Raw genomic sequence first — 251,473 nt, 5'->3', positions numbered from 1 at the left:
AAATGAATAGTGAGAAGCAGATTCCTTAGGCGGGAAAGAGTGATTTATTCATCTACACAATATTTGTTGAACACCCGCCATATCCGCCACTCCCTGAGCTAAGTACTTGGATTTGAAGATGAATGGTTCTTTCCCTTGAGGGTGATAAGAGCCATTATTGAGTTATATATAAAATACTATGGGAATAGTCCCCAAAGCAAAGTTGGTGTACCCAAGGGCAGTGAGGGTCACTAAGCCTGGGACACATAAAGCATTAGTAAAATGGAATTGACTCCATAATAAATAAATTAATATTTAATAACTGAAGAGACATTAAAAAAAAAGTCTCAAACAGGAGCTTCAGTGGCCCACACCAAATCACAATATCTGCACCACGTGAAGTAAATTTTACAATAAAGACAACGTAGAGCCTAGGATTTGATCCAAGTTCTTGTACTTGACTCCCATGAGGGTCATGGAAGAACTAGGCCAGCTACCTAACTTGTGTCTCTGCCCCTACGGAGAGCAGATGGAGGGGCAGTCATGCCTAGAATAGGAACAGAAATGAGAACCCCAGAGAAAAGCCATCAGCAGAAGAGGGGTAGCCTTTTCCTAATCGACCAGGTCACAGCAGTAAGTGGGCAAGGTGGAATATTTCTTTCCCCTTGATTCACATACTCTAATCCGAAGTCCCTGGGCTGCCTTGTTCTGCTACAAGTTCAGATATGCCAACAATCAGTCACTTTCAAAAGTCATAACTTCTGCCAATAGATTCTGAACCACCCAGTTTCTATAGGAGGAAGATAACTCAAAGGCTCCAGCTAAGCAATGAATGGTTTACACATCAGTGACAAGCTAAACTTGAGCCTGTCCATGAGAGATGAGCTTTTCGACGCCCTTCTGGGATATTGGTCTTAAGAACAGCTAGAGGGAAGTAGAGAATACAGAACAATTCAATTCCACAGCATGGCTCCAATAGATTGAGCTCAAGGGCAGGGTTCCAGCCTCATTCATCACTAGATTCTCATCTTAGGGCCTAGAACAGTGCTTTGCATATGTCACCTTTTCATACGTGTGGGCAGAAATGAATTGAGAATCTGACAAAAAACTGATATCCGGGACATCTCATAAATAGTTGATGGGAAAGGTCTGGCGGTTTCTTAAAACAACTAAATATACACCTATCCTACAACCCAAAAGTTTCACTTCAAGGTATTTACCAAAAAGAAATGAAAACATATGTCCACAAAAAGATTTGTGTAACAATGTTCGTAGAAGCATAACAACTCCAAACTGCAAACAACCCAAATGCCAATTAAGAAAATGGATGAATAAACTGTTGTTTATATAAAGGACACTATTCAACAATAAAAAGGAACAGACTACTGACACGACATGGATAAATATCAGAAACACTATGCTGAGTGAAAGAAGCCTAACACAAACAAGTTTATGCTGTATGATTCCATTTCTGTGAAGTTCTAGAACTGGCAAATCCAATCTATTTTAGGGGAAAAATAAAACCCAGCAAAGAGATTGCCTCTTTGCAGGGGGTGGGGATGGGATAGGGCTAGGATTAGCAGGGAAGGAGAATAAGGGAACTTTCTGGAGTGACTGTAATGTTCTATATCTTGATAGGGGTTTGGATTACACAGGTATATGCCATTGTCAAAATTTGACAAATGTACACTTGAGATTTTTGCCGTTCATTGTAATATAAATTTTATGTAGAAAGTAAAAAAAATACTGTAACCAAATATTGAACTCTAGCTGATAATATACGTGCTGAAGTATTTAGGGAGAAGTGGATAGATGTCTATGATTGATATATATATATTTTTTTTTTGCGGTATGCGGGTCTCTCACTGTTGTGGCCTCTCCCGTTGCGGAGCACAGGCTCCGGACGCGCAGGCTCAGCGGCCATGGCTCATGGGCCCAGCTGCTCCGCGGCATGTGGGATCCTCCCGGACGGGGGCACGAACCCGTGTCTCCTGCACTGGCAGGCGGACTCTCAACCACTGTGCCACCAGGGAAGCCCTATGATATATTTTGCAATACATTAAAAAATTAGAAGGGATTGATAGAAGGATAGAGTAATAATGGGAGATTCTAGGTGGGCGTTTACTGTAAAATTCTTCCAGTTTTTCTGTATGTTTGAAAATTTTGTTATAATAAAATTTGGGGAGATATAAAAAAAAAAGAAATGAATTGAGAAAAGCTGATGTGGTTGATGAGCTACGATTACAACTCCAAGGGACGCCTTTTGCCAACCATGTAAAATCTAACTTGTAGCTAGAGAATTCAGATTTCCATTTTCTGGCTTTCATTTACTTATCTAGTTTTTTCTTCCTAGGTTCTTCTTCAAAAAGAGTAAAACAAAGTGCACATTGCAAATTGAAATACTTGTGTTTGGTAAGTGCAAATTTTAGTTCATACTTGAAATGTTTTACTGAATTTGAATAATATCTTCAAAATCAAAATTTATTTTTCTTTTCAAAGTTTCACTTGTTTGTTTTAAAATTAAAGAATGGGTCAAATAGCTAGCTAGTGGGAAGCAGCCACATAGCACAGGGAGATCAGCTCGGTTCTTTGTGTCCACCTAGAGGGGTGGGATAGGGAGGGTAGGAGGGAGACGCAAGCGGGAGGAGTTATGGGGATACGTGTATATGTATAGCTGATTCACTTTGTTATACAGCAGAAACTAACACACCATTGTAAAGCAATTATACTCCAATAAACATGTTAAAAAAAAAAGAATGGGTCAAGAAAATAAAATTTTACATCACATACAACAATTTGATAATTGCCCAAATTTTACCTTCTGCAGGAGTTTTCATTTTATTAAAATTCATGTATTGGTTACCACAATATTACTATTAATTACAATGTATAAATTTTTTTCTTTTGGAAAAATAATAAAAATTTAAATTATTAATCCATTACTTCTTTCCTCATGCACTGTAATATTTATTTTTTATTTATTTTATTATTATTTTTTATTTGCGGTACACGGGCCTCTCACTGTTGTGGCCTCTCCCGTTGCGGAGCACAGGCTCCAGACGCATAGGCTCAGCGGCCATGGCTCACGGGCCCAGCCGCTCCACGGCATGTGGGATCTCCCCGGACCAGGGCACAAACCCGTGTCCCCTGCATTGGCAGGTGGACTCTCAACCACTGCGCCACCAGGGAAGCCCTATGTTTTATTTTTAAAAACTCTTTACTGATGTAATTATACATACAAAATCCAATAAAAGATCATTTTGGCATCTATGTTTATTTTCTATTTGCTGTTCTCATTTCACTTCACAAATTGAAAATCATTCATCATATAGAAGAGGAGGCATAAAGAACGATCTGCTGGACAGGGAAAGACAAATACCGTATGATAACACTTACATGTGGAATCTAAAAAAATGTAACAAACCAGTGAATAAGACCGAGAAGAAACAGACTCACAGATATAGAGAACAAACTAGTGGTTACCAGTGGGGAGAGGGAAGTGGGGAAGTGGGAGGTACAAACTATTACATATAAAAGAAGCTACAAGGATATACTGTACAACATGAGGAACAGAGTATTTTATAATAACTATAAATGGAGTATAACCTTTAAAAATTGTGAATCACTATATTGTACACCTATAACATATAATATTGTACAGCAACTATACTTCAATTAAAAAAAACTATCGGGCTTCCCTGGTGGTGCAGTGGTTGAGAGTCCGCCTGCCGATGCAGGGGACAATGGGTTCCTGCCTTGGTCCGGGAAGATCCCACATGCCGCAGAGCGGCTGGACCTGTAAGCCATGGCCGCTGAGCCTGCGTGTCCGGAGCCTGTGCTCCGCAACGGGAGAGGCCACAACAGTGAAAGGCCCGCGTACCGCAAAAAACAAAACAAAATAAAACAAAACAAAAAAACCTATCTGCTCTAGGTGCCAAATACGCCAGGCACCCAGCACTGCCTCTCTACTTCCAGTCCTGTGGTTTGCCCCTTGCATACACAGGTTTGGGCACACTGACTTCCTTCCTGCCCCCCAACTTCAACATTTGGACACCTGATATTCCCTTTACCCAGAACCCTCTTGGCCTAGATAGCCATTAAGCCTTAACTCTAATACTACCTTGTCAGTAGTACCTTCCCTGCCCAATTTATTTAAAATGCAACTTCACATCTCCTTCTGTTTCTCACCCCCTCACTCCAGACCCCCACTGACATTGCCTAGTCCTATTTCTAACCTTATTTCTCTCCACAGCAACTGTGAATTTTATTTGTTTACTTGTGTTGTCAGTCTATTTCGTGGAGGATTAATAGGGTGTGGAGTGGCCTATGATATAATATAATAATAATAGGGCCTCTCACATATGCTCCTCCTTAGTCTGCAATAACCCAGGCCACCCTCACTTCTTCCTTGTATTTCAGTCACCTCTGCATGGTTTTGCCTCTTTCATCAGAGTCTTCTGAGGAAAAGGATCCGATCTGATCTACCCCTTTGCCCCTCACTGGGATCATCACAGGTTCTGTGTGGGAGAGACTGCTAGATACCACCCAGTTTATTTCCTCTTCCTGGCATACAGGCGGACCACATTTCCTAATCAACTTGGCAGTTAGGTGTGGTCATCTGACCGAGTTCCAGCCAATCTTTTGGCACAGGTACAGAGTACCTCTTCCAGGACTAGTCCATAGAAACCTTCATTAACTCTCCCCATACACTCCCCCTTTCATACAATCATAGCAGCCTTGGATGCCTCTTGCTGAAGGTGGTAGAGACACAAAATGGAAGGACTCAGACTTCTGAATCCCTGTTTGGAGGAGACAACCCCCACCCCCATCGCTCCACCACTGCCCTCCCACCACCACAAACTTAGACCCATGCTTCTGCTGTGTTAAACCTCTGAAAATTGTTATAGTTCACTGTTGTTATAGCAGTCAGCTTACCTTAACTAAACAGTCTTGCCCATAGGACATTCTTTCCCAGAAGACTCCTGTCCCCAGCTCTTTCCTGTGTAGATTTTCAACAATGTATGTGAGACGGGATGCTTCTGTAAGGCTCCAGTGGTCAGTAGAGGAATCTAGATAAGGCATCCCAATCCGCACTAGCTTTCCCTCTAGGTCATGAGGAATTGGGAAGAGGGAATCTTGCCCCTGCCACATAGGAGTGTGACACATGGTTCTAATACACTCCACTATGCCTGTTGCTTCTTCATTTCTAAGTCTCATGGACTAGAGGTGGAGACATCTCACCTCCCCTAATCCATGTACTCCCCCATGTTCTTCACCTCTCCAGGATCAGAGCAGAGTTTTAGAGAAAATACAATAGGAAAGGAGGAAGTATTTCCTGATTGAAATAAACTGGACTGGAACCAAGAGACCTGGCTCTGTGTTCTGGATCCGCCAGTATTGTGCTGTGTTGCTTTGAGCAAACCTCTTTTCATATCTGTGTTCTTTTTTGTTTTCTGGAAATTGTATTTTGAGTCAGGGATTGTCCGGGGAGATACCCTCTCAGTCATTTACCTCCTCTGGCTTCACTCTGGATAGAAAGATCTTTCAAAGAGCTAAGACTTGGCTTCTGGGTATTATTGGTTCTTCAGTTCCTTGTGTGAAGTGAGAATTTTACTCTATTTTCCTTTCATGTTTTTCATCTGGCTCCTCCCTTCCTGTCTCTGGAGGACCCTACCTTATGGCATATGATGGTGACAACTTCTAATTAGTAGGGTGTTTGCCTTTGGGGTTCACCAGGATGCACTATGTTCTGCTTCCGGTCACAGGCAGCCAGGAATCTGGCCTCTTCAGATGGAAAAGATTGGCAGAGTGTCAACTTAAGTTACAACCTCCTGAGCTCTATGGCTAAGCAGCTTCTAGGAAGTCCCTTTCACCAAGGCTGAGTCTGCTTCCCCACCATTCCCACCCCAACACTCCTATCCACCACCCCTCACTACATAAACACAGTAGATGGCTCTTCCTCTCCTGGGCCTTCAAGGGGCTGGCTAAGCCATTGAGGTGTGACTAGCTCTCTCTTGCTTATGGGCATCTGTTAGTAGATTCTTTAATCTTTAATATCTGTTACAGATCCTCCAGGAGGTTGGGTTTAAAGCAGACATGATTATTTTCTATACTGAGCATGTCCTCTGGTGGCTGAAGCAAGTGCTCAGTACTTATAGAACTTCAAGATCAACCAGTTCGATTCTGTTTACAAGCTCTTCATGGTGGGTACACCTCTGTTTACATTACATGCTCATTGCCCAACACTCCCCATCATTCCCTCTGTTCTCAAGCCTTACTTTGATATCTCTTGATACCCCAAATAAGCTATATTTTCTCACCTCTCTTGAACCTTTTCACACATTCTGTTCTCTGGTCTAGAATGTGTTCACCATCCACCACTATCCCCTATTCCTTCCATGTGGTTAGCATGTGCTCATCTTTGAGATGTCAGCATACGTGTCATTTCCTTTGGAAAGCTGTTATTATCCCATTAAATCTAAGTTTGATGTCTTTCCTATTTAAGAGGCTGCTTACTTGCCTGTCTCTCCCAAGCAACTATAAACTCCTTCAGGGTGGTGGCTCTCTCCTTTTCATCACTGACTCCCAAGGGCTCAGCACAATGTCTGGAATATCTGTTGTTTAACGCATAATTGCTGAATAAAAGCTGAATGGAGTTGCTATGAGTGTTATATTTTGTATCTTTGGGCTGTAACAGAAAACACAAACAACAGTGGCTTTATTAAGAACATTTAATTGTATGTTTAACAAGGTGTCTAGAGCTAGGTGGTTCCAGGTTAGTCATGTGGCTCATCAGGATCTAAGCCCTTTTATCCTTTACTCCACCATCATTAGCATGGTGATTTTCATCTTCCTCATGATCTAAATATGGCTGTCATGCTCTAAGCATTGCATCTTCACATATTTGTAAAGGAAGAAAAAGTTCTCTCTCTTTTGTCAATAGGGCATTCTTTCCCAGAAGACTCCTGTCCCCAGCTCTTTCCCATGTATTTTACTGTTGAGAACTGGGTCACATGCCCACTCTAAGACACATCATGACTCATCCTTGGGGCTTTTATCTGAAGTCATGCTGCCCAGACAAAGTAGGGCTTCTTCTAGCAAAAAAAAATGAGTGAATAGCTGATCAGTAAGAAGTGAATGATGACTGCCCCTCAAGTCTTTCACTAGGTTTTACTAAAATCGAGGACTCTTCTCCATATCTGAGCTCTACTTTAGATTGGTGCAAATGCAACATTTGTGATGTCATGTTCTTCTATCATGTGGGCACCTCATGCCACTCTGGCATGAAAAGCTGTAATTGTCGGTTTATTCTCATCAGTCACTTTCTCCTGAGCCAGAGAGCATGTTGACCTCTCCTGAACTTCAAGGTGGGCACTCGTTTCCCCTCAAGGCAACCAACAACTATTTCAGGCAGTGGAAAGAGTCAAGCATCATCCTCCAGTAGTATTCATTCTCAGTGAACTTTCTTCCATGGCCAAAGCTGCAAGAGTTTTGTTCAGTTATTGTGTCCTGATGTTACCACATCAGGACTAGATGCAATAAAAAGGCAATAATAATATCATAAAAGTTTTTATCGTGAACAAACTAACCAACTCCTGAATGGATCACAGTGCACCTATTTTTTGATAAAAATATCAAACTCAGTGGTGGTTATACAACTGTTGGAATCTAGATGACATCCCCAATATTTAGCCTTCCTAGCTCTTCCTCCCTCCATCTACTTGACTTACCTGAAAACTTTTTAAACTAAAAAGGGAAAGTGAAAGGAATCAAATTATTATCATTATACTTTACCTTTTAAAAGCTTGTTTCTTCTTGGTTAATGTGAAGAGGACGATCTCTTACTGAGTGTGCCACATGTTATAGTTGGGCTTTTACAAACATCATCTTAGATCCTCATATCAACTCTATGCTCATTGTTGACGTGTTATATACTAGCAGCCTAAGTTTCAGATTTTAAGTGATTTGTTCAGAGTCATCAGTAGAACAGGGATTAGAATTCAGATTTTCCCAATTCCAAAGTGATCCCTACATTCCCCGTCATGAACCAAAACCTCTTCCTTCAATTTTCATTGTCACCCCCAGTATGCTCACTACTTTTCCAAAGTTCGTAAGGTTTTCAGTTATCTCTCGCTGGTTAACCCTTCTGTCTCAGGTTTTTGGCAAAGTGGCCAATCCCATTCATTGGCTGAGATATTTATGGACAGACATGCAATTATTTATCTTCCTAGTTCAACAACTTAAGTCTGGAGGCACTCGCATCTAGCTCAGCAAATAAATACTAAGAATTAAAAAAAACAAAAGGATAAGGCCTCCCTGGTGGCACAGTGGTTAAGAATCCGCCTGCCAATGCAGGGGACATGGGTGTGAGCCCTGGTCCGGGAAGATCCCACATGCCGCAGAGCGACTAAGCCCATGCACCATAACTACTGAGCCCATGTGCCACAACTACTGAAACCCGCACGCCTAGAAGCCCATGCTCCACAACAAGAGAAGCCACCGTAATGAGAAGCCCCCGCACACAGCAACAAAGAGTAGCCCCCGCTTGCCACAACCAGAGAAAAGCCTGCGCACAGCAATGAAGACCCAACGCAGCCAAAAATAAAATAAAATATATAAATTAAAAAAAATAGCATCATTGCCTGCTAAAAAAAAAAAAAAAAGGATAAATTAACAGACCAATCCTGTGACTGAGGAAAGTATTTCCTCTCTTTCCTTTGTAAGCCTAATAGGTAAGGCATGTGCTAAGAGATTTTAAAAGCTCCTGAGAACAGCAACGACAAGTAGTGATTGTTCTGAGTTCACAGAAGCCCCGGTGGTTTTGACATTTCCCCAAGGAATTAGCCGGGAGGTCCAGTTCAGATGGAGGAGGAAAGTAGGAAGGACCATCGGGCTTTGCTCAACCCAGGAGGAGAGAATGAACTGGTGAGTCTTCCTTTCTTTTTATTATAGTTTCTCAAAGTGCCTGAGCCTGTGGGCTACTTGGGGTGATGCTGGCTTTAGGAACTGGAGAGGTTTAAGTCTGGTAAGTCTCCTGGAGATCCACGAGGCACACCTTCATAGTGGGGGACCTGCAGGGGCGAGAAAGTTGTGTCTTCTAGATGATGGCATTCTTGCCAGCCTCATGTGCATTGATTGGACCAGAGAAGCTCCCCTCAGCTATTTTGCAGAGTCATCGGTGTACACTCCCACGGGGTACTCACTGAGGTGTTCATCCTCATTATCTGGCACTCCATATAATTAGACAAATTCAGGCAAAAACTGAAACACTTTTTTTAAAAAAATTCTTTTATCTTTAGTATATCTGAATAACTTGGTCTCAGAGCGCTTTGGGCTGAAATCATGCCTTACAAGAGCCAGGAGAGATTTTAAGCACCAAGTACTGAAGAAGGAATAGAGCGTGACCTGGGATTGAGCACACGTTAAAAAAAAAAGTTCTCATTTCTCCGATTCTTTTTTCACACTTCCCCTACCACTTAACACAGATAAATCTTGAAAAATAATCATGAAAAACTTGAAAACTCCTGCAGTAGCTCTTTGGTGCTGAGGAATTTAGATTTATTATTTTATTTGATCCTCAGAACTCACGGAAGGAATTAATCCTATTTCATAGACAAGAAATCTGAGACTTGGGAGGTTAAGTAACTTGCCCAAAGTCCTCAGCCTCCAAGGGCCAGGCTGGGAAACCAGTTCACTCCTTCCCCCTCCACACCCCGTGCTGTTCACACTCTAGCTAGGCAATGAGAAAGGGAGATGAAGAAAAAGGGGGTATGGAAGAGAGAGGGCGCACTGGAGGGTGGAAAGGAACCCAGAGGACGTGGTTCATATATCAGAAAGGTATCAGTTACTTGACTGGTTTTTCTGGTTCCCCATGAGATCCATGGGAAATCCATACCCACTCTCTCCCCACCTACCCGCCTTTGTGAACCTACAGAAAATAAGTGACTTCATGTATACCTGCACTGTCCAATAAGGCAACCACTGGCCACGTGTGGTTTTAGAGAAGTAGCTGGTTCCAGCGGAAATGTGCTCTAGTGTTAAATACAGAGGCTTTTGAAGACTTAATCAAAGCAATGTGTAAAATATCTCATTAATAATTTTCACATTGATTATACATTGAAATGACAATGTTTTGGATAGCTTGGGTAAAATAAAACATATTGTGAAAATTAACTTCACTCACTTTTTTTACTTCTTTAAAGTGGCTGCTGGGAAATTGAAATGACAAAAGGGGCTCACATCGGTGGTGTACACTATTGTAACCCACTGACCTTGACAGTGGGACAGTGTTCTAAGATCCTTGGACTGAAGGGATGCAAAGACTTAAACCTACTCACCTGTGTTTCCTACCGAACAACTCTGTGCCGGATCTAATTTTTTTTTCAGCATGTCGACGAGCGTTCATGAAAATCTCTGGTTGCTCTTAATTCTTCTCTAACTAGGTGTTGCTTTGGTGAAGTTTAGAGCCTCGTGTTTTCCGTCTCTTAACCATAGAAAGGGCGTGAGTATCAAAGGATTCAATAACAGATGAGGAGCCGCTTTTCTTCTTTTTTGTTGGTGATCAAATAGTTCTAGAGAAATCCACCAAAACAACGTTGTTAGGACTCCCAGCTAGGCTTACCTCATTGTCAGGGCATCCTGGTGAGGGGGACAGGCTATCGACCTCTCCATAAATCTTACTCAAGAGCTTAGGCAGAGAGCACAGATGCAAAACCTACTCGGGTGGATCAGGAAACTTGGTGAGGCAGGTAGGCTACAGGGGGTGACCCAGGTGCACAGCTGAGAGGATTTGCCACCTGCCTCGGGGCACTTGCTGTCCTATAAGTCACAGGCCCAGTGCTGTCGGATCTTTCAAGTTTGAAAAGGAAGCCAGAAATCTGTATGCTTATGTAAAATAGCCTTATTATAAACTTTGGAAAAAAATTCTTTTCTTTTCTTTTTTTTTTTTAAGATAATCAGTGGGCCAAAGTCAAATTGGGCCTAGTCTAGTCCCAGCCTTTGGAAGCCTGTCAGTCCGTGGTTTTACGACCTCTCCTCACTTGCTCTTCCTTTCCTGAAGGTTCCCCATGGTCCCATCTGACTTCTTGCAGTCGTCAGTTCAAGGGAACAAGCACTGTGATGTGCGAGAGGGCGTGAGGTAGAAACCGTCTCCACGGGCGGTGAGGGTCTGCGAGATGAGCCATGCGCAGGCTTGGGTCATTTTGCTGAGCTCAGCACAGCAGAAGGCATGGCAGGAGCCTCCGCAGTTGAACCTTGCTGTATCAGCTTCTGTCCTCTGCCACCCCCAGCTCCTCCTGGCGGGGAGCGGCTTATACCTCCTGTGTCGGCACCGTGCTCAGTGCTTGACAAGCAATATTTCATGTCACCCTCACAACAGCCAATGTGACAGATGCCCTCACTGTACAGGCCTTGACTGTCCTTCCCAACCTCTCCCACCCTCCCACTCCCATCTGGCTCCAGGGGTCTCTTTTTCCTTCACGTGGCTTTTTCCTAAAAGTGTCTCCGTTCTCCTGCCCCGCGTTTCATCAGCCCCTCCATTCACAGTCAGCTTTTCTTGTCTCCTCCTGTGGTCCTCTCAGGACCCACAGACTCACTAAAGCCCACAGCATCCTTCACAGTCCCAGACCCTCAATGAGCCTGGAGCCTTCGGACTGTATAGCTCCTACCTAATGGAATGAAATTTGTTTTCTGGCAGGCCTGGGTTTAAATTCTGGTCCTGTTGGGTAAGTTATTTAACATCTCTGAGTTATTCGTAAAATGAGGATAGTAATACCTACCATTCAAAATTGTGGTGCAGATTAAATGAGGTAAGACACACTTTCCAAAAACATCTTCTGTTGTACAATATCATAATAGGTATTTACTGTATAAAAAGTCTGCTTTTCCCCCTAGCAGTTAGGTTTGAGAAATACTAGGTAAAACAGGCAAGCCAATAAGAGCAGGGCCTCTCAGAGCCTGTAGTATACTGTGGTGCTTTGTGAATCTCCAAAAGGGGCATTACAGTGTGCTCTATTTCACACGTATGTATGTATCCATGGAATCCTTCCTGTGTGTGTTGGGCAGGGCGTACAGATACCCTCAAGACTACTGTTCCATGGAACCACCTTAGGAAAGGCTGGGATGTTTTCCATGAACGATTGGTATCATTTTAGCATTATTATTACTCTCCTCTATGAAAAAGGCATTATATCTCCCCGCAGCCAGGCATGTCGGGAGGCACAGAATGTGCACAGCATCCTCTCTTTCGGAGTCCCCTCCGGCCATGCTTGCTGCATTTATTTTCCAGAGATCGTCTTGATTCTGCTCCTGAGACAGAAGTGCTGCGTGATTCGTATCGGTTGCCAATCCCAACCGTTCCATCGGGGCTCCCCTCTGCACAGATGCCCACCACACTAGTGTCAAAATCACAGGTGGGAGCAGCCCCAGAAGGCAAAAAGACAGCAGATCTTAGTCAAGGTTCCACTGCTGACTGGGTGGCTGCGGACACCTTTTGGGACCTTGTTAGTTGCCTAAGAATGACATCAATTACCCCTTCTGATTCACAGGGTTTGCGAGGGTCACATAGGAAGGATGGAAAATGCTATGAAAGTATGAAGGGTAGATTTACATGCAAGGAGTCAGGAGTTGTCCTGTGGCTTTAAAAATTACAGAAATACAAATAAGTGAAATTGATGCTGAGAATACTTCCCCTGCCTCTGATTAAACTTGGGGAATGATAATTGTTTGAGGTCTACCATTTCAAAAACAGTATGTGAAGAGTTGTTAAGAAAAATCAGGAGTTTTGAACATCTGAATTATTTTAAACACTGTCACATTCTCCTCATCTTCCATTCAAGGAAAAACAAAACAAAACTCAAGGGACTAAAACTGAAAATTAAAAAGTGAGCTTGATTGTCTCTTTCCTCTGTTTAGTCACCATTTATATTAACAGATTGGGTGACAGCAAGTTTATCTCAACTTCAACTGACACCTCACTACGAGGGAGAGAGAACACTATAGATGACAGAATCAAGATTCAAAAAGTTCTCTAGGGACTTTCTTGGTGGTCCAGTGGTTAGGACTCCATGCTTTCACTGCAGGGGGCATGGGTCTGATCCCTTGTTGGGGAATTAAGATGCCGCGTGCCGCGCGGTGCGGACAAACAAAAAAGTTCTCTAGGCTGGATTGTAGGGGAGAAGTTGGCAAGATGCAGTGCAACAGGCCTCATTATTGAGTTTTTGTCTTAAGTTATTATAAAAATACAAGGTGAGGGGATCAATGACTTGGGCTTAGCTATGCATGGAAAAGTACTTTATTTGGTTATGCCTGGATTTTAGTTGCCAATATGATATAACTATAAAAAAAGTCCTTGGATATCTTGTTGGAGTTTGTTCTGCAGAATAGAGGACATAAATCCTGCTATAATTTATGTAAGAACTGTTTAAAAGACATTGGAAATAGTTCTCCAAAGAACTATCACAGTGGTTGTCTTCCAATAGTTAAGTGGCTGTTGTGGAGAACAGAGTAGAGGTTGGTAGAGTCCAGCCTGATCTATTTTCCTTATGGAAGAACTTCCTAATCACCTGTGGTGGCAGAATCTTAACATGACACCCCTCCAATGAGCTTTGCCTTTGTATTATCCCCTCTGGTTGAGTGTGGGTGGCACCCAAAAGTATGATGAGCTCTAATTCCTGTGATTATGTTATGTTGTATGGCAAAAAGGGATTTACAAATAATAAATGCTGGAGAAGGTATACAGAAAAGGAAACCCTCTTAAACTGTTGGTGAAAATGTAAACTGGTGTAGTCACTGTGGAAAACAGTATGGAGGTTCCTTAAAAAATGAAAAATAGAGTTACCATATGATCCAGCAATACCATTCCTGGGCATATACCTGGAAAAGATGAAAACCCTAATTAAAAAAAATACATGCGCCCCAATGTTCACAGCAGCAGTATTTACAATCACCAAGATATGGAAACAACCCAAGTGCCTCTCAACAGATGACTGGCTTAGGAAGATATGGGATATATATATATATATATATATATATATATATATATACACACAATGCAGTATTCCTCAGCCATGAAAAAGAATGAAACATTGCCACTTGCAGCAACATGGATGGACCTAGAGAATATACTAAATGAAATGTCAGAGGAATACAAATATTATATGATATCACTTATGTGTGGAATCCTAAAAAAAATAATAGAAATGAATCTATATATAAAACAGATACAGACATAGAAAATCAGCGTATGGTTACCAAAGGGGAGAAGGAGGGAGGGAAGGACAAGTTAGGAGTATGGGATTAACAAGATACTATACATAAAACAGATAAGCAACAAGGATTTACTGTATAACACAGGGAATTATATTCAGTATCTTGTAATAACTTAAATATAATCTGAAAACAAATAACTGAATCACTTTTCTGTATACCTGAAACTAACACAATCTTGTAAATCAACTAAATTTCAATTTAAAAAAAAGAGAGAGAGAATCTGGATGGGCCTGACCTAATCAGGAGAGCCGAGAAAAGAAACTGGGCCCTTCCTGAAGTCAGAGAGATTTAAAGCATGAGAGGGATTTGATGCAAGGGAGGTTTTCCATTGTATCTTTGAAGATGGAAGGTTCAGTGTAGCAAGGAGCTCTGAGTGTTCTCTAAGAACTGAGAACTGAGAGTAACTTCTGGCTGACAACCAGCAAGAGAATGGAGGCCTCTGTAGAACAGAGGTCTCTCACTGCCACAGCAGTGAGAGGCCCGCGTACCGCCAAAAAAAAAAAACAAAAAACGATTACATGGTTTAAAGATTTAAAAAAAAAAAAAAAAGATTACATGGTTTAAAGATTTTTTTTAAAAAAAAGATTACATGGCTGTCGGCAGGATTCAGTGGCTTGTAGCTTAATAAATTAAAGTGTTGTCTGGACTGTGCTCCTTCTGGAGATCAAGGACTTCCTTCAAGATGACATGGTTTAGGGGCTTCCCTGGTGACGCAGTGGTTGAGAGTCCTCCTGCCGATGCAGGGGACACGGGTTCATGCCCCGGTCCGGGAAGATCCCACATGCCGTGGAGCGGCTGGGCCCGTAAGCCATGGCCGCTGAGCCTGCACGTCCGGAGCCTGTGCTCCCCAACGGGAGAGGCCACAGCAGTGAGAGGCCTGCGTACCGCAAAAAAAAAAAAAAAAAAACAGACAATAGGTGTTCATCTGTGAAAGATGGTGTACAGCTATTTTTTTCCAAAAGATAAATTTGAACCAAATAATTCCTGAGACATTCCTCCTGTTTAGTGATGCTCTTGCTCCACAAATAACTTTTAACAGAACATGCCATGTTGCCCCATCCATGCCTTTGACGTAGGGCGAATTTTGGTTCTAGAAATTGTCCCTGCTAGCCAGCCCATGTGCCTCATTCCCTTTTGATGTACTTTCAGCGCTCTGTCGCCATTAGCCTCATCAAAGGTCCTCAGCTGCACTTTTACTTCCAGGAACACGACGTGATAGCACTTTTGCTATAGTAGTCCTGGCTGACTTTATGAGCGTGGCTACAGCTGAGTGTGACATTATGTACATCTCTTTGGCACTGGATTTTGATTCACACTTCTAAAGACGGAATGGCTTTACTTACTCCAGAAAGAGCTAACACACCATTGTAAAGCAATTATACTCCAATAAAGATGTTTTTAAAAAAAAACATAAGGGGGATATTTAAGAGATTAAGCTATTTCAGTACTTATTTTAAACTTTTTTTTAAACAAAACATTTTTTTTAATTTATTCATTTATTTTTGGCTGTGTTGGGTCTTCATTGCTGTGCGCAGGCTTTCTCTAGTTGCGGCGAGCGGGAGGCCAGCGGAGGCTACTCTTCGCTGCAGTGCACAGGCTTCTCATTGTGGCTTGCGAAGCATGGGCTTTAGGCACGCGGGCTTCAGTAGTGTGGTACGTGGGCTCAGTAGTTGTGGCTCGTGGGGTCTAGAGCGCAGGCTCAGTAGTGTGGCACATGGGCTTAGTTGCTCCGCGGCATGTGGGATCTTTCCAGGCCAGGGCTCAAACCTGTGTCCCTTGCATTGGCAGGCGGATACTTATCCACTGCGCCACCAGGACAGTCCCTATTTTAAATTTCTTCAAGGCTCAGTGTCTTTTTTATTTTTCTAGTTTGTCAACATGTCTACATTTTATTTTATTTTATTTTGGGGGGGGGTTGGCAAAGATTTTTATTATTTATTTATTTATTGAAGTGAAGTTGATTTACAAAGTTGTGTTAGGTTCAGGTGTACAGCAAGGTGATTCATTTATACATATATATCTATTCTTTTTCAGATTCTTTTCCCTTATATGTTATTACAAAATATTTATTTAGTTCCCTTGTTGGCTATCTATTTTATAAATAGTAGTGTGTGTATGTTAATCCCAAACTCCAAACTTATCCACCCCCCCCGCCAAGACTCAGTTTCTTTGATATACAAATAATAACTTACAAATATTATTAATAATAATAACTATTTCAATACATGATAATGTCTATTTCATAGGATTCTTGGGAAGATTAAATGACACCTAAGCAAATGTCCAGAAAGGTTAGTTCTTATTGCCAAATGCAGACAAAAGTGAAAGTACTCGTGACATTTTATCCTTACTCAAAAGGCACTTCATGGCATGAATGCAGGGAAAATACAGGAAACTATAATTAACAACATTTGGCAAGTAGTGATAACTAACACAAATTACTACATGTGACTAAACCAGTAATAGAAGGTTGAGGAACAATACCACACTAACATGATTCATTACCTAGAGACAATATTATCCTAACATTAAAGAAAAGAACTTTAAAACATGGTAGAGTTAGAGATAAGAGAGCATTTTAAGAATATCCTCCCATTTAACACATAAAAGAACACAATTTGGCATGTCTAGATAAAGACAGCAAAGGGTAGATTGTGAATAATAAATAGAAACTCGGTGCTGTGATTGTTGTTTTAAAAAAAGAAGATAAAACATGATGAATTCTAGCATCATACAAGGACTCAGAGATATTATCTCCTTGGCCATGATTCAAAGGACTAAAAGTTTGAGGATTATACAGAAAGAGATAACTTACTCTAAGACTATTGGAACATTCTCACTCATGGAAAAGCCTAACATGTCACAGCAAAACGCTGGCATTGCCATCCACAGGAGAAAATTGAAGTACTGAGAGTTATTTATGTGATATCTTGGTTGAGTAAATCAATTTACAACTTTGAGCTGTAAGATTCTGGTTTGAGGAAGTAAAAGTGTTATGAAAGTAACCCAAAATACCCATTCCAAAAAATTTGAATCACTACTGTGTCTTTGCTTGGTGGGTATGCAACAGATATTTCAGATGGATAAACACGTGAATGGTGAACATAAGAATAAGATGATTTACAAAAGCTGAAAAAGACCTGTTTACAAGACCAGTGGTTCATAAATGGTACTGCTTCAGATGCAATAAAAATTCCAGAACAAAGACAGGAGGAGACCCTAGGAGGTGATTCCATAAGACTAAGAGGATCCCACCAAAAGGGAATTTGGTGAGGAAACCATGCTTAGATGAAACTGGGCCCTGTAATTCTCCTTTCCTGAAGAATATGACCAATACTAGCTCTGTCTCTGATTGCAGCTGTGAGAACTACCTATAAAGAAAAGAAAGAAAAAACATGTTTTTTTAAATGCCCTTTCTGTGCTAGTACTTTGTGTATGTTCTCATTGAATCCCTATGAGCTAGTTACTCAGATATCAATTTTACAGCTGAGGAAACTGAGGCTCAGCTAAGTAAACGTATAAAAGGTCACATTACGTAAGCATCAGAGGATGCTCTGTCACACTGTTTACCTCCTATGCAAGTGAAGGATGGCTGTACTGGTGTGTGTGTGTGCTTGGGTGTGCTCGTGTATATAGTTACTACATCTGTTAATCATTTAATTCGTTTGGTGTTTATCTCAAAGCCTTTTTCCTAGTTTCACGTATTACAAAGGTGAGCAGTTTTCTTTTGGGCCTGCATTTGACTTCAGTTTTGACAATTTGTGCTCAGTGGGAAAAGCAAAAATTCCATTTAAGCCACTGGATCAATCACTTTCAGAAACACAACTTATGGTTTTGGCAAATAATATTTAGCTCTAAATATTGCCTGTGGTCAAATCATTTCACAGTGAGTCCAATGGGACTAGCCACTTTTAATCCACTGAAATTTTGTTGTAAATTAACCAAGCTAATATTTACTCTCAACATATACTGAGTGTTCAAAATGTTTCAGGAACTGTGTTAAATGCTTTGCATGCATTATCACATTAGTTTCTCACAACAACCCTAGAAAAATAGTTAATGCTCTTATTTCCATTTATGAAGGAGGAAATTGAGTCAACAGAAGTAAAGTGGATTACCCAAGGTCAGGTATCTGGTTAAGTGGTAGAGGCATGATTTGAACTTGGTTTTCTCACGCCATATCCCAAGCTTTTAACTGTGACGTCAGACTACTTCCACTGTGTTTTACAACCAGCCACTTTTTTCACATGAGGAATCTAAAGTTCAGTGAATGAAATCATTTACCCAGATCACATTAACTGGCAAGTGATGGAGCAAGAAATAGAAGTGAGAGCTTCTAGAAGGCAATGGGGTGGGCTATAAAGAACAGAGGCTCTGCTGACAGACCTGGATAGGGCTCTAAATTGTGACCTTAGGGAATAACCTCTGTCAAAAGGCATGTGCAAATTTCAGTTACTCCTAATCCAAGCTGCTTCCTCCGTATTCTGGTCCTAGAAAAAGACAATTAAGGCTGTGTTACCTCTCCTGTTATCTGGAATACAGAATTCTAGTGGGGAACAAAAAAGCGAGGGAACATTACTGCTTAGAGAGAATACAATTCAAGTATATGTGAAGATGGGCACAACCTCTGTGCTATTCAACTCCACTAATAGGTGGCAGATCTGGGGTCCTCACCCTGTGGAACACAGCCCGTTTCCATTACCATCCTTGACTCAGTGTATTGCAACTCAAAACTGAAGGAGTCACCTCTCTCCTCCTTTGGATGAACCTATTATCAGACCACTGCTAACCGTGACAGAGCACTTCCTTTGTGCTCAACATCTTACACTTCTTGTTTAATCTTCACAACTATTCTTCCAGGTGTGTGTTATTAATATCCCCTAAGTACAGAGATGGAAACTGAGACTTAGAGAAGTTAAGTCCTGAGGTCACATAGCTAATAGGTGGCAAAACTCACTTTACTGCAATGAGCCACGTATAATGGGGTTGAGATTCTGATGCTCTCACTCCTGTTCCCAGTATCTTTACATTTACAAGACCTCTGGATTCTACTTATCTTCCTCTCATGGCACACATATTGTTCCTGGCTCTCTCCTCTACCCTGCTTTTCTTAATGGATTTTACCAGAGGTAAATCAATATTTAGGAGAAATCTGAATGACTCTTACTGCATCAGAAGACTAATCATCTAGAACAATCAAATTATACTTGAGATTAATCGGTCAAATGGAAACATGATAAACTCGAATCACATAAACATTGGCAAGCCAATTGGGAGTAGATTGAAAGAGTACCAAATAAAGTAGTGATTCTTTTATCTTAAACCTCAAGTCCCATATCTAGCCACATAAACTCTGGGAAAACTTAGAAATGATAGAAAGGAATTTTACCAAGATTTATGAGGCCAGTTTATCAAAGAAGCAAAAACATTGCTTCTACTCATCTTTGCTCAAGGAGCTACTTATTTCTGAAAGTTACTCTGACATTAACAAGGTCTTTTATATCTATCTATCATCTATCTATCTATCTATCTATCTATCTATCTATCTATCTACTATCTGCTATCTAGGTTTACTATCTACTTACTTATTTTTTAACAGATAGGGAAAAAAAAACTGTTGATATTTTGATTGAGCTGTCCCCGGCCATAAGCGATGTCTGTCACAGAAATTTATCTTGGTTACAGGGATGTGATTTTATCTCTGCTTCTATGTATGTCAGCACTTCCCAATCAACCACACCAGGAGGCAGCTACTGTATTCCCAGGTCACCAAACCTCCTATTTCCAATAGAAATCCCCTTCTCTGGTCTTTTTCTTTTTTCAATCACTTTTCAAATTTTCCTGCCATTTTCTCTTTCTCAATCCAATCTCACTGAAGTAATTAAAGTAACTTCCACCTGCTTGGAACAATATCTAATAACAAACTCCACTTTTATTTTATTTTTATTGACATATATAATACAGTGGTGTCAATAAAGTACACTGATTTCAAGTGTACAGTTCTATGACCTCTATCAACACTTGGTTAAATGGGATTGCTAATGGTTAGTCCTCAAACTTAATATATCTCTCCATTTATTTAGATATTGGCTCTCAGCAATAATATGTAGTTTTTAATTTAGAGGTCCTGTACAACTTTGTTAGAACTATTACAAGATAATTGATTTTTTCCCTTGATAGTATTGCAAATGATATTTAACTTTATTTTCAAATTGTTTGTTACTAGTATATACAAATACAATTAGTTTTTCTGTATTGGCTCAATATCCAGCGACCTTGATAAATTCACTTATTACCTCTAATAATTTGTTTGTACATTCTTTTCATTTCTTCATGTACATAATCACATTATATACTCATAAAAAGAGTTTTACTTCTTTTTTCCCCAAGGTTATTGAGATATAATTGACATATAACAATTTGTAAGTTTAAAGTATACAACGTGTTGATTAGATACACTTAAATATTGTGAAATGATTACCACCATAGCGTTAGCAAACACCTCCATCACCTCACACAGTTACCACTTCTTTTTTGTAGTGAGAACTTTAAGACTTATTGTCTTAGCAACTTTCAAGTATATAATACAGTATTGTTACTTTTCATTTTCCAATTATTGTAAACATTATTTCTTTTTCTTGTCTTACTGCACTGGTTAAGACTTCCAATACTATACTGGATATTAGTGGTGATTGTTGATAACCTTATTTTGCTTGTGATCTCAGGAGAGGCCTATATTTTATCATTAAGCATGATGTTAGCTGAAAGATGTTCCTATCTCTTGTTAGGTTGCTGAGAGGTTTCTTTCTGTTTTTTCTTAATGTATTGGTGTTGAATTTTATGAAAGTTTCTCTGTATCTATTGAGATCACCTTATAATTTTCCTCCTGAAAGTTAACATACCAAATACAGTGATTTTCAAGTCCTTGTAATCCTAGAATAAATTCCATTTGGTAATGATGTATCACCTTTTTAATATATCACTGAGTTCGTTAGATGATATATTTCAGGATTATTTCATCCATGTTTCTGACAGATCTTAGCTTGTAATTTTCCTTTCTTGTAACATACCTATCAGATTTTGGTATCTGAGTATGCTCGCCTCATAAAATGACTTGGGAGCATTCCCACCTCTATTTATGAAAGAGTTTGTGAAAGATTGGTATCATTTTTACCTTAAATATTTGAAAGGATTCACAACCCATCTGGGCTTGAAGTTTGTTTTTTAGTTTTTTTCTCTTTTTTTTTGGTAGAAAGGCTTTTAGCTACACATTCATTTTCTTTTATAACCTTAAAAATACTCAGATTTATTTGAGTTTATCAATTTTATTAACCTCACAAAGTATAAATTTGGCATTATTGTCTCTATTGTATGTCTGCTTTCTATTTTATTCATTTCTCTTCTTATCTTTATTTCCTTCCTTATGTGTTAAAATCTTCAATGATGAGAGCGAATTTAAGTTCTATCAATTATGCTTTATAAGTTTTGAAACTATGCTTACGGGTACACAAAAATTTAAGATTGTTATGTCTCTCTGTTGAATGGATCTTTGTCCTTCTTTTTCTCATAATATTTCTTTTCTTAGCGTCTATTTTGTCTGATATTAATATAGCTATACTGATTTTCTTTTGTTAGTCTTTGCATGATACATTTCTCCCTTCTTTATCCTTATAATCTATCTGCTTCTTTATATTTAAAGTGTGTCTCTTGTAAACAGCATATAGTAGATCTTCTTTTATTATGTAGTCTGACAATCTTTGCTTTCAGTCATAGAATTAAGGCCATTTACATTTAATGGAATTACTGGTATAGTTGGGTTAAAGTTCATAATGTTGCTATTTGTTTTCCATCTACTTTATCTGTTCTATGTTCTTTCATTCACTTAGCATTATATCATATAATGTCCCATAACTCTACATTGAGTTCATACATTTTGTTTTTAATGGCCCCACAATAGCCCATTGTTTTGACCCACATCTTATTGAATGATTAGCTATCATTTATTTCTTCTAATAATTTTGCTATTACAGATAATGCTGTGCTGAACATCTTTATATACATCACTTTCCACTTTCTGTATTATTTCCTTTGGGTATATTTTTTAGTGCAGAATTACTGATTCAAGGGATAGAAACATCTTTATAATTCTTAGTACAATTTGTCACCTTGCTTTCCCTAAAGAATTACTCCAGTTTATAAGGTTGTTAGCAGTGTGTAGCTATAGTGATTTCATTGCAGTCTTGATAGCATTGTGAGTTCCTTTTTGAATAAAAAAAAAAGTATGGAAAAGACCTGAAGGGGAATCAGAATTATGATTACCAATGCCACTGCTGTGTGTAAGTAAACAGAAAAAAGGAAAGCCATTTTCCTGAAATGTGTTCATTTCAGCTACAAGCTGGACTAAAATTCCAACTGTTCTGCTTCTATTTTGCACACACCTTGGCTTTGGCAATAGCCCCTGTAAATAACTTTGTAAAAGAATGCATATTTATGACATAATATGTGAACTGGCATATACTTTTTATTTGAGTCTAATAAACCTATAATTCACAAATAAAACCAAAACAGGTTTACAGAATCAGAGGAAAGAGAGGAGAGAGAAAGGAGATCCAACTGAAAATATGCTTAAAAGCACAGTGAACACATGTTTCTAAGTTACATTTAAATCTTATCATGAATAATCTCCAAATAGAGTGGCAGCATCACTAAACTTAACGGTCATTGTTTCCCCAGGTAGGTGATTGTGTTGAGGAGTAGTGGAAAGGAACTCTTAACATTTTAATTACTTTGCAGAACACTTAAGGTGACATTATCTCATTTGAGCACAAGTACCCTGTAAGGCACATATTTCTAATTGTTTTGTAGAAGAGGAAATTGGGATTCCCTAGAGGTGAAATGATTTACCTAAGTTCACATAGTTGAAAACTAGCAGAGTGGTGACTCAAACTTACGTCTTAGCTTCTTAAGCCTGTGACCTTTTCAATATGTCTAAGGGTTACTTTCAACAACTGTTATTGAAATGTTAATCTACCACAGAGTTCTTTATTAGAAAATATTAATGAAAATGACCATAGTGAAGATGAAAACTTTTCCAAAGAATTAAGACAAGAGATTTATTATAGCATGATCTAAACTGGTATAAAATTCAGGAGATTCCATCACTGAAAGTGCTATAGAAACTCAGTAAAATCCTATCTTCTTGACATTATAGCCCTATGATCTGGACCCGGGACTTCAGTCTTAGAACACACACACACACACACACACACTCACACACACACACAAAATAACACCAGAAAGTAAAATAATGGTAGAGTAACAATGTCATTCATACTCAGGAGCCCTCTGGGTCTTCACACTAAATATCTAGTTTTTGAAATTTAAAAAACAATGCTGTGAAACTTCATTGTAGGAGATGGAAACTAAAAATTACCTTTGATTAAGCAAATCTATTGTTTTTGGCTAGTTATCTTCCCCTAAAACCACATCTCAAGTCTTTACTCAATTCATGACAAACATTAACTAGCCTATTATTAAAAATAGAAATATTTCAGCATGTTACTCTCAGGGTAAATACCTATAAGCTGTCTTTTGAAAGTTTTTCATGTCCACAAATAATCTCATAATTTATATTGCCCTACTGTTTTAGAAATCAGTACACTTATGCACACTCTCAATCCTTCTTAATCATATTATTATAAAACAAATCTGAATCTGAATAAAGCAAGATATATAAGTATGGATCACATTGGTCATAATTTTATCATCTTCCTCCAGTAACTTCACATTAATAATTTTTTTAAAAAGCTTATATCTAAAAGAAGTAAATATGATCCAAAACATGAAGTATTTTATAAATCTGAGGTGACTCTTATAAGTATTTAGAACCAAATAAGTCTGTCCATTCCTTGCTCCTAATGTTTTAGTTCCATGTGCCAAGGTAGCAAAATGAGTCCTTCCTGGAATTTTTTAAATTATATCAGCTGACAGCTGTATGCAATCAATCTGATTCAACCAGCCAAAACTAGATTTCTTTCTCAACCAACCCCTGAATGTAACGTTTGTGTGTCTTGGAACAGAATGAGTTTTTATGTGGGAAAAAAATAGAGTAAATCTTTTATTTACTCTCCAGGAGGTATTTGGTTACCAGACCCAGAATCTACGCAGAGCTCTCTGCCTCATAACATCCGTGCTGACCTGTGGGGTCCTTCTCCTGTTATTCTACTGGAAGCCGCAGTGGAGGGTATGGGCCAACTGTATCCCATGCTCCTTGCAAGAAGCAGACACTATTTTGCTAAGGACAACAGTGCATGTCCTTCTGTGTTGCATCTATTGCACAGCCTGTGATGGCCAGCATTCCAGAGAGGATCCTCCTCTATTTAAGTTTCCCTGTCCACAAATAGGAGATGGCAAAACTATCTCTGCCGTCTCTTTGCTGTGTCTTATTTTGACTCAGGAATGAAGGACATTTCCTCCACATCAGCCTGGAGAAATTTCTACCATGTCAGGCTCATTGTGAGAGCCCTTAGCCATTACATGAGCAGTGGCTGTCTGTGTTATAACTCTTAAAGACATAACATGGGAATGATTGTTCAGTTTTTCAGAAATATGTATTTTGAGGAAGTTATACATTTTACACATCAAGGTGTGATTTTAAGATAGCTGGAAACTATTTTCTAGATATAAAGTTTCTTGCAAAGTGTATCTTTCTCTTTATTCCCTAGCACAGTGGTTCTTAAATTTTAGTCCAAATCAGAATTACCTGGAAGGATCTTTAAAACAGAGACTGCTGAATATTGGATCCAGTAGGTTTGGGGTGAGGCTGAGAACCTGCATTTGTAGCAGGTTCCAAGATAATGCTGATGCTCTTATCTGCAGCTCAAACTTTGGGAACAACTGGTCTACCACTTGGTAGGTATTTGGTTGATTGAGTGCTTTATTGAACAACATTGGAGAATTTATGGGCTGGATTTTCTTCTCTAGGATGAATTTCAAAGACATATGAGGAAGAAGGTAATCTGCCTCTACTTATCCACACTGAAGTTTCCTGTAAGCAAGAACCCAGAAGAACCCCTGCTGGCTGACTACCACTCTGTCATAAACCAAGCCATACTGAAGCCAGAATTAAAAGTAAGTGATTTTAAGAGTACAATGTTATGGCATGTTTTTGTTACAAGAAAATAATGTATTTATTGGATGAAAGTTCTGAAAATCACACTGCTGGGCTGGGAATTACAGCTACGTATCAAGGAAAGTGAGAGCTGCATGTAATAGGCAACCGTCACTTTTCTATTACATTTGTAATTGCACTTGCAATGTATCCAAGTGCAAAAAATCAGGTATGTTTGGAACCACTTGGAGAAGAGGTTTCAGAAAGTTGGGTAAGTCTGAATTTTCCTCAGCACTCATCAGGATCTACGGGAAGAACACTGATTTGTTAAGTACCATGAACTGAAGTACGGTTCCTGTCCTGACCACACCCCTGGTTGCTGGAAGATAACAGCACCTGCTACAACATCCATCATACGTTTGGACTGGGTCTGACCGGTGGAGAACAAGAGGTCAGGTGGGGTTTGTGGTACTCCTGGAGTAAACTCTGCCAGCAGAAATGGAGATACCACATCGCTTATGATCAGTGAATTGTTGGCATAATGTTTCATCAGCTTCATATAACCCCAGCTCATTTACTGGCATCAGAGAGATGTCGTAACTTATTCTCATCTTAGGCACACTAATTAAAAAGAAAAGACCGAAAGAACAGTACAAGCAAATAACATTTGATCTTTTCTCTCAGGATTATAGAACAGTATTCTCTGTGTTGTCTTTTCTTTCCTCAAAAAATCTTGAGTCATTTCATAAACATCAGCATCTTAATCCTCCAAATCCTCTGAGAGACAGAAAGACAATATGATGATTGCATTTTACTATGGAGAACCAGCCCTGGAGAGAAGGATTTTGTTTGCTCAGTTAATTGTGTCATTCACCACTGTTATTTACAGAACCTAGAACAGTGCCTGATTCATGGTAGAAGCTCAATAGATATGTGTGGAAGGAATGAATAAGTAAATGCATTCATTGATCCGTGAACTAAACTCTAATATGCCAGGCGTTTCGCAAGGCACAAGGGACCTAAGGATAAATAAGACTTAGTCATCGTCTCAGAGACATTAACTGACTGGAAGGAAAGAGAGACAAAGAATAGTGGTACAATTATGAGAATGAGATCTATAGATGCCAATAGATTAGAAAATCATAGTATAATAGTAGCACAGGAAATTCTTAGGCTCCTTGTTAACTCACAGTGACCTAGAGTCCCTGCTTCCCTCATCTGTAATTTGAAATGGCGAATCCTGGTGACTGAAAGTAAACCATTGCAAGCCTTCCCAGGAATCTTAATAATCACCTTCATTTCTTGCCCAGTTTTAGGGACAAGAAGAAGGATGTGCCTGACCATCTTCACAGTTAGTCAGAAACAAAAATTCTCAAGCTAAGAAGTAATCTTGTACTTAAAATACAGGTTCTTGGGTTCTCCTCCATAATTCTGATTTAGTAGGTAGAAGCTGGGGTGGTGGTAAGAAAAGAAACTGCATTTTTAGCAAGCACCCCCATAATTTGTATTCACACCAAGCCTGCGAGCTACTGATCTGTTATTGTTTTCAAGTCTTCCCTCTGACTGAACGCTATGCAAAATGAACCAGGCATCTAGATTATGACAATATTACAAAGTGCCTTAGAGATGGTATCATTATATAAGATTTCAGATACAATGCTTAAAACACTGAAATACAAGAAGTTTTCAAAGTCATTAAAAACATATTGCTTTAATAGCATTAAGCACAGGACATTTAAAGGATTGATCCATTTAGGAAATCTAGTTGATAAATATAGATATACTCTGCCTAGGAAACCGTTTCCACAGGAAAGATTTCCCATCGTGTAGCTACCTCATGTTTGTCCTTATTTATCAAGTGCCAATCTTTAGTAAACATCATACATAATTAAATTTAAATCTGGTCCACACAGTAAAGAACTTGACAATCTAATAAGCAAGACACAGAATATAGTTTCCCAAATATGAAGACTAGAGGAGACAATCTACTTAGAATCATAGAGCCACATTTTATTTTGTGGGTTTTTCTCTTTGGAGAGTAAAGAAAGCAAGTAGAATATGGAGCATTCCCCCGCTCCCCCACCAGTTTTCCCTTTTATATTTTAGTGTAAGACTAAATGCTTTTTTCAAAAATTTATTGTGATTGATTAGTTGGTTGAATGACAGCTTATCAATTTCCTAAATCAATTCGAGCTTGCTTGCAGGAAAAGCAAGGACTCAGTAAAAGAAATAAAGGAAGAGGGATACACAGAAATCTCTGATCATAAAAAGCCACAAAATCTAAACACAACTTCCTCTTTCAGGCTTCATAGCAGCAAGGCAAAGAGAAAATGCACAGATGTTCATAGTCTCACTTTCCTGTAGCAAAAAGCAAATCAAGACATCAGCTGTGATAATTTTACTCTGGAGAGAAATTGCCAGAGGGCATCAGGAAGAAAGCAGGAAAATTATTCCAGGAGGTTCCCTGCCCCTACCTTCATTCATTCATGAACCGAACACAACTTCGCATCTTAGTGCCTGTCCCAGACAAGTCCATAGACACTTGGGGTAATTCTCTTACCGCAGGGACACAGGGCCCTATGGAAAATACACACTTACCTCATCCCTCATTCATCCAAGCTGTCTTCCTATTAGGACAGTTTTTAAGTTGAGTGACCCTTCATCTTTTCACTTAGCCCACCTTTATTTAGCTTATTTACCTTTGCCTCCTTTATTTAGCCTCCTGAAGGAGAACTTTCTGGCAGTAGAGATCTAGGCACGTCCTAATCAGGGGTTAGCTCCAGACCAATTGCCTTGTTGGTAACCCAGAACTCCAGAAGAAAAAAATTTTGGTGGCTAAGGTTTGCTAATGTCTCTAATGGGAATACTCCAACCATGGCTGATTTCAGTGTGACATTGCTGAATGTGGAGCTGTGAAAGTGATACTCATAATTGGCTTGGTGATTCTGCAGGACCAAACTTAATTCTCAACACTTGTCACACCACTGAGAAAAAAGGCATGCCTGTTAGTACCAGAGGAAAGAAATCTGAGTGACAGCAGCAAAAGAGGGTGGATTTGCCATCAACGCTTCAGCTCCAAGCTGGTGGAAGCTGTTCCAGGAGAAGAGAGAGAGAAAAGAAGCAAGAGGAAGGCGGGGGAGAGAGAAAGAGATTTAGGGCTGCTACGAAACCCTTTTCTCTTACTCCTCAGGTCTTGTGGGAAGCAAACATCAGAAAAGAAATTGTGCCTATAGACCATGACCTTTTCCCCTTGGAAAGCTCCTTCCTTAGAATACAGCCCACATATAGATACTCACCCATCAGATCAGTTCTTTGAGAAAAGAACAAGCAAGGTTTGGTTGGAGTAGAAGAGACAGGCTTTACTCATTCTTCTGGAATCCAATGAGATTGTCTCAAATCTTAGCGTTTGGTTAGAAGTCAATAATTTATGTAAAAATATAACCCATGGTTCTATGGCTCTGAATCCACTCAAAGTATAAAATCACTTAACTCTAAGGCCTTGTTTCAGAGCAAAACCTTATGGCAGCGCGAGTAAGCCTTAGTCCTGGGTCTCTCTGGAGATCCTGGGATTTCTCCATCCCCACCTACCCCCAGATGCCCTCCTGGTCCTCTGCTTTCTGGATCTTCATGCCTGGGAATGCTCCAGGCACTTTCCCCAAAAGCTGATGAGAAGCATCTCACTTAGCTCACATATAGGGCTTGAAACCCTGCAAGAACTTGAGGTTATCTGAAAATGTGCTTTAGGAAATGAAATAGACAGGTCACAGATAAGAACTAATGTGAAAAAAGAAAATCATTTTGTCATTTGTAAAACGGATCCTCTCTGTACAAATTATAAAGTATAGAAGCAGGTTCAAGTACTGCTAAAATAGGGAATGTTTCCCCCGAAAGCAGTTTCTCAAAACATGCCTATCTTGTTATTATTATTATTTTTTAATGGGAAGGCTCTAAGACCAACATACGTGTTATACTCTACAACCATACCCAAATCCCAGAAATTGGGTACCGTTTCTATGCATCTGTGAATTTCTTAGCTCTCCCTTCCTTTAGAAAGTGGGTATGTTAGGGGAGTGAGGGATTAGCTAGCAAAATCACCTGGGAACTTTTTTCAAACCCTAATAAACCCGCTCCCTAAAAATTCCACAGTTCATAGAAACGGGTCATGCCAGAATCCTGAGGCTTAGTATTAACTGTTCGGAAAACTACAGGCCTCCCTCCCTGCCAAGGACTCTACTGGTGGCTTATCAGAATGGAAGCCGAGCGGTCACATGCAGTTTGAAGATGCTCACCAGTGATTCTGACATGCTCCTCCTGCCTCTTTGAGGACCCCCAGCCTAGTCTTCACCATGTGGAGCCTAAAGGGCCTAGCAAAAAACATATTCTCAACAATTATTTGGTGAATAAATTGATAAATGGATGAATGAATGAACAAATCATCACATTGAAAAGAGATAGAGACCATCGCCAAAGAAAATATTCCTAGTCATTCATGCTTGGTTTTTCAGAAATATCTTCCAGCAGGTTTACTAATATCTCATGGTGCTCCTTCAAGCACAGCTCCTAGCCAGTGCAGAGATGCCCTTCATCACTTCCCCTGTTAAGAAATCCTTCCATCTCTTTGGAGAGGGACCTTCTACGTCCGAAGCAATTATTCCCCTAATGAATGGTTCTGAATATTAGGCAAGTCTACTTAATTTCATTCTGACTATTTAGTTTTGTGAGGCCACCTGGAATAATTCTAGGGCTTCTTTTTCCCCTGCCAGCTCGTCAGATTTCTAAAGTCAGGGCATGTCCTCTCCTTTGTTCCTTGGAACTTTGTTCATGTGACCCAGCTTCAAACCTCATATTCCTTCCGGTTGCTCAGCCATTGGTCACTGTCCCTGAAAATTCTGCTTGGCTTGTGCTGAGATTGAGATGAGTACACAATTCCCTAAACATGCAATACTTTTTGGCAAGAGACAGTGGAATAGATGAAGTAGCAAGGGGCATGCCTGTCTGTGATTCAAACATGGCTGTCAACTGAAAAAACAACGCACAACCTAAAAGTTGAGAATTATGTTTATTTGGCGGACATTCTGAGGACTTCAAGCCGGTGAGACAGGACTCTCAGGTCTCATAGAGGTCCATCCATGTTGCTGCAAATGGCATTATTTCATTCTTTTTTAATGGCTGAGTAATATTCCATTGTATACATGTACCACATCTTTTGGACTATTGTGATGATCAAATGAGAGAATCTTTTGTAAGAACTTTGTAAATTGCTATGCAAACACAAAGACTTCTTTTTTTAAATTTTTATTTTATATTGGAGTATAGTTTATGTACAATGTTGTGTTAGTTTCAGGCATACAGCAAAGTGATTTAGTTATACATGTACATATATCTATTCTTTTTCAGATTCTTTTCCCATATAGGTTATTACAGAGTATTGAGTAGAGTTCCCTGTGCTATACAATAGATCCTCACTGATTTTCTATTTTATATATAATAGTGTGCATATGTTAATAGTGTGCATATGTTAATCCCAACCTCTTAATTTATCCCTCCCTGAGGGCTTCTTATTGTAATGTACATATGTGTGGATTTACAAGTTGTTAGCCGTGAGGACCATATACCATCTTGCACTTCATTGGCTCATTCCTTCATGTATTCATTGAGTTCATATGCTAAGGACCTGTCCTAGGTGTTGGAGATATCAAGGTAAGATAGACATGATCTCCAACATCAAGGGCAGTCTAGAATGCCTGAGAATTCTAGGAATATCTTCATATCTGTGTCTTTTTAGCTGCTCTTAGAATATAATCAAATTATTTTTTTAAAAAAACTCAAAATGCCTTTCTAATTTCATTTTGATTCTTGAGTTGTACTGTACTTAAGATATATTTTAACCAGAAAAACAACTTTGTCCATCATGTACTAACTTTCATTTAAAAATATATTAGTATTTTGAGATTGGCACGTTAATTTTTGATTGAAGACAAAAAGTCCCTAAAGGGTAGAGAAGGGACTCCTGCTTAGAGTGGTCTGTACTCACTTATTAATATGAGCATGTAGCTGTGACACTAATAGATGATCAATCTCCTACAGAAGATTAGTGTGGGGGTCAAATGCCATTGAGGTTGAACTCCAACCCACGTGGAAGCTGCTTGTTAAACAGGTAACTGTTTTCGTTTATTTTTGAAAATAAACTCCTGTTTTTTCCTTTTTCTTTCTAGTATTCAGAGAAATCGATGTAGACAAAAGTCTGTGTTTTGTGCAACTTTTTTTTATTATTCCCGGTGACTTTAGTTTATGTGTTTCCTGTCTATTGAGGTTTTCTTTTTTATTATTATTTCAATAAATATATATATTTTATACCAGGAATTCTAACTGGCCCTTTTCAATAACCACTTGTTTTAAATTCAAATCCCTTCCCAGTGTGAGGGACAGATTCCCGTTTCATACTCTCCTGTTTGTTCGTTTTGTTCTTTTCAGTGTTTTATGGTGGTTGTGATGGGTGGGGGGAGTGGGGAGGGTTGTTATTATTTCATGATCTCTTTGAGGATTGAGAAAGGATTATTTTGGTCTTTTTCATACTGTTCTATCACTCTATTATATCCATTTTCTTGAGAGTGACTTCTTCCTTGGTTGGTGTTTTTGTTTGTTTGTTTTAGAATATTTTCTCTGTATGCTTCGAAGTTATTGCTTTCGGTAAGCTCAGCTTGGGTGGGACTTTCCCTTCTTCCATTTCTCTTCCTCTCTGTGCTCACTCTCCCTTTTTGGTTGTTCTTATTAGTCCCCATGTGTCCCCAGTTCAGAACTAGGGCCTGTGTTGGAGGTTTGTGTTCTGTCCCTTGGGGATCTGTTCGATGCAGGCCCCGAGCTAGCTTGGGGCTTGGCCAAGTTCACAGCTGCATCACCAACTTGTCTCTCCTATTCCTCCCTCTGCTGGTGAATCCTTGCTGGTTGTGACTTTTCTCAGCCTCTGCTCTGGGGCAAGGCTGGTTTTGTCCCCTGCCACTTGTGGGACGCTTATTCCTCCTAGCATTGAGCTCCTAGTCATTGATCTCCAGTCCTTGTATGAAAACCAACAGACTGATCGATCAGTCCCCACTCAGTGCTGCATGTTTCTAGTCTATTTCTAATCCACAAAGATGGTCATTTGGGTTTTTAACGTGACCATTTTTTAAAATAAATTTTTCTTAGACTTTTTTTAGAGCAGTCTTAGGTTCACAGCAAAATTGATTGGAAGGCACTGAGATTTCCCCCATACCCCATGCCTCCACATATGCACGATCTCTCTTACTATTAAAAAAGCAGGATGCTTTTTAAACTTCTTATTCAAGTACATTTTCAAATTACCAAAGACTCTTTCAAGTGTCAATTTAGTCTATTTTGAAAAGAGTGTTAATATTTTCTGGCACTTATGAATTAGGCCTTTAGTAGGAAAAAAAAAGTAAAGCTATGTCTTCACATTTGGTTTCAAAAGAATATTGAATAAGGGAACTAAATTAAATGGTGTTGTTTCTTCTACAAGAAGTATTTAACCAATTTTCTACTGAGTTTATACAAACTCGAAATCATATTATCTCAAATGTGTAATATACAATTAAAGCATTTTATGCCAAGCAGACAGAAGAGCTATAATTTGTAAGAAAACATGTTGCAACGGAAATTATAAAAACATTAAGGAACACAAGCTTCTTTAATGTGCAAAATATATCCAAGAGTTTAAGAAACTTTTAAGATATATCCTATTAACTTATTAACCAGATGTCAGTTCATTTTTAGGACTAAGGTAGAAGTTTATTTAATATATTAGAGAATTATAGAAAGTAGAAGTAAGAAAAAGCGGCAGTGGTTTTAGGTACTATTTCATCTAATTCATAATAATTATAAAGAGCACGTCATCAAGAAAAGAATCCTTGCTTTGCTCAGATGGACTCTTCATTCAAGCTGTGTGTAGGTCATGTGACCTTCTCTAGCTCCCTGGGGTTTGCCCTCTCTGCTATTATTATTAACAGTGAAGTCAGCAAGACCAAAATGGGGACAGTTGAGGGAATTTAAAAAGTTGAAGATCTTATTAAGAGACCAAAAATACCTACATGGATGACCATCTTTGGGGCTGGTGACAAATTCTACCCATGATTTTCACTGCATCTTTGGATAAGACGTTTCCCTTCCCTGGGTAAGACCTTCCCTCTTTGTTCAAGGGAAGGTCCATGCTGACTCGACTGACTCTCAGAGGATCTTACTAAGACCTGTGACATGAGAGTATGTTATTTGTAAATGAATGACCTGGATAAAAGTGGAATCTTTAATTTTCATTGTACAACTTGACTACATTGGCCGCATGTGATTACATGAAAAAGAAACCTGAAATAAAAAGTTCAAAATTGAAGTTTGTTTTTAAAAGAGTCTGAATCATGTGTCTTCTCCATTGTGGGTACATCTGTTTAAAAAGGTAAAATGTTAGATTTTGTTATTGGTCAAATATTTTTGAAAATTCAAAATAAATAAGAATGATCAATTTGTGGGCATGGCTCTGAGTGCTTAAAATAAATTTGCTTCTACTATATCACATTTTATGTGCTTGACATTGTCTCTACTGAAATTAACGGAGTTCTAAGTGAATTCTATTGTTGTATGTTGTAAAAATGGAAGAAAAAATTCTATAAAGAAATGACATCATCTTGACTGCCGTTATGGTCCATGCAAGTGACCCAGATGCTCTTTTCATACCTTCATAGGTTTTAAATCTATACTACGTGTTTCAAGCCTTTACCCTCACTTTGTGGCTGTCTCAGGGTTACATCGAATACTCAGTGGCCATCATCATCTGTTCTCTCCATTGTCTTAAGTGTGTACGATTTGCGACAGGTAAGAACAGAAATCGTAGCTGGATTCTATTTAGCTTCTAGCTGCACAAGAAGCCAAACCTATGGCCTTTCCACTGAAAGCAAAGAGTTGCTTTGTTAAACATAAGTCATAACAAAAGAAAAAGCAAGGGCTTACTAAATACGGGACCTCAGGATGAGGGCTTCAGGAATGCTAGGTAGATTTAAACATCTTTGCAAACTCTTATTATCAACTGATGGCTGCACTGAATACAATGTTTAGCAGGACTCTGAGGCTGTGTCTGAGCATGGTGGGAAAGAAAACAGTGATGGATTAATGATGACAGCATAGTACCTGTCTGTCTCTCTTACTATCGCTGTTCATCTTACAGCTATTTAAAATCCTCCTTTTAAAGAAAATCAGTCTTATAAATGGTATAGCAACACATTCAGAAGTGGAATCTAGCTGAATATTACTTACCACAGCCCTTCTGAATCTCATTTTCCCACAGCATCTTTCTAGAAAATGTTCTACTACTTTGCTTAAGATGCATCAGGCTAGGGCTTCCCTGGTGGCACAGTGGTTGAGAATCTGCCTGCCAATGCAGGGGACACGGGTTCGAGCCCTGATCTGGGAAGATCCCACATGCCGCGGAGCAACTAGGCCTGTGAGCCACAACTACTGAGCCTGCACGTCTGGAGCCTGTGCTCTGCAACAAGAAAGGCCGCGACAGTGAGAGGCCCGCGCACCGCGATAAAGAGTGGCCCCCGCTTGCCACAACTAGAGAAAGCCCTCGCACAGAAACGAAGACCCAACACAGCAAAAATAAATAAATTAATTAATAAACTCCTACCCCCAACATCTTCTTTAAAAAAAAAAAATGCATCAGGCTAAATTATGAGGCAACATCCAAAGGACGTCTCACTGTATTTGTTGTATATTTTTGAAAACTTGACTGTGAAATTGGCTTTTTAGACACAGGGAACAATGGTACCTGTATCCACCTGTCAACCCTATTGAACTGTTGAAATCACCTAGTTTTCTCAAACTTCATCCTTCATCTAGAGAAGAGGAAACTAAGATTTCCAGGGGAAACAAACAAGGCAGCTTGTTCAGGTCATAAAGTGGGTTTGTGACAGAGTCAGGGCTTCCGGCTCCTCATAAATGAAATTCTATTGCACGTGCAATATTTCCTTAGCAGAAAGCACTTTCCAAAGTAGCACATAGCTGGGGAAGAAAGTCAAACCTACGTGTGAGAGGAGAGATGAATTCTAGCCATCAGCAGAGTAAAGTCTGGGCCCATGTCAGTAAGGCAGACATGGAGGCTTTTAGACAAGCCCAGCTGAAAGAGATCTTTTATTTTTACTCTGTTTCAGTCACTCAGCAAATATTAGATCTAAGATTGGCTTTTTGTCTGGTTTTAGATGCTACAAATTTTGAGCTATGAAGTGTTTGATGAGAAATGAAAGAAACGCAATATATATTTAAAGAGTTAGAAAACAGGACCTAAAAATGAAAAGTTAAGTCAATGGAGACACTTTGAGCTAGAGAGTGAGGACTAGAAGCGCTTTGTTTTATTTATTTATTTGTTTTGTTTTTTTGACTTTTTCTTTCTTTTTTTTTTGTGGTACGCGGGCGTCTCACTGTTGTGGCCTCTCCCGTTGCAGAGCGCAGGCTCCGGACGCGCAGGCTCAGCGGCCATGGCTCACGGGCCCAGCCGCTCCGCGGCGTGTGGGATCTTCCCGGACCGGGGCACGAACCTGCGTCCCCTGCATCGGCAGGCGGTCTCCCAACCACTGCGCCACCAGGGAAGCCCCCTTGGCTTTTTCTTTTTTTAAAAAAATGAGTGCCTAGTGCGTTTCTTCATGAACAAATTTAAATCACAAAAATATTAACAGTGATCAGTAACCTGCCTCTGATGGTGGCAATTCCTTTCTGTCTGGCTGCCAAGTCAGGGGGCAGAGTGACTGTCCTTCTGGTGAACTCTGAGCATTTGAACAAAAGAAGGAAAATAAACACCAGCACAATAAAGGATCTGGCACTTTCTGCTCGGCCACAATAGGAAAGAAATTATCGTGTCCCAAACGTTTACCTTTGTCATTTGATAGAGGTATGTAACGTGAAGCCCCCATATCAAATTTCTAGTTCCTGGGTTTTGAGAAATCTTTGTTTTAATGGAATATCTAATTTGATACCTACGAGCCACTCGTATGCTTTCTGGCTGATGTCAAACCTCAGTGAATACAGGTCTTCTCCCATGTGCTTCCCTCTATTGGGAATACATAGACACACAATCACCTGAGTATATCATCGCAAACCATCTCAGGGTTCTGAGGAAAAATACAGAATGCTCTGAGGACTTTGGCAGGGAGATCTTATCTAGTCAAGTTAAAATTCCCTGCTCACTACTCCTATTTGTGTTACTTGACGCTATTTGTTACTTGACACTTTAATGGTCACCTTCCTTATTTGTAAGATATGTGTGTTTGTGTTCAATGTTACGGTCAAGAAAAGTAAATGAAACAATGCATCTGAATTACTTGTGTTCCTGGTACCTAGTAGGCACTCATCAAATGTTACCTTTTGTTACTGTTACGGCTGTTGCTGTTTTTATTACTGTTCTTGGAGTTGGGAAAGTAGATTATGGAACGATGGAAGGAGGCACAGAGACTGAAGGGAGGAGGGATAACCTGAACAAGAAAGTAGCACAGGAACATCCCAGGACAGGGCTTCTAACCACCACTGACTCATTTATTGTGTGGCTCTGGGATCTCTTTTCTCCTCCCTGGACTCGCTTTCCTCAGCTGTAAATAGTGGAGGTTAAACTCTGTCTCTTTAGGTCCCACCTTTTTAGGGTTCTATCATTGTGCCAGGGCCACCAATAAGGCATGAAAAAAGGGCTCTTGGAAACTTTAAAACACTCATAAGAAACTTTCTGGCCACTGGGAACGTGGGAGCACGTTTTGGAGACTGGAGTCAATTCCTACAGGACCCTATTAATTTTGGACTAACTAGCCGCATAGACTACTCAGTCAGGATGTGGACAAATAATAGAAACCTGTTTAAACCCCCTTAATCACAACAGGCATATGGATTATAAATATGCACCAGTAGCTCACGAAACCCAAGAACATGAAGTACAGATGGACTTTACTGGGGGGCTGGACCCAGGAACTTGGGTTACTCTTCCCAGCCTCCTATTCTCAGACAAGTATGGAACGAAATACACAGATTCTGGGGCAGTGCTCCACCACTACTCCTCTCCTCTGAAAACTGGGTGTACCCAGAGCCCAGAGCTGACAGCCCACACCTGGTTTGTTCCATGTGGCTTTCTCCTTCCACTGGCACAGCTAGTTGGAACAGGGGGCACCCGACCAGTGGGAGCCAATCCAACAACAGGCGTGATGGCAACGTATCTTTTTGCCTGAGATCCTGGAATAAAGCCTTGAAGCTGCTGGTCATACTCTGTTAGGAAAATGATCTGAAAAATGACGTATAGCTAGGACCAGGGTGACCACTCTTGATCCCTGTGTATGGACAAGCAAAGAAAAAAAAAACTTCTGCAGAGAAAGAGAGGAAAAGAGTGAACCAAATACACAGTGAGACACAGAGGTGAGCAATACACAGTCCAGCAGAGACAGAGTCACCTGTTCCTCACAGCGTTTTCTGTTCCTGTTCAGGAAACTTCCTTGGGACACTTGGCTGTACTTCCCACCCTTCGGTTCCTTCCTAAGACATCCCTGCATCCTCATATATTCTCATCCTCTGCTTAAAGCAGCCTAACAAGTTTCTGTTACTTGCAGTCAATTTGGCCCAAGGAAATGTGGTGCTACTGTTTGATACATTATGCTCCCCTAGCATGTTTCCACCTATTTCCCCTGACTTAGATACTGTCTCTGTCCTACACAGTATCCATCTGTATCTTTATGACAAATTTCAGTCTCTCTTTTAAAATTCCTTTACAATGACCATGTCTTCACTTGGAACTCAGGTATACCTTTCTTTAAGGAAACCCCAAATAAATTTAGACATTCCTGTGGAGGAGTAGGGGAAGTGTTGTAGCAAAAGTTAGGTTTGATTCTATAGGCCAGAGGGCAATGTTTCAGTGAGAAAATTACTTGAGATTCCTGAGTTCCTAAACTCTTACCTATTAAATCAAAATATCTACAGAATAAGAGGAATTTACACTTTTTAACAGTTTCATAACAGGTGATTTTTATGCATTCTAAAGGCTTAATTAACAGCTGTTGTTACAGAGGAACACACCAAAGGCAAATTCAAGCACAAAGATCCCAAATATATCTATTTATTTATTTATTCATGTCATCACCAGCTGAACGTATTTTTCACTCTTTTTACTCTATCAGATGCACAGAAGTACAAGTTTATATGGAGATTTATTTAGGTATTTATTAATTTGTTTTATCAAAACAGAATTGTCCTATGTGTGTTTATCTGGAACTTGCATTTTTCACTTTACAATATATATAATGGCCATCCACCATTATAAACAAATAATTCTAAATCATGTTTCAAAATAATGATGTGATATTCCATAGTATACCATAATTTATTCAAATATTCTCCTCTTTATGGAAAATAAGGGGTTTCTTCTCCAATTTTTGCCACCACAAATATGTTGAATTAAACATAACTACAATATAGGGTAGCCTTACATATTAGTGTTTGCAACTCTTTTTTCAGCAAAACAATCAAAACCAGGTTGCTGAATCAAAAGATATGTATGTTTTGGATATTAATAAATGCTGTAATATTATTTTCCCCAAATGAAATAATTCATTCTCCTATCAGCAACATATGAGAATATTCATTTTCCCAGATCCTCACCAGCATTAGGTGTTATAGCTCGACATTTAAAAATTTCAATCTAATACTTTTTTTAATTGCATCTCATTGATGTTTTAATTTACATTTCCCTGACTGCTAGTGAGATTAGACACACACTTTCCTTTGTCTGAAAGAGATTTGCATTTTTATTTACTGTCTGTTTATATCCATCATATAGGTGAAAAAGTTTTATTTTTTAGTCTTTTTTCTCTTGACCTTGACTTTTGCTAACTTTATAAAATATGTCTAGTTAAATATGTTTCTTTCTCTTTATGGCTTCTGGGTTTCTTGTTTTGCTTATAAAGTTTTCCTCTTCCAAAACTGGATATTCTTTTTTTTCTATTTGTAATTTTCTTAATATTTATTTTAAAGTCCTTAATGGAATTTAAACATGCAGATTCTACACCTTAAAGAATCCCTGAATGTCTTTACTCAAAATAATGACTGGCACGAGAATTTCAGACTTGATGGCAATATTGCAAAAGGCTTCTTTGAAATGATGACACTAATTCCATTAGCAGTTAGCATTTGTTAATAAAACCTTATCTGACCCAACCTGCAAGGCATCTTGTAACACTATGCAAAATGGGCCAGTTTCCTGAAACTGTATCTTTGCAGTTTAAACCAAAAGTGCTCAACAATTAATATCTGTTTAGCACTACAATTTGCAATGGACTCTGACATTTATAATGAATGTGCTTGTATGAAGCTTGGCAAGCTGTGAAATGATACACATATGATATATCCTCCCATCACCCGAGAGGGAGGGACAGGGCCAATCAGGGATGTAAAGCGACCTGCTCACACTCACCCAGGAACGGCAGCTGCAGACCTTAGTCCCAGGTTTCCTGACTCCAAGTCAAGTCGCTGTGCCATTGAGCAAAATCTCAAAGTAACCTGTGAGCTTCCTGTGGCAGTAGATGAGGTTTCAATAATTTTATAACAAAAAGCAGATTTGGGGAGGAGGGCTGGCAGGAAGGGAAGAAAGAGCACCTACTGCCATCTCCAAATCATGCTAAATAAATACATGCTTTTGAGAACTGCAGGAGGGGAAGTGTTGGCAGAAGTGGGATAAGACATCTTATCCCACTTATCATGCGTCTACTCTAGCCCCAGTTCATGTCGCACAGAGAGGTTAACCTTGCCTAAGCCAAGAAGCACCCCGTTGCAGTGCAGTCCCTTTCTGCCACGTTTGGTGCAGGTATGAGTGCAAACCTTGGCGCTCAATTGCATTTCCATTGAACGGTACTGGCTCCACGGGCGGCTGCTGGCAATAGCGCGGAGAGTATCTGGCCTCATTCAGGACTGAGCTGGTCTCAAGAGACACCTGAGTTAATGCCCTCATTACTCATCTCTGGAGGAAATCCAGCCAGAGCAAACACAAGGACACACAGCAACAGATACCAAATAATAACAGTATGCAAATTAGCCTTGGAAACGGATCCTGGTCCCACCGAACAGGGACTGGAGAAAGCAGAGGGGGCCTAATGAAAATCAGGCAGCGAGCTTCGAAATCATGGCAAGCATCACAGAGCTGGCTTTCTCCTAGCTGGCTGGTTGTCATAGAAACCTGTGTTTGTAGAGTTTCTGAGTACATTAGCTCAAAGAGGATGCTTATATTATCCTACTGTAGTGTTGCTGGGAGAAATAGAATAATTCAGTTCAGTTAAATAAATATTTGCTGAGGATCTGCTACGTGATACATCACAGGGGATACAGATAAATACATAGTCTCATCCTTGAAACTCCTGACTTAGAGGGGAGACCTGACAAGAAAACAGATAGCTCTGATGGAATGGGATCTATACACTAATACAGGTGGAAGCACAGTACAATTAATTCTTCCTGGGGGTGTTAAGGACTTATGGAGAGGAGATGACATTTGAGCAGGGCTTTATGTGAAGGATTAGAAAGAGTTGGCTAGTAGAAAACAGGGGTAAACACCCCAGGGAATAGCTCGAGTGAAGGCACAGAAGCATGGCAGTTTACGCAGAATGCTAAGTCTGATAAACAAATCCAGCTTTCTGCCATCATGAGTTTTGAGAATTACAGTCAAGCACTATTAACTCATACTTCACCACTTCCAAATGTGTTATCTTCCTTTTAAGCTAAGTTGAAATTGTATGACATTGACTAAGAGAGTTTGCTAAGCAAGAAAATAACTTAAAGAAATTTGTAAGGAAGGATGTTTATCTTCTTAAAGGGCAAAAGCTGCTTTCAAGCACTTTCAGAGAACATATTCATCAACAGAAAAGGCTTTAGAGTCAGATGAACCTGGTTTTATTTTGACTTTAATACTTAGTAAGAAAATGATTGTGGGCAAGTTACTTTAACATTTTCAAGCCCCTGTTTTTTTGTTTTTGTTTTGCTATATGTACTTTGGAGGTAATATAGCATTTTCATCATAGGATTATCTTGAGGATTAAAAAAAAATCAAGCCATACATTCCAAGTGCCTAAAATAGCACTTGGCACATGGTGACTGAATAAAGTTCTAAACTGTTTAAAAATAATAATTTGAGTCATTTGTTATACTCTGGGTATTTCTTCTATGAAGCCTTGGGGGTTTTGAATAAATCTCTGATATGCAAAATAAATCATGTCATTTTAGAGCTTGAAGGGAAGTTGAGAATAATCCAGTTCAATGTTGTCTGTTTACAAAGGAAACGGCTAACTTATAAGGTGAAATGTCTTATGTATGGGTATCTGGCTAGTTAGTGGGTAAGCCTGACCCACCACACAGGAATCCTGACTGAATCCAGTGCTGTTGCTACCAAACCGCTTTCTCACTGTCACCCACCATTAAATGAATGCCCCAACAGGCGAGCCTCAAGGAGTCAAGTTAGGGCAATGAATACGTGCCCAATATCACTTCTTCCACTCAACTGGTCCAAATAATTGATGTTTAGCTTTTCATGCAAAACTGAAGTAAATAATAAATAGCTCTATATAAATATTAACACTGAACTCATTGTGTTCTCTCGAGAGGAAAGATGCGTAACTGTGTGGAATGCTTGTCTAAGCCTGGTGAGATGTATAACATTAGACATCACCAACAAAACAGATAAAAATAATTTAACATCTAAAAAGAAGTTTTACATTTGAATTATGTTAAGCTGTGTCTAACCATGTTGACAGTATTCAGACCTCTTCTACTTAGAATTATCTGAGTAACTGACATCCATGCAGAGAGGGGCAGTGCTTTCCAGGGATGCCTCGGCTGGTCCAGCATTGTACTCCCTCTGGCTCGTGGCGCCCCTGACAGTCAGTTTAGAGAACTCTGTGGACCACATCCCTTCTCACTTCTGTTTTCCTGTCCCCTAAATCATTCTAGCAGATGCTTCCTCCACCTCTCCAGGGTGCTTCCATTTCCTCTGCTTTGTCAGGGTCCTATCTCAGTGAATTCCACCTCAAGTGAATTTTTCCAGCTGATGTACTCAGACAACTGTTTTGTTTTGTTTTTTAACAACTTTCTTATTAATCATCGACACTCACTGAGCTCTTACTATAGTAATGAATACTATCCAAAGGGTTAAGTAAAATAAGATAAGCCTTAAGTAACTTAAAACAACCGTATAAAATAGATACTGCTGGGGCTTCCCTGGTGGCGCAGTGGTTGAGAGTCTGCCTGCCGATGCAGGGGACACGGGTTTGTGCCCCGGTCCGGGAGGATCCCACATGCCGTGGAGCGGCTGGGCCCGTGAGCCATGGCCGCTGAGCCTGTGCATCCGGAGCCTGTGCTCTGCAATGGGAGAGGCCACAGCGGTGAGAGGCTCGCGTACCGCAAAAAAAAAAAAAAAAAGATACTGCTATTATCTCCACCTTTGGATGAGAAAAAGGGAGTTATACAGGCTAAATAACTCATAAGTGGTAGCACCAGGATTCCAAACGGAGCAGCATGACTCCAGGCTGCAGAATTATCCAATGTGAAAACCCACCAGTTCATAAAGGAGGCAATGGTTGTTCCACTTACGATCAAAATACAACCTAAATATTCACAGGCTCTTACAATGGAAAGCCACTTCCAGTTCATACTCAGCTTTGCTTTCTACGGACAGGGCAACAGAGGCACAGAGAACGGGAGTGGTCTCGTTGCTTTTCTTCCGTCTAATCATGCATCCTCAAGAAAGGAAGTCTCGGTTCCTTGGCTTGAGTCCATGTGGCAGTGACTGTGCATCATCTTTCTTGGGATTGAAATAGCATTAAACTAATGAGCATATTTGCTGCTGTAAGTAGGGAGTTGAGTGAAGTAAGCGTTGAGGCGGGGGAACAGGAGCATGGAAAGTAGACTTGAGTCTTTCCCCAGAGTCAGTTTGGCTGTGACAGTAGGTTCAGCATTTACTGTATTCAGATCAGGTGGTTTTCCAGATATGGAAATATTAGATATGTAAACACTGACTTTGAATTTGTAGCAATCAGTTAAGCTGCACAACCTTGTGAAGGATCACAACGAAGTCCAGGTTACAATCATTGCAAAAAGGCAAAGGTAAGTGATGGGTTCTGCCATCGTCAGCATCCTGGTATTCAGAGTGGAGTCAGTCTCATTTGTTTTATTGGTCAAGGAGAAAAAGGTTTTTCTCATTAAACTGAGGACTGGAGCTAAGGTGAGGTAAACAAGGCATCATAGAGGCAAACTTTAAGGAGGCAAGGTCATGAGAATGCTGGCCTGTACCTGCGGGAGTCTGAGTGAGCCCCTCGTTGAATTCTGTACCCTACGTACCTGGCATGCCTCACCCTGGTCCCAGCCCTGATTGAACCATTTCTGTCCAATGTCTGATTTATTTCAAATTCCTTCTGTCCTCCATATTTCACTTACTGGAATGTTACTGGGTAAGCCTTCTTAAGGCTTTGTGATTTCCCCTACTAACCATCCCAAACAGACCTTGCATCATATATTTCAATCTCTTATCTGGAGCCCAGGCCTGCATGAGGCTTATATGGCTGGCTGGACATTTGGCACTGGCTCTGAGTTAGCCTGGGCTGGGGTGGCCATGACTCTCAGCAAGGAGTAGCTGCACTCCTGGGCAGCAGAAGTTGGTCTGGAGTATTTACATAGGCCCCAATCCAAGAACAGATTGTGCTACGGGGTGTGGGGGGAATGGGGAGGACGGTCAGGAACCCAACCACAGAGAGTAAAGGAGCAGCAAAGGGGCATTCCTTCATTGACCAATGCCACCGAGTGCCTTCGGTGGGCAGAGTGCTGTCTCAGGCACTGAGATCAAGATGGGACGCTTGTTGCTGAGCAAATCCTTCGCCATGGCCCGGATATCAATTCCCTAATCCTGGTTCTCTGGGAATCCGCAGTTGAGTGGAAAGGGGCAGGAGCAGGTGAGCATGCAAGGGTAGTTCTTGGCCAGCAAGTTGATAAGAGTTCCAGTTGTTTTTATTGTTAAGTATAAACAGGAAAAGTTCAGCTAGTCATGTGAACTTTGCCATTGTATAAGTTTGCAGGAGCTAGAGTCCCGTCTCTTGGTTCCCGGAGACATTCTTATTCTTCCAGGAAAACTTTCATTGCCATGCGATGCTGCTCTGATTGATGGAAGCTGTGTGGTGCATGAAGGCATGCTCACAGGTAGGCAGTTGTCACGAAGCTTCCTCTTCCCTTCCAACAGCCAGGCCAGATGAGCAAAGTAGTTCAGTGTACACTTACCTGCTTTATACCAAGGCTAAGGTATTGAGAGATAGATGAGGAAGACACACCCAGACTATTCATGCAGATGGAAACCATATATGCAAACAGGAAATGTTTAAGGATATAGGAATCAAGACACACGAAACTAGAAGAAAAGACTTCTACAACATGGGATCAGTTAATTGCCTGATGAGTGGGATGAATAGGGTGCTCTGAGTTCAGAGGAGTGTCAGAACATCATACTGTTTGATGCACAGTCTCTTCATAAATATACGGATAATTTATACTCCTGTACAAACAAAACACAGCCTAAAACCATCACCTCACAATTGGCAGGAAGCAGAGATTTTATCCAGCCCTGTACTCTGTAGATGGAAAACCAAGCCCCAGCTTTCAGTGGGAAGGAGATTGAGTTGAACATTCCAGAAAGGCAATAAAATAGTTCTGTTCTCTAGAATCATGTTTCCAGTTGATCTCACTGAGCAGAAAACTGGTTTTCTAGTTACGGTTTGAACTATCCTTGTCCTCATTTATACTCTGTACAGTCCATTTGAATTTGGGTAATTAGTAAGGCACTATTTATAAAATATTCTTCAGGCGAAAAAGAAAATACACAGAGCATCTTAATGAGAGAAGGAGAAACTATATGACACCACAGAAATAGAAAGTATTGGCCTACTCTGCTTGCAGATTATTGTATTTTTCTGTTTCCAAACGGTGTAAAGACAGGAAAAAAAAAAACCCACACACGCACAAAACTTTTTTAACATCACCTGAACATAAAGAGAGGCATTCTCTATTCCTAAATTGTTCAACACAAGTAGATTTCACATGAAAAAATGGGTCTGCTTAAATTAAAATTGAGATAGGAAAATGTAGTAAACATGAATATGTTCAGTATAATTACAAAATACCCCTTTAATGTGTTAAAATCTAACTGCCTTGTAATGGCAGTGATGAGAATTTGCATACTGATCATATCTTTCATCCAGAATGCTGCCATCGTACCCTAAGTATAAACCTCAAACCCGAGAAAACTGTGCTCTTCACTCAGAGGCAGCAATTGTCTCGTATTCCCAGCAGCCTGCCAACCAAGAACAGCACCCCTCACGGTGACACAGAGCATGGCAGTGAGAAAACAGGGGAGGACACACAGCAGGGTTTACTGCCCTGGGTCTGCTGACCTGGGCGACCGTTCTTGTCCTGATTCTCATGAAAACTCAGTGTCTCAGAGAAGTAGGAATGGTAAAAATACCACCTTTTAACAGATGTGCAAAGTTGACCTAAAATGACCTCAAATGGTCAGTGGTCTTTCTGAGGGTCTATTTCAGGAAACATAAAGTCACCAGCATTTATATATATGTAACCTAAGTACTGATCAAGTCAATTTTAGAAACAGACACATAAAATGGAAATACATCTATTTCTTTCTCTTTAACTTCTTGAAATAGATCTAAGTGCCAACATGCTCTGAATACTTTCTTACACATCCTGCCTAGATCCTCTCACTCACGTATGTATTTGTGGAAAGGATCCTGATTGAGCAATCAAGTTAGGGTTAGATTCCTGAAACTACAACTGTATTTCTGGGCATGTGTCCACAAATGTGACTCAGGTAGTTCCCCATGTGCAAAAATAGTCCTTTGCCTATACAGAAGTCTTTAGTTATGTAGGAAGAATAGCAAATACTCCTAACATCTCTATAGCAATTTATATTTTTAGAAGCAACTTTTATACCTCACTTCATTGTAACAGAAAACAAATTAGACTAGGAACTATTATAATACCCCATTTACAGATAAGGAAACTGAGGTGAAAAGAGACCAGGGTTGCTCAGTTAGTGAGAAAAAAGTCAAGAGTTGGAGGTGACATTGGCTTTCAGACATGAGGGACCGTAGGCGTGAGGACGATGATTTGAGGGTGGGTTCAGCCACTGCCTTTGTGTCTCATCACCTTTTCCTCTCTCCTGGTTATTCCCATTCATGGCACATACCCAGTGTGGGATTTTTCCTCCTCACCTTCATAACCTCATCCTATTGTCATGAGCTCGGCTGTGCAAGAAACTATTTTACACTTCATTTTTATTTTGGCTCCAAATTTTGGCCACCCTTGAAAGTATGCGGTACGAAGTATCTGGTACAAGTCAGGTGTCCCCATCAATTAGCAGGACCTCCCGACTCTGGTCTGGCTACAGAAGTTGCATAAGGCACTGCGGAGGGGCATCTGGTCTGGGGCTCACTCCTCTTTCTGTTGCCTCACACCACGTGGCCCTTGGGAAGCATCCAGGGCCTATCTACCTGGAAAAGGAGGCAGACCCAGGTGAAGTTGCTCTCGGTTTCTACACACTTCTAGAATGTTTCCATATCCTAATTTCATCTAGGCCCCTTCTCTCAAAGACACACGATATCTAAGTTTCCTTTAGGTTTTCTTCCAACTCCCAGTCCAGGGTTTTGTTTGGTTTGGTTTGGTTAGGAAAGTAGTAGAGGAAAGGCATGGTGAGCAGAAAAGCTTTGTTCTCACTCTCAGGTGGTCGCTAAATCCATTATCAAATTTATGAATGACTTTTGAAACTCAAAAGCTAGTCCTCTGTCCCTTATTTCTGCCTCCCGAGACAGTGATCCCCTTCAAGATTTAGCTCCTCACGGAGGGGTCAAGGGGCATAAGGGAATACCTTATTGCCTTACAGAGGGGCAATTTTGTCTTGGTAGCAATAGCTAACTTTTCTTAGTTCTCATATGTATATGTACGAGGCACTTTGCTAGCGTTTTACATATGCTATTTCATTCAAGCTACAACTCTATAAAGTGGGAGAATCTGAGGTCCAGAGAGGGTAATTTATTTGCCTAAGGTCACACAGCTTAAAAGTGGTGGAGCTGAGATTTGAATTCATTTGTTTATTCATTCATTCAGTCAGTCGACAAATGTTTATTAGCCCCTACTATGGAGCAGACGCTCTACTAGGTGCTGGGGATACAACTGTGAACAAGGCAGATTTCTGCCCACATGGAGTTGACACGCTAGTGGGAGAATAGAAAACAGGAAAGTAGGTAAGTTTCCAACAGCTATAAGTTCTATGAAGAAAATAAAACACCTAAACCCAGGCATATTGTCCCCAGAGCCTATGCTTGAAACTACTGCTCCTCATTCTCTTGGGGAAAATTATGGGGGAGAGGGATAGCATTCACTCTGCCACAATCCCTCCCTTCTCCCTCTACTCATTAGAGTTAATGATCTATTTGAATAGTATGTACAGAAGTATGTAGTGATCTGAGTTGGACACACAGGAATTTCCCTAAGTGGTTATTTCACATTTATATCCTGTCAGACAAGCTTATAATCAGTGGATAGATCAGATCTTTTCCTCTCTTCCTTTTTCCCTTTCTTCCTCTCTCTCACTCACTTCTTTTTTTTTTTTTTTTTTTTTTTTTTTTTTTTTTTTGCAGTACGCGGGCCTCTCACTGTTGTGCCCTCTCCCATCGCGGAGCACAGGCTCCGGACGCGCAGGATCAGCGGCCATGGCTCACGGGCCCAGCTGCTCCGCGGCATGTGGGATCTTCCCGGACCGGGGCACGAACCCGTGTCCCCTGCATCGGCAGGCGGACTCTCAACCACTGCGCCACCAGGGAAGCCCGGTAAGCCTTTTTAATAGCATAGCTTTCTCAAGGAGCTTAACCTAACTCAAAAGGGTTTCCTCTAAGTCCCATCATTCTGAATCAATGGCATCCAATAGAGCTTTTTAGGATGATGAAAATATTCTATATATCTACACTGTCCAACTTGGTAGTCCTTAACTATGCATTCATTGAGCACTTGAAGTGTGCTTGGTGTAATTGAGGAAATGAATTTTCAGTTTTATTTCTTTTTAATTAATTTAAATTTAAATAGCCACATGTGATTAGTGGAAATTATATTGAAAGGTGCAGCTATCAAAAGCTGCAAAGTTCACGGCTCCTTTCACCACTTGGATGGGAGAAAGAGGTTACTGCATGTGTGGCATTTGTGATATCCAAGGCCAAATAGCTTCAGAGAAAATACATGTTTCTCAAGCCTGATAGGATGGGGAATATTCAGTCGATCAGATCAGAAAGCAGGAAGAATATACTAATTTGAGTAAGCAAAATGCAAAGGAAGAAGAAGCACACAGGGTTTCTGGAACAAGAAAGCAATTTAAAGATAAGTCTAGCAAGTATGATTAGATCAGACTGCAGGGGATCTCGAATGCCATGCCTAGAAGTTTAGACTATTTGAGAGTGTTGAAGTATGTGAGTGTGTACATCGTCCAGGGAATACCCAACATACCATACAGTCAATGAGTTGCCCTGTGTTCTTGTTAGGTTCTGAGATGAAATTAAATGTCTACTTTTACAGAGCTGTGTACTGAATGGATCTCCACTTCCCTCTTTAAGCTTCACGATGTCCGGTTTCATTTGGATGTCTCTCTGAAAAGTTGTCATGGCTGTAGAGGAAAGCGTTGTGATAAGTGACCTCTGAGGTCCTTTCTGGTGCTGAGATTCTGATTCTGTTATGAGCCGTGCGGTCTTTTCTGTAAGATATGCTGGGATCTTAGCACTGTGGGCTTATAGGGGAGACTAAAACATTGTGAATAAAAGGATCCAAACACAGGTATGAAACTGGAGTTGGGTGGCCTCCTTACGATGCTCAGCGATGGCATAGAAATGTTTGTGTGTTGAGTGGGGGAGAGGCAAAGACAGTCACAAGAATTTCTAGGCAATGTTCATGCTCAAACTTGAGCTCTGCACAGTCATTTCAATCTGAAATTAGCTCCAAGGGAGCATTTCTAGGGGAAGGGAGGGCAGAGGAGGCCAGGGAACGTTGGCAATGGGAGAATGGAGCTTGGAAAGAGGGAGGCAGAATGTCGAAGCCAGTGGGGCTGGAATTTGAGGCAGTGTGCCAGTTTCATCTGGAGAGCAGGAGAACTGAGCAGGAAAACCAGCAAAAAGCCCTCTCCTATGGACCAGGAAGCCCTGGCAGTGGATTGGGTATGAAGGTTTCTTGGGCAGGACTCAACATCCAATACACACCAAAGCAGTGTACTCATTGCACACCCCATCTTCTTGTAGGTCAGAACCTGTGGACCTGTTGGATGCCTCTATCTGCACTGGCTCAGCATAAGGCAGGGATGAGTCCTCAGGGTTAAAGCTCCTCTGTGGCTGGGATTGGGAAAATCAGGGAATGATGGATTTTGCAATAAACTAGAATTGGCCCAAAGATGTATCTAGTAGCCATTGCTACTGAACTTGAATCTGTGTTTCCGATACTGAAAAGAGAACTTTATGGCTAAAATTACAGTAATGTCATGAAAACCTAGGCAAGGTTGTAGAGGGAAAGCCCTTAATCGACAGAGCATGGGAACATTAAGTAACCTATGATTTGATCTTGGCCCCGCCGTTATTAGTCCTGTGAGCCTCGGTAGATTTGCCTGGAATCCTGACTCCGTGAGACCTGGCTTGATAATATGACATGCCAGTCACACATGTGTGCTCTCGAGTTGAATAGACGAGGGTCTACATCCTCACCATTTAACCAGCATGCGGCCTTGGGAAAGCTGTTTAATTTTTTAAGTCTCCGTTGCCTCTACCATTAAATGGAGGAAATAACAGTATTTACATCACAAGGTGGTTGTGAGAGGTAACTAAATAGTGTATGTACACAGTGCCTGTCCCAGCGTGTGTGTCCAGGGAGAACAAGCTATTTTTATTATTGGCTTCCCCAGAGCAGTTGATATACGCTGAGAAGTTGGCCGAGTCTTGGTCTTAGTTTTCATCAGGTCACCACGCATTCAGTGTGTGTGCTGAGCACCTCCTCTCTGTCAGAACCGCACGAGGCTCTGCATCTGGAGATGAGTAAGATGAATTCCAAGGTGACTTCAAGGATAAAGAAGGCACGGCTTCTGCGCCCAAGGAGTTTGTAGGCTAGTGGGGGAGGGAGATTCATAAGCCTACAGTCAAGCCACGTGTGACATGTTACAACTCAAGACTAGGCCCAGTGCCCAGAAGTCCAGAGGCTGTGAGGACATCTGATGAGCAGAGAAGGGGTGGCACTCTGGTCGGAGGGAAGGCTCAGTGGAGAGAAGCAGGGTCAAGGACAGTAAGACGTGAGGTGGTGATCCGGGGTCTCCTTTGTTTTGCGGTGGAAGACAATTAGTTGATTCCTCAGGCACGGCCAAGAGAACCATCAGTCCCACCAAGACTGAAGCTTATTCTGAGCTTCTAGAACCCCAGTGGTGCAGCAGGAGATGGTGCCAGGAAGGGTTCTGGCCCTCTCTGCCAGGCCAACCTGTATGCCCCTCCCCTCCCCAGGTCTCTCCAAAAGATGCTGCCACCACGGCCCTGCCCCTCCTCTCCATGCTGTCCCTCCTGTGCTGCCAGCCGTCCTCCCTGACCACAGGCATCGTGTATGCACAAAGGAAGCTGAAGAAAAAGAAAATCTTCTGGGTCTCCCCACAGAGAATCAATGTGTGCAGGCAAATCAACCTCGTGTGCTTTGACAAAGTAGGAGCTAAACTTTCCAGGTTGGAGGTTAAAGATCTCTAGACACAGCCAAGCTGGGAAGCCTGTCTACCCCGGCACCCTCGTGGGACAGATGGGAACACGGAGGTCATGAAGGTCACACAGGGAGCTAGTGTGAGATCACATTCTAGAAGCCCACTTTCCTGAGTCCTGAGGAAGTGGTTTAGCCATCACATCATGAATTTCTTCCCTGTCAAATTTAATATTTTCGTGCCTGTTTTGGGATTCAAAACCGTCTCTTACTGTAATAACTTTTCTGATTGACTACATTTTTTCAGGCAAAACTTATGAGGAACATTTCTTTCTTTCTTTCTTTCTTTTTTGCGGTACGCGGCCCTCTCACTGTCGTGGCCTCTCCCGTTGCGGAGCACAGGCTCCGGATGCGCAGGCTCAGCGGCCATGGCTCACGGGCCCGGCCGCTCCGCGGCCTGTGGGACCGGGGCACGAACCCGTGTCCTCTGCCTCAGCAGGCGGACTCTCAACCACTGCGCCGCCAGGGAAGCGCGTGAGGAACATTTCTGTTCCCCGAAGTTCTTTGTCCAGAGCTTAAGCGAGCATATTCCTTTCTCCTCCGCTGCTTCTTTTTAGGAAAGGGAGGGAGGGAGCTGCCACCCGTGTTTACCCACTCCGGCCCCTCTTTTCTCCTTTGCTTCGCAGGGTGTCAAGACTCAGGACTGGGGCAGGTTGCCTGTGCTTAGAGCCTGGAAAGGTGGCAGAAGGGGAGTATGTCCAGAGAAGGGGACAGCTGTTATCGGACAGGCCCCAGGACCCCTCTCCATGGCTCTCCCACGGGGGACCTGGTGGGGCTGTAGCATCAGCTGCCTCGGCTCAGGTAGCAGGTTTACCTACTCGAAGGCAGGGCACCTGGCCCGGTCCCTCCGTGTCTTCGGTTCATTTGTATGAGAATAATCGATCAAGGCCCTGCCACTTTTTCGTTAACCCTCATTGGCAGAGAGTGCCGATAATGAGATGAGCTCTTGAGAAGCTCATGTATAGCTGAGGAAGCAGGTAAAAGGGATAGACGATGAAAATGCAGTGAAATGCGTGCTGAGGAGGGTGTGAGCCAAGCATTGGTGGGCAGTTACCTGCCACGGGTGGGAGGTCACCTCTGAGCTGTGGCTTTTGTTGTCAGACAGAATGGGCCCCATGGTGAGCAGCCCAGCAGCACAGGGATGCCAGAGCTGCAGCAGGCGGGGGGCAGGACCCTGGGTGGCGAGAACGTGGCTGTGTTGTGGGGATGCAGCTGGAGTGGAGGAACCCAATTGCTCAGGGCATGATGTGCTAAGCTAAGGAGTGGGGCCTGGTGGTGGAGGAGAATGGGAGCCCTTCTCATTTTTTAGGAAGATGGTGATATCTCTATAGGCATGTTTTATTTATTCCATATGGGGAATTGGTGAGAAAGGATGAAAGGGAGCTAAGACTGAGTCAGGAGGCTACCGTGGCACAATGGAAGAGATGGCTCCTCGTCCTAGACAAGGAGGGTAGGAATAGACAGCAGAATACAAGCTGGAGAGATGGTCCCCAGGAAGTGGCATAGCTCTTCCATTAGTTCAGTTCTCTTCTTTTCTAGTTTTCTTTGACAAAGAAGGTTCTGTAAGGTTAACTTAACAGTAGCTTCCTTTTAGATGCAGGGCCAAAGAACAGCCCCCAATAGGGATTCCTGTTACTTACCCAGCAGCCTCCCCAGTGTCTGAATATAGGAGGGAGATTTAGAAAATGCGTTCATTACTTATCTCTTTCTAACACGAATTTTTTCAGAGGTGTTTCCGTCCCGTAGAAAGCTTTTCCCTCCACAACCTCATGTGCTCCTTTGCTAGGCTGTCTTAGGGATGCTCAACAGAAGATGTGTCCAAACTCCGTATGTCATCTTATTGTGCAAAGGACTCTTGGTTGGGAATGGGCAAAATGAGAAACTAATCCTGAATTTGATACTAAGTTTCCATGTGACTTTTTAAGATAAGAAGGTTGAACTACAATGATCTCTGTTTCTTCCTAGCTTTAATATTACAAAACTCTACCAACATGATGGTGAAATAAAGCCCTACACAATTAATTGAATTTCCATCTAGTGTTATTTCAATTTAGAAGATATTCACCACTGGGCTTCTGAGTACATTTGTTCCCATATATTTCTAGTTTACGTTGGTTTGTTATACGTTCCTTAAAGCAAGTTCTCTCTTCCTTTTCTTTTTTCTTTTTTTTTTTTGTGGTACGCGGGCCTCTCACTGTTGTGGCCTCTCCCGTTGCGGAGCACAGGCTCCGGAAGCGCAGGCTCCGGACGCGCAGGCTCAGCGGCCATGGCTCATGGGCCCAGCCGCTCCGTGGCATATGGGATCTTCCCGGACCGGGGCACGAACCCGTGTCCCCTGCATCGGCAGGCAGACCCTCAACCACTGCGCCACCAGGGAAGCCCCTCTCTTCCTTTTCTATTCAATTCAGCCCAAGCCTGGGCTAGTATGTATGCTAAGTTTTCTTTTTCTATCTTATTCCCTTTAAAACAGCAACTATAATTTAGATTTTTTTTTCCATTTATGGCTAGTTTTATTGTATAAGGGTCATTTTCACATAGAGAAATAACATGGTCCCATATCTGTTTTGCTGCAGTATCATCTCTGTGTTCATGTTCAAGATATTGATGTTTAAAACATAATCTAATCATCAGAAAAACATTTCAGTTTGAATTAAGTTGCTAACTGTTTTTGAAATGGAACCACTCAAGAACATTTGGAATCTAAACACACATGTTGGGGGTCCTTATAAAATACAGGAGGGAAATGAAGCAGATAGTGTTTTATTTGTTTTTTTGTTTTGTTTTGTTTTGCGGTTTTTGTTCTTAAAGGAATAACTTACACAAAGGCATGTTAGCTCTCCATGAAGTCCAAATGAATTAATGAAACAAACATTCCTTACTTCTTTAATCCAGAAGCCCAGTACGGACTTTGTCTCTCCACATGCTTTGCAGAATTCATTTAACATTTGTCATCTGGTGGAAGTCTCCAGATGGGCTGGATTCCGGTTCTTTCTCTCCAACCTACGGGCCCCTAGACCCTGGGGCTGCTCATTTCACCCCTAAGATGAGAATGTCTCTACCCTATTTACTCAGTTGTAAGAAGTGAAAACATTGTAAGCACTTCACTGTAAAGCATGACGCTAATGCTATATGCTGTAATGATAAAAGATACCATTTGATAGAAAACTAGAAACTCCAGTGTCTTATACTGAGATGACCTTCAAGAAAAATAGTGTAAGAGACCTGGGTGTCAGTGTTGAAGAGGATATTCCCTAGTGCTTGGCAGTGCTCCGCTTGGCCTTGACCGTGCTGAGGCAGCGGTAACCACTTCCTTACTCTGACTGGGTGTTGAGCAGGCCTAATGCAATTGGCCTACTGAGTAAAGACACTGGGGTTTGTAATTAATAACTGACTGTGAAGCAATGAGCAAATTAAAAGTGCTGTGATAGTACTCAGTTCCATTTTGCTTTCTCTGTTACATTATCTGTCAAATACTTTCACATAGTCCAGCAAATCAACTCTCTCAACCATTTTCCTCTTGAGCCAACAGTAAAACCCATTCCTGGGCACTAATTAATATTTATTATTAGCACTTTACTTCCCTCTGTAGCCTTAAAGCCCTTTATCAACATTTCATTATCAATCTGGACAGTCACCATGTCTCCCATATTTTTAGGAAGATAGCTGTGAACCAGATGGCAGACTGGGAACTAAATAGTCTTGCAAAGAAAGAAAAAAATTCTGAGCTCTGGTTTAGAAAGACAGCGGGTGCCAACTGAAAAGTCAAACTCAAGCTGGTTCTTGTTGGATTTCTATCCACTAAACCTCTCTCATTCAGCAAGAGCAACGGTCACAACAATAAACAAACAAAAACGAAACACTTGCATTTTGTACTATTTAATGACTAGACTCACCTAATTTTCAACACCGTCTTTTGGGAATCATTTGTCACATGCTGAATCTTTCTTTCAGGCGCTCTTCTCTGACTTAAAATTTGATGTTTACCAATAAGGGCTTGGCCAATATTTTATAATTAGTATAAATGGAGTATAACCTTTAAAAATTATGAATTACTATATTATACATATGTAACTTATAGAATATTTTACATCAGCTATACTTCAATAAAAATAAAATATAAAAAATATAAAATTTAATTTAAAAAGGAATCTTTGAACAAATGGAGAATACAAATTTTTAAAAATCCGTCTTGGAAGAAAAAAAGAAAGCTAATGGAAAACTGAGTATCACATTTACTATGGATAAACACAATAATGAAAAAAATTTTAATCAAATAAACACATGTAATGTTAAATAAAAGGGCTCGGGACAACTAAATATACTGTAATTTCTTAGGAGCTTGAGTTTTGTGTAAATCATGATATAATTAAATCTTCTGCTAAATCATGATATAATTAAATCTTCTGCTAAATTCTGCTAATTATCTTGTAGACTGGCACTCTTACAGAAGATGGACTGGACCTCTGGGGGACTATTCCTACTGCTGACAACTGGTAGGCCCTTTAGCGAAGATGGAGTGTGTGATTGGTGGGGCTACCCAGGTGACACTTCAATTCATCCTTCTTGTGTTGAGGGATGAATCTCCCATAAAAATATACATAATGATTGGCTGGTACCAGCTCCCCATTAGTCTAACGTGCTAAATTAAATGAGTTCTAAGTTCAGAATCAGACGGGGAAAGCAGGTCTTCAAACTCCACATGAAAACTGGTATAGAATAAAGTGGATGATTAGGTAGTTGAATGAATAAAACAAAAAAGCAAAGAGTGAAATCAGGACTATGCTTAATTAAAAACCACACAGACTTCCTGGGCGGCTTGTGAGGTAGGACATCCAGAAAGGAAAACCTCCATCTCCCCCCATCATGCAGCTCACACTCTAGTTGGATAAAAGTTGCAAATGCACCCACCTGCAATGTACTACACAGGCCAGGAAAAGAATTATGATTAAGGTACAGATATCACGATACAGAAGAAGACATAATAAAGATTGCTTGATAAAAAAGACAAAAAACCACATTTCTGATTTTTATAATAACATAGTGGATAAAAGGTAGGATTCATTTTGAAAATGAATGGATCAAGGAATACCACCTGGAGGAGACAGCATTTGAGATAGGTTTTGAAGGGGGAATGGCTAGAATTTTTACAGACATGGTTTAAAAACTGGCACGAGGGAGCGGAGAGGGCAATCACATAGACACTACCCTAGAACAGAGCTAGAGACAGGAGAGACTGCCCATCTTCACAGAGTGCCCCCGAGCTCCGTTTCTTGCAGGGCTGGGACCTGCCTTCTCAGTCAGAGTGGAGATACCTCTGCTCTTAAGCTCTGGGTACCCCACCTGGGCTCCAAACTCTGGCTGAGGCTGCTGTTATTGAAGGAGTCATGTAGGCGTTCTCCAGGATGGTGACGGGACTGGGTTCAGCACTGGCACAAGAGAACAGCAGTCAGGCAGTGTGACGTTGCACAAGATACCTGGGTTCTAGCCCTATTCATGTGTCTCTGCTTCTGGCTGCTCTGATGCCCAGGCCAGGCCTTTGCCCAGACAGGTAGGGCCTCTACTGGCCAGAGCAGTGAAAGGGGAAAGGGATGTTTGCAGTTTCCACCCCTTCTCTCCCTCCCTTGCCACTGGTACTCTGAAACTTTGGGGGAAGTAGAAACCACTAGAAACAATTATTATTCAGCTCTAAGATGGGAGAAGAGAAGGTAAGGCAAGCCAGTCTGCTGTCAAATACAGGCGAAGGCCAAAGGGCCAATTAGTGAGAACTATTTGAGCCCATGCCTGCTTTTACTTGAAGAAGAAAGGAGCCAGCAGGCAGGCTTCCTTTCCATCCCTGCTACCCCATTGGCCTGGAGACTTCTTGCCTGGGTTGGGTGGCTTTGCAGAAGCAACTTTGCAGTTCACAGATGTCAGCTCTGAGCCTTCCCACAATGTGCCTTCCTGCAACACTGCCACCTTGTGGGCTGGCGGCAGGCAACCTGACAAAAGCCCCTGTGATTATACCCAAGTACTCTACTCGGAATTTATCGTACAGGGCATGGGGAGCTATTGAAGCTTTTGAGCATAGGGGTTAGGTATTATTGAAGCTTATGTTAATAAGATTTTAAGGGGCAGGGTGTGCAAAATGATTTTGTTGAAGATCTTAACTTACTAATGATCTTCTCTACCAGTTTCCAGGAAGTCCACAGCTTTGCCTCGGTCAAGGCTCTGCCCTGGGGCCCACTGTGTGTGGCCATGGCCAGCTGCCACTGTCTGATCCTTCTCGACAGGACCATCCAGGGAGATCCACTGGACCTCAAAATGTTTGAGGTCACAGCTTGAGTAAGGTGATTATTTCTTGGCTCTACTGAATGAGGAAAACTGGAAGAAATACTTACCAGGAGTTCCAAGGCATTTCTAACTTTGGTTGAAACCCAGAGAAGATTCATAACAATATGTGAATGAGGGTCTGATCCTACCTGAATTTCCCAGTCCCTGCTCCAAGACTCTATTAACTAGTGCAACATGAGCTAGGGTTCCATGATCAAATAAATTTGAGAACTGCTGTTCAAACAAAGTTAAGTTGATTTCTTTAGGATTTCTTTAATATAGTGTGGTGCATTGTGAATATTCAAGAGGGAATATAATACGCAACATTTACTAAACCTATTTCACCACAGAAAACCTTGACAGGCCAAAACATGGTACAAAACACTCTTGGAAAAACACTAGTCTAAAGCAGTACCGCTAAGGCAGTAGCCACTAGCCATGCTGGCTATTGAACACATGAACTGTGGGTATGCATCTAAGGAGCTGGATTTTAAATTTTATTTATTTTAACTAATTTAAATTTAAATAGCCACAAGTGGCTCATAGCTACTGTACTAGACAGTATAGGTCTCAAAACCAGAATGGAGGTCCCTCAATCCAATGGGTTCGGTTTCCTGAGGTGAATGTAGGTGACAGCTGAAGGTTATAAGACTCCCCCCTGGTGACTGTCATGACACAGTGGGAAAACCTCTTGATTCCGCCACTCTCTAGATGCAAGACCCCAAATCCAGAACAAGCTTCTGAGTCATGACCTCATCTGCGCATTTGGATAATAATGCCTCAGTCAGGAGCACGTTGAGACTGTGAGCCTGAAGGGGCGGCATGCATTGTAAAGTGCCCAAACCATGGAGAGTATTCATTCATTCATTAGTTAGTTAATTAACTACATTGTTCTGCCCTCCAAAAAAATGTTCTAAAGCTACTTATAGTGACACACAAAATACAGGACAGCATTTAAACAGAGTTGTAAAGGAATGAAAACAGATGACTGTACAGACATGGAGAACACCTCACAAAGAGGCTAACTCAAAGATTTATTGTAGGAAAATTGTAGCTTTCTAGAGGCCAAAGTAATAAAAGGCCAAACCTGGTAAACAGGGAAATTTCTGGTATCAGTAAATTCAAAAGAGAGCATTTGCTGTGGAGAAATGCTTGATATTGTCGACTGAAAAAAAATTCACAACCTAAAAGTCGAGAGTTATATTTTATGTGGCAGACAAAACTGAGGACTTAAGCCCAGGGCACAGTATCTCAGATAATTCTGACGGACTACAAGAGGCAAGTTGGGCGGGGAGGGGGAGCCAGGATACGTAGGAGTTTTTGCAACAAAGACCAGGTAGTCAAATCAAAAGATTACTGTTAATTAAAGGCAACAAGATATCTCAAGTTAAGGAATTCAGCACTTTTCTATGTATGGGAAAATGCAAAAGTCTGGGCTCACTGAAATCATTCCTTTGATATGCACCTCAGCTCTCTGGGGCCAGCATCCTGTGTTTTCTCATCCTGAGTCTCCTCAGGGTGCACTGTCAGGGGTGCCTGCAGAGGCTGAATGCTAGATGGCAGGCATCCTATTTCTATCCCGAGTTCCCTGAGGGCTCACCAGCTAGGCAGCTGTAATGTGCTGGCTTGATGGTTCCAATGTCCTTTGTTTGCTGATATGGCAGGAAATATTTTTATTCACAATATAAGGGCAAGACTAAAATCACTTTTCTGGATCTTAATGGAGAGGAATCAGTGTAATTTTTATAAGCAAGGTCCTTACCAGCATCATTGGTGCTGACACAGTGAGGAGTTGCACATGGTCATTATTGCTGTATGTGACTTTGATCCTGGTTCTAACAGTGCCCCCTTCTCCAATGGAGGAGGCTTGATCTCTTTGTACAAATGACATACAAGTTGGGGTCTTATGTGAGGACATAAATCTATAGTATTAGCTCTGTAAGTACTGTCTTTAAGACCAGTTATATCCACCCCAAGCAAAGAAAGTGCAAATTGTTCATTGAGTTTAAAGCTGGATGAGAAAGAGTCTCTAGTTAAATATCTTTTGGTAGTTCCTTTCACTAAGCATAACGGGGAGGGAAAATGTCCTTACAGACTCTAAGAATATTAGCACTAGAAGGGATGTCATGATATTTTCCGGAAGAAATTGAGATCTGCAGAAATGAAGTGATATCCCCAAGGTTGAACAAGTAAGTGATAGAGCGGAAACCAGATGTTGTCTCCTATTTTCTGACTTGTGCTATTTATATATCTGACTGCCTTTACCATATTTTAGCTTAATATTGGTTTCTCAGATGGTATAACTTATACTGTTGTAACACCCAAAGAATACAAATTATTTTCAAATATGCTTTCTAATTTGCTAGCAGCTAACTTGTAACTCTCTAGCTAACGAATTAAGCTAGTAGCATAGATAAAGCATAAGAAATAGTATTGTGTTTATCTCAAGACTCAACCCTCTGTCATCTGAGAGCTAGTGTGCTCAGGTATATTGGAGAGTAGATCTCCACTTCAACCCTCATCCATTTACAAGACATGCCTTTTAGGAAGAGCCAATGGGCTGTAGTTAGCACTTCCTCCACCAATTACTACTTAAAATGTAGTCACAATAATTCTGGCTTTTTGACATTTTACAATAAGTTCCTTAATATAAGTCAACACAACAGAAATTTGACAATGATGGTATTAAGATAATTGGCCTACAAGAGAAAATACATGAAAATGGTTTTGAAGAGATTAAAGTGCTATTTAGATATTTATTAGAGAGATATTTCTTTCTTATTATTTTTCTCTAAGGAATCTTATGAATGTTTTCATTTTAAAACAGATAACGGAAGATTGCAATGTAGACTACTGCAAATTTGGGATATCAGTTTCCAACATGGTAATAAAACCAGGACCAAAAGCCAGTTGGGTATGATTTGCTTTTTTAAAATTATATAAATATTCCCCCTTAAAACTGGTGAAATTCCCCTGTCTTTTACATATTTTTATATTCCTATTATTTTGCCTTATCCTAACAGTATCCATGGTCAGTTTGCTCATTCCTTCATTCCTGAATTTATCCATTAATTTATTCAACAAACACTCATGAGGTACCTATGTATGCTCGAGCACTGTGCTAAGTGCTAAGTCATAAAGTGACTTCAAAACTAGACATGCTGGGAGGGACCTTCAAGATGGCGGAGAAGTAAGACATGGAGATCACCTTCTTCCCCACAAATACATCAAAAATATATCTACATGTGGAACAACTCCTACAGAACATCTACTGAATGCTGGCAGAAGACCTCAGATTTCCCAAAAGGCAAGAAATTCCCCACGTACCTGGGTAGGGCAAAAGAAAAAAACAGAGACAAAAGAATAGGGATGGGAGCTGCATCTCTGGGAGGGAGCTGTGAAGGAGGAAAAGTTTCCATACACTAGGAAGCCCCTTCACTGGCGGGGACAGGGGATGGCCGGGGGGAAGCTTCGGAGCCATGGAAGAGAGCGCAGCAACAAGGGTGCAGAGGGCAAAGTGGAGAGATTCCCGCACAGAGGATCAGGGCCGACCGGCACTCACCAGCCCGAGAGGCTTGTCTGCTCACCCGCTGGGACCAGCGGGGCTGCGAGCTGAGGCTCGGGCTTCGGAGGTCAGATCCCAGGGAGAGGACTGGGGTTGGCGGCGTGAACACAGCCTGAAGGGGGCTAGTGCGCCACAGCTAGCTGGGAGGGAGTCCGGGAGAGTCTGGACCTGCCTAAGAGGCAAGAGACCATTGTTTCAGGGTGCGCAAGGAGAGGGGATTCAGAGCACTGCCAAAACCAACTCCAGAGAAGGGCACGAGCCGTGGCTATCAGCGTGGACACCAGAGACAGGCATTAAACGCTAAGGCTGCTGCTGCCGCCACCAAAAAGCCTGTGTGCAAGCGCATGTCACTATCCACACACACCCTCCCCAACCTGGGAGGCTGTGCAGCCCGCCACTGCCAGGGTCCCGTGATCCAGGGACAACTTCCCAGGGAGAGCACGCGGCACGCCTCAGGCTGTTGCAACATCATGCTGGCCTCTGCTGACACAGGCTCACCCTGCATTCCAATTATAACTACCGCTCCCTTCCCTCCCCTCTGGCCTGAGTAAGCCAGAGCCCCCTAATCAGCCGCTGCTTTAACCCCATCCTGTCTGGGTGGGAACAGATGCCTGAGGGCGACCTACACGAAGAGGCGGGGCCAAAACCAAAGTTGAACTCCAGGAGCTGTGCGGACAAAGCAGACAAAGGGAAATCTCTCCCAGCAGCCCCAGAAGCAGTGGATTAAATCCCCACAATCAACTTGATGTACCCTGCATCTGTGGAATACCTGAATAGACAACGAATCATCCCAAAATTGAGGTGGTGGATTTTGGGAGCAGCTGTAGACTTAAGGTTTGCAGTCTGCAACTGACCTGTTCCTGATTTTTATGTTTATCTTAGTATAGTTTTTAGCACTTGTAATCATTGGTGATTTTGTTTATTGGTTTGGTTGCTCTCTTCTTTTAATTAAATATTATTACTTTTTAATTTTTTTATTTTAATAATTTTATTTTTTTAATTTATTTTTTTTTTAAATTTTTTTCTCCTTTTTCTTTGGAGCCATGTGACTGATAGGCTCTTGGTGCTCTGGCCTGGTGTCAGGCCTGAGCCTCTGAGGTGGGAGAGCCGAGTTCAGAATCTGGACTACCAGAGACATCCCGGCCCCATGTAATATCAATTGGCGAAAGCTCTCCCTGAGATCTCCGTCTCAACGCTAAGACCCAGCTCCACCCAACGGCCAGCAACCTCCAGTGCTAGACGCCCCAAGCCAAACAACTAGCAAGACAGGAACACAACCCCACCCATTAGCAGAGAGGCTACCTAAGGTATTACTAACTTCACAGATACCCCAAAACACACCACCGGACACAGTCCTGCCCATGAGAAAGACAAGATCCAGCCTCATCCACCAGAACACAGGCACCAGTCCCCTCCACCAGGAAGCCTACACAACCCACTGAACCAACCTTACCCACTGGGGGCACACACCAAAAACAATGGGAACTATGAACCTGCAGCCTGTGAAAAGGAGACCCAAACACAGTAAGCTAAGCAAAATGAGAAGACAGAGAAATATGCAGCAGATGAGGGAGCAAGGTAAAAACCCACCAGACCAAACAAATAAAGAGGACATAGGCAGTCTACCTGAAAAGAATTCAGAGAAATGATAGTAAAGATGATCCAAAATCTTGGAAATAGAATGGAGAAAATAAAAGAAACGTTTAACAAGGACCTAGAAGAAATAAAGAGCACACAAACAATGATGAACACCACAATAAATGAAATTAAAAATTCTCTAAAAGGAATCAATAGCAGAATAAATGAAGCAGAAGAACAGATAAGTGACCTGGAAGATAAATAGTGGAAATAATTACCACACAGCAGAATGAAGAAAAAAGAATAAAAAGAATTGAGGACAGTCTCAGAGACCTCTGGGACAACATTAAACACACCAACATTCAAATTATAGGGGTCCCAGAAGGAGAAGAGAAAAAGAAAGGGTCTGAAAAAATATTTGAAGAGATTATAGTTGAAAACTTCCCTAACATGGAAAAAGAAATAGTCAAGTCCAGGAAGCACAGAGAGTCCCATACAGGTTAAATCCAAGGAGAAACACTCCAAGACACATATTAATCAAACTATCAAAAATTAGATACAAAGAAAAAATATTAAAAGCAGCAAGGGAAAAACAACAAATAACACACAAGAGAATCCCCATGAGGTTAACAGCTGATCTTTTAGCAGAAACTCTGCAAGCCAGAAGGGAGTGGCAGGACATATTTAGAGTCACGAAAGGGAAAAACCTACAACCAAGATTACTCTACCAAGCAAGGACCTCATTCAGATTTGATGGAGAAATTAAAACCTTTACAGACAAGCAAAAGCTAAGAGAATTCAGCACCACCAAACGAGTTTTACAACAAATGCTAAAGGAACTTCTCTAGGCAGGAAACGCAAGAGAAGGAAAAGACCTACAAAAACAAACTCAAAACAATTAAGAAAATGGTAATAGGAACATACATATCGACAATTACCTTAAATGTAAATGGATTAAATGCTCCAACCAAAAGACAGACTGGCTGAATGGATACAAAAACATGACCCCGTATATATGCTGTCTACAAGAGACCCACTTCAGACCTAGGGACACATACAGACTGAAAGTAAGGGGATGGAAAAAGATATTCCATGCAAATGGAAATCAAAAGAAAGCTGGAGTAGCAATTCTCATATCAGAAAAAAAGAGACTTTAAAATAAAGACTATTACAAGAGACAAAGAAGGACACTACATAATGATCATGGGATCAATCCAAGAAGAAGATATAACAATTTTAAATATTTATGCACCCAACATAGGGAACCTCAATACATAAGGCAAATGCTAACAGCCATAAAAGGGGAAGTTGACAGTAACAGAATAACAATAGGGGACTTTAACAACCACTTTCAGCAATGTACAAGTCATCCAAAATGAAAATAAATAAGGAAACACAAGCTTTAAATGACACATTAAACCAGATGGACTTGATATATACAGGACAGTCCATCCATAACAACAGAATACACTTTCTTCTCAAGTGCTCATGGAACATTCTCCAGGGTGGGTCATATCTTGGGTCACAAATCAAGCCTTGGTAAATTTAAGAAAATTGGAATCGTACCAAGTACCTTTTCCAACCACAAAACTATGAGACTAGTTATCAATGATAAGAAAAGAAAAACTGTAAAAAGTACAAACACATGGAGGCTAAACAGTATGTTACTAAATAACCAAGAGATCCCTGAAGAAATAAAACAGGAAATAAAAAAATATCTAGAAACAAATGACAATGAAAACACGATGACGCAAAACCTATGGGATGCAGCAAAAGCAGTTCTAAGAGGGAAGTTTATAACAATACAATCCTACTTCAAGAAACAACAAACATCTCAAATAAACAACCTAACCTTGCACCTAAAGCAATTAGAGAAAGAAGAACAAAAAAACCCCCAAAGTTAGCAGAAGGAAAGAAATCATAAAGATCAGATCAGAAATAAATGAAAAAGAAATGAAGGAAACAATAGCAAAAATCTATAAAACTAAAAGCTGGGACAGACACCAAAAACAACGGGAACTTGTTCTTTGAGAAGATAAACAAAATTGATAAACCATTAGCCAGACTCATCAAGTAAAAAAAGGAGAAGGCTCAAATCAACAGAATTAGAAATGAAAAAGGAGAAGTAACAACTGACACTGCAGATATACAAAGGTTCATGAGAGATTACTACAAGCAACTATATGCCAAAAAAATGGACAACCTGGAAGAAATGGACAAATTCTTAAAAAACACAACCTTCTGAGGCTGAACCAAGAAGAAATAGAAAATATAAACAGACCAATCACAAGCACTGAAATTGACACTGTGATTAAAAATCTTCCAACAAACAAAAGCCCAGGAGCAGTTGGCTTCACAGGCAAATTCTATCAAACAAAGCTCTTAGAGAAGAGCTAACACCTATCCTTCTCAAACTCTTCCAAAATATAGCAGAGGGAGGAACACTCCCAAACTCATTCTATGAGCCCACCATCACCCTAATACCAAAACCAGACAAAGATACCACATAAAAAGAAAACTACAGGCCAATATCACTGATGAACATAGATTCAAAAATCCTGAAGAAACTACTAGCAAACAGAATCCAACAGCACATTAAAAGGATCATACAATATGATCAAGCAGGGTTTATCCCAGGAATGCAAGGGTCTTCAATATACACAAATCAATCAATGTGATAAACCATATTAACAAACTGAAGGAGAAAAACATATGATAATCTCAATAGATGCAGAAAAATCTTTCAACAAAATTCAACACCAATTTATGACAAAAACTCTCCAGAAAGTAGGCATACATGGAAGCTACCTCAACATAATAAAGTCCATAAATGACAAACCCACAGCCAACATCGTTCTCAATGGTGAAAAATGGAAACAATTTCCTCTAAGATCAGGAACAAGACAAGGTTGCCCACTCTCCCCATTATTATTCCACTTAGTTTTGGAACTTTTAGTCACAGCAGTCAGAGAAGAAAAAGAAGAAAAAGGAATCCAAATCAGAAAAGAAGAAGTAAAACTCTCACTGTTCGCAGATGACATGGTATTATACATAGAGAATCCAAAAGATGCTACCAGAAAACTACTAGAGCTAATCAATGAATCTGGTAAAGTAGTAGGATACAAAATTAATGCACAGAAATCTCTGACATTCCTATACACTAATGATGAAAAATATGAAAGAGAAATTAAGGAAACACTCTCATTTGCCATTGCAACAAAAAGAATAAAATACCTAAGAATAAACCTACCTAAGGAGACAAAAGACCTGTATGCAGAAAACTATGACACTGATGAAAGAAATTAAAGATGATACAAACAGATGGAGAGATTTACCATGTTCTTGGATTAGAAGAATCAACATCATGAAAATGACTATACTACCCAAAGCAATCTACAGATTCAATGCAATTCCTATCAAACTACCAATGGCATTTTTCACAGAACTAGAACAAAAAATTTCACAATTTGTATGGATACACAAAAGACCCCAAATAGCCAAAGCAATCCTGAGAAAGAAAAACGGAGCTGGAGGAATCAGGCTCCCTGACTTCAGACTATACTCAAAGCTACAGTAATCAAGACACTATGGTACTGGCACAAAAACAGAAATATAGATGAGTGGAACAGGATAGAAAGCCCAGAGAAAAACCCACACACATATGGTCACCTTATCTTTGATAAAGGAGGCAAGAATATACAATGGAGAAATGACAGCCTCTTCAATAAGTGGTGCTGGGAAAACTGGACAGCTACATGTAAAATAATGAAATTAGAACACTTCCTAACACCATACACAAAGATAAACTCAAAATGGATTAAAGACCTAATTATAAGATCGGACACTGTAAAAATCTTAGGGAAAACATAGGAAGAACACTCTTTGACATAAATCACAACAAGATCCTTTTTGACCCACCTCCTAGAGAAATGGAAATAAAAACAAAAATAATCAAATGGGACCTAATGAAACTTAAAAGCTTTTGCACAGCAAAGGAAACCATAAACAAAACAAAAAGCCAACCCTCAGAATGGGAGAAAATATTTGCAAATGAAGCAACTGACAACGGATTAATCTCCAAAATATACAAGCAGCTCATGCAGCTCAATATCAAAAAAAATAAACAACCTAATCCAAAAATGAGCAAAAGACCTAAATAGACATTTCTCCAAAGAAGATATACAGATTTCCAACAAACACATGAAAGGATGCTCAACATCACTAATCATTAGAGAAAGGTAAGTCAAAACTACAAGGAGGTATCACCTCACACTGCTCAGAATGACTATCACCAAAAAGTCGACAAACAATAAATGCTGGAGAGGGTGTGGAGAAAAGGGAACCCTCTTACACTGTTGGTAGCAATTTAAATTGATATAGCCACTGTGGAGAACAGTATGGAGGTTCCTTAAAAAACTAAAACTAGAACTACCATATGACCCAGTTATCCCACTACTGGGCATATATCCTGAGAAAACCATAATTCAAAAAATGTTCATTGCAACACTCTTTACAATATCCAGGACATGGAAGCAACAATATCCAGGACATGGAAGCAACCTAAGTGTCCATCGACAGATGAATGGATAAAGAAGATGTGGCATATATACACAATGGAATATTACTCAGCCATAAAAAGAAATGAAATTGAGTTATTTGTAGTGAAGTGGATGGACCTAGAGTCTGTCACTCAGAGTGCAGTAAGTCAGAAAGAGAAAAGCAAATACTGTATGCTAACACATATATATGGAATCTAAGAAAAGAAAAAAGGTTCTGATGAACCTAGGGACAGGACAGGAATAAAGATGCAGATGTAGAGAATGGATTTGAGTACACGTGGAGGGAGAAGGGTAAGCTGGGACGAAGTGAGAGAGTGGCATGGACATATATACACTACCAAATGTAAAATAGATTGCTAGTGGGAAGCAGCCGCATAGCACAGGGAGATCAGCTTGGTGCTTTGTGTCCACCTAGAGGGGTGGGATAGGGAGGGTGGGAGGAAGACACAAGAGGGAGGGGATCTGGTGATACATGCATACGTATAGCTGATTCACTCTGTTATACAGCAGAAACTAACACACCATTGTAAAGCAATTATACTCCAATAAAGATGTTTAAAAGAAAAAAAAGGAAAGAAAATAGAAAAAGAGAAATGCAAAAAAAAAGAAAGCTAGACATGTTGGGCTCTGTGCTGGAAGAATATGTGGACTGATAGAAAAATCAATATAGGTGCAAATAAATGCAGTATAATGTGCCAAGTGCTATAATAAAGGCTGAAGAAAGAACAGCGAGAGTCCAGAGGTGGGAGTAAATACTGTTTTTAGGAGAGAAGTACCACAGAGGTGGTGCCCTGCAAACTTGGTCTGGAAGATGACTCAGATTCCTCCAAGCAGCCAAGGGGAAGGGCCTTGCAGACCAGACAACTTGATGAGAGAATCACCTTAGACGCAGCTAGAAAAATATCAACGTTGTGACAACGTACGACTTGGAAGCCATCGCCATCTTTCAACAGTTTCCATTTTCCTGCAGCCTGCAGAGGATGCCTGTGGTCATTCAGCTGGAGGGGAGGATTATTTTTGTGTCTATATGAAAGGTGCCCCGGAGATGCTGGCTAGGTTCTGCAGATCTGAAACAGGTACTAACTGACACTTATCTCTTTCAGGAGGCAAAAATATTTTAAAAGCTCAAACACACAGAGCAAACCAACCTAAATCAATGAATGTGGAGGTGGTTATTTTCTCGGTAAGTGGGAAGTGGGCTCAGTAGATCTGCTAAGGCAGAGGTGGTAACTTAAAAGCAGAGAAGCAGTGAGTAAATGTCAGCCAGAAAAGCTCAACCACAATGGGGCATCAGAGAGGGAGGTGTGAAGCAAGCCTCAGAAGCCAGAACAGGGAACTACAGCGGGGTCAGAGGACCAGGGAGGGTGAGAATGAGGAGTGTTAAAAGGAACCAAAGAGACAGGTCTGAACCCTAGATTAATTCTGCAGACAGGGATGCTCTGTCACCTCCGGGGGGCTGGCATCACTTATGGGGTCTTAGATCAATGAGAGGAGAATATAAAAAAGATAAATCTTTTAGGAAAAAAAAAGTGATTAGAGTAAATTAGATGGTATTAGAGCAAGGTAATTGATCATTTTCACAGCAATTTCATCTTTCAGGGCCAGATTTTGAGCTGATTTGTATTGTTTCTTAGTCTTATAAACATATGCACTCTCTAAGCTGCAGCCCAGATTTGTAAGAATATTGTTGCATTCAAATGAGTTCATTTGGATAAAACTGACCTTTTTACTCCTGATTTTCGTCTATATTCTCCTTACAATTGCTGATAGCCATCAACTTGTGCACAGAATTCTAAGATTTGACAAATGATTGCTTTAACTTCTCTCTCTACTTCGAGTCTTTTTTTAGAAGTCCCTCTTTTTTCTGATTTTGATCTTCCTCATAGCTCCCATTAACTCCATCCTTCACAGACTGATGGTCTGTTCTTGGCTGTTCATTTTTTTTTCAGATGTCCTTTGCCACCCCTTATTCATCTGGTAGCCCTTCCAATTCTTATTGTCCTAAATTCTGATCCTTGACATATGCTAATATCATATTCATACAGTTGGCACTTTAAAAGACCTTCAGAATCCCTTAGATATGTCTTCTTTCAAGAATCAGTAGTACACCTCCTTCGAGTCTGGAGAGGTAGTGAGTGCAAATTGAGTTCCTTATATGAAGTAGAACTCAGTATTCTTAATTACGTTCAGGAGATACATTGTCCTCAGCAGAGGACAATCTGTAGATTATTTTTTCTTTCGAAGTTTCTCAGTTTTTAAAGTTTGTTTTTGAATTGTTTATGACAAAGGAGTAAAGAAATACTGTGGAAGATTGAATAACAGATCATCTGCATCACTTATCTTTGATTTTGTGTTGCTGGTAGAGAGATCCTCACTTACATACAATTATTAACCCCTCTGCACAAGATGTGGATATCCTCGGTTCCACATTACTATTTACAACCTAAGTCTATCTACTCTAATATAATCAGTAATCACCGTCCCTTCCTTACCCTGTGTCTATTTCCCCCAACTATAAAATGTGGGATTGGGTGATCTCTAAGAAGCCTTTCGCCATGACATTTTAATCTTCTAAATAGAATCACAAATATATGCGGTTCACAAATATATGAACGGCACTCTCAGGTTTAACATTCAAGGTGTTAGCTATTCTTGAGGAAGCATAAAGACCCATAACACACAGGATTTTGTAATTTTTCAAGATACAAATTTTAATAATAAAAGTTAAGGTCATGTGTGAAGACAAGATTTATGTCGCTAGAAGTGGAATGTAGCTGCCACCCAGCTGTCACATACAAATTAAACAGTGATGTTCTCATTTAAAAGCACCAGTGAGAGAGACATTATTATAAATATGACAAAATTTAAAAATGAGGATAAATTGTGCTGGATTTCCAACTATCCCAGGTTTTCCCAGAGAATATCAGGAGCCTATTTATCATGCTTCCTAGAATATAGTTATCATTTTCAAACAGGGTTAAAGAATAGGGTTTTGATTTTTTTTTGAGTCAAATTATATTCAGCAAAAATTTCCAATTAGGAAAATCAAGATGTATAAAAAACTGACATCATAAAGGGGAAGTAGAAGAGTTTCCTGAGATGACTTAGGGGGAAAAAGAATCAGGAGCAATACCTTATCAAGATTCACCCTTTCATGAGTTTAGCCAATTTCTATTGAGCTTGACTATGTATTGGATGCCCCTCAAGGCACTGAGGATTCAGAAGTGAATAAAATCAAATCCTTGCCCTCACAAAGCTTATATCCTAATTGGGGGAAATAATTAATAAGTTAATCTATAAAATATTGTCAGGCAGTGATAAATGCCCTGAAAGAAGAAAAAAAGCAGGTTAAAAGGATTTTAAAAATGACAGAGAGCACCGTATTACATGGGGAGATTAGGGAAGTCCTCTGAGGGGGTAACATTTGAACAGAGATCTGAGTAAAGTCAGGGAGCAAAGCATGCAAGTATCCAGGGACGGAGCACTGCAGGCAATAGGAATAGTGGAGGCAACAGGCCTCGACACAGGATTTTGCTAGAATGTTGTAGAATCCCGAGATACCCAAGTGCCTGAAGCAGTGAAAAAGCGAAGAGTCATAAAACAGAGACTCAAAGCAGAATACATTGGTGAGAAGATTTTGGAATTTTTCTTTTAGTTCTAGTTAATGAGAAAATATTAATCCAATTTATAATAGAAAGTCATGAAGTTAAATGATGAGAATTTAACAAATTCTATATTAAGGTGCATTTTCTTTTATAATATTCTCTAAGATCATGAGGTAGGATTCATATCTGATTATCTGAGTATTCACCAACGTGCCTAATATAGGATCTAAAATAAAGTAGTAATTTAGTAACTGGACTGTGGAATGAAGGATGTAGCTACTTATACTCTACTCCAGAGAGAAGTTTCTTCATTGTATTCTTATCCACGTTGAATTATTTCTCATCAAGAAATTCAACTCTGATTTTTTTCTTAAAGGAGTTTACTGACCACGTGATCATTTCCCTCCCAAGTCCTACTAACATGATAGAAAAGAAAGTTTCAGAGAAAACTAGAGAAGGAATAAGTGTAGATGAGAGATTTCTATATATTTCTGTAAGTCATAAAGTAAATGGAGGAGTGGTAGCTGAATCAGCAGGATAGAAGAAGCTATAGCTTATACCAAGACAGAGAGATTGCAGGAGGAAAGCTGGTTCACCCTGTAGAACCCCGGAGAGAACGAGACTCTGATATGCCATGTACTGTGGAAGGTGGAGATGAGACTGAGGACAGTGAACATAGGAGTGGACTGACAGCAGGCACAGAAGTTGGTTCCCTAGGTCTCCCTATCCTTCCCCTTCCTCTTCCTGAAATCTTAACTCCACTCTGGACAGAAAAAGGAAAAAATGAGGGATCAAGAAAGAGCTCTTGGCCCCCAAATTTACTTTTTAAGAAACACCTGAGATTTATTTTATTTTAGAGGAGAGGTCCCACTACCTAATGTAACCCAGTTAGACTCCAAGCCTCCCATTTCAAATTCTGAAAACTCTTCAAATCCTTGGCTGATGTCATGTATTTACTGACTGTTACAGATGGAGGCTGAAATAAATGATTCCATATTCAACTATTACTATAGTATCCTGTAGGCAGTACGTACTAAATAAATGTCTACTAAACTAAAATGCTTACAAGCTAAAAAAGTTTTAAAAATATATGACTAACAAAAAATTTTAAAAACCAACAGAAGAGTTGGAAGATAAACACATTGTTTTAAAAAAAAATGGAGTTGAAAAACTGGAAGAAGCAGCTAAAAGATATAAAAGTAGTTACCTCTGAGAAGGAGAAGGGGTGGGGTGCTGTGAAGACAGGAGCTATTGGTTTTCAGTACTATAAACTTTTGGGTTCTTTTTGATTTTTTAAACGTGTGCATGTATTACATTGATAAAACTTAGAAATTTCAAAACGAAGCAATAAATCCAACTGTTGAGATTATATGGATACACTTTAATAGTGACTTTCTTCCAAATCCAGAGAGAGAAGGTGGAGTCAGAGTTAACATTTCTGGGACTTCTCATAATGGAGAATCACTTGAAAAAGGAAACAAAACCAGTCTTGAAGGAACTGAGCTAGGCCCCATCAGGACTGCGATGATTACCGGTATGGGTTTCAGGAAGACTGTCAAATTACATGTATCCCAGGCATAAGCAAAATACCATGTGAGCTGAGTGAGTTCATGTAACTGAGGCGGAGAGAACAAAACTTGGCTGTCAAGTTTGTTACCCTCTGCTCCAGTTACCTGGGAACATGTGTAGCTCCCCCACCCCCAGCACGACCCTGAGCTTTGGAGACAAGGACCGTAGCTCATTCTCTTTGTCTGATGCCCTCTGTTCCTACCCAGGATCTGTGCAGAGCTAATAGGCTCACAACAAATGTTGAAAGAAGAGAATGGGATTCTCATCAAGAACCCCAGTGAGACCTCTGTGTGAAGGGGGCGAGACCCTGCTGAACTGTCCTTCAGGGCGGTGGGGTAGGCATGGCCTGTGATGATCAAATCCAACACGGCCAGCCCTAAGTGCTTTTTTTCTTTACTTAATTGGAATCCAGATGCCAAGAATAGTTTTATGTTATCAGACGAGGCCCATATAACTTTCACCACTGACAGCTGTCAGTCTTCTGAGGATTAGTCGTAAAGCACTTAAATATTTATTTATTCACTTGTGCATATTTTGGAAATATGCGATGATCTGGGACATGATGCGGTTATGGGAGGGAAATGCAGACGTAGTGTTTGGGCACCCATGACAGATAGGCCTGATAAACGGTTATGAAAAAAGCAGAAAGCGATAAATGCCCCCAAGAGCACCAACAATGTGGTACAGTCACTCGGAAGAGGGAGAGCTCAGTTCTGGATGCTGAGAGGTTTCTACACAAAGCAAGCCCACTTTCTTTGTCATCTAGGTGACAACCTTCAAACAGCCATTACTGTTGCAAAGAATTCTGAAATGATTCCTCGAGGGAGCCACGTGATCCTTGTTGAAGCCAATGAACCCGAAGAGTTTGTCCCTGCCTCCGTGACCTGGAAGCTGGTAGAGAACCAAGAGCGTGGGCCTGGAAAGAATGTGAGTGAATGTTGCAAAGTTCCTGCACGGGCTGGGGCAGATGGAATACAGCCCTAACCCTGGGCAGCTCTCTCTTGGCATTAGAAGTCACCACAGTAAAAAGCCCTCCCATCTGCCCAGAGTTTTACTGTTTGAAAAGCTTTTAGCATTTCCGCCAGCACTTCTCAGTCTTGGCCTCACGTAGAAACGACCTAGAAGAGTTTTTAAGCTTCCAAAGCCAAGACTACGGATTCAATCAGAATCTCTGGGCTGGGAACTGACATCAGTCCTTCCCCCGGTGATTCCAATGTGCAGATGTGGCTGAGAACCACATCTTGCTTGTACCTATATCCATTTTTAATAGAGATGGTATACTTTAAAATTTTTATTTTATTGAAGAATAGCTGATTTACAATGCTGTGTTAATTTCTGCTGTACAGCAAAGTGATTCAGTTATACATCTATATATTCTTTTTCATAGTCTTTTCCATTATGGTTTATTACAGGATACTGAATATAGATCCTCACTACTTTTTAATAAAGAGTCCACTTATGAGCTTAATGCCTCTCCTGAAGGTTTGTCATTGCAGGAAGAAGTCGCATCATAGTCTCAGGCTTTCCTGCTCCTCTCCGGCTCCCTCCCACCCCACTTTCTCTCCTCGACTTCCAAGAAAAGCACAGGGAATCCAGTCCCTGCCTCAAGTGAACACTTTACAACAAGTCTTTGGTTGGCGGTTTTACAATGGAGGTTGGAAGGGGAGGGGTGTATCACCTTGCCTCCCAGTCTAGTACATCAAAATATTTTTTCTTCCAAATACAGTGCTTCCCCCAGTGAATTCCTCTAATGAAGAAAAGGTTCTCATCTTTTATACTATCTGAATTTAGAGTCCTACCTAAATGTAAGACCCTCTGAAAAATGTTGCATCAACAGCCATTACCAGCTATTGACATGATGAATGCATACACAGTCATCAGATGCTTTCTCCTGGAGCTTAGCCAGCTGGGGCTAGAACCCAGTGATAGGGCTACACTGACAGGTGAAAAACAGGACAGAGAGCGTTTCAGGAAAGGAGTAGTGCTGGTGCAGGGGTCACAGGATGTGGAAGAGGATCTGGGCACTGTGAGGGAATAGGTTACCTGTGGGGTGGGGAGAGGTCAGGTTAGGCTCTGAAGAAAGAGTCTACCTATTGTACAGGGAAGAAATTGGGGCATGATTTCTGAAGGAATGAATGGTAAGAGATCTTAGGAAACAAAAGGTTGAATGAAGAGGAGAAGGAAGAGAAGGGAAGAATGTTTCCTCTTCTTCCTTGGAATCACTCATTGGTACCTTGGAATGATTTCCTCAGTAGACTGACATCACACGTATTATTTCCCAGAATAAGATACAGAGCATCATGTTGCCGAAGTATTCTCTGCTCATGTAATTTGGGGGGGAGCATTTTGAGTATCTTCTTCATATGAGTCTAAGTTCTATGGGTAAATTCCATATTGTATATTTGCTGGTCCTCACCCTGTTGTGTAACATGAATACACTTCCTTCCATAAAATGTAGGAAAGCAACAACATTCCTTAAGAGCCAATGTAGAAATAATGCCCTTTTGAGTTTAGGAAACCTACATTAACATTGGAAACAGTTCAGTGCCTGATGGAGAAAGAGGGAGCTGTTACCATTTCGCAGTGAGTGGGAAATCATACCAAGTGATATTGCAGCATTTCAACAGCTTGCTTCCAAAAGTAAGTACTGGAGAAATGATGCGTTTTATTTTGCTCCTCAAATTACTGAGATAAAAAAGGGTAAGAGAACAGTGAAGGGGACGATCAGCGAGGTTATCTCAGAGTTAGGAAATAAACACCCCCAAACAGGCACTGCGCTTTCAGGAGTTTCCCACCCCCCTAAACCTCCTGGTCCAGCACATGAGCATGGCCTCCTGTCCAGCTTTTGAGGCTGGTACTGCCCCTCGCCCCGCCCCTGGGGCCAGTCCAGCCCCTGCGTCCTTCCTTCCTCCCTCCCGAGCAGAGAGAACCTCCAGCTAGTTCCAAAGACGCTGCCTGTTTTCCGTGTCTGTTTCTCTCTGAAAGTCACCAACTCATGTCAGGCTGAACTCTATTCCCCTTCCTGCCTGGATTCTTAAATTACAGCAGAAGGAAACAAAGACTTCATGGTTTATTCTCAAAATCATTTGTTATCTTGTCGCTGTGTGTGTATTTTCAAATAGTGCCCTGCAGGGTTGTGCTGTCAGTGGGAAGGAGATAAGTGGAGAACCGAGCCCAGGGCAACAACCATCTGTTAGCAGTGTCTTGAAAGTCCTGTCGCCTTACCAGTCAAGGACCATAGAATCTAGACCCCCCAGGCTTCTAGAAAGCCGTTAGTGCAGTTCCTCATTGGAGAGACTGGAAAGCTGAGGCTCAGAGAGGTTGTCTCTTGCCTAAGGTTTGCACAATTTGGGGCAGAGCTAGGAATAGAACCCTGATTCTCAACTCATGATCTATTGCTCTTTCCTCTGCTTAGTCTTCAGTTACGGAGACAGTGTTTATTAAAAAGAACTGTATTTCCTTAAGCGTTTTAATCTTATATGCTCTTCTGCTTTTTAGTTACTTTTTATTCATTAGCGCTTACCCCATCTTGGAAAAATGGCCTGGAACAAAGTAATAGACTTGTGATGGAAAACTGAAAGTGAAAGTTAAATATTTTTTCTCTTTTTTCCCCTTCCTGACATTTGGTCTAATGTCACACCACCCAATGCTATATTAAAACGGTGGTCAGGAGTCATTTTTCAGGACTGTTCTTTTATTTTAAAAGTGTTCAACTTTCTAATCTTCTTGAAATCGTTGTTTTTCTCTTTAGATTCTGGTGAATGGAACAATTTTTGCAAGAATGTTCCCTGGGCAGAAATCTAGCCTCATTGAAGAATTTCAGAAATTAAAGTAGTTGTTATTGCATGAAAAGTGTGTATTTGTTATTTATTGCTGTGTAACAAATTACCCCAAATCATAGTGGCTTAGAATAACATCATTTTTTTTTTTACATTGCTGTGGGTCAGGAATCCAGGTGTGCTTAGCTGAGTCTTCTGGTTCTAGGTCTCTCACAGGTGTAATGAGGTGTTGGCCATGACTGTAGGCATCTTGCAGGGGAAGGATCTGCCACCAGCCTCACTCATGTGTTGTTGGCAGGATTCAGTTTCTTGTGGGCGGTTGGGCTAAAGAGTCTGTTTTTTACTGGCTGTTGGGCAGAAACCACCCTTGTTTCCTTGCCACGTGGGTCATTTCATAAGGAAGCTCACAGTGTGTCAGCTAGCTTCCATGAGAGAGAGCAAGTAAGAAGAGTCAGAGGGAGAGAGAAAGAGAGGGAGAGAGAGAGGTATGACCATTTTTTATATCTTCATCTTAGAAGTAACATCTTATCCCGTCACTTTATTCCTTTCATTAGAAGCAAGTTGCTAGGTCAAGTCCACACTCAAGGGAGGGCATTAGACGTCATGAATACTAGGAGGTGGGCCATTTCAGAAGCTGTCTACCCCGGACAGCATTCCTTCTGTGGCCCATAGGGCATATCTTAGAGGAAGATCCCCTGCTTGGATATAGAGTATAGAAACAACAGGGGTTTGTACAGCTCAGAGTGGAAAAAAGTGGAGAAGTGTGAGAGTTATCACCTGGAATTATTTGAGGTTGGTCCATCAGAAGCTGTGTGAATAATTTCAGGTCCTCCAGGAAGGAGATGAAATGGCATTTTCACTGTTTTGGGTATTGAGGCCAAAGTCAGAAAAAGAAAAAGTCCTTTCTTATCTCCTTCAAAAATACAGATGACCAAGTCACATCAGAGTGAAACGGTTCTTCTTGAGACCAGACCTATGTATTACTTGCTGGGACTGTTACAATTTCTGGACTGCAGATTTCTGGAAAGTGAAAAGGAATGGAGAGTAGTGAAACTTAGATAATTGCTGATAAGTAGTAAATAAAATCAAGAGACTGCCTTTGACTATTATTTTTTGTTGCCCAAGCATTCTTAGGGAAGTTTCCAAAACTGCTTATTAACTCCCATAATGCCTTGAGGCTGGGTTAGTAACAAGTGTTTAAAATGACTATTTTACTTACATGGTCATTGTATGATATTGGCTGAAGAAAGTAATTTTACCCTTCTCAAATACCTGAGAAGTGTTGCCAACTTAAATGCTTACTTTTGAAAAGCTGTATTCCCCTAAAGAAACATCAATTCAGGAGGATATATGCTGTCTCAGAATAAGTTATCCTCTCAATTTCCAGATCTTGATCTTCATTCAGAATTTATTCTTTATTCAGACAACACTAGAAGATGTAAGATTCCTCGTGTGATATAAAGACTAAATATGTACCTTACGCCTGAAGAAAGGAAGCCATTTTCAGCAAATGTGTATAGTCTTGATATGTACATGAACACAAACAAATGTTTATAGGGTGATTTTCATATATACTAGCCAAATAGTAGGTTAAACCGTATGAATCTGTTTACATGTGACAATTTTTTTTTTTTTTTTTTTTTGCGGTACGCGGGCCTCTCACTGTTGTGGCCTCTCCCGTTGCGGAGCACAGGCTCCGGACGCGCAGGCTCAGTGGCCATGGCTCACGGGCCCAGCCGCTCTGCGGCATGTGGGATCTTCGCGGACCGGGGCATGAACCCGTGTCCCCTGCATCGGCAGGCGGACTCTCAACCACTGCGCCACCAGGGAAGCCCCACATGTGACAATTTTTGACCAATAAAGATGGCCGTTTCTTATGTGTCAACTAATAAGGAAATTCTCTGAGAACTTCATTTTTCCCTGTATTGTGTTATTTCATGTGTTTTTGGCAAGTTACCACTGAGCCTTTAATAGTATTGCCATTAATCAATACCTCCGATGTATTATTTACTTATAATAGAAGACAGTGTGTCTTGCATCAGAAACTCCTTTTCTTTAGTAGTAGCTTTAAATTTTACTCTTCCCTTTATACTGTTGTGTTTGTACACCAAACTGGTATAGGTGGGGCCATGTTATCTCATTTTCACTCCAAGATGCATCAGGAATATGTGTATATATCTCTAGTTATATCTATTAAACCATTTCCCAAATGTTTCTCTCCCTAGTGTCTACATGTTAAACTTTCAGCAGCAGTCAGCAACCAAAACACAGATGGACTAGGTTGTGATCTGTGCATTAGGGTGTGGAAAGTGCTGTGATTATGACAGCACACACTTCAGCTTGGTCTTGGTGGATATAATCCAACAGGACTTCTTTTGAAGTGTGTGATCATCTTTGTGGACATCCTTGGCAGTATCACCATCACTTCCATGTGATTGATTGATTGAAACAATTTAAATATACAAGGGCATTATCCCTCTGGGAATAGTTATCTCCAAGTCTTTTTCTTTCAGCCTGATTCCACATGTGTTCAGGGGACACACACACACACACACACACACATCGCGTGTGATCTAGTTATGATGGAAATTACTCAAGTGAGGCATTAAGCTTAATTAAAATTAAGCATTAATTTTTCTTATCCTTTCCCCTGCAGTGATTATGTAGGCATGTGTGGAGATGGAGCTAATGACTGTGGGGTGAGTAGAAATTACTTCTTCTAATGCAGGGGGGGTCACTGATATCCCTTTTAAGGACCCCACATCTCCTGGGGTCTGACTCTTCACCCTTCTGCCAACAATCACATCACTTAATCATTCTGATGTTTGTATTCACTTCTACTGGAGTGTGGGTTGAACGTGGTTTAGAGTAAAGTGAGATGAGTCACTTCCGCTGTTTTCTAGCAACTCCTAGAATAATAAAGACAAGGGAAGGCTACATAGGCTCCCATATTTCAGACGCAAAAGGGACTTTTCAAGGCTAGCTGGTTTAAATCTCTCCTGTTATAAATAAGGAAATGAGACTCAGGGAGGTGAATACTTTTTTTTTTTTCCTGAAGTCATGCAGCTGGTAAAGGCTTAATGAAGGAAGAATTTGAAACTGATGGTAAAGCTTTGACTTATGTGTAAATTGTGTTTATCCCTGCCAGATTTCTACACCAGGGTTACTTTTTACAAGTTGGCTATACCCCAAAATTCTTACACTCAGCAAAATCATAGACCAAATTATTTGGTCATTACATACAATAGCAAACCTAAATTACAAGATTCTCAGCAGATTACTTCTCTAACACAATAGAAGGCAGTGCCTATTTTATAATCTGAGTTTCGAAGATATGGTTGAAACAGTAGCTTACTTGAAGATTGTTGTACATAAGAAAATATTTTAGGAGCTAATTTGTGGAATGAGAAGTAAAGAGAATTGCTTTGTATTTCCAAAGTCTATTAGATACTTAAGGTCTAGGTATTTGTTTTACTTCCTTCTTAAATATTTTCTTTAAAGTTCTGTGAACAGCTATGTTCATAATTAGAGATCTGTTATGAATTTTTCTGCCTCATACTTCATGAGAAGAAGCTAGTTGTTAGTCTCCTCTTCCAAATCTAGAGTGAGTACCCATTCTCATTAATTATGTGGAATTTAGAACAAAACAAATAAACTGGATGTTATAAAGGACATAGTCTCTTCCTCCGAAGAGTTCATTATCTGATGGGGGAAAAAAATCATGCATAAAACTAACCCTAACATAAAGTAGATGGTCCTAAATTACATCACAGAGATATAAAATATTAAGGGAGAAAGGAAGAAGAAGGAAATATTCTAATATTAATTGAACATGAATTTAGTGTATACTGGCCATAGTAACCAGGTACTTTGCACTTTCTACAGAGCTACAGAAATACGAAATCTCATTTTATGTTCGTACAATTCTCATAGGATTAGGGGCTCACTGGACTGCTCGTTGGCCACTCTCTGCTCTGGGCATTCTCTGGACAGTTTCTAGTCTTGATGAGAAATGAATTAGCCCTTATATCAGTGAAACAACATATATTCTGGAACGATTCTCTGATGTGTGCATCTGGTCCTTTCCTCCAGTGAAGATGCTGTATGCCCCACACTTCGTCCCAGCAGTTAGCTGGTTGGCCGGATCAGGCAGCCGGCAGCCTAGGAAAAGGTGGGAATTAGTTTTTCCTATAGTTCATGAAGGTGGCCTGATAAGTGTAAGAACTGTGATTGTAAAGGCCCTCACAAAGTTCCATCCAAATTCTGTCATCTTTTTAATAGATTTCTGGAATGAGTCCTTCCATTTTCTTATCATGTCTACACCCCCTCAACCAATACACACACACACACACACACACACACACACACACACACCACTCTTCTACCACTGGGTCATTGTTTACTTGGTGCCTCTTTCATTGGTGACTGCGTGTATCCAGGTGGCAGAGCAGCATAAACAGAGATCCAGGGGTGGGAGAGTGCAATGTTATCAACTCTATAACGTGAAGAATAGCCTCGCGCTGTTTGAAGAGTTAGAGCTTGGCCTGAGGAGTCGTGGGTGTAACATGGCTTTATCATTCCAGGCTTTGAAAATGGCTCATGCAGGCATTTTGCTGTCAGAACAGGAGGCATCTGTGGCCTGCCCTTTCACCTTGAAAACACCCAACATCGAGTGTGTGTCTCATCTCATCAAGTAGGCCACCTATCCCCTTTCTATCCCCTGACCGACAGGCTCACTGTCTGGCTCTGGACAGAATTCAACTATAATTGAAAGTGATAAGCAGAGGCTCGGGTAAAGTGCTACTGAGTATCATTTAAGGGGGCCATGAGTGTTGCTTGAGAATGCTGGTAAAAGCAACAAAAAGTGACTTATGCTGAGCTTTGAAGGACACATGGCTGTGTCATGTGGACAGTTGAAAACTAGAGTTGATATTTAAAAACCTATTGTATATCTGACTTCTCTCCTTTATTTTGTATGTTGGATGCTTACTGGAACCTTTATCTCAGGAGTTGTGGATGCGGGGGAAAGAGAAAAGGAACCCTCCACCAGAAAGCTTCCCCCAGTAGTGTTATGTCTCCAAAATACAAGTTAGTGAATACCCAAAGTGATTGCACCAGAGACTTTTACAATGGATTGGCAATTGGATTAGGGAAGGGGAAGGAATTAAAAACTGTTTATTTTCCCAGTATAGCTCCCTTACATCCACTGCACTCTCATTTCTGATCTTGTCTCTACTCATATTTTTTTTGGTCTAATTATTATCAATTAAATAAAGGTTTTATTGGCTAAATAACTAACAAACAACCATAAACCCTATGATGTGATCCAGGCCAGTAGCTATATGTAGAGATTCATGAATTATTATTCTTAACCAGTGTTTTGATTGCAATATTAAACACTCAGTATTTGTGTGTACATTTGCTCTAAATTAACATTAAAACAAATAATGACATTTTTAGGGATTTCTGCTATGGCTCAAACTTCAGGCTGACAATGGAGAAGGACGATATAACATCCAAGTAGCACATAAAGATATAAAACAATAGAAGGCCTGGTTTCTATGAAAACTCCAAGTACTGGGCCTTGAGACTTCCCTGGTCGTCCAGTGGTTAAGACTCTGTGCTTCCACTGCAGAGGGGCACAGGTTCGATCCCTGGTTGGGGAACTAAGATTCCACATGCCACATGTCACAGCCAAAAAAAAAAAAAAAAGAAATTTATTCATACAGTTAAGAATAAAACATCAAATTTTTTTTCATTTAACATACCCTTTTTATTGAAGTATAGTTGATTTGCAATGTTGTGTTAATTTCTGCTGTACAGCAAAATGACTCAGTTATACATACAATTACCTTTTTTTTAATATTCTTTTCCATTATCACAGGATACTGAATATAGTTCCCTGTGCTATACAGGAAGATCTTCTTTATACATCCTGTATATAATAGTTTGCATCTGCTAATCCCAAACTCCCACTCCATCCCTCCCCCCCACCCCACCCCCCCTTGGTAACCACAAGTCTGTTATCTATGTCTGTGAATCTGCTTCTGTTTCATAGATAAGTTCATTTGTGTTGTATTTTAGATTCCACATATAAGTGATATCATATGGAATTTTTCTTTCTGACTTGCATCAGGTTTTATACTGTGTGCATAAATTTTTTCCCTCTGATTTTTCCTGTAATACTGCGGGGTAACTTCAGGCCATCTTCACGGCCGATGGTCTGGAGCACATCACAGAATGTTGAGGTTTATACAAAAAAAGACAACCATGAAGATCTCAGCAGGTACCTTGGTGCATCTGAATGTGCAGCGGCCGTTGGGAATTACCTAAATGTGCTAGTCTCTGAGTGGCTACAAAGCAGCAAGACAGCTTGACCCCTCTCCCTGAGTACTGGGTGCCTGTACCTGTGTCCTTCATGCCCTCAAACAACATCACCTCCCCTACCTTCAAAGCAGCTTCCCTTGCTAACTCCCATGTTTTCTGCTTCTGAGGACCATTTGGTCCTTAGAGTCCATCTTTGAGGCTCAGAACATCAGAGTGCTTTTAACTCTTTCCTCTTTCTCATCCCTGGCGAGCCAGGCATTATGTTTTAGTGGTGTGTCTTTTGGAGAGTCTCTCCAAGCCTTACCCTTAATATCTCTATTGCCTTAACCTGGTTTGTGTCATGGTGACTACATATCCAGAGTGTTTGGGACACTTGCCAGACTTCATGCTTCCCAGCATCAACACAACCCATGCAGGTCTTTTAAAATATTGTGCTTGAAAATGTGGTGGATTAAGAATGAGACAGAGCCTTGAGCTGGAGGGCTCACATTCCAGTAAAGGGTATAGATATATGCAGATGTAATTGCATAACACAGAATCTTCTGCCTGATAAGTAATAGGTGCTCAATAAATTAGCTTTAAATAAATGAACGTCCCAATAATATAGTCATCGTTCCAGTAGTTCAGGATGATAACTCAAGCCAAAAGGGAAGGTTTCAAAGGAAGGTTGCAATTTGAAGGATGGATAGGATGTATGGAAATACGAAGGAGGTGGGAGGGAATTCCAGGTGGGGGAATGGAGAGCCATGTTCAGAAATGGGGTTTTCATTGGAGGGTGCAGGGACCTGATAGCCAAACTGGGCTGGAAGGCTTCTCAGACGGGATCTGTGGAGGGGAAGCTGGAGTGCCAGGTGTGGAGGCCTTACATAGGGGGTTCAAACTCCAGGACGGTTGCACCAAGTGCCTACTTGATTCATCCAAAAGACAGTGGCACTTGAACTTTGGATGCCCTTTCTCATGCCCAGTGCATTTCTGGAGGCAATATACTGTTTTAAAATACAAGTCAGGGGGTTTCCCTGGTGGTGCAGTGGTTGAGAGTCCGCCTGCCGATGCAGGGGACGTGGGTTCGTGCCCCGGTCCGGGAGGATCCCACGTGCCGCGGAGCGGCTGGGCCCGTGAGCCATGGCCGCTGAGCCTGCGCGTCCGGGGCCTGTGCTCCGCAACGGGAGAGGCCACAGCAGTGAGAGGCCCGCGTACCGCAAAAAAAAAACAAACAAAAAAAACAAGTCAGGATGTTAAATTTCTCTAGCGGCAGATGGCTTAGTAAGACTTCAGGGTTAGGCTGGTTTTACCCTTGCTGTTCTTGATGCGTGCCTGGTCCTGAGAAAACATCCTCTAGAGGAGCAATGAGGTACAGTTTTAGGTACATGGGTCCAGATCCACAGGTTTCCATTTTTATTCTTTGAAACATGATTGACTTGTTATAGTTCAAGTCCTTTAGGACAAGGCCTATGCCTTATTCATTTCTCTGTTGCTGTGCCTACCACGGTACCTCAGAGCATTTGATGAACGTTTGTGGAATGCATTAAGTAAATGAGTGAGCCGCTTAAAATTCACAACCATTTGGAATAGCAGTCATTTTAGAGGCCCATGCCAGGTGTGGAGGCCTCGTATAGGGGGTTCAAACATTCTTCATGCCTTACCATTCTAGATTTTTGCACTTTTTTGTTTTTTTAAATCCGGGTGTCAGTTTTCCTGGAAATGTACAACTGTAAGAAAAAAGGATGAAATCACAAAGTGCATGTCAGAAAACGATCCAGGCTTCACATGCTTGCCATTCTCAGCTGGTCTTCTGCTCCACCCTCTGCGCTGAAAACAAAAAGGCAGTACCTCGCAGCCTGGTAGAAAACATCCACCCAAAGCATCCTGGCTCATCTCCCACCAGAACCTTCTCATCTTGTCCAAGACAATGTGGTTGTTAGTTTGGCTCTTTGGGTTTTATTTCTCATGTCCCTGACCTGTTGACGATGTTTGAGCAGCGGTGTCCATGTCACTGGGAACTGGAAACCAAGAGGATGTGGGCTGCCTCCCATGTGGATTTGCTTCTGCCTTGCTTGTCAAGAGGAGGCTGCAGGAGGGCTTGTTTGCCAAGTTCCCCACTCCTCTTACTTTGGCCTGTCATAATCCACCACCAACCAGACCCAGTTAAAGGAATAACAGTTCAAACAGAATTTTTTAAAGAGGGTAATATTTACTTTTTTATTCTTATGTATTTATTTATTTATTTATTGGCTGTGTTGGGTCTTCATAGCTGCGTGTGGGCTTTCTCTAGTTGCGACGAGCGGGGGCTACTCTTTGTTGAGGTGCGTAGGCTTATCATTGCAGTGGTTTCTCTTGTTGCGGAACACAGGCTCCAGGCGCCCAGGCTTCAGTAGTTGTGGCACGTGGGTTCAGTAGTTGTGGTGCACGGGCTTAGTTGCTCCACGGAACGTGAGATCTTCCTGGACCAGGGATCGAACCCGTGTTCCCTGCATTGGTAGGTGGATTCTTAACCACTGCACCACCAGGGGAATCCAGTAATATTTGCTTTTTTCTTTTTTATTGAAGTATAGTTGACATACAATATTATGTTAGTTTCAGATGTACAACATAGTGATTTGCCATTTATGTACATTATGAATTGATCACCTTGATAAGTCTAGTAACCATCTGTCACCATACAAAGTTATTATAATATTATTGACTAGGGACTATTTACTTGCTAAGCTGCAATTTTTACCATTGTCTTTATCTCTTTGGGTTCCCATACCAGCTCACATTATTACCCTGTGTTCTTCCTCGTGTATTGAAGCCAACAAACCCATTTCATCTCAAATATTGGCGCCACATCTACTCTCCCTATGATGTGAGAGCACCTGGCCCTTAGCTTTATGTCTCTAAGGGACTTTAAAACACACACGGGGAGCAAGTGTTGCTAGGATGGAATGAATCACAGGCGAGTCAGTACTTGACATTTTGCACCTTGTCACAATGTATTGTGTTTATAATGTTCATGTTAATCTTCTTAATTCATTGCAAGCTAGTTGAAAATAAGGACTGTGCCTGATTCATTTATATCCTCCATGACTCTGAGCACAATGCTGGCACCTTATAAGCCTTAAATAAATGTGAACTTATGAATCAGTGGGTGAGGTAATGATTGAAGGAAAGAATGAGTAAGTGAATGAGTGGTTAAATGAATAATTGAGAGGATGAATCAGTGATTAAGTGACTGTATATCAGCAGGCTATTAAAATGAGCTCCTTTTAAAATATAAAAGAGACTGGGAGATATGTGTCATATATAACCAGTTACTTTTATGTTTTCTTAAACAGAGAAAGCCTCGCTGCTCTCGTCTTATCCTTGGGGGTGAGATCATGTATGGTATAATCCACTTTATGGGTACATCACTGCTCTACTGGGTATGAACCAAAATAATTTCTTCCTAGTTCTAATTGCATTTATATCCCTTGTTTATTTGGGGGAGGTGGTGCAGCTCTTACACAGGATTTAATGTTTTATAAATAAATGACATTTCTCAAAATAGATGTCTACAAACTTGAGAACTTGATATAGCTGTGCATGAAACACAGAGCTAGAAATAAGTAGATGTGGCTCCGTTTCTAGGAGTGCTGTTCTTCTCTAGATAACCTGAGACACTTGACCTCCTCCAGCCTCTATTTCTTCACTTAGAGTATGGAGAGAGCATCAGGGGAGCCTAAATATAACTCAGCAGGAAATGCATCCGTCTCCAACTATGGAGTATTTTTGGCAGACTAAGAAGAGATAAAAAGAATGAAAAGTTGTTGAATTTGACTTTGAAGGGCTCAAAATCTGGAAAAATTCCCACACCGGAGCTTTAGTTCTGAACTTGCCCAGAACTTACACGTCATTAGTAAAGGATTAACAATTCTGTAAAAATGTTTTGAAAAGACTTTTGAAATGAAATGATAAAAATAATCATCTAAGAATTAATTAGCTATATGGAAGAAATATGTATAGGTTGAAAGTAATCTGCATCAGTTCAGTCATAACTTACTCTACAGTAAAATGATCCACCAGGCTCAGGGAACTCTGTGGGGAGGGAATTATTGTACTGCTTCCCTAAGACATTTGAGTGGTGAAAGCAGGGACCACAGGACTCCAGCCTCAGTGGGCTATTGATTGCAAGAAGCATACACAGAGGCTAAGGGCCAACTAGGTGGGTAGAAACAAGAAATGGATTGGGAGTCAGGAAACCTGGATTCAAGTTCTGCCTCTATGACTAAAAACAAATTAGATCTTGCCCTTGGCCGAGCCTTTATCTGCCTCCAGGAACTCAGGCTGACTGATTTCCAAAGCCCTGGATAGTTCTCTGAAAACTGCTCCCAGAATAAAAAGTAAAGCTGTCTTTGAAAAGCCCTGTTCCATCTCAACCTGCTTATATATAATTTTACCATTCTGAGGGCAAAAGAATATGAGAAGGAAATGTAAAAAGACAGAGAAAGAATTGGAGGATGAGAGGAACACTGAGAAACTATTTGCGTTCTCTGAAAATTACAAAAGCAGAATTTCAGTTCCAAAGTCTCCATGGATAGAGTTGGAACCAGTCTACTCTGAAACCATTCACTCTGATGGTCTAGACCTAAGTAAGAGTGCCCTCCAAGGACCTTCACCTGGAAACATCTTGACCTTGAGTTCCCTCTCCAAGGGACCAGAAATATTTTCATTTGCGTCAATGTGGTCTGTAATATGCATAGAACCAGATTATGATTTAGTGCTCAGTCAATAGCTATGAAGCAGAGAAACAGACTTGGCAGCAAAAGGTATTGCAAGGCAAGTTCCTGGAGAGTATCGAGCTGACTTTCATGTTTAAATACTTCAATTCCATAAATGTGAACTGAAAAGGAGTTCTATGTCTACACAAACCTTAGAAAGGCAGGTGGTATACCAGAATGAAGTCTGCAATGGGCTTTCTTGGGGTGGGGAACTTGTTCAGTTTGTGAAAGTAGACGGACTCCAAGAGAATGATGTTGTGAACTCAATCCATGGATGAGGATGGAGAGAAAAACGTGTTGAATGATTTGAAGCCTTGACTTCAAATTTTAAGTATGAAGTCCCAGAAGAACTTTCAGGCTTTAATATCTTATGTTGAGAGTTCAACTATCCAGGCTAAGTCTACAGCTGCAAGAATTACTATGGCCAATAAGGAGGGTGTTTCCCAACTGACTGACTCTCATTGCTAATATGGAATTAAGTTAAACACTGGAAAAATAGTGATTTGGTTTTATTCTATCCAATGAGATGCTAAAGATGTTAGGTAAGTTCCTTTCTTCCTAAAGTGGGGAGAAAAGTAACAGCTGCTTCCTGACTACTTTCGAGAACAGTGTTGGGAATGATAAAGACAATATGACACTTATGTTTACTTATGTTTACTTTTCTTTCCTTTTCAGCAACTACAGCTCTTCAGAATTTACCAGTATCTCATGCCAGATGTTGCTACTACCTTGATGGTCTGTTTAACAAGTAAGCTCTTTAGCAAAGTAAACCATATTAGTTGCATTTATCCATGAAATTCTAGAACTATTCATACAGATAAGAGGTTCTGACAATGACACATCTTAACTACCAAGACTTCATTACCTGTGAATTTTTTGAAAGTGGTGTTGGCAGTAAGTTGAGGCTTGAAGTCCTCAGACTTGGCGTTAATATGTCCTGATAGAAAATAGGTCTTAGCCTTACAAAATTGTCAATGCATTCTCAGTTCTTTGTAGGTTTGTGTCTTGTACAAAGAAAAATGTGCAAGAAATCCGGGAAGGGAAATCTTTGAAACCCAAAGGTCATTTTCCATTATTCAGCTATGCTTCACATTGACGTGAAACCAGACTTTTTCTAGGTCTTTGACGTTTGAGAACAAATGCTGTCGCTTTACTGTAGTGGAATTCTCTCAAAAGCAAGGTGCGGCTCACAGCAGTTATTGCTTATTTCCTTCCTTTGAGATGACACTGATAAAGTATTTCCTACCAAGGAACTTAGAGCTTGATACTAACTCTTAGTAAGTGAGAAAGGTGACTGCCTCAACAGAGAGCAAAGAAAAAGAATGATATACTCACCTCCTTTTCCTTGTTCAACAAATGAAGTGTTACGAAAAAACCCAGATAAAACATGCAGCAATGCAGGATATTAACAACCTTGAGAATTTCATGTAGCATCTTTTTTTTTTATAAGCAGATATTCATTTTTAATTATTATTTATTTATTTATTTGTTTTTGGCTGTGTTGGGTCTTCGTTTCTGTGTGAGGGCTTTCTCCAGTTGCAGCAAGCGGGGGCCCCTCTTCATCGCGGTGCGCGGGCCTCTCACTATCGTGGCCTCTCTTGTTGTGGAGCACAGGCTCCAGACACGCAGGCTCGGTAGCTGTGGCTCACGGGCCTAGTTGCTCCGCCTCATGTGGGATCTTCCCAGACCAGGGCTCGAACCCATGTCCCCTGCATCGGAAGGCAGATTCTCAACCACTGCACCACCAGGGAAGCCCCATGTAGCATCTTAGAAACATGAAAGTGATATTGAGGTCATGTATTATATTAACCCAATGACAAAATTTACCAGTGTCAGGGATGTAAGTAATATCAATTTTGATTCTTAGGGTTGAAATGTCTATTTATAGCCCTCTAAAATATTTTCTATGTGTTATTAATATTCACGTGACTGGATAATTTTGAATCCTTGATATTGCTTCTAGAATGTTCGCTGTTTTTTAAAGGAATTTGCATGATTTACTTGTGAAGATGGACAATGATGTTAAAAAGAAAAAAAGAATACCAGGATGTTCCAAGAGCTACGCTAGCAGGCAGTAGCGTGAAAGTGAAGGCCACGGCCATCCTCTACCACGTCCTATCTCTGCAACCTTTGGGAAATTATTTACTAAATAAATAATTGACTCATATGAAAGGTCCTTATAAGGTTGTGAGGATCAGATAACATACCACATGTAAAGTGTATAGTACAGTGCATCACACCCTGTAAGCCCTCATTACAAGATGAATGATATTGTGCTACACCCATCCTTTTTGTCTTTTTTTTTTTGAGATGACTGACTAATTTGGTGAGCCCTTGAAAAGACTTAGCCTGTGTACAAGTAGACTGATGGGAAATTCAAAAACATGGGTGGTAGCCTTGCCACAGAATTGCCAGATGACCTTGAGCAAGTTGTTCTGAGCTTTTGCATACTTAATTCCATGATGCTGGTTATGAATTTGACTCCCAAGGTAATGGGTATACTTTATGCTTTCCCATGGCAATAGCCTGCTGGCTCTCATGCCAGTTGGTCATTCTGTGAAACTTACCCTCTCATCTCAGAGCGAGTTTGGTGGGAGAGTTTGGATGACTCAGGGCAGGACCCCTGTTACCAGTGGGAGAGAAAAGTCTCAGAAGGGTGGTAGATCAGAAGCATAGTGTTCTATTTGAATGACAGCACTTTATCAATTATTATTCAACAAATGTGTAGCTGTCTAAGTAAATGGTGAAGGTGAAAAAAGAGGGTGGAAACTGCTATCTTTGTTTGTTTTTACCACCTGCCTTCAAACACTATTGCTTTCCCATCCCTGCAAGTTCAGTCATCCTACAGGCAAATCATTTCCTGGTCAATTCTAGGTATTCAAATGACATCATCTTTAGCTATAAGAAGTCCAGGTATTATAAATTAACATTTCATGTTTTCATCCAATGCAAAGTTTTCTTCCCCAGATGAAGCCTGACCTATGGCTTGGAGCAGGCAGTGGGAGAGAAGGCCATGGTCTCTATTTTCCTTTGTTTTCTACTTTCACCCCTGCTTCAGCAAATATAAGCAGCAGGACCCCAGGACTTTTTGCTTAAGTGGGGGTACTCTAGTTCTCTCCTGTCAAGTGCCCTCTAACAGGGTAAGCATCTAAACTCAGGCACTTTGCATGGGGCTCACTGGTGAGTTCTTGAGTTCTTCAGAGATTCCCAGTCCAGCGCTCTAGACTAGACCACGCCCTGACATGTGTGGCCCTCTCTCCTCTGACCCCTCAGGATTTCTTTCAGGATCTGCCTTCTAGTGGTACATATCACAAAGCCTTTTTCTTCTGCTGGGCCCTCTAGCCTCAGCTGAACAGTCCACTGGGCAGATTCCTTCCAAGATAGCTCTAGCCTGGCTAGTTTCCATCCCTTCTACTTGACGTACCAGATAGTAGATGTGTAGCTTGTTCTCACTGCTGCCCCTTCTCTCTTCCCTTTGATATTACAGGAAGGGGAATGAGAGCCATTCTCCACCCTGGCCACTTCAGGTCTCTCCTGGAGTGGTTTTTATGACCTCCTTTCATTTGTGTTGTGATGCTGGGAAGAAAACCACAGTTCTTGCTTCTCCTAACAATTCCCGTTAAAGAATCTCTTGATCATCTCCATGGTTTACTCTCATATAGTCTGTACATAGGTAACTGGGGGAGGGGGGATGGCATGCTTACAGTTGAAGGACCAGTGTGGATCCCTCTTGGTAGGTACTATGGAGATATGGTAGTCATCTTTCTTTACATTAAATTGGCACTTACCTCTCACTGTCCTCAAATATGAGGCTCAGCAAAATTCCCCAGACAAGAGGAAAATCTCCATTCAACCTCCTCTTAGAAGTGTTCATCTCCTACTATGTGTTACGCACATTAAGTACCTGGGCATTAAAAGGCTGATCACTGATGTATAGAGTTTAGTGGAGGATTCACATACATGAATGGATGAAATACAAGTCAAAAATAGTGAGTACCAGAAAACAGCAGATGCTTTTGGAGTTTGGAAAAAGGGGATATTGTTTCTGATGATCTGCAGTTAAGGAGGAGATGGCAATGTAGAAAAGAGAGATACTGGGATGGCTTCATGGAAGAAGTAGCATTTGCACCAAAATAGGAAGGGTGAAAAGATTTCAAATATCTTTTACCAAAAGAAGGGCATTTCAAGTAGAAGGAAGCAGCATGAGCAAGAGAGAGCTGATAAATATAGGGGGTGAGTTTTTCAATTTGACCACACTGTAGGGTATGTGGAAAAAAACAGCAGGAGATAAAATCTGACGAAGTAGGTTGGGTCAGATCACAGAATCTTGACTGACAGGCTGATAACTGTGGACATTTATCTGCAGACATTAAGAGTCATTGACGATTGGACGATCAATGTAAAATCACTCTCACCAAGGCATCTATATTTCCAGGTTCCCCAGTTAGGACTTTGAACCTAAGCCTGAATTAGTATGGGACAAAGAAAATGCCATAACATTAAGCTAAGTGAAATAAGCCAGAGAAAGATAAATACTGTCACTTATATGTGGAATCTAAAAAATATAACAAATTAGTGAACATAACAAAAAAGAAGCAGACTCAGATAGAGAGAACAAACTAGTGGTTACCAGTGGGGAGGGTGGGGACGGGCACTAAAGGGGTTGGGGTACAAACTATTGGGTGTAAGATAGACTACAAGGGTATATTGTACAGCATGGGGAATATAGCCAATATTTTGTAATGACTGTAAGTGGAGTGTAACCTTTAAAAATTGCATAAAGTTTTTAAAAAATTAATTTAAAAGACCATAATGAAATAAATCTACCTAGTACATTCTCTTAGAGAATGTTTAAAAAAAGACAATTCTATCACATTATTTATTTACTTGCTTATCTATCCACACCTTGCCTTGTTCCCACAAGATTTTATTTTATTTTATTTATTTTTTTAACATCTTTTTTGGAGTGTAATTGCTTTACAGTGGTGTGATAGTTTCTGCTTTATAACAAAGTGAATCAGCCATACATATACATATATCCCCATATCCCCTCCCTCTGTGTCTCCCTCCCACCCTCCCTATCCCACCCCTCTAGGTGGTCACAAAGCACCGAGCTGATCTCCCTGTGCCATGCAGCTGCTTCCTGTTAGCTGTCTATTTTACATTTGGTAGTATTTATAAGTCCATGCCAGTCTCTCACTTCATCCCAGCTTACCCTTCGCCCTCCCCATGTCCTCAAGTCCATTTTCTACGTTTGAGTCTTTATTCCTGTCCTGCCCCTAGGTTCTTCAGAACCTTTTTTTTTTTTCTTTTTTAGATTCCATACATATGTGTTAGCATACGGTATTTGTTTTTGCCTTTCTGACTTACTTCACTCAGTATGACAGACTCTAGGTCCATCCACCACACTACAAATAACTCAATTTCATTTCTTTTTATGGCTGAGTTATATTCCATTGTATATATGTGCCACATCTTCTTTATCCATTCATCCGACGATGGACACTTAGGTTGCTTCCATGTCCTGGCTATTGTAAATAGAACTGCAATGAACATTGTGGTACACAAGTCTTTTTGAGTTATGGTTTTCTCAGGGTATATGTCCAGTAGTGGGATTGCTGGGTCATATGGTAGTTCTATTTGTAGTTTTTTAAGGAACCTCCATACTGTTCTCCATAGTGGCTGTATCAACTCACATTCCCACCAACAGTACATTAGGGTTCCCTTTTCTCCACACCCTCTCTAGCATTTATTGTTTGTAGATGGCCATTCTGACTGGTGTGATGTGACACCTCATTGTACTTTTGATTTGCATTTCTCTAATAATTAGTGATGTTGAGCATTCTTCATGTGTTTGTTGGCAATCTGTATATCTTCTTTGGAGAAATGTCTTTTTAGGTCTTCTGCCCATTTTTGGATTGGGTTGTTTGATATTGAGCTGCATGAGCTGCTTGTAAATTTTGTAGGTTAATCCTTTGTCAGTTGTTTAATTTGCAAATATTTTCTCCCATTCTGAGGGTTGTCTTTCAGTTTTGTTCATGGTTTCCTTTGCTGTGCAAAAGCTTTTAAGTTTCACTAGGCCCCATTTGTTTATTTTTGGTTTTATTTCCATTTCTCTAGGAGGTGGGTCAATAAGGATCTTGCTGTGATTTATGTCATAGAGTGTTCTGCCTATGTTTTCCTCTAAGAGTTTGAAAGTGTCTGGCCTTACATTTAGGTCTTTAATCCATTTTGAGTTTATTCTTGTATTTGGTGTTAGGAAGTGCTCTAATTTCATTCTTTTACATGTAGCTGTCCAGTTTTCTCAGCACCACTTACTGAAGAGGATCTCTTTTCTCCATTGTATATTCTTGTCTCCTTTATCAAAAATAAGGTGACCATATGTGTGTGGGTTTATCTCTGGGCTTTCTATCCTGTTCCATTGATCTATATTTCTGTTTTTGTGCCAATACCATACTGTCTTGATTACTGTAGCTTTGTAGTATAGTCTGAAGTCAGGGAACCTGATTCCTCCAGCTCCATTTTTCTTTCTCAAGATTGCTTTGTCTATTCATGGTCTTTTGTGTTTCCATAAAAATTGTGAAGTTTTTTGTTCTAGTTCTGTGAAATATGCCATTGGTAGTTTGATAGAGATTGCATTGAATCTGTAGATTGCTTTGGGTAGTAGAGTCATTTTCACAATGTTGATTCTTCCAATCCAAGAACAGGGTATATCTCTCCATCTGTTTGTATCATCTTTAATTTCTTTCATCAGTGTCTTATAATTTTCTGCATACAGGTCTTTTGTCTCCTTAGGTAGGTTTATTCTTAGGTATTTTATTCTTTTTGTTGCAGTGGTAAATGGGAGAGTTTCCTTAATTTCTCTTTCATATTTTTCATCATTAGTGTATAGGAATGTAAGAGATTTTTGTGTATTAATTTTGTATCCTGCTACTTTATCAAATTCATTGATTAGCTCTAGTAGTTTTCTGGTAGCATCTTTTGGATTCTCTATGTATAGTATCATGTCATCTGCAACAGTGACAGCTTACTTCTTCTTTTCCGATTTGGATTCCTTTTATATTTTTTTTTCTTCTCTGATTGCTGTGGCTAAAACTTCCAAAACTATGCTGAATAATAGTGGTGAGAGTGGACAGCCTTGTTTTGCTCCTGATCTTAGTGGAAATGGTTTTAGTTTTTCACCATTGAGAACAATGTTGGCTGTTGTTTTGTCATATATGGCCTTTATTATGTTGAGGTAAGTTCCCTCTATGCCTACTTTCTGGAGGGTTTTTTATCGTAAATTGGTGTTGAATTTTGTCAAAAGCTTTTTCTGCATCTGTTGAGATGATCATATGGTTTTTCTCCCTCAATTTGTTAATATGGATTATCACATTGATTGATTTGCATATCCACAAGATTTTAATGCAACATACAAAGGCCACTAATAAGACAAGATATAATATATGAAAGGAAAAATCTAGGACAAAAGCAAGATGAAGTCAGAAAAGTCAATTAAGAAAATGCATGTCTTGAAGTCCAATTTGACCTTCATAAGTTTAGAAGCCATTTTGAAAGGAACTTGTTGTAACTGCACCCCTGTTCTTTTCAGTAAGACCCACTCAAATTAGATGAAGAAAATTGAGGAAGGGACATGTTTAAGAACCTAATTCTCAAAAAAATTCTGAGAACAGAAAGTTGAAAGCATCAAGGCTTGAGGAGGGCTAGAGTCCTCTTTCTTTATTTCCAAGAGACCATCTTCTGTCTTTCTTCTTCTTTCTATCCTTCCTGTTTTCATCTGACTTCTACTCATTCACTTTGCAAATGACCCCAGATGGTGACTACTGTTGAGTTTCCATAACCTTTCTGCGTGTCCTACTACAGCCAAGTAGCTCAACCTCTCAGTGTCATTTGCAAATCGTTTGGAAAGAAAATTTATAAACTTCTCTTGGGTAAGATGCCCAGTCGAGGCCAATCATTTCTATGAGTGAAGTCATGTAATTCAGCTCCATTTGGGCCAATTGCGCCAGCATATTGGAGGAGGCACAGTGTACAGAGAAGAAGGCTGTAGGAGGGATTGTATCTGTTATAGAAATACCTCTCTTAAGTTCCATCAGTGCTTCAATGAGCCCTTTCTGGGTCTTGGTCCCCTTGGAGAATCTGATGGAAGATAGAAATCTTCTCACCTTAAAAATCTCCTGAGGCACAATCAAAATTTTGCATGTAGTTTAGATGAGTTCACAAAACTCCTGAAATTTGACTTATGTGACTTGAAATGTCCATAACACAAGTAAGCCAACTATTTAGGAGAAACATACCTCCATAATATCCAAATGATGACGAACAGTTAAAAACTATACTTTGAGAATAGAATTTAAAAGCTGCTAAGTCCTCCCATACAGCAGGCTCTGTGCTAGGTTCAGTAAGGAACAGAAAGTGGAATGAGACAGAATTTCTTCTCTTAGGGAGCGCACAGTCTGCTGAATACATATGTAAACAATTAAACTTAATGCCAGACATTCTGAACTATAGCAGCAATATGGGTAATGTGCTGAGGAAACTCTGAGGAGGTAATGATTAATTCTGAATAAAATATAACACTTCACAAGTTTTTATTCCTCTGCATGCAATGTGATATATGTATATCTCATCATTTTAGAGAAACCTAGACAATTCAGAAAAGTTCTTCTAGTTGCTGGTAAACTGTTCTGCTGCCTGAGCTTGTATTCCAGGGCTCCTCATTTTATTCTTTTCAATTCATGAGCTCCAAACCACTGCAATCTGCTGTAGAGCAGAGAACATGGGGCTTTACAGTCAGACAGACTTGAGTTTACATCACCACCATGTCACTCACTAACTACGAGTCTTTAAGCAAGGGATTCTAGTTCTCTGAACATCAGTTTCTTTACTGGTAAAGAAATATACCTATTTCGCATTGCTTCTTAAAGAAATAACGATGATGTTTATAAAACACTTAGCACAGCCTCTGGAACCTAGTAGGGACTCTAAAATGGTTGTTATTATTTTTATTTTTATTTATAGTCAAGTATACAGATTCCCTGTCAGAAAGTATTAAACATCTCTATTAGGGGAAAAGTGAGAATAATCTCTATGTAAGGATTCTGTATCTATTGCCACAGTAATTGCCATAGTAATGCTGCATAACAAACCACTCTCAAAACTCAGTGGCTTACAATAGCCTCGTGGTTTTATAAGTTGACTACCCTTTAGTTGATCTAGGTGGGCTTACCTGAGCCACTCTGCTTAGGATGTAGATTAGTTGGTCTTGGTCCAGGCTTTGGGTTTAATTCAGGTTTGTTCCTCATTTTTCTTTCTGGGGCTGGACTGAATGGACAAACCTGAGCATGCTATGAGTACAGATCAAAGACAGCAGAGCCAGAGAGCAAGCCCAGCCATGCAAGCGTGCCTCAAAACTGCTAACATCTCTCTGGCCAGAGAAAATTACACAGTGAACACCATAATTAAGGGGAGATAAAGTACACTTTGCCACAATGAGGCCAATAATTCAATCTTCCACAGTCCCTGTGTAAAAGAAAAGGCAGAAACTACAATGAACATCTGAGAAAGAGAAGACCAAAGAGGTAGAAGCCAGATGCCCAGAGGTGCAATTACACGTCTTTTCACTACCCACAGCCTCTCTATGAACTCTGTGGCCACATTCTACCTTGGATACGGGACTGCAGAGAGAACTCCAAGCACTGCAGCCTCTGCTTTCTATGGCTGCAGAGCGGTCTCCTTGCACCCCTCCCCCAGTCTTGACCACAGTCCACATTGTGTACCTCTTCTCTGTGTGCCCATGCAATGACTTCTGACACCAACTACCTGGAGCTGGGCCAAACCTCACAGGTTAAGGGACAGCCTTCACAAGACTGCCTTCACTTTAGGCACCAGCTGTAAGTTTGGGGGTCCCAATGCCACTTACACTTCTGACGTGCTGGTTATAAATGTGGGCATTCTCACTAGTCCCTCAGGTTCAATCATTTGCAGCAACAACTCACAGAACTCAGGAAAGCACTATCCATCTGATTACAGTTTTATTATAACAAAAAGATATAAATCAGAACCAATCAAAGGGAGAGATATAAAGGCAAGGTCTGGGAGGATCTCAAACATGACTTTTCCATTGTCCTCTCCCTAGGGAGTCAGTCTGCCTTACTCTCCTGGCACGTGGATGTGTGACCATATGCAGAGTATTGCCAAACACGGAAGCTCACATGAGCTTTGCTGTCTGGAGTTTTTATTGAGGTTTCATCATAGAAACATGATTGATTGAATCATTGGCCATGAGGTTGAGCTCAATCTCCAGCTCTCTTCTTCTCTGAAGGCCCCAGCTCTCTAATCATACAGTTGGTATTTTTGGCATGGCCAGCTCCCATCCTGAGTCAGCTCATTAGCACAAACTCTCTTTAGGCCCACTATGAACAGAAGGGATACTCCTATCAATCAGGAAATTCCAAGGGTTTAGAGGATATATCCCAAGAAGTGGGGACAAAGGCCAGTCAAACTTTTCACTCCAAGGGTCCACCTGAGACAAAGGCTAGCCACATTCTTTATTACACACCCCATCTGTGTTTTCCACTGGACTTCAAGCTCTTTAAAAGCAGAGGAGATGTCCTTCTCAACTCTGCATAACTCACAGCCGCTAGCCCAGCACCCTCCTGGGAAACACTGATTAAATTGATAAAGGTAAAAGCTTTAGACAATCAGAGAGATTTAGGATAAATGAGTTGGAAGAGCCTTTGGAGACCATTTAGACATTCCAACACATTCGTTCTATGCATGAGAAAATGAAGAACCAAAGAGTGTTTGTGATAACCCCAGAACACACATTGAGCAAACTAAAGACCTGCTTTAGAGTTCTATTATCTAAAACTGGACACTCAATCCCCGCCTCCCTGCCTTTACATGCATGAACACAGACCTGAGGATACATACCTCACTTTCTTATATCAAAGAAACCAGTCATAAGCTATGAAAAGGGGAGAAGTAACAGATGTAAAGAACTGAAACATCCCGACCTCTCCATGCTTCTTTCCTGCTCTGCCCTGAGAAGTAAAGTACATTCCATTTTCATCAGTTTGTTAGCATATAAGGCTTTTGAGATGGATGTAATCATCTTTTTTCTTTTTCTTTTTTTTTTTTTTTTTTTTTTGTGGTTCTGTTTAATCCCTGCCCATTGCCAATCCCTTAAATGTTAAAAAATAAATCCTAGGACCAAAATATATTTTAACATCCCCATCTGGAGGGAAGATTTCTTTAAGTTCTTTTTCCTAACTAATTCTAATGTGCTCTAGCAGTCTTCCAATTACACACTTGTCCAGGAGGGAGCAGAACATACTTCTAGCATCTATCCTGGTACACTGAAGTGCTCAGAGAATGTTGGCTAAGTGAATAATAGAGTGAGTGTTTTTTTAAAAATTTCCCAGCATACGAAGATTAGTCCTGTTAGATGCCTCCTTACTCTCTTCATCTTAACTCTCCACTTTTCCATCATCACTGAGAGATAACAGTACTGTTATCCATGTGGAAAGTCATCTTTCTCTTTTACATACCATTCCTAGCCAGTCTGGTTGTGGAGAAAATATTTGCACTATGCAATATGGTACATGTATTAATTATAGAACTTTTGAACCCATTAATTTTCATTTCAGAAGATGAAACCAAAGCATGGAAGAGGCAAAGGCTGGTAGCATTGGACGTGCAGCTAGGCAGTGAGCTTACCTAGATGTAAACCCTCAATTCACGTTTGCTGAGTCTGAACCCTAACACAAGACTCAGGGTAGCATGCATCTCAATCTTTTATTCTCAATAATGAAATTGTAACATGGAAAAATGCATTTGTCTTTTCAGTGAGCTCAACTCATGCCTACCCAAAGCTGGCTCCATACCAACCAGCAGGACAGCTCCTTTCTCCCCCTTTGCTATTGTCAGTCTTTTTAAACACCTGCTTCACCTGCATTGTACAAGTCTGTGCATTTCTCTGTGTGAAGCAGCAGCCCTGGTGTTGTGAGGTCTACAGACACAGGTCAAGTTTGGTTTCTTAGCTTTCCTTTCTGAAGGTGGTACAATGAACACCCAATGACGCTGTTCAACTTGGTTTGAATATGTATTCTAAACTTTTAATTAACCAAAGTTGTTTCCAGACTGCAAAATACCAGTGATGGGATAGAACACAGAACAGTCAATGGGTGGAATGCTGGAGTGAGCCATGTGGAGTGGGTGGGGAAAGATCTTCACATTGGCTGTTGATGCATAGATGTAATGGCTGGTTGACTGAATGAATGTATTCATTTGCTGGTGGTTTGGACATCATATAGACCAGGGGTCAGCAAACATTTCTTGTAGATGGCCACGTAGTAAATATTTCGGGCCTTGGGGGCTCTGTGGTCTCTGTTGGAACTACTCAACTCTGCTGTTGTAGTGAAAAAGCAGTCAGAGACAACATGTAAACAAGTTAGTGTGACTGTGTTCCAATAAAACTTTATTGACAAAACCAGGTGGTGAATCGGATTTGGCCAGTGGGCTATAGTTAACCAGCCACTGATATACAAGAGATTTGTTTAAATTAGTTTCAGTTTTTCAAATGAGTGTTAAAATGTTCATTGATGGTATCATTGTTCTGACTGAATCGAACAGTAGACTCAGGGCAAATCTCTTCACCTCCCAGGGCTTTAATTTCCTTAACTATAAATTAAGGGTAAAATGAGGTGAATTTAGATGTTCAAACATTTTTTTGACAAAGCCTGCCTGACTTCCAAAAGGAAAGGCAGAAAGAGCTGCTTTTTTTAAGGTGGGGCTTTTACAAACTCCCCCTCGCTCCACTGTCATCCTGAGGGCATCAGAGCCCCAGGGATCAGTGAAGGACAGATTGAAAACTACAAAACGATGTCTAAGACTATCATTTAGACCCCCAATGCAGCAATTCAAGCATTACTTAGAATATAGAATTGACTTTTGTTTCAAAACCAGACTTTTCCCCAAATTGGAGTGCACGTATTCAGAGAAGTGACCTTTTGATTGAATCTAGGAAACATGGTATAGCCAAAAGGGTGATGGATGGGTAGTCCTACCTCTGTCATTAACTAGCTATGTCATTCTAGCCTTCAACTGTTTTTTATATATAAATTTATTTATTTTATTTATTTATTTTTGGCTGTGTTGAGTCTTCGTTGCTGCGTGAGGGCTTACTCTAGCTGCGGTAAGTGGGGGCTACTCTTCGTTGCAGTGCGCAGACTTCTCATTGGGGTGGCTTCTCTTGTTGCAGAGCATAGGCTGTAGGCATGCGGGCTTTAGTAGTTGTGGCTCATGGGCTCGGTAGTTGTGGCTCGAGGGCTCTAGAGCACAGGCTCAGTAGTTGGGGCACACGGGCTTAGTTGCTCCGTGGCATGTGGGATCTTCCCGGACCAGGGCTCGAACCCGTGTCCCCTGCATTGGCAGGTGGATTCTTAACCACTGCACCACCAGGGAAGCCCTAGTCTTCAACTTTTTTATCTGCCATGTAAGTATACTGGATTGGATACATTTTGGTGTTAAATTCTGTAATTCAGGCCTTCTAGTCTGTCTGTCCTCTTTATGCAAGAAAGCTTTGTGACTGCTGATTGTTTCATTAATTTATTCTACAGACAGTAACTGAACATCTACTGTATGCAAAGCACATTTTGGGAGCCTAGGGAGCCAAGGATAATATGACTTAAGTCTTGCATTTGAGTTCACAATTGAAAAATGAATTTTATCTATAAACAGTTATAATAGTAGTAAAAAGTTTCAAGCTGAACAAGAAAGCTGATGAAAACAAGTTTATTTTGGGGCTTGATTATTGAAAAAAAAGAATATTACAAATGGATCAATCCAGAATGGGAAAGCCCATGTCTTAAAAAAAATATTTTTCTGAGCAAATATCATGTGGATCACTGTGCTAGGTGCTAAGGATTTGTTATATAGTTGAGTGAAACAAACAAACAAAAGTAAAACCGAAAGAAATATTCCACATTCAAAGAACTCTCATCCCAGGGGTGGAAAATAAAAATATGTGAAGGAATAACTGCAAAACAACGAGCTAAATGCAGCACTAGAGAGAAGAATGGGGAGCACTAGTTATGCTTGACTGAATGTAAAGATGTTTCAGATACAGTGATCTTAGGGGAAATAGGATATCTGGACCCAGGAGTGTACAAATTGGGGAACAGGGAATATTTCCCTATGACTGGAATATAAGGGCATGGGAGGTCTAGCAAAAGATGTCTCAAATCGTTCCTTGACACCAGAGTGTGAAGGTCTTCTGGGCCAGCCTGAGAAGTCTGAACTTAATTTATTAGCAAAATAGAAACACAGACACTCATAAGCAGGAGAATGTTCAGATCCTCAGGAAGAGGCTTTGCTTGTGTGAGGAGAGTGGATTAGAGTGGGCACATTCAAACTCAGGACCCATGTTAAGAGGCTTACATTAGTCCACTAAAGCAAACACACCACACACACGTGCACACACACACACACACACACATAGAGTTCATATGTTCCAAACTGAAAAGGTTTCCATAGGAAATTGTCATCCAAGCCCTTTCAAGACAGATCATTTGCTCCAGATGGAATTCTGGACAAAGAACAATCTTGACTTCCTCTGCATTTTATTCATGCTTTGTCGTTGCAAGAGGTGAACAAAATATGTCCTGGTAGTTACTGGCTGGAACAGCTTGCAAGGTGAGGTCTCCTGGTTGTGATTAACTAATTTTTTCCTACCAGTACCAGTTGGATAAAAATAGAATTAAAAGTTCCATAAATGCTGGTGATTCTTTTCTAGTAAGTGCTTTCTGGACAACCAGAGTAATTTCTCAACAAATGTGAGTTTGGAAAGAAACTGGACTGGAAATGCAACTCTGATTCCCAATTCAGTTTTAAGTTTTGAGAGTACCACGCTATGGCCCATCACCACCATCAACTGTATCACAACAACATTTATCTTTTCTAAGGGAAAGCCATTTCGAAAACCCATCTATACAAACTGTAACTATGAAGTTTAATTTTTCTTTTCAAACATTTTTTTCTACTCTCCCACCATCCCTAGAATTGCAACTCACTGGTGAAGTGATTGGCTGAGAAGGAAACAATTGCATTACTCTAAAATTGAGTACTGAACCATAATTGTCACAGGTAGTAGAGCCCATGAGCAGAAACCTGCTCATGTGCACGTAAGTACGTGCTATATTGAATGGTCACGAGTCCTGTCCTAATCTGAGTCATCAAGAATTGTCTTAAGCACATACACTTATGTCAAGATATTTTGTAAAAGGCTTTCTAACCAATTCAAATACAATTTGACCCCTTAGTAGTTTTATAACTTTAGGCAAGTCACTTTAATCATTCTGTGCATTTTTTTGATCATCAGTGACAATGAATGTATTTTCATGTTATTAGTCTTTCTTCTTCTCTGAATGGTCTACATTTTATATCCATTTTTTTTTCTTCTTGGCTGCTGTTAATATTTCTTATTTATTTGTGAGTTGTTTATTCCTTTGTGATTTTTTTCCACTACCTTTATTCATAAAGAGCTTTTTTCTCATTACAAAACCAGATAGATCATCACTCATTTAGTTTTTTAATTTATTTTAATGCTTTTTAAATCTAATGTTAATTTTGGCATATAGTTTGAGGTAGAGATCAAACTAGTTTATCCAACTAGTCACTAGTTCTCCCAGCAGATTTTATTATTTAACATTCCTTTCGGTCATTTATTCAACTGAATATAATTCCACCTTTATCATACCTATATACATGTATATTTATGGTTTTCTGATATATATAATTTATATGTTTTCATATTATATTTATGTTATATATTAATTTATATATAATTAAGTTATTTCTCGACTGTCTTTTATGTTTCATTGATAGGCCAGCCTATTCTTTAATCTACTATTATACTTTAGAAATTATAGTTTTATAATGATTTAATAAGTAATAAGATTGGTATATCATCATTAGTCTTCATTTTTCAAAAATCTCTTACTTTTCTTTCTTCTCCATTCTTCCAAATAAACTATAGAGTAAATTGCCAGGCTTTTAAAAAAGTCTCCTTTGGGATTTTAATACTAGGAGAAAAATGTATTTGTTTACACAATTTAGTATTCACACTTAAGACCATGTCATGTCTTTCTTTTATGTCTCTTAGTAAATATTTGTAGTTTCCTCCATTATAGATCCTGCACATTTATTAAAAACACTAATTCTATGCTTTTCGTATTTTTGTTTATATTGTGATTGACTTTTTCCCATGATATTTTCTAATCAGTGATCACAAATACATGTGAAAGGTATAGTGTTGTTTATTGTATTTATTTTTCTACTCCGAATCCTTTCTGAACTTTGCTGTAAATCCTTGATTTTTGAGTGTTCTAGAAAGATAATTACTATTATCTGCAATTAATAATGTTCCTCCTTTTCAGTAGTGAAAATGCTTATTTATATTTTCTGTTTTGGTGTACAGTCCAGAACTTCCAAGGCAATGTCAAGCAATAGTGGAAATAGCAGATAGTCCTACTCCCTCATAAAAATACTTCTAGTGGTTTTCAATTGTAAATACGATTTTGAATATTGGTTCAAGGTGAGCCAATCATGTAAAGAAAATACCCTTCTATTTCCAGTAAATCAAGATTATGTTTTAAAATAAAAAATGGGGGGCTTGTCTTCCCAAATCACCTGTGCAAACAGAGCCCATTCTTTCAACTTTCCTCATCAATAGCAACTAACCAAGGAGGGCAACATTCACTTCAGTTCCTTATTACGTTTTCCAGTCAAAGCTGAATTAAAGAAGAGAGGCTTATCATTTTGTTTCTACACTGCTCAGCTGTGCCCTAGCCTGGCCTGCTTTTCAGATCACTAGTCTGAGTACAGTGTGATGTGCACGGCAGTCAGCCCCGTTCCAGTGAGTACCAGGCCTTCATCAGGATGGACACTTGGGGCATCATATTCTTCCCAGCATCTGGGTCCTTGGGACTTGGAAACAATGAAGTAAGTGAAAAATCCATACAGCCATCTCCTGGGGGTATTCTCATCACCAAGCTGCTCAGATTGCTTTATTTTAGGAGATGCAGCTCCCTCTTTTCTTTTGTCTCACACCCCTCTCAAGCAAGCCAGGGCATTCTTCCAAGAGGTTCTACCTCTAGTTGTATATATAAAATAAGGCATGGATGAATATGAGGGTGGGTGTAGGTGGTGAGGGGGAAAACCGAGCCCTTGTGGCTTCAAAAAGTAGGGTCTGCTGTAGAAGGACAGTTGCCTCTGATTTCTGGTTGGTATAGACCTCTATGGAGTTGGGAGCCAATAGACCACCAACACTGGAATAAATGAGGTAGAGAGAATATAAGAGAAAATCTAATTTGTTTGTTTATAAATTTTGAGCATTGTAAGAATCATTTATATCATATCAACACTGATTAAATGCTATTGTTTCGGCCTGAAGGTGTTCATCCCATCAAAGAGCATTTATAAGGCACCGTCTACAAAGCACCTGAAAATTCTGATGGACACAGGAGTGCATGGGTTTGGGGGATAAGAACAGGGATGTTGGCACAGTGCATACTGAGAAGTTGAGCGCCCCAAAGTAAAGCAATGTGGGCAGGTTGGAGATAAAGAAGCCAGCAGATGTGCATGCTAGTTTCTCACTTCCTCATTCAATTAGAGTCCCAGAAAAGCAGATAAAAAGTCCCTTTCAGGCGGTTACAGCCTAGTGGATACATAAATGAAGACCATGTAAAGCAGAGTGATAGACACCATATGAAATAAAACTTGGTAAGGGAAGACTGGGGAGTCTTTAAAAGAAAGTGGTGTTGGAACTGGGCTTTCTAAGAAAAATTGGGGGTTTCTCTGGTGGCGGAGTGGTTAAGAATCCGCCTGCCAATGCAGGGGACACGGGTTCGAGCCCTGGTCCGGGAACATCCCACATACGGTGGAGCAACTAAGCCCACGAGCCACAACTACTGAAGCCTGCATGCTTAGAGCCCGTGCTCCGCAACAAGAGAAGCCACCGCAATGAGAATCCCGAGCACCACAACGAAGAGTAGCCCCCGCTCGCCGCAAATAGAGAAAGCCTATGCGCAGCAACGAAGACCCAACGCAGCCAAAAATAAATAAATAAATTTAAAACAGAAAAAGAAAAATTGGAACTTGCCAAGACTGGGAGAATATCATCTATGCAGGGTATTTTATGAACCAAGGCACAGAAGTGTTGGGCCTCTGTCGAAGCAGCAGGCTTGTGGTTTAACTTTCCTGGCACATAGGGAAGAGCAACCAGAGATCAGTTTAGAAAGGCTGATTGGAACCAGATTGTGGAAGGCCTTGAACGTCAATCATTCAAGACCCTTGGACTTTATTCTCTAGGCAATGAAGAAGAGTGAGGTGTCACCAAGAAGAATGACTGTTTATTTATTCATGAACGACACTAGACCTGAAGTAATAAAGCATCAGGATCTCTCTGGTGACCATTTACATGGGCTGGTCACTGCAGAGTGTCCCAGCCCCAAGGACCCCTCAGTTGAGGTAACTCCTTTATGGAATTTACTAGAATACGTTTAATGAACAGCTTCTAGGCTCAGCCTTTGAAGGAAAGATTTTTAAGATATCACCTTTGTCTTGCAAGCATTAGAACATATTTTAAAACATATGAGGATATATCAAAACATCTGAAGATGTATCTGGTATTTGCCCAACAGAGATAATTGATTCTGCAACGTGTGTGCCAAATTATAGGAAACATTCCTTTAGCATCTAAAAATACCGTTTGCTGTTTCTTCAGATATATTCTCACTTCTGCTGGTATCTGCCTTGGGCCTCACAATTTCCATTCTGTTTTCTGATTTTCAAGATATATACCATGGGACGGAGGCACATGACATCCGTGACTCTCATGTGCAGTGGGACCACATCTGCACTGTAATTTGCAAGTCATTTACTCCGATATCCTCTCTGGCCACTGAATGTTGTGAGGCTATTCTCATTTACTAGAAGAGCAAATAACATGTCTCCATCGCACACACGCTAGCCTCTGAGTGTTTTCATGTTATTAGGGTCATCAGCTGGGTTCATTTGTTCTGTTCATACCTGGAACGCCAGGTTTGGATATTTTATTCTTCCATGTTATACTAATACAATAATTAATCCTTCAAGTTTATTTTTTAAATCATATAGTAGAAATCCTTTATAATGTAATTGTGAAGAGTGAGAAAAAATAGACTTATAGGACAATCGTGTTCTGTCTGTAAGGCAGTGACTGTAAGGAATTTCAGTTCAGTGGGCATCACTGGACCCAGGGTGCACTGGGTTAAAATTAAATTTATTAAGAAGTTATTGAGCCCATTTTTGGATCCAGCATTGTGAGAGGAATAAAATAAAGAGAAAGATTGACTCTGGCCCTCTACCTCTTGTTTTGTTTCAAAGATGAGCCATACCCAAGTGAAACGATGGCATGGCCACCTGAGGCCGTCCATGCTTGAAGAGAGTGTAAACTAGAGAGAAGTGGGAAGGACAGAGGAAGGAGGAGCTCTCCCTGGGGCAGGATCCTCCTGCCGTAGGAGATTTCAGGCAGGAGATGAAACTTGATCTGTGTCCAGAAGGATAGGCTAGATTTTGCTAAGTAGGAGGCGGGTATAGTCCCAGGCAGGACAACAGCCTAAGCACAAACAGAGAGGGGCTGAATGATTCTCTTTTGCCTTGGAAATGCAAAAGAATGTAGGGTGGCAGAGAGAAAAATCAAAAGCAAGCCTTGTTTCACAGAACACCTGGAAAATTAGCTAAGACTGAGGCAGCATGCTGCGGAATAGGCACGGATGGAGGTAGGCGGACAGTGATGTTTTGACTCTATGCTGAGAACCATGGGAGTCCTTGAAGATACCGGGGCAGGGTTTTCAGCGGGGCACCTAAGACAGATTCGTTAGATGACAGCAGGAAGGCTGTATGTGAGAGCAGAGAGGCTGTGGAGAGAGAAGCAGTTAGGAAATGAAAACCCAGACCATTCAGTCATTTACAAAACATCAAACTCCAGGGTGGGTTTGGCACTGGGGTTACAAAGAGTAGGATGTAGTCACCACTCTCAAGTAGCCCAGAAGCTAGGAGCGGAGAGCATCACGGAAGCAAATTCCAAAGCAGTGTGGCCAGTGCCTTCCAGGCTAACAGATGGAAAAGAGACCTCCCAGATCAGGGTGGTGGCAGCAGGAGGGAAAGGGCCAGTCTATCCACTACCATCTGACCCACTGTCGCATCTTACAGCCTTCTCCAGACCACCCTTTTACCCAGGGAGCCTATTTCACAACCCTAAAAAAAGCTGTCTCCACTTAGGGGAGAAAATAACATAGTGTTACTTTGAAATAACCCCTATCAGAATAGGGATGAGAATCAAAGGTGAGCGTTTAGACACTGCGGAAGGTCTGTGGCTTCAGTCCTAAACACAGCCCACCCTCTTCACAGTCATCCTACGTATTCTATACCCTTTAGGGTCTGAAAAGGAGCTGCATAACTATTCTTTTGCTATGGAAGCAGCCATGGAAAGTTGTAGCTCTCACACCTATTAAATAAGTGTCCATGGAAAGTTGTAGCTCTCACACCTATTAAATAAGTGTATCTGGTGGTCAAGGTGTATCCTCTAATCCTTAAAAGGAGGTGGGTTGGGCAGGTTCAACTTTCATCAAGCCATTAGATTTAGGGCTGGGAACATTATTCAAAATTTTTTCACCTAGTTTCTATCAAAATAAACGTGAACTTCTGTCCCCCTTTTGTTTCTTTAACTCATATGTCAATTTTACTGAAAGAATGAACTCCAGGTAGCTTTTGCTTTGGGAGAATTAGAAGTAATAATATGATTAGATGAACGATTTAATCTTCCCTCTATTTGAGAAGATAAAAATGAAGAGAGACACACAGGCTCCAGAGTGTCCAGTCTCATGTCTGCGACCCAGGGCACGTTTACTCCGTGTCTATTGTCAGGCAGTGGAGGGAACACAGGGCAAGAGGCAGTCAGATCTGATTTGAATTCTGGCTGTGCCATTTATTTATTGGCGTTGATTCCTTGGGCAAGGTACTGACCTTCTCATCTGTAAAGTGGAGAGAGTACTGCCAACCCTCCAAGCCCAAAGAGTTGTTACAAATACATAAATTAAATTAGATAATAGGTGTTCTTTTGAAGTGTAAGGTATGCAAAGTGTAAAGGTAGCATTTCTTTTTCAACAGTTCATCCTAACCATCACATCATGGAGGATTTCAATTTTGGTGGCAGCCCTCACCCAATTCTGTGTGGCCTTCTTTGTAGAGGTAAAGAAATCTCTGTATAGCTCTTACTATTTTTCTGGGGAGATAAATAAAGGACTGACTCTCAACAGATGCTCAGTTTTTAGAGCAATCACTTTAATCCCCCAAAGTGATACTGCACATGTTCTCTTTGGGGAAATGAGAAATTCTTTGAAGGCTGCATAGAAATGCTCTCAGTATCTGTAGTGTAGAAAGCAAAACATCAAATTAACTAATTTTGTCTCACATGAAGGCATTGTATTGTACTTTCCTAGTATTTTTAATAATCTGTTAGAGACTAGACCAGGTGACCTTCTAGCTCTAAAATTCAATGAGACCTTTTAGAGTGAAGAACTGTCTTCAGGAAGGCTTCCTTAATTAAGAGAGAAGGGAAGCCATTGCTCATTCTAGTCAATTCTTACCCTTTGAAGGCCGTCTCCTATAGCATTTCTCTTCTACTCAGTGTCACTAAATGACTTTACCTACTCAGTGAAAGGCTCAGGTACTATTTTTTAAGGGACAGTTCAATAAAAAGATTCATGTACTGAAGTTCCTTGGGAAAAGGCATCAACCAAATTAAGAAAAAATATGCTTATATACAAATATCCCATTGTACACAAGGCACATAAAATTTCTCACAGTCAAAGGAATTCCATTTTTGAGACTTTATTTTAAAAAACAACCTAAAAAGAGAGAAGAAACTTGTATGTATGAAGGTTTTCATCATAGTATTATCTACAGTGGTAAAATATTAAATTCAACTCAAGTGTTCAGAAGTAGAGATGCTGTTAAAATAAATAGTAATACAGCAATTTGAAGAGATGTTATACAATCATTAAAAATGATTATTGAGAAGATGGTAGCTACAAACTGTATATGACAGAGTCTAGTATAAACAAAAGTGGAATGCAAGATTTGACCAATTCTATTATTATAAATGCATAAAAATTGTGCGTACTTGTAAGCACAGAAAAAAGAGACCCCACCCCCAAAATGGAAAGCAAAACCCATTTGCTTTCTAGAGTTCATTCATTCATTCAACAAACCATTATTTGACACCTTCTTTGTGGCATAGAGCAGGTAGCAGTGATTTTTTCTTCTCTTGATTTTGAGTGCATTATTTTGTTATCATTTCAGTCCGGCAGTAAAATAATTCTAAGTGAATTGCCAGCCAGGATTGAACTAGGAAATCTGTGGAAATGAAAGGCTGTAAGTTTTTGGAGATTTCTGTGAACACAAGCATGCTCTCAATTCTCAAGGGAAAGAACCCGGGGAGCTGCTAGGTTTCGTGGGGCTGCAGAGAGAAGGGGCCACAGCATCAGTAATAAGCACCTTTAGAGCAAGGCCTGGGAAAACAAGGGGTGGCAGTAAGCAACCTGGCTGCCAGGGGAAGTGGATGATGGTTTAATTGTTTTTTCTACCTGATTTTCCATCCTTCAAAATCGAGAGCTCTGGCTACTGATCAAGAAAAAATGTGGAATCCATTCTAAAAGTCAATATAAGAACTGGCAAAAAAAAAAAAAAACTGGCAGAAGACCCAACCTGGCCTCCCACAAACAGGACAGATTATTCAGGCGATGGCACAAATGGATTCTACATCAACCAAGGCTATGAAAGCTCTGAACAGATTCCAAAAGAAAAACTCGAATTGGGAGGCCAAACCACAGAACCACATTTTTGGACCAGATTGTAATCAGAATTGTTAACTGCATCCCTCTTTTACCCAGAAACTAAAACACTGTAGAGAGGTGATGATAGTCTACCCTTATCTTTTCTTTCTCCATCTGAAGATTCAAAGTGCACTTCTCAGTGTATTGGGCCTTGCAACAAAGGCCCTTAAATATGTTTATTTTGACTGTATCCTCTACCATTGAGAAAAATAATGCATTTCCTAGAGTATCGGTTTTTTTCTAACAAACTTTATTCACAATGCATACCATTATCCTGGTTAAAATGCACAACTTTTCATGGTAGTAAAATTAATAGTATGAACATCAATAGAAGAAAGAACAAATGAAGGACAGTTTGATCTTTGAAAGTTTCATCAACATATTTTTACTTTCATCTATGGAAATAAAGGAATCTGAAAAAAAAAGCTTCTCAATAAATTGTTACATGTTTACTTAACGTTATATTCACTTGCAAAGAACATTTATGCATATATCTTTTCCCAAGGTCACAGAATCCCTCATTTTGCTTCTTTATATGGTTTTAATAGAGAAACAAGAATTGAAATTTACTTCAGAAAATTCAGCTCTAACGGTGGTAAGTGTGGAAGTGGAGAATGATGGAGGTGTCTGATAACTGCCTATAATCTTGGCTTGGGCACAGCTAACATCTAAGCAAACTCCACCGATGTTGGCATCTCCCAAAGTATATTGTTTTGGGGCCTGTGAGTTAGAAGGTCCAGAGTAGATCACAAAGGTAATGAAATAAACTATTAAAATGTACTTTTCACTCAAAGAAGCATGGCACCTTTATTTGCTTTTTATTACTGACAGGAAAATCTCAAGTTCTAACTCCAAAAGTTGGCCCAGACCCAGCACTGCTCATCTTAAAAGAAGCAATCCTAGGGAAGGGACCCATAATGTTTGTATCTACAGCATGACAATTCTCAGGATGCTAAATGACTTAAGTTCCATTTCATCTTTTCATAATCTAAATCAATTATCAGATGCACATTAAGGACCACAAGAACGGGTACATGCTTTACAAATATATTCTGCACTTTATTACCTTTAACATATATCAACCTCACTGTGACCTTGAGAAGATATTTATTCCTACTGAACATTTTAAATTCCCTACTAGGATTTCCTTGTAAGCATAAATCTAATTTTGCTAATTAAACAGATCTTTAATGGGTCATAGGCAATTAGTTAACCAGTCCCATTCTAAGAGTGCCCATTACGTGCCTAATGCTGTGATGCATGGATTCAATCATGTCTTTACAATTCTGAAATCTTTAGGATTGAAAAAATGTTTTCAAATTTCAGTAACTCGTTGCTGTAAATAGTATTATATGCTTTTTACACAAACCAGCAGCATAAATGAAAATTCCTATTCAAACAAACATTTAATATTTTATTTTATTTTTAATCTTTTCTTGGATGTGCAGCTCTTGGAGAGTGACAATTTTTAAATGTGTCTAATTTAGCTTATGATTAAGAAATACATGTCAACCTAAAACACGGCAGCTCAGGTTCCTTGAGCTGAAATATCTGTATTTAGTAATTTGACCTTTAGAACGAGAAGATTCAATTGATACACTATGACATGTAGATAGCATAAAAAGATTTTTTTTTAAATCTTTTTTCAACAAATGTACAGCCTCCCACCACTCAGGTTTTCAACAACCAATTAGGTATCTGATAGGCGATGATCTTTATTTCACACATCCTTTTTGAAGGTGGGGACTGGACATGATAAAGTTGGACTCTACACTAGACTTCATTAAAAATACACTCAGAGAAAGGTTAAGTAGTCTTGGGGAAAATGTTTGACGAAAGCACAATGAACATGGCCACATAATCAAATGATCACCTATAGGAAAAACAAACCAGACAGCCTTAAACGACCCATCACCAAGAGTGGCCACTTTTTGAGAAGACTGATGGCTAACTTTGTGAGCTTATCTCTAAGGTTGAAAAGTGCTAGAGACTTGAACACTACCTGTGAAAAATGAATCCATGAATTTCATTTAAAAGCACACTTGTGACTTTTCAGTATTATTCAGTACTGCTAGGACTGCCTTCTGGAGTGGACATGTTCAGAGTCCTCTAGAAGGGTTTGACCTGAGGATCCTCAGGATGTCCTCTGTGTTGCCAATTCCATTCCCTCACCCATAGGCCAGTGTGGAAATTTCACCACACCCCAGTCTCCTGTTCAGGGCTAAGATTTGTCCTCTGCAGTTATCTTTATTAAAAAGTAAGCACACCCAGGGAGACAGAACACATTAAGCTGCTGCCAATCTCACCCTGATTAGACAATACTAGGAAAGAGCCTTTTTTTTTTCTTTTATAATTTTACTATTGAGAGTAGGACATAAAAGGGATATGAAACTGAATTTAGAATAAAAATGCAGGGATAATTTTGGATCATGCTATCAGGTAGGAGACACACCTCCCAGAAGAAAAGCGGGGAAGAGAGTTTATCTGCAGGAAGGGGATTTATCTGCAGACAGAAATGGTGCCATAAGAAAGGGAAGGGATTAGTCAGGGAACAGGAAGAGAGACAGGGTCTCTACTTGCCCTGATGGTAGCACGTGACCCCTTCTGTTATCAGTATTCTTAACCCTGCAATTAGATTGTAAAGTATTTCTGGCCTGGGAGTAAAATCTAAATCAGTTTAACAGGTCCAAGACTTTCACTGAGTCATCTGTTTAGTTACTTTATCTACCATATTCCTGGTTCCCTCATTCCACCCCGAACCCCCTAAATTTACTTAAACTTTTCCTTTATTTAATGCCATACTTTTAATGATGGCACAATAAGGATGTCATTAGCTGGCAGTGTCGTTTGTAGGGTAATGTTATAATATCTGATATAATCCCAGGGTATAGAGACCTGCATCCACTTCTCCCCACCTGCTGCCGATAAGAATTCCACTGGAAAGGTATGAAAAAGTAGTGTGTTTCGTTCAACACATAATCAATAAAATGCAAGGGTAAAATCATGACACTCCTTGACATAGTAAAAGCCTTGAAAAGTAACACAGGATATTGTTTTCTAAATATGGCACCTTAAACCTACATTTAATGATCTCTTGCTAAGGTTAGGAGGGTCAAACTCTTGAAATACTTCAAAATCCAAAGGGAATGATGGAGCTTTGTAGAAGTAACAGCCCACTCCAGCTTCTCACATATTCCTTACAAATGAGTCGCTTCCAGGGAAATCACTGGATCTGAAACACTGGAGCCGAGAGTTCCTTCTCCCATTCACCCCCTGCCCCCATCTACACAGGAGCAAGGAGATGGGTGTCCAGCCTCAAATGGTTTATTAATCAAAAGTTCTTCAAGCTGCCTAACCAAATGCTGAATTTCCAAAATTCTTTTCTCACCAGAAAAGGAATATGAATTTTGATGTCAACCCAAAAATTGGGGGCTCTTAACATTTTTTTTCAAAATCACATATAAAAGGTTCTTTATCCCTCTGGCAAATACAAAATAGTTACCCTCAGGGGAAAGGAAAACAATATTTATAGAAGATAAATGATGATGTGATATTAAGGTCCTCTGCTGGCTCACTCAAAAGGCTACTGCTTCTTACTCAAGCTGCCACAGGAAATCTATGCTAGTAGGGAGAAAAATTTCCATGGCTCAGTGATGAGACAATACCAGTAAACAATTTATTAAAGAGCCTGCCATCCATCATTGGAATTTGGAACAACAATGATACATTGAAAATAAGTATTCATCCCAAGTTTCTTTTCTTCCTCACAAATTCCTTCGGCTCCAATATCTCTTCAGTAAATTAATAGTATTTTGCTCTTAGTCTTTTTGGAAACAAGCCAAGGAAAGAGAAGGCACCAGCGGCAGCTGCCACAAACCCAATGGTACTTATTGCTCGGTTGGCCTATAAGGAAACAGGAAACAAACAAAAACACATCTTATTCTAAAAGCATCTCAGTGTCCTAAACCCCAGCTTTAGCTTGTTTCCTAAACTGAAGACCCATTTTAATGTACAATGGATGAATTTAAAACTCAATGCAAAATTAAAATTCTGTATGCAGATGAAATAAATTTATAATTATTATAATTATGACAAAGATAGAAATACACATAGGTAGAGATCCCTCTTTTTCTTTTTTAAGAAGATGTTGGGAGTAGGAGTTTATTAATTATTTTATTTTTGCTGTGTTGGGTCTTCGTTTCTGTGTGTGGGCTTTCTCTAGTTGTGGCAAGCGGGGGCCACTCTTCATCGCGGTGCGCGGGCCTCTCAGCATCGCGGCCTCTCTTGTTGCGGAGCACAGGCTCCAGACGCGCAGGCTCAGTAGTTGTGGCTCACGGGCCTAGTTGCTCCGTGGCATGTGGGATTCTCCCAGACCAGGGCTCGAACCCGTGTCCCCTGCATTAGCAGGCAGATTCGCAACCACTGCGCCACCAGGGAAGCCCGAGATTCTTCATATTTTTATAGCTTCTGAGAGTTTACAAACTCATTATGCCACAATTCCTAATAATTGTCATAGTACCCCTGGGAGGTAGCATTACTCCTGTTTTGTAAAACTTGAGAAGTTAAAAGTGATTTGCCCGAGGGAGGTCGTACCACCAGGATGTTTAGATATAGTTTAATCTTGAACCATGTGTTCTCCCCCTATGAAACCCCTACCCCCTAAACACATACTGGTTTGGTTGATTCTATATCAAGGTGAATATCCTGTGTGTGTGTGTGTGTGTGTGTGTGTGTGTGTGTGTGTGTATTGGTTGAGGGGTGTAGACATGATAAGAAAGTGGGAGCACTCATTCAAGAAGTCTATTAAAAAGATGACAGCATTTGGATGGACCCGTATATGTGTGTGTGTGTGTGTGTGTGTGTGTGTGTGTGTGTGTGTGTGTGTGTTCCTTGACTTCATGTCTGTTAGGAAAATAATTCAGGGATGTGACTTGAGCTCAATACCTATAGGCTCTTATTTGGTAGATACACTTTCTATTCTGATAAACAAACTTCAAGAGAAGTCAATACTGATGATAACTATCATGTCAAAAAGTAATTTCTCATGTAGACAAACGAAAATAAACCACTCTCAAGCTCAATTGTCCATAAAGGAGCTCAGACATTTATATCTTTAAGGGTATTAATCATCATCATGATGATGGAACTGATGAATATTCATGGTTTCATGGCACTCAACTAATATCGCCTTCCATCTGCAGTGCAATTTTATGACCCAAAGGTCACATTCAGATACTTCAGAGTCATCAGGTATTCTGAAAACAACAGTTATTCTCTGGGAGTTAAGAATCGGGCTTTCAAATAAAGCAAAACATTTTTCCTAAATTACTCTGGAGACCAGCCCCAGTGCTGGAAAGTGTGACCCAGCTCACACTGGAGCATGCCCTCTGTCTAACCCACAGCCCTCCACCACGGAGCCTGCCACCCCCATATGCCACATAATGTTCCCTCCCTAACTGTGGGTTCCCTATGGGGAACAGGCAGCATGGGTTCTAGCCAGGACAGAAGCACAATGGCAAGAGTATTCACTTCATTACATCATCCTGTGGTCTCTAGGGATGAGGCCTGTAATTATAACTCCCTGCTCTGTTACCATCCCCAGTTGCCAAAGAGAACGACACTGGCAAACAACTGAAAAATCCTATTTTAGTTTACAATTCTAATTTAATGTATTTGGTTAGTTGGTTCTTTCTTTTATCCATAATTTTTAATTAGTTGCTACCTAAGTTGCTTCCCAGGAGAGAGTCAGAATTCACTATAGCATAGAGCTACCCACATAGCTCATGGGGAGCAAAAAAGGGCTGGGAGATACAAGATACCAGACAAAATTCCAAAGAGGGGCAGAATCAATAATCAGACAGGGAGTAAGGATTATAAACCAAGCCCAAACCTCATGCAATTCCAGGCAGATGCTGAGATTCCAAGGAGGGCTGATACAGGAAAATATGGCAGGCAATGCAAAAACAGGAAGGTGCAATTGGTGTCTTTAAACAGAGATATCAAATGGCAGCAGAGGACAGCCCTGGGAAAATGGCAGGATCCTGTGGGTGGGGTGGCCCCAGCTAGATGCAGTCCTAACTCATTGGGTATCTTTCAGCCACTAGAAACATAACATGTGAGAGAAATCCCATAAGTCTAAGAGACCTGGGGAGGGGACAGACAACTTAATACTAACTCAAAATCCCCTGAGATTGCACAGGCAAGATACAATTATAATAAAGCCACTTCCAGCATGCAGTTTCCCAAATCCCAAACATTTATTTTTTTCAAGTTGCATTCTAAATGGAAAAAGCACATGTAATTTGGACAATCCCTTAGAGTTATGTGTAATGGGATCTAACCTGCAAGATTATAAAATCCCAGGATTTTTGTGGTGAAACAGCATGAACAAGAGCTTTTACTTCATGGCTGATTTAGGATTATAAGATCACCAAATCCTATCCGGCACACTTCATCCTTTATAGGGCTTTCGGGGTGGGGTGGGGGGCATGGTAAACAACCCATTCTGAGGATCTATATATACATGCTCAATGAAATGTTAGCTATAACTGAAGCAGCTGGGTCCAGACATCAGTTTAGCTGGGTCACAGATAACTGTAGGGGTTATCAAAATCCCTCTTCCCCCAAGACTCTAAGGCTGCAGTGCTAAGCAAAGAAACACAGTCAGCGTGTAGTGTCAGCTTGTCCAGGCCCATTCAAGGGTGCTGCTATCTTCCACAAAGATAGACACATTTTAATAACTTGTTTAGACTCGAACAGTGAGAAATGTTGATTTTAGGAATTTGTAAAAATAAGGAAAAGACAAGCCACAGGCTGGAAGAAAACATTGGTAAAAGGCATATTTGATAAAAGATAGTTTTCCAAAATACGCTAAGAACTCTTAAAACTCAACAATATGAAAACAAGCAAGCAACACAATTAAAATTGGGCTAAAGATCTCAAGAGACACATCACTAAATGTGATATGCAGATAGCAAATAATACATGAAAAGATGTCCAACATCATACATATTTAAGGAATTGCAAATTAAAACAATGGAGATACAACCACGTACCTATCAGAATGGCTAACCTCCAAAACGCTGACAGTGCCAAATGCTAAAGATTTGGAGCAACAGGAGCTCTCGTTCAAGGCTGATGGGAATTCAAAATGGTACAGCCACTTTGGAAGACAGCTGGGCAGTTTCTTACAAAACTAAACATACTCTTACCGTATGATCCAACAATCATAATACTTGGTGTTTATCCAAATGAGTCAAAAATTAACATCCACAAAAGACCTACATGCAAATGTTTCCAGCAGCTTTTTTTCATAATTACCAAAACTGGGAAGCAGCCAAGATGTCCTTCAGTAGGTGAGTGGAAAAATAAACTGTGGTGCATCCAGACAAGGGAATATTATTCAGCGATAAAAAGAAATGAGAAACCAAACCATGAAAAGACATGGAAGAATTTTAAGTGCATATTGCTTAGTATGATTTCAACTATATGACATTCTGGGAAAGATAAACTACAGAGCAGTAAAAAAAAAAAAAAAAATCAGTGGTTGCCAGAGATTTAGAGAAAGAGGGAATGATTAAGCAGAGTATACAGGATGACATTACACAGTTGTCAAAACCAACAGAATTTACAACATAAAGAGTGAACCCTTATGTTAACTATTTTAGGGGAAGAAAATTTTTTCCTTTACCCATAACAAGTTCTCAGCTGAGGCTCTGTAATAAGAGGAAAGCAAACAGAAGTTTATTAAAATGCATATCTCATATACTCATGGGAGAAATTCAGGGAAGAGTAACTCAAAGAGAGAGAATAAACAAAACACAGCGTTAGTGAAAGGAAAGGAATCATAAAGATCAGAGCAGAAATAAATGAAATAGAAACAAAGAAAACAATAGCAAAGATCAATAAAACTAAAAGCTGGTTTTTTGAGAAGATAAACAAAATTGTAAATCTTTAGCCAGACTCATCAAGAAAAAGAGGAAGAGGACTCAAATCAATAAAATTAGAAATGAAAAAGGAGAAGGTACAATGGACACCACAGAAATACAAAGCATCCTAAGAGACTACTACAAGCAACACTATGCTAATAAAATGGGCAACCTGGAAGAAATGGACACATTCTTAGAAATGCACAACTGCCAAGACTGAATCAGGAAGAAATAGAAAATATGAACAGACCAATCACAAGCACTGAAATTGAAACTGTGATTAAAAATCTTCCAACAAACAAAAGTCCAGAACCAGATGGCTTCACAGGCGAATTCTATCAAACATTTAGAGAAGAGCTAACAACTATCTTTCTCAAACTTTTCCAAAAAACTGCAGAGGAAGGAACACTCCCAAACTCATTCTACAAGGCCACCATCACCCTGATACCAAAACCAGACAAAGATAATGCAAAAAAAGAAAATTACAGACCAATATCACTGATGAATATAGATGCAAAAATCCCCAACAAAATACTAGCAAACAGATTCCAACAGCACATTAAAAGGAGCATATACCTCGATCAAGTGGGATTTATCCCAGGGATGCAAGGATTCTTCAGTATACCCAAATCAATCAGTGTGATACACCACATTAACAAATTGAAGGAGAAAAACCATATGATCATCTCAATAGATACAGAAAAAGCTTTCGACAAAATTCAATACCCATTTATGATAAACTCTCCAGAAAGTGAGCAAAGAGGGAACCTACCTCAACATAATAAAGGCCATATATGACAAACCCACAGCAAACATCATTCTCAATGGTAAAAAACTGAAAGCATTTCCTCTAAGATCAGGAAAAGACAAGGATGTCCATTCTCGCCACTATTATTCAACATAGTTTTGGAAGTCCTAGCCATGGCAATCAGAGAAGAAAAGAAATAAAAGGAATACAAATTGGAAAAGAAGTAAAATCATCACTGTTTTCAGATGGCATGATACCATACATAGAGAATCCTAAAGATGCCACCAGAAAACTACTAGAGCTAATCAATGAATTTGGTAAAGTAGCAGGATACAAAATTAATGCATAGAAATCTCTTGCATTCCTATACACTAACAACAAAAGATCAGAAAAAGAAATTAAGGAAACAATCCCCTTCACCATTGCAACAAAAAGAATAAAATAACTAGGAATAAACCTATCTAAGGAGGTAAAAGACCTGTACTCAGAAAACTATAAGACAGTGATGAAAGAAATCAAAGATGACACAAACAGGGGCTTCCCTGGTGGCGCAGTGGTTGAGAATCTGCCTGCCAATGCAGGGGACACGGGTTCGAGCCCTGGTCTGGGAAGATCCCACATGCCGCAGAGCAACTAGGCCCATGAGCCACAACTACTGACCCTGCGCGTCTGGAGCTTGTGCTCTGCAACAAGAGAGGCCGCGACAGTGAGAGGCCCGTGACCACGATGAAGAGTGGCCCCCTCTCGCCGCAACTAGAGAAAGCCCATGCACAGAAACAAAGACCCAACACAGCCAAAAATAAATAAATAAATAAAATTAAAAATTAAAAAAAAAAAAGATGACACAGACAGATGGAGAGATATACCATGTTCTTGGATTGGAAGAATCAGTATTGTGAAAATGACTATACTACCCAAAGCAATCTACAGATTCAATGCAACCCCTATCAAATTACCAATGGCATTTTTTACAGAACTGGAACAAAAAATCTTAAAATTTGTATGGAGACACAAAAGACCCTGAATAGCCAAAGCAATCTTGGGGGAAAAAAACGGAGCTGGAGGAATCAGACTCCCTGACTTCAGCCTACACTACAAAGCTACAGTAATCAAGACAATATGGTACTGGCACAAAAACAGAAATATAGATCAATGGAAAAGGATAGAAAGCCCACAGATAAACCCACGCACCTACGGTCAACTAATCTATGACAAAGGAGGCAAGGATATACAATGGAGAAAAGACAGCCTCTTCAATAAGTGGTGCTGGGAAAACTGGACAGCTACATGTAAAAGAATGAAATTAAAACACTCCCTAACACCATACACAAAAATAAACTCAAAATGGATTAGAGACCTAAATGTAAGACCGGACACTATAAAACTCTTACAGGAAAACCTAGGAAGAACACTCTTTGACATAAATCACAGCAAGATCCTTTTTGACCCACCTCCTGGAGAGATGGAAATAAAAACAAAAATAAACAAATGGGAGCTAATGAAACTTAAAAGCTTTTGCACAGCAAGGAAACTGTAAACAAGACGAAAAGATAACCCTCAGAATGGGAGAAAATATTTGCAAACGAATCAACGGACAAAGGATTAATCTCCGAAATATATAAACAGTTCATGCAGCTCAATATTAAAAAAACAAACAACCCAATCAAAAATGGGCAGAAGATCTAAACAGACATTTCTCCAAAGAAGACATACAGATGGCCAAGAGACACATGAAAAGCTGCTCAACATTACTGGTTATTAGAGACATGCAAATCAAAACTACAATGAGGGGCTTCCCTGGTGGCCCAGTGGTTGAGAGTCTGCCTGCCGATGCAGGGGACACGGGTTCATGCCCCGGTCCAGGAGGATCCCACATGCCACAAAGCGGCTGGCCCCGTGGGCCATGGCCACTGAGCCTGCACGTCCAGAGCCTGTGCTCTGCAACAGGAGAGGCCGCAACAGTGAGAGGCCCTCGTACCGAAAAAAAAAAACTACAACGAGGTATCACCTCACACTGGTTAGAATGGGCATCATCAGAAAATCTACAAACAACAAATGCTAGAGAGGGTGTGGAGAAAAGGGAACCCTCTTGCACTGTTGGTGGGAATGTAAATTGATACAGCTACTTTGGAGGGTGGTATGCAGGTTCCCTAAAAAACTAAAAATAGAATTACCACATGATCCAGCAATCCCACTACTGGGCATATACCCAGAGAAAACCATAATTCAAAAAGACACATGCACCCCAGTGTTTATTGCAGCACTATTTACAATAGCCAGGTCATGAAATCAACCTAAATGCCCACTGACAGACAAACGGATAAAGAAGATGTGGTACATATATGCAGTGGAATATTAGCCATAAAAAGGAACGAAACTGGGTCATTTGTAGAGATGTGGATGGACCTAGAGACTGTCATACAGAGTGAAGTAAGTCAGAAAGAGAAAAACAAATATCGTATATGAACACATATATGTGGAATCTAGAAAAATGGTACAGATGAACTGGTTTGCAATGCAGAAATAGAGACACAGATGTAGAGAACAAACGTATGGACGCCAAGCGGGGAAAGTGGCAGGGCGTGGTGGTGGTGGGATGAATTGGGAGATTGGGATTGACATATATACACTAATATGTATAAAACACATAACTAAGAACATGCTGTATAAAAATAAATAAATAAAATAAGACACAAAGAATTCAGGCTTAGGCTTATATAGCATCTTCAACAAAGAACAATAAATTTGTGGAGAAATGACAGGACACAGGAAAGTGGTTCGCCTTCCAAGGGCAACAGTCTGTGGGAAGGTAAACATACAGGAAACTAATGGTAAACAGAGGCTTGTATGTAGTTTGTTATGTAGATACCTCTAGTGCCCTCTCTAGGCTGATAAGGGTCTTACATTAACCACTGGTTGTCCCTGATGATTAACTTTTGTCCTTCCTGGTAGAGTGGGGAGGAGGAACACCTTTGAAAATTTATGTCCTGCTTTTAGGCAAATAGGGGGAGGGCAGAGAGCTTTTCTTGCAACTGCTTCTACTCAGTTGTCTCTCAATTGCTCAAAATAATCCTTATGCCAAAGTGACATATTTGCAGGTGGCATATTCTGGTTTCCTTCACCATGGATTCTGGTTGATAAGGATGTACCAATGTTGGTTCATCTTTTGTAACAAATATACCACACTGCTGTAGGATGTTGACAGTGGGGAAGGATACATTTATGTGTGTGGGAGGGGGAGTATGTGGGAACTCTCTATACTTTCAGCTCAATTTTGCTGTGAATTTAAAACTACTCTAAAAAGTAAAGTTCATTAATTTTTTAAAAAATACAGAAAAGTACAAAGAAGAAAAAGATGGGGCCACAATCCTTCCACCTTTCTAACCTTTTTATGTATTTATAGTTTTTTAAATTGGGGGAAATACACAGCCATTTCTCAAGGATACTGTTCTATGCTCAAGACCCCTAAACCTTAAAGGGACCCTGGAAAACAAATCTAATATTAGTTATTATTAGTACTAACACTATTAATTATTGATAGAAATAAAAATAACAATTCGAGTGCTGTAGTTTCTTAGATCAAGAGAATTTTACTGAAGAGTGCCAACAAAGATCTATAAAATTGCTAAAATACTGAAATTAAAAGTAGTCTATGAAAGTACACTTTTTATTGGGATGAATAATATGTAACGGAGTATGCTAAGAGACTTTAAAAATCTCTTACAATCTATAAAATAACCTCGCTTTATAGATTAGGAAACTGATAAACAATGTGTCCAAAGTCATCCAGCTATGAAGTGGTGAAGATGGGGCTCTAGCTCAGATCAGCAGAATTCCAAAGCTTAGGTGTGTCCTTAAGGCTGTCACTACACCATCTTCATCAGAACCTGCTAAAGAACATTTCTATTAGTTGTTAAAAAAATGGTTACTTTTTCATGGGTCTTGATCTGGGTATGAAAGGTAGAAAGATGATAGATTACAAGTGAGAGTCAAAGCAAAAAGATGGCTTTAATTCCTTTTGATTTAGCCACATTAAAAAAAAATACTGATTGAGTGCAGTGGACAACTTTGTCATTAACAAACTTTATTTCTTAGCCGTACCACTACTTTTCAATGCAAAGGTGAGCTGAAACTTGTGTGCACGTCCTGTGTTTTGGATCAGAAGCAATTTATTGCTACATGTGAATAGAACATTCATTATGGTAATGCACTTCCTAATAAAAATGAATTTCCAATTAAATTACTTCTTAATAAAAACAAATGTATCCTTTCATTATGTTCCATCTCCCATTTTCCCAAGCTTTCGTGAGCAGAATTGTAACTTCATTCCTCAGAATAGACATTTATATAACAGATCCACCATTTAAAGATACTGAAAGCCTTTACATATTCATTTTCTCACACCACTTTAATAAATCTTTAGGTTAAAACATCAATGATGGAATTGGATTGGTGGGAAGATAGGTAGGGAAAGGGCATGCTTTTAGTGAGGAATCTAACATACTACCGAATAGTGATGGTAAATAACAAAACTATAAGCTACTTCCTCTGGTGGGGGAAGTCCCCCTGGTGGCACAGTGGATAGGACTCCGAGCTCCCAATGCAGGGGGCCCGGGTTCAATCCCTGGTCAGGGAACTAGATCCCACATGCACACTGCAACTAAGAGTTCGCATGCCACAACTAAGGAGCCCTGGAGCCACAACTAAGGAGCCTGCCTGCTGCAACTAAGACCCGGCACAACCAAAAAATAAATAAATAATTTTTAAAAAAGTCAATTAATTCACTGAAAATCCTCCAAAAGCTCAATGAATCAAAGGATCTCCTCAAAAGCACAACATTTATTTGAAACTAGCATCACAAGGAAACAGAAGACATCTACAAAGCCACCAAGCTATGGCATCAGTTAGCCTCTTTCAGCTAAAGGAGAAGAATCTCACTATTACCATCTATGTTTTCGGCAAATGAACTCCCACTCAAAAATGTCAGCATATTTTTTTCAGTATATAAAGTTACTGATTTAATTGCTGTATGGTGGGGTGATGGGGAAAAAAACTGAAGGACAGAGGGCAATAAGAATGACAGAAAGCTATGGTGTTGACTCTGCTTCAAGTCCCTTCTAACCTAAATTCATGATACGAATGTTCTAGTCTCAGTGTGGTCATGAAATTGCTGCATGACCTTGGGCAACTCGATTCCCTCCTTTGTCCTTCAGTGTTCTCATATTTTCTTGTTCTTTTCCATTTGTTTGAGGCCAGAAAACTTGATCATAGTCAGTAGCTATTATTTTCCCAATGTGAGAAACTTCCATTTCTCCTAGAGAAAACTCACCTGCTCTGAAACTCCTTCTCCATAGCGGAGCAAAGTCACAAAATGCTCACAGTTGTTGACAAGTAAGTCATACTCCACCTCCTGTCCAGCAACAAACTCTGACCGCTGCATGACTTCTTCCACGGGGAGTGGTGGGTATGTTCCATCGTATTTATTGTTTATTCTGTATGTGTCATTTCCCACAACATCCTTCAAAAGCTGCATCTTCACCAGGGCCTTTCTGCTGAATACAGACTTGGCGCTTGTAAACGATGCAGAAATGCCATCGTCTATAAGGAGAATTCTGGTTAGCAAGATATAGCGACCCAGCCCAGTGAACTCCACTGCCATCCTAACTTATCCTCAAACCAGAAACCATTTAATCTTACTAAGAGTAAACCCTCATTCTCTAATTTATCACTAACATTTGTTCAACACTATATGAGTGAGAATATAAGAAAACTTTTTGAAAATCTATATCTACCTATCTTTTTGAAAATTTATAGAACAAATTGGGTGTGAAAACTCTACCTATTTTTGAGGAATAAGTTCCCTATCAATTGATTATTATTAGGGATCTTGGCATATGTTTCCAACAAAGTACAGATAAGATCATTGCCCCCTTTTTCTATGATGCAGTCTATTTTTCAGCATTTGAACCCTTCCAAACTAATACCATTGGGCTTAGCAGTAGTGCATTACAATTAGTGCTCTTGTCCTGCATCTAAGCAGCACTCCTCACACCCAGCTCTGTTTTTACACTTGTTCTTTTAATTAGGCTTCACTTTGAAACCTGCAGGGGACCCCAGTCTTCTCAGGGGTCAGTTGGGATCAGGCTGGGGCCCTGCCTTTGTTTTGCTAGTTCCTTTAGCCAAGAAACTAAGTCCTAAAACTAAACCTAATGTAGTAGGCACTGTCCACTCTATGTGGCCCCTAGCTGTGCCCTACCCACCTGTCACAATTCCCCATGCCCTACCACTCCATCTTACTGCCTCTATTAGTAAGCATTGGTCTAGACTGCCTGAAACCTCTGTGTCCTGGTGTGCCGTGATCAGCACCTGAGGCATCTGATTCCTTAGCGTTCAGCTTTAACACCAGGCCCTAGGCCCTCTCCATCTGCCCGAGACTGCTATGCTTGGCCATTGTTCAAGTAAATCATGAGATGAAGGGTCTCTGTATAACCAGTGTTATGACACTTGTCCTTTCAGTTATGACTAAAAGCAAACATTTTTTTCCACTCCTCTTTTTTTCTCTCCTCCAAAATCCTTTTCATTGGAGCAGCATTTCCAGTTAATTATCTTACATGTTAAAAGTTCTTACACATTACAAGTTCATAGGACACATATATCCTAGTTAGAATTATTCAATTTTTTTTTGTGACTAGTTTGATGTAATCAATTTACCGATGAGAAAATCAAAGCTTGGAGAGAGAAACTGGCTTGTGGAACATCCCACAAGTAGTTAACAGAAACAGGAATTTAACTTCCGTCTACAGGATCAAAGCTCAGTGCTTGAACCACATTAAGATGGAGCTTACGGTGGGAAAAAAGAAAACAGCACAAAAACCTCATATTATTTTCCAAATGTGAAAACTGCAGAGATAATGTAAAGAATTGCTTAGCGTTAATTATTAGACTCTACAGAATGAATGGCTCTATATCGTAAATGTCATTTTATTTGCCATTTCCACTTCCAATATTCTAGAACAAGAGGCAAATAGCTCAAAATCTTGCAAAAATCACTTCATTAACAGTTCTCAGAAGCTCTCAAGATAGTAAGACTTAGGCCTATAAACACTTCTTTATAAAGGTATCTTGAGGAAAAATTATTCTAAGCTATTTGTTATTTGCATACATTTTTTCTTAATAATTTGTGCTCATTTCTAAACCTGTAGAAAATACAGAAAAATACAGCATAAACACATAAATAAATATAAACCACCTATTATCCTGCCACTCAGAAATAACTATTATTATTATTTTGATGTATTTTTACTGTCTTTTATTATCACTTGTATATGTGTGTATATGTTTGCATTAACATGTATGTGTGTATATACGATTTCTTTGCAAACCAGGTACCATATTACACAATGCACTTTAATCTGGAATTTTCCAATAGCTATCATACTAGATCATCTTTCATGCAATTAAAGATGTCCAGAAATGATTTTTAGCTGTTAAAGTATTATTGTTTTAGTCACTGAGCACCCCATCTTACCACTGCTTCTTCCTTTCTGGAAAAGACTCTTTCTAGGCCAGTCATACTATCCTATTCCTGCACACAGTTATGGTTCAGTGATGGACATGGGACCCACACCAGACAATTAGAGTCATTCTCCATGATTTTTCTAACTGCAATGGGCAGGAAGTAACTCTCTCCTGTGGGTCACAAGCCTGTAAGGATGAGAGCCTAAGAATGCTTATGGTCATCAGCTCAGCTTCTTAGACATAGCCTGGGATAATGAAGACAATATACAGAAGAAGAATGCAGATGTGGGATGGAGAATTTTGATAGTGTTCAATCCCCTAGATCTGGGCATCCCTGAGGCCAGCACCATCTCTACTCTTTCTGTAGTTTCCTTCACTGAAGCAATGAATTTGCCGTTTTGTTTAAGTGAATTTGAATTTATGTTACTTGCAACTAAAAAATTCTGCCAGGCCTTCCCTGGTTGCGCAGTGGTTGAGAGTTTGCCTGCCAATGCAGGGGACACGGGTTCGTGCCCCGGTCCGGGAAGATCCCACATGCCGCGGAGAGGCTGGGCCTGTGAGCCATGGCCGCTAAGCCTGCGAGTCCGGAGCCTGTGCTCCGCATCGGGAGAGGCCACAACAGTGAGAGGCCCGCGTACCGCAAAAAAAAAAAAAAAAAAAAAAAATTCTGCCAAACACAGGTACCTAATATCTTGTGGCTAAATCATAATTCACTTAATCATTCCCTTGCTAGCCATTGATCCATTCTGTTTTTTAAACCATTATAAATGAGATAGAAGTGAACATTCTCATACGCAAATATTAAATTAGTATCTCTAAAAGTATTTCCCAAGAATAGATTCATAGAGGTAAAATTACAGGGTCAGAGCGTATGAACTCCTTTAAGACTCTTAGCACATATTGTTAAATTGTGTTTGCGAACAATTTTATCAACTTATATTTCTGTCAACAGTATCCTTGTGTTCATTTCATTATACCTTTATCAACAGATTATCATTTTTTTTAATTTTGCTAATGTGAGAGGCATAAAATCTGTCATTTTATTTTATAATTCCTAGATGACTGAAAAGCTGAAACCTTTAAAAACAGTCTTCTACAGTCTTCTACAGACTGTTCACAATCTTTTACCCATTTGTTTGTTGGGATTTGGGTGTTCGCTGCTGTTCCCTCAGCTTAAGGAACTCTTTCCCCAAATGCCACGTGCTGGGTTTCTTCACCTCTTTCAAGTTATGTCTTAAATGTTACTTTCTCGTGAGATTTTCCTGACCAGCTAATTTAAAACTGCAGCAGCCACAACTCCCCAGCACTTCCTATCCTGCTTCTATGATTTTCTCCATTATCACTTATCTCTAATCTAACATTACTTTCTGTATTTTGTTCATGCTCCCTCTCTCCCTCTCTCCCTCTCTCTCTGTCTCTGTCTCCCTCTCTCTCTCCACTAGAATGTAAGCTCCACTGTGTAGGGACTGGCTTATGTATCCCTAGCATTTAGAATAGCCTTTGGCACATACTGGAAAATCTATAAGTAGATGTTGAATGAATTGAAATAATCTATTTGTATTATATATAAAGACATTGTGACTCTTGTCATGTTTGTGGCAAATATTTTCCCCCGCTGATTATTTACTTTTTAACTGTGTTTTTTTAATGCAGAGGTTTAAAATTTTAATGTTAACTGGCTTTTGTGATTTCTTCAATGCCACTTTAGTCTTAGAAGGTCCTTCTGTAAACCTAGATCAGTTGGATTTATCTACTTTCTACATTTTATTTCTAGTCTGTTTTATTTTATGATTTTTCATGATTCCTTCTTGTAACAAGAAAACTAAAAAGCTCCCAGGAGCTTCTGGAAACAAACCTTACCTAGAGGTGCTATGTTGATAACATACCCATCACCCAAGTACAGTGCCCAGTGTTGATAGCCAGGACGAAACACTTCAATCAAATCACCTGGCTGAGGGTTGCCAGGATAGTTCAAACTAAAGCAATCATTAAACGCCATCTGCAACGACAGACACAAAGAAGATCTAGCTGATATGACTTGGCAAAAGAAAATCAGTTCAAGGCTTCTATAGAAACATGGCAATACAGAATTTATTGGGATTGCATTCCTTATTAAATACTTAGATTTACACCACTGACCTTTTCTTTCAATGATTCCTACACGGAATTATGTGTGCACACATGGACAAGTGGAGAAAGAATTTCTCTACTATTGCTTAATTTTCTATAGCAATGCTTCTCATACTGATTAACCCCAAGGCTCCTTTATTATAATAAGCATTTCATGATAATATCTGTTTTACTATGTAAATGTTCAGTTCATGACTACACAAAAAATATAATAAAGCACTTAGCATGAAAAAAGTCAGGATTCAGAAGCAGAAGATCAGAAGTCTTTCAGCCTTGCATATAGTGACTTAGTAAAATCAAAAAGAGGTCTGGGTGTTCACGAACATTCTGTGCAAAAGTATACTTTATCCTGCAAAACTTACTCTGTGATTTAAGCGGACACAAGCTCCAGGCTCAGATGAGTGTCCAGTCAGATATTCAGGCATACTGTAGGACACAGGACCTTTCTTCCTTGTGCTGAACTGTGCTGTGCAGACCCAGGCACACTGGCCTCCACCTGAAACCATATACAAGTCCCCGTGTCCCTGTCCTTTGAAGAAAAAAGGCTTTTGCTTTAGTCTTCCAGGCTTCCCCTGAGTCTTAAAAGGCTGGCTCAAGAGTTAATGATTAGGAAAGGTGAAGAAGTAGAAAAAAAGAATAGCTGCTGGGTGGGGAAACTGGTAACAATTTAGACTATAAATCAGCCAGATAGCGGAGTCACCAAACTTCCAGTTCCCTGAAATATATAGATAAATATCTGACACACATTCCTAAGTTGTTTTTATAGGAAGCAGAACCCCATCAGGTGAAAACTACTGACTTCAACCACATAGACACAGACTGGTTGAAACCAGAAGATTAATGATGCTTGAAACGTCACCTTGATGCCAACCAAGCCGAGAATTGAGCACAAGCTGATCACACACCCTGTGGCCCCTCCCTCACCTTGCCTTTAAAAACCCTTCCCTGAAAGCCACTGGGGAGTTCAGAACTTTTGAGCATGAGCTGCCCATTCTTCTTGCTTGGCACCCTGCAATAAATGCTGTACTTTCCTTCACCACAACCCAGTGTCAACAGGTTGGCTTTGCTGCACGTCAGGCAAGGGGACCCAAATCCAGGTACGATAACACACCCACTAAATATCAGTAAACACCCTTTGTCATTGTGACAACCACAAACACTCCCACAGATTTCCACCACTCCCCAACTGCCCCACTTACTGTCTGATTCCTCATTTCTGACTCCCAAAACAGTGCAAGGTGGTTGATGCAGAAGGGGGACAACTTGGAAGGTTGGGAAGTTCATCATATTGATGGGTACATCTGAAAATTCACAGTTTGGTGAATTTTTTTCCTTTTAAGTCAGTACTTTTCAGAAAGAACATATAAGTCTCTGATGGTTGATTTTTATGGAACATTACATTTTCTATGTACAGCATCCAAGTAGAAGGATTCAGTAAGAGGAAGTTATGTACATTCATTGATAATAAAAAGGAGATTTCATGTTATAACCATGTTGGATATATAATTGACAACAGAGTATTCCTCTGCATCTCTCACTCTAATGTAGATACATATACTCATTTACAAAATAAACCCAAGTGCCAGAAAGGGAAACTTCCAAATCATCTAAATTATAATTATAATAGTATAGGCAAAGAGCTTGGGGATACAGACTATCATTTTCCTGGCACACTAAAAGTCTTTTTTACAACAATTAATATTGGGAGGGTGTTTTCCCAAGTATTTGTATGCCATCTGTTGAAAACTTCAATCATCATACTGTCACAGAAATGAGGCCAAATGCAAACTGTCCATCTGTTGAAAAATAACTATTAAAACAACTTTATGGAAACTATTAAGTCTAACCACCCTCTCAAATATGTTTGAGTCTTATTAATATGGCAGTTCACAATTTGGCCACATGGGCACTAAAAGGAAAAATAGATACTATACTATGATATAAACAAACACATTTCCCATGAAAAGGAATCAGCAAGCACACACAGCTGCCTGTTAGCATTCAGAGACCTAGCCAAGCTTACAATAATAACCACCATTTGAACAGAAAGTACTTTGTAGTGTAACGTTTTTTTTCAAGTGCACTATTCAATTAACCCTAATTCATTTTTTAAAAATCTACCATGATTTGAGTTTATTATGTTATTATCACATTTTACAGCTAAAAAGTGATATTAGCAAATGCCAACCTTTTTAAAATACTCCCTGAAACACTTGTATTATAAAATACGGAGGGAAAAATAACTACCCTAGGTGTGAGAGACATGAGTTCTTGTTTCAGGTCTTCTCCATGCTAGTTCTGTCACTTTGGGACTTAAATGTAAAATATAAAATTATAAAACATAGAGGGAAAAATACATAGGAGAAAATCCTCAGGATTTAGGGTAAACGAAGAGTTCTTAGACTTGACACCAAAAGTATTATTCATAAAAGGAAAAACTGACAAATTGGATGTCCTCAAAATTCAAAACTTTTGTGGCACAAAAGACCCTATTAAAAGGACAAAAAGACAAGCTACAGAGCAGGAGAAAATTTTTGAAAACTACATATCCAAGAAAGGACCAATAGCAGGAACATACAAAGAACTCTCAAGACTTAACAATTAAGAAGCAAAGAATACAATTAGAACTTGAGCAAAGGACACAATGACACCTTTCATCAAAGAAGAGCCGCAGATGTCAAGCCATGTTAAACATCAGTGGCTATTAGGGATATTTAGATTAAAACCATGATAGCACTACATACCTATCACAGTAGCTAAATTAAAAAATTGTGACCAGAGAAAATGCTGGCAAGAATGTGGAGTCACTGGATCACTCATTCACCGGCTGTTGATAATATAAAATGTTGCAGTCACTCAAAGTAGTCTGGAAATTCCTTTAAAAACTTACCTTGTAACTAAAATATGGTCCAGCAATTGCACTCCTAGGCATTTATCCCAGAGACTGGAGGCATTAAAGACTTATATTTGCACAAAAATCTGTACACGAATGTTTATAGCATAATAGGCCAAAACTGGAAACAACCCAGATGACCTTCCATGGGTGAACAGTAAACAATTTGTGGTACACCCATACCATGGAACACTACTCCTAAGGAGTAAAAAAGAACAAACTATTAATAAATGCAACAACACAACCAAGGATGAATCTCTAGAGAACTGTGCTGAGTGAAAAAAGCCAGTGACATGACATGTTATATATATGATTCCATCTATACAACATTTTGACATGACCTAATTATAGAAACAGAGAACTAATAATGGTTGCCAGGGGTTAAGGAAGTGGTAAGGAGGAAGTGGGTGTGGCTATAAAAAGGCAACATATGAAAGATGCTAGAGGTGGTGGAATGCTCTGCCTCTCCATGTGGTCCATGTCAATAACCTGTTTGTGATACTGCAGTGTGGTGTTGCAAGATGTTACCACTGGGGAAAACCCGGCAAAGGTACAAGGGATCTCTCTGTATTATTTCTTACAACTGCATGTGAATCTACAATTAGCTCAAAATAAAAATCTTTAATGAAAAAAAAAAAGATCAATGTATTTTTCCCCCCCGCAGAGCATAGAAGAAGACCAATATGGGGAAGTTACAATGAGGCAACTTTTAGCTGTATACGGGGAGAATTTCTCTTTTATTGAAAGTGATCCAACAATGGAATGGAGCACCTTGTACAGATATCAGTCTCTTCACTGGGAATGTTTAAACACAGTCACAGTTGATAAAAATAAGATTTCCATGGGGCGGGGGGGAGGCGCTGGTAAGGTGAGGAGGCCTTCCAAGGTCCCTTTCACCTCTAGTGTTCATCTCATTCTATTTCCCAGAAACTGTGCAATCCTCAAATCAACAGCACAAAGTAGATATAATTATTTCCCCCATTTTAAGTATGAGGAACCTGACGTTCACAGCAGTTCAGAGACTCATCCAAAGTTACACAGTGGGAAAGGGCAGAACGCACATCTGGACTCAGACTAGCCTGCATCCAAGGTCAGGCTCCTCATCCTTAAATGCTTGTCCCCGTGTGCACTATACCTCCTCCCTTGCTGACCTTTCTGCAGCCCTTCTTGCACGCTGTGAGACTGGACAACAGTTGTGAGCTGATGATTACAATCACCTTTTTAGAGACGAGGAAACTGAGACTCAGATGAATTAAGTATCAGAACTAAAAGTCACACAGGTAGTAACTGACAGAACTAGAATTCAATCCCAGGTCTGTCTGCTTGTTCCAGACTGCATGCTCCTTCCTTACTCCACTGATTAACATCACTAGCCAAAGGAATTGCTACTAAACAATATTTCATCTCTTCCCCCCTCTCAAATATTCATTAGATAGAGAAGCTGCAAAAGCATACAGAATGTATATTTCATAAGACAACACAGGAAGTTTTTAAACATTCATATGTGGAACCAGTGAGTAATAGGAAGTGGAGCCTTGGGGAACCCCTGCTCTTCTGCAGGGGAGGTGTCAAGATGAGAAGCTTCTAGAAGCTTTTAGAAGGTTCCCAGACTCATCATACCTTAGGGAAATGGCTAAAACCTGTCTGCTTGGGTAATTTGATTTACATGGACATCTACCCATTCCATTCAAGTGCAAGTGTGTTATGTAGTGCTTCACGAACATGATAATACAGAACGAATTAAAGATACATTTTTAAGTCCTCTGCTGAAATCTTTGTGTGTCACCTTTAAGGTAAAAGTACTTCATTTTAACAGTTCATCTGCACAGAATTGTTTGACTAGTTTACAATAAAGAGTGTCTGTAATCTTTGTACAAGAAACTTCCTGTTTCATGCCAAAACAAGCTTCCTTGTTTATAGCTCCTTGTTGGTCCCCCGGGATGCATCAGAAGAAATAACGGCCCCCCTGCACAGATAGGGACAGGCTGATTAACTGCTGCTTGTGTCCCTGGGGCCACCTGTGTTACAAGAATACTAAGAGCACTTTTTCACAAACTACTCCCGAGGATGCTATTGGCGGTCTGAAACATAAGCACGGGCTGTCCCTACAGTCCAACAGTCTCCCAATTCAGTCTGGACCATTTCCCACTAAAGCTGCATTTTTCATCCATAGCCCTAGGCTCCCAGAACGGCTAATTCACAGACCCTCAGAGCTGCCAGTATCCTTGCTCCCACATCCTCTCCCTACAGCTGAGGGTTCCAACTCCCAGCCAAATGAACCATCAGCCATTGCCCCCTCATTCCTAGCTTGGAATCCCTCCGTGGATCCCCCTGTCGACTCCGAATCTCGCTCCCTCTGTAATCTTGGACTCCTTATGCATCCCTACATTCTAGGCAAACCAAACCATTATTCCTCACTCTCACCTGGAGTTATGTTGCTAGTACCGAAACTTCTACCTGGAATGCGCTGCCCATTTCCAAATGACCCACTCTTAAGGATCCAGATCAGATGTCACCTCCTCCCCAAGGTCCACCTCCTCTCAGCCACAAGTGACATCTCCTTCCGAGCTACCACTACTCCTTTATCTCTCTAACGCCCACTGCGTTTGCTACACCTGCGTGAGTTACTGATGTCTGGGGAATTTTCTCTTCTGCTCCACGTGGAGGGCTGGTTCCTGTTTATCTCTACACCTGCAGTTTGCTGCAGAGTGGCTGTCACAAGTAACTGCCCAGGGAATGTTTAATAAATGAAGGAACTAGGATCCCGAGCCCAGGGAGGCCAGAGCGGCTGGGCTTTTCCAGCACACAAATTACATTAATAGTCCTGAATGCCACAGTGATATCACCATTCATAGTTCCAAAACCTAATATATTATAATAATAAATACTTATTATTCATACTCATTTCAGTGAAGACGGTGGATACAAGGCCTTAGTAAGCAAGACGAGGTCCAGTCCTGGTTCTGCCACTTGATAGCTGTGTCACACGGGAAAGCGAGTCTCTCTTTCCCCATGGACTCTGTTCTCCCACTTGCAAGAAAAGAAAAATGGGGGGGGGGCGAGGGGGGAGGAGGGACATAGGTTAAATGAGACGCTCTCTACTGGTCCCTGGGGCTCTCTCGTCTGAGAGCCAGTTCAGCAAGGCTGTCGGGGTCCTAGAGGTCCTCCCTCCCCCTCCCCAGTACACCTCACTCTGAAGCCTGGGTTATTCTCCCCACAGGTGGCAGCGGCGAGGGTCCTGGGGTCGCGCCGGCCACGCCGCTGCTGCCCCTCCAGCTACCGGCCGGGGGTCCACTCTATCTGCGCCCGGGGGAGGGCACGGCGGCAGCGGCGTACTGCGGGTAGCCAAGGCCGGCCTCCGGCGCCAACGCCACCCCGCCGCGCGGAAAGGCCCCGGCGCTCCGACGGTGCAGCGCACGCTCACTGCTCCTGCCGCCCGGGCCGGGCTGCGCCACCGCCTGGGGACCCTCCGCCCGCCCGCCCGCCCGCCTCCGTCCCCTCCGCACCTCTGGGAGTACCGACACCACACCTGCTCTCCGCTCGCACAGACACACACACAAACCCAGCCGCCGAAGCGCAGCCCCAGCCTGGTAACTAACCGAGGACACCCTGCCCCGCCACTGGGACGTTCCTGCATCAAATTTTCCCGGTACCAAGGGCTGGTCTAGACGCGGCGGCTGTACCGTTAAATTGTCTTGTTGAGCCCAGAAATGTTCGTGAGCTCGAATACACATTGCGTCCACTAGGAGCGCGCCCCTCCTCACTCTACACAAATTCCTCGGAGGCAGTAGAAAGGATCCTGGTCCCTGTGCCCCAAGAAAGCATCTCAGTCTAAGCTAAGGTGGGAGGAGGGAGTGGCCTTAAAAAAACCTCCCTGCTTCCCACCACACATACCTACAAAATGTGTACCCGGGAGCCAGTTCCGGCGCCCAGGACTTTGGGGACACACGTGGACCCCACCCGCTTTGGACTCCTCCCTGTCACCCCCCTCCAGCCTAAGATCAACTACAGAAGTGGGAGGAGGGCGGAAAGGAGGAAGGGAGGGTGCCTAGGGCCCTAGATGTCCAGGCACCAGTTTCTCCCAATGGGAAATTTACCTGGCTCCGTCGGATGGGGCCTTCCCTAAAGACACGACTCCCTCGGGCAGCCCGTTGCCCTCCCCACTTGCCCTGCCCTGTCCCTGACAAAGGTCTGATTCTAGATAGAGGAGCAGAGCAAGTCCCTTATTCTGCGCAACTGGCGACTCGGGTGTGCACGTGACAGAGCAGGGCCTAACTGACTCTCTTTCAGGCCAGGGGCCAGCAGAGGCCTCCAGGAATATAGCCATAAGAGTTTAAAAATAAAGCTGGGCATGAAGAGTATCCATTTTCTCCTTGCTAAAAAAGGGAGGCCAAGAATAACAAACCAGCTAAGTAAGGAAGGCCTGCAGACTGCTAAGTGAACTTTTTGGAGCACAGCACAAGGACTTGCCTTCAAACAAGTCGTAACCTAGATTTTTACTCTGATATAAATGGACTCTCAGCTAAAAGGAAGGATTTTTTCCCTACTGATTCAAAGGCTGAAATAGCTCTCTAATTTTATGTTGTTTTGTCCCAATGGGATAAGAATGACCTGAAGATGCAGCCGCCTTTATAAAGGAATCAGGTTCCGTGGTGAAGGTTAAGGGTGAATCTGCAGGGTCTGAAATTGGGGTCTGGCTTTGGCATCTTTGGAAACAAAGTACTAGAAAGACATTGAAAACATGTGGGATCTAGATATACTTGTTGGTAAAGCAGAAACTCAAACACTTAAGAGGTTGTAGCTTTGTTTTTATGAGTTAATTTTTTTCTTACATGTTCCCTATTTAATGTATTTTTAGTTATAAACTGAATCAGATATACCTTTCAATACTCTTTTAATGTCTCAAAGAGAGATCCATAAACATGCATTTGCTTTATGTTCCAACTATTTCAATTGAGTCATTACTGAAAGCAGTGGTTCATGATTTTATACAGGAGAGTTATTGTGAGCATTTATAATGCCATCCTGCTTATGAGCTAAATTTATTATGTTTGCCAGGTTAATCTGTTTTCTCTAATCAGACACTTAATCATCCACTCTCCTCCCTGCATTATGGATTCATGAATCTGAACCGAGGAGGGTTGCTCAGTCAGGGCACAAGGATAAATTATCTTTTCATTTTGGGGGATATTTGTGGTTAAATGCAACATGATAGAATCAAAATGAAATAAATCTTGTAATTTTACTTCTAGATCCCTGCCAGGTATAGATAAAATGCATTCAGTTAAGAGTAAATTCGGTTCGATGCCTGAATGGAATTAGTAGGGGAAACAGAGAAAGCTTTGTCGTTCAGGAGAACTCTGAGTTCTCCCTTCATTCCTACAGATTGGAGAGATAGTTAATCATTCCTTGGCAGTACTCTATGGATGACCAGTACAGAATTAAAATTTCCATCCTGAAAGAATGAGAAATTAGCCTCGGGTAGTAATAGCCGAAGTTTGTCTGAATCTGGAGTTGTAGTCCTGGGATGTCGAGGGCTATACATGGTATGTGATGGGAGCAGATGTTATAAAACAAGCAAATAACTAATTCCCATTACTTCGGCTTTTATATTAAGTGAAGCACCATGTGGATGACACCCTCAGCTGCTGCCTAGTTAGGCTGAAAGGGTTGAAACATATTGAAATAACCATAATGGAGATGCTTTACTCATGTTTCTTGTAAAATGAATAAAGTCCAGCAAAAGCCCAGTGTTAACAAGAGTCATTATTTGCCTTTTTAACACATGGAGACTAAAATCAATTGGCAATATGTGAAGTTAGTCCTCAAAAGAACCCTGCTTTGTTTTGGGGTGTTTTTTTTTTGTATTACGTTTTTTTATTGAAGTGTAGTTGATTTGCAATGCTGTGCCAGTCTCTGCTGAATAGCAAAGTGACTCAGTTATACACAGAGACATTTTTTTAATATTCTTTTCCATTATGGTTTATCACAGGATATTGAATATAGTTCCCTGTGCTATACATTAGGACCTTGTTATTTATGCAAAAGAACTCTGTTTTTTAATGCATATTTTACAATTAGCGAAGCACTTTCATATCCTTTGTCTCATTTGAGCCTCACAAGAAACCCATGATTACTCAGGTCCTGGCAGCTGCTCTGAGGCCTGAGCTGTGAAGCTCTACACTCAGGGTCTCCCAGGGCAGGGCCCAGATCAGATCTCTTAGTCAAGAGCTCTTCCTCCACCCAGACTCCCTCTTTTATTAGACATTAAAAGCAAAGTCTTCCTTTTAGGTGAAAAAAGCGCAAAAACAGAAGACCCTGCACAAATACAAGGTGAATGAGAGAGTCTTCATGCAAAAATGGTCTTGTAAAGATCTCATGGCCTTAACTGAGATACTTGCTCAGATGATGCAGAGGTTTTTGGCTCCAGAGCATAATAAGTGGGAGTAGAGACCGTCAGTCATATAGTTCCAACCCTGCCCCCCAAAGTCAATGCTGTAAAAGTAAAAGCTTTTTTCTCTACTTGACTATCCAGGCAACATGTCTGCTCAGACTGGATTTTGGTACGAATTGCTCGAGGCTCTCTTTCAATGGGCTTTGTACATTCTTGGTCAATATGGTTGGAACTAGCAATCTGTTTCCCTACTGAGTCCTCGTGTGGTGCACATCCAGGCTATGTGATATCTTTGTGACTGCTGCTTCCCGATGGTTATGTGCATTTGAAATTGCTAAACTTGATGAATTAGGCTGAGTCAAGTGTCTGGGGCAGTCAAGGGGACTGAATAATTGGAGAAATGAGTGGAGAAAAGAATGATTTGATGGCGCCCAGGTCAGAGGCACAGAAAACTATCAGCCTGTGGCAAGGAAGGAAGGACAGGGGTACGACTTCTATAGAAGAAGTTGCCTGTATTCTGCCCAGGAAAAAGGACAATGGAAGAGTCCTGACAGTGAGATAGTCTTGGGTTCTAATCCCAGTTCTGCCACTTGCTAGCTGTGTGACACAGGGCATATTCCTTAAACCAGAGCCTCAGTTATATGTATATGAAATGGGAAAAGTAATGACATAGCCTGCCATGTTCACAGATTGACAAAAGTGTCTTTTAATTATACAAAAAAACTGAATATGAAAAGAGGGCATCCAAACAATGATTTGTTGATAGATGTGACACAAGGGTGTCCTTGAAACTGACACTTATATCTCACCCTGTTCAGGAAGAGAAATGGCTAAATATATATGTAATATTCCTGTTCTTGCTTTCCTATTTGCTTCTTTCCATTCTAAATTTAGAGCAAACTGTCTTCTTCATTAATTGTAACATTTACACAGTATAAATATCTGTCCCTTAAAAGTGATACTGACAATGTAGTTAAGCCTTTATTGTCTTTTATTAGTCTAATAAATAAAAGTCCATTAGTAAAAAGAGGCCACAAATGTAAATGATTTCAGGGACTTTGCCCTAAGGGGAAATCATACAATGCATCTGGGAAAACATAATTCTGACTTGGTCCTCCATAAAATGCTAAATTTCTGCACAAGATCTTAAAGCACAAGTGTTTACAGGACTCTTGGTGACAAGAAAAACGATAGTCAATGTGCCTTATCACTGAAATTCCCGTATCCATGGAAACCTCTGAAGTTCTGTAAGCACAGGCACACGGCCTATGTATCTATTGAAGGTCTGAGGCAGTGATCAGTGGGTTACTATGCTGCGAAAAGCTGACAGATTCCTGGGATCTGTTCAGCACAGTCATGGATGTTTTCTCGCTGCTAAACATTCTCGCTGCTAAAATTTCTGAGAAATTCAGAAATCTCAGACATTATGAAGAAAAAAGATGTTTATATATTTACACTTATTTATGTTTATATATTTATGTTTATATTTATATATTTATGTTTATATTTACTTATATATTTATGTTTATATATATATTTATGTTTATATATTTATGTTTATATTTACTTATATCTTTCAGAATACAGTAAATTAAATCAGATTTTAATTCAGAAAAGGCTTCATAAACCATCAGAGTTTCCCATTCCCCCATTTGTTGCTACATTAGAAACTCTAGATTTCCCATGTATGCAGAACCAGATATTTCTTGAATGTTGGGAAAGGTCACAGTTTTTATGAAACTGATTATCCCTAGGACTTTAAATGTGTTCCTGATCGGTGTTTCCTAATGTATAATTGTTTTAAAAACTAAAAGCACAATCATATTGGAAGGAAAGAATCATCTGCAGATTTCTGAAGTGTTTATATAACCAGGGACCAATATTCGAATAAAGCAAGGAAGTAATACTATTCATATCACAGAGGCATATTTATACCGTGCTCTATTTTTTAAAATATATATATCATCTCATTTAGTATGTACATCAACTTAATGGATATTATCATCCCCATTTTCCCTTGAATTGCCAAGTCTTGGATTTTTCTCAAATATTGTTCTAGATTTTAATGATTTAGAAATGGTCTGAGTTTTGGTTGGGATACATTAAAACAGTTAAAATTATTACTGAGTTTTTAAAAATACTTTGTGTTTTATCCTTACAGAAGTTTTCTATTAAAAAAGCTTTTTTTCATATTTGGTTCTCTGAAGATATGTTGTTCAATATGGTAGCCATGAGCCACATGTGGCTACTGAGCACTTGAAACGAGGCTTGTGTTGGGCTTCCCTGGTGGCGCAGTGGTTGAGAGTCCGTCTGCTGATGCAGGGGACATGGGTTCGTGCCCCGGTCCGGGAAGATCCCACATGCCGCGTAGCGGCTGGGCCCGTGAGCCATGGCCGCTGAGCCTGCGCGTCCGGAGCCTGTGCTCCGCAACGGGAGAGGCCACAACAGTGAGAGGTTTGCGTACCGCAAAAAAAAAAAAAGAAATGAGGCTTGTGTCACATGCTGAAATGATAATATCTGAATATATTCAGTTAAATAAAATATGTCCTTAAATTTACTTGTTTTTACTTTTTTAATATGCTTACTAAAATATTTTAAATTATATATGAGGCTAGCATTAAATTTCTAATGGATAGCGCTGCTCTAATGAAACTATCCAGAGCCTTCAAAAGGGGGTTATTTTTGATCATATCCTGTGTATCAGGCTCACTGAGTCTTGGAATTGACTTGTCATACTCTTCACCAGAATAAGGAGATAAGCAGCAGTGATTGCTTTCTTGCAAAAGAAGTCCCTTCAACCATCCTTTTCTTTCTGGGTCAGGTTTCTTTCTTTTGCACCCTTGTGATTCTCCTTGGCAAAACCTCAGCAAGCAAATGGACCCTCTTCTCCTTTGTTGCTGCTTCCAGAGAGACAATGAGGCCTTTGCATATGCTGTTCCCTCTTCCTGGATCACTCCTACCCACCCCCTCAAATATCTGCCTGACTTCCTCCCTCACTTCCTTTAGGTCTTTCAATTGTCACTTTATCAGATCGAATTTCCTTTATCCACCTGTATAAAATATCACCCTATCACTCACCAGATCCCTTATCCTTCTTAATTGTTCACCATAACTCTTAACTCTAGCTGACATATATTTATTATTGGCTGTCTTTCCTCCTACTAAAATGTAAGCTCCCTGTAAGCAAGGACATTGTTTATTTTGTACAATATGAACCCCCAGCACTAGTACAGTGCCTGGTGCATAATAAACATTCAACAAACTGTTGTTGAGTGAATACTTCAGCAACTGAATGATATCAATCCCTCTGTCAGTGTCTCTGCAATTCTCTTGGCCTTCTCCTTGCTGCAAGATGGCTGCAGCAGCTCCCACCATCATGTCCTCACACAACCACCTGCAGAAGTAGGAAGCAGTGGGGAAAGAGCCTTCTCCACCTGCACTGACTGCTCTCTTAGCAGGGAGAAAAATAGCTCTCCTAGAATCTTCCAGCAGATTTCCCTTCATATGTTATTGACTAGAACTGGGTCAGGGGCTACTCCTATTCACAAGAGAGGCTGAGAAAGTAACTATTTGGCTTTTCTAGGCTTTAGGGACGGAAATAGGCAAGGAAGGGAGAATAGTATGACTAATAAAACCACCATGCTGATAAAATGCCGTACTTAGTATACCCCAGTTATATCACACAGCTGATTAGAGACTTGGTAAACCATGAGACCCAGAAGCACTCAACAGAGGGCTTTCACCCTGTAATGCCCCTGTTTCTTCCACCCTTCACATCTTGAGAATGTGGCCATTTACAGGACAGGAATAAAGACACAGATGTAAAAATGGACTTGAGGACACAGGGAGGGGGAAGGGTAAGCTGGGACGAAGTGAGAGAGTGGCATGGACTAATATATACTACCAAATGTAAAATAGATAGTTAGTGGGAAGCAGCCGCATAGCACAGGGAGATCAGCTTGGAGCTTTGTGACCACCTAGAGGGGTGGGATAGGGAGGGTGGGAGGGAGATGTAAGAGGGAGGAGATATGGGGATATATGTATATGTATAGCTGATTCACTTTGTTATACAGCAGAAACTAACACACCATTGTAAAGCAATTATACTCCAATGAAGATGTTAAAAAAAAGAAAATGTAGCCATTTAAATGTGTTATCTTTCTAATTTAGTTGCTGCTTCATTAAATGAAAACATTTTCATATAACTATGTGGGAAAAAATTACATACATAATTCTATTAGAGAAGGTTGGTAGACGGGTATAACAAGGGGAGACCTGGGCTGATAGATGAAGAAAAATGGCCAAAGGACAAGAGGAGAATAGCTGAGAAAAGGTCTGCTGTGTTGATGGTAGGGGTTGGGGAGTAAGGACAGAAGCCAGAGACCATATTTTCCTACTTGATTTCACACGCTTATTCATGATTTGCAAAAGAATTAAGACCAGGTTTTTATGTAACATTTGTAAAACAGACATTTGGAATGTCTTTTTCCCTTTAAATAATTAACCAAAGCTTGGTTCTTGGCCGGTTGATACTATAGCCCAGGACAGTGTCCTCCAAGTTCCAAGGGAGCCTGGAAAAAACACTAGGATTTTGATGCCCAGATAAGCTTCCCTCTTCACGTCCTTCATGAATGATCAGTGGCTTAATGTATCAACCACAGCGTGAAGACATAATTCAGGCCTGAAATGTGGGGTAGTAGAGGAGACAGCAACCTGTACAGGACACCAAGCAGGGAGGCAGAGAGGAAGCAAGGAAAGCCTCCTTACCTTTTCGCCTCAAGCACTTTGTGTTCCATGCTTCAGTGCATGATTTGATCATAAGGCACTGTGTAACCCCACTGTTTTCTCCTGTAGTTAATTAAAGAGTAAGGAGAGCTTTTTACATTTGTTTGGTTTTTTTTTTAAATAAATTTATTTATTCATTTATATTTGGCTGCGTTGGGTCTTCGTTGCTGCGCGCAAGCTTTCTCTAGTTGCTGCGAGGGGGAACTACTCTTCGTTGCTGTGCGTGGGCTTCTCATAGCGGTGGCTTCTCTAGTTGCAGAGCACGGGCTCTAGAGCGCAGGCTCAGAAGTTGTGGTGCACAGGCTTAGTTGCTCCTCGGCATGTGGGATTTTTCCCGGACCAGGACTCGAGCCTGTGTCCTCTGCATTGGCAGGCGGATTCTTAACCACTGCACTACCAAGAAAGTCCCCTTTTTACGTTTTGTAATGACATTTAGGATGACATGTGAGACAGGCATTTTGAAATAAATGATATTTGAATGCCTAGCCACTCATTTCTTTTTCAACAAAGCATGGATGAGGAACAGGTAAAATGGAATTGATAAAAAATCAGCACCTGCTGTGAAATCTTTTGTCATATGTGACATCTGGGATGAGGACACAGGCTTGTTGCCCCCCAGTTCACATATAGTACATCTTATCAAGTTGGCACATTCTCCAGTCTATTAGAAAATGGCTTTCAGTTCTTTCTGTGGAATGATTAACAAAGAACAGAAAAAGAGATTGGACGTTAATGGTGAACACTTTGCTCTTGAGATAATTTGATTCTAGTCCTTGCTGGGTATGAACCCTTGGCCAGGCTGTGCTCTGAGAGGTAAGAAGGACAGATTGCCTAGTGGTGTGTTCCAGCTCTGCCATGTATAGCAGCGTGACTGTGCAGATTACTTAATCTCTCTGTTCCCCAATTATCCCATCTTTTATGAAGAACTATCTTTTTAGGTTAATGTGAGGATTAAACAAATTAATAAATAGTAAACACTTAGAATAATACCTGGCAAATGCTATGTAAATGTTAGCCGTTATTGTTACTGTTGCTACCCAAAGTAGATACGTGGTCAGCGCGTGGGCACTTGGAAGAATATGGTGGTAATGGATCTTTGACTAAGCAGATTTAAGGACATAGGGAAAACATAACTATTTTATTTCTAAGTAAAAAAGAATCACAAAAGAAATTATAGCATGATATTTATTTCCAAAGATATAAAAGACATTGCCTTATGTAAAACGGATCACAGATGCCCACATCTCTCTGGCTTGGACTATTCATAAAACTTGACTGCCTGAAAACTTATGCATATACATATGTATATGTAAAATTAGGCATAAAACAGTGACTTCCAGTTACTGAACTGCCTGGAAAATTTAGCCAGAAACCAGTCATTCAACCCAGGAAACTAAATCGTTGAAATCAAGTTTTTGGCTCAAGTGATGCTTTTTCTCTCTGTCCACACTTGTCTGATTGATTCCATTAGGACCACAGAACCAGTTGAACAGGTAGGTATCTTCTAGGCTACCTGGAACAGCCTCCTTCCCCTCTTTTTTCTTTCTTTAGCAGATAACTAATCTTATCTTTTCCCAGAGCTTCCTGAAGCTCAGCTTCTTAATGTTACACTTTGAATAGTGGTTCTCTGTGGCTTATGGCTAGAAGAAATGTCAAGAATCCTTGGGCTACTCATTCTCAGTATCTGTCTTATCCAGCTAATGCTGTCATCTTAGAGGCCAGAACCTGGGATTTTGCCCATAAACTACAGCGACATTATTTCCACAGCAAATTGACCTGCGATGGGCAGAGGGCCACAGACATACCTGAAAGTGCGTTGTGTGGAGAATGGGGCTGCCGTAAAGTAGTCCCCCCAGGTTTGCCTGTGGGTCTCTGCAGTGCTGGCCCAGGACTCTTTAAACTCCTCTTTAATTACTCATGTTAAATGGTATTATGGTCTGTCATGAATATTCAGGTTGACCATTGGCGCTAACTCCTGAACTAGTTGGAAAGAGCACTAATATCTCCAGAATGCCTGTAAACTACTGGAAAAAAAAAATACATAAAAGAGTAGAAGCAAATTTAAGGGAAAGAAAATACAAAAAGAGCTCTGCTACCAGGGAAGCATCCATTGCTTTGCTGAGTTACTTTTTCCTGCCCCTCCCAGTAGCACTCATCCATGTTTAACCTTCACGGGGCACCAGAATTGTTTCTAAGGCAGCTCTGATCATGTCACTCCCCTGATTAAACCCTTCTCTACCACCTGTGAGATAAAGTATAAATTCCTCAGCCATACACTTCCGCCTTGATGTCAGATCCCATTACACCTTTCAGACTTCATTTCTCACTTCTACCTTCCTCTCCCACCCTACCACCCCCAGTCCCTACACCATATGTTCTAGCCACAATGAACCACTTAAAATTCCCTGACCATGACAGATGTCATCTTGTCTCCACGTCCATTACGTCCTATGCCTCCTGTTTCAGTGATAAAAGCTCCTCATTTTTCAAGCACCAGTTCAAATGTTACTACTCCAAAAACGAAGCAGCCTTTCCCTCTTCTTTTCTTTCACTGTACTTTATTTATAACTTTCTAAAACAGTACTTGTCAGATGTGCTTTTCTCTCTTTCCTAGTCAAGTTTGACCTCCTCAGAATCAAAACTATTGATAGTTTTGTAGTCTATTATTCATATTTGTGTCCCTAATACCTAAATCAAGACTACAGATGTATGTATGGTGGTTAATCTTAGCCGAACGAAACTATGAATGAGCTTGTCTTTGTTTTATTTTCTGTCTCCCTACAATCATCTAGCGCTTCACCCCAGGGATTCATTTTGCTGATCACAAGTGCCAGTTCTCACTGCTCTGATAGCACAGCCCAGCAAAACCTCAGATGTCAGTGAACGTACGGTGACTCTCACTAACTCCTCCAGGGTAAATGAAGGATGTTCTGTGGAAGCTACTAACACAAAATTATAACCTGATAAAAACAGCTGCCCTGTCTCACCTGCTGTCATCTCTACTGTTCCAGAAACTGCTTGCAAGTTTGGCCTTCTGACAACTCAGAAGCTGTTCAGCGGCCTCTCCGCGGATTTGCTTTCTGGCGGGACTGAAAAGGTACCAGCTTGTAGTCAGAGGGCCTGAATTCCGGTCTTGGCTCGGAAGCTTGAAATCCATATGGCTTCATGTAGGACACTTAGAGCTGTGTCTCTGTTTCCTCATGTGCAGAACAAGGAAAATAATCCTTTCCCCAGCCTTACTGACCTTGCCGGATTCTTACGAAGTTCAGAGGATGTAAAGAATTAGAAATCACTTTACAAAATAGAAAACTCATTAGGGGGATGGTGGGTACTAATACAGTATTATTTATACTTTAGCCCTGGTGATCTGTTTTTCCACAGGGGTTTTCTTCAGGAAGATCAAATTAAGTACAATGTCTAAAATACAGGAATTTCTACAGGAAGGTCAAACTAAATACAATGCTTGAGACATATTCTATCATCCAGGTAAAAAAACAGCCTCTACCACCAGCAACCCAGGATCTTTGCTAGGTAGTCCCCATTCAAAGTACATTACCAGTTGTCACCATTGGTACCATTTATATGTGAGACCACATGTCCAGACTCAGTTTAGACACATGAGACTAGAAACCAAATGAAAGTCATATCCTAGAAATATCTGTGCACCTAACAGAGACGGGACTACCTAACCTGTACAGGCATTTCTGATTATATCCCTTGAGCAATGAAGTTGTTCCATGTCATTAGACATACAACAGGACACAAAGTCTTATTCTGCTTAGAATAGGGCTGTAAATCTATTTTGATTAGTCATTAAAAGTCATGTGGGATAACTGATAAGGAAAACTGCCGTAGAGAAAAATAACAATCCCATCCTCTGGGATTGTCGTACATTCTCTTAACCCACAATCCTTTGAGGCAGATTGACAACCTATTTCATATTTGAGGAAAATTAAGTCATATGCCTAGAGAGTGTAGAGCAAGGGTTCAAACCCATCCCTGCCTGACTCTACAGCCTGGATGCTTTACTCTCAGTCAGGTCCTGGCCTATGTGAGGTCCACTAGCAGCTAGAATTTCCCTGAGGATTATTGAGAGTTATTTGGGTAAAAGTGTCAAGTGTTCATTTACTCTGCATGGTTTCTCTGTACAGTCAACTTCAATAAATTGAGGTGAGAAGCAGCACCTGGATAATTATTTATTTTTTAGATTGCTGTCCAGTGGCTAATTGCCTATCCAAAAACCTTTCTCTACTTCTTGTTCAGTAAGAACCCCACTTTTATTTGAACCGGCAATATGCCCATCTAAAATGTTAATTCCCAGGCTCCTGTAATGCTGTGTGTGGCTATGTGTCTATGTTCTGAGCAGTGAGATGGTGACGGAAACATTACGATGGAATAATTTTGTGGTTTTTCCAGAAAAGGGAGTTAATGCAGCTGGGAGGTACACCCTTCTTTCATCCTGCTTCTTCCTGTCTGTTACATGAGCTACAGACATGGCTAGAGCTCCAGTAGTTGTGTTGGACCGTGAATGCCTTGAGGATGAAAGCCAGAGGCAGAGAGAAAGAAGGACCCTGAGTTTCTAATTATTTTTGGAGCATTCATGTCAATACTGAAGAGCCTATTCTACCTTCTTTTCTATTAGAAGACTAAATCCTGAGTGTTTCACGTTATTTTGGTTTTCCTTTTATATGCAACCAGGACTAACCCTAACTGATAAAGATTACTTGGAAACTTTCTGGGTTTGTCTCTGTTCCATCGACATTGCACCCTAGATTAGCACTCCAGCTATAAAGAAATTGTGTAATTAATTCCATTCATTTGGCTTCGTTTTTAATACAACTCAAAAAAGGATCTTTTAGGTAGAAAAAAAAAAGCTGAATTTGTTTATTAAAATGAAATCTGGAGGTTCACTTCATTTTCCTAGCTCTAATTAAAATCAACTAGCCAAGAGCTATTCGATTTGACTCTAACAAAGAGGAACCCTCTTTCCTCTTCAAAGCTCCCCAAGACAGGCACTCAGTAAGAGGTTTGTCCTTCCTTAAACTGTACTTCAAATATATTTTCTATACTATTATGATAAACCTCCTAAGTCACCCACATTGAGCCTAGCTGTGTCCATTGATTATTGCAGGCCAAGAAGTCCAGCTAGAATTTGTCAGGGTCTAGGATAAACCACAAAACTTACAAAACCCAGGGCATTTCAGCACCTTGTGAAACGTACCCATTGAAAGTGCTCTGAGGAGAATGACTTCCGGTGTCACAGAGGTGACCCACTCCCCAGTGAAAACTTGTGAAAATTATATTTAAAAAAAGTCAAGCTCCTGGAAATGGCCCTAAGAGCAAACAGCAAATGAAGAAACATCTATTCAAGAATATCTGTGAAAATTCAGTAAGAGAAGTGAGTCTGTGCTATTTGAACCACATTTGGGCAGATTGTTTCTTGCCACAAATTCCAATTCTGTTTTTAAATTCTTAAATTATATTCAACTTTTGCTATTACATTTCCTCCCTTTGACTTGGATGCAAGAATCTTAGAGCTTAAGGAATGTAGAGTTCAAATGTAGCAAGCACCTCAACAAGTAAAATGCTTAGCATCATGAATACTTAAGTAAGTAACCAAAAACTAAGAACTCCCATCATCACCAGGACCACCATCATTATCACCTCCACCACTACCCGCGGTGCTTGACTTCTCATCTGTGCCCCTCTTCTGCCTGGTTTCTTTTGTACTTTAATCTGAATTTATTTTTAGTTACTCCGTGGTGTGCGTATGTGTGTGCACATCAATGTGCATGTGTGCCTGCATCTTTATACGTGTTTGTATGTGAATTGAAGATTCCTAAATCTCTTAAAGAAGTAGTTGTGTTAGAATCAATCTCATTGAGGAATACTACAGAAGTCTGTGATTAACTAAAAGTTATAATAGCTTTGCTAACAAACTCAAATGTGTTGTCACCCCTTCTAGGTGTAAAGTGTAATAGCTGTGAATGTCCACCTTTCTGTTCCTTTTATTGCCAGATGATTGTGTGAGGTGTCTCTGTTAGGCCTTGGAGTGACATTCAGCTTCCTGTTAGAAGGAGAAAGTGAAGAATGTGGTCTTTCTCTTTATTAGATATGTGATATTTAGGTGTTATGATTGTCCATTTTGGAATATAACATCAATGAGACTATTCATGGTCTATGTAAAATTTCAAATATATATATTTTTAAAAAGCCACTAGGTAAGGAAGGCCCAGAATTTCTCAGGACAAAGGATAAAGGTTAAAACTGTTTTACTCTGTCTCACCTGATAATAATTCCCTTTCCCTCCTCTGATTCTCCAAAACAAATAAAATGAAACCTTAACCGAAAATTTGAAACACGGTTTTGTTGTACTTGACTATCATTGAACCCCAACTCAGGCATCTGAATAATTATTTTCTATTTTTGTAACTCAATTAAGTGTTGACTAACTTCACATTGAATTAATCATTAAAGCAAAGCTCATTAAGATGCAGATATAAAATGTTTTGATTGCTTTTGAACAGTAGGAAAATTTAAATTTATTCATCTCAATATTCAAAAGAAAAGGTAGCATGAAAATACGTATGAAGAAAGTCAAACGACCTTAATGTGCCGAAACAAATACTTCTATTTTATAAATATTGGCATTTTTTACAAGGAGGTGAAGAGGAAAGCATTCCATTGTTAGGAGTGGAGGATGTTGTATTTTACTAAACTTAAATACTGTTCCAATGAGTAAGGTCTACTTCGGTGGAAATTGGTTATACAGAAGAATATTCCATTTGTTCTTGGGGGGGGTGGGGTAAAGGAGGTGAGACTATGGTCATATCTGGGGAATGAAGTAAGTCAGCGAGGACTGAAGAATCTGAAAAAAGACATCAAAGTATAGAGAATTGTACCATGAACAGGAGTTTGGAGTAGTGGATAACACGTGAGCCCCAGGAACACTTTGCAGGGCTTTTTGAGGTTAATTGAGATTGTGCACAAGTTTTTTTCTTTTTGGAGGGGTGTGGCAGATAATTATAATAAATAATAGCAACAACATGAACTGCAACAACTAACACTGCATATTTAAAATGTAGCATATAATCTTCTAAGTTCTTTTCAAATATAATCAACTATAATCTCACAGCAACTCTGCGAAGATGTATACCCCCCTTTCATAGATGAATAAACTGTGACCCTAGAGGTGCTGGGAGACAATTCTCTATGGGTCTCTCATGTTTCTGTACATCTTGTGAGCAGAGGCACTGGCTGCTTTTTTTTTTTTTTTTTTTTCCCAGACTATCTATTCAAGGGTGCTTGTTAGAAAACAGGCCGGGAAAATAGAGATAACGTCTCCCTCAGGTGCAAAGGGTGGGTTTGTTAATTGTCCAGTGTAATAAAGATAATATCTTTCAAGGCAAAGGTCAGGCAGACTTACGGCTCGTTATAAAATATTCAGGTTCCGTACACTTGATGTTCCTCTCCTGTGGACACAATCCATGGCACGTGAAATCATCTTTTGCCCTCTTCCCATCACCCTATAATAATTGGGGCTCGGGGAACTGGCACAAATGCTGGCACTTTGGCTACTGCTGTTGCCATGAGTAATAAAGTTCTTTGTCTCTGACTCACAAGTCTCATGTCTGCTGCCAGTATCCATGAAACTGTGGCAGGCCAACTTGTTAGCTTGCAAGTAGGGTAACATCTCAAACTCCTTAAAGTTCTGATAAGAAGTTGACAACTTGTCCAAGGCCACTCAGCTAAGAAGTTGTGGAGCCAGGAACTGGACCAGCCCGGGTAGTTCCACTCCCTAGAACATGCTTACCCCCACCATGCTATATTAAAAGACTCCAAGTGGCCAAAAGACATGGAGATAATACTCAACTATGTGTTACATTATATAAAAGTTAATAGAATATATATGTAACCTTAATAAGTCAGTCCAGCTGTATTTGATATAGGCTGCCTCCACTCAAATTGAGTGAAAAAGTGTATCCAAAAATCATTGGCATAATTTGACATCAGGCAGAAATGCTCTCCATCCTGTCCTAACCATTACAAACCTCCAATTCTCTACTTTTATCATTCTGCAGAGATGTAATTTAAAATACTGTATCATGCATGAAACCCCTCCTATTCCCTCAGTAGGTACTAATGCTACATTTCTGTGAATTCAGGAGCATCTTACATCTCTCTCCAGAGTCAACACAGCAGAGTGATTAAAAGCATGGGCTCTGGAGCCAGACTGCCTCAATTCTAGTCTTGGCCCTGCCACTTCTTGGCTATGTAAACATGGGCAATTATTTTAAGCTCATTGGGCCTCATTTTCCTTTCCTATAAAATAGAAATAATAATTTTGACAGCAACTCATAGGTACAGCTATGATAAAGCAAATGAATCTGTGTTAACCACATCCCTATAGCTTAAGAAAAAAAACCCAAATATTTTCTATGAGAACACTTTGACTTTTTTTTATTGGCTTTGCAACCCACAACATGAAAGCCTTGTGTTACAATATTTAATGAGTTTATCCATTTAAAGCATTCTGAATATTACCTGACGCTCATTAAGTTCTCGATAAATATCTGCTATAATTATCCATCTCTTATGTCCCTTTTCAATTCTCCCTGACTTCATGGCTACTTATGTGTGTTATCTGAGTGTCTCAGGCTTCTGCAGTCGGTAAGCGTAGTTCCATCTGTCCTACCAGATATCAATGACTCTGATCCTCTGCTTGATTGTTTTAGAAATGCAACAGGAAATCACAGTTTCTTCTCAATTATTCTCAAGCTTGTTTTCATGTTTCCATAATCAAGTCCTGATTAGAAATCATCCCCTCAATCAGCCTGAGCTCCACAGTTCCACAGAGGTGTCACTTGGATTTGAAACTCTGCCCCCACCAATACCACTGCTATCACAGGAGACCCAGTGGAGCTGGGAAGCTGCTGCACCCAATGCTGGTGGATCAGGAACAGTGAGCACAGAGATCCCTGCTGTCACCCTGATAAAGTGAAAATGATAGCACACCTTCCATGTGATATTTGGGTGGATAAGAGACCTTTAGCAAGGTGGCTCGCATACTTCAAGTACTGCAGGCTTCGGGGATGGAACAATTCTCTCCCCTGTGCATGTGTGGAAGGACAGCAAACTGACGGAAGATGAGTTCTGCTCTCGCCACCACACAGAACCCCAGGACCGACAGTCTCCTCTGGTTCCATTCCTGAGTCTGGTTCCCTGTGACGTGCTCCTTTTTCCTTTATGATACATTTTTTTTTCCAGTGGTGCATTTTGCCTCGCTCTGCATATATGTCTGAACGTAAATGACAAATGGGCTTCAAGGTTTTTTCCAAAAAGATTACCAGCCTCTCTGTAAATCAGTGGGATATATAAAGATATTTTTGTAATTGCTGAAATTAAAAAGACTGACCACACCAAGTATTGCAAGGATGTGGAACAACTGGAAATCTCATACATTGCTGGTGAGAATACAAAATGGTACAGTCATTCAGGAAGACAGTTTGGCACCTTCTTCAAAAGTTAAACATCCACTGACCATATGATCCAGCCATTCCATTCCCTACTATCTACTCAAGATAAATGAAATCATATGTCTACATGAATAAAGACTTGCACATGAATGTTCATATCTTTATTTGTAACAGTCGGAAAAGAGAAGCAACCCAAACTTCCAACGACAGATGAATGGATAAACATATTGTGGTGTGTGTGTGTGTGTGTGTGTGTGTGTGTGTGTGTGTGTGTATTCATTGAATAAAATATATTTTATATATATAATATTTATTTATATTATAAATACTTTGATATTTATAGATAATATTTAATTATCTATAAATATTTGTAAATTATGTATAAATGTAATATATTTATTTTTATATATTTATACATTTATTACATTATACATATATAGTCAGAGGAATAGTACTTAGCAATAAAAGGAAGAAAACTGTTGATACACACAACAGTGTAGATGGATCTCAAGATAGTAGATGGAGCTCAAGATAATTATGCTGATTGACAAAAGTCAAACAAAAGAGAGTTTGATGATTCCATTTACATAAATCATAGAGAGTGCACCTAATCTATAATGGCAGAGAGCAGTCCTTGTTTTCCTCAGGTCTGGGGAGTGGGGTCAGGGACGAGTGAGAGGAGGGGATTACAAAGGGCACTAGCAAATTGTGACTATGTCGTCATTTTGACTTGACTGTGGTGGTGTTTTCATGGATGTCTACATTTGTCAAAATGTATTAAATTGTTCCCTTTAAATATATGAGGTTTATTGTATGTCAATCATACCTCAGTAAAAGCTATTTTTAAAAATGGATATCCAGGGAGAACGTGCCAGCTAACATTTTTCTCCAGAAACATCTGAGTTCTCTCCACTCCTACAGAATCAAAATACCCTGTTCGAAATCCACTACTTAGTGTTTCTCAGGTGACCAGAAGCCAGCTCATTCAGGGCAGACATGGACTTACTTTGGGTTTTCCATGAACCTTAGCACACTATCTTGCCAACATCACAGGCACTGAATATATACATATGAAATGAGTAAAGAATGAATTAACTAATTAATTGAATAATCAGTTATCAACCTTAACTGTCTTCACACAACTATCATTTATATGCAGCTCTACAACTGCAAACTTCCATCTCTCCAAGATAAATTCCTTTTTTGGACAAGCCAGTACTTCTCCCTCCAGATTATCAGGCAGCAAGTCTTTGAGAAAGATCTGTGAGTATAAAGGATGCAATTCATAAAAGAACCCAAGGAACACTATTTTTTTCTCCTCAAATAGAACATTGAGCTTGCCTCTTCAGTGTCTTTTCAGCAGCGTTAAAACTTAGAATTGTAGTTGAATACCTACAGATTCAGCTGACAAAGTGTCTATCAACATTCAGGAATCTCACTGTAAATGGAAAAATACCTATAAATAAGAGGAAAGCTCTGAACCAGGAGACAAAAGCCCGGGGTTCTAATCCTGAGTCTGATTTTTACTAGCTGTTTGAACCTGGTTCAATTGCTTCACCCTTCTTGGGCTTAATTTTTCAGTACTTAAAGCAAGGGGGTGAAGCAAAATCACTCATGGAATTTTCCTATCCCAACCTTCTGTGATTTTGTGATTTCCAGGAAGGATCTATTTAGCTTGGACCAGGGTTTAAATGAACTCTTTTGGGGAGGGAACAGAATGAGGTAGGCAGTTGAGGGATTAAGTGGAGAAGGGAAGGGTTAAATTTTCAGAGAGTACTTACAAAACTCTTGCACATGGGTGGAAACATTAAGAGCCAGTTCTTTGCCACTGAACTTTCTACTTGGAGTATACCTCTCATATCGTATCATACTATACCTCCTCCAGGAAAAATATATAGCTCTAGTTTTGTGTCCCACGTGGATAAATTGTGCAATGAAAAACAACATGGCGGTTTTGCTCTAAAGGAAGCATGAGCCACTCATTCTGCAACTTTTCCGTGCCTGTTTCATATCCAAGGACAACAGGCAAAGATTTGGCATAATCTATATTCAATCACTGTCAGAGACCAGAATTGCATTTTCTGCCCCTGCTTCTGCTTGGCAAGAGTCCTTTTTGTTCTGATGCCTAACGGGATGCAGTCTTCAGACGAGTGATTGATTGCCAGGTGCAGGAGTGATTAAGCCAGTGCAACTGTGGGTCACCCCATCCCCACAGTGGAAGAAAAAAGCATGCATTTTCTATGAGAACACTGTAGCTTTCTTTGGCTTTGCAGCTCATGACATAAATACCCTGGAGTTGAAAAGAAATAATAATAACCTATGTATATACTGAGCAAACTGGGCTCCTTCATGAAAACAGAAAATGGAGAAAACAAGCTACTATCAGGACTTTGGGGCAATTTTTAATTGTAAGAGATTAAAGCATAATACTTATTTTAAAAGACTGAGTCACTAGTGGTGTCTTTCCTATGCTGTGCTTATTTAGCTAAATAAATGTGATGCGTGTGTAACCCAGTCATATCTCCACCATTTGCTCTGCCTTAAAACGTATCTCTGTCTGGGGAAAAATATAAAAATAAAAAATAAAATCCATCTCTGAAAGTGCTGAAAAATATTCAAGATGTTTGCTGAAGACTTGAAGAAGAGAAAAAGGAGAATTGAATAAGTCAATATAGAGCATAACTTCCTAGTATCTTCTTTATCCATCTGTTCCCCAAAGTTTCACTTGCCTTCCTCCCAAAGTGAGACAGTCCAAAGTCCCGTCTTATCCTCTCTAAGGCCAGAATCTATTGGAGATATGTGGTTCTTTCCACCTCTTCTGTTTATGGCACCTTGAGGTTGGGAATATAGAAAAGACAATTTCCTGCCACCAGACCCCCTGGCCCACCATACAGGGACAGTCCTGGAGAGGGCACCCAAATGAAAGCTCCTTTTCAGGATAAGGAAGTAAGGCCAACTCAGGAGGCAGTGGGTCATGGCAAGGATGGGATACTGAGAGATGGGTCTTGTGAAGAATCTTATTCTATAGTGGAGAAAATTCTTAATAAACCTTGGACCTGGTTTCTGGGATGAACTCCCCAGTCTATTGTTTCCTATGGCCCCTAGCTCTACCTTCTGGGAAGTTGGAGGCTCAAAGATTTTTACAGTCAAGAGTTTTTAAGACCAAGCTTATAGTTTTGTTTGTTTGTTTGTTTGTTTTAAGCAAAGTGTTTTCCTCAAAAGCACTAGGCTTCTGATCTGTGTGTTGCCTGTCAATTCCATGTGCCAATGACCAATGACCATACCCAAAGTTCTTTCCTGGACTTAGTGCTCCAGCTGGCTGTATTTCTTTATTTCTTCACACCTATGTTGAATTCTCTCAACCTAATAGTCCCTTAAGCTGATCTAAAACAATAGGCTTTGGCAGGAAGGACGCATTCTTAATCTGATCTGTGCTACAGAACTGAGTTTCTTCATTAAACTCGTAAGTTCTTATAGACCTTCTCTGCTCAAAGCCCTTATGTTTCTTCCAGTTTGGAATCCAGAGGCAGTGGACTTTTCAGACCTAAATTTTTAGATCCTTATCACCTTTTATTTCTACTTTCAAACCAGCCAGTCCCTGTACAGGCTTATTTCTTCTTTATAATACCTTGTTAAATGCACTAACACACGCAATGCACATGCAAACATTCTTGTTTTTCCTAATCTATCCCCCTAGAACTACAGATGTAGAAGACACTTGCTGTGACTTCCAAGTTCCTAAAGGTGACAAGATTACCTAATATTTTGCCACTGTGTAACATGATATATCTGCTTCGTCCTCAGCAGATGCTTGATCACTGAGCCAAATTTAAATATTTTAGGGTTTTGTTATAGCAAGGTCCCACATCCAGAATCAATTTCTGGTTGGTGTTGGAGAAATAATCTAATCCTGCCAACAAAAAAGAGCCTTCTATACCAATGTAGGAGAGAGCGAGAGAGGAACACAATTTATTATTGAGTGAACATTAACAGATTTCCATGCACATAAGGTAGAAAAGTGACTACAAAGTCTGAGCAGAGTTTCACTCAAATTTATACAGTAAAATGGTGGAAAAAGCAATTAAAACTTTTTTATCTTCTTGAGAGACAAAGGGGACGAAGCTTGTGACAGTCTTTGTTCATCTTATGAGAGGCCCCTGAGCTAATTCCAAAGGTTATTTGGCTCATGGCCTTGGAGGTACCTCAACATTGTAAAAACTGTAGCCTGGGCTTAATTCCTAAGAAGATTTACATTTATTCCAGAGGTTAGATCAAAACCTCAGATTCATTACATCTCCAAAAAAATACTAAGAAATGGGGTAAGGGGGAAATGGTCTCTTTGTCCTTTATAAATAGAGAAAAAATTTTTCATTTATTCTTACGTCAGTTAGGATCATGATAATAAACAGATGTAATGTAAACAATGGCTCCAAAAGTATGTTTCTTGTTCACATAATAGTCCAACGTAGATGTTCCTGGTCTGCAGTTCAGCTCTCCTCCATGCAGTCATTTGGGGACCCACGCTGACAGTGCATCTGCCATCCTCAGCTTGTGATTTCTAAGATCACCCTGGGGGTTGCCGTCCCAGTTAGCCGTAAAGGGGAAAGAGCACAGAGGAGGCATTCCTATTTCTTAAAAGCCTTAGCTTAGAAACGATAGCCATCGCTTGTGCTCACATTCCACTGATTGAGTTATATGGCCACACCTACCTGTAAAAGAGTCTGGAAAATGTGGTCAAATGCTGCCCACAAAAATTAATTGACAGAGGAAATTAATTTGGTAAACAGCTAGCCACCTCTACTACAAGAGATTAGGCCAAGCGATCTGAAAGGCAGATTATAGGGCCTGTAGATAAATTAGCGAAAAGGCAGTGCCTTTTAAAAGTGCTCACTTTTCTTATTGCTAGTGCGGCCTCTCCACCCACCCGGTTCACTCCTCCTCGGGTTACAACACAGCAACACCGCAGGTAGCACTACTGTAACTATCTCTTCCGCGCCTAGTTCCTCTGGCTCATTTGGAAGTGGGTCTCATTCTGGATGAACTTAGTGCTGAGGGAGTCACTCACGGTCGCCCTGGCCTCCACCTGTTCTAAATGGTCTGAGGTCTGAGTTCCCAAGAGCTTAGATTCCCCTGGCCAAGCTTCTCTTTACTTCAGTTACCAGTCTCAGCCCTGTCAAACATGTTATTTTGCCAGCCTTTTAGTAGGCTTGTAGATTTGAAAATTCCCACTGCTTCTCTCCAGGCATTCATTCAATTCTAATATAAGAACATTGAGAGCAGGGGACTCGCTGGTCTCTGCACATCATAGAAGCTTCTCAGTCACAGCTACTGAAACATTTTTGTTTGGAGATATGAATGACCCCCAATCTATTCCATCAGTTTCCCATAGCTTTCCTCTTTCTCACTTGTATTAAACAAGTATCTCTTTATTTTCTTGATTTTGATGCTTTGACGTTTGAGGCCTTGCTGACACTGAAGGGACTGCTGCTCCCAGGCTTAGCCAATTCCTAGAGGTAGTAAACAGCTCTCCTGGGAGGGTACCTTTTGAACGCAAACCAACCAATCCACATCTCCAACCACCACCTTTATGGACACTCCCACTCCTGGCTGCTATCCATCTGACCTGATCACCCCAGGTCCAGTGAATTAGTCAGGGTTTTACAGAAACAGAACCAATGGTGTGTGTGCATGTGTGTGTGTGTGTGTGTGTGTGTGCGCGTGTGTGTATGTGTGTGTGTGTTTATGTATGGAGAGAGAGAGAGAGTTTATTGTAAGGAATTGGCTCTTAAAATCTGCAGGGCAGGCTGGCAGGCTGGGAACTCAGGGAAGAGTTGCAGTTTGAGTACAAAGACAGACTTCTGGCAGAATTACTTCTTGCTCAGCGGAGACCAGTCTTTGTTCTAGTCAGGGCTTCAACTGATTCGATGAGGCTCACACACATTAGGGAGGGCAATCTGCTTTACTCAAAGTCCACTGATGTAAATGTTAATCTCATCCAAAAAAACACTGTCACAGAAACATTGGAATAATGTTTGCCCAACTATCTGTGTACCATGGCTCAGCCAAGTTGATACATAAAGCTAACTATCATAGCCAAGTAGCAGGTAACTGGCGACAGCCCTTAAACCCTGGAGCCTGCTGAAATTATTCAAAATAGCCATTCTAAGCCTGCTTACTCTGATTCACCCATTCCATCCCACAAAAAAAACACAATAAAGGCTCTTCCGCATGTTTTCCCTCTCTCCTTCTGCCTCTGATCGACCCTGGTGCTTCTCCATGTGGTCCCACAGAGTGGCATGCTGTGTCTCCTGTTTCTGGGGACGTGTGAATATACCAAACTTCCTCCTCCATCACACTCACTTCCATGTCTATGTGTCTCAGCATATATGATTAGAACAAACCCTGTGTACCCTTAAAACATCCCTAAATAAGGTACTCTTGGTATTTCTCCTTCAGTAGAAATTTTATTCCTGGAAAACCATCTCAGATTCTGGAATTTAAAACCCTCAGCATTCCTATCATAGGTTGAATGGCCTTCTCCTGCAATGTGCTAGCTTTTGCCTCAGATCTTCATATTTTCAGGCTGGCAGCATAGTAGTATGTGGTACCCCAAGTATAAGAGCAAAACCAACCACTGTATGCTTCTCCTCGTCCAAGAAGAGTTACACTCTGAGGCCTAACCATACTCCTATTGAATCTTGAAGCTATGTTGAAATCTCCATCCCCTCCACCTTTCAAATACAATCAAATCATTCTCCAGTGCCCTAGCTTTTCTGTAAGAAAGAGCTCTGTGGAGGTAGTATTCAGGCTTCATCCTCATTGCTTCGAGTCCAAAGCTTATGGTTTTAATTACCAATGGGTTGGCAGGGCAATGTTGGTTGTGAAATGCCCAAGGTCGCGAGGCCCCTCCACAAGACCACCAGAGTCGAGAGTCAAAGCCAAACGGCAAGGGTCATTTATTGCAGGTTCGAACCTGGACCTCCGCGCACTCGTTGCCGGTGACGCTAAGAGGTCCTGGCGGAGTTTAGTACAGCTCTTTTATAGACCGGTACAAACATAGTCCCCGATTGGTTGACTTTTAAACAAAGACACTAGTCGCCGATTGGTTGACTTTTAAACAGAGATACTAGTCGCCGATTGGTTGACTTTTAAACAGAGACACTAGTCGCCGATTGGTTGACTTTTAAACAGAGACACTAGTCGCCGTCTGATTGGTTGGACGGTTGCGGGGGGGGGGGTCAGCAGGCGTAATTACAGAAGCGAGAGCGGCTGGTTAAGTTTCGGTTTCCTGAGGTTTTGTTTCTTAATTAGAAATACTTAAGGCGGGGCCATGGTCGCAAAAAGAAATAGTGCAAACAGGAGGACTGATACAACCCTAGCAGTGCTGCGGCCTCCACCAGCCCAACGGCAGGGCGTCGGGAGGCTGTGCGCCCAACTTCAGGCGGCGCTCCCAAATGTGGCAAGCCCAGCGCCGCGCCCTGGAATGGTCCTTTTTCGGCCCTTCCCCTCCGGAAAGAACAGAAAAGAAATTCCAGGAAAAGCACAAATTGAATGCAGGGCGTCAACTCAGTCCTATTCTCACCAAACCAGAACATAGCCCCCTCATTCCCCCCTTTCTCATGAACCAGAGGAGCCAATCTTGGGTCCTCAAGGCTCCGTTTCTTCAATTTCTGAGGCCTCGCAGGGCTGATATTGTGTTCTTAATATCATTAGCTGGACTGTATTTATTCTTTCGCGAACAAAATTCATGACTTTACTGAGTATACAGGGGCCTATAGTGAGGAGGAGAAGGAGGCATAGTAGAGGGCCCAGGATGGGGAGGAGGAAGGGGAGCATCCCATGAAATCCTGACCAAAGGGGATTATCCGCTAATTCTTGCCGGCGGCGAGCTAGGTCTTCCTGGAGCTGGTGGATCTTGTTTCTTACAATGCCTGATTTATTTGCATAGAAACAACATTTTTCTTTCAGGGCGAGGCATATCCCACCCTGTTCAGCTGTCAGCAAGTCTAAGCCCCTCCTATTCTGTAGGAACACCTCGGCCAGCGAATCTAATTGGTCCTGTAAGTCCTGAATGGTCCCAGAGAGAGTTTCTACATCTTCTATTAATTGCCTAGACAGCTGACTATAGGAGTGAAGGGAGACCCCAAGACCTGTACTCCCTGTGGCCACAGCTCCTGTAATTCCTAATCCTACCAGGAGGGGTAGGACTGTAATGGCTCGTTTGGTTCTCCCTGCCCAGAGGTCAAAGCTGGGAATGGGCAACGGGGTGTCTCCCGAGATCAGGTCTACATTGGGGAGAAGGGTGGCCAGGGTGCAGACCCCTGTCCAATTCGGGGGTAAATAGGTGTATGCTAGGTTACTTCCACAGACAAAGACAGTGGTATTAGGACTACAGAGGGAGGAGTTCACGGGGATATATTGACTACATCCAGTGGATGAAAGGATTCCCAAGTCAATACTGGCGTTAGAGAGGGAATCGTTCTTGACAAAGCATGAGGTATTAAAGGTGGTTGAAAATTTTGAAAATTGTATGGGGAACGGCTCGGGGAGTGAAGTAGGGTTACATCGTTCGCTGATATTTAAATTGGCGAAGGTGGGGATGGCTATAGGGCGGGGCGGTCCTTGAGGAAGGCAGAGCCAGCAATCCTGTGCTAAGTTGGGGTTGGTGGTATTCAAAAGCGCAAAAGTAGCTTCTAGTATGGACATGGTCTGGGAGTCAAATTCAGAGGGATCGACCTTAGGGAGAATTAGGGGGTGGTAGCTGAGCTGTGGGTACAGATGCCGCTAGGCCTCTTCTATTTGTCTTCGGGTTTCTATCTGGCGCACTGCGTCCTGGGGTCCCCCACCGTCTGACATATGTGTGGGGGCCCCGGTATTCCAGCATACCGGGGTCCCGGGGGTGCCAGTGCATCCAGCCTGAAGGTATTTATTATCATCACTAATGGTGGGGCTTTTATTATTCTGTAGTATGGCTGTGAAATAAGTCTTGTTATTGGCCCCTATACATTACTGGTAAGAGGAATAGCACATGCTATGCATTGATTCCTGGAAGGTAGAACAGGGGCAAGTAGCTCGAGGGGGGAGTTGCTTAGGCTTATGGTAGCATTGCCAGTTTTGAGAGGCCCCGGTAACCCTATATTCCTGAACAAGATACGCAGTTATGCCCCCGCAGTCCTGCATATGAGTATACCCTCGGGGAACAACAGGAGTCTCCATAGTACCTCCCCTGCACTCGCACCGTGCACCATATAGTAGTTGTATTAAAGTATTCTTATTGGGGGAGGGCCGAATCCTCCCCTCGTGGCCCGAGGGTTGAGGGTTAGGACTATCATTAGGGCTATCAGCAGTACCTTGGTCATCATGGGGGAGGGTACGGCGCAAAGTCAGTTTGAGGGGATTGTTCTTACTCCGGTCAACAGTCCAGGTGACATCAGCTTTAGTGGACTTGATGAGGTCAGAAAATGGGTCCACCGGCTTGACGTGTGTGTGATGGATCCAGGCAGCTATGCTGTCCACCTTGATGGCTGTCGGCGTTGTCAGGATGATCTGGTAAGGTCCTTTCCACCTGGGTTCTAGGGTCTCTTGTCGATGGCGTTTGACAAGGACCCAGTCACCTGGCCGGAGCTGGTGTGGAGTAGGTGGGGGTCCTGTTGCATATAGCTCTTTTAGTTTGGGCCAGATTGTCTCGTGTATCCGCTGTAAGGCTTGGAGGGAAGACAGGAGATTATTTTCTGGGTCCAATTGGATAAGGTTAGTCTTTAGATTAGGGATGATAGGAGGAGGCCTACCATGCATTATTTCGTAGGGAGTAAATCCTAGCTTATAGGGGGAATTTCGCACCCTAAACAGAGCGTAGGGGAGTAGGACTACCCAGTTAGCGCCAGTCTCCATGGTCAATTTAGTCAAGGTCTCTTTTAGAGTTCTATTCATCCTTTCTACCTGTCCTGAACTCTGGGGGCGGTATGCACAATGTAATTTCCAATTAGCCCCAAGTATGGAAGCCAGATCCTGACTTACCTTAGAAACGAAGGCTGGCCCGTTGTCGGACCCTATCATAACTGGAAAGCCATACCTGGGCAGGATCTCTTCTAGTAGCTTCTTAGCTACTATTCGTGCAGTCTCATTCTTGGTTGGGAATGCCTCAGTCCAACCTGAAAAGGTATCTGGGTTAGAGGAAGCTTGCTCATCCATCTGATGTCATCCTCCGAGTAGTCGGGTTGGGGCGGTAGTTCCCGGGGGCCTCAGGCCTGCAGATCTGTGCTTTCTTGGCAGAGGCTCAGTATCCCAGGGTGCCGAGAGTCCGTAGGAGGTTTCTGGTTCCCTGCAGGCAGGCTTCAGCGGTCTCAGCAGCTATTAAGAGATCATCAACATACTGCAGGAGGGTTACATTGGGGTTTTGTCTCCGGTACTCACTGAGATCCTCGTGTAGGGCCTCATCAAACAAGGTAGGCGAGTTTTTGAATCCTTGGGGAAGTCTGGTCCAGGTGAGTTGTCCGTTTATACCTCTCTCGGGATCTGACCATTCGAAGGCAAAGAGTTCTTGACTTTTGGGCGCCAAGGGTAAACTAAAAAAGGCATCTTTGAGGTCCAGCACAGTATACCATTGTTTTTCTGGACTAAGGGCGCTCAAAAGAGTATATGGATTGGGCACAGTAGGATGGATGTCTATGACCCGTCTGTTTACTTCCCTCAGGTCCTGCACTGGGCGGTAGTCTTTACTGTTAGGTTTGCGGACTGGCAGCAGGGGTGTATTCCAGGCCGACTGGCAGGGACGCAGTATCCCCAGGTCAAGAAGCCGGCGAATATGAGGAGTGATACCAGTCTTGGCCTCTAGGGGCATGGGATACTGTCGGACACGTGCAGGATCTGCCCCCGGTTTGATCTCTATGAATAGGGCTGGGCGGTGTTTGGCTAGTCCCACCACCCCTGTTTCTGCCCATGCTTCGGGGAACTGCTGAAGCCATGACTCTATATCTTGATTTTGGGAGGGTGGTTCCTGGTGAAGTCGGTACTCATCTTCCAAGTTCAGGGTGAGCACAGATATGGGTTGGTCGTGAGGGTCTGTTACGATTGGCCCCTCTGGCCGAAAATGAATTTGTGCTCCCATTTTAGTGAGTAAGTCTCTCCCCAGTAAGGGGCAAGGGCTATCGGGAATGACCAGAAAGGTATGGGTTACCCTTCCCGTGCCCAAGTCCACAGTTCTCTGAGTGGTCCAAAGGTAACGTTTGACTCCCGTAGCTCCCTGGACCCAGGAGGATTTGTTAGAAATTTTCCCATGGGGCTTAACCAAGACCGAATGCTGTGCCCCTGTATCCACCAGGAATTGGACTGGTTTCCCCTCCACTCGTAGGGTTACCCTGGGTTCGGGGAGGGGGTCCGAACCCCGTCCCCCCTACTTTGTATCATGTGTAAACAGGACTGGGGTGGCGTTCGGTTGCCATTGCCCCTGGTTGGGGCGCGGCTGCCTTTTCTTGGGGCATTCCCGAGCCCAGTGGCCCTTTTCCTTGCAATAGGCACATTGATCTCTGTCCAATGGTCGCCTGGGAGGTCGAGTGGCTGGGGGGCCTTATTGATCTTCCTGAACAATGGCCGCCAAGACTTTAGTCATTTTCTCAGTGGCTTTAAGTTGTTTATCCTCTGGGGCGTCCCGGTTATTAAAGACGCGCTGGGCGATACGGAGTAAGTCCTGTATCTGTTTGCCCTCCAGATCTTCTAACTTCTGGAGTTTCTTTTTAATATCAGGGGCTGCCTGGTTAACGAAGGACATTACAATGGCGGCCTGATTTTCGGGGGCCTCTGGATCCATAGGGGTATACTGCCTAAAGGCTTCCATTAATCTTTCTAAATAAGAGGAGGGACTTTCTGTTTTACCTTGTACGATTGAATATACCTTGGCCAAATTAGTGGGCTTGCGCGCGGCAGCCCGGAGACCCGCCATTAGAGTCTGGCGATAAATGAGCAGTCGTCCCCTACCTTCTCCGGTGTTATAGTCCCATTCATCCTGCGGGGGGCGAGTTAAGGGAAAAGCTGCATTGATGAGGTCAGGGTTAGCGGTGGGTTGACCATTATCTCCAGGAACCAGTTTTCTCGCCTCCAGCTGGATTCGCTCCCGTTCTTCGGTAGTGAATAGGATCCGGAGGAGCTGTTGGCAGTCATCCCAGGTGGGCTGATGAGTGAACATAATGCTATCTAGAAGAGCTATCAAGTCTTTAGGATTATCAGAAAAACGGGCATTCTGGGTTTTCCAATTATATAGGTCACTGGTAGAGAATGGCCAATACTGGAGTCGGGGGTTCCCTGTCTCATCGGGAGGGCCTATTTCTCGCAGGGGTAGGGCTATGGTGGAATCAGGATGGCGGAACCCTGGGTCGCGCTGAGTGCGTCCGCGAGTGCGCCCAGCCGGCCCCTGGGAATTATTTTCATTGGGCAGGGGGACCGGTAGTGCCTCTGCCTCTCGGTCCTCCGGTTCTGGCCTGGGTGGCCCTCCGGGAGGGGCCGCAGGACGTTCTACCAAGGGGAGAGGAGCAGAGCCAGGAGCAGGAAGGGGGACTGGTTGTGGGGCCACAGGAGGAGATTGATATGGGGGGGGGTCTAGGAGAAGGAGGTCTTGGCTGTCAGAGAGTATGGGTGCAGTTCGGGTCTGAGGCTTGGGAGGTTTAGTTGGTCGGGCCGCAAGGATCTTATATGACCCTGATGACAAAAAGGGGGTCATCCAGGGAGGAGGGTTTTCTACCAGGTCCTGCCATACCAGGATGTAGGGGATCTGGTCCGGATGGCCTTCTTTTCCTGGCAAGAAAACTCTAGATTTAACTTTTAGGATTATAGGAAGACAAAAGGTACCCTCGGTGGGCCAGCCAACCCCGAAAGTTGGCCATTCAGAGCGGCAGAAGGTAATTAGTTTTCTTCTCCGGATATCCAGACTGAAGTTGTGTCCTCGGGACTTTACATCCCCGAAATTAGCGAGAAGGAGGGAGAGGGGGGTACTCTGTGCTTGGCCCATGTCTAGGTCCTGGAAGAGATTGATTAGAAAAGGTTACTCTGAAAACAAAAGTGATTAAGAGCAGTCCCAATAGCGGAGTCTGTAAAAGGAGGAAGGGGAGGTTATCGCGTGCGTGCTTCAGATGGGCTGTCAGCCCCAGATGGGTCGTGGTGGACGTCTCCAACCACACCCGACTAGGTGTCCTATAGCGCGTCCGCCAGGACTGTCCTAGTCCCCAAAACAGAAGGTACCCTGAGCCGGCTTACTTACCGATCGGTTGTCAGCGATGACCCGTTGACCTGATGTCTGGTGGGCTTGGGGGCATCCCGGACGAGCCCCCAAATGAAATGCCCAAGGTCGCGAGGCCCCTCCACAAGACCACCAGAGTCGAGAGTCAAAGCCAAACGGCAAGGGTCATTTATTGCAGGTTCGAACCTGGACCTCCGCGCACTCGTTGCCGGTGACGCTAAGAGGTCCTGGCGGAGTTTAGTACAGCTCTTTTATAGACCGGTACAAACATAGTCCCCGATTGGTTGACTTTTAAACAAAGACACTAGTCGCCGATTGGTTGACTTTTAAACAGAGACACTAGTCGCCGATTGGTTGACTTTTAAACAGAGATACTAGTCGCCGATTGGTTGACTTTTAAACAGAGACACTAGTCGCCGATTGGTTGACTTTTAAACAGAGACACTAGTCGCCGTCTGATTGGTTGGACGGTTGCGGGGGGGGGGTCAGCAGGCGTAATTACAGAAGCGAGAGCGGCTGGTTAAGTTTCGGTTTCCTGAGGTTTTGTTTCTTAATTAGAAATACTTAAGGCGGGGCCATGGTCGCAAAAAGAAATAGTGCAAACAGGAGGACTGATACAACCCTAGCAGTGCTGCGGCCTCCACCAGCCCAACGGCAGGGCGTCGGGAGGCTGTGCGCCCAACTTCAGGCGGCGCTCCCAAATGTGGCAAGCCCAGCGCCGCGCCCTGGAATGGTCCTTTTTCGGCCCTTCCCCTCCGGAAAGAACAGAAAAGAAATTCCAGGAAAAGCACAAATTAAATGCAGGGCGTCAACTCAGTCCTATTCTCACCAAACTAGAACATAGCCCCCTCAGTTGGTACACTTGAACAGGCCAGTCTGCTCATAAGCCCTCCTAAGAAGACACATCAAACCTAATTAGATAACAATATCTTTTTCCAGTAAGGATCCTGAACTATTGTCCACTTTTTTTCAAGCTACTGCCTCCAATTCCAAATCTAGATGTTGATTCTGGTTCCCAGGTGGTGATATATTTGGACTTTATCATACTGAACTCAACCTACTGACTGAAAATTATGCCTCCCTCCATCCTCTCCTTCTCAGTGGAGAGGCTCCCTCAGTCTGAACCCAGGTCAACTCTGGTCAACTTTGGGAATGACTCTGGGTACTAAATACTTGGAGAGCTCCTATTAAATAACCTCCACTTTTCTCCCTTCTCCCTTCTATTCTGGGTATCCATCCATCCTTCTATCCACTAATTCACTCACCCATTCAAAATTTTTAAGAATTACTATACGCCGGAAGCTATGTTAGACTCTTGGACTAAGACAGGGTCTACATCTTCAAGTCTACAATGTAGTGGTAGGGAACAACTTTTAGAAAAAGAAAAATCGCATAAAAGGTGGTGTATGCTATAATAAGAAGTATGAACAGCTCACTGTGGGAGGCTGCTGGTGACTAGCTGCTTTCCTGCCCACCTCCTTCATCCCTCCAACTCCTCTCTGACCCTCTGCGTTATCCTCCACCAATACAGTCGTCAGCTCCCGAGCCTGCTGTTTGTATCACCACTGACATGCCTTCTTCATTTCACCCATCTTTTCTCTCTTTTCCTTGCCTGCTGTTTGTATCACCACTGACATGCCTTCTTCATTTCACCCATCTTTTCTCTCTTTTCCTTGCCTGTGAAATGAGATCCCACAAGAGACATATTAAAACGTGGTAGTCATCCCATGGACAGGGCTTTAAAGCAGATTTCAAGTGGCTGAGTCTCAGTGTGGAAAATTTGTGTCAGGATAACGAGTTGTCTGTGTACAGATACTCTCTACTGTAGAAGAGCAGATGAAGTGAAGTGCCTGCTGTAATTGCTCCCTTTGGGGAAATATATGGGAGACAGGACAAAGTGATATTACTACTCAATTGGCCCTGCACCATGAATTTTAAAATGGTTATGTGAAAATACCAAAGAGAGATACATGGTACACTCCCACACACATACAAAAAGAGACTTGGACCAAACTGCTGGAAACCGTAACAAAAAGCAAGTACATTTGCCTACATCACTAGAGCCATATAATATGAACGATCAGGCATGTGTCAGAGTCCCTGGCCAAACCAGGCAGGGTCAGAGCCCTTCACCTTGGAATGCACTAGTGTTTGGTGGCTGCCTGACCCTCCCTCAGAGAGATGGAGGCAAGCTGTCCAAGAGTGCTGATTAGAAATTCGTTCATTTATTAATTCATTTATTTATTCAGCAGTTATTCATGAAGTACCTACCATACGCCAGGTACTCTACTAGGCTGAAGATACAATCCTGAACCTGAAGGATGCGATCTGTGCCCCCTTGGAGCTTATATTCTAGAAGCCACTAAGAATAGCTAGAAGCAGTCAAAGCTAGAGGACAGTAGGATGTGATTGTAGTAGTTCTAACGTTTAACTTTGATAAGCCAGGTACTAAGCAGTTTACTTGCATTCATTCTTTTAATACTCCTCACCATCTTAAGTTTAAGGTTATTATCCTCACCTCTTTTATTTTTATTATATTTATTATCCTCATCTTACAGAGGAGGGAACAGAAGTTCAGAGGAGTTAAGCAACTCGCCCCAGTTTGCATCGTTAGTAAGCGGCTGTCTCTGCCACAGTCTGTGCTTAGCCACTACGCCCTATGGGACTCCAAAACAAGAAAGCTGAACCAATGGGCTAGCGAGGGGACAGCACTCTGTTGCTCATTTTCCTTGAGTTAGACTTCAAGTCTCCTTTTCCCGTCATGGACTTGCCTTGACCCTCAGGGCTAACCTCCTGCTGCATTTCCGCCCATGAGCCCTGTCTCCTGTCTGCACCACCCTCAGGTAAGGCGCTCCACCACTCTGGGGAAATGCATTGCCTCGGGTAGTGAAGCCCCAGGAACCACACCTTGCAACTCCGCAGGTTCACCAGGTCCTTGGACAGGACAAGAACACAGAGCATACTATGGTGTCCATATATAATACTCCTACAGATAGATATACTATCGGATGCATCTGAGGCTCCAGGGAAAACAAAGCCTTGATCTTTGATTTTTCTTTTCTGCTATAATCTAAACCAATAATGCAGTTGAAGATAATATAGAGCTGTATCAGGAAATCCTTTTTCACTTTGTGCTGAGTTTGGCTAATGGAGAGGTAACGTAGCAACTGATTTTTTCTTTCTCTGCCTTTGTTAGCAACTAAAACCAGAATAACTTATTTTTTTCCTCCTGGCTTCATTTAGGGATTTAAAAACCTTTTGTTCTGGTTCTCTGCAAAATTCTATTGTATCTTTGAGGAGAACGTCTCCTTCCTGCTTTATAATCTTCTGCTATCTGTAGGAAGGAACATGGAATAAACTTCTAGGAGAAAAAGCGATCACCTCCGTCACTTGACAAGGACTGAAATGTGAGGTTTTGACAGATGACAAATTGATTGTGATTCGGGGAATTATTTAAGTCATGAAGGACAAACATGAAGGGTAAGAATTTTTCTGTTTACAGGCGTAAAGCTAAAATGAACCCACAAATATCTCAACAGCCATATTTTCTAGTGTTTTTCAGAACACATCTCTCCTACTCCAGGCATAGAAGGAATGCTTTCTAGAAGTGACATTCTTACCACTTTTTAGTTAATATAGTATTATTCAACAAGATCCGGAGAATGTAAGAGCTAGAAAGAAACTCTGAAATCCCCTAGTCCAAGGAACTCATTGTCCTGTTGGGGAAACTGAGGTCCAGAGAGGAACGCTGCTTGGCAGACGTTAATGGAAGAATGAGATTGCACCCTGGGCCTTAAATCTCCCTCAGTCAATCGTGCTCGTGTCTGTTACCTCTGCTGTTTCCATATAATTCCTAGACTTGCGGTAGGAATTCCTAGAATTGCTCCCCAACCAGACCAGCTGTGCCCAGATCTTTGTGTGAGCTGTAAGAAATACTTAAAATAATTTAATTATTAATGATGAAGAGATACAACAGCTGCTGCACCTGAAGGCTCGTCATTCTCACATCTTTAGTGATACCTCGTTTATCAAACAGCACAATAAGATAATAACTTCACCAAATGAGAGATACTGACATAAAGTATCTAAAAAGACCTGCCTTTTTCTTTTAGAAAAAAAAATGTCAAAATGAAACCCATGTTTTCATCATGTAAAATTACACTTCTCCCTTTAAAACTCTCCTTTTTTCATGATACATAAAATATTGAAAGGGCCCAACTGCAAACTTAACCGTTGGGAATCTACGTATATGTACACACGTATCTTCATAGATTTCTTGAGGACTTCCTGGAATAATTTTGGCTGGAAGCAGATTAGAGAGAGGAAGAAGAAGCTAAGCTTATTTTCCATCTAAAAATTAATTTAGAAGATAGTTATAACCATACTTGCCTTTTAATTAGGTGTATAAATTTTTAATAAAATTAATAAATAGAAGCCACAGAGCAGCAATACCCTAAAAGTGGTCCATTGTCTAGTACTCCCATAAGACCATCTGTTAAAAATGGATACTGTGGTCAAATGAATTTGAAAAATGCAAATAATATAGTCCCTTGAAAATTTACAATCCATATTAGCTTTTTACAGCTCTGAGGTGTCCTGCCGTCAAGATAAATGCATTTTCCAAGCTATTTTAATACAGAGTCTTTTAAATTTTTCATGGAACACACTTTGGAAAATCATGCCACAGATAATACTTTTTAAAAGATCAATAAGAAGTATTTAAAAAATTATGACTACATTGAAAACCGAGAAGTAAGAGCAAGCAAACTAGTCTTCGCTTGTGGTACTGTCAGGTCTAGACTTGTGCTTTAAACAAACACAAAAGCAGGCATAAAACATGAAGTAACTGTTTCCAGACATTGGATAACAGGCAGTTCAAGAATCTGACTCCTAAGAGAAGAAAAAGTCATTAAGTGAGCCCTTGATGGATGGATGGCCTTTAGCCTGGGGCACTGTCTGGGAGGGGGAGGGGAAGCCCAAGCAGTTTCACTGAGCTGACTGAAGAGCAGAGATCAGAGGAGAGATGCTGCGGCAGCTGGGACTTGTGGGCTAGGGTACCAGGAGCAGGGAGTCACACAGAGAAGGAGCTCAAGAAATCCACCTATTGGTCCTCTTATCTTCGTCCAAATACAATTCTTACACACAGCGCGGCCCAGTGAGACTGGCAGAAAACAGCTATTGGTGTTCTGTGATCTCACAGGAGGTTTTGGACTTCCCACAGAGCACGACCATCCTGAGTGAAGAGACTTTGTTGAACACTGTGGGCTTTACCCTGGGAGCCAGTGGGACCAGGCTCTCCACTAAGGGCTGCACTAGACCCCATCTAACAAAGCTTAAAAACAAGCCTCCAAGGTATCCCGCTGATCTGGCAGTCAACTATTCCTGCCGTAAAAAAATTCAGCACTCCTTCCTGGAAGAAAAACAACCAGACTCTTAAAAAGGCAGCATTTCCAATATCTAGCATATAATTTAAAAATTACTAGGTAGTTATCTTAAAAAAGCCAAAAAGATGTGGCCCATAACAGGGGGACGTGAGTAGTAGTCAATAGGAACAGACCCAGAGATGACTGAGGGGTTGAAATTAGCAAACAAATGCTTAAAACAGCTCTTCTATTTAGGTTTATAGACTTCAAGGAAGATAGACATAATAAGTGAACAAATGGAAATAAACTGAAAACTCCCATTATGCTTGCAAGTACATATTATTCCTTTCAGCAAAGACTTTTTAAATCATCTAGTTATTAATTATCAATACTTTCTATAGGAAAGTTTTCAGTCTTATATTGAGATTCTGTACTTGAATTTTGCAGATTTTGAGAGTTTAAAAGAACCCCCAGAGCAGTTTAAAAAAATCCTATAAGCTGTGTCTGAAAAACACATAGAAATCATATCTAGACATATTAGAACTTGGCTGTTAATGGCAAGTTATAAATGATTCATTAGCTGGCTAACTATGGGAAGTCAAAAAGAAAGTGAGAAGCAATGAGAGAAAATAGTTCAAAACTAAAATACGAAGCAAGAGCAAGTAGTTGAGAAAGATGGTCCGCCATAGAAGAGTTTCATAAAATTTCATCTTCAGTCAAAGCCAGCTCTTCACATTCCAGGAGACATTAGCCTCCCCAGATTTGATCTTTCCAATTCGGCTGCCGGTAAGCATGGCAGAGCTCCAACTTTTGTAGACAAGCTTCTGTTGCAAATCTTATAAGATCCTCTAGATCTTGGGTCAGGAAGGTCAAACAGGTACTGCCAAATGAGTGTGTGTGTGTGTGTGTGTGTGTGTGTGTGTGTGTGTATAAAGAGGTGTTGTGTCCTATAGCCTGTAGATTGTCCTTGCAGGAATGAAGTTCCACCTCTACTCCTGAACACAGTGCTATAACAAGGGCAGGGTGGGGGGACTGGGCAGAGCTGTGGTCCATCCTGAAAGGGGTGGTATATGATCACTGATATGGTTTACAATCACTAGCACATGGTAGTAATAAAAAAGTAGGTTGACTTTTTGTTGGTTTTAGTATTTTTAAAATTCTCTATAGGGATTATTTCCACTGCCCCCTCTCTCAAAACGTATCCCACTGCCTGAATAGTTTGCTTGTTACTTTCACAGGCCATCCTGTATTTAATCAGTCAATTGGAGTAGTGCTCTTACACTCTTTGCTCTGCAGCAGACTTCATTAAAGGACTGAGTTTATCTCCAGGGCTTTAACCTGTATTATATGGACCTATTTTTAATTGTCTTCAACAGATAAAATGTTCCCCTGCATAGATTCTAAGAATGATTTTATAGAAAATCTGGTAAATTTAACACGGTTCTATTTATATAGCAACACGTAAATCATTTAAAAATTTATTTCATTTAAATCTCTTAGTGCTTTTCTATCCTTATACACACAGATGGATATTATTATTTTCATTTGACACATGTTGAAACTAAGGCCCAGAAAGTGATTGTCTAAAGTACCAAAGTTCCTTAATGACAGTGAGGGGACTAGACTCCAGCCTCTTATTACCCACCTCTTTTCTTTTTACTGAATTATACTACATCACTTATATGTCTATTCAAGTTAATTACCCCCTTTTAATAAGAGACTATCAAGAAAAGTATTTTGGGGGATATATGTATATGTATAGCTGATTCACTTTGTTATGAAGCAGAAACTAACACACCATTGTAAAGCAATTATACTCCAATAAAGAGACTTAAAAAAAAAGTATTTTGTAAATTTAGATTTTTATCTTTAACATTCCCATTTAACCAGTAGGAAAGCCAGAGCTCAGGGATGTTAACCAGCTTGCAGGAAATAGATGGTTCATTGACAGGACAGGGAGTAGAATACAGGTCCTCTATTTTGTTCATTGCACCACGGCCAACCTGGGCTCTGGGCTTTTGCAGGATCACTGGTTTCCATAAGTCCTAGGAAAGAGAATTTTACACCCAGGAATAACAGCGTCATAACAAACATTATATAAGATAATTAGATCTCCTGGTGTCTTTGCTGCTTTAAATATCTTAGATCAAGCTGCAGTTAAATGCCCTAAGGCAGGGAGTTAAGCTCTATACCAAGACAAAGGTCTAACAACTGAGACTGGGAGTGTGTCTTGTACGGATGAAAGACTGGCCCACCATGAATGGCTCGCCTTGTAGCGGGAATGCAAAGGTAGGAGGAAGTGATCTGGAGGAAAGTCTTCTCTCCCTGGGCCAGAAGGATGGTGGAAAAAGGAAGGTACACAGGGCACAAAGACAGTTGGGGGTAGTGGGCAGACCCATGTGTCCTGACTTCTCAGCTCTGGGCTTCAGCCTGCAGAGAGGAGATGTATTAGTTAAGCTCTGGTGAAGCCTGAGAGCAGAGCAAACATTGTCCATTCCCATTTCAGACTCTGGAAAGAGATCCCCTGGTGGGCTGAATTCCACATACCGACCGTGTCAAAATAAATTTGGCGATGGGTGGCGCTCGGGCGCGAGGGGCGATGGGCGGGGGGCAGGGGCATGGGGTGGGGCGGGCCGTTAGGTCGCTCTCCCTGCTGGGAAGTGTAGTTTCTCCCTCCGGGTTTTTCTGGGGTGGGGAGGTTCTGGGCTACCTCCGCGTAGCTACCCCGCACGCCCTCCCCACCTCGGTCACGGCTCTGCGCGGCCGGTCTGCGCATGATAGGCTGAGGTTCCTTCGGCCAGTTTCCCGGGACTTCGAGAGGGGACGGGGCGGGGGTGGGGACCTGGGGCACTGGCGGCTGCCGTTTAGGTCGCTGACAGCCAGCCCTACAGCCCCAGCCCTTACAACACGCTCGGCCTCCCCGCTTTTCAGAGCACCCCCTCCCAGGATAAGACACCGAATCGGGCCGGAGGGGCAGATCCCCCGACCACTTTTTTCCCCTCCTCTTCAGCGCCTTCCCCTTCCCATCCCTGAGCCCGGCCTTCCTGGGTTTCCAGCCGGCCCCTCACCCTCAAAGCAGACGCGGGATTGGAGGAGGGAGTTTGGCCAGGGATGGGACTTAACAAACTCCTTGGGGACCTTGATTCCCAGGGAAGAATGGCAGTGATCCAGTACGGATTGGGGGCCCAGTCAAGCAGCCCAGAAAGAGGGAGATTATACAAATAGATGTAAAGACCCACTTAACAACATGTGTGAACCTGTATACAAGACTGGGACAGGATACGAGGTGCGAAGAATCCAGTTTCAACTTATCAGAAAAAGATGCCATCTCAATCTTGGTTTGTGTTTATTTTCCGCTGACCCTGTGGGTGAAGATATCCTTGACCATTACTCCATCTGAATATGTTCCAGCTCATCCGATGTTACATCACCAGGTTGAAAGGTATGGAGATCACCACAAGGATTTGGAGAAGAGTCCTAATAGTTATTAAAATTCTGGACTAGATCTACTAGGAAATGTAGATGGACTATAAAGCACTTGCCCAACAAACTGCTCACGAAGTTTTAGGTTACTATCAAGAAACATCAGGCTGGGGCTTCCCTGGTGGCGCAGTGGTTGAGAGTCCGCCTGCCGATGCAGGGGACATGGGTTCGTGCCCCGGTCCGGGAGGATGGGCCCGTGAGCCATGGCCGCTGAGCCTGCGCGTCCGGAGCCTGTGCTCCGCAAAGGGAGAGGCCACAACAGTGAGAGGCCCGCGTACGGTAAAAAACAAAAAAAGAAAAAGAAACATCAGGCTGGAAAGTGGTTAAGACTTCATTAACTTATTTGTGCATTTTTATTCCCCTTTGAGAGAAAGATAACTGTTTCCAGCAAGACTTCTAAAAAAATTCCATGGAAATCTATATCGTGTTGAAGGAATAATTCTGGAGTAAACATCTAAACTATCTGATTTCCTCTACAAACCTGAAAACAGAATTACATGGGACAAATCATTGAAAAGTGTACAACATGGTACAAAATTTGGATTTGGACACATTCATGTGTTATACCATTACACAAAGTTTTGCCATATCCCCCCGAGATTTTATCGACTTAGTGTATTTGAAGCACTACAAAGGGAATATGGATATTATCAGTTCTTCTAGTGTGTATTTTCCAGCATATCCTCCAGCTTCAAATTATATTCGTGGTTGTAACCATGCTTGTGGCTATATGTGTTCACCTCTGCCAGAGAACCCAGCGTATTCCAAACTAGTGATGTTTGTCCAGAAAGAAATGAGAGGAAAATTGGCCCCGTCAATAATTTAAGCAACCATGTCTTCCAATTTAGTAAGCTTCATCCTCAATGTAAAAGATGGAATAAAGGCAAACAAAATTCCCAGGACGTGGATGTCATCATAATGGGCATTCATCATTCCTAAAGAAGAAATGAGGCCACTGAAAATCATGTGTGACAGTTACTGCCTTTTACTTCTAAGTCAATATGCATAAATACTGTTACACTATTCTAAACAGTATTCTTGAACAAACTACTGAAGGTACTTTGTGAAAATGAGAGCTCATAGTTGTACAAGAGAAGCATTAAATATAGTTTTTAATCTCGAAAAAATAAATAAATTTGGCAACACAATTAGATAGAGAAAGGCCATGATATTTAGTTTCTCCAAGCAGCTCTAAATCCTCATTTAGAATATACCACATTATTTCTATTTAAATACTAAGCACTTTTAGATGATCTGAAGAAACCCATGAGGCCAGGGGCTCCTATAGATGTAGACCTACATTACGTCCTAGAAGGAAATCTCAAGAATTGCTGAGTTTTTGAGGCAGATGACTTGCCCCAGGGCCATATAGCAAGGGGAGGGGAAACTCCACAGTAAAAGTTGGACTGAACTGCTTGTTTCAGGGGGCCAGAGAGAGGGCATAGAGACTCAGAAGCGTCTAAAATGTGAGTAAGAGCTAAGATAATGTAGGGGCAGCCAGGGAGCGTCACTAGATTAACCAAGCTCAGAGAGAAACCAAGCCCAGAGAGAAATACCGGTTGATGGTAGATATTAGCTGCAATCAGTGACAAAGACAATGCCTCAGAAACCAGAGGAAGCAGCAGATGGTGCAAGGAAACCATGTGGACCTGCTGATTCTCCTGCCTTCCTCCATATCAAGATGTCACATAATCCCTTTTTCTCCACTCACACAAGCACCTCAAACTCCCAATCTTTTTTTTTTTTTTTTTGGTTAGACATATTCTTTTTTTTTTTAAACTGAGGTATAGCTGATTTGCAATATTATGTAAGTTTTAGGTATACAGCATAGTGATTCACAAGCAGATAATCTTAGAGAAACAGAAGCAAGGGAAAGGCAGGTAGTGTATTTTGCCTTAAAGTAGAACGTTATCTCTAGGAACTGTTTAAATCATGGCATCCAATTAGAATTTTTTTTTTTTAATTTTGAAATTATCTCAAACTTACGGAAGAGCTGCAAGTATCATACAAAAACTTTTCCCCCTCTGAACTATTTGAGAATATGTTGCTGACATCATACTTTTTTAATCTCCCCACCAATATTTTCAAAACACAAGAAAATTCTTCCCCATGAACACAGCACAACCATTAAAATCAGGAAATTCACATTCATAAGTTGCCACCATTTCCTCCTCGGGCTTGATTCAAATTTCACCAATTGTTACAATAATGTCCTTTATCCTTTATAGCAAAAGGATACAGTTCGGAATCACACAATGCATGTCTCTTTAATTATTTCTATTTGAAACACTTTCGTGGCCTTGAAGTTTTGAAGATTACTGCTTAGTTATTTGGTAGAATATCCCTCAATTTATGTTTCCTGATGTTTCCTCACAACTAGATCTAGGTTTTTCATCTCTGGCAGGAATATCACAGGAGTGGTGCTGTGTTCTTCTCATTGCGTATGATCTTCAATGTGTTCCATTACTGTTGATGTGCACTTTGATCACTCAGTTAGAGTCTGCCAGACTTACCCACTGTAAAACTGATCTTTTCCCCTTTGTAATTAACAGGCATTTCAAGGTACCTTGAAATTATGTAAATATCCTCTTCTTCCTCACACTTTCAGTTTATTCATTTATTGACTCATAGTCAACATGTATATAATGTGGCTTATAGTCTTACTATCATTGCTTATTTTGATGCTCTGTGTCCTTCTGATGTGTCCACATCATTCTTTGAGCACTTCCTTAGCTTTCTAGCACAACCAGATGCTCTAAGCTCTAACACTTACCCTGCTTGGACCCACCAATTTTTATTCAGGATCGAAATGGTCAGGAGAGGAAGAGAAGGAAAGGACAAGCTGGCAAGTTCCAAGTTCAAGCAGACAAGCTAATTTCTATCCTCATTATCTCCCTATCCAACGTGTGGGATATAAAAGAAGACAAAATCAACTGCTTACCCTCTGCTAATGTGAATGGGAATGTGAAGAAATTTAAAACCTTGCTACCTGTATTTTATAAGGGAGACCTGTGTTCACAGCTCCCTGAGACTGTCAGTTCTTGGTTGGTTACTTACATTACACCTTTTGTTCCCTCTTCTGTAGTGTTTAGCAACAGATCTTTGAAGCAGAGCAGTAACATGAACCTGTTTTACAATCTTCAATAATGGAAGAACTGGTAACATGGTAATACTTTTCTAATGTCAGTTGGAGAGATGGCCACAAAAAGGAAGGTAGAACGGAGGAGTCACCGAAAAGATAAACAAGACCCAAACTCTGAAGTTTGTTTAGGCAAAAACAAATGATGGAGAAAACCAAGACTTGTCCAGAACCAAAAGGAGACCTGGGCTTAAGAAGCTTGAGAACCAAGGGACAGTGTGGCTTCCAATAGCAGCTTGTCACCACTTCTCCACTATTTCCTAGAGATTATGAACCAGGGGGCAACACTTAGTATTTCTGTACTCTCAAAGGAGCTCCTTTTTAAAATGAAAATACACGCTAGGAATAATAAAATTTTAACAATATTTCTTCTCTAGAGAATGGCATTTTGAAAGATATTCATTATCTAAGTTTTTACATTTCTGATATGTTGGAATTTTTACTATGTATTATTTTGTAATCAGAAAAATTGCAGACATGTAAGAAATAGAAAGAATAAAATAATGGATGAGGAACTAGGTAGTTTCATTAAAATATTGCATGCAGTTTTTTCCTTTTTTCTGAAGTATAATGTTATGCTTAGTAAAATGTGTAAATCTTAGGTGTAGAACTGGGGAATTTTTACATGTGTATACTTTCCAGCAACCACCATCTAGATCAAGATAGAGAATATTTCTATCACCTAAGAGAATTTCTTCCTACCTCTTCCCAGCCAATCCACCAACCAAGGTCACCACCACTTTGACTTGTATCACATAGATTAGGGTCAGGAAGCAGCCTTCAGCTCTGACTTGACCACTAATGTATAGTGCCAATCTATACAAGTCCCTCTTCCTCTGTGTGTCCCAGGGAATAGACTAAATGACCTTTATGCATCCTTTCAGTTCTACTATTCCAGGAAAGAAATGATAAGTAATGTCTTTTCCCCCAAGGGTCCTTAGTAAATGAGCAGTAAAAAGCATCTCCCAACTTCCAGACCTAACTCCATCTACTAAGCCCGAGGGCTTCTGTATAAATTAGGTCCTAAAGTTGAATCAAGTAGAGTTATTTAAAAGAGAAGGTGATATTGAATTCTGAAATATTAGATTAATGCTTCTTTTTTTTTTTTTTTTTTTTTTTTTTTACTATTTACTACACACCGAACATCACTTTGGCAGGCAATCAGCTCAGCTCAGGAGACAATGATGGTCACAGCAGTTCCTGCTCCTTGGTCTAGTGAAGGAATGAAAACACAGCCCAATCTCATTTAGTGTGGAATCTAAAAAAACTGAACTCATATATACAGAGAATAGATTGGCTGCCAGAAGCTGGGGGTGGGGGTGGGCAAAAGGGGTGAAGGTGGTCAAAATTTCCAATTATAAGAAAAATGAATCCTGGGATTGTGTACAGCATGGTGGCTGTAATTAATAATACTGTATTGCATATTGAAAGTTGCTAAGAGAGGAGATCTTAAAAGTTCTCATCACAAGAAAAAAATTTGTAACTATGAGAGGTGATGGATGTTAACTAGACTTATCATGGCAATCATTTCACAATATATACATATATCATGTCATTATGTCGTACACCTTAAACAAATACAATATTATATGTCAATTATATCTCAATAAGACTCAAAGAAGGAAAAAAAAGAAACACAAGTCTAAGTGACTGTAATGGAAGGAAGAATTTCTCGGGGCCTCAAGAGAGAAACCAAATTCTAAGAAGGGAGAAAATTCACTTTCAGCTGGGTGAAACAGGTCATGAGAACACCTTTATGGAGGGGGTTGACCAGAAAGCTGGATGAGAACAGGCTTTATGGAGGGGGTTGACCAGAAAGCTGGACCTTGAATGAAGAGCAGCAGGTGGATACACAGAAATTTTGTTCTAAAAATGTCCAAATCTCACAGAAGATGATAGGCTCCATTCTCCAGAGCATTCACAGTGTATTCTTTTTTCATCAAGATTAATGGTTTTGTGCTGAGGTCTTCATAGATTTTACCTGATTTATATCTGCAAATAAGTCCTCATTAGGGAAACTATATTTGTGTAACAGACTGATATCAACAGATCCTTCATATGTCATATCAACAAATCAAGATTTATAAAGAAAATCATGTGTCCGGAGAGCCTTCAAATCAGTGATTCCACTCACAATCCTCTAGGCTATGTTCTGTCCACCTGGAGGACTCTAAGGTTTTCTGGTTGGGCTGGACAGTAGATGGCTTTCACCAATGCCAAGGAGTCCCTCATCTCCTGGAGGAAAATAGTTCATCATAAATGCTGTCTCTTCCTTGTATTGCTGGTGTGAGATCTTCCTTCATGATTTGACATTTGTGTTATTGACTCTGAAAGCACTGAGTGACCAGAGACCTCACTTCCTCACCAGTTTCCATGTCAAAAGCCATGTCCTGAGATCTTCAGATTCAAGCTCACTTGGGGTGCTCCTCTGTGTGAAAAAATCCCTTTATGAAGGCAATGAATCAGAAACCACATGGCTGAGCTCTCCAGGGAAGACTGGGAAAGGGCAAGTCACAATGATTGATTTTCTTATATCTATTTATTCATTTTAAATAATATGGTTTAAAGATTATTAACTGTAGATTACCCACAATTCAAATTGCATTATCTGAAACTCTTTATTACTAATAAAAGGAAATCATTTCCTTTTTAATAAACATGCACCGAGCTCTACTTATGTGCTAGGAGTTGATATTCTATGAAAATGCAAAAGACAGATCATAGTTTCTCATTATTACATATCCGAATTCTTTGAACAGTTATCAAGCATCTTTTATGTCCAAGGCACTTTTCTTTTCTTTTTTTTACCTTTTTATTTTATATTAGTGTATAGCCGATTAACAATGTTGTGATAGTTTCAGGTGCATAGCAAAGTGACTCAACCATACATCTACATGTATCCATTCTCCCCCAAACTCCCCTCCCATTCAGGCTGCCAAATAACATTGAGCAGAGTTCCCTGTGCTACATAGTAGGTCCCCAAGGCACTTTTCTAGGTGCAAGGGAAAGAGATAGGTGAGCCAGAGACCCTCAGGTGTCATCTCTTACAATTCCCCCATTTTTTAGATGAAGAAATCATAGCTCAGAGAGGTTATTTAACTTTACCAAGGTCACATAGCTAGTAAGTTGCAAAGCCCAGATTGTTCTTTCCTAGATTAGTAGGTTTTTCCATTACCCAAAAAAAAAAAAAAAAAAATTACCTTTTTCATAGGAATAAAAGCAAACCTGACAGATGTTTTCCTGAAATGGGCCTATGGTTTGATAGACTAAGAACTGTTGACTAAGGAAATCACATTATCTCTTCTCAAGAAAACAGTATGGATGACATTGGATTCACCCAGAACACAGAGTCAGTTTGCACAGGTTGGATGGGAGAGTCTCACTCACCCAGCTCAGTCCATTAGGAAAGAATACATATTGCTGAGAGCAGGACATTTTGCTATGGGGTTCAATTTGTAAGAATTTATTTATAACAAGTAAAAATGGAAAGAACCAGAATATGATTTGTTCCCAAAAGGGACAATTGCTACCCATTGTGTAATGGCAGTTGCCCTAAGTCAGCTGCATAACTGGAACCAGAAATAGTTTGGAGCTAATCAATACTTTTTTTCCTTCATATTCTACCCCAGTCTTCATCAGTTGAAATGTGACTGCTGCTATCATCCAGGTATATATAAAATAGATAAGCAACAAGGATTTACTGTATAGCATAGGGAACTATATTTACTATCTTATAATAACCTATATTGGAAAATAATCTGAAAAACATATACATATAATTGAATCACTTTGCTGTACACCTGAAACTAACACAATATTGTAAACCAATTATACTTCAATTGAAAATTTTAAAAAACACTAAATCTCTCTCAAAGTTCATACTTGATCTCTAGATTTAAAATTCCCTTTTGCACCCAAGAACTTTCCTTAACACATAAGTGAAAGAACTGCTGATATTTATTGAGTGTTTACTACATTCTAAGCGTGTCCTAAATACTTTACAATATTTTAAATAATCCTCTCAAACAAACCTATGAAATGGGTATTTTTAGTATATCCATTTTACAAAGAGGAAACCAAGGAACAAAACCATGAAAATTTGTCCCAGGCCACACTGCTAGTAAGTGATAGAGATGGGACAGGAACCCAAGCAGTCTTGCTTTATAGACAAATTCTTTTTTTTTTTTTTTTTTTTTTTTTTTTTGTAAGTCCAAGTTTTCTCAGTCTTAAGAGGGAACCACAGGGAAAGGTGATCTTAGATATTGTTTTATCTGGATGTGATGTCATGTTTGGTATTTCTGTCATCTTGCTACTAGCTTTAGGGTGAAGCAATGTTCTCTTTAACATTATGAGCTGCCAAATAAACTATAGACAAATTCTTAATCATCAGTGGTAACGACATATGTGAAGAAATAAATGAAGATTTGGCCTTAATGCTTGCAAGGGACGATAATAGCTCCAACTCGCTGTTGGATCTGGATCAGGAGGTGGTGCACTGAAATATCACGTGGCCGGCAGAGCCAGAGGACAGGTGAAAGCCCTGGGCTAGGGAGTGCTGAGCAGCAAGCCATGGAAACTCACTTCTGCCAGCAAGTCCCACAGGCAAGCATGAATCAGGGTGAGGGTCAAGGCCTCAAGACCCAAAGCTCTTTGGGCACTAGAGACAAAGCGAAGAAAGGAGTGAAGTTTATGCATCTGCCCCATCCCGTCTAAGAGATCAGTCATCTCTCAGCATTGTGCCTCCCTGCCTTTCCGTTTCTCAAAGGATGGGGTCACATCTGCAGGGGAGGCCTTGGTTGAGATGGGAAAATATTGCCTCTCTCCGTCCCACCCCACAGAATCAAGAGTGATTGAGTGAGCAGGAGGATTCCAGACAAATAATAGGAGGAGGGCTGGAGTGCCCAAGGCTCGATTTCATTTACCAAAGGATGCAAGGTTTATAGGTGGACCACCTGGTTTAATGGCATCAGGTTAGGGAAGACACACCGACACCAGAGTAAAATTTGTAATAACACACTTTACTTCGTGGATTAAACAATCACATGCTCAGAGTAAATTTTGCAGTAACACATTTTACTCAGTGTATTAAACAGTTACACGTGGTTTGTAGACTTTAGCTTGAAGAGTCCTTTAAGCAATACAAAAATTTCTAAATGCACATTAATTAAAATCAAGAATAAAGACCAGAATCAATAAAGAGAAAAATAAAATTATATTCTACCAAGCATAAACATCGTTTATAATAAGAATTGGAAAAACAGCATTAAAATTTTTCTGCTTAGTAGAATAAGATACAATTTCCACTTTCTGGATAATGTAATTGCAAGGTGGAAGGGAAATTTTTACATATGAGAACCCAGAGCCTCATCTGCCCCAGGCCACATAACCTCTCTCTCTCTCCCGCCTCCACTAAGATGTGTTCGGTCTCACAGGGTATATATTATGCAAATGAAGTAATGGATGAGAAGACAGGAAACTCAGAAAAGATTTCTTGATTTATATTGGAAAGAGATAATATAAAATGGACTCCTTCCTTAAAAGATATCTTTGAACACCCCTGTACGCCCTTCCCCATCCCATTCTCATCCTACAAAGATAACCTACAAAGGTAAGGTCCATCTTAATAGTCTTACCATATATGTATTTATTTCTAAAAATATATTGTTTAATTTGGATGTTTTGAACATTGGGTAAATGAAATCAGATTTTACGTGCTTTTCAGCAACATGCTTTGTACATGCCCTCTCAGTTCCTAAGGTACATCTGTGTAGCTGGAGTTCATTCATATTTGTTTTTCTATTGTGTAAGATTCTACTACAAGCCTCATGCACATTTTCTTTGTTCATTATACTTTGGACTGATATTTGGTTGGTTTCAGCCTTTTGCTTTATATGTGATGCTTTCTGTGAGCCACTTTGTACATGAATCTTGGTGCACACATATGTGAATAACTTCCAAATATGTATCTGGGACTAGCATTGCAGAATTGTGAAGGATGCATGTCTTCAGCTGCACTCCATAATGTCATTTGCTTAATCAATTACTGAGAGAAATGAGCTAAAATCTCCCACAGTGATGATGAATTTTAAAATTCCTCTTTGAAGTTCTAGCAATTTTGGCTTTATAGCCTTAAATTGAGAGAAGATTCCCTTCACATTTACTGTGAATTTGTGAATAATGACATGTTTGAGTTTATTTATATTGCTTTATTGTCTTATTTTTGCTTTTTCTGTGGCCTTTCCCCCCTCTTTTCTTGACTTCTTTCTGATTTATTGAAATTATAGAGGATTCCTCATCTAAAATGTGACACAATTATGCCTTTACCTATAAGCAAATCCCTTTGGCAATAAGACCTTTTGGCAATTCCTTCCATTAAGAAGTGAAAGAGAATCTAGTGCCAGTTCTAAGTCAAGGCCAGGAGTCAAAAAACTACAGCCCACTGGCCAAATCTGGCCTGCAGCCTATTTTTGTAAGTAAAGTTTTATTGGAACACAGCAAAGCTCATCCACTTACATATTGGCTATGGATGCTTTCTTGACAAAATGGCATAGTTGAGTGGTCTAGTCCATAAAACCTGAGATATTCACTGTGTGGATCTTTACAGAGAAAGCTTGCCAACCTCTGGTCTAGGCTTTCACTCATTCTGTTGGAACTTGTCTAGTTGCCAAGTGAAAAGAGCATACTAGTCTGCTGGAGGATAAGAAACCACATAGAGCAGAGATGAGTTGTCCTAGGTAAGATGGATTCAGACCAGGCAGCTCCCAGGGACCAAGCACCTGATGACATCGCATAAGTGATTCCATTCAAGAACAGCTAAACTAGCCCAGATTAGCAGAACTGCCCAATTAATTCACAGGCTCATGAGCAATAACAAATTATTATTGTCTTAAGGCATTAAGTTTTAGGCTAGTTTGTTACACAGCCAATACAGAAGGTTTGGTTTGGTTTGGTTTGGCTTTTTTTAATCTCGTTTTATTTTTCCCATTAGCAATTGGAAGTTATGTGCTCTATTACCTTTTTTTTAATTCTGTTAGTGCTCGCTATAAAAATTTTAGTATGCAAAGTTTAATCATTATCTTTTCCTTCCTCATAAACAATGCAAGAACCTCAGATGACTTTAACTCTGATCAGCTTCCTCCCAACTGATATGCTGTTATTGTACAGAATTTTGGTTCTACCTTATTTATTTAATTCTACAAGTTAGACATTATTACTGTTAATTATTATTTTATACTGTTGATTTTTTGTTTAGATTTACTCATGTATTTATCTATGTCTTTGCTCATTATTCCTTCTTGTACCTCAAACCTTCCACCTTTGTGAATATCTTGTATTAAGAGTTGGTTATTGTCACATTCTCTTGTTTTTTTTTAATCTGAAAATGTTTTATTTTACCCTCATTATTGGAAGATATTTTTATGAAGTGTTCAATTTTGGAATGACAGTTATTTTCTCTCAATATCTTCGAGACATTATTCCACTCTTTTCTGGCTTGCATTTTTTTTTTTTTTTTCTTGAGAGCCAACTGCCATTTTAATATTCATTCCTCTTGGAAAATCTGCCTTTTCTCTCCATATCAATAGGTAATCTGTCTTCTCCCTTCTTGTCTTTGTGTTCTGCTATGCTGAATCTACTTGTGGATTTTTTATTTATACTCTTCAGAATTTTTTCAGTTTTCTGAAATGAGGACTGCTTTTTTAATACATTTGAAACTCTCACATGTTAACTCCCTTCTATTGCCTCAGTGCTCTTCTTTTGTACTTTAGTTAGAAGTATGCCAAGCCTTCTCACTGTCTTCCATGTCACTCACTGTCATATTTTCTGTTACTTTTCTTCTCTGAGAAGCATTTTGAATAATTTTTTCTATCTTTCAGTTTACTGATTCTTTCTTGTTTATATTAAATCTGCTATAACATATATTAAAATTTTTAAATTTTTCATGGTCTCAAGAAGAGATTCCCATACCCATTAGAACTCACTTCCCTTTCCTCTGTCCCCTAGAGCCTTGCAATCATTTATTTACCTTCTTTCTCTACTGATTTGACTCTTCTGGACATTTCATATAAATGGAATCATATAACATATGGTCTTTTTGTCTGATTTCTTTCAGTTAGCATTATGTCTTCAAGAGTAATCCCTGCTATAGCATGTAACAATATTTCATTCCTTTTTATTGCCAAATAATATTCAGTTGTATGGATGGATCACATGTTGTTTATTTATTCGTCAGTTGATAGACCCTTGAATTGTTTCTACTTTGTAGCTATTATGAGTAAAATGGTTTTGATTGCTATGAACATTAATGTACAAGTCTTTGTTTAGATGTATGTTTTCAATTCTCTTGGGTATATACCTAGGAAGGAAATTGCTGGATCATATGGTAACTCTATGTTTAACTTTTTTAAAACTCCCAGATTGTTTTTCACAGAGGCTAACAATTTTACATTCCCCCAGCAGTATATGAGGGTTCCAATTTCTCCACATCCTTACGAACACTTGTTATTTTCCACTTTTTTTTTTAATAGCTTTCCTACTGTCATGAAATGGTACTTCATTGTGGTTTTTCTTTGCATTTCCCTAATAATTAATGATGTTGAGCAACTTTGCATGTGTTTATCTTCTCTGGAATAATGTCTGTTTCAGTGCTTTGCCCATTTTTTTAAACTAGGTTGTTGTCTTTGTTGTTATATAATTTCTTTATATATTCTGTATACTAAACCCTTATCACATATATAATTTTCAATTATTTTCTTTTATTATGTAGGTTTTTTTCACTTTCTTGCTTGTGTCCTTTAATGAACAAAAGTTTTTAATTTTGATGAAATCTAATTATCTATTTTTTCTTTTGTGACTGTGCTCCTTTGAAACCACCAGATTATAATGTGCCTAAAAAACTGCATCCTTCACGTAATTTCTTTTTTTTCTACCCAAAAGAGATTTATTAAATTATTTGAAAGAACTATTAGTTGCTCAAATAAGGAAGTGTTTAACTTTCAGAACATTCCTATAAATGAACCAAATATGATAACAGGTACAAAAGCACTATAAAAAGCACTGTAGCAGACCTTCAAGATGGCGGAGGAGTAAGACGTGGAGATCACCTCCCTCCCCACAAATACATCTACATGTGGAACAACTCCTACAGAACACCTACTGAACACTGTCAGAAGACCTCAGACTTCCCAAGAGGCAACAATCTGGCTGTGTGGATGACAGTGTATTGGTGCTCTGGCCATGTGTCAGGCCTGTGCCTCTGAGGTGGGAGAGCCGAGTTTAGGACATTGGTCCACCAAAGACCTCCCAGCTCCACGTAATATCAAATGGCACAGACCTCCCAGCTCCACGTAATATCAAATGGCACAGATCCCAGAGATCTCCATCTCAACATTAAGACCCAGCTCCACTCAACAACCAGCAAGCTACAGTGCTGGACACCTTATGCTAAACAACTAGCAAAACAGAAACACAACCCCACCCATTAGCAGAGAGGTTGCCTAAAATAATAATAAGTTCACAGACACCCCAAAACACACCACCAGACGAGGTCCTGTCAAGCTCCAGTCTCATCCACCAGAACACAGGCACCAGTCCCCTCCACCAGGAAGCCTACAAAACCCACTGACCCAACCTTACCCACTGGGGGCAGACACCAAAAACAACAGGAACTACAAACCTGCAGCCTGCAAAAAGGAGACCCCAAATGCAGTAAGTTAAGCAAAATGAGAAGACAGAGAAACACACAGCAGATGATTAGCAAGGTAAAAACTCACCAGACCAAACAAATGAAGATGAAATAGGCAGCCTACCTGAAAAATAATTCAGAGCAATGATAGTAAAAATGATCCAAAATCTTAGAAATAGATTGGAGAAAATAAAAGAAACTTTTAACAAGGACCTAGAAGAACTAAAGAGCAAACAAACAATGATGAACAACACAATAAATGAAATTAAAAATTCTCTAGAAGGAATCAATAGCAGAACAACTGAGGCAGAAGAATGGATAAGTGACCTGGAAGATAAAATAGTGTAAATAACTACCGCAGAGCAGAATAAAGAAAAAATAAATGAAAAGAATTGAAGACAGTCTCAGAAGCTTCTGGGACAGCATTAAATGCACCAACATTTGAATTATAGGGGGTCCCAGAAGAAGAAGAGACAAAAAAGGGACTGAGAAAATATTTGAAGAGATTATAATTGAAAACTTCCCTAATATGGGAAAGGAAATAGTCAATGAAGTCCAAGAAGCACAGAGAGTCCCATACAGGATAAATCCAAGGAGAAACACACCAAGACACATATTAATCAAACTATCAAAAACTAAATATAAAGGAAAAATATTAAAAGCAACAAAGTAAAAGCAACAAATAACATACAGGGGAATCCCCATAAGGTTAACAGCTGATCTATCAGCAGAAACTCTGCAAGCCAGAAGGGAGTGGCCGGACATATTTAAAGTGATGAAAGGGAAACACCTACAACCAAGATTACTCTACCCAGCAAGAATCTCATTCAGATTCGACGGACAAATTAAAATCTTTATGGACAAGCAAAATCTAAGAGAATTCAGGACCACCAAACCAGCTCTACAACAAATGCTAGGCAAGAAACATGAGAAAAGGAAAAGACCTACAATAATAAATGCAAAACAATTCAGAAAATGGTAATAGGAACATACATATCAATAATTACCTTAAATGTAAATGGATTAAATGCTCCCACCAAAAGACATACACTGGCTGAATGGATACAAAAACAAGACCCGTATATATGCTGTCTACAAGAGACCCACTTCAGACCTAGGGGCACGTACAGTCTGAAAGTGAGGGGATGGAAAAAGATATTCCATGCAAATGGAAATCAAAAGAAAGCCGGAGTAGCAATTCTCACATCAGACAAAACATACTTTAAAATAAAGACTATTACAAGAGACAAAGAAGGATACTACATAATGATCAAGGGATCAATCCAAGAAGAAGTTATAGCAATTGTAAATATTGATGCACCCAACATAGGAACACCTCAATACATAAGGCAAATGCTAACAGCCATAAAAGGGGAAATCAACAGTAACACAATCATAGAAGGGGAATTTAATACCCCACTTTCACCAATAGACAGATCGTCCAAAATAAAAATAAATAAGGAAACACAAGCTTTAAATTACATACTAAACAAGCTGGACTTATTTGATATTTATAAGACATTCCATCCCAAAACAACAGAATATACTTTCTTCTCAAGTGCTTATGGAACATTCTCCAGGATAGATCATATTTTGGGTCACATATCAAGCCTTGCAAAATTTAAGATAATTGAAATTGTATCATGTATCTTTTCTGACCACAAAGCTATGAGACTAAATATCAATTACATGAAAAAATCCGTAGAAAATACAAACACATGGAGGCTAAACGATACACTACTTAATAACCAAGAGGTCACTGAAGAAATCATAGAGGAAATCAAAAAATACCTAGAAAAAAAATCACAATGAAAACACGATGACCCAAAACCTATGGGATGCAGCAAATGCCATTTTAAGACGGAAGTTTATAGCAATACAAGCATACCTCAGAAACAAGAAACACCTCAAAAAAATAACCTAACTTTACACCTAAAGCAATTAGAGCAAGAAGAACAAAAAAACCCACAAAGTTACCAGAAGGAAAGTAATCATAAAGATCAGATTAGGAATAAATGAAAAAGAAATGAAGGAAATGACAACAAAGATCAATAAAACTAAAAGCTTGTTCTTTGAGAAGATAAACAAAATTGATAAACCACTAGCTGGACGCATCAGGAAAAAAAGGAGAAGACTCAAATCAATACAATTAGAAATGAAAAAGGAGAAGTAAAAACTGACACTGCAGAAATACAAAGGATCATGAGATATTACTACAAGCAACTCTATGCCAATAAAATGGACAACCTGGAAGAAATGGACAAATTCTTAGAAATGCACAACCTTCCAAGACTGAAGCAGGAAGAAATAGAAAATATGAACAGACGAATCACAAGCACTGAAATTGAGACTGTGACTAAAATCTTCCAACCAACAAAAGCCCAGGACCAGGTGCCTTCACAGGCGAATTCCATCAAACATTTAGAGAAGAGCTAACACCTATCATTCTTAAACTCTTCCAAAATACAGCAGAGGGAGGAACACTCCCAAGCTCATTCTATGAGCCCACCATCACCCTGATACCAAAACCAGATAAAGATGTCACAAAGAAAGGAAACTATAGGCCAATATCACTGATGAACATAGATGCAAAAATCCTCAACAAAATACTAGCAAACAGAATCCAACAGCACATTAAAAGGATCACACACCATGATCAAGTGGGGTTTATCCCAGGAATGCAAGGATTCTTCAATATACACAGATCAATCAATGTGATAGATCATATTAACAAATTGAAGGAGAAAAGCCATATGATCATCTCAATAGATGCAGAAAAGGCTTTCAACAAAATTTAACACCGATTTATGATAAAAACCCTCCAGAAAGTAGGCACAGAGGGAATGTACCTCAACATAATAAAGGCCATATATGACAAACCCACAGCCAATATCGTTCTCAATGGTGAAAAACTGAAACCATTTCCTCTAAGGTCAGGGACAAGAAAAGGCTGTACACTCTCACACTATTATTCAACATAGTTTTGGGAGTTTTAGCCACAGCAATCAGAGAAGAAAAATAAATAAAAGGAATCCAAATTGGAAAAGAAGAAGTAAAGCTGTCACTGTTTGCATATGACATGATACTATACATAGAGAATCCTAAAGATGCTACCAGAAAACTACTAGAGCTAATCAATGAATTTGGTAAAGTAGCAGGATATAAAATTAATGCTCAGAAATCTCTTGCACTCCTATACACTAATGATGAAAAATCTGAAGGAGAAATTAAGGAAGCACTCCCATTTACCACTGCAATAAAAAGAATAAAATACCTAGGAATAAAACTACCTAAGGAGACAAAAGACCTGTATGCAGAAAACTATAAGACACTGATGAAAGAAATTAAAGATGATACAAACAGGTGGAGAGATATACAATGTTCTTGGATTGGAAGAATGAACATTGTGAAAATGACTATAATACCCAAAGCAATCTACAGATTCAATGTAATCCCCATCAAACTACCAATAGCATTTTTCACAGAACTAGAACAAACAAATTCACAGTTTGTATGGAAACATAAAAGACCCCCAATAGCCAAATGAATCTTGTGAAAGAAAAACAGAGCTGGAGGAATCAGGCTCCTGGACTTCAGTCTATATTACAAAGCTACAGTAATCAAGACAGTATGGTACTGGCACAAAAACAGAAATATAGATCAATGGAACAGGATAGAAAGCCCAGAGATAAACCCACGCACATATAGTCACCTTATTTTTGATAAAGGAGGCAAGAATATACAATGGAGAAAAGACAGCTTCTTCAATAAGTGGTGCTGGGAAAACTGGACAGCTACATGTAAAATAATGAAATCAGAACACTTCCTAACACCATATACAAAAATAAACTCAAAATGGATTAAAGGCCTAAATGTAAGGCCAGACACTATAAAACTCTTGGAGGTAAACATAGCCAGAGCACTCTGACATATATCACAGCAAGATCCTTTTTGACCCACCTCCTAGAGAAATGGAAATAAAAACAAAAATAAACAAATGGGGCCTAATGAAACTTAAAAGCTTTTGCACAGCAAAGGGAAACATAAACAAAATGAAAAGACAACCCTCAGAATGGGAGAAAATATTTGCAAATGAAGCAACTGACAAAGGATTAATCTCCAAAATTTACAGGCAGCTCATGCAGCTCAATATCAAAAACAACAAACAACCCAATCAAAAATTGGGCACTAGACCTAAATAGACATTTCTCCAAAGAAGATTGCCAGCAAACACATGAAAGGATGCTCAACATCAAATGCAAATCGAAACTACAGTGAAGTATCACTTCACACCTTTTAGAATGGGCATCATTAGAAAATCTACAAATAATAAATGCTGGAGAGGGTGTGGAGAAAAGGGAACCCTTTTGCACTGTTGGTGGGTATATAAATTGATACAGCCACTATGGAGAACAGTATGGAGGTTCCTTAAAAAACTAAAAATAGAACTACCATATGACCCAGCAATCCTACTACTGGGCATATTCCCTGAGAAAACCATAATTCAAAAAGAGTCATGTACCACAATGTTCATTGCAGCTCTATTTACAATAGCCAGGACATGGAAGCAACTTAAGTGTCCATCAACAGATGAATGGATAAAGAAGATGTGGCACATATATATAATGGAATATTACTCAGCCATAAAAAATATGAAATTGAGTTATTTGTAGTGAGGTGGATGGACCTAGAGACTGTCATACACAGTGAAGTAAGTCAGAAATAGAAAAATAAATACTGTATGCTAACACATATATGTGGAATCTAAAAAAAAAAAATTGTTCTGAAGAACCTAGGGACAGGACAGGAATAAAGAAGCAGACGTGGAGAGTAGACTTGGGGACATGGGGTGGGGGGAAGGGTAAGCTGGGACAAAGTGAGAGAGTGGCATGGAGTTATAGACACTGCCAAATGCAAAGTGGATGGCTGGTGGGGGGCAGCCGTGTAGCACGGGGAGATTGGCTCAGCACTTTGTGACGCCTAGAGGGGTGGGATGGGGAGGGTCGGGGGAAGACACAGGAGGGAGGAGATGTGGGGATGTGTATGCATGTATAGCTGATTCACTTTGTTGTGGGACAGAAATTAACACACCATAGTGGAGTAATTATACCCTAATAAAGATGTTATTAAAAAAGAAAAAAAACACTGTAAAAATGAAAGGAATTATTTTCATTATCAAGGTACTAATATTGAAACTGATAACATTTAATAGCAAAATAAGCACTTGGCATTTGCTTTTCTTCTTTGAGGCAATTTTAAAAGCTAGAAAGTAATATTTTGAAGATTTTCTGTAATTATTGCAGCATTTCTAATTAACATCATTTCCTTTATATCTTGAGAGCTAATAAACTCCAGTAGCATTCAGAGAAGTAAGAGTTTATTTTTTTTTTAACCCTTAGGAAATTATCAAGTTCATGTGCCATGAAAAGGCAGGGATGAATCTACAGCATGTATTCACAACTCAGAACTTGTGCTGTGAGAAAAGGGAAAAAAAGCTCCCTAGGCCAAATAATTAAGAAATGACTCATATTTGAAAAACTACCTGTCGCTGCATGTTGGTATGTAAGTTGTACTCAATATTCTTTGGATGTGACATGGGGAAAACCCCCATTGTCCACATTAGCCTATACAGAAGTTTTGTTGAAAACTCTCCCCAAGGAGTGCTTCTGCACTTTGGCTTTGCCCTCATGCTCAGGGGTGGTAAATGGATTAACACAGCAGTTTCTGATGGTATGATGGATGGAGTAGGATGATTGATTTTCTAAACACCCTTTCCTTACTTGACGGATGTTTCCATTGTCATTTCTTCCCTCAGGGGTCTTTGTGTGCACAATCTCTCTTCTGAAAGGAGTTTTCTCACGCTATTCGTACCAAGTGAATTTATGATGTCCTCTCAGGCAAATAGTCTGCTATTCTGTAGGTAGAGTCTGCTCTGACAGTCTATGCAAAATGATGTCAATTCTCTGATCAACAGCTTCCACTGTGTTAACATTTTAAACTATGAGACACAATTGAGCTCCAAAAAACAACACTTATTTTCTCCTAATTAGACCCAAGTGTAGCCAAAACTCATCATCCATCTAGAGACTCATTTACCTTAGACATTTAGCTGAATCCTGTGGCACTCCTTTGTTACGACCAGGATCTCCACCAATAATTTTACTGGGTTCTATCATAAATACCAGCTGGGGCCGGAGTATAAATTTTGATTACACTCATCGGCATGCATTTCTCCTCCATGACCCCTCTCGTTGGAACCCTGAAGCATGTGGATCCCTTTGAAGGTTGAGAAAAAGTTGTCAAGACCAAAGAACAAAGACATCAAATTTGGGAGGAAGGGTTTTTTGAAAACAGTCAAGGATTTAGGTATAAGGTGGAGAATTTGAAAATAGCTACCATCCAGCTGAACCAATTTTTTTTCTCACTTTTCCTCACCTTCTTTATAAAAAAAAAAATCTCTTGTATTAGAGAGCTGAGAAGAGGGTTAGGTGTTTAAATAATTGGGAATTAAAAATATTGGGTAGGTGACACAGGGGTAAATCCTCTTGAAATTTGGGGAATCCCAGAACCAGCTTCCAGCCGAGGGTTTTCAGAACAATTTCCTTTCTGGCAATAGTCCCTGCACACGTCAGCTTTGAGAGAGAAAATTAGGTGACAGAATAATGAAGATAGATAGGAGAGGCCTGAAGATAGCCCCTTCCTGATTTTGTTTTATTTTTTTGGTAACTCACAAATGGTGAGAAAGAGATTCAAAATTTCCATGCCCATAAATGGAATATGGAAATTTACTGAAGGCGAGAGCCATTCCCTGCCCAAATTTTCCTTAAAAGAAGTGAGGAAACTTAGATTGAAAAGGGTGTGAACCTAGGGGCAAGACGGGAATAGAGACACAGACCTACTAGAGAATGGACTTGAGGACACGGGGAGGGGGAAGGGTAAGCTGGGACGAAGTGAGAGAGTGGCACCGACATATATATACTACCAAATGTAAAATAGATAGCTAGTGGGAAGCAGCCTCATAGCACAGGGAGATCAGCTCAGTGCTTTGTGACCTCCTAGAGGGGTGGGTTAGGGAGGGTGGGAGGGAGGGAGACGCAAGAGGGAAGAGATATGGGGATATATGTATAGGTATAACTGATTCCCTTTGTTATAAAGCAGAAACTAAGACACTATTGTAAAGCAATTATACTCCAATAAAGATGTTAAAAAAAAAAAAAAAAAGGGTGTGATGTTTCAGTCCCTGGTTGGAAACTGTAGAGCTGAAACCCTTTAAGTGTCACTCCTGGCACAGAGTCAAGGATGGCAGCCACATTCTCTCCTCGCCACAGCAGTCACCATGCAAGACCCAGAAAACCGACAAAATATGTTAGTAGCAGGCACACTGGAGATGTTGTCAGGGACCATGAGCTTACCTTTACTACTCCTGCCCGTCCCCACCATGTACATCTGCACAAGTCCAACACCATCCCTGAAGGAGGTGGAGAGGAGAGAAAAACTTGAATTGACAATAACTTAACCTAGACTGACTTGGAAATCTACAAGAGGGTCTGGATGGTTTGTCTGCTTTTCAATAGGTTGTGCGATGCAAAGGGAGATCAAACTGAGCTGTAGAAGTGAAGTTCACCTTCCAATGGAGGGAAAGGGAGGGTAGGGTGAATTGGGAGATTGGGACTAACATATATACACTAATATTTATAAAATAGATAACTAATGAGAACCCGCTGTATAGCACAGGGAACTGTACTTCACTTTTCTGTACAGTAGAAACTAACACAACATTGTAATACCCTAATAATAAATAAATAAATAGGAAAAGAACTGTGAAACTTAAGATGTTAAAATTTATGATCCTTTGGTTTCTAAGGAACATAACAAAGTCACCAAAATGAAATAAGTCAGTCAGTTCTTTTAGAGAAAACGTGAATTTTCAATATGTGGGATTAGGAGAGATGGCAAGAGAATTATTGAAAAGTTTATTAAAATGTTGTCTATTTTTAGAGAAATAACAGATTCGGAAAAAGGAAAAGACTAGATGAAAGCCAAAGGGAACAGGACCTGGGACTGTTCATCACTGAAAAAGTAACATACTGTTAGATTTTTAAGAGCTGATCCTAAGAAAGCAAATTCCCATGAATTCCAGGACAATCTTAATTTTAATTGTAATCCAAATTAAGCCCAGATCTCAGTGGAAGAAAAAAAAGAATGCTGGCTTTGAAATGAAGAAGAAATAAGGATAAGCTAGCAATAAACTGCAGGATCTTGAAATGCCCAAGTCTACAATTTGCCTAATTTTTATTTTAAGTAACACGATTCTCTCACATCATAGTTTATGTGCTTCAGTTGACTCACTAGCAACTTATAGAAAATGGCAGAAGGATATTCCATGAACCCTGGCAAAGGCTATCTGCTGGAGGAAAATTATTGGTGTTGAAGCTGGATCCAGCCTCTGTACCCTGGCACTAAATTAATTCTCAGAGACAGAGTTTTGGGTGAAGTAGAAAAGAATAACTTTATTGCTTTGCCAGGCAAAGGGGGCCACAGCAGGCTAATGCCCACAGTGTGTCTGGACCTGGAGGGGCTAGTGAGAACTTTTATAGCAATGGTTCAAAGAGAGTGTGATCAGCTTGTGGACATTCTTCTGACTGGTTGGTAGTGAGGTAAGTGGGAGTCAACATCATCAGCCTTCTGGTTCCAACCAGTCTGGGGTCTAGTCCTGTAGGCAGCACACAGTTAATTTCTCCCACCTGGTAGGGGTTTCAGTATCTGCAAAACATCTCAAAGATACTGTTATGTGTATCCCTTGATGGGGAACCAGGACCCTGCCCCAAGGCTGCACTATCCTTTCTTTTGACTCTTCCTCCCCTTGTCTCCGCATCCCCTCCCTTCCCTAATTAGCATCTGTTTGAACCTGCCCATTGGAACTCAGGGAAGATCATGGAGGCTGAATGAAGCCTATTTCCTGTAATCAAGAAATGGGGACACAGAAAGGCTTGTGTGCCCAGGAACCTCACAGGGTCCTGCTCTGTATCAGTGTTAAGATAAGGAATTCTCAATTGCAAACAAATCTCTTCTGTTTAGATACTTCTCAAGGTCATGTTTTATTGAATATTATCATTTTACTTTCTGCACTCAGAAAATGTTAGTCTTTAAGCCTGTTTTCAGTGGCCTGTGAAAAGTAGAACAATAATTATTTGAAAATAATTTCAGCTCTGGATTTAATAACTATAAACTCCATTTCTCAACATATACTAGAAGAGCAACTAGAATTTAACAGCTTGTCTTTTTGAAAATCTTAATTCCAAAATTGAATGCAGCTGGTTGGTTTTTATTTTTGTTTTGAATATTCTTCTTTTATTCATATATTCCAATATCTTTTTTCTGAAGACTAAGGAGGGGAATAAAATAAAATAAACCCCAAAATGTTACCTCAAATGAACTTCAGTTTAGACATTTCTAGCAAGTTAACTCCATTTGGTACTAAAAAGTGAAATTTACAAAATATTGTAAGGAAATTTCATCTCCTATTGCCTCTCTTTCATAAGAAGGTAAGAGCCAGTTCCTCAGCTACTATTTTATATCACAAGTTTGCTTTTCTGAAGGACAGATTAAAAGCCTCTGGCTTGGGCACAAATGAATGTGTTTTTCACCATTGTGTGGAAACTATTGCAAAGTACTGAAGAAATCTTTTACACCTCAGTACTCTGAATAACACACTCCATGTCAAAGTATGGTTAATATCCGAGGGAGCCATGCCGGAAAACAATACGACTAAATTATCTCAAGCACCCACCCTTTCAGATATATTTCCTGAGTGCTTGAAAAATTAAAATCACAAAGAATTTTACAAAGAAGAAATATCTTTGTCCTCTACATTTGTTTTCAAGGCCTTAACATATGGTGAGGGTGATAACTCGGTGCTTTATTATTATAATCAGTAATAACAAATGGAAAATGAAGTCCAAAGAAAACTTACAACAGAATGAATCATTGGTAAATGAAAAGGCTTTCAGAGGTAACCGGACATACTGGCAACTGGAGCAGCTTAGCTGCTTCTGATTCTCACTTCCTGTCCCTTCTCCTTCCTTCTACCCCAATCTCTGCTTTCACCTTCTCTTACTGAAACAAAAGCAGCTGCTCCTAACTGAACTTCCTGCCTCCCAGATCTCTCCTTCTAATCCATTTTATAGCTCAATTTGTTTCCTCCAAACATACTTTTACCATTTTAATTTTTTTTAATGGTTGAATTCGATTTAAAAAAAAAAAACTTTTAAATTCCTTCATGGGACTGTCTCAAGCTAAACCTCATTTTAAATGAAGGCCCAGAAAGCTAAGATTAAAGGGCCATCACTACAGTCAGCTAGTCCTTTCATGAAGAAGTAACAATGGCTCCATTAAGTATTCTATCTAGTGCTAAATTCTTCCTCTCATTCAAGTCTCTCTGCAGGCTCTCACCACCCGCCCCCCATCTCTCGAACTTCATTTCTCATAATCTCAACTCCTATATCTGACATTCCTGCTTTCCTCCACTGTAATCCCCATCTAAACTTTCCCAAATATGATAAATAATAAATAATTGGTAGAAATATTTTACTACCACTATAGAATAATTTGATTCAACTTCATGCACTGCAGAATAATCCATTCTTTTTCTAAATTTATTTTTTGAAATTTCAAGTGACAACAAATGTCTAAAAATCTTTATAATTCCCTTATTTTCAATGGAAACAATATACACTTATAATATCATAATTAAAACCCTCATAAACTCTTTTTAGAGTCAGGGCAAATAATTTCTCAACAAAATTGAGACTATTAAGTAGAAATACGTTGCACCTATTACCCTTTCTGTTCTAAACCAGAGGAACTGTGTATCTGCAAACTCCATGAGAATGAATCTGATTAATGTAATAAAGTTTATTTCAGTTCAACAAATATTCACTGTTTACTATGTGAAAATATCCTGGCCAAATTGGAGAATACAAAGATGGCTAATGTACAGCTTCTGACCTTTAAGAAAATAAAATCAAATGGAAGAAAGAGATACAAACATGAATATTAGCTAATACATACACTGGAGGAAAAGACAGACGAAAGAAAGATTTCTTTTGGCTGAAGAGAGCACTTAACTATTCTTGGAGGAAGCAGGATTTGAGTTGGCCTTAAAGGATTTGCAGGATTTTATAAGGAAAGGTGATCCTGACAGAGGCAAATTTTAGTGTATTTCCCAGAATCACATCATATTGTAACTATTTAAGTGTCTTTCTCCTCTACCTCAATAATGGTTCTTCCAAGGATTGTCAACTGAAAAAAAAAAAGCACAACCTGAAAGCTGAGAGTTATGTTTTATTCGGCGAACATTCTTAGGACTTCAAGCCCAGGAGATAGCCTCTCAAATAAACGCTGAGAAAACTGTTCCATAGAGGAAGTGGAGGAAGCCAGGAGATATAGGAGTTTTTGAAACACCAGGGAGTCAGAACAAAAGGCTACTGTTAATAAAAGAAAACCGTATATTCAGGAATTTAGCGCTTTTCTATGTGTGGGAAGATGCAAGAGTCTGGGCTCACTGAAATCATTCCTTTGATATGCACCTCAGCTATCTGGGGCTTGTATCCTGTGTTTTCTCAACCTGAGTTTCCTCAGGCTGCACCGGTGGTGGTGGCTGCAGTCTGATGGCTGCTAGATGGCAGGCATTTCTCATTTCCATCCTGAACTCCCTCGAGGCTCACCACTGGTGTGGCTGCAATCGCTGATGACTGTGACATCTTTTGTTTGCTGATATAGCAGGCAATATTTTATTTCTCAGCATCATGGTTTACCTATTTCGCAACATTACAGCAATAGTTTATATCTTATTAGTTTTTTAGCAAAGGCCATAGTACATTGTAAGTTCTCAGTAAATATTTGTTGAATTACTCAATTGATGGCTAGTAGGCGCTTAAAATTTTTCGGTGCCATGAAACTGTACTCAGGAGTTGCTTAATGAAGTTTCACTAAGGCTGTACCAAAAATCATGTTCAAAATATTAAAAATACAAAAAAATTATATCTGCTATATCTGTGAAGGCTGATTCCCACCTTGTTCTCTGTATTTTAGTGGGAGTATGGTCACAGTTCTTACAAAAGATACTATACTGGGCACCAATTGTACAAAGCCAAGACTACCTAGAGCCCTGTAAGAATTAGACAATCTCTTTTCCAGGGCAAACCCATCTGGTTGAGACTTTTCTGCTCAGTGAAGAGTCTCATTCTTGCTGCTTTGAGAGGTTGTGTGATGAAATGGAAAGTACTGTGTGAGCTGGTATCTCTTAAGGACCAGTGTGAGGTTAGGGTGGTATTTGTGATGCTCATGACAGCCCCAAATGAAGAACCACCCAAAACCCATTTTGTCATGACCACTTCTACCTATACGGTTTCCCAAAGAGGAAACTAGATTCAAAGAACATTAGCAGATGGAAAAAAAATATTGCTTTCCTAACAGGTATGTGAGAGCTCCGTAACTCCCAATTCAGGGCCTTCTTGTAAGCTCTGCTAGAGTCCTTGGGTTCTACTTTATTTTTTTTAATTTATCTTATTGAAGTATTGTTGATTTACAATGTTGTGTTAGTTTCTGGTATAACATGGGTTCTACTTTGAGATAAGAATGGGGTGTCTGATTCTTTACCTTCCCTTTAAATTCTGAGATCAGTATGTACTTTCAGGGAGAGATATGCAAGGCAAGCCCTGCCATAACTTACCACTCAGGTGCAGATTTCAAGAGGATGGAAAAGAAGAAAGAAACCTGGTTAGGTCTGTATCAAAGATGCAGACCCTCTTTATATCAGCAAAATGTAGAGAGGGCAACAGTCAGAGTTGCTAATCTTTAAGGTATATTGATAAATGTAGCCCAATGAACGTTGGAGAGGGAGTGAGACGTATATAGACCACCTCCATCTGCCTTCTGTCAAGAAAGAAAAAGCTTCCTCAGAACCCCCACTGAAGACTTTCTATTGGTCTCATTGGCCAGAAGCTGGTCATGTGGTCAACCCTGCTTACAAGGGATGCTGGGAAAACAAGGAATAGGATTTTAACAATTGGCTGAGACCAATCATAGCCCAAGTGATGGGCAGATTGCTGTACTCACCAAAGAACCAAACAAACAAACAAAAACAAACAAAAAACCTGAGTTTTATTAATAAGGATGGAGGGGAAAATGGATATTGAAAGGAAGTACCTGGTCACAGTGTATGAAGATATTTTTAAAATTCATGATCTATGTATTTATTCTCTAGGGCTGCCATAAGTACCACAGACTGGGTGGCTTAAACAATAGAAATTTTTTTTCTCACAGTTCTGGAGGCTGGAAGTCCAAAATCAAGGTGTCAGTAGGCTTAGTTTCTTCTTTAGTTTCCTCCTTGTTTGCAGATGGCTACCTTCTCGCTGTGTCCTCACATGATCTTTCCTCTGTATGTCTCTTTGTGTGTCCAGATTTCTGCTTCTTATAAGGACACCAGTCAGATTGGATTAAGGCCCATCCTCATGGCCTCATTTTAGTCTAATCATTTTTTAAAGACCTACCTCCAAATATAGTCACATTAATATAGTCACATTTTGAGGTACTGGGGGTTAGGGCTTCAATACAGGAATTTGGGGAGAACACAATTTAGCCCATAAAAGTCTATAACATTAATTTGGTCCTAGAAAGTTTATAAAATGTATTTCTGTTAGCAGTGGGGCAGGCAGGACGTGGGGGAGTTTCCCCTCTCACTAGATCTTTAAAACATTAAGAATTATTTTAAAAATCACTTTAAGTTTATAAGAGGAAAAGATATTCATTGTTGCAGTGATTTGCACTGCTTTGATTAGTAGTGAAGGTGAACACTCTTCAGGTGCATTTTTCTCATATAATTTCATCTTTTATTTGCCAAATGCCTCTCAGCCTCACCCTGTTTCCAGATGTGGCATTTCCAGGCAGGTGGCTCACTTGGTTGGCACTCAATGCCTTCTGTGCTCCTGTCCCTAGGGCTTCTCCCAGTGTGGACTGGGGACCTCCACTCTGCAAGCAGGCCTCCCTAGCTCAGAAGTGCTGGGGAATTAGCAGCCTGGGACAACTTTCAACCAGTAGGATATGGCAGACAGTGAGTAGATGCCTCTCCCTGACCATCCTTGGGGAGATGATTCTGAACATTCTTTCTACTGCCGAGCACATCCCAGTGGGACTGAACCTCAGTTCCCAATGGTGGTGGCCAACTCAACACACCAATGCATTGGCTTTTTCTCCTCCCATATTTGAACCTGCTCAGTTCCTTACTTCTGTCCCCTAGATTCATCCCCACTCCCCCAAATAGATTACTTGTTTTCATGAATGTCTCGTATATCAAGGATATTAACCTTTGGGGACAATGTCAACAGAGTTGGTAAGGGAAAATATATCCTGCGAACTCTATGCCACACCAAGTTATATTTGAAAGCAAGAGAAAATATTCTTGTATTTGCCTTAATACTTTAGAAATGCAGTGTTTAGCAGCATTCATTTCATATTAGTTTTACAGATAGAGCACCATTTTGAACTGTGTTGAGAACATGAGTGAAACAGTTTTTAAATGTATTTACTTCTTCCAATTTATCTGTTTTAGGTGGAGAGCAATTCTTAATCTTCTGCGTGGTCCATTTCCTTTGAATTGCAGCTTTAATTTTGCCCAGATTCTGTACTTTTACAGATTATTCCTCCATAGAGAAGAAGGTCTATGCTTTTCCAGAATTAGCTTATATCCCAGGAAGAGTAGAGGGTACATTCTGTCAAAATTGCTGGGTTCTTGCCCAAACCTTTAGGGTCCTTCAGCTTCAGATAATTCTGAGATTCCTGGAGGTATCATCTGATGTGACAGTCAGTCTTGAGGTGGGAAGTCCTTAGCCATTTTACACTGAATTCAAACAGAGCAGACCACAAAGAAGGCGCTGAGGAATAACTTATAAATAGAGATACTGAATATGATTCCTGTGGCAACAAGAAGGGCTTAATAACTGGAGATAAGACTGGAATAGAGGCAGTGATGAGTACAAAGATGGATTTATTACCCCTACTTATAAGAATCAAGGGAAGAATCTACATTTATCTTACCCTCCCAGATTATCTTTGTTTAAAACTCAGTCTAGTCAATTTGATTTGAAAATAATTAGCAAACATCCGGTGTTCTATAACTATTCCCCTCCCCATGATATAGATTCTTCTCACTTGGCTGAGTGTCAATGGGATTCCCCTGTAGTGACTGCTCCTTTCCAAGGAGGATTTCTGTAAAGCAGAAAACCACGGTTGAACTGGGTGCTGTTTCTTATATAATGGGATGATCTATCTTGTTAATCTATAGCTCCAGTCATAACAGTTGTGAGCTCATTATGCCATTTTAACTGCCACTGATCATGATAATCACAAGTGTGACTTTGCAAATGTGTTCAATTTTAAGGACATAACAAGGAAGTAATAAATCTATTCATTTCATCATTTCTTTATCATAATTTTAACTCTCTTCCTGGATGAACACCTAGAAATTAGTGTTTTGAGCTGAGGCAGGAGGTATTGAATCATCTATGATATATGATATCTATCTATATATCTATACATATAGATATAGATATAGATTCTTTTTCAGATTCTTTTCCTTTATATGTTATTACAAAATGTTGAGTATAGTTCCCTGTGCTATACAGTAGGTCCTTGTTGGTTATCTATTTTATATACGGTAGTGTATATCTGTTAATCCCAAACTCCTAATTTATCTCTCACTTCCCTTTCCGCTTTGGTAACCATAAGTTCGTTTTCTATGTCTGTGGGTCTATTTCTGTTTTCAATATAAATTCATTTGTATCATTTTTTTTAGATTCCACATATAGGTGATATTATATGATATTTGTTTTTCTCTGCCTGACTTACTTCACTTATGATAATCTCTAGGTCCATCCATGTTGCTGCAAATGGCATTATTTCATTCTTTTTAAAGGCTGAGTAGTATTCCATTGTGTATATATACCACATCTTCTTTAAACATTCATCTGTCGATGGACATTTAAGTGGCTTCCATGTCTTGGTTATTGTAAATAGTGCTGCAGTGAACATTGGGGTGCATGTATCTTTTTGAAGTATGGTTTTCTCCAGATATATGCCTAGGAGTGGGATTGCAGGATCATATGGCAACCCCTGAACAATTTCTTATATCTGATTTTGCCTCAGGTTTCAGTCCTGAAGCTTGTTTCTGCTTCTTTTGCTCTGAGTTATGAATTCTTTCCTTGACTGCAGTTTGCATTTACTTATTTAGGTAAACACTTCAGCCAGTTCAACACAGTCCCAAAGATGCTCCACACAGGTGCAAGCCCTTAGGTCCATCATTCCTGCTAACTCACCTGCAGAAACAGGGAAGAAACCAGTCTAAGCGAGGCATGGTGGGGTTCCTCTTGAAGGGAGAACTTGAGAGAAAGGCAGTTCGAGGGAGTGAAAACTTGGTCTTTGAATGAAGTCTGGTCTTGTGGAAGCAATCAATGCTGAGAGATCATAGAGAAGATGAAAGGAGTTGAACTTGGGGTATGCAAGGACACCCTTAAATTGTTCCTGAGAATGGCAGATTCTGCCATAAAAGAGACAGGGCAAACAGGAAGCCCCCTAGCCCTATCTGGGATCCTACATCCTAGGTTAGAGGAAACTGACAAATCCAAATTTCATCAAAAGCAAGTCAGACCGTATGATCCATCAATTCCACTCCTGGGTATACACCCCAAGAATTGAAAACAGGAACTCAAATAGATATTTATACACCTATGTTCATAGCAGTATTATTCACAATTGTCAAAAAGTGAAATCAACCCAGTGTCTATCAACAGATGAATGGGTAAACAAAAGGAGGTATACACATACAATGAAGTATTATTCAGTCTTAAGAAGGAAGGAAATTCTGACACATGCAACAACATGGATGGACTTTGAAGATATTATTCTAAGTGAGATAAGCCTGTCACTAAAATAAACCAAATGCTATATGATTCTACTTATATGAGGTACCCAGAGAAGTCAAATTCATAGAACAGAAACGTAGAATGGTGGTTGCCAGGAACTGCAGTGGGGTAAGGAGGGGAATAGGAAGCTCTTGTTTAACTGGTACAGAGTTTCAATTGGGGAAGATTGAAAAAGTCCTGGAAATGGATGGTGGTGATAGTTGCACAGCACTGTGATCGTACTGAATGCCACTGAACCATACACTTAAAAAATGGTTAAAATGGTAAATTTTATATTATGTAAGTTTTAACACAAATTTTTTTAAAAAGAAAAATAAGTGAGTTGGGGCTGGGTGGGTGTGGGAGGAGTTGGTGACAGATGTTAACATCTGCCCTGTCTCCTAAGGGAAAGGGTCATCACTGAGATGGAGGTCATTATTATTTTTTTCTTATTTTCTTTTTTTTTTAAATTATTTTGTGTCCCTCATGACTTTTAAAGAGGGCTCTTTTTTTTTTTTTTTAATTTATTTTATTTATTTATTTTTGGCTACATTGGGTCTTCATTGCTGTGCGTGGGCTTTCTCTAGTTGTGGTGAGCGGGGGCTACTCTTTGTTGTGGTGCACAGGCTTCTCATTGCGGTGGCTTCTGTTGTTGTGGAGCACGGACTCTAGGCACACAGGCTTCAGTAGTTGTGGCACGTGGGCTCAGTAGTTGTGGCTCGCAAGCTCTAGAGCACAGGCTCAGTAGTTGTGGCGCACGGGCTTAGTTGCTCCACAGCATGTGGGATCTTCCCAGACCAGGGCTCGAACCCGTGTCCCCTGCCTTGGCAGGCAGATTCTTAACCACTGCGCCACCAGGGAAGCCCTGGAGGTCATTATTGAATCTAGCTATGAGGAGTAAGAGAGGACAGAGGAAAGTTAGCAGGGTTCAATTCTTCCTAAATATTGGCTCAAAAGTCCAGAAATAGGTGAATGGGTTCCACAAATATTCTAAAGTTGTTGCATTGATTAATGAATCCTGTCTGATCTGTTCAAATGTCTGCTAACATCCTTACCACATACACACAGACAGACATTACCTGTGTGTTGCTCCTGGCATGCTTGTGTAATCCCATAGCTTACTAAGCCATGGGAATCTGCCCTCACTGTGTCCTTGGCTCTTTAGCCTTGTCATCAGGGATGCCCTACTGAAGGCCCTCAGGTATCACACGGGTGGTCAGGTCAATGGGAGAAGCAGCACTAGAAGCAATCAAGAACGGCCAGGGCTGATGGAAGCTCATAGGATTGCACTTCAGAGCCTCCTTAAGCTTGCGTTCAGTGGTCTCCAGATAGGCACACAGCAACATAGAACTTTGGCCTCCAAATTTAGTCAATATCTGCTCCTCAGCTTTGGCTTCAGCCTCAGCCTTTAAGAAGCCAAATAGCTGAACACCCAGTTGTAGTGTCATTTCTGGCATCTCTGAAAGTATGTGTGCTCAATGATTATGAGATTGCCTAAGTTACCCTTATGTCTAATCAATGTATCAACATCAGTATCAGAAATACGGCACATCACTTATATACATTATTACGTATTGTTAGAATTTTCACTTTCAAATATGGGTAAGCATGAGCCACAACTAAGGGGTTCACCTGCTGCAACTAAGGAGCCCACGTGTTGCAACTAAGGAGCCGGCGGACTCCTTAAATAATATAAAAATTTTTTTGAAAAAAATGGATAACTGACAAGGACCTACAGTATAGCACGGGGAACTCTGCTCAATATTATGTAACAAGCTAAATGGGAAAAGAATTTGAGAAAGAATAGATACATGTATGTGTATAACTGAATCACTTTGCTGTACACCTGAAGCTGTCACAATATTGTTAATCAACTATACTTGGATATAAAATAAAAAGTAAAAAAGTAAAAAAAAAAAAACTAGAAAAATAGAAAAAAAAATGGGTAAGCATTTTAAATGGAAGTAAGACTACAATTTCCTTGTATGCTTTAGTTTTTGAGATTCTGTCAGTTGAAGTATAGATATATATGTATGAATTCAGAGTAAAATGCTGCAATAATTAATGTTGATTGTGAACAGCACATTCATTTTATACTGAAAAATAATGAAAGATTTTTCAAATAGTTAAAAAGATAGAGAAATATTCAGTTTGTCAACTTGCTTCAGTGAAACTGCATCATTATCAGTGACTAAATTATCAAGCACAAGAGGTGGAAGGAATGAAATCTTCGCCTCAGTCATCGCTATCAGAAAATATAGAAAATTGGACATCTTGGTTACCATGTGGTAGAGCAGTTGCCTGTACTGGCAGATATAGTCCAAAAGATCTTGCTCTTCCACTCATTTCAGTTGGAAGCAAAGATCTGTTCACAGCCCAAAAGCACGGTTCACTGACCACACGTGTGATCCGAAAACTGACAGTGCTGAGAAATTATTGTCCCCATGGTAAGGTCAAACTCCTACATTTTGACAGCTGAAAATTTGAACAATTAAATTTTTTATAACATTTCAGATTTTCTTATTCTGAGATATTCATTCCGTGAAGATAAGTGTAGCCAGCATATCCTGATTTGCCTGCAACTGAGGGTGTTCCTGTACACGGGACTTGATCAAATCAGGAGAGTCTGGAGCACACGGGAACGAGCTGGTCACCCCAATGATGGTGTTATATTCATCCTCAGCCTTGGATTTGACTTTACATTGGCTTTAATATTTAGCCAAAAATCTGTATTTGGTGTATTTGTACCACTAAAATTTTGCAGTGTTTGGTCAACACACACACATACCAACTAATATGATGCTGACCACTTCTCAGCATAGGAGAAGATAGGAGACCAGGTCTGGAGGGAAAGTGGAGGGCTAAGCAGTGACCCATCAGACTGGATGTGGGGTACCCAACTCCCAGCACCTCATGGACTGACCCCAAATCCCGGGGCCCCATGAATGAGCCCTGATACCATGCACTTCACCCATTTCGATACTCTCTACTCTCCTTATGATTCCTACGGTTGATTTTCCTACAGGATAAGGAATCTGCCTAGATTTTTACTTCTTAGCCTGCATAGTACTCCAGTTTTTATTTGCCAGGCCCTATTCCTCGCCTGAGTCCTTTAAATAAATGTTTTTGTTAGTTGAAGACAAGTCAGTGCATTGCTTTGGAGTTTTCAAACATTGCCTAGATTAATGAGCCAGGACCAGTATTCTGCTTCCTCATTGAGCTGGAATACAGTGCAACAGGCCAGTAGGTGTGTTTCTGTCCCTGAAATGGCTTCTTAGATAAAAGATTATTTGATTGAAACTCAACCTTCAATTTGTGAAGAAAAAAAGCTGGTCAAATGTCCCATAAGATGATAAGTCCGTATTTGGGGGATTTTAAAAGATTTCTTTTTCTAAAAAGGAAGAGGAAGATGTTGATGGGATCATGATAAATAACTAACATTTATTATGATAATGTTGTGCTTTGCTAGTATTAACCTACTTAATCCTCCTGGCAATTTAGTTAAGTACTGTTATTGTTAGATTGTATTGTATTGTTATTGTTAGATTATAACTAGTACTGTTATTGGTTAGGAAACTGAGACCACAGTCACAAAGCTAGGAATTGATAGAGTCATGATTTGAACCCAGGTACCCAAGCTCCACTACACTCTGGTATTTTTCATAATGGATAGAATATGGTCTTTAATTTTTCAATAGCACAATTTTATAACTGGGGTGTGAAACAATATTTTTTCAAATTGTAACTTTAAGCTTAATTTTTCATTAGAAATGAATTTTACTCACCCAAGATATTCCAAATAAAAATTTCACAGGACCATGGAATGATCTTGAAAAGTTTTATGAGATTCAGCAACGAGCTACTTATGATTTGAATCAAGGTCAGTGTTCTCTTGGCGGTAAAGAAACATATAACCCATCCTATATAGCAGGAGGGGAGGGGAGAGGGTTGGGTGTAGGAGAACAGGCAGGGAGGTAAGTGGAAACCAAAGAATCTGAGGCTATTTTCTTAGAACATTGTTTCATCTAAGAAAAGAAAAAAAATCATGATCATATTTTAAAATGACTCTGAACCCATATTATAATAATGATTCAAAACTCATCATCTGAATTTTAGGCACAAATTAGCCTTGTAAGTAGGCACCCTCAAAATCATCTGCCCGTCACTCTAAACACAAAGATACTTAGTATAATACAAAACACACAATGGTCTCTCTCCTTTCTGCTCTAATATTTGATGATTCTAAATCAGACTACTTCACTGCTTGACTACATTCTCTACTGCCCCAAACAGCAAAAAGAGACAAGTATTCAAGGGCTGTTTTCTATACTGGTTGGGGTAACATCTAGCCTACAAAATACCTAACCTATAAAATGCTATTATTGGTGATAAATAGATCAAGGTGACTTACCACTGTGAAAGTTAATAGTAATACCTCTGGCCATATTAAAACTTGTTTGAGATATACAAAGCACTCTCATGGAATCATTCAAGGCTCGTAACAATGCTGAGAGCTAGGAGTTCGTATCTCCAGATCATAAACAAAGAAAGGGAGAAATAGAAATGCCAAGGGTCTCTCTCTTTAGAGTCACATAGTATTTTGATTACAACTTTGCACTATACATAGACTGATAATTAGACATGCACATTTAAAAAAGAACAGACTCCTTCATATTTGTGATATTAGTGGAGGGCATCAAAAGAAATAACCAATACTGGGGCATAAAGCTAATTTCAAAAAAGGCAAAGCAGGATTGAAAAAAATCCTGTCATTAATTCCTGTTGCTAACACTCTTCATCCCTCATAAGGGCATGAGTAAAAATCTCATGGTTGGGCTTCCCTGGTGGCGCAGTGGTTGAGAGTCCGCCTGCCGATGCTAAGGGACATGGGTTCGTGCCCCGGTCCGGGAAGGTCCCACATGCCGCGGAGCGGCTGGGCCCATGAGCCATGGCCGCTGAGCCTGCGCGTCCAGAGCCTGTGCTCCGCAACGGGAGAGGCCACAACAGTGAGAGGCCCGCGTACCGCATCTCAAGGCTTTGTGAATGTATATCAGATGAGGTATGTTTTTATTCTCTCTCTCTCTCTCTCGATATATAATTTAATGTTAAGCTAGGCAGAACACCTACATACAGAGTTTTATATAAATGAATGGTGCCCATGTTCAACTCTATTAAAACTTGATGTGCTTTGTGCATGAAGGTGCTTCATGGAAATATTCATGCTAATGGAACTGATTCAATGAAAGCCATGTACTGTCAAGAGTGATATACATATTATTTACTAAAGAAAAAATTCCATTTGCTATAAATATAGAAAACAGCTATCCATTTTTCAATATGCCTAGATAACTATTGCCAGGGATGTTTCATTGTGTTGACTTCCATCTAGTACATATAATGCGTATTAAATTTGAAAATTCACAGAACAAATAAATATTTTCTGTCATGTTTACATTTGGAAGGTAAAGGTCTACCATTTGGTTGAGAAAGGAAGATTGATGTGGAAATAACATCACTAATAGAAACGGAAATTCCCCAACCTAACTCATTTTTCCCCTTTTATTCTAACACCAGACTGGAGTGACTTGTCAATGTTGCCTGAAGTTGGAGCTCTGGCTGCACCTGTTATATTCACCGTTGAGTTAAAGAGATACTTTAACTTCAATTGAAAATCACCAGAAAACAAATAAAAAGTAATCAAGAACAGAATTCAGCTTGTTTCTCTATATTTATGTGTTTATATTTTTCTTGATATGTGCTTCCTGTTTTTGTTTGCTTATTTATTTCTTTTCAATATACTTATTCAAATTTCTTTAGTCTCATATATTTGAACAAAATGCTATTCAAAAATACTATTTTCAGGTCCTGAGAAAAAGATGAAGTTATGTTAACCTTAGCCACTACAAGATTACTTTGTTTACTATGACTAGAAACCTAAGAAATTCCAAAATATGTTATGGCATGAAAAATGAACCCATTACCTGTATGTCTGGGGTGGATTTTAGTCAGCTGGACATATGACTGCAAACTTCCCAGTAGTTCCCATGATTGATGCTAACTCACTAAATTGTAAAATCAAGGCTTTCATTTTTGTGTGTGTCAGAAATTACTGTAGTTGAGGGAAACATTTTTTCTTTGATTACTCATAACTATGACATGGCTCTTAGAGAAACTCAGACAACATTTTCAAGGGTATAAAAATCCATTACAGTCACAAAACCATGATATCTAAATTTCAACCCTGAAACTGATGCTCATAGTTTTTTTGTCTTTTCACAAAAGGGCTTTTTCCTTTTTGGAGAAAAAAGACATCCATGAGTCATTCCACAATCACATCCACTGAGAAATAGATTATAAAGGTGGCATGTAAAAAAAATGCATTATACTCATCATAATACTAGATTCTCTATTCTCAGCATTGGTGATTCACAGACATGCACAGATTATTGATCTCAGTACTGCCCACAAAACCTAGCATAATGCATTGCACATAGTAGGTGCTTTATAAATATCTGCTTATGTGTAGAATCCATAAGCTAACACTCTCCATCCTGCCAGTGTTCATAATGTTCTCCGGTTAGACTTGGGTAAGAGTAACATCTGCTTGTGAGAGACATTTATTCACATGAAGTTGCTTTTGTACTGTTACCCTTGACAATACAGGGAGTTGGAGTTTGTTGTCATATTTAGAACAATCTATGAGTTTAGAATTATAATGACAAGTAGGGTGTAGCCCAGGAAACATGAATGGTCATGGATCACAAAAAGAATGATAAATATTGACCTTAACTTAATAGATATAGAATTAGCCAGGGTTCTCCAGAGAAATGAAACCAACAGGGTGTAGAGAGACAGAGAGAAATAAATTTTTACAAGGAATTGACTCACATGATTATAGATGCTGAGAAGATCCAAGATCTGCACTCAGCATGCTGGAGACCCAAAAAGTTGATGGTGTAGTCCCAGCCTGCATCTGAAAGCCTGAAAACTAGGAGAGCCAATGGTGTAAGTTCTAGTCCAAAAGCTTGCCAGTTTGAGACCCAAGAAAAGAAAAAAAAAGCTAAAGTTTCTGTTCAAGTTCAAAGTCAAGAAAAAGACCTATGTTCAAACTCAAGCAGTCCAACAAAAGAAGGTCTTTCTTATTCATGGGAGGGTTGGGCTTTTGGTTCTCTTCATGCCTTCAACTGATTGAGTGGGGCCCACCTACAACAGGGAGAGCAATCTGCTTCACTCAGCCTACCATTTCACATCTTAATCTCATCAAGAAATACCCTCATCAACATGCACAGAATGCTTGATCAAATGTCTGGGCATGCTGTGGGCTGGTCAGGTGGACACATAAAATTAAGCATCACAGACATGAAGGATTCCATCATTCCATTCACCCATCACTCCATTTCATTGATAATTCTTCAACTTGAAAAGCTTATGGCTAACTTTCAGCAAGGTCTTTACCTATATGTTTTCTCAGTATGTATATATATATATATATATATATATATATATATATACACACACACACACACACACACATATATATTTAATTAATATTTAATTAATATTACTAAGAGATTAGTTATCTCTCTCTTTCTAGAAAGAGAGAGAGAGAACAGCTGTAATTTTCAAGGTGCCATGGATGAGCTGTGAAGGATTGAAAAGTGTCTAAGAAAGAATCATTGCCTATGAGGTAACTTACAGCATCACTGGGGAGAAAAAACACATGCAGTAGAAAAAAATAGCTAGTATAAAGTAGTCTGTTTTGTATTAGTACCACATCTCATGCTTTTGTTTTAGAGCACATTTTAGCTTGCAAATAATCTTTCTTTTTTTTATTTTTTAATTTTATTTTTTTTATACAGCAGGTTCTCATTAGTTATTTAGTTTATACATATCAGTGTATATATGTCAATCCCAATCTTCCATTTCATCCCACCATCCCGACCCCCACCCCCACTGCTTCCCCACCTTGGTGTCCATACGTTTGTTCTCTACATCTGTGTCTCTATTTCTGCCCTGCAAACTGGTTCATCTGTACGATTTTTCTAGGTTCTACATATATGCATTAATATACGTATTTGTTTTTCTCTTTCTGACTTACTTCACTCTGTATTACAGTCTCTAGAGCCATCACATCTCTACAAATGACCCAATTTTGTTCCTTTTTATGGTTGAGTAATATTCCATTGTATATAGGTCCTGGATCATCTTCACTATCATTATTCTGAATTCTTTTTCTGGAAGGTTGCCTACCTCCACTTCATTTAGTTGTTTTTCTGGGGGTTTATCTTGTTCCTTCATCTGGTACATAGTCCTCGGCCTTTTCATTTTGTCTATCTTTCTGTGAACGTGGGTTTTGTTCCACAGGCTGCAGAATTGTAGTTCTTCTTGCTTCTGCTGTCTGCCCTCTGGTGAATGAGGCTATCTAAGAGGCTTGTGCAAGCTTCCTGATGGGAGGGACTGGTGGTGGGTAGAGATGGGTGTTGCTCTGGTGGGCAGAGCTCAGTCAAACTTTAATCCACTTGTCTGCTGATGTCTGGGGCTGAGTTCCTTCCCTGTTGGTTGTTTGGCCTGAGGCGACCCAGCACTGGAGCTTACCTGGCTCTTTGGTGGGAATAATGGAGGACACTGGGAGGGCTCACGCCAAGGAGTACTCCCCAGAATTTCTGCTGCCAGTGTTCTTGTCCCCACAGTGAGTCACAGCCACCCTCCGCCTCTGCAGGAGACCCTCCAACACTAGCAGGTAGGTCTGGTTCAGTCTCCCCTGGGGTCACTGCTCCTTCTCCTGGGTCCTGATGCACACACTACTTTGTGTGTGCCCTCCAAGAGTGGAGTCTCTGTTTCCCCCAGTCCTGTCGAAATCCTGCAATCAAATCCTGCTAGCCTTCAAAGTCTGAATCTCTAGGAATTCCTTCTCCCATTGTTGGACCCCCAGACTGGGAAGCCTGACGTGGGGCTGAGAACCTTCACTCCAGTGGACGGACTTCTGTGGTATAAGTGTTCTCCAGTTTGTGAGTCACGCACCCAGCAATCATGGGATTTAATTTTATTGTGATTGTGCCCCTCCTACCATCTCTCATTGTGGCTTCTCCTTTGTGTTTGGATGTGGGGTATCTTTTTAGTGAGATCCAGTGTCTTCCTGTTGATGATTGTTCAGCAGTTAGTTGTGATTCCAGTGCTCTCGCAAGAGGGAGTGAGTGCATGTCCTTCTACACCACCATCTTAAACCAACATCTCAATAATCTTAAATATATATTTAATATCTTTGTCAATTTATGAACTGTTGTGAAAACCTGAGCCACCTGAGAAATGTATAAATTTGAAGTAGCTTTATCATTCATTTTATTTATAAATATAATCCAAGTGCTGCTCAAAATATTCAGAAGCCTCTAAAGAAGAGAACAAACAGCACTGAAAATTTCATCACTCAGAGTTAGTAACTATTAGCATTTTTATATAACCTTCTGTGCTTTTCCATACAAATATAGATATAATGGAGTTTCAATACATGCCATTTTCTGACCTTCACTTACATTGTATTGCACTCAAAATACATTGAACAATTACAACATACTGTGAATACTTTTCTTGTGCTTAATTTTTTAACATTCACTGTTTTAAAAGTCAAATAGTATTACAAAGCTTATAAAAAAAACCATTGCTTTCCTGAATACCTCCCCACACACTGATTCTCACTCTCCAGTAGAACCATTTTTTACATTTTTAGATATTTATTTTAGCACGTATCTCCATTTTTCTAAATCACAAAATTATAATGTCAGTTCTTGATTTTTCTGTCTCAACATGTTCATTTTCTACAAGATGAGAATTTTATTCTTTTGCTTTATAGGTCTTTTTTTTTAATTATTAAATTTATTTGGCCTCGCCGCATGACATGCAGAATGTTAGTTCCCTAACCAGGGATCGAACCCATGTCCCCTGCAGTGGAAGCACAGAGTCCTAACCACTGGATAGCCAGGGAAGTCTGAGAATTTTATTCTTTATACCCTCCTCCCTTTCTCTATCTCAGTCTCTCTCCCCAATATAGTTATAGGATCTTTCTTTTGGTTCAAACAACATCTTAACCTGCTTTACCCTGAAAACTGTGCCTAAGGCAAAGTTTTCCATGCTAATGTTTTATTAGAGGTACAATCCCAAGATGCAAGAGTGAGGAGGTAGGGTTAAAAAGAGGGAAGCAAATGTAAGGGGTCGTACACTCCTGAGCATCTCTAACTTCATAAGAAACCTGGCCAGTTTCTTGGTCATATACGAAGACTCCAGAATGAGAGATTAGAACCGTTTAACCTCAGAACTGTCTTGCCTGGAGAAAGGAGGGTAAAGAATTTGTTAGCTCCTTCCCTTCTCCTGTTTTTCATGAGTCATCAGAATTTGTCCAATGGGGTCTTAACACTGCCAGGTTGTGTTACCAGCCCTTCCGTGGGGATGTGCTGCCCAGCTCTCACCCTTGGGAGAGGCTGACCTTAGGTGACAACCTGGTAGCCAGGACTCTCCACTGAGCAAGCAGCCAATGTAGGAGGGTGACAGGAGATGAGGAACAAATCTGGAGACATATAAACTGGGTCCCACACAGTCAATATTCAGTGTTTATATTTTTAAGCATTCATAGTGGAGTAATACATTATTGTAGATTACATTTTCTTGTATAATTTAAAATTTTTTCCTTCTTTTTAAAATTTACTTTCTTTTGGTTGTTTTTATTTACCTATCATTAACTTATTCCTAAACCTTGACAGAATTGTAAATCTCTGCCTGTTCAAGCATTTCAGGTATTCTATCAGACATTTATTCTTCCACAGATACGCTACTGTGGAGCCCTTTGACCTCTTTCTCTATTCTCAACAAGCTGCCCTCTAGACCTGTTTAGATCTGTTATTCTGGGATGTCCTTTTCCCATCATTTTGAAATTGTCCTTTGATTCTTCCATATGTGGCTCCCTGTTTCCTGAGTTCAGCATCTTCCACTTTCATAGTTTATGTTCCAATTTTGCTGGAACGAATCTTCTGGTAGCATGGTAGAAAAGGTAATATCTTTGAGGTCTTACATGTCAGAAGACATCTTTATTCTTCTCTTCACACTTGATGAATGGTTTAGGTGTGCACACATTTTAGGTTCCCTCAGAACTTTGAAAGCATTTCTCCATTTTCTTTCACTCCCCAATTTGTTGTTGAGATGTCTAATGCCATTCTGATTCCTAAAGCTTTGATGAGAATCCCCCCAACCACATATATAGATATAATATTCATTATTCTGGGAATTCAGCTGATCCCTTCAATCTGCAAACTTGTGTCCTTCACTTCTGGGAAATTTCATTGTATCATCTCTTTATTAATTTCCTCTTCTCCTTTTTACATTCTCTTTTTCTGAAGCTCATGTCATTTGGACAATGGTCCCACTGATCTGATTTTCTAGATTTATTTATTTATTTTTCCTGATAGTAGCTTCATATGCTTTTCTTTAATTCAAGTATAGTTGATTTACTGATTTTCTAGATTTCTGATCTTTCCTTTCCCATGTTCTATTTCTTTCTTTTTGTTTTCCTTTCTGACAGATTTATTCAACTTTATCTCCCAATCCTCCATTGAATTGTTTTCCTGCTATCTATCAGTTTTTAGTTTTCTGAAGTCTTTTGTAATAGAACTTGCATGCTCTGTATATTCTTTTCTTGCAGCCCCTTTTCTTTTCCTGAATGCAGCTCTCCTTCTCCACCTCCTTTGCTCCTCCTTTCAACCTCTGAACTTTTTCACTCTTTAAAACATTTAACTATTTGATTTGTCTAAATGTTTTAATTGACTATTTGAAACAGAAACCAGTCCTCTTTTCTTTTTCTATAGCCACATTCTCTCCTTATGTGATCTTACTTACTTCTATAATTTTAAATACCATTTATATGCGGGTGACTCTAGCTTTTTATGATACATTATATAAAACAGCCCTCCTTGCTGACTGCTATCTGCCCCATTACTCTCTATTACTTTCCCTTTCTGTATTTTCTTCATTGTTCTCATTACTATCTAATATGATTCTAGTATATTGTCTATGCTATAATATAATAGTATAGTACACATTATATAAGCTCCTCAAGAGAATGGTCTTTGTCTTTGTTTTGTTAAATGTTAAAACTCTGGTACCCAGAAGAGTATTTGTCACCATGCTTCATAAATTTTTTTTTTTTTTTTTTTTTTTTTTTACGGTACACGGGCCTCTCACTGTTGTGGCCTCTCCGGTTGCAGAGCACAGGTTCCGGATGCACAGGCTCAGCGGCCATGGCTCACGGGCCCAGCCGCTCCGCGGCATGTGGGATCTTCCTGGACCGGGGCACAAACCCGTGTCCCCTGCCTCGGCAGGCGGACTCTCAACCACTGTGCCACCAGGGAAGCCCCATAAATATTTTTTTAATGAATAAATATCTGAGAATATGAAGTCAGCTTTTAAAATGTTTTCTTCTATTCTTTAAGCTATTTCTGTCTCCTCTGAGTTCCCCTTTTCTAAAGATTATTTACAGGTAAACAGAGGCTTTTATCTAGTACCTGGATATCGTTGGTGGTTCATAAAATAAGAAAAATCTAAAACACAGATGGAGAACGATGCATATAGGAGGAGCTTATTTCATAGGAGGCTTCACTGTAGGGTGATCAGGCAGTTTCTAGGCATTTTTTTCGGGATCCCAAATGTCAGTATTGGTGGTCTTTTCTGTTAGGCTAGTTCATTAACCCACAGAACAGGTTTCCTTTTTCTTCCCTTTGTTGTTGCTGTTTTGGGATATAAACAGGGATGCTATTTAGCACGTAGTAGCAATTTTTTAAACATTGACATACATACCAGAAACCCCAGACTCCTCATTTCACCATGACTTAGTAATTGCAGGTATAGCCAGGGTCCACTAAGTCCACTAGGATCCTGCTCTAGCTCTACTGCCAACATCAGTGACCTTGATCAGTACTTACTGATTGCTAAATATTTTTCAGATGTAGAAACCACTTATCCACCATCTAAGAGCCAAAGCACAGAAGGGAATAGATGTTCAGAGTCACTGTGCCCACTTTCCCTAAGGCCCTTATTTTCAATGTAGGCTCCTCTCTTGTTCTTTATCGTACCTAGTGTCTCTTAGCACAGATATACAGAGCCCGTATCTTTCGTCATCTCCAGAAAGTAAAACTCCTGTCTTCTCCCAAGGAATGATAAGGATCCTTGGAGTTCTAAATGTTCTTTATAAAGACTTGCAACCAATCTTCTTTTGTTAACCCAAATCTGCCCCTCTGTCTTCAAAGAGTCCCTGCACCTCTCATTCTTAAACTTTCTTAGAGTTCTGCAATGCAAAGATACCAGCTTCCTGTTTATTTACCTCACTCCTGCTGATTTAAGTTTCAGCTTTTTTGCCTTTCGAAGTCAAAAACTCATCCATGTGCCTTTCTAGGTTCCCCAAATTTATCTATGATCATCTCCTTTCCAATTCTGTCTTTTAAGTTTATACTTTAACTTTTTTTCTTTTCTCTCTTTTTTAAGTTGGGTCAGGAAAGAGTGGAGATTGTTCAGTGTGTTCAATTCACTACCTTAACTGTGAGTGATGAGTAAATTTCACCAATCAGATTGTAACTCAGCAATTTGTTGGTCATATGTATGGAAAACACTACATGGTAAACATCAAATCATCCTCTTTCAGGTGAAAAAAATTATTTGTACACCTACACACATGCTTATATTAATTTTAACTCCACAGAAGAAACAGATTTCTATGTCAAAATGCAGGTCGTTTTGCACAAGGAATTAGGGTCTCCCTTAGGGGTTTAATCATTAGTTTGATTCTAAATAGATCTCGTGGATTGAGCAAAGAGTGGCATATACCGAATGATTCTCTCAGGGGTTGTTTAAGAGCATGGAATGTCTGCCATTCTGAGCAAATTCTGGAATTTCTACTGAATTTGTTTATATTTGTACTATTTATTGTAAGACAGCTGCAATTCAAAACAGAGATATCTATGTAATAGATATTTGTTGAGTACTTGGTATCTCATCAATTTTATCTGCTTGCTTGCTTTTTAATTTATTTTTAGCAATCAGGGATTTTTCTGACTGATTGAGCTAAATATTGGGTTGGCCAGAAAGTTCGTTTGGGTTTTTCTGTACCATCTTTCAACTCAAAAGAAATAACCCAGAAACAAAAATAAATCTTACTGGGTTGGGAATTTGACTTACCTAGTTTTAGGAGCATGCTGATTACCCAGAAAAAGTCTTTGAATAAACTTTAAGAATGATATAAGAATAATTTTGAATACTGGAAATTTTTGAAAGAACTGAAAAAATTAAACAAATAAATAATAGTCTTTAAAACACAAGGCTGTGTCGCAGCTTGAAGATGACATCATCTGAAAAATTTAGAGGTAGCATAGACAAAAAGTGTCACATTTTTGGCTAGCCAGCATCTTAACACCTCCAACCCCATGACTGAGGGAGTTTCTTACCTTATGAATTTTGAAGGGAAGCAGAGCCAGATTTCTACTTTATTAGCCAACAAGACCATATAGTGATTTTCCCAGCCTCCTTTGCACCTAGAATATGAACACATAATCTAGGCTGGCTGATCATGTCCACCAATGTGGGAATTTGAATCAGGACCCAGTGTTGCAAAGAAGAAGGGCCTAGGGAGAATCCATTTTGTTGGCAGCAGTGGCAGTCTGGCCAGGGGCTGCACCCAGGATCCAGTGACCATAGTGAAGATGAGTTCCAGTGTCATCTGTGGCCGTCATGGCAACAGATTCCTCGATTAGTTCTTCCTTTTGTTCTGGTTTTGCTTCTCCAGCCTTCCTGATAACTACCCAATATATTTTTTATGAATTACTTTTCTGTGGAAATCTGACAGATTCACTTTCTCCTGCTTAAAACCAAAAACACTAATACTAAAACACTGTCTATGCTCTAACAACACCCCTTTAAACCACAAATACATTATTATTGGTGAAGATTGGAGCTCATCAAAAAGAATTGGAGTGGGGACTTCCCTGGTGTTCCAGTGGTAAAGAATCCACCTTACAACGCAGGGGATGCGGGTTAGATCCCTGGTCAGGGAACTAAGATCCCACATGACGCGAGGCAACTAAGCCCGTGTACCACAACTGTTGAGCCCACGCGTCAACTAGAGAGCCCCTGTGCTACAAACTACGGAGCCCACATGCTCTGGAACCCGCGCCACAACTAGAGAAAAAAAAAAAAAACCCACACGCCACAACTGGAGAGAAGCCCCGTGCGCCTCACCAAAAGATCCTGCATACCTCAACGAAGATCCCGCGTTCTGCAATTAAGACCCGACACAGCCCAAAATAAATAAAATAAATAAATAATAAATAAATCTTTAAAGAAAAAAAGAATTGGAGTGAGCTATATTAGAAGCTGAACTTAGGGGACATTGGACATGTTGGCCTATGGTCCTCTTCTCTTTGATCTTCAATGTAAAACCCTCCAATTTTTTATGATGTTCAAATTCCCTTTGTTGTAGAGTATATTACTGCCTCCATTTAGGGGAAATAGTTAAAAGTGCCCTAGCAATTTTGTGATCCTGGAGCTTGCTGGACACTAGTGAAGCAATGCATCTTTGGCTCCAGTGTGGAGAAAGAAGGCAGATTCATCTCGAGTTTTTTCAGGGTGTGATGCCAAATGTCCACAGAGTGACTCACAGATCAAAATGAGACTCCCCAAAATAACCGTCTTCAAATGGGATGTCCATTAAGGTTGCATTTGCAGGCTTACGCTTTCTCCTTGCCTGTGTCCTCAGCTGCTTGTCATGTGATGGAGACTGTCGTAGTGGAGGGAGTGAAATGAATCGAAAAGGCTTATAAACGATGTTACAATATGGACAGTGGCCTCTATAAATCTTTGTGAATGCTTTCTCCTTAGAGCTGTGATTGAGATGCTGAACCGCCTGCTCCCATAATGCTCAGTGAGCACTATGAGGTCAATAAAATTTCCTAAGATTATACAAGCGAGCCAGACACTGGTACCCAGGGAGTTGTCAGCTACTAAATGAGGTCCTTGAAGCTCAGGAAGAAAGGAGAGGAGACTTGGTTGCCAATGGTGCTAAAAACCAACGGAGTGATTTATAAACATAAAGAAAACACCTGAATTTACAAGCAGCTCATGCAGCTCAATATCAAAACAACAAACAATCCAATCTAAAAATGGGCAGAAGACCTAAATAGACATTTGTCCAAAGAAGATATACAGATTGCCAACAAACACATGATAGGATGCTCAACATCACTAATCATTAGAGAAATGCAAATCAAAACTACAATGAGGTATCACCTCACAGCAGTCAGAATGGCCATCATCAAAAAATCTACAAACAATAAATGCTGGAGAGAGTGTGGAGAAAACAGCCACTATGGAGAACAGTATGGAGGTTCCTTAAAAAACTAAAAATAGAACTACCATACGACCCAGCAATCCCACTGCTGGGCATATACCCTGAGAAAACCATAATTCAAAAAGAGTCATGTACCACAATGTTCATTGCAGTTCTATTTACAGTAGCCAGGACATAGAAGCAACCTAAGTGTCCATTGACAGATGAACAGATAAAGAAGATGTGGCACATATATACAATGGAATATTACTCAGCCATAAAAAGAAATGAAATTGAGTTATTTGTAGTGAGGTGGATGGACCTAGAGTCTGTCATACAGAGTGAAGTAAGTCAGAAAGAGAAAAACAAATACTGTATGCTAACACATATATACAGAATATAAAAAAAAAATGTTCTGAAGAACCTAGGCACAGGACAGGAAAAAAGATGCAGATGTAGAGAATGGACTTCAGGACACGGGGAGGGGGAAGTGTAAGCTGGGACGAAATGAGAGGGTGGCATTGACATATATACACGACCAAATGTAAAATAGATAGCTAGTGGGAAGCAGCCGCATAGCACAGGGAGATCAGCTCGGTGCTTTGTGACCACCTAAAGGGGTGGGATAGGGAGGGTGGGAGGGAGACGCAAGAGGGAGGGGATATGGGGATATATGTATATGTACAGCTAATTCACTTTGTTATAAAGCAGAAACTAACACAACATTGTAAAGCAATTATACTCCAATAAAGAGGTTTAAAAAAAGAAAACAAAACGTTTGGCAAAGTCCACTGTAGGTTGTTGACATGACTACAAAATACATAGAGTAATGTTATTAAATGTGGTTCACCGCCATCAACTTACTGCCCAATCGCTACATGTAATGAGAAGAATGTTGAGAGTCCTGGCTAAGCACACAGGCTTTGGAGCCAGGCTTCTGTCTCAATCCTGGCTTGCTTCCTAACTAGCTGTCTGGCCTTGAATAAGTCACTGAATCTCTCTGAACCACAGTTTTCTCATCTACAAAAATTGTCCTTAAAAATAATCAATTCAGAGTATTTTGAAGGTTAATGAAAGAATATTTATAAGTCATCGTACACATGCCATATACATAGGAAGCATACGATAAGTTACAGCAATCACTGTTATGGTGGACAAGCTCAAGCTTGGGCCCTGTTCTGTAGCACCTACTGGACTGGTCTCTGGCTCTCTCTGTGAGTCACCTACGGGGATGCGTCACTTCCTTCGTTTTGTGTTTTGGCAGTGACTTGCCTTTACTATTTGGCTCTATCCTCCATCACTGGTACACATGCTCCTTTCGTTCTTTTTTTTTTTTTTTTTTTTTTGCGGTACGCGGACCCCTCACTGTTGTGGCCTCTCCCGTTGCGGAGCACAGGCTCCGGACGCACAGCCTCAGCGACCATGGCTCACGGGCCCAGCCGTTCCGCGGCATGTGGGATCTTCCCGGACCGGGGCACGAACCTGTGTCCCCTGCATCGGCAGGCAGACTCTCAACCACTGCGCCACCAGGGAAGCCCTCCCTTCATTCTTAAACATGTCCAGTCCTGGATAGACAGTTTCCCTTCCCACTTCAACTAGAAATTGTGTTGTAACAGTCTGCATTCTCAGAAACAACAAACTAAAATGTGTTACCCTGTCACTCTGCCGTAGTGGCAGACCTTAACCTGTTTACTTTCCCCCAAATGCCACTCAGCCCACAGCAACTAACCCAGAGAACCAGTAGAAGTCCACCCTGGATGGGTTTCAGGTACTTTCTCTCCACCAGCATGGAAGGCTACAAATTGCCCTCTTTGCTTCTGACCTATTAAACCAACCACTGACTCAAGCATTACAAAACTTCTAGTTTCTAAGGTATACTGCAGATCAATTGTCTGGTTTATTCTCAACTGCTTTTGTTTGTTGTCACCTCCATCCAACCCCAAACTTGGCATCTCTGGCTCCTTTGGATTTGTTCTCTCTAATACTTAGTTAATTCTGAGACTTCTCACGTTGACTCCATCTTGGCTCACTCTTCTGGTCCCAGGCGTTTCTAGTAGGTAAAAAAAAAAAAAAATCCCCTGTTCTAGTTTCACAGAAAACAATGCCTGTCTTAAGTCACTCTTTAGGTGGGCATGTGGCAGTAAAGAAGACCATTCTAGGAATCAGCTTATATGGATTCAAGTCGTATTTTTTGCACTTTGCAGCTATGTGACCTTGGCTACATGGCTTAACCTACGAGTCTCCACATTCCCTCTGAAAGTTCGTGTTGATATTGCTAAAACTGTAATGTGAGAATCAAGTGAGATACACAATCTGAAAAAGTGCTTTATAAACTCCAAGGGAATTGTTAACCATTCAACACTAAAATTAAAAAATGGCTTAGGGCTTCCCTGATGGCTCAGTGGTTGAGAGTCCACCTGCCGATGCAGGGGACACGGGTTTGTGCCCCGGTCCAGGAAGATCCCACATGCCGCGGAACAGCTGGGCCCGTGAGCCATGGCTGCTGAGCCTGCGCGTTCGGAGCCTGTGCTCCGCAACGGGAGAGGCCACAACAGTGAGAGGCCCGCGTACTGCAAACAAAACAAAAACAAAAAAAAAATGGCTTAAAAAAAGGGTCAGCAGGGAATAAGAGGAGCTATAATCTCCCTTTTCCAAATTAAAGATCCATTTTTCTTAATATATGTTTCTTGAATTGGACCCTAATGCCAGAGCCTTAAAGCAAATAGAAGTAACAATCTTTAGGCTCAGAAAAAGAATTTTTGCCGCTTTTGTTCTTCGCATTATTATGAGCTTTTTAGCTTCTAGGACTTAAAGAAATATTTATTAACATGAAAATTGTAAATTGCCTCTGAAAATCAGACTTTGGTTATTTCTGCATATAAAACACATTTATTATTTTAATTAAGAAAATGTGTTTATACATAAGTCTTTCTTTGGTCATATCCCTAATGACACACAGCAAAGAGCTGTTCCCTTCATCTAGCTTGGGTAATGGGCAAGTGCAGTTTCCCATGAAATGTGAGGTAGCTTGACCTTGGTAAAAAGTAATGGAGTGGGGGCTTCCCTGGCGGCGCAGTGGTTGAGAGTCCGCCTGCCGATGCAGGGGACACGGGTTCGTGCCCCGGTCTGGGAAGATCCCACATGCCGCGGAACGGCTGGGCCCGTGAGCCATGGCCGCTGAGCCTGCGCGTCCGGAGCCTATGCTCCGCAACGGGAGAGGCCACAACAGTGAGAGGCCCGTGTACCGCAAAAAAAAAAAAAGTAATAGAGTGGATCACCTCATGCCAGGCAAAGTCACACCAGGACTGAGTAAAAGAAAGAGTTTTCCATTTGCAAGCTGGGATGCTTGACAGGCACAGATCAACTTCTATTCATTCAGGACGACGTCTGATATCTGGATTGTCATAGAAGGACCTCTGATCACTTTCACAAATGCTCGGTTCCTTCCAGAACTAAAGTGACAGCAATTTTAATATTAACATCTGAGTATAAGACACTCTTCTTCTCAAAGCCTAAGGAAAGAATTGATTCAACTGAGAATCAAAATGTTTTCTAATTATCCTATTTGATAGGGAAACTTAGAGCAATTAAGAGATTGATCCAGTTACACGGTATACACACTCCCACAAGTTATGTAGCTAAGTTGACATTTGCTGCTCAGTCCCAGAGCCTTTGTTCTCTCCAAAACCCTTTTACACATCTCTTCAGGCAATTTGATTTATCATAAATTGTACTGTTGCCAACATTTCCCTGAAGATTTGATTTTTTCTTCCACTAGGAAATTAACTCAGACATAACAAACACACGCTTGAGCCAGCGCTGCTCTGTTTATGTGTGTGTTGACTGAGGGTGTGTCACGCTGGGATGTCAACATTATATACATTTGTGTGACATCCCCTGTGTATCCTCAATCTGGGCAATAGATGAGAGAGTGTGAGACACTTTGGCCACACATCATAGGGATGGCCAGTCATCTTTATTTCCCATGCCACCTCCATCAATTGATGGTAGCTGCTGGAAAGTTCTAGTGAGGATTTTGAGATTGGGTCCAGACTCAGTAGGAAAACGTGTTGTTATACATTAACGATGCCAGCTGAGGGCACAGGAAGGAAAAAAGCTGCACCTGTACCAGGTATGTACCTTCCCTGTGAGCATTCGGGACCTTGAGTGTTGCAAATTTTCTACCAAGAAGGAGTACTATTATAATTCCTGTGTCAGAAGGTTCAGAGCCAGAGGAGGACAGGATTTAAAATGTGGGATGTTTATATAGCACTTTGCCCTTTACAAAGGGTTTTCTTCACGTAGGGTCTTAGTTAATCCCCCCAACAATCCCATGAAGGAGATATCAATTTTTTGTCCATTTTGCAGCAGAGGAATTAAAGCCCAAGAAGATGTAAATTGTTAGCCTAAGGTCCGACATGAATCATAAATGGCAGACTCACTCCCCGAGTCCAGACTTTCTGATTCCAAGCCTTGGACTGGAAGGTTGTGAATCCATCAAGCCCTAAGTTTTCTCTAGAGTCAAACGGTGGACCTGAAGGTTTGGATTGGATGTGCACCATCCCTGAGGAACCTCTGGACCTCAGCAGAGAAGTGCATGGGTAGACTCGGACCAAGTGTGGACACACTCATCGTCTTCCTTCTTTTCAGACAGTCTTCTCTGTGAAAGCATTAGAACAGCTGTCATTACACAGAGCTGGAAGAGGCAAGGAACTGTTGCTAAATAAACTATAATGTGCTTTACTTGAAATGGGTTATCCTGCTTCGTTGGTAATTTTATGTTAATCCGACTGCTTAGTCTCATTTCTGTAAGTAACGTTGATGCCTTCACCACCTCTTTTCTGCAGCATGAAAATGGGGTGGCTGTTTTGGAGAGAATTCTCTTCTTCCTGAGGGCAAAATCCTAAATTCCTTTCCTTGGATTCTTGCCAAAAGTTCTAATTAGGACATGCAAATATACTTATGGAAACAAAGGCATGGATCACAGAATTTTGATGCTTTGGGAAAGAGTTTGGATAAAATAAACTCCCTCCATGATTTTGCCCTAATGGCCCCCAAAAGTCTTGCTTTCTTGAAATTAAAAAAAAAGATTTTTAAGGAATTCCTCATTCTTATGTTGGAGAATGGATCATATGTTGGAGAATGACAAAAACTTACATGAGCGACGTATGGTGCACAGTGATTTTGTCAACATTAGATCTAAGTCTCAAAACAATCTACGAGGTAGGTACCATTTTAGTCCTTTTACAGAAGAGAAAACCAATGTACAGAGAAGCAAAGAGTGACTTGCCCTACTCCGGACAACTGAAAAGCAGGCAATACAAAATGAAAATCTAGTATTCCTTATCCTCTGCTCTTTCCCTCTAGTACCCTCTCAACAGAAGTAAATGCTAACTTCCATGTACATAGTGCTTCACAGTTTATGAATCTTTTTCATTAAAATATTTCAACTCAAACATTTATTGAATCTACTACTTTAACTCAAATATTTATTTTCATCTACTATGTGCTTGCCAGACATAATTCCAAGTACAAGCAGTATGAGGTCCCTGCTCTATTAGTGTTTATATTATTGATTGGAGGGAGACAACAAATGAACAAGTAAGCAAACAGATCAGCAAAATAAATCCAAATGGTGATCACTGCTATCAAGAAAATGGAACAGAATAATGTGATAGACCATGACCGGTTGATGGTAGGAATGGACTGTATACATGTGAAAAATTTAATAGCGTGGATGGAGGAAATGTCTTTGAAAAAGATGTCATACGAGCTGAGGCCTGGATGGCAAGGAACAAGCAGGGAATGTCAAGGAAAAGATTACTGTAGCCCTGATGTGGGAGAGATATTGAGCAATAGAGAGAAGGTCCACATTGCAACTTAAGGAGTAAGGGGAGAGAAATAAAAGATATTGACCAGATACACAGGGGCTAGATCAAAAAGAGTCTTTCAGGCTACTGTGCTAGGATTATATTCTAATTGTTATGATAACTTTGCTGGGTTTTAAGATATTTTGTTTCCCACAGTAATGAGTTGAGGTAGTTGTTATCCTTGTTTTACAAATCAGAAAACTTGGAGATGTGTGCAGATTTGCCACAAGATACTCAAGTAATAAGCAGCGAGATTCCTGTCTTCAGGGTCCTGGTTTAGGCTTATTTCTTTATCTAGTGAAGGTGGGGCTGGAAATAAACACACAAAGGAGGAAAACAGCACAGCAACAGGTGACTGTTACGCTTCCATGAGTATAATAGATGCGTTCCCTAGGACAGACTAGTAACTCCACTTATCCTGGGAAGTCTTACAACTATGGGTCCATCTGGAAGGAGATTTTAAATTTCTGGGGGTCTTGGTTTAGGCCTAAGACAAATATTCTACTGAATATTTAGCATTATTGAATTTCTCCTGAAGTCGAATTTGCTTGACAGATTGCTTTGGGAAAGCAGCCAGTGAATACCAATGATGAGGGAATGAGGGACTGTCACAGTCATCAAGCCACAGGCTTTGCTCCACTGCTCTCTCCACCGTAGCTTCCTATCCCATGCTGCTGATTGGTGGATGGTAACCCACGAACGTATATGGCTCACATGGACATTGTCCTTCCAGCATGTTCCAAAATTTAGCCCATTCATATTATCACTCATATAATTATAGCCAAATTTTCTCTTTTCCTCACCCTCTCTAGGACAAATTTCATGGGATTAATTACTCATTCATTTGTGGAGTGTCTACTGGCAATGGACTGGGCCCACTGAAGTGTTGGGTATGTCAATATCACGGTCTGGGATTGTAAGGTTCTCATGGCCCAGTGGTCTCATATTTCTTAGGTCTGCCACCCCTTGTGACTCCTTTAGTCTTTATTGTTCCCTTTAACATGATTCCATTCTCTACAAAAGTATTGGAGATGAAACAGAAAAGTATGATTTGTGTTCTGCCCCATCCCCCTAAGAATATTACTAGTTGCCATTCAGACTTTAAGATCCTCAAAGGCATCAAAGAGAGAAGATAGATATAGTCCCTTAATTGGCTCATTTCTGTATATTAAGGAATCACTGTGCTGTTTTCCTCCTTTGTGTGTTTATTTTCAGCTAACTGTCCCCACACCTTCACTTTTTTTTTTTTTTTTTTTTTTTGATTCGCGGGCCTCTCACTGTTGTGGCCTCTCCCATTGCGGAGCACAGGCTCCGGACGCGCAGGCTCAGCGGCCATGGCTCACGGGCCCAGCCGCTCCGCGGCATGTGAGATCTTCCCGGACCGGGGCACGAACTCGTGTCCCCTGCATCGGCAGGCAGACTTTCAACCACTGCGCCACCAGGGAAGCCCCCCACACCTTCACTTTTAAAAGTCTTTCCTCTGAAATTGGTTTCCCCCCTCTTTCTCACCTACCTCGCTTCCTAGCACTCCTGTGGCTCTTGTCCGGAAGAGAGCAAGATCACCTTTGCTACTTAGAATTCCTGTCTTTTCTGCAATTAATTATGATTCATTGACCTTTGATTGCTTAGCTTTGTCTCCTGAATTAGAAAGCCAAAGTCCTGGATCCCTCTCCAGCAAAATGTATACTATGTGTATTTTAATTTCAATATGTGGTTTAAGAAAAGACTGGCAAGAAGCCCTTAAGAATGGCTAATATTCTAGCTGAATGGGAAAAACCTGTGAACAGCCAGGAATGATCGTGACTGTAACCTTTTCCATGCTTTTGTTTTGCTAATATTCAGACTCAGAGGGCTCTACGTGAAGGAGCCCTTAGAGATTATCTAAAAATGTCTTCATTTTATGCAGAGGAAACTGAGACATAAAGCAGAAATATCTTAACCACAGGAACTACTATAACTTTAAACTGTGGAGAAAAATAACTACTCCATATACACAAAAAGTTTTAAATAAAGAGGTGTTTGTAAAAATATTCCTTGGGTTTGTCTTACCATACCAAGTCCTATCATTCATTTTCTCCAAACCATCCTTCCTCTTCCTAGGTTTGCCCTGTCCATGACAACAGAGAGGCTGCCCCATTTGCACTCCACTTCCAGGCTGGGACGGTACCATCTCCAAACCCCAGTCTACTTGGCTAGAGCCCTGAGAATCTACTTAGCCCTTGCCATCCAAGGGGCCAGGACAGGACAAGGGAAAACCTCTGCCTCATCTTCTCAATCAATGGCACTATCCTGCTTCAAAAATATCCTATTCTTGGGCTTCCCTGGTGGCGCAGTGGTTGAGAGTCCGCCTGCCAATGCAGGGGACACGGGTTCATGCCCTGGTCCGGGAAGATCCCACATGCCGCGGAGTGGCTGGGCCCGTGAGCCATGGCCGCTGAGTCCGGAGCCTGTGCTCCGCAACGGGAGAGGCCACAACAGTGAGTGGCCCATGTACAGCAAAAATATATATATATATCCTATTCCCTGGAAAAATGAATCAATACCTCCCCCTCTATTCCCATCATGAGCAAAGCTTATCACCTGCAAATTGGACGCTATGGTTAACAAAACAAGTCCCAATTATACACAAGTTGTTACACTCAGGTTGTTATATTCAAGCTCCTGGCCAGGTCCTCTTTTCCTCAAGGTGCATCCCTAGGACTATGTTTACCCCTTTCCCAGTCCCAACTCATTCTCCTCTCCCTTGGCCTTACTACTGAAGGCCTAATAAGCCATAGGCAGAGGTCATACAAGTTATAATGGTTAAGAAAGTATGTTTAACTTCTATGTGGAGACCAGGACCCATCCTTGGCCAACTTTATTCTTGGTGATGCTTTCTATTCTGTTTTCCTCTGCACACTTCCTGCCTTGAGCGAGAGCACACATCAGACACTGGTATTTTAATATCTCTGTCAGGTGTTTGTTCTCTTCAAGAGAGATTGATATTGTAAGCCTTACTCTTGTCCTTTAGTGCAGTGGTTCACAGCCCTCACTGTGCATTAGAATCACCTGGAAATCTTTCTGGTGTTGCCTGGACCTCATCATGACTCATAAATCTGCATCTCCAGGGTGTGGAGCTGGGCATTAGCTTTGATAAAACCTCCCCAGGAGATTCAGAATTTTAGCCAGGGTTGAGAACCACTGCCTGATTTAATGTTGTTGTTTGGAGCATTGTGAATACTGAGTGGGTGACATTTCTTTGGGCAGGGCTCTTCTCTAAAGAGCCCTAAAACTATACCACATGAACTGCTACATATTCTGCCCATATTCTAAACAAGTTTTACTGAAAGTCTATAAGATTTAACATGAGTAACTTTTTGACTTTTTTCTCAGGAGTTTCAGAAAGGACAATCAAGTCTGCAGCTGGTTTTTAGAAGGGAGCTTAAAGTATTCCACCACTTGGCCCTGGCTGAGGGCAAGGAAGGATTGGTAGGAGCTTGGAACAAATAGAAGTAGAAGAAGAAATCTCAAAGATGGGGCCAGACATCATGTCCAAAGAGAAGCAGGTCACAGATCCTGTTTGGTTCAAAGCGTGAGGCAAGAACTAAGAGAAATTTAGCCTATGGGAAGAGGATAGGAATAAGGATAGGATAGGAAGAGGATACGATAAGATGGACATGACAGGAATACAGGGCATGATTGGTTCATTCAAGGACTCCATCTAAGTATGAGGAAGGAAACGAAGGGAACTGGGGCTCAGGAGCAAGATGGCAATGGAGGCCCATGACAACTGGTCTGGGTAGAGGATAGACTTTTATTTTAGGCTGCCGAGCTTTGGAGGAAATGAAAACCCAAGTACCCAAGAGACTAGAACAGGAGGAAGCATGGGAATTTTTCATCAGTGGAGAGATTTCTACTTCAGAGAGCTACTGAACTGGCATGTTGAGATTAATTCCAAGTCCACCAATTCCTAGGAGGAAGGTAAGTGACACACTGATCTGCTCTTCCCAAGTTGGCCCCAGGAGAGGGGACAGAGTAGCCAGCAGAGAGGCCAAAGTTCATTATCAAGGCTGACATGGTGTTAGGCTGAGACAGAGCCTGACTTCAAGGATACCAGTGGCCAAGGAAGTTACTGAGCTTGCCACAGTACGCCAGGTGGGAGTTGCTGTCTTCCAATTTAGATATTATGTGAGAAATTGACAATGAAGACTAGAAAACTTGAGAACACATGGGGACAAATGTCTGGGTGACAGATGGTTAAAAAATGCTTTGTTATTATGAATGAATAAAAACATTTTAGCCTTTATATGGAATAGCCCGAATGTCACTGTGATGGAGGATGAGTTGGTTCCCTGTCACTGGAGGTGTTTTTGTTAAAGCTGCAGGACTGCACACACGCTCTCCTTTGTGAGGCTCTACTAAGCAACTGCAGGATGTTCTGCAACCAAACAAGGACAGAATACAAAGAAAGAGGAAAAAAAGACATAAGAATCAGGAGAAGAACAGAGGGAAGTCTTAGGACGACAGCAGGAACACACACTGTCCACATTGTAGTGAAAGGATGAAGAGTTCTGGGAAGATGGTCTTCAGGAGGAAGGAAGTAGGGGTGGGGGGGCTCAATAGAATATAACAATGTCAGATCTGGTGGAATGTTTGAAAAATTTTAATGCATAGAGTCAGAATTTATATATTCACAATTTTTTTTTTAGCTATAACCCATGATAAAGGTGTTGGGAGAACCTAGAGGGTTTATAAGAGCACTAAGTTCTCATCCAAAATTATAAAAACTCAAGGGTTAATGTTTAAAATGGAGAAATAATGAAATATGTAATATTAACATATTTACCAAAATAAAGATGACTACCGGAAGAAACTGCTGAAAGGGATAAGAGGAGTTCCTTTGGGGAGTGTGCAGCTGTGGGATAGGGGATTGTTATTTTTCATGAAATTTATATCAGTATTATTTCATTTTTGTTTTAACTGGGTGCGTGGATTACTTTGATAAATATAAAATTTAATAAGAGTCATTTAAGATTTTTTTTAAGTAAAAATAAAATTAAAAAAACAACAACAGAAGATACAGATAGACCTCTTGGTGATGGAGATGTTGAAGAGGAAATTTCAGTGGTTAGCTGCACCAGAAAACAAGGGAGTTTCTGTCCCTGAATGCCTGTGTTTCTAGGCTCTCTCTCCTTTTTCTTAACATAGGGAGTTTAGTCCAACCCCGCACATGGGCTGGGAGGTTGGAGGTGTAGGTGGTCAACTTAAGTTGTGTAGAGAACACAGAAGGCTGGAGTAGGAAAAAAAATCCCAACCCAGTTCACCCAAATACTCATGCTGAAACCCAAGTCTGGGTGCCCAGGCAGTGTGGAAGCCCAATCCCAGAACTGTGCATGTGGCTGGGAAGAGCTATGAGGAAATGCCCACGTGTGCTCAGGCCGTCTGACGATGGTCCAGCTCTAGCACTGTGAAGTTGATTTTGATGGTACATTTATAATTTAAGAGACCAGCCTTTGTTCTCAGAGCAGTGCCTTTGTGGGTTTGACATCAGTATTTCCACAGAGACATGAGTCCGATAATCTCAGCCATATGAAGGCCAGTGGTCACCATGGCATTGCCAAGGAGTTAGGTACCTGGGCTTTACCTAACTCCTCGGATCAGACAAACCTACATTCAAGTCCCAGCTGTGTGGTGTCAGGCATTTTACCTAATCTCTGTAAACTGTGGTTTCCTCAACCATAAAATGATGATAACAACTATTTTTACCATGGAGATCCACGCAGGGGGGTAATGAGGTAAGTCATGTCAAGGGTTGGGCACAGTGCTCCATGAATGTTAGCACTAAGTACTAGTTTTCCTGTCATCCCTGTCCCTTGTTCCTCCCCTGTCTCATCCAGTTAGATGGTCCTGATCAGACAGGGCCCTCTTCCAGCTTTCCTGAATGGTACAGAGCACACTGCCTTTTCTCAATGCATGCTCATTATTATGGTGATCAGTTAGATGACACGGCCAATAGTCTCCTTTCTGGCAATAAGACTCTCATGGAAAGAGCAGCAAAATCTATCATCCTCCGCAGAAATGTGGTGCTGAGCCCTTCCATAACCCATCCTGAACACTGATACTCACACGGGGAATAGAAATGCTGGTTTCCCTGAGTACATTTAATATCATTTTATTCTTTTTGTAAATTAAGTATCTGCCCCTGTCCCAAGTTCTCCAGCTTTCTGGGGTCACTCTTTCTATTTATACTAAACTAGAAATGCTCAACTCCCATTCCATTTGCTCTGAATGCCCAGGACATCATACTAATATTCTTGCTGTCAGGAGGGGTTTATGTTTCTCTCCATGTTCTTGGGATGTTTTCTCTTTTTCGTCTCTTCAGATTTCTCCTGCTGAATTCTCAGTTCCCAATTTTATCTCACTCCTGCAATTACCAACCCCTTTTTATACCACTTTGCCCTGGCTAGGTAACACCCTTCTTCTTTCATTCCCTTAAATCATGACAAATTCAAGCTGTTGTGTATATCAAATTTGTACCGAAAATTTGAAGTCACCTAAGATTCTTATAGCAAACAAACTACAGCAACTCAGAAAAGGCTTGACTATACTAAAATTATTTTTTACTCCTTCATTAAAACACTTTCTCTCTAGATAAGATATTCTAAAATGGTTGTTCGTGGGCCAAACATATTTCACAGACATATTTTGTTGGCCAGCACAGTAACTAAATACATTTTTAATTAGTTTTCAACCTTTTAAAATGAGCTTTTTCCAGATTTCTGGTTTTTCTTGAAAACCTGGAAGATCTGATGGTGCCAGACCTCCACTTACACGTGGCATCGACTCCCTGAGGAGAGCAGCAGCTGCCCTTGCCCTGCCCTTGCCCTCTGCAGTACTGTGGTCCCTTCCTGCATCAGCTCCCCCAGCTGTATTACCAGCATGGAGCCTGCATGGCTTAGTAAATTTTGCTCTACAATTTCCTTATCTTTGTTTCCAGGGAGCCCATGTCTTTCTCCAACAAAAACTCTAGCATTCCTGTCTTTTATCTTGCAGAGCATTTTATTCTCTTTGAGGCAACACTAGTCATCTAAACTAGCACTGCCCCCCATCCTCTAACAGCTAAAAAGGCCTCCTGAGATCCTCAAGATGTTTTCCTCAATAGAATATATCCATCCTGATGCGAATCGTGCCACTCTTGTGGAGAGCAGAAAGCAGTTGTGGTCATTTGGTTCATGAGGTGCTCCCAAATCATATGTTTCATAAGTGGCAAAGCCAAGATTCAAACCAAGTCCTCCTGATTCCCAGCTCAGTACCTCCCCGCCCCCACTAATCCACCTTGATGGAGTCCATAAACTGGGAGAGCTTTGTTATGGGAGGCAGATTTAGAGAAGAACTGGAGAAGGAAGCAGCCTGCTAGCTGGTGTTCATGGGCATTTATCAGCCTGTGAATCTTCTCCTCTTAGCAAGGAAGTAGGTGATCTGCTGTTCATTTCTAGAAAGTCTTTGGCTTTCTCTGGTGACTTTTTAAATCCAGAAAATTCAGAATGCTGAGGAACCCCAAAGACCTCCTAGCACAACAACCCAATTTTAAAAATGAGAAAGTTGAGATCACTCATCATTCTGAGCTGTTCAAATCTTCTTTTGAAGCAGAACATGCTCATTTTGCCTATACTCAAACTGCTGGACAAGGTGCAGTAGGTATTTTGTCATAAATCTTTAAATAGACAATGATCAAGATGGATTTGAGTAATGGTAGAAAACAGCAAAACAACTTCAGTAACAATAACAGTAAGATACACTAGAAACCATTTTAATGTTTAGTGAACTGTAGAGAAAGCATTTATGCATCTCTTAAAGTGTTGTCAGGCATTAATTTATTAATCCTTAAAGTAGTGCAGAAATTTTATTCAGAAACACCTACTCTCTTAAGGCCACTGAAGGTCAAGAAAAAGAAAGAAATAGTATCACTGTGAACATCTAGATTTGAAAAATAACTGCGCAGATTAGCAAAAGAGAGCATGGATGGTTTAACCCACATTGGTGTTAGAACAAGTGAGTGAAACAAAAGAAGATATCAAAGACCTAGTCTCAGCCTGCATCCACCATGAGTTAGAGTAACTCTGAGCCAGAGCTCTTAAGGAGACTGAAGCAGAGCTTCTCACATTACCTGTGATCGAGGACCAGTTGTCCAGCACCCCGACCTAGGGTTCTCAGATTCAGCAAATAAAAATACAAAACACTCAATTAAACTTGAATTTTACATAAACCTAAAATAATTTTTAGTAGAAATAGCAACGAAAACTCTCTATCAAAAAGAGCTTACAGGGGTTTCCCTGGTGGCTCAGTGGTTGAGAGTCCACCTGCCGATGCAGGGTACACGGGTTCATGCCCCGGTCCGGGAAGAACCCACATGCCGTGGAGCGGCTGGGCCCGTGAGCCATGGCCACTGAGCCTGAGCGTCCGGAACCTGTGCTCCACAACGGGAGAGGCCACAACAGTGAGAGGCCCGCATACCGCAAAAAAAAAAAAAAAGAGCTTACCAATTTTTTTTTAAATACAAAATAAAATTGTTTACCATGAAAGAAAGAATCAGCAGACATAACAAGACTTTAATATAATAGAAAAATGGGAAAGAAACTATAAAATAATATGATTTAATTATTAAAGAGCTAAATGAAGGAACATAAACTATAATAAAATAATAGACTATTACAGAAAAATAGAGAGACTTGTAAGTAAAATAATTTCTAAACAGAATAAAGGGTAATTGAATACTTAAAATTCATGAATGGTTGAAATAACAGATTAAACGCAGCTGAAGAGATACATAAGTATACTGGAAGATGGATCTGAATAAATAGCCAAATTGCACCACAGTAAGATTTTTCAAAAGAGTAAAAATATGATAGCTGTAGAAAATAGAATTCACAAAAATGGAAACTTGAATAGTTGATAAATATAAGAAAAGATTATTGTCTTACTAGCAATCAGGAAGATATAAATTAAAATAAAAATAGGATAGCATATGACACTTTGGAGAGTTAACATACTTGATAACATGAGATTTTAATGAGAATGTAGAGTAACAGGAACCTTAAACATGGCTGATTAGAATATAAACTGATACAACAACTTTAGAGAATAATTTGTCAACAACTTATATGCTTATATACTTACAGATTTATATTATCATTTGGCCATTCAACATCTAATAAATATTTTAGAGAAACTTTGACACATGAGTACAAGGATATTTGTTGCAATATGTTTGAAATAGTTTTTTAAAAAGTCAGTAACCTAGTTTTGAATCTATGGGGATAGGCTAAATCAATTGCAGCATATTTTACTCCAGTATTCATTTCCACTATTCAACAATTTCCTGTTTTCCATTTTCTAAGCACTTTGTAAGACTATACTTCCTTATCTACTTGAAGTCTGATATGGCTATATGACTTGCTTCTATCCAGTGAAAGAGAGTAGCAGTGATATTTGTCACTTATAGGTAGGACACTTAAGGTCAGTGCAGAATTTCCTACTGTAAAAGACCATGAAAACATGCAACAAAATGAAGCCGTCATTAGTGCAGGTCCTTGAATGACTACGATGAGGCACAAAGCCAACCCATTGCTTGCTGTGGACAGACAGGTAGCATGATTGAGATGTAATATTTGTTGGTTATTTTTTCTCTAGGAGTATCTTTATTTCCCAAAGAGGAATCTGAGAAGCTAGGCAGAGGTTCTGAAAGACTCTTAAGGCTGTGGGTACAATAACAGATGTTTAAGGACTACAAAGGATTGGGACCCTGGATTTAAGTTGTAACCCTCATGGGTCATATTCTTGGAAAATTGAAAATAGATGAGCCTACACAGATGTTGAAGCCCAGTTTTAAAATAACTGAATTTCTGATACAATTAAAGTGATTACTAGGGATTACCAGATTTTCCAGCCATCCACAAAGCAATCATAATACACTCTAAAAGAAGAGAACATAATTCTAGGCTTTAAATTATCTCTCCTAGCTTAAGTATGCAACATCTGGCAGTCAATCAGTGATAAGCAGGCATAAAGGAGATAAGACAGTGTTAACTTAAAAGCCAAAAGAGTCAACGGTCAATAGCAACAGAGCCACAGGGAATCCAGAGACTGGGTTTATCAGACACAAACTTTAGAATTATTTGAATAATATATTCAGGTACATGAGAAAAGACAGAAAAATTCAGCAGAGAATTGGAAACCTTAAAAAATTGAACATTCTGAAATTGAATAGCAAATTAGAAAGAGCTGAAGATTCAATTAATTGTTATTAGATTAGAATAAAATATTCACACAGAAGCTCCAAGAGTCAAAAAAAAAAAAAAAAAGGAAAATGGAGAGATAAGAATAAGGAATATATGGTGCATCTTTTCTTTTTTAAAAACTAATAATATGTGATTTTAGAATCTCAGAAGAAAAGGAGCAAAAATGAGACAAAGAAATTATTTGAAGAGACAGTGAATGAGAATTTTTCAAAATTGATAAAAACGTCAAGCCATGAATCAAAAATCACTAAGAAACCCAATCAAGGGTAAATATAATGTAAATTAAACATATGTACCTCAAAATAAAGATGAAAATTAAAGGGAAACCCCAAAATACTCAGAGGAAAAAGGGAACCATCACCTTCAAGGAGATTACAAAACGACTAGTATTTGACTTCTCAATAGAAATAATGGAAGCCAGAAAACATGGAACTTTAGGGTGAAGACACCAGGAAAACACTGTCTTTACCAATTGATCAAAGCTAGCATTATAACAGGGAAGAACAAATCTGACTCCATATTGGATCTGTGTCCTGTACTTTAACCTTTGTATTCTACTGCTTTTACTACAAGTTAATCACTAAAGGAATGTTACCTATAGCTTAAAAGATACATAATGGCCCATCTCCGGGAATCCTGCCTCCCATGCCTGAGCTTAAGGTAAAATACCTTCATTTAGTTCACAGGAAACATCCTGACCAGGCCCATCTGTGAATGGCTGCAGGAAAGAAGAAATTAATATAACCCCTCTGGAGTCTGGCTGGAACCAAGAAATATTTGCAACAACTTACCGCCTTTTTTACTTTACCTCCTCACCTCCCCCTCTTTGCTCTATAAAAAAATTAGCATCCAAACCCGGGCAAGATGGTTCTTTGGGACCTAGTCCACCATCTACTTGGTCTGCTGGTTTTCTGAATAAAGTCACTATTCCTTGCCCCAACAACTCATCTCTCAATTTATTGGCCCATTGTGTGGCCAGCAGTAAGAGCTTGGACTCAGTAACAACATCACCAGTCTTGATATATTGTACTCCATTATTATGATGTAAGGAGAGGCACTTCACATCTTTGATAATCTTCCTAAAAACTCATAACCATAGTGATCATGAAAAAAACATCAAACAAACCCAAATTAACAGGAATGTTATAAAATATTTACCCAGTACTCTTCAAAACTGCTAGGGTCATGAAAAACAAGGAAAACCGAGACACTATCACAGACCAGAGGAGACAAACAGAGTATGATAATCAAATGCAATGTTGTATCGTAGAATGGATCCTAGAGCAGATGAACTGCATTAGCAAAAAAAACCCAAAAAAACTAATAAATCCAAATTTAAGTCTGGAGTTTAGTTCAGAGTAATGTACCAATATTAATTTCTCAATTTTGAATAACGTGTCATGGTTATGAAGATATAATACCAGTGAAGGGAATATAGAATTCTCTATACTATTTTTGAAACTTTCCTATAAATCTAAACGTTTCCAAAAGAAAAAGAAAAACATAACGGGATACTGCTACCCACCAAGCTGAATGACTAAAACTAATGAGTCCTCAAATAATGTTATTTTAAGAGTAAATTTGTACAACTATCTTAAAAGACCATTTGGCACCATACTTTAAAGTAGAAAATAAGCATAAATTTGAAAATACACATGCCATCTGATCCAGAAATTCTACCTCTAGGTGTATATTCAACAGAAAAGTGTGTACATGGACCTCAAAAAACATGTATGCTGACGCAAGAGGGAAGAGATATGGGGATATGTGTATATGTATAGCTGATTCACTTTATTATAAAGCAGAAACTAACACACCATTGTAATGCAATTATACTCCAATAAAGATGTTAAAAAAATGTATGCTAATGTTCATAGCACCTTTTTAAAAAACTTTTTAAAAATAATTTATGCTTTTATTTTTGCAGTCTTTTTCTTTCAGCTTTATTGAGGTATAATTGACAAATAGGAATTATATATATATAAGTTATGTGAATTGATGTTTTGATATATGTATACTTTGCAAAATGATTACCACAATCGAGCTAATTAACGTATCTATCACCTCACGTTATTATTTTCATTCTTTTTTTTTTTCTTCTCTCATCAGGTCATATAAATCTTCGCCTTTTCTTTTTTAACTTTATACCCATTGAACAACAACTCCCCATAACTCCCCCACCCATCCCCTTGGTAACCACGATTCTACTGTCTACTTCTATACCTTTGACTATTTAAATGCCTCACATAAAGAATCATCCAGTATTTGTCCTTCTGTGACTGACTGCACTTAGCATAAATGTCTTCTAGGTTCATCTCCTTGTTGCCATAGTAGCTTTATTTGTAATAGCTGGAAACAAAAACCGGAAACAAACCAAAGTCCCATTTACAACAGAGTGAATAAATACACTGTGGTAAATTCATTTCATGGAATATTATACTCAATAAAAATAAATGAACTACAGCTATATGTAACAACAACATGAATAACTCTCCCACTTGATTTCTGAGTCAGAGAAGCTAGGCACAAATAAATACATACCACGTGATTCTGTTTATAGAAAGTTTAAAATGAGATTAATCTATAGAAGTTAAAGTATGGATAGTGTGTCTGTGGGTTCTGTGAACTTGGGCAGGGAAGAAGTGTGATATAAAAACCAAGGACTGCGTTGAATTTATAGCATTCCTAGTTATGCCTCTTTCTCTTCAATGCCAATGAGTCATTGCTTCTTTCTCAAATAAAGCAAAATCCTTTAGCTCAATCATAGGCATATCTTAAGATGAAAACAAAATTAACAAATAAGATCATGGAACAAGCATCTAGTTTATTGTGCAATCAAATTTCAATCACATAGGATTTACCCCAGGTTTCAAAAGTTAGAATTTCTTCATACAAGTCCACCTCACACTCATCAAGAATAATAAATATTTGTATTCAAGGAAAACACTCTGGATATTTTGTTGTAGTTCCCCAGTAGCTGAGTATTACTAACAAGTCACAGGTGGGTGAGAATACCTAATTAAGGGGATTGGGGGGCGGATTTAAGTTATATATTGTAATCCTGAGAAGAAAAGGCACATTATTCCAAATCCTTCTCCAAAAGCATTGATACCAGCACACAAAACACACAGCTGGCATTTCCCTTTATGAATCCCAGGAGCATCTTCATTTGGACCTTCATCCTATTGAGGCCTAATAATGAGGGAAATGACTCTTGTTTCTAATATTAAACAGGTAGCATTGAGAAAGAATCCCAGGATGGTGTGAAGTGTCAACAGCTAGTTCTGAAAAATTTGTAAAATTGATTCATGCAAAGTAGTTGCAATTACTTAATAAAAGTGCTATAAATAATGGATGTCCTTTTTTAGCTCTGCTCTGGAGATTAGATGCAGAGACCAAGTTGTCCATGTAGAAGAGCTGATCTAGGACAAAACACAAAGCCTGGTCTGGGTCCCAAAATCTAAAAAATGATGACCCAGACTCGGCTTGAGGTTGTATTTGTGTCAATTAACTATGAACCAACAAGCAGAGCAATGAATAAAGATCAAATGTGAATTCAAGTGAGTGGATGTGGCTTCCCGTTGCTTCCCTAGCTCTCCTGGAAGTTCAGTGGTCAATGTAACCAGTGCAGAACATGAAATCCTCTGGGAGAGAGGAGCTCAGAGACCTGGCTGTCTCCCTTTGAGCGGAGGGGGAACAACCTTAGCACTCAAGCCTGTCCAACAATGCATGAGGACATTTTTCTTCTGCTCAGGCTGGGGAAGGGCAGCACCAGCATGGAAGTATACCTCCAGCACATAAAGAAATTCTTGTCCTACTATAGTTACATGTTTCCTATTGCATCATCGGGATTACTTACAACAGGACTAGCCATTGTCTCCCAAATACAGCCAAAGAGGGATTGCTTTGGAAGTCCCGTGAGTCCAAAGGACAGCAGCAAGGACCTATCAGCTTATGCACATGATATTCTTGTTATAACAGATTTCCTTTAGGTAGGAATTACTATTTGTTTAAGTGACACATGGTTGGGATTTTCACTTTTACCATTAAAGAACCCATTGGGAGAGAAAGTTAATGTTTATGAAAAGAAAAAGATGCAAATACTAAGAATAGGACTAAATCCTTAACTTCCAGGTGGGAATTATAAAAGGAGGCTGTCATCTTTATTAGAGATTTCCATAAGAACATTAAACAAGTGGACAGAAAGACAGACACTAATAGTCATCATAGAATAGTTATTATAAAGGAAGCATATAGAAAATGACTGGTTCTTATCATCACTGAAGGTCAGACTAGAGCAGGATTATTGACATTTGTAACTGGATTATTCTTTATTGTGGAGGGCTGTCCTGTGCATTACAGGATGCTTAGCAGCATCCCTGGACACTACCAGGTGATGCCACTAGTGACATCCCCTCATCATGACCATCAAAATGGTCTCCAATTATTGCCTGAGAATATTCTCAGAGTGGAGAACTCATAAAAGCCACCAACCTAGTGGGTAGGTGGATGGAGTTGTTAAAATGGATGCAGAGAAGAGGAAGAAAAGAGAGGCTGGAGCAGAATCCCAGAGATGGCAAAACCCAGGCAAGATCACTCCCTGTTGGGAACCACTGAAGAAAGATCCAAGGGAATTAAGGAAGACTCTCTGAGAGCAATGATTAAATATTTTTTAAAATATCACAGATGTAACAGGGAACAACAAAATCTGGCTCCATGTTGGATCTGTTTCTTTTACTTTAACCTTTGCTTCCCGTTGCTTTTGTTACTATAATCACTAAAAGGATGCTGGCTATAGCTATAAGCATACATAATGACCGCCCTCGGGGAACCCTGCCCCTCTGCCTGAACTTTAAACCAAAGTGCCATTGTTAAGCTCATAGGGAAACACCCTGAGCCTGCCCACCTGTGAACGGGAGCAGGAAGGAAGAAATTAACACATCCCCTCCCCGAGGCTGGCCAAACCAGGAGATATATTGCAAGACTTATGGCCTTTTTACTTTACCCCCTCACCTCCTACTCCTTTCTGTTCTATAAAAGCAACTGGCATCCAGACCCTGATAAGATGGTACTCTAGAACACTAGTCCGCCATCTTCTCCAATGCCCAGCTTTCCAAATAAAGTCACTATTCCTTGCCTCAACACCTTGTCCCCCGATTTATTGGCCTGTCATGTGGTGAGCAGAGCCAGCTTGGACTCAGTAACACAGAGAGTAGAAAATAAACATTTCTGACAATGAGTTACTTAGCCTCCAAGAAACCCCAGCCCCACCTTGAAAAAGGATGCTAAAAGTTTAAAGTCCCACTTAGCCCTATCTAGGCAAAGGAGTAATGTTGTCAATGAATTAATTTTAATTGAGTTACAAATTAAAGAGCAAATTTGAAGAAGGTAATGACCTTAAAAATAAAGCCTCATTAGAGCTAATTATGATAAGGGTTTCCTTTTCAGAAGTGACCTTTTCAATGACAGGACACTTTGGATTAGCTAATTATATTTACTGTGGAATTTTCAAATGAAATGGAAACTGATTCTAAGATTTTGTGATTTACATAAAGAAAAGTGGCTAACAAACCAAGGTTAATCTGCCAAACTCATACAATATTTCTGTGCTATTATCTGTGAATGCTTCTTATGGAATTTGTTCACACTAGAAGTTGTATCATCAATTCAACTCAGTTTAACCAACATCCGATATAAGCCTGGGGGGATAAAGAGATGCTCAGGACAGCTTTCTTGGCCTCAATGAACTTATTATCTGGTGATAGAAATACTCTGAAATAAATTATATTAATTTCTTTCCCAAGGAAATTAATTTAATAAGTTACAAACAAGGAATAAAAATGACCTTGGAAATCCAAGGAAGGAAGCACTTAATTTCAGCTGACTGAGGTTGGGGGTTGGGACACAGGGAGTTAGAGTGTTGGGTGTGTTAATTAATATAGATTTGGAACTGAATCTTATACTGGTAAAAGTTCAACAGCTAATAATGGATGGTGGGCACTAAATAATATTATAGGTGGAAGGAACAGAAGTGGCAAAAACTGAGAGGTCAGGAGGCATAGGCTCTGTTTGTGGAGTGAAGAGTTAATCTATTATGACTGGAGTGTGGAATGTGTGATCACATGGCCAATGTTGCTAGAAAAATAGATCTGTCAGCTATGGAGAGGTCTGAATGCCAGGGTAAGGTGTATATGATAACGATTTAAAATTTCTGCCCTATTGAGCTTCCCTGTTGGCGCAGTGGTTGAGAGTCCGCCTGCCGATGCAGGGGACACGGGTTCGTGCCCCTGTCTGGGAAGATCCCACATGCCGCGGAACGGCCGGGTCCGTGAGCCATGGCCGCGGAGCTTCCGCGTCCGGAGCCTGTGCTCCGCAACAGGAGAGGCCACAACAGTGAGAGGCCCGCGTACGGCAAAAAAAAACCAAAACAAAACAAACAAAACTTCTGCTTTATTACTTTGGATATTTTAGTTTTATTTATTTTTTTAATATTTATTTATTTACTTTGGCTGTGCCAGGTCTTAGTTGCGGCATGCAAGATCTTTTTAGTTGCGGCATACAGGACCTTTTTAGTCGTGGTATGCAGGCTCTTAGTTGCAGCACGCAAACACTTAGCTGTGGCATGTGGGATCTAGTTCCCTGACCAGGGATCAAACCCAGGCCCCCTGCATTGGGAGCACAGAGTCTTACCCTCTGGACCACCAGGGAAGTCCCTGGATATTTTAGTTTTAAATTATAGACTGCTCTCACTGCTTCCATCTCTAGACATAATGATTATTAATAGAGTATATTGTTACTAAATTAATGTTTTAATCTTTTCAAAAGCATAAATGCACCTGAGATGACTTGACTGGTAGCAGTTCCAGAATTTATATCATAAGAAAATGGCTTGTCAGTCCTAGTCTTGTTGTTGAATTTGTATAGCAAACACACTATTTCCACTAGAATTATAAATCCATTTGGAGTGGCTTTGAGAAAGACAGTGGAGTTTACAGAGGTACTAAACTTTTCTGAAAATCTGATTTGGATACTACCATTATACTTGGTTAATTAAGAGGTTAGTAGGTTAGGGATTAAAGAACAATGTGTTTGTTTATGCCCTACATCCGGAGATGAAGCAAAACTTTAGGTAACAAAACTCAAAATATTTAGTTTGTGTACACAGAGAATAGAAGAAAAGGGATATTTGAATATTATGGTCCACCTTCTCCAAAATGTCCATTGGATAATAACACAGAAAAAGCAAATACTTTATGTTATCAGATACTTTACATTAAATAAGTAAACATCCTTACGTTAGCCTCTAAACCTTTTACCTTCCCCAGCAACTTTTGTCCTGTGGAGTTAAGAATCAAGGTTACAACGTAGAGTTGAGTTAACGTCAAAAAGAAACTCACAGTTTTGTCAGGAACTTGCCTACTGAGGAGCTCACCTCTGAAAGCCCTTCTGTCAAGAGAGTTTGACCTATCCCAAAATAGTCTGAATAATCACTCCTCCAAGAAAACAAAAATGCCTTTGTGAAAGGTGTCATAAAAATATAGTTATGTAGATTTCATTATCATTGCCCTTGTTCTATCTATTAATAGCATATTTCTGAGATGCTTCATGCACACAGAATCTACACAGGAGTTAAGGTCTACTTGAATAATTGAACCTTCTACTGAAGTGTGATTGAAATAGTGTTCCATACTGAATGATATGGTGCGTCCCATATACACCAGTCTTTTATTCATGTGCATGTATTATATGCTGCCTTGTGTGTATATATATATATATGTATATATATATAAAATGTCAGAATTTGTCGCTGGGATCATGCAGTATATATTCTTTTGTGCCAAGCTTCTTTGTTGCAGTATAATGGTTTTGAGATTTTTCTGTGCTGTGGAGTGTGCCAGTAATTTATTCTTTTTTATTGCTGAATAGTGTTCTACTGTATAACTGTACCACAATTTGTTTATTCATTAACCTGTTGATGAACATTTGGGTTGGTCCATGTTTTGCTTGTTATGAAAAAAGTGCTGTATACCTCTTGCATAGGTATTTTTGTGAACATAAATGGAATTACTGGATCATATGATAGGTATATGTGTAACTTTTAAAGAAATTGGCAAATTGTTTTCCAAGTGGCTGTATAACTTTACATTTTCACCAGTAATGTATGAATCTTCCAATAGCTCTACATGCTCACCAATACTTGATGTATCAGACATTTTATTTTAGCCATTCTAGAGAGTATGAAGAGGTATGTAATACTTATTTTAATGTACTTTTCCCATAATAATTAATGATGCTAATAATCTTTTCCATGTGTTTATTGGCCACTTATATATCTTCTTTTATAAGGTGTTTGTTCAAGTCTTTGACCCATTTTTATTGGGTTGCTTGTCTTTTTATGTTGAGTTCTTTATTTTTGCATATAAGTCCTTTGTCAGACGTGTGCATTGCAAATAGTTTCTCCCAGCCTATGGTATGCCTTTTCATTTTCTTAATAATCTTTTTTCATGATACATTTTTAATTTTGATAAAGTCTAATTTGTTTTCTTCCTTCGTTCCTCTGTGCCTCCCTCCCCCGCATCCTTCTTTTTTTTTTTTTTCCACAACTTACAAAATTAATTGGTAAGCATTTTCTTCTTCTCTAGTTTCTGAAAGAGTTTGTATAAGGACTCTCTTCTTGTGTTATTCTACATTCTGAAAACAGTTCTTGCATATACTTTTTTCCAGTTTTATAATCGTTTGCAGCAGAAGGGCAAATGGCAAGGACATGATAGGTATTCAACAAATGGCAGGAGTGCAGAGGTTAAAAGAATGGATTTGGAGCCAGAAGACTTGACTTTGAAAACTAGTTACAGTTGCAACACTTAATCTACTGGGGTAAAATACTTAGCCTCTCTAAGCTCTAATTTCTCAATTATAAAATAGAAATGATAGTACTAGTCACTACCTAATAAGATTGGTTTGAGAATTCTATGAGAAAATACATACAAAGTACCTCCCAACATACCTAGCACATGGTAGATGCTCAATTAATATCACAAGTTGTATTATTATTCTCTTTCTCGTCCTCTTTCCTCCACCCACCCCCTGCCATCCTCAGAGGTGACTTCCCATCACATACATCATCTTTTCCTTAAGATCTTCTGGCCTTGGATGGCCCCATCACTCCACTGATCACTCACTCTGTTCTTCTCCAGCAGCCCACACACTAGTTCCAACTTGTACTAAATCATTTCCAAAAATGTCATTTTATCTAAAAGTTTTAATTCCAAGTTTCACCTCTTTAATTACAACCTCATGTCTTTCCACCTCTCCCATTCTTCAATCCCAATTTCCCTGCTCTCCATACAATTCTGCCAGGACCAGTTATAAACAGTAGGATTTAGGATAGCAAGACTGTCATTCAACGGACATAACTGCCACCAGCCTCATCAGTTTTTTTTTATAAATTTATTTATTTAATTTAATTTTTTTTTTTTTTTGGCTGCGTTTGATCTTTGTTGCTGTGCGCAGGCTTTCTCTAGTTGTGGCGAGTGGGTGCTACTCTTTGTTGGGGTGTGTGGGCTTCTCATTGTGGTGGCTTCTCTTGTTGTGGAGCACGGACTCTAGGCACGCGGGCTTCAGTAGTGTGGCACACGGGCTCAGTAGTTGTTGCTCGCAGGCTCTAGAGCACAGGTTCAGCAGTTGTGGCACTTGGGCTTAGTCGCTCCACAGAATGTGGGATCTTCTCGGACCAGGGCTCGAACCCGTGTCCCCTGCATTGGCAGGCAGATTCTTAACGACTGCGCAACCAGGGAAGTCCTTTTTTTTCCTTTTTTAAACTACTGTTTCCCTTTAGTCACTCAGCCTTAGCATAAGACCTACAGTCTGGTCAAACACATTTGATCAGTCATGGCTTAATCAAGACATCAGCATCCCTCAGTGGGTTTGAAATTCCTGTAGCCCACACAAAATTACCTAGTAGATTGGGGAACCATCATTCACTTCTACAAGTTTTACTCTTTGACGCTGTTAGTGCTCTCTTGGCAGGAGGAAGAATCTGAAATACTGAATGTAATCAGATCGTTTGGCGCCATGGCCTTGATGGCAGGAATGTTGATGCTTTTTTTTCTTGGCAGCACGTTAAAACCTGAGGGAGTTTTTTGCCAGTGCCTCTATCCCAATAATTTCTGATTTAATTGGATTGGGATGAGGCCTGACCATTAGTGTTTTTTAAATGTTGCCCTGATGATTTTAATATTCAGCCAGAGTTGGGAACCACTGCAATAGAGGGCGAAAGCAGATTATTAGAACAGTTTCTCCTATCTAATCCCAATAACTCAATGATAGGAAACTTACTCTTCAGTGGTGTGCTAGAGCTGGCTTGCAGGGGCTCATGAAAGCTGATTGTTAACATCTCACAAATTTTGCCAGCCAATTGCTATCTCATTGGTGGATTGAAAGGGGTCATGTAGGAGCATTTACACATTGGCAAATACTACATCACGGTTTTCCCCCTGATTCGGATATAATTCCCCAAAGTGGAATTATTGGATGGGTTAGAGCATATACTTTTTTGCACATAAAATAGCCTTGGGATTTTGTTGAGAGTCTTTAGTTAATTTCCCTTTCACCTTGAATCAGAAAATTATATGTAACTGAAAGCACTCTCCTTTTAATATTGTGTCTGATGAAAGTTTTTTTTCCTCTGGCTCACCATGAAATTTCTCTGCTTCCTCTTCTTTTAAATAGAAATGGCTGCCCAGGGTGAATAATTAACTTCATAAATAACTTCATAAACATGAACTGACAGTTAAGGAGAACACCCCACTTTCTATGCAAATCTATTTACTCTCATTTTCTCATTGGTCTAATAATTTACATCTATTGATCTGTTAGATGTATTGATCTAATTTTCATGGCTCTCCAGACCTCCTGGCAATTCTTCCAGTACTACAACACAGGAGCTATTGCTTTCCATGGGTTTTATTGCAGGTGTGTAAAAGAAAATAAAAGTTATCCAAGGCAGACATGATAGCACAGAATATCAGAGATGGAAATGGCCTTAGAAGTCATCTAACACAAGTCCCTCATTTTGTAAATGGCCAGATGGGCCCAGACAGTTTAGATGACTTACCCATGGCCATACCTTCAATTCGTGGCAGAGCCAGAACTGTACATAATTCAGGTATCTTCACTTCTAAGCTATTTTACTTTTTCTATGCCCTTGAACAACAAAGTGTGGTCAGCCCACCAGTAGCATTGACATAACCTTTAAGCTTGTTAAGCCCTACTCCAGACCTACTGAAGAAGAATCTGTATCTCAACAAAATTCTAAGGTTATGTGCATGCACATTAAAGTTTAAGAAGCACTAATCCAACCAATAATTCCATTTCTGGGTTTACACCCAAAAGAATTAAAAACAGAGTCTCAAAGAGAATTTGTATACCCGTGTTCATAACAGCATTATTCACAATAGCCAAAAGGTGGAAACAAGCCAAGTCTCCACTGATGGATGAATGGATAGACAAAATGTGGTATAGACACACAATGAATATATTCAGTTTTAAAAAGGAGGGAAATTCTGACACATGCTATAATATAGATGAAATTTGAGAACATTATGCTAAGTAATATAAGCCACTCACAAAAAGGCAAACACTGTATGACTTATAGGAGGTACCTAGAGTCAAATTCATAGAGGCAAAAAGTGGAACAGTGGTTGCCAGTGCCAGAGGGAGGGGGGATTGGAGAGTTGTGATTTAAAGGGTTCAGAGTTTCTGTTTTGCAAGATAAAAATGAGTTCTAGAGACTGGTTATACAACAATGCAAATATACTTAACTCTACTGAACTGTACACTTAAAATGATTAAGAAGATACATTTCATGTTATGTATATTTTATCATAACAAAAAACAATCCTCACTGTAAAAAAAAGAAGCACTAATCCATACCAAATTGATTCTGGTTTTCTGTGAGGTTTGATTCAACAACTGAAGCTGATGTCAAATAGAGTTAAAACCAAGTCAGGAGACTATTGAAATGAGTTGAATAAAAATGTTTTTCATTTATTTAAAATTTATTTTGATTAGGCTTTCTGCTGGCTCGGAATCCTCACAACAATCTTCAGGTGGTTATTTAATCCTCGTGATGTTATTAGGGTGACCAACTTATCTTGGTTGGCCTAGGACTCCCACTTTCAGCACAAAAGTCCCCATGTCCTAGGAAACCCCTCTGTCCTAAGCAAATCAGGAGCATTGGCCACTCTGTTTATTGATGCACCTTAAACGTGATGCAGCAGCTAAGCAGAGCCGAGATTCAAACTCAGATCTGACTGACAAAAGAACCAAAAGAACTCCAATTCAATGAATAAGAAAAAGAGAGGAGTGACCATAAAACCTTTCTGCTGATGTCTATGCATCATGATAAGATAATATCACTGTGATATGTCTCACTATAGTTTGGGTTTAAATTTAAAAGAAATTTAATCTGTCATGTCAAACATTCTTAGCTGATTGGCTTCTCTGTCCCTATTAAAGATGTCATTATGACCATTAATATGCAGGATACTGGTCATGGTAAGCAAAGACGAATTTCTGATTTGTGTGTTGCATTTAGAATGACGGTGAACTACAGCGAAGAAGAAACAGGTAATGACCCGAGGCATGGAGTATCATCAAGGCTGTAATTGGTATTTGTCCAAAGTCTTCTTAACAAAGGACTTTTAATCACTGTAAAAAAAAAAAAAAAATCATTGTAACTGGTAGTAATGTTCAAAATATAGGCTGACAACTGGATGGGCAAAAATATTTGGATTGCAGTCAGAGAATGACCTTATTTGATTTTCCCTACATTTATTAGAGAGTGAGTAGGGATGGGCATGGGGAGCAAGGAAGCCAGAGAACTGGGGTTCACCTGAGTCCTAATAATCCATTTAAGCTGAGAAATCTCAGACATTCACAGACTAACGATGCTATAAGATGATGCTATAAGAAAACTTTGCCACTGTCCCTGCTGCTGTGTTTATTTTCATTTCGTTTATTCACTGTGGTTAATAATAAAACCCTTAAGTCATGGGTAAAGGAAGGCAAGCTGGTGAGACCATGTACTGCTCTGGTACCATCTCTGGATTAAGGTTGGTAGAGGATTGAGAGAGAAATCTCCAGGTAGTTCCTGTGAAAAGACAACAATAGAATGCTAGCTCCCGTGAGCCTGTAGAAAGAGAAAATGTAGCTCTTAGAGAGAGCTGGCCTTGAACAAAACAAAGAAGCAGCTCGGAAGTCTTAACCCAAGGCATTCCCCTTGTAGGTCCACTGAAAAGTTCTCTTATCCACTTAGAGATAAACCCTGTAGAAATGAGGGCAGCCAAGTGAATGAATGATAGAATAGAGTTACTCTCAAACTTTTTCTTCCACAGCACCCTTGACAAATGATGTTCACATGCTGGTAAACTCCTGTGACTGCTCCCAAGGCTCTTCCAAATTTTTGGTGTGATTACTGGAAATTCACTCTTGCAAAATAGGATGCAAGTGAGTGACAGTAATGTTACATGGACATGCATTGATGTCCCTCAAATTTATTATATGACAAAAAAGACAGCTAAGCTGCAAGCCTTCGATCTTTAATTGTCAAGAATGACTTCTCTCACACAAAGATCTGTACACGTATGTTCATAGCATCATTATTCTCCGTAGCCAACAAGTGGAAACAACTCAAATGTCCATCAACTGATGAATGAATAAACAAAATGTGGAATATCCATGAATACAATTCAACAATTAAAAGGAAGAAAGTACCGTAAATGGATGAATCTCTAAAACATTAGGCTAGATGAAAGAAGCCAGACACAAAAGAATATATTCTATGATTTCATTTATATAAAATGTCAAGCAAAGACAAATTAGACACAGAAATTAGATTAGTGCTAGGGGTACAAATAGGGAGGAACTGTAAATGGGCATGAGGTTTGTTCTCAGGCTGTTGGAAATGTTCTAAAATTAGATTTTGGTGATGGCTGTACAACTCTAAATATACTAAAATTCATTGAAGTGTATACTTAAAAACAGGAGAATTTTATGCTCTCTATATCTCAATAAATTGCTTTTAAAGAGAAAAAAATTATTTGGAAAAAAAAAATGGCTCCTGACATTTCTCATCACCAGTAGAGACTGGCCTTGCGTGTGTCTACCAAAATCTCCTGCTTCCAAAGCTGCTCTCTGCCATCTCCTGGCACTCAGTTCAGGATTTTTAAAAACATGTTCTGTATCTCATCCTTTGTTGATAGAAGTGCGGCACCATCCCCTGTGGCACATTACCACAGTTTTACAAATATAATCAACCCCATTACATTTGCAGGATTGCTTGAGTCTAAACAATCTAGAGGCAGAGAAACCAGGAGGTGTGCTGGGCTTCACCTCAAGGACAAAATACAGGAAACACAATGTAAAATGTGATGTCATGACTTTTACCTGCTTTGTCTTCTTGGGGCATTTTCCCCACTGGAAAAAAAGATAAAGATAATGCTTTCTGGACATTAAAGACTGTCTATATTAACAAATATTGCATATGTGTGAAAAGACAGTATAAAGGTGATATTTTCTATTGACACTTCATATAAATAATATTTTATTGAAAATTACTTGAAAACTCAGTTTTCTTAAATCCTTATTACCATACGTAGTTCTGAAAAAATGTGATAAACAGAGTATAGACTTATAGTTGCTTTTGCAGTGGTGCAATGCTATGAAACAAAGCTTAGCGTGTCTAAATGTGACTTAGGTCACATCTCTGATTACAAATTTTTAAAAAATCTAAACCGTAGAAGTTGAAAGGGCACTAAAATATCATCTAGCCAATCTCCCTAATTGAGGGAATGAAGGAGTATGATAAGTAGTTTGCTCTGACTCTCACAGAAGAGTGAAGGCTATTCTGGATGCAGAGACCAGGTCTCCTGACTCATGATCATGAGCTCTTCCCATTGTAACCATAATTCCTAAAGTATGCACAAGAAGCCTGCTGGATTAGTAAGAATAATAGAGGGGCTTCCCTTCTGAAGATACCTCATATTCAATTAGATTCAATTCAATACC

General features: G+C 40.2%; 3 protein-coding genes and 1 pseudogene across 12 annotated transcripts; 2 read left to right on the top strand and 2 right to left on the bottom strand.

Annotated features, from left to right (window-relative positions):
- Positions 1–8,841: 8,841 nt before the first annotated feature.
- On the top strand, positions 8,842–110,204 carry ATP13A5 (ATPase 13A5). The gene is given in 34 exon segments (XM_067737156.1): positions 8,842–8,904; positions 24,380–24,553; positions 25,231–25,382; positions 25,563–25,627; positions 25,732–25,813; positions 31,445–31,514; positions 34,087–34,175; positions 34,177–34,216; positions 43,434–43,507; positions 44,466–44,593; positions 49,586–49,653; positions 50,974–51,165; positions 55,646–55,707; positions 57,385–57,535; positions 60,351–60,437; positions 63,154–63,159; positions 68,152–68,224; positions 68,227–68,301; positions 72,219–72,338; positions 72,341–72,364; positions 73,166–73,326; positions 74,914–75,039; positions 76,151–76,230; positions 78,835–78,877; positions 80,762–80,871; positions 85,820–85,854; positions 85,857–85,906; positions 87,917–87,989; positions 99,092–99,266; positions 102,039–102,241; positions 106,029–106,117; positions 108,455–108,534; positions 109,936–110,029; positions 110,031–110,204. Coding segments are annotated over 34 exon segments (3,288 nt in total).
- Positions 110,205–113,832: 3,628 nt separating this feature from the next.
- Positions 113,833–135,651, bottom strand: PLAAT1 (phospholipase A and acyltransferase 1). 10 transcript variants are annotated; one of them, XM_067738430.1, is made up of 7 exons: positions 135,496–135,650; positions 134,300–134,428; positions 129,705–129,806; positions 128,868–129,001; positions 128,236–128,374; positions 124,187–124,455; positions 113,833–114,084 (listed from the first exon to the last, which is right to left on the bottom strand). In XM_067738430.1, exons 2-7 carry the CDS (start codon positions 134,301–134,303, stop codon positions 113,983–113,985), a joined length of 750 nt encoding a protein of 249 aa, XP_067594531.1. In that variant the 5' UTR covers positions 134,304–134,428; positions 135,496–135,650; the 3' UTR covers positions 113,833–113,982. The 10 variants fall into 10 exon arrangements, with proteins under 10 accessions (XP_067594531.1, XP_067594533.1, XP_067594539.1 ...); XM_067738432.1 differs by lacking the exon at positions 135,496–135,650 and adding an exon at positions 134,998–135,150; XM_067738433.1 differs by lacking the exon at positions 113,833–114,084 and adding an exon at positions 122,495–122,747 and having other exon boundaries at positions 135,496–135,651.
- Positions 135,652–159,201: 23,550 nt separating this feature from the next.
- Positions 159,202–160,801, bottom strand: LOC137224483 (syncytin-2-like). Its single transcript, XM_067737252.1, has one exon. It carries the CDS (start codon positions 160,757–160,759, stop codon positions 159,701–159,703), a length of 1,059 nt encoding a protein of 352 aa, XP_067593353.1. The 5' UTR covers positions 160,760–160,801; the 3' UTR covers positions 159,202–159,700.
- Positions 160,802–173,604: 12,803 nt separating this feature from the next.
- On the top strand, positions 173,605–175,077 carry LOC137224285 (stAR-related lipid transfer protein 6-like; annotated as a pseudogene).
- The last annotated feature ends 76,396 nt before the right edge of the window (positions 175,078–251,473 follow it).

The sequence above is a fragment of the Pseudorca crassidens genome, chromosome 5, assembly GCF_039906515.1.
Source record: "Pseudorca crassidens isolate mPseCra1 chromosome 5, mPseCra1.hap1, whole genome shotgun sequence".
Classification (NCBI taxonomy): Eukaryota; Metazoa; Chordata; class Mammalia; order Artiodactyla; family Delphinidae; genus Pseudorca; species Pseudorca crassidens.
This window is presented reverse-complemented; position numbering and strand designations above follow the sequence as displayed.

What these genes read in the sequence shown, in the direction of transcription:
- LOC137224483 (XM_067737252.1), bottom strand. Translation starts at nt 160,759, where the DNA reads ATGTCCATACTAGAAGCTACTTTTGCGCTTTTGAATACCACCAACCCC.
- PLAAT1 (XM_067738430.1), bottom strand. An exon ending in GTGTCCGCTTAAATCACAGA is followed by an intron (nt 128,375 to 128,867) that starts GTAAGTTTTGCA and finishes CTGTCGTTGCAG; the next exon opens with ATGGCGTTTAATGATTGCTT. An exon ending in TATCAACATAGCACCTCTAG is followed by an intron (nt 124,456 to 128,235) that starts GTAAGGTTTGTT and finishes TTCTCCTTATAG; the next exon opens with ACGATGGCATTTCTGCATCG.